Raw genomic sequence first — 288358 nt, 5'->3', positions numbered from 1 at the left:
TCGTGTTTTCTTACGGCCACGCCCCCCAATTTCCATCACGTGCATGCCGGCGCCAATGCATCACAATCTGATCGCGTGCGCCAAAAACCCGGGGCAATTCAGGGAAAATCTGCACAAAACGGTAATATTCGGGTAACCCGACGGAAAAACGTGATTGTTTACTAACGGGCCCTTAGTAAATGACCCCCATAATGTTACTTCATTCAATTCTCACATAGATCCATAAACGAGGCGCGCCATTAAGACAAGATAAGGGGTTAGTGTCAGATCTTTGAAGGGTCCATCTGTGGAGACCACTGGCAATAAGGGACCATAAGTCCTTCTATGCTGCCTGTGAATGCCCATGTGTGACCAGGCTCCACTCATGTCTATGAGGACACAGCCCCTAAGAAGTGAACAGAGCACCAGCCATGCAGAACAGGTCCCACAGCCGGGACCACCGCAAATCAAGAGTGAATGTCAATAAAGGTCCCTCTACAGGAGTTGTTGGGGCACCACCAGTCACCGATCAATGACCTATCCTACAGACAATTCATTAATAGCTTGGTGGTGGAAAACCCTTTTCAAGTTTTTGTATTTACAAGCCAAGGGAAGTAGTATTTTATGTATTCTCCTGGATTTATTCACATCCTCTGGCAGTTTACGTCTTCTCCCGTCTCCGATGGAGATTACGACCTTGTTAGTTGTATCAATCTTATAATAGGGGACCACAAGACTCCTTACTCTTCTAGGACTGCTGACAAGGAGTCTGGTCTGCTCATGAAATAAGACTGGAGGCGAATTCTCCGAGACTTACATACAGTAAATACTTCCAGATGCTATTAATAGTAAGCTTCTCCTCCATGGCTGGTCATGGTTGGTCCTCACCAGAACCTCTACAAGGAAAGCCGCAAATCAAAAATATCAGGGGCTAATAACATTTAATCCCCCCAGGACATAAATCAGTTTTACTTTCATCCCCCATAATGAGGTCTACTCCTGGTTTATTCTAGGTTCAACCCTAGAAAGCCATAAATTCGATTTTTACGAGTAGGTTTCATCTAAGATGGTTCTATAGGGTAAAGCAATATAGCAAAAAATCTTATATTTGATGTCCATACATCTCTCAAAGTATGAAGACTATAATGAGGAGCCTTGGAGCAACCCTAAGAGGATGCCTCTGCCCATTGCGCTTGTAGGACCTACGGAGGTATATGGCATACAATGAATTTCCATCATTCTTTTCATATTAGAAGTCATTTTTCTGATACACAGCTCCAAATCCCTTAATTTAAATCACGTTAAATGCTAAAATTCAGGCTACTTGAAGCTTCCACTAGGAGGAGCTCAGGAGCTCACTGAATACTGAATTGTTATAGAGGTCAGCATAAAATGCAGTAAGCTCAGGAGCTCCACCTACTGGTGCCTGCAGGATATTACTATGTAAATGCAGGGAGCTGTGTGGCAGGATAAAGCTTTGGCCATTGTAAAGCTATGCAAAGATTTTAACAAGCTCAGTTTGATGGTGTTAAAATTACTCTATAATGGTTTTTCGGAATAAGAATTCGAAATTAATTAATTAACACATCAATTTTTTGTATTTGTTGAGGGGCGGTTATGAAAACCTCTGTGGATCAGCTATTTAGAGGGAGAATGTTTAGGGACGCGGTTTTGTAGCTCCATTTCATTTCTGGTCCTGGCATATAGTTTAAATGTCTTTTTAGGTATATAAAAATGTTTATAGCAATCAAAGTTAGTATACAACATTTTAAGTGCCCGCTGCCACCACTAGGGGGAGCTTAGAGCATTACTATGTAAAGTTGCATGTTATATGCATCTAAATAACCCAGTATACAGTAAGCTCTGGAGCTCCCTCTAATGGTGGCTGTAGGTAAGCTGATTTTTAGAATATGGGAGGATCTTGTATAAAAGAAACAAGTAGTTACCAACATAGTAACATAGTAAAAAATAAATCAGCACAAAATGTTGCATCCAAAATTGTCTCACAGGATGAGAGATAAATATACATAGTAGGAATCCCCCTTAAAGAGGAAATAAACTAAAAGTGTCTACAAGTTAGAGCAAACACTTCTGGGTTATATCTCCTGTTGCAGTACCAGAGAGTTGATATAGTGTATAATAGTACACAGTCAGCCCGGAAGCGCCCTCTAGTGGGAGCAGGCTGTCACCACAGGATTTTATCCATCTATATTGTGCATGAGATTTGGAGCTTTGTATCAGTATGGAGTTATAGATCTCAGAATTTACAGATTGGACCGGTGTTCTGTCTGATTTGCTGTCTTGAGTTTACTTGAGTTTCTGCCGTCTCAGCGGGGAGGCAGCCGTCGCAGTGTTTTCTCAGGTCATTCGCTATTCACCTCCACATCATTTTAATAAATGAAAATGTGTCTTGTCCAAAATGATAAAAACCAGGGGAAGGCACAACATGAGCTCATGAAATTTATACTCGGGGTGATCGGTAGGGGGGAAGCGAATATCTGTACAGACCGCAAACATCACGAAGAGACGCCAAGCAAAACCTGAATGTATTTCACCAGAGCAGGAAAGTATTAGAGGAGAATCTAGAATAGAAAATGTATCCATATAATTTATCTAATGGATAGATAGATAAAGGATAGATAGATAGATAAAGGATAGATAGATGAATGATGGATAATAGATTTGAGATAGATAGATAAAAAAAAGGGAGAAAACGGCAGCACTCCATTCAAGTGAAGAAAAACTGTGTTTATTCCATCCTATGCAACGTTTCAGCTGTATCCCAACCTTTGTCAAGCATGCTGGAATGTTGCATAGGATGGAATACACACAGTTTTTCTTCACTTGAATGGAGTGCTGCCGTTTTCTCCTTTTTTGTAAATGAGGACTGGTGAGAGTTGAGGACTTTCATTTTTTTTAGATAGATAGATAGATATGAGATAGATACAGGGCCGGATTAAAGGAGGGGCTCCTGGGGCTCGAGCCCCGGGGCCCCCACCACTTTCACTTTTAAAGGGGCCCCCACCAGTTTCCCACAGTCAGCGACTCAGCTCAGCTGAGTCACTGACTGTCTCTGTGTGCGATACGCAGCATCACACATAGAGGTCTAGGATGTCAGCTGTGTCAGTGAGACACAGCTGCCATTGCTAGGGGAGATCGCAGATGCACTATTTCGGCTGAAGCAGGTTGTGATGGGACACCGGCGGCGAACATGCTGCCACCTAAACAGTGCATCGTGATCTCCACCAGTGATGGCAGCTGTATCTTCAGTGGCCGACGGCAGCTCGAAAAGCGAGGAAGAGCCTGCAGCGTCGTGGGATCACTGGAAGGGAAGGTGAGGCAAGTATAAAGTTTATTATTTTGTGGCTTTTTTCTACAGGGGGCTGGTGGCTGTATATTACAGGGGGCTGGCAGCTATAATCGACAGGGGCTGGCTGGCTATATACTTCCAAAAACATTATTGGCAGGGCCCCCACCAGTTTGTGCCCCCACCACCCTTAATCCGACCCTGGATAGATAGATAGATAGATAGATAAATAGATAGATAGATAGATAGGAGATAGATAGATAGATATGAGATAGATAGATAGATAGATAGATAGGAGATAGATAGATAGATATGAGATAGATAGATAGATAGATAGATATGAGATAGATAGATAGATAGAAAATGCAAAGTCCAAAGCAGCACAAGCCAGTAGTTAGTAGTTGGTGCAGTAGCCGGTGATCCCTTGGCATGGGTCCTTGATATACGTAGTGAAGAGGCAGCACTCAATGAATTGTAGAAAAGTGGTGAACTTTTATTCCATCACACAGCAACGTTTCGGTGCTAAAACCGCACCTTTCTCAAGCATAACAACAGTGAAACAGATCCAACTATTTAAGGACCAACAGCCCTGCTGATTGGTCAATCATTATGTGAACCAATAGTTGATACAAAATACAAAATTGATCCAGTAGTGCAATATCAGAATGCATATATCATTATTAACCCCTTAGCGCTCCGCGCCGTAGCTGTACTGCGCAGCTTCCGACGATTAGCGCTCAGCGCAGTACAGCTACGGCGCAGAGCCGATGCCGGTTCAGCGCTGCATAGCAGCCGAACCGGCATCGTTGGCCGCGGGATTTCAGCGGTGATTTACCGCTGACATCCCCGGCTAACACCCGCGGTCGGAGTGGGCTCCGATCGCGGGTGTTTAACCCGTTAAATGCCGCGGTCAACGCGACCGCGGCATTTAACTTGCCTTCTGGGGGTCTTTACCCCACGATCGGCCCCCCCGCACCGTTTTCGGGGGGGCCGATCGCTGTTTTGGCTCCTCTGGGGTCCGATCGGGACCCCAGAGAAGCCTGGAGGGTTTACCTTTAAGATGGCGTCTGTGACGTCATCTTAAAGGCAAAGTGTCAGCCTATGCATCTGCATAGGCTGGCACTGATAATACCCTGCAATACATTAGTATTGCAGAGTATTATCAAGAACAAGCAATCAGATGATTGCTTGTTCATATCCCATGGTGGATCATGTAAAAAATGTACAAAATAATGTTTTTCAATAAAAAATTACCTTATAAATCACTAAAAATGCCCATAAGCCCCAAAACATATAAAGAGACATATAACGCTCAAAAAAGTCTAAATCATAACACAAACCCCACATATATAGTATCACCGCGTCCGTAACAATCCGTAGAATAAAACTAAATAACTATTGAACCCATATGATGAACGCCGTAAAAAAAAACGTCAAAAACCCGCCAAAAATTATGATTTTTACCTATTATATCCCACTAAAAATGCAATAAAAAGTGATCAACAAAACATATGTACTCCAGAATGATATTGTTGCAAAGAACAACATGTCCCGCAAAAAACAAGCCATCAACCAGCTCTGTAGCCAAAAACGTAACAATGTTATGCCACTTGGAAGACAGCAATGCAAAAATGATAGATTTTTCCCCACATTAGGGTTTTATTTGGCAAATTTAGTAAAACATAAGAAAAAATATTCATGTCTGGTATCCCCGTAATCGTATCAACCCATAGAATAAAGATAACAGAATTATTAGGCTATACGGTGAACACGAAAAAAAAAAAAGTAAAAAATCCAGTACAGAATTGATGCTTTTCTACTCATGACCTCAAAAAAAAAGTTCCAAAATTTTCAACAATAGGTGATACCAACCCCAAAATGGTAACACTGGAAAAAGCATCTCGTCCCGCAAAAAAAATGCTGTCACATGGCCCAAATAACGGAAAAGCGAACATTTTATAGCCTTCAAAAGGGGGCAACCAGAAAACTAAAATCCTGGCAGCTGCATGGTGCTCCTTCCCTTCTGCGCCTCGCTGTGCCCCCATAACACAAGTAATGTCCACATGTGGGAGGTCGCTGCACTCAGGGGAAATTGTAGAACAAATTTTATGGTGAGTTTTCTCTTTTTATCTTTTGGAAATGTGTAAATTTTAGGGCTAAATGAACGTATAACCGACAAAATTTGACCATTCTAAATTTCACCGCCATTTTGATTCAATTACTATGAAGATCTCAAGGGGTTAACAATTTTTGTAAGTGCTGTTTCTGATAGTTTGTGGGGTGCAGATTTGAAAATGGGTTGGTTATATAGGGGGTTTTGTTGCTAAATATGTAAAATTTGATTTCAAACAGTATTTATCCCCAAAATAGTCAATTCCGAAAATACGGAAAATCGCTATTCGATTTGTAGGCCGCGTGACGTCAAAATAAATTATCCAAACATTTCAAAAATTATGAAAATGAAAAGTAGACAAATGGGAAATGTTATTCTGCAAGTTATTTAGGTGGTAAATCTATCTGCCTGAAAACGCGGTGATTTTGAATATCGAAAATGGCAAATTTTTCTAAAAATTCATCATTTTTTTCTTTTTTTTGTAAATAAACGCAAAACTTATCAGCCAAAATTTACCACTAAAATGAAGTACAACATGTGGGGAAAAAACAATCTCAGAATCGCTTTGATAAGTAACAGTGTTCAAAAGTTATTACCACAGGAAGAGACACTGGTCAAATTTCAAAAAAAAGTTGCGAGCCTTAACCTGCAAACAGGCTGCGTCCTTAAGGGGTTAAAGTGCAATAGTACTGATACATCATAATAAACAGTGTAAACGATACAAAAGTGACATAGTGCTTTATTAAAACCTGTGATCCCGCCCATCGGTATTCAGACCTGCCCCACGTCTCCTGAGTTTCATTCACAAATAGAACAAAAAACTAGATTTTAGAACAAGACTTAAGAAGGAACGACTTACCTGTCAGCAGGCACTTCTTTGAGGCAGGACACAAGGAAAGCGACCTGAAATTCAGGATTATTGATCACATTCCCCCCCTCAGAAGAGGAGGTAACAGGGAAGCTATTTTACGTAAAAAAGAGTTACGATGGATACAGACACTAGGGACACTACAACCCAAGGGTCTAAACATTGAATATAATCTCGGAAGCATTTTATAAGAGATAAAAGTGTGTTCAGATTGATGTTAACTTCTGTAATTTTCTACACAATCCTCCTGTAAATCCAACTAATAAGGTGATGCTGGTACGGAGAGAATACTCCTGTGGCAAGTTATTTTGATTATGTAATTTTCTATACATGCTTATTGAATTTCGTTTTTCTTTTTCTCTAGATTTAATAACGATTTGCAACCCCCATCGGCCAGGATCTGGACCCCCACTAGTCTCGTGCACTGCATGAATACACAGTGTTCACACTTTTCTTAGTGCTATATGTAGTTTTTCGTCCATTTATAATGCTTTTACTCCTATTCACAGTACCATGCATGATAGCCCTGACGCAGGACGGGCGGAGGTCCATATCTCCGTATGGACCAGGAGGACACCGAGCAATGAGGGCGACAGCGTCGCGACAGAGCTTGTGAGTCCGAGCACGGGGACTAGAGAGGTAACTTAACCACTTAGGTCCACCGGCACACCTGGATCTTGGAGAGGCGACACGTGACTTACCTCTGTTGCTGTGGTATCCATGGCACCCCAGATGTCCTTATATACGTCAACGGCATCGAACATGGTCTGGTGGAGCATTAGCCCTCAACTAAGATGACCGCCGGCTCACAAATGTCTAAGGGCGTATGCGCCAATTCCGGGACCGACGGCACTTCTACAGCACACACAAGACTTCCGTGTATTCCGGAGGACCAAGTTCAGAACACCACGTGGTTCCTGCAGGGAGCGACAGATTTCGCACCTGAACACAGCAGGAGACACAATTACATCAAGATTTATGAATGAAAGTGCCGAGACGTGGGAGGATCTGTAAGCCGATTGGTGGACGTTTGTTTTTATGTAACAAATACACATGTATTATTTTCACTTTAATTAGACCACACTGGTCTTCTTATGGCATTTGTATATACATTTTGAACCGACACTTGTATTACTATTAACCATTTGTCATTTTGTGCACTATCTATGTGACCAATGAAATGCATTGTTAGCCTATATATGTTTGTGTGCTAGCCACTTTCACCATGCTTGACAAAGGCTCGCAAGGAGCTGAAACGTTGCTCATGGAATAAAGACACCCACTTTATTTGACACCAACCACGGAGTGCTGCCTTTTCCTCAACGTATATTACAGTCCCCTGGCCTGGGGACCCACGGTCTGTGCACCCACCGAAGTTGCTGTGCTGCTCCGAACTTTCCTTTTCTAGATAGATAAATAGATAGATAGATAGATAGATAGATAGATATGAGATAGATAGATAGATAGATAGATAGATAGATAGATAGATAGATATGAGATAGATAGATAGATAGATAGATAGATAGATAGATATGAGATAGATAGATAGATATGAGATAGATAGATAGATAGATAGATAGATAGATAGATAGATAGACGATAGATAGATAGATAGATATGAGATAGATAGATAGATAGATATGAGATAGATAGATAGATAGATAGATAGATAGATAGATAGATAGATAGATAGATATGAGATAGATAGATAGATAGATATGAGATAGATAGATAGATAGATAGATAGATAGATATGAGATAGATGGATATGAGATAGATATATAGATATGAGATAGATAGATATGAGATAGATAGGAGATAGATAGATAGATAGATATGAGATAGATAGATAGATAGATAGATAGATAGGAGATAGATAGATATGAGATAGATAGATAGATAGATAGATAGATAGATAGATAGATAGATATGAGATAGATGGATAGCACTGGTGGAAAAAGGCCCAAAATATTGCGCAAAAAACCCAACATGTCACTAAAAGTCACTAAAATACAACCAAAAAACATGCATCCAACTAAGGCTACATTCACATTGCCGTATGGGGGACGTATATACGGCCTACGTATATATGTTGTGTATATGCCCCCCATAGACGGCAATGGGTGCAAGGCGCCGTACGGGAGCGGTACAGTGCTGCACCGTACCGTTCCGCTGCAGGGAGAATGATGGGACACGTCCTTTCTTTCCCCGGAATACGGCACCTTATGCCATATATCACTATGGAGAGGGGCGGAAGTGAGCAGCGCTCACCCTCTCCTCCTCTCCCTGGCACCCTGGCTGTACCACTGTACAGCGGGCACATGTTAGTGTGAATATAGCCTAAGATAAATCTGCCCCTGTGTCTCAGAAGTCTCAGATTTACAAGGTGTCACTTTTACGAGACGTCCTTTATGATGTGACGGTGCCGCCCCTGACACTTCCCTCGTTATTCGGTGACTCCCGGGAGTCGTCACTCACAAGCCGTAGGTCATTGTGTACGGTAATAACCTCTCTGCAGACGTCTTACACTACAGATCTAGATGGGTGGACGTGGAAGTAGATTTGTAGCTCTATTCCTGATTCCAAGGATTGGACGAAATCAGAAATTGTCACATTGGAAAATAACAGTAAGAAGCGGCCAAGAAATGTGCTGGATCAGCTCTGTGCAAATCCTTCATGTATGAACATCGCCTAAGGGGTATCCGCTCTGAATTGCTGAAGCAGTAGGCCATGGTGCTGGTACTGGAGGACATGAGGAAGGCAAAACTTTCTTTTTTTCACGAGGAAGCCAAAAATTCTGCCAAATCTGGTAATATGTATCTATTTAACTATTTCACATCTATCACATCACTTTTAAAATAATGCTAAAAAACCAAAAGGGCTCTGGGGGCATTAACAGAGCCCTTCTGTGCTGTAGCTTCATAGGCTGTTACACTGTCTCCCCCTGCCCTCTCTCCTGCTATGCAATCCCCCCCCTCCATCTGCCTGTTTTAATCTCACACAGTGGGAGGGAACCTGCACAGTGTAACAGCCTGTAATGCGGCAACATGGAGGGGTTCTGGTAACACCCACCAGAGCCCTTAAGGCTTAATTAGCATAACATTAGCATAATTTTAAAAGTCTATTTTCCATTGATAACAAATGTAAGATTAAAGATACAGTCACGGTGCCTTAATCTATGATTAAGGTTCACAAACGTTTCCAATCACCCCACCTACAAGTGTGCCAACAAAATATATTACTGCCCCCCAACACTATATAATGTCCCCCTTGGTTACCACCTACAGTGCATAATGGCCCTTTTGTATAGACCCCTTTATATGGCTTCCTGATTTATGCCCCTTTTCCTGTAACACCCCCAACTAAACTACCCCCAATTAATAATGCCCCCATCTTTGTAGCCAACCACCTTATTACTAATGTTTCTGTAAAAAACATCTCCCCTTCTTTTGTTTATCTGTGAGTGGATAAAATCAGATACTCACCTTTCATTGAAAATCCCAGTCTGTCCTGCTTAATCTGGTCAAATGGGAAGCATGGACATATTTACCCATAATGCAACTCATGCAATAGCATTGAGCAACCAAAATCAGGGGGTCCCCACACTGTGGTTGGATACAGCCAATTCATCTGGACCTACCACCTCCCTGGAAGCTTAAGACCTCCTTCCACAGGGCAGCGATACAATTTAGATAAAATCCCTGTTCTGTCATTCAAAGTGCAGATAAGCATTAGGGGCCCCCAAACATAACTTTGTTTGGGGCCCCATTTCATAGATCGGTGGAGAAATAGGAATCCTGCCTGGATTCTGGTGGTCAAAGAAACTCAAAGAGCCTCTACTACATAAGAAAAAACAATATATTATATGGCTCCTGGTGGGCGGGGCCTAGGACTGTTGGATACACCCATGCATAGGACATAGGAATAAATAGAATTCTGCTAGGTTCTATTCACTCACACCTGTGAGTGAACAGAACCTAGCAGAAATCTCTATATTCACCATTGATGTATTTGTATATAGTTATTAGGTCACCGCTTAGTTTCAGCTATGTCCTATGCATGGGTATATCCAACAGTCCTAGGCCCCACCCACAAGGAGCCATATTTTATACAGTTTTTTCTTATGTAGTAGAGGCTCTTTGGGTTTCTTTAAGCACCAGAATCCAGGCAGGACTCCTATTTCTCCACCGATCTTTGAGATGATGCCCTACCAGAAAGTTCTTTGGGACGTTTATGATAATGCCTTCACTGCTGGTTAGATGATTAAGATGCTTATATACAGTACATCAGGCTAAACCCCCAAGATTGGCTCCTAAGGTGTATTAGGGTCATCTAAGGAGAGGTCTCCAATATTTGAATCCATTTACTCAAATTCTGTCTGCATGTAGTCCCGCTAGGTGATTAGTAATCACGCAGTATGCAAAGAGCTCCCCCTAGTGGCTACAGATTTCTTCTGAATTGTTCACTAGAAAGCCCTGCTACGTTTTGCAGAGGATGAAGCGGTGATCGGCTGTCATGAGCAGCTTTCTTCCTTCCTTCACAAATCACAGGTTACGGTCATAACATCCACATTTCACTATCTGCAGCGGGTGGATTTTGTAACTTATTTCCAGCTCAAGATAAAACATTATTCCTTAATCCAAGCAGAAGGGAGGACATGTATAAATGGGATTCCTGGAGGCGGCATATCTGCAGTGTAATCCAATAATAATACAGACGCTCGCTGCTCTCCTGCCTTTCAGCATTTACTACACATTTTTTTACAATAGAAATGGGGGGAAAAAAGGGAAAGTGCCAGGATGTATCCGTCACGTTAACAGGACGGGGAGGGGGAGGGGATATATACGGGAGATTTTATTCCCCCCACCAGTGAATAACTAATACGATGAACTTCTAGCTCGGCCAATTCAGCAAATGTTATCGGATTAATGGTCGCGATGTCCTGCAGATGTGGATGTCCCGTGGCAGATAATAATAATAATTCCTTTATTTATATAGCGCACACAGATAACGCACCCCTGCACAAAGCTTGAGAAATCGGTCCCTGTCCCCAATGGGGCTCACAATCCCCTGTATGTTTTGGAGTGTGGGAGGAAACCGGAGTACCCGGAGGAAACCCAACGCAAACACAGAGATAACATACAAACTCTTTGCAGATGTTGCCCTGGGAGAGATTAGAACCCAGGATTCCAGCGCTGCAAGGCAGAAGTGCTATCGACTCAGATACATACAGATTATTACTGAAGTTGATGGTCTGAAGGCTTTTAGGGGTGCACAGCCAACGTTCAGTACTCCGGATTATCATGTGCGGCACCATATGAGGTATTTCATACCGGAAAGACCGGAAAAGTTCTACCGGGTCACCGGGAAATATACTGGTGGTCACATGACTGTTTAGCTGTATAAATAGTGGAACATGTGGTCCTTGGAAAGAGTGGGGAAAGACATGATTGTCTCCACTACCGGAGCAAACATGGGAAGAAAATCAACGCTTTCTGGGGTGGGTGACAAAATTTAGACTAACCATATCAGACCCCACTATGTTACATAGTTTGTACAGTTGAAAAAAGACACTTGTCCATCAAGTTCAACCAAGGAAGGGAAGGGATTGGATGAGGAAGGGATTTAGGGGAAATAATTCTATATAACATAATCATCAATGTTATTTAGGTGTAAAAAGGCATCTAGAGCCTTCTTGAAGCTCTCTGCTGTCCCTGCTGTGACCAGCGCCTGAGCTCTCTGCTGTCCCTGCTGTGACCAGCGCCTGAGCTCTCTGCTGTCCCTGCTGTAACCAGCGCCTGAGCTCTCTGCTGTCTCTGCTGTGACCAGCACCTGAGCTCTCTGCTGTCCCTGCTGTGACCAGCGCCTGAGGCAGGCTATTCCACAGATTGACAATTCTCATAGTTAAAAAGCCCTGTCACCTCTAGTGATTAAACCTTGTTTTCTCCTGACGGAGACAGTGCCCCCTTCCTTCCATCTTTTGATTTGAATTAACATGAAACAACTTTCCACCATATTTTTTGTATGGACTGTTCATATATTTATATAAATTAATCATGTCCCCTCGTAGTCGTCTCTTTTCCACACTATATAAATCAAGTTGTTTTAATCTTTCCTCATAACCAAGACCCTCCATACCCCTTATCATTTTTGTGGCTCTTCGTTGTCCCCTCTCCAGCTCCAGGGCCTCCTTTTTATGGACCGGTGCGCAGAACTGGACAGCATATTCCAGGTGAGGCCGCTACTTTGTACAGTGGTAATATTACATCCTTATCCCAAGAGTCCAGACCACTGCTGATACATGACATGATCCTGCTGGCTTTAGAGGCAGCTGACTGACATTGCATGCAGAAGGTTCATGGTGCATGTGATCACTATATATGTTTTTCTCCATTGTCTCCGGGGTTCAAATTGGTTCCTAAAACACTGATACAATGTTTCTTCCCTTGTTGCAAGAATTTTGCAGGTCACCACGTCTGGCGTTCTTAAGACTTATATTCCTAAATCTACAATTCTCTCGCCAGTAGTTTGTTCTGCCTGAGAGAGTTTTACAGAGAGTGACGACGTCCCGAAGAGATTGGACTATAAGATTAACGCTTTGGAGGCAATGTAAACACCCGGTGGTGGGATTATGGTGGGATAGGATGGTTTATTTATGGATCGTATCATTACCACCCGATGGCCATGACACTGGTCTATTATGGAGAGGCATCACAGTTTGCAGAAGTTGTGGATGTTCAGGTCTTGGTTTCTACAGAAGCCTCCAAAGAAGATGCTAGTCATATTAAACTGGTTTTAGAACTTCCGGAAACAACCATTGGGGGCAACTGATTCTAGTGGTGGCCCTCTGGTCTCTGGCTTGAGGACATCATGTCATGTGTCATTCATTGAGATGCGGCAACAGAATAAAGAGATTGGGTCAGTGGTCACATGCATGATGTATGTGATATCATCACTACCAAGCCAATCGGACAGGAGGTCCTGGAAAATGGAGAATCTGTGCAACGATCTGAAGGTCGCTCCAAAGAGATGGGAATCTGCTACAGATCTTGTTCCAACGTTACCAGACCGGGGCCTGACCGCAGTGTGTGGACTGCTGAATTCTCGGGGACCTGAGTGGTTGGCTGTAGTTGCGGCCAAGTACCAGGGTATGTCATGGTGGCTTGGTCCACAGAAACAGGCCTTGTCCATTCCTTTCATGGCCAGCGGGGTGATGCAAGAAGAGGAGAAGGCCTGACCCTCTCCTTCCAAACAGAAAAGTAATCGGAGCTGAATTTAGTAATGACCCATCCTGCGGGACATAACATTGTAAAAAGACTCAGTAACTCAGTGGTCTAAACTTCAAGGGGGAAACTTTTTCAAAAAGTTTCTTTAAAAGGTTTATTCTATGACTGTTTCATGTCTAGATCCTCAGATGTTCAAAGTGTCCCATGAGGACAAGGGATGGCAAAAGCCTTAAAGATGACAAATAGACAGGACTATAGAAGGCAGCATAGCAAAAATGCGAAAGGTGCCCCACATTGTCCTGACTTCTCCTTGACCGGTCACCAACAGGAACCTTGTCAAAGAATAATTTGACCAACCAAAAAGAGATCCTGTATCCATAAAGCTACAGAAGCAAAACATTAACCATTATTGAGTCCATTGTATACAAAGGATGGAGATAGAATCTGGGAACCCTGGTGGTTGCTACAGGCAGATATATTAAGAGATTAATCATCTCTAAATTTTGAACCCACTTTTACCCCAAATTCATTCATTGCAGGATTTATATACCCCAACTAACCCACATTAAATTTCCTTTAATTAAACCTCATCTCTAAGCTTCTTAGTCCAATCCAAACGAAAGTTCTATGGATGGAAGTGTGGGGTAAATTCATGCTTTTCTGCAGTACCCACTATGTCCTCTAGGATCGCAAGACACAAGATTTATTTATTTAATATTTTTTTAAAGTATTTTTTCCAGTTATTTATCAAACAACAACATTGGGGCACACGCTTAGTCCAAATCCGTCGGATCGTCCACCGGCCCACCCCCTGATTTGTGTAGCATGAAAGCCGGCGCCATTGCACCACAATCTCCTTTAAATCTCCTGGCGGCGCGATCCCTAAAAAGTCGGAAAACCCGACGGAAATGCGGCCGCGGGACCCTTAGTTAATAAGCCCCATTGTCTCATATTGTCGTTAATGGGGGGTGGGATTAAAAAAAATCAATCATTACAAAGTCCTTACATTGGGTGTGACCTGCTCTGTGCTACATCTGAATAATACAATAACATAGACTCCACAGCTCCTACCAGGGAACAATAACTGTATAATAGCGGTTTTATGATCTCCCTGGTATGTGAGAGAAATAACACAGAAATATGTCATCTGCCAAATATTCTACTGTGAAATTATTTTTTTTTTACAAATACTGCAACTGGACTTATTAAAGGGATCATCCATCACACTCACCCCTGATGGTCTGGCAGTTTAGGAATCTCCATTGTTGTAGTGATTACAGTTGCACTGAAGTCTTGTGAGCACCCTGTACCTAACTATACAGCAGTATTCAGCTTCTCTAACATGCAGGGGGGATATACTGTAGATGCACCCGTTTTCTGGAGTTAAAAAAGCTTTTTTTTCGTTCCAAAAATTGTACCGTTTCCTATTTGTCAGCCACTTACTCCAATTTTCAAATTGCCAACACAAGGCAAAGCATAGGTGGACCATGAGTAGCTCAAAGCATGGGTGGGATAGAGCTTTGGTGGAGCAAAGCATGGGTGGTGCAAAGCATGACTTTGGGCAGAGCGTGGGTGGGCAATTCATGGGTGGGATAGCCCATGGGTGGGGCAAAGCCTGATCAGTGAAGAGCATAGGCAAGGCAAAGTTTGGGTGGGACAGAGCATGGGTTGGGCAAAAAATACATTGGAAGAATTATGGTTGGGACTGACCACGGATGAGACTAAGCATGGGTGGAGCAAGGCATCAGATTCCAACAATTACAATTTTCAGTGCCAGGTCAAATTTTGGCTCATGTTCACATTTTCGGTGAGGAGACTATACTAATGATACAGTTTAGAAGATTTTATTCCAGAAAATATTACAGCATTCAGGAACCATACAGATAATTGGAGGAGAGGTTACACTGTACATGTTGGACTGTAAATGCTGCCTCGGAACTGGAGGACAACAAATGTGTGAAAACAAAATGATAAATGTAGCTAAACTCCATATTCTGTCCTGTAATTAGATATAAGTTAAATGTATCAATTCTAGGAAATTGATCATAAATATAAAATAACAGGCAAATAGACCATAAAATTAGACAAAAAAATAATAATTAATATTCCCAGTGTGTGAATCTACCGGCACATGGTAGGAGGAGTTAAGAGCGGATAGCTCGAAACGCGTCAGTCCTTTTTCCTGTGGTGATGTGGATTTTAAAGCTCCAATAAAGAATTATTTTACCTAGACTTGAAGTGCTGGAGGATTTTTTATTTTCTCTTAATTGGTAAAGCGCTGCTCCGGTGAGCCTGCCGTGCAAAGCTTCCAAATGAGCTGGCGGTGGAGACTTGCACTCTCTTTGTATGGTAGGAGGAGTTCTCCCCATTGGGAGACAGTTGTTTTATGTTACTTTTCTGTCCATTTTCCATTCCCTGCTCTCTCATGTATCTATATTCTGCAGCTGCATTCCCTCCTATACCTTTTCTGTTATGTATTTATATGCTGCAGCTTCATTCCCTCCTCCCCCTCCTCTCTTGTGTATCTATATGCTACAGATGCATCCTCTCCTTTCATGTATCTATATCTGCAGCAGCATCCCATCGTCCTCCTCTCATATATCTATTTTCTGCAGCTTCCTTTTCTCCTCCCACTTCACTCTCCTGTATCTATATGTTGCAGCTTCAGTCTATCCTCCCCCTCTTCTCTTATGTATCTATATGCTTACCTCCCACATTTTGGAGCAGTAAAGTGGGAACAAAAGTTGTGGTGTCCATAGTGCACCACAGAATTTTTTTCCCCTAACCTGGGAGAATTGAAAGGGAGGAAACAGCTGTGTCACATGTCTCCTCTGTGTTCTGCCTCCTGGTCGCGATGGGCATTCTCCCAACCGTCTGAGACAGCGAGACAGCCCTGAAAATCCGGGACAGCCCTGTCAAATCCGAGACAATTTGGAACTATGTTTATGCTGCAGCTTCATCTCCTCCTCCTCCCTCCCATGTTTTATACGATGCACCTGCATTCCCCCCTCCCTCTCCAGCTGGATTGAAAGTTACTGACATGGTCAGTGGACAAGCTGAGGTTATGGAGGGAGAAGTTTGTGTGCGACAATAATAGAGGCAGAGGTCAGAACAGGAGTCATAGGTCCGGAATCGGGTAGACAAGCAGAGGTCAAGCAGGAGTACTACAGACAGAAATCTAGAGGACACTTTTGCGGAACAGTAGGTACCTCATTGCTTAGGTTAAGTCATTAAAACACAATACTTGGTATTTCATACCTGACACCCACTAGAAGGGGCCACAGGCACAGCAAAGACAGCAAAGGTTTAGACCTCCCATTGGATGGGACAGGGTCACCCTTCACTGGTCCACAAAGCAATTGAATTTTCTGTTCTACTATATGCTTGTCCTTGCACTCACAATCCCCGTCCCCCCAAAAAAAAGCTAAAAAAACAAACACACATAATGGTCACTAAGGGATTTATTATTTTTTTTTATCTTTTCCATTTTTTTTTTGTGTTCCATAAAAGAAAATAAACTCATAAATAGTGCGTCTTTTGGCAGCGGCCGGTGCCAGTGACCTGCTATGAGCTCTCGTTACTTACCTTCCTTCCAATTGCACTTTCCAAAAAACAGTATTTTTAGAGCGTTATTGCACTTTGGAAACATTTCCTAAACTTGTTTTTTTTTTCTTTTATTAATTGGGAGAAGTAAAGATAAACAGAAATCCCATCGAGCCAAACAAACTCCAGGAATTTCTGGAGATAATAAGTGAGGAGATTTCACCTCCGGTTTCTCCACCGCTCGGTCTCGTACCGCTAATCAGTTTTATGGAATCTGCCTAATTTGTTGCACAACGCTGCGGCGTTCCTGCCAATCGTTACCGTCCATGTTGGACTTATTAGCCTGAATTCCTCCGATCCTATATCCCCCCCCCCCTCCATATAATGACACAGCTATTACATTACTCCAGAACTCAGCACTAATGATGTTAAATTGTCAAGACATCAAACTTCGTGCCGAGCTCCGAAGCGCCAAGTTACTGCACGTGGTCTCCGTGACCTCGGATTTTCGGGGCTGAAACTACCAGAAATAATTGTTTCAGAATATGATAAAGCTCTTGATGGGAGCTGAATTACACTCAAGAAAGAAATGAAATCTACACGTGGCAGAAATTATTTCATGGCTGGAAATACAGATCTCCAGCAATAAAATGTCAGGAACACCATCGCCGTGTTGTCAGGGTGTGAGCCGGGAACACACACAGGCTGGAGGCTATTGGGGTTGACAGTAGGTCTAACTCCGGTGGATTTCTTATATATTGGTCCAGCGCTGGCCAAAAGTAGGAATGTATGTTCTAATTAATGTCTACATATAGAGCTGGAGCTCAGGAGGGGGAGGTGTAACCACAACATCAAGTGATTGCTATGGGGTCTAGGGATGTAAGGAAGCCAGATTGGAGCACTTGCTATGAAAAGTTAAGTCACTTTGTAAATATATTACATTACTGATTTTGTTATAATCCCAAGATAAAACTTGTATTATACTCCAGAGCTCTACTCACTATTCTGCTGCTGGTGCAGTCACTGGGGCTTATTTACTAAGGGTCGCGGATCGCACTTAAGTCGGACTGTTCACCAGTTTCGGGATTTGCGCAGCTTTGACAGGTATTTAACAGGGGTTAGCACTGGGATTGTGTCGCAGGTGCGCCGTCTTCCATGCATCACGAATTAGGGGGCATGCCGTCGGACGACCCGACTGATACGTACTAAGCGCAGGATTTAACTTTCAAATTGTGTCACAAGCCCAAAGCACTTACATGCACCAGGAAGAAGATGGTGAACTCCGGGGACCTGAGCGGGGAAGCGACACATGCAGGATATCGGGCACACGATCTTAGTGACTCCCCGCACAGCACATTATACACGGACAATGCACTTACATGCACCAGGAAGAAGAAGGTGAACTCCGGGGACCTGAGCGGGGAAGCGACACATGCAGGATATCGGGCGCAGGATCTTAGTGACTCCCCGCACAGCACATTATACACGGACAATGCACTTACATGCACCAGGAAGAAGAAGGTGAACTCCGGGGACCTGAGCGGGGAAGCGACACATGCAGGATATCGGGCGCACGATCTTAGTGAATCGCGGCAGAGTGCAGTGTACTGTACCTCAACTTTCTGGTCATCTTATGACTTGTAATCTTTATTTTCTCTATGCTGTGTGTGAATCCGCTTTTCAGTAGGGTTTCCCGTGGCCAATCACAGCCATGGCTAGTAAATAGAGGTGTCAATTTGCCGGATTGGCTGCATGGCGACCAATCTGGCAAAATGTACAGGTAGCGCAGAACGCACCCAAACCATGGACCTGAACCTAAAGTTCAGGTTTGCTTATCTCTTAGGGTGCGGTGAAAGGGTGCGTTCTTGGTCATTTCTTGCCCCATTCTTGGAGCGTTTTTGCATGTTACCATGCCTTTGTCTGTTTGAATCTGTTTTTCTTCATTTCTGGAAGTGTAAGCAGCTGTATTAACATTTTCACAGCTGCTTAAACATCCACAAATGAATGAAAATGTATCCAAATCAGCCAAACGCATGGTAAACATGCAGAAAGAACGCACCATGTGACCGCACACTATCGGCAGCAGCGCAGGTCTCTGCGCACTGGACGCCTCCTTCATGGCATTTGCCGCTGTGCACTGTTACCAACACAAAACCGTATCAGATTTCCCTGCTAATGAATCAGATCTGACCCAGCACATTTCAAAGCAGATCGTACATGACTGCGACGAGGGAGAGAGCACGAGCTGCGGGGGCCTCGCATGCAACGATTCACACAATCCTAATTAACAGCCAATTGGCGCTAATCAGGAATTATGGGAACAACAGGCGAATTCTTGGCCCTTCCATCGTGTTTATGAAATATTCTTTTATTCTTTTCCACTGAAAACATGGAGAGATACATTTCCTTCTCAATATCAAACAGACTTTAATGACTTTTTCACTTTGCCTGGATATTTTAATTTGCTGGACGGGGGATGGAGAGGTTTTTTTTTTTTTATGGATGTGAACAATGTAACGCAGCAACGCTACAAAGTGGAACCACATTTCATGACTGCCCCAAGAAAGGAGGGTGGATTTAATATGAAAACAGAGTATTTAGGAGCTAAGCCCTGAGTATACGCTAAATGAGTCTACTGCCAAATACGACGAGTTAACTCTATCAAGTATAAATCTGCAATGGTCTTCATGGAGATGTAGCAGGACACCTGGGGCGGGACACGTCATCTCACCTGTGGGATCTAGATCTCACCTCACCTCCTATTACAATCTGTCATGGGTGCTCCGTGTGCCTCCCTGTGCCCCACCTCACCAGCAGCAGGTGCACTTACCTCGCTGCACTCCAGCGCGCGTGTCCATGCTTCCTGTGGCACACGCCATCCATCTGATATTTTAAGGGCCAGAGCACTGCTAATTGGCACTGGCCAACCTCTTCCCTTATGCCCTGCCGGATCTTTGTGCCTCGTGCCTTAGTGAAAAGAAGGGATATTAGAAGGACGGAGGCCATGGATAATAAATATAAGCAGATACCACAGTCCCGGTGCCTGGATCTATGAGTAATGTCCCTGGTTTATCAGCATGGACCATTGTTTGTATTTTTCTGTTCCATAAAGTTTACTGACCCATAAAAACCCCAAGCTGTAACATCTTCGCATGTGATTGTTAGATTTGTTATTAATCAGACATGTGCGGTGCATCCGATTATTTAGATCCGTTGTATCTGTTCTGCTGGTTGTAATATATTATGTATCTCTATTACAAGTGGATAATACTCCCATCCAAGTCTCCATGTGGTCCTGTCACTCCCCGACCTCTCATATCTAAACTCCAGAGTTTGCCTAATTTTCCCATAATTAAATTACCAAAACAAAGTCCAGCAGGATTGATAGCGGCGCTCACAATCTAGAGAGCGATATCGCCTGTCATTTGTCTCACTCACAGGACGGGTTCACGGTCACACGATTATCCGCAGGCCAAGAACACATTTTATGTCCATCAGTAAATATATTAACAGGATGTGTCCAGTATTGTAAATAGAGAGGGTCAAGGGGGCGGGGCTAGATAGTCAGCAGTGAGGGGGGTGGGGTCTGTATAATAAAAGACGCCAATTAATGTATCTAATTATATGTTGACCACGGAGACAAACTAAATGAAACTAAAGATGGCTTCAATTCTGCAGCATGAACAAACTGAACAAAAAAAAAAATGGCGCGCACTTGTCAAGCAGTGCAGGGGCGACAGATTCATGAAGAGCAGATGCCAGTTTTGATGAGTCTGCCGCCTACTGCACACTCCACATAGGGCGTCATTTATCATTTTCTTTCGACATTTTTGTTTGCGTAATGGCTGTTTTGCGCCTATTTTGCACTTTTTCGGAATGCTACGCCTCAATTCGCAGTGTGTTTTTGAGCCCTATGTGTCACTACATTGCTCCTCTTTACAGATGTTTGCGCCCGATTTATTATACTGTTGCGCCTAAATGGGCGCAGATAATTGCGCAAAGTACCTGCCAGTCCTGACCGTGCTAAGGAAAGGCAATGGGGGTCATTTATCTTATTTGCCCCTTCTCTGAGCTCTTTTTGCACCTGTTGTAAGTCTATGGGGCACATTTACTAAGCGTCCGAATTTCTTTTTTTCTCCCGGGATATCAGAATTTTACCGTTTTGCGCCAAATTGCCCCCCCCGTTTTTGGCGCATGCGATCAGATTGTGTCGCATTGGCGCTTGCTTGCATGCGATGAAAAACGGGGGGAGTGGCCGTCGGAAAACCCGACGGATTCAGAAAAATCACGCTATTTAAAAAAAAAAAGTGTGGCACCAGGAAGAGGATGGTGAACTCCGGCGGACCTCGGCACAGCAACGACACCTAGCGGATATCAGGCGGGTAAGGAAATGTGCCCCTATGTTTTGCACCTCATTTGTCTTTGTCGTTTTGGCTCTTTGTGAAATGCAACTTTTCTTTTTTAAAAAAAAGACGCAATTAGTTGCGCAAATCATACCATCGCCTTTACTAAGCCTGGTCAGTACTGGCGTGTCGTTGTGCAATTATTTGCCCCCATATAGGCGCGATAGTATAATAAATCGGCACAAACATCTGTAAAGAGGCGCAATGTAATGACAAATAGGGCGCAAAAACAGATGGCGAATTGAAGCGTAACATTCCAAAAAAGCATGAAATTGGCGCAAAACAGCCATTACGCAGCAAAAAGGAGGAAAAAGGGGAAAAAATTATGATAAATGACTCCCAATTGTGTCATTTGCGCACCTTTGTAAAAAAAAAAATGCGCCGAATATGGCGCAAAAGAACCTACATTTGACAAAGAGCCAAAACAACAAAGACAAATGAGGTGCAAAAAATAGACTCACAACAGGCGCAAAAAGAGCAGACAGAAGGGAGAAATACGATAAATGACCCCCATAGTGTAGTGTGCACTAGTTTTGATAAATTTGGGTCCCGGTGATCAGCTCTGATGAATGGTTCGGGGTACTGGACCTGACATTATACTAATGGCGGCTCTGGAGACTCGTGCTCCCCCTTTCCCTGTGATTACTACTTTTGGGCTTCTCTGATCACAAATTGTTTGTTCTGTTTCTTCAGATTCATAAACAAAATTAGTTTTTGGGAGAAAACCCAAAAATAAGGAACATGAGCACGATGGAGGATCTAATTATAGAGGAGGCATGAATCAGCACAATGGAAGAGTTCAGCTCCGGAGTCCTCGTCCTCTTCTGTCAAGATGTTCTCGATTTTTTTTTAAAGGGGTCGTTCAGAATAACAGGACTATATACCAGCGCCACTTCTACTGTGACTGGTCTTGCAACTTAGCTTCATTTAGGTAAATGGGTCAGAACTGCAATACCACTGGCTACCATAGCATAGGTGTGGTGCACTTTTGGGTGGAAAACAGATAATTGTATTTATTTCGTAAGGTTCTACTGGACTGTAAGAGTGATGGTCCATCTCAGGATAAGACATCAGTAGGATCAGGCCATCAGAACCCCCTCAGGAGGAACTGATCATATCAGGAGCAATGTCTTGTCTATGTAGTCTGCACCCGCGTTGATTATAGGAGGTTCTGCGTGAATCTTATGTATCATACTACTCCTAGTACAGCACCAGGACAAGCATCACTATATAATATCAGGCACATAAGATCAAAAGAGTTATTGTGCCCTCACACTGCTGTGCTCTTAGCTCTCTGCATTGATCTGCTTCACAATCGCTCTGACTGCCTTAGTATTTAACCATAAGCCTTGTACAGTTAGTATGAGCAGAAACGAGGACACAACCCTAGGACACTTAAACAATTCATTTTTCACAGTCCTGCTGCTACTAACAAGTTACACAATGGTATGATTATACACCTGTACAGGGACAATACCTAACACTGGCTGTAGAGAGCACAGAACTCAACAGTGTAAAGACGCAGCCCCAATGCACTTGGAGTAGCTACAGTCCTGGAATATAAATCCATGTTTCACAATCCTGCTGCTACTATCTAGATACGCAATGATATGATTACACATCTTTCCAGGGACAATGGAGGGCACAGCAGTGTAAGGAAACACCCCCTGTGCTCTTAATGCAGCTATTGGTCTGGAATATAAATCCCTATTTCACAGTCCTGCTGCTAAAAACAATATACACAAAGTTAGTATTACACATATCTCCAGGAACAATACTTAATACTGAAAGTAGAGAGCACAGCAGTGTAAAGATACACCCACAGTGAACTTGGAAGAAGCTACAATCCTGGAACATGGATCTAATTTTCACAGTCATGCTGCTACTAACAATACATGCAAAAGTATGATTACTCTCCAGGCGCAATATCTAACACTGACTAAAAGCGCACAGAGCACAGCAGTGTGAGGACCTACCCCCAGTGCGTATGGAGGAGCTACAGTCCTGGAATATAAATACACATTTTACAGTCCTGCTGCCACTAACAACATACACAAAGGTAATATTACATAACTCTCCAGAAATAATATCGGACACAGGCTGCATAAAACACAAAGCTCAGTTGTGTGAGGACATGCCCCCAGTGCATTTGGAGTAGCTACAATTTTGGAACATAAATCCATATTTCACAGTCCTGCTTCTACTAACAACATGGACAAAAGTCTGATTACACATCTCTCCAGGGACAATACCTGACACTGGCTGTAGTAGCATGGTCATACCTGCTGACAGATCCCTTTAATAGAAATAATGGAGCAAATTTACTTACCCGGTCCTGACGCGATCCAGCGGGGCGTTCTCAGACGAGGATTCGGGTCTTCCGGCGATTCACTAAGGTTGTGCGCCCGATGTCCACCAGGTGTCGCTGCTGCACTGAAGTCCGTCGGAGTGCACTGGAGTCCACGATCCTATTCCTGGTGCATGTGAGTGATTGATTTTGCGACACAATTCGTTTTTTAAATTCTGCAGTTTTTCCGAATCCGTCGGGTTTTCCGATGGCCACGCCCCCCAATTTCTGTCGCGTGAAAGCCGACGCGATTGCGCCGAAATCCGATCACGTACGCCAAAATCCCGGGGGAATTCAGGGCAAATCAGAAATTGTCGGGAAACCCGACGAAAATGCGCGATTCGGACCCTTAGTAAATGAGCCCCAATGTGTTATAAATAAATCTACTCTACTATAAATTGTAAAGTATATTATAAGTCACCAAGGAGATGAGGAGATGTGTGACCTGTATTAATAAATATTTTTTATGAAGAATCCATTGACACGTTCTATATATATATATATACATATCTTGTGTAGCACATTCCGGGCAGTATGTGTCCCCCCAGGCAAGGGGGGAGAGGCAGAATATTTGCCCTGAGGTTACATTGTATCTGACCTCACAGATGTGTTATTCCATGGAAAGTCTATCCGGAGGGTATTTACACGATGGGAGAGACGGCTTAACACAATAAACCTCTTCAGGTTCTTGTAATTTGCCCTGTGCGTTCTCTTTATTTGTCTTTTCTATGGTTTGTTTTTAGATTTTTCCCAAATTTTATGCTCCGTGCCCTCTGTACCGAAAAATGAGCTCAGGACTAGAGGAGATGGTCTAATGTGAATACTACTGTGCTACAATGTTTAAATCTGGTCAGTGTGACATTTAGGGACCTGGACTGAATTCACCAATGATTGGCCTGTATGGGAGTGAGTAGTGAGCATGCTCAGTATGCAAATTCGTTTTCCAAGGTGTTAAATGGAAAACAATGCCTCCTTTTGCTACCTTACCACCAAGTATGACCTACAAGACGTCTAAAGATATGAAGAGGGATTAAAGGTTTATTCCCACTTTGGCAAATTCATGTTATTGTTCATATGATGAAAAGTTATACAATTTTTCCAATATACTTTCTGTATCAATTCCTCACAGTTTTCAAGATCTCTGCTTGCTGTCATCCTATAGGAAGCCTCATCGTTTACTTCCAGTGGACAGAAATCTGACCATGGTCGCACAGATGCACGGCTCGTAATCAGAGCTGTGTGTAATATCGAGCCGTGCACCTGTGCGACCCTGGTCAGATTTCTGTCCACTGGAAGGAAAACAATGAGGCTTCCTATAGGATGACAGCAAGCAGAGATCTAGAAAGCTGTGAGGAATTGATACAGAAAAAATATTGGAAATGTGTACAACTTTTCATTATTCAAACAATATCAATTACTTGCCGAAATGTGAATACCCCTTTAAGCTAAACCAGTCTATTTATTCTAGAAGGAACCGACTCCCAACTGTAGACAGCGCTGTTTCGACCTGGTTGGGTCTCATCAGTACAGTGTAGGGAACTGGATTGGCTGTGTGAGAGGCTATTGACTAGGGTCAGAGAGTAGGTGTTCTCCTTACGGAGAGATTGCCAATTAAGGCCACCTTAAAGGCGTGTGGATACTTAAAGCCATAGATGCTCCTTAAGGGAATTCTGGGAAGTATGCAAATATGTTTTCCAAGGTGTTAAATGGAAAACAATTCCTCATTTTGCTACCATAAAAGGCAGCCCCCCTACAAAAAAGTCTAAAAACATGATGTGGGATTAAGCCAATCCAGTATATCTATTCCAGAAGGAACCTAGCCTAGTCAATAGCCTCTCTCACCGCCAATCCAGTTCCCTACACTGTACTGATGAGACCCAACCAGGTCGAAACAGCACTTTCTACAGTTGGGAGTCTGTTCCTTCTGGAATAGATATACTGGATTGGCTTAATCCCACATCATGTTTTCAGACTTCTTGTAGGTCATACTCATTTAACACCTTGGAAAACATATTTGCATACTTCCCAGAATCCCCTAGTGGAGCATCTATGGCTTTAAGGTGGCCTTAATTGGCAATCTTTCCATAAGGAGAACACCTACCGTCTGACCGTGGGCATGCTCAGAGACAGTCCAGGGTCAGGGCAGAAGGCATCTGAGATAGAGGTCAGGGGTAAGGCAGGCAGTTTCAAGATAGGAGCTTATCTGCCATCACCTATTTACAGGGAGTGATCCTGTGCTATCTTTTACACTGTTAGTGCAATGGATACCACGAATAGATCTATATGCAGCAATACATTGGTCTGGAAATGGAAGCCGTTATGCTTTTGTCTTGTAACTCAATGCCGGATGCACAAAAGAATATCCGCCAAACAGGAGACATCCTGCTGTCAACAGGTCTGCTTCAGGCTTCTTATACTTCATCAGTTAACAATGTGTTTGTGAGCGGCTGGGTGTGATGCCTTTCAGGAAGCTCTTGCAGGATCGGGACTCCTCCTCTAGAGATGCAGGTGTCTTACAGGCAGTACCGGACTGGGGTACCTTGGACTTTCCAGATAAAATTATTCTGGGGGCTCATGCTTCATCATCCCCCTTGAAAAAGACCACAAACTAGCCACTAACTTAAGTTTTCTTCTCCTCTATATCTAGGCTCCAGTATGAGGTTAGGACCTGGGCCCACCGGAGGACCTTCTGATCCTCCGGTGGGACTGTCCAACAGCCCCAGAGATATATGCTAATTTGTATTCTTATTCCCAGGGTGTAAAACCTTAAAGATCAGTGCAGTTAACCATGAACTGACTAAATCAGGGGCCAACTTAAATTTTGTTATGGGGCCCAGCTATACCCCTAAACATAGTTCTGATTATTCTGGAGTTGGATGCCTACTAACCTTGTGTCCTGATCATTGCTACTGAAAGTTTTCAGCTTTAGAATATGTTCACATCTGTTTCATGACTTTGGTTCATAATAGATGCCCCAGATTCTAATGCCGTCTGCCAGACCCTGTGAACCTGTAATAGAGTTTATTATGTTTCCATACAGTGCTATTAGTGCCATAAAAACCCCAAATTGCTAATAGAAGCTCCAAATCTCAGAACCCAAGAGATATAGAGATACAAGGCTTTATATATAAGTTGTTATTTGGCAGAATGTAATGTAAAGTATTAATGCTTGAGGTCATGCTGGGAGTTCCAGCTGGGAGAGGGGAAGAGAAAGATGGTTAATTCTCTATGACAACTGTGAGACAATTACTCGGCTTCATCACATTATCACATAACATTGATGGGTTTTCCTCTTTCCATGGAAGAACTGTATACAGTTATGGAAGTAGAAATAATTCTGTATACATTTGTAACAAGTATTGAGATCTGGACCTATTGGGGCACATTTACTTACCTGGTCCTGCCGCGATCCCCGATTACCCGCTGAGGTCCGCCGGAGTTCTCCATCTTCTTCCCTGTGTATGTGAGTGCATGTCTTGCCACACAATTTGAATTTTAAATCCCGTGCGTAGTCCGAATCCATCGGGTTTTCTGATCACGTGCGCCGAAAATCCCTGTTAAATGTGGCGCAAATTGGAAATCATCAAGAAACCCACGGACCCTCAGTAAATGAGCCCCATTGTCTGACTTGTTTGGCTTTGGCCTTAACCAAAGGGCTTTATTCAAATAGGTTTAACCCCTTTACCTCTACACAAGGACACAGGCCGACTATCTCTCATAGAAGCCCCAAAAGAGTCAGAGGACAATGGTGTACACAGGTTCTGTGAGGAGTAGTCAGAGACAGTTCGGGGTCAGAGCAGGTGGTATCCAAGATACAGAACAGGCAGAGGTTGTCTCTAGGGATGAGAAGACGCTTTCAGGCTTGGGTTCATCCGGATCCTGAAAGTTTGGCTGTTGGTCCAGGTGTGGTTCCAGGATGCTCAGGATCAGCACCGGATGAGGAACTTTACCTCTCAGGCACCTTCCTGTGAGGGAATTTACCCTTTATAACCCGGTTCAGAAAGAGGGCATTGATTAGGGGAAGTTGTAATGTAGAAACATTGGGGCACATTTACTTACCCGTCCCGTCGCGATCACCGCTGTGCGTTCGGAGCTGCCGCGATGTACTAAGATCGTGTGTCCAATTTCCGGCATGTGTTGCTTCCCCGCTCAGGTCCGACAGAGTTCACCTTCTTCTTCCCGGTCTGGAGGAGTTCACAGAAAGTGCATTATCCGTGTATAATGCACTGTGCCGCAATTCACTAAGATCGTGCGCCCGATATCCTGCATGTGTCGCTTCCCCGCTCAGGTCTAACAGAGTTCACCTTCTTCTTCCCGGTGCATGTAAGTGCTTATCTTGTGACACAACTTGATTTTTAAATTCCGTCGGGTTGTCCGATGGCCATGCCCCCCAATTTGTGTCGCATGAAAGCCGGCGGCGATGCGCCACAATCCGATCACGTGCGCCAAAAACAATTCAGCAATTCAGCGCAAAACGGCAGAATCGCGGTCCTCGGACCCTTAGTTCATGTGCCCCATTGGCCTTTTCACTGCTGATGTGACACTTGTGTACTCTAAGGAGGCAAAATGGCGCAAGCGTTGTCTAAGGAGGCAGATGGACGCATGCGTTCCATTAGGAGACAGACGCTTTTGTTCCCTAAGACAGCAGAAATGTGCATGCAGTCCCTAAGGAGAGAATTCCAAAAGGCACATGTGTTCCATAAGGAAGCAGAAGGACGCATGCGCCCAATCACATGGATGACAGAAGAAGTTTTTGTAGCAGGAGAACCAGGGTGGTGAGTGAATCTGTTCCTAATCTCACCTCAATAACACGTCCCCATTATGTACTTATATCATTGGGACTAATAGAATCGAGTGACGGGACAGTAACGGCCAAGTCACTGCTTTGTGTAATAATTGCATTATTTTCCGTGCCATGTGTTTGCATTCTGCGCAGTTCTTTCCTGTCTTGTGCACGACTCGCTCTTGGATTCAGTTTCTAAAACTTGATTTGTTTATATGAAACAGAAAATTCAAGGATGATCTAAAAACCGCAATGACCTTCAGTATCTACAAACAGCCGGAGAAAGGAGATAAAACTTGTACAATGTATTTGGAACCAGATAACCTACAAATGGAATCCAGAGCACATTATTGCGATCTGCTGTTTTCTGTTATTAACCACTTAACGACCAGGCCCTTTTTTGTTTTTGCATTTTCATTTTTCACTCCCCTACTTCAGAAATCCATAGTGACATTATTTAACCCCTTACTGACACGTGCGTACATAATAGTATGGTGCGTGTCAGGTGCCGGTGCCCTCTCCGGGCTGAGCCCTCTCTGTAGCCTGTAAGACTTTGCTGCATATTGCTAGCACCGTTCGCGGTGGTCTTGCCGAGCAAAGCAGCCGACAGTTCAGCATGGGCGCCGCCATCTTGCTGAAGATTGTCTCTTCCCATGACGCCATCGGGGAGCGGCGATCCGTTGCTATGACAGCCTCGGGTCTTCCGAATATTCCGAGGCTGGCTTGTTTTAACCCATTATTTACAATTTGCTAATTGCACATTGTAATGTAGGACGATGAAAATCCCCATATACTGCCACACTGTAGTGCATGTAAGTGCATTGTCTTGCGACACAATTTTAAATGTTAAATCCCACGCGTTGTCCAAATCCGAAATCCGTTGGGTTGTCCAACGGCCCGCCCCCTGATTTCTGTCACATGCAAGCCGGCACCTATGCACCACAATCCGATCGCGTGCTCCAAAATCCTGGGCAATTCGGCGCAAAACGGAAATCGGCGCAAAACCCGGCAAAAGTGCGGCATTCGGACCCTTAGTAAATGAGCCCCATTAGGTATCACCGCTTCTGAAAATGCCCAATCTATCAAAATATAATAATGGTTTTTCACTGCGTTTAAACCCGTAACGGAAAATAGCGCCCAATTTGAAAATGGCACTTTTTTTGCCATTTTGAAAAACATATAAAATTCAATAAAAATTTATCAAAAGGTCACAAAGGTGGTAACATTGAAAACGTCATCAAAAGTGGCAAAAATGACACCACCCACAGCTCCATACACCAAAGTATGAAAACGTTATTAGCGCCAGAAGATGAAAAAAGCAAAAAAAAAAAATGTAAATGTATGAAAACATTATAAAACCCATATAAATTTGTTATCCCCGTAATCGCACCGACCCAAAGAATAAAGTAGACCTGTCATTTGGGGCGCAAAGTGAAAGCTTTCTGGACGCACCCTCCATTCCCCAACAGCTTACACAAGGTCCTGGGACCTGCTGCCTGGGGACACATGACCCACTAGTCTCAGTGGCTTTACAGAGAATCTAGGGGTCTTGTACTTATCCTGGTGACGATTTGTGGTAGTGGCCAATCCCTTTAAAGTGGTTGTACCACATTTTTTTGTCATCCCTTATAAACAGTCCTATCCTGTTCCCAGCTGTCCTCTTGTTATCTCCTATCTTGTGCAAATGTGGGGAATCCCTTTAATCCATATTTTAAGTAAATCTCCCATCAGAATCCACCATGATAAACCAGGGACATTACTCATAGATCCAGGCACCAGGACTGTGGGATCTTCTTATATTTCTTATCCATGGCCTCCTTCCTTTCAACATCAACTTTTATAATTATGATAATGAGCCAGAAGGGCTCTGGGGGGGGTGTTTCCACAGCCCCTCTGTGCTGTAGATCCACAGGCTGTTACAATGAGCAGACCAGGTCCGCCCCCCACCCCCTGCAGTTCCTGCCAGTGCTGCTGGTAGATTACAGGTGCCGAGAAAAGAGGGAAAGAGCAGGGAGTTAGATGAGATATGTTCTTCTCATTGTAACAACCAGTGAATCTGAGACTTTAAAAGTTGGTTTTAGAAGGCAGGAGGCCATGGATAACAAATATAAGAAGATACCACAGTCCCGGTGCCTGGATCTATGAGTAATGTCCCTGGTTTATCAGGATGGATTGTGATGGGAGATTTCCTTTAATATTTACAGTAGTACACCATATATATATATACACAATTTTCTTAGGGGTAATTACTACCATGCTGTATGTTAATCAGTTCTTGCTCCATTGGTGCAGGGCACTTGTAGCCTGACTTGGAAATCCTGTCCTACATGTTCCCTGCGGGAGGCTGACCCCCCTAATTCCCATCTCAGTCCAGCTCTGCTACATTGTATCACACGTGTGACATCTGAACAGAGTTTGCATAATGGAAAACATCTGGAATGTCGTCCCAGTACAACATGTGGCGTTACATAACGTCTTTTGTCTTGTGTTTCGTGCTCAGTAAAGTTGTCGCCTCTGCTCTGTTGTATTTGTAGGAGACGCTCAAGTCCAGGAGTTCAGTGGCCTCCATGTAGGGCAGAAGTCTGATACACAGTGACCGTCCATGGTGCCGTCTCTTATCACAAACTGGGGCTCATTTACTAAGGGTCGCGGATCGCATTTTTGTCGGACTGTTCGCCGTTTTCGGGGATTGCTTGGACAGGTATTTAACAGGTGTCTGCGCTGGGATTGTGTCGCATGTGATCGGATTGTGGCGCAGCTGTGCTGGCTTTTTCACGTGAACACAAATCGGGGGTCGGGCCGTCGGATGATCCAACTGATTCGGACTGAGCGCAGGATTTAACTTTCAAATTGTGTCGCAAGACAATGCACTTATATGCACCAGGAAGAAGAAAGTGAACTCCGGGGACCTGAGCGGGGAAGCGACACATGCAGGATATCGGGGGCACGATCTTAGTGAATCGCGGCACAGCGCATTATACACAGACAATGCACTTTCGTTGAACTCCATCGGATGGGTAAGTAAGTGTGCCCCGCTGTGTATGATTGCTGCACCATTTTGACCATATACCCTACATGTTTTCATTATAGAGCTCTATGAACCAGTAAGGAGATTACTCTGTATCCCTGATAATCCCTCTCTTACCAAGCACGTGTCTGAACCGGGTTTTATCTCTATGTACTGGATCCCTGTTCTCATGAAACAAAATACCCAAATGATAGAAGTTGCTCATTTATTATACTCCCTCTACTGCTATGTAGACTGTAACCGTCAAGCTCTTTGCCTTGTATCACAACCATTAAAGGAAATCTCCCATCACAACCCATCCTGATAAACCAGGGACATTACTCATAGATCCAGGCACCGGGACTGTGGTATCTTCTTATATCTGTTATCCACCTAAAATCAACTTTTTAAATTATAAAATTCGGGATCTGGTGGGTGTTACCAGTGTTCCTTCGTGCTGCTGAATCACACGCTGTTACAGTGTGCAAGGAGCAATTCTCTCTCCCACTGTATTATGAAACCTCCTCTGCTCCTGTGAGACTACATCAGGCAGGGGGATAAATGCTGAGGGAGGGGGAGGACATCAGGAGGGATAAATGCTGAGGGAGGGGGAGGACATCAGGAGGGATAAATGCTGAGGGAGGGGGAGGACATCAGGAGGGATAAATGCTGAGGGAGGGGGAGGACATCAGGAGGGGGAGAACATCAGGAGGGATAAATGCTGAGGGAGGGGGAGGACATTGTAACAGCCATTGAATCTGCAGAATGGAGTGGCTCTGGGGGCACCCAGAGCACTTCAGGCTTATTAGCATCATTTTTAAAGTTTAGTTTAGGACGGAGGCCATGGATAACACATATAATGAGATACCACAGTCCCGGTGCCTGGATCTATGAGTAATGTCCCTGGTTTATCAGGATGGATTGTGATGGGAGATTTCCTTTAGGCATAGCACACATTTGAAATATATCAGAAGTTGCAAATTCAACTGTGCAGCATCAGCCTCATAACTAGGGATATCATTAAAGATTGAGTCCACTGCCCTCGTCCTGTCTGTACCTACCCGCACCTGGCACCTGTCCTACCACCTGTTCCCATGTAATCTACAGTAACCTGTATGTTCTTCATGCACATCATAGTGTAGACCTAGGGATGGTTTCTCAATCAGTTTCTCTCTTTATAATCTAGAAAATCAAAGTCATCCTTCTTAATGCCCTATTAGCGCCATTGAACCAGATGGCACAGAGAGGAGAATTCAGATTATGTATCCAACCTACCTGATACCAGGGAACAGACGTTCTCTCTACTCGTTATAGTTGGGACTACCAACTACCAGGTTACAATCCAGTGGGTACAAGCTCTATATTTTTCCCTGCGTGTGTGTGTATGGGGTCACTCCAGGTGCTCCATCACCTCCCAAAAGAGACCCCCGAATCCCCATAAACATCTCTCCTGATCCACACCCTCCATCCCACATCCATTATCACTCATTATGTCACCCCGCACAGAACATCTCCATCATGGTCTACGGCTCCTATAGATATATGATTAGCTAATGAGACGCAGCCCGAATACACAGCGCGGGGCAAGTGATTCCTTACACCTGCTGCTTTCCATAGGTTGATCAGTCCCAGCTGTAAAATAACTTATAACATATCCATCCGTAGCATCGATGTATCGAAATGAGATGGAAATGTTATGTGCTGGCGTTTCCCACGTCCTCCTGTAAGTACATACATACTTCTGCGCTCTCCGAAGGGCTGAATACAACAAAGTGAGTAAGAAAGATTAATGGCCCTTGGAGTGAAGTCACAGCGATGTCCAGATGTGGAATAGATAGAGGAGAAAATTGTTCTGTATCACAGCAAACGTCGTCGACGTATCCGCCATAACTCACTCCGTTCCCATTACAGGAGGAGATGAAAGATTGTGGCAAAGGGAGAAATATATTGATGTTTTTGGTTGCTATGAGAATGAGGGTGTAACCAGTGTGGCGGATCCACGGTGTGATACATATCTGCATCATTGTATCCATCTGTTACTCTCTATGTAGCTGCTCTACTAGTATTAACCAAGTGGATATACAAAGGAGAGGACAATTATAGAACAATATATGATCGCTGGATGTTTTCATCTCCATTGATGAACATGTGTAAGGGGTCACCAGCTACTGGAACAGGGTTTTACAAAACCATAAAACCTTTATTCTGCAAACAACTTTTATGATCATAATTAGAGAACAGCAATGAACGGAACACAGAGAAAGATTATAATTATGTTATCTGCAGGTCAGTAGGGAGAGCACAGGACCTCGGCACCGGCCACAGGACATAATTGGTCTCTCACACGGCTCTGCTGGGATCTGCTCCGCTCTTCTTCCAGTCTCTTCCGCAGTTCTGTGACTGTTGAGTTTCTTGGCCCTAACTTTGTCACCAAGGATTTTCCAGAGGTTTTTCTATTGGGTTTAGATCAGGACTTTGGGATGTGGCCTTTTAATGCTTTTCATTTTTTTTGTTTCAAGGAACTGATTTAGCCATTTTGCTGTATAACAGGTGGCAGCGTCCTGCATGGAAATTGCTGACTGATTGAGTCATGAACACAAGGAAGGAACCATTGTTGTAAAGGGTTCTAATACACAATTCATGTAGCTGTATGAGAGGTCGAACTTCTGCTGCAGAAATCTTTTACCAAACCATTACACTTTCTTCACCACCTTTCACTGACTACTTTTCACACTTTGGATTGTGTCTTTTCCCAGTTTGTTGATGAACATAATGGGGCTTATTTACGAAGGGTCTGCGGAACCCATTTCCGTCTGATTTCCCGATGTTTTGGGGATTTGCGCCGCTGGGACTGGTATTTAGAAGGGGATTATGTCACACAAAATCGGATTTTGGCACAGCTGCACTGTTTTCATGCGACAGAAATCGGGAGAGGCGTGCTATCAGGTGATCTCACTGATTGCGACTGAGTCCGGGATTTAAGATTAAAATTGCATGGCAACCAATGCACTTACATACACCGGGAAGAAGATGGTGAACTCCGGCGGATGATGCTAGTGAATCGCGGCACAGTGCACTCCCATGGGACAGTGCACGTTGGGGAATGCGCCACAGACGTGTAAGTAAATGTGCCCCAAAGTTTCCATGTAACTAATGACCAAGGTAATATAAAGACCTGTTCTGGATCTCTGGGTCAGTTCGTGAGGGAGGCACATCTCTACAGCACCTGGATTGGTGAGCTGCTGATGCAGCAGAGCCAAACAGGCTCCAAAGGAGACAAGCCAGTCTAGCTGACCCATATGTCCAGGACAAAGGTACTAAAACATTCCTACAACTAAGGAGTATTGCCTACACCAGAAGCCAGACAACAGACAGACCTGCTAGTCACAGGAGAAACATTTCCAAGTCTATTACACGCTGCTATTTAGACTGTTTGCCATTAAAAGAACTGTAAGTTTTTACCACATTACTTGATGTGGGGACTCCCCATTCAGTTGGCGTCATCTAATAACATCTCTAATTACGTTCCTTCCCGCCCTAAGCGGGCCCCTTCAATGAAACAAGCGGACACCAATTGACAGTGGAATGTGGCGGCCACAGCAGCCTAATTTTAATAACAAATATTTTAGGTACAAGTATATAAATAACATAAATAACATTCCCCCCCCCCACGCCGCACCGGCTCGTGGGGGTGACAAATTGTCACGGACACCCCAAACCGTATATTCTCTGATCCACCCGTGGGGTGTGACCAACATCACTTTATTCCAACCATCCACTGACCACTTATTTATGCTGCACTTCCCACCGGCCCTCCTAGACCCCGTCACAGGCTGCGTGACAGTAAATACATTTACCCAGCTCACCAAAGGGAAGGCGGGCGGGCGTTCGATCCCTGATGTCCCAGCAAGAGGAAGAGGAGGAGGAGCCCACATCCTTTTAAACCCGGCGGGAAAGCAACGCTCACGCGAGACTCACCCACCCACCGCGAGCGCCGCCCCCCCCCCCCAACCGCACTAGCTTAACCCCGGCACTTCCGGGTCTCCCCCATCACGGCGGGCCAGGACTACAGGCTCCGCCGGACCCTCCGCTCCAGCCCTAACTTTAGTTTCTCTAGTTGCATCCAAATCCTGGATTCAACACCAAGGGTCTCCCTTCTGCCACCTGCGAGGGATCGATCACCTATATTCATTGGGAACACCCCAGTGGAACTATAACCCATATTAACACCTACCCATTCTTTTCTTGCTTCTACCCTGCTGGCCCAGACAGGGGTGGATTAGGCCCACTGTAGGACCAAGATACCATGACATTGGCCTCAAGGCCACTACCAAGCCAGACCCTCCATTCCCATCCACCTCATTGGCCACAGACCCAGTGGGGTAGCACATATAGGACAGTATCGAGAAGCATTGGCCTATATAAAGCTCTTGCGGTGAGAGGAAAAACTTACTATGAGCTGCAGCAGTCTGTATTTGTAACTGTGTCTCTTATTCATTTTATGATTCCCTCTCCATAGATTTCTATATAATTTGATACCACTGCAAGCAGCAGTCTCTTCCCCAAAGACAGGATTCAAAAGAGATTTCAGAACCCTTGTCCATGTTTAAGAGAAATAGCAAAGCCTAACAAGAGGAGAAGGAAGAATGCTGCTTAAAAACGAATGACCATTTAAAGGACATCTACCCCCAGGATGAAGGACTGTAAACCAAGCACACTGACATACTGGTGTGTGTCCCCTCTGGCAGGATCTGCTCTTCTTTAAGCTTCCTATACCGTTGTTTTTAAGAAAAAAAGCTTTAAAGATTATGCAAATGAACCTGAGGGGCTCCAGGCTCCATTAACACCTACAGAACCTGGAGCCCCTCAGGCTAATTTGCATAATTTTGAAGCCCTTTTTTTCTTTAAAACAAGGGCATAAGAAGCTAAAAGAAGAGCAGATGCCAGAGAGGACACACACCAGTATGTCAGTGTGCTTGGTTTACAATCCTTCATCCTGGTGGTAGATGTCCTTTAATTCATATTTGACCTCAACTTGATCCTCATAATAAACTTTTGTTTTGCATCGGATCTTTATCTGAGATCATCCATTGTCTTTAACCACAGCTTCATCTAATAAAACTCGGTTATAAACTGTAATAAAAAATAAGACAATGATTCTGAACGTGATTGGCCCTCAGCAAGTGTTGCCATGTGGCTTAAATGAAAGCAGAACAGGAAAAATAAGTAAAACAAGCAAACAAATTAAGACCAAATTTAGAATTTTAATTAATTTGTGTCAATTGTAGATGACTGTCAGTTCTTTTCATACCAAAGTTTTTTTTAGGAATTTTTTGTATGTCACCATCCAGATTTTATAAAAATGTAATGTATCATGCAATCTTCACTGTGTCCATTAGGCTTAATTATAGACTGATATTGGGTGGCACTGATAAACCAGGGACACTTACTCATCCAGGTACCGTGACTGTGATAATCATTCTACTCTTGTTATTCGTGGCCTCCTTCCTTCTCAAATCAACTTGTACAATTATGCTAATGAGCCAGAAGGGTTCTGGGGGGGGGGGGTCTAGAGCCCCTCTGTGCTTCACAGGCTGTTATACTGTCTCACCCTGCCCCTTTGGCACTTCTCTCCTCCCTCTGCCTGATGAAATCGCACACAGTGGGTGGGGGAAGTGCTCCAGCACAATGTAACAGCAAGGAGGGGCTCTGGTAATTCCCCCATAGCCTCATTTGATGGTAGATTTCCTTTAAGTTAATCTTTATTTCTTGGGGGGGGGGGTCTTGCAAGCAGTATCTTCCTGAGGTCATAGTGGGCAGATTTACTTACCTGGTCCATTCGCGATCCAGCGGCGCGTTCTCTGTGGAGCATTCGGGTCTTCCTGCGATTCACTAAGGTAGTGCGCCCGATGTCCACCAGGTGTCGCTGCTGCGCTGAAGTCCGTCGGAGTTCACTGGAGTACACCAAGCTATCGTGCGTGCAGGTAAGCGCGTGTCATGCGATACAATTTTACTTTTTTAAATACACAGTTTTTCCGAATCCGTCAGGTTTTCTTACAGCTACGCCCCCCGGGACAAAACAGGGAAATCGACGCAAAACTGTAAAATTTGGGTAACCCGACGGAGAAACGCGATTCGGGCCCTTAGTAAATGACCCCCAGTATCTCCATGAAGGTTAACGTTCAGCCATTCTTCAGGTGTTTTCCAGCTCTTTTTCATACAATTTTATAACATCTTTCAAGGAGTTCATAAAGTTTACTACCAAAGTAATTTATTTGTGTGACCATATAAAGCTTCAGACACATTACATGAGGATCCTGTGTATTTTGGACCCCTGTGATTAAGGTCATTGGGGCGGTGACTTAAAGGGTTGCAAATAAATGTCATTGTTTCTATAATGAAAAGTTATACAATTTTCCAATACACTTTCTGTATCAATTCCTCACAATTTTCTAGATCTCTGCTTGCTGTCCTTCTATAGAAAGCTTCATTGTTTCTTTACGGTGGACATAAATCTGGCCCTGGTCACAGAGTTGCGCGGCTCGTTATATCACACGGCTCTGATTACTTACAACGATACTAATGATCTTTGCAGCTTTCTATAGAGAGCAAGCAGAGATCTAGAAAACCTTGAGGAATTGATACAGAAAATATATTGAAAAAATTCAGTATACAAACAATAACATTAATTGGGCGATATGGGAATAACCCTTTAAGGTCCATAACTAAGGGGGCGGTGCCTATAGTTACAATCCTCTTTGGGCCAAATGTTTTCACAACCAATCAGGTATTTGCAGTGCTGTTGCAGAAACTGGACCTCATTGGAAATCTCTGGGATTTATTGTAGGAGGAGCTTAAAATTTCCTGGAATGTTTGTAAGGAACCAGCATCACTGGTTCATGTATGTAGTGGTTGTTGAGTGCCTGTATAGCGGCAGTATCTGCTGCACTGGTCAGAAGGTTCTCAAGTATTTTTCGTCGGGTTTCCCGAATATTATAGATTTGCGCCATTTTTCCCTGAATTGCCCCGGGTTTTTGGCGCATGCGATCGGATTGTACCGCATCACCGCCGACATGCATGCGACGGAAATCGGGGGGCGTGGCCGTCGGAAAACCCGACGGATTCGGGAAAAACTCCGGCAGACCTGAGCGCAGCAGCGACACCTGGTGGACATCGGGCGCACTACCTTAGTGAATCGCTGGAAGACCCGAATCCTCAACGGAGAACGCGCCGCTGGATCGCGTCAGGAACGGGTATGTAAATGTGCCCCAATGTTTTCTACAGATGTTACTAATGACCAAGGTAATATAAAGACCTGTTCTGGATCTCTGGGTCAGTTCTTGAGGGAGGCACATCTCTACAGCACCTGGATTGCTGAGCTGCTGATGCAGCAGAGCCAAACAGGCTCCAAAGGAGACAAGCCAGTCTAGCTGACCCATATGTCCAGGACAAAGGTACTAAAACATTCCTACAACTAAGGACTATTGCCTACACCAGAAGCCAGACAACAGACAGACCTGCTAGTCACAGGAGAAACCATTCCAAGCCTATTACACGCTGCTGTTTAGACTGTTTGCCAATAAAAGAACTGTAAGTTTTTACCACATTACTTTAGTTTCTGTAGCGGTAGTTTCTGCTGCACTGGTCAGAAGGTTCTTACGTGGTGTTCTGGATCCTGTGTATAGTGGTTGTTGAGTGCCCGTATAGCGGCAGTATCTGATGTGCTGGTCAGAAGGTTCTTACGTGGCGTTCTGGATCCTGTGTATAGTGGTTGTTGAGTGCCCGTATAGCGGCAGTATCTGATGTGCTGCTCAGAAGGTTCTTACGTGGCGCTCTAGATCCTGTGTATAGTGGTTGTTGAGTGCCCGTATAGCGGTAGTTTCTGCTGCACTGGTCAGAAGGTTCTTACGTGGTGTTCTGGATCCTGTGTATAGTGGTTGTTGAGTGCCCGTATAGCGGCAGTATCTGATGTGCTGCTCAGAAGGTTCTTACGTGGCGTTCTGGATCCTGTGTATAGTGGTTGTTGAGTGCCCGTATAGCGACAGTATCTGTTGTGCTGCTCAGAAGGTTCTTACGTGGCGTTCTGGATCCTGTGTATAGTGGTTGTTGAGTGCCCGTATAGCGTCAGTATCTGATGTGCTGCTCAGAAGGTTCTTACGTGGCGCTCTAGATCCTGTGTATAGTGGTTGTTGAGTGCCCGTATAGCGTCAGTATCTGATGTGCTGCTCAGAAGGTTCTTACGTGGCGTTCTGGATCCTGTGTATAGTGGTTGTTGAGTGCCCGTATAGCGGCAGTATCTGTTGTGCTGCTCAGAAGGTTCTTACGTGGTGTTCTGGATCCTGTGTATAGTGGTTGTTGAGTGCCCGTATAGCGGCAGTATCTGATGTACTGCTCAGAAGGTTCTTACGTGGGGTTCTGGATCCTGTGTATAGTGGTTGTTGAGTGCCCGTATAGCGGCAGTATCTGTTGTGCTGCTCAGAAGGTTCTTACGTGGCGTTCTGGATCCTGTGTATAGTGGTTGTTGAGTGCCCGTATAGCGGCAGTATCTGATGTGCTGCTCAGAAGGTTCTTACGTGGCGTTCTGGATCCTGTGTATAGTGGTTGTTGAGTGCCCGTATAGCGGCAGTATCTGATGTGCTGCTCAGAAGGTTCTTACGTGGCGTTCTGGATCCTGTGTATAGTGGTTGTTGAGTGCCCGTATAGCGGCAGTATCTGATGTGCTGCTCAGAAGGTTCTTACGTGGCGTTCTGGATCCTGTGTATAGTGGTTGTTGAGTGCCCGTATAGCGGCAGTATCTGATCTGCTCAGAAGGTTCTTACGTGGCGTTCTGGATCCTGTGTATTGTGGTTGTTGAGTGCCCATATAGCGGCAGTATCTGATGTGCTGGTCAGAAGGTTCTTACGTGGCGTTCTGGATCCTGTGTATAGTAGTTGTTGAGTGCCCGTATAGCGGCAGTATCTGTTGTGCTGGTCAGAAGGTTCTTATGTGGCGTTCTGGATCCTGTGTATAGTGGTTGTTGAGTGCCCGTATAGCGGCAGTATCTGTTGTGCTGCTCAGAAGGTTCTTACGTGGCGTTCTGGATCCTGTGTATAGTGGTTGTTGAGTGCCCATATAGCGGCAGTATCTGATGTGCTGGTCAGAAGGTTCTTACGTGGCGTTCTGGATCCTGTGTATAGTGGTTGTTGAGGGCCCGTATAGCGGCAGTATCTGATGTGCTGGTCAGAAGGTTCTTATGTGGCGTTCTGGATCCTGTGTATAGTGGTTGTTGAGTGCCCGTATAGCAGCAGTATCTGATGTACTGCTCAGAAGGTTCTTACGTGGGGTTCTGGATCCTGTGTATAGTGGTTGTTGAGTGCCCGTATAGCGGCAGTATCTGTTGTGCTGCTCAGAAGGTTCTTACGTGGCGTTCTGGATCCTGTGTATAGTGGTTGTTGAGTGCCCGTATAGCGGCAGTATCTGATGTGCTGCTCAGAAGGTTCTTACGTGGCGTTCTGGATCCTGTGTATAGTGGTTGTTGAGTGCCCGTATAGCGGCAGTATCTGTTGTGCTGGTCAGAAGGTTCTTACGTGGCGTTCTGGATCCTGTGTATAGTGGTTGTTGAGTGCCCGTATAGCAGCAGTATCTGTTGTGCTGGTCAGAAGGTTCTTACGTGGCGTTCTGGATCCTGTGTATAGTGGTTGTTGAGTGCCCGTATAGCGGCAGTATCTGTTGTGCTGCTCAGAAGGTTCTTACGTGGCGTTCTGGATCCTGTGTATAGTGGTTGTTGAGTGCCCGTATAGCGGCAGTATCTGTTGTGCTGCTCAGAAGGTTCTTACGTGGCGTTCTGGATCCTGTGTATAGTGGTTGTTGAGTGCCCGTATAGCGGCAGTATCTGTTGTGCTGCTCAGAAGGTTCTTACGTGGCGTTCTGGATCCTGTGTATAGTGGTTGTTGAGTGCCCGTATAGCAGCAGTATCTGTTGTGCTGGTCAGAAGGTTCTTACGTGGTGTTCTGGATCCTGTGTATAGTGGTTGTTGAGTGCCCTTATAGCGGCAGTATCTGATGTGCTGGTCAGAAGGTTATTACGTGGCGTTCTGGATCCTGTGTATAGTGGTTGTTGAGTGCCCGTATAGCGGCAGTATCTGTTGTGCTGCTCAGAAGGTTCTTACGTGGCGTTCTGGATCCTGTGTATAGTGGTTGTTGAGTGCCCGTATAGCGGCAGTATCTGATGTGCTGCTCAGAAGGTTCTTACGTGGCGTTCTGGATCCTGTGTATAGTGGTTGTTGAGTGCCTGTATAGCGGCAGTATCTGATGTGCTGGTCAGAAGGTTCCTACGTGGCGTTCTGGATCCTGTGTATAGTGGTTGTTGAGTGCCCGTATAGCGGCAGTATCTTTTGTGCTGCTCAGAAGGTTCTTACGTGGTGTTCTGGATCCTGTGTATAGTGGTTGTTGAGTGCCCGTATAGCGGCAGTATCTGTTGTGCTGCTCAGAAGGTTCTTACGTGGCGTTCTGGATCCTGTGTATAGTGGTTGTTGAGTGCCCGTATAGCGGCAGTATCTGTTGTGCTGCTCAGAAGGTTCTTACGTGGTGTTCTGGATCCTGTGTATAGTGGTTGTTGAGTGCCCGTATAGCGGCAGTATCTGATGTACTGCTCAGAAGGTTCTTACGTGGGGTTCTGGATCCTGTGTATAGTGGTTGTTGAGTGCCCGTATAGCGGCAGTATCTGTTGTGCTGCTCAGAAGGTTCTTACGTGGCGTTCTGGATCCTGTGTATAGTGGTTGTTGAGTGCCCGTATAGCGGCAGTATCTGATGTGCTGCTCAGAAGGTTCTTACGTGGCGTTCTGGATCCTGTGTATAGTGGTTGTTGAGTGCCCGTATAGCGGCAGTATCTGATGTGCTGCTCAGAAGGTTCTTACGTGGCGTTCTGGATCCTGTGTATAGTGGTTGTTGAGTGCCCGTATAGCGGCAGTATCTGATGTGCTGCTCAGAAGGTTCTTACGTGGCGTTCTGGATCCTGTGTATAGTGGTTGTTGAGTGCCCGTATAGCGGCAGTATCTGATCTGCTCAGAAGGTTCTTACGTGGCGTTCTGGATCCTGTGTATTGTGGTTGTTGAGTGCCCATATAGCGGCAGTATCTGATGTGCTGGTCAGAAGGTTCTTACGTGGCGTTCTGGATCCTGTGTATAGTAGTTGTTGAGTGCCCGTATAGCGGCAGTATCTGTTGTGCTGGTCAGAAGGTTCTTATGTGGCGTTCTGGATCCTGTGTATAGTGGTTGTTGAGTGCCCGTATAGCGGCAGTATCTGTTGTGCTGCTCAGAAGGTTCTTACGTGGCGTTCTGGATCCTGTGTATAGTGGTTGTTGAGTGCCCATATAGCGGCAGTATCTGATGTGCTGGTCAGAAGGTTCTTACGTGGCGTTCTGGATCCTGTGTATAGTGGTTGTTGAGGGCCCGTATAGCGGCAGTATCTGATGTGCTGGTCAGAAGGTTCTTATGTGGCGTTCTGGATCCTGTGTATAGTGGTTGTTGAGTGCCCGTATAGCAGCAGTATCTGATGTACTGCTCAGAAGGTTCTTACGTGGGGTTCTGGATCCTGTGTATAGTGGTTGTTGAGTGCCCGTATAGCGGCAGTATCTGTTGTGCTGCTCAGAAGGTTCTTACGTGGCGTTCTGGATCCTGTGTATAGTGGTTGTTGAGTGCCCGTATAGCGGCAGTATCTGATGTGCTGCTCAGAAGGTTCTTACGTGGCGTTCTGGATCCTGTGTATAGTGGTTGTTGAGTGCCCGTATAGCGGCAGTATCTGTTGTGCTGGTCAGAAGGTTCTTACGTGGCGTTCTGGATCCTGTGTATAGTGGTTGTTGAGTGCCCGTATAGCAGCAGTATCTGTTGTGCTGGTCAGAAGGTTCTTACGTGGCGTTCTGGATCCTGTGTATAGTGGTTGTTGAGTGCCCGTATAGCGGCAGTATCTGTTGTGCTGCTCAGAAGGTTCTTACGTGGCGTTCTGGATCCTGTGTATAGTGGTTGTTGAGTGCCCGTATAGCGGCAGTATCTGTTGTGCTGCTCAGAAGGTTCTTACGTGGCGTTCTGGATCCTGTGTATAGTGGTTGTTGAGTGCCCGTATAGCGGCAGTATCTGTTGTGCTGCTCAGAAGGTTCTTACGTGGCGTTCTGGATCCTGTGTATAGTGGTTGTTGAGTGCCCGTATAGCAGCAGTATCTGTTGTGCTGGTCAGAAGGTTCTTACGTGGTGTTCTGGATCCTGTGTATAGTGGTTGTTGAGTGCCCTTATAGCGGCAGTATCTGATGTGCTGGTCAGAAGGTTATTACGTGGCGTTCTGGATCCTGTGTATAGTGGTTGTTGAGTGCCCGTATAGCGGCAGTATCTGTTGTGCTGCTCAGAAGGTTCTTACGTGGCGTTCTGGATCCTGTGTATAGTGGTTGTTGAGTGCCCGTATAGCGGCAGTATCTGATGTGCTGCTCAGAAGGTTCTTACGTGGCGTTCTGGATCCTGTGTATAGTGGTTGTTGAGTGCCTGTATAGCGGCAGTATCTGATGTGCTGGTCAGAAGGTTCCTACGTGGCGTTCTGGATCCTGTGTATAGTGGTTGTTGAGTGCCCGTATAGCGGCAGTATCTTTTGTGCTGCTCAGAAGGTTCTTACGTGGTGTTCTGGATCCTGTGTATAGTGGTTGTTGAGTGCCCGTATAGCGGCAGTATCTGTTGTGCTGCTCAGAAGGTTCTTACGTGGCGTTCTGGATCCTGTGTATAGTGGTTGTTGAGTGCCTGTATAGCGGCAGTATCTGATGTGCTGGTCAGAAGGTTCTTACGTGGTGTTCTGGATCCTGTGTATAGTGGTTGTTGAGTGCCTGTATAGCGGCAGTATCTGATGTGCTGCTCAGAAGGTTCTTACGTGGCGTTCTAGATCCTGTGTATAGTGGTTGTTGAGTGCCCGTATAGCGGCAGTATCTGTTGTGCTGGTCAGAACGTTCTTACGTGGCGTTCTGGATCCTGTCGATAGAAGACACAGAGGCAGCGATTCCTGAGCCGGGTTCTTCAGGCTCTCAGTGTTTCGTTGAAGTAAGCAGAGAAAATTGGAAGTGGATTTGTTTGTTTTGCTTGAATGATAAGAACCACCAAGTGTGTCGATGGAGATCCTGGAGCTGGCGGGCGATGGAATGGCGTATGAGCCAGGGAAGCCATGCTTCAATGCCCGACGCTGGCAACACCCTACAATCAGTTAAGGAACCTTGGAAAACATTATCATCTCATGTTTATTATCTCGCCTGTAAATCGTACTGTGATGTGTAATCTGTTTTACATCAGCATATCATTACTGAGACTATAGTAACATTATTGTATAGGGCGGTTCTTCTCAATGAGACCAGGTCAGAGTGGTTCTGGCACACCACTCATTTTTAATGGGGGGGACTGTCCACTCTTCCAGTACATACATCTCCTTTGTTGCCACAACCTCTGTTATCTACCACGGCCCCGGCGCCAGGATCTCTGGAGATAAAGGCTTACTTTGCTACAGCTTCAACATATTGGGGGTCATTTACTAAGGGCCCGTATCGCGTTTTTTCATCAGGTTGCCCGAAAATTACCGATTTGTGCCAAATTCTGTTGGGTTTTTGGCGCACGCGATCGGATTGCACGCAATGGAAATTGGGGGGCCGATTAGGAAAAACCGCTGTATGACACCACTTACCTGCACCCGGCAACGGATGGTGAACTCCAGTGAACTCTGACGGACTTCAGCGCAGCAGCGACACCTGGTGGACAGGTGTGAATCGCCGGAAGACCCGAATCAGCGTCGGAGAACCCGCCACTGGAATGCGAATGGACCAGGTAAGTAAATCTGCCCCATTTATTATTCTGAAGATACAATTTTGGGCCGAATCGAAACAGCCTGAACCAATGTTGTTCCAATTATCTTAGAAATTGGTAAATAACTTCCCATAGCCCTCTATTCCTATAGCTCCTATCTTGTTAATGTTTTAGGAATTTTTTTATAATTTTTTCATTATCACCCAACCCTCCCTAGGTTGTCGTATGAATGATTTGTTAGAAGCGAACTAGAAGATTTGCATTCGATACTGGAAAAATGTACGTTTCGGGTCTATGGCCAATCAAAACCATGGGGCATTAGTTTGCCGGATTAGCTGATCGTCCGCCAATCCCACAATTCATGCAAACATCGGATCTACTCATCTCTACTCATAATAAAGATTACAGTAATGCTTCAATGGTCCCTCTCTCCTCCAGTCATCCTCACGCATCCCCCTTCCACTTCCTTCCCCCATGCCTATGTGAGCTGACTACAGCAAGTGAATCTTGGGCTCTTGGCTACCGGCTAGCCACTAATTCACACAGAAAACGGAGATGATGAAAACTCACAGTTTCTTTATTAGGAGAAGCCATAGTTACAGTCAATGGTCAGCAGAGAACAGGCTTTCAAGAACTCCTCTCTCTGAGGACAAGCAGGGCTGTTAGTTGGCTAGCTGTAGATAATGGCAGGAACCTCAGCATGGACCAGTGATCAACTAGGCTGTAACAATCTCCAGGAAGCCAATCTCAGTGGGGCACATTTACTTACCCGTTCACTCGGAGTTCCCGAAAGTGCATTGTCCAACGATAATGCCCTGTGCCGCGATCCACTGAGATCATGCGCCCGATATCCTGCATGTGTCGCTTCCCCGCTCAGGTCCCCGGAGTTCATCTTCTTCTTCCTGGTGCATGTAAGTGCATTGTCTTGCGACACAATTTGAATCTTAAATCCCGGGCTCAGTCCGAATCAGTCGGATGGTCCAACGGACACGCCCCTGATTTCTGTCTCATGGAAGCAGCGCAGCCACGCCACAATCCGATCGCATGCGACACAGTCCCAGCGCAGACACCTGTTAATTACCTGTCAAAGCCGTGCAAATCCCGAAAACCGCAAACAGTCCGACGAAAGTGCGAACTGCGACCCTTAGTAAATAAGCCCCATTGTGTAAGATTCCAGGGTGCAAGCCAATCACAGCCTGCTTAACCTCAGGAAAGATACATTTTAACATAAACAAAAGCATTACATCCTAAGTTATCAAGACAGAAATAAATAGGAATTAGTGCACTCAGAAATAGCTATAAGTAGCGTTATTATACCAGTTTTTATACTGTACCTGTTCCGTGGAAAGATGAGTTTAGGCTTCTACCTACCTGGAAACCTGAGCCACAGATCCCAGTAAGGTGATCAGTCCAACAGGGTCATTTAAGCAAGAACTCTAGGCTTAAATTTAGTAAACTCCAGGACAACCTAAGAAGGAATCGGGAGATAAAGACTGAAGCAGTGAACTTAGCGCAACTTTTAAACTCCAGATACCTGTAACATATGTAAAAATCATATTGAATGTATCTTTTATCGGCTACCTATATGTAGTATAAAAGTAGCATTATATACCATGGAAGCTGCCCCAGGATCATTTCCGACATCTGGAAAAGCTGGATTATGACTTATGTTATAGTAGAGTTGAAGGACATGGACTACCAGGATTAAGGATTGTAAACCCAGCACGCTGACATACTGGTGAGCGCCCCCTCTGGCAGGATCTGCTCTTCTCTTAGCTTCATAGAACCTTGTGTTTACCAAACAAAAAATAACACTAAATTAAACAAAAAAATTATGCAAATGAACCCAGGGGGGGCTCCAGCTCCATAGATGTCAATGGAGTCTGAAGCCCCTCGGGCTCATTTGCATAATTTTTTAAAAACAAGGGCATAAGAAGCTACAAGAAGAGCAGATCCTGTCAGATGGGGCACACACCTGCATGTATGTGTGCTTGGTTTATAATCCTTCATCCTGGTGGTAGATGTCATTTAAGAGATGCCATATAAGTTGTCACCTAACTTTCCCAGAAACAGAAAAAACTAGGTGTTTTCTTTTTTTCTCCTGCTTTTTTTTTACCTTTTTGGCAATGACTTTGTTTTTCATTTCTGGATATTTCCTGTATTTTCTTTGTCCTTGAACATTTCTTGGGAAGCAGCTCGAGATTTTTACAGTCTCTTCAGCGGAGAACGTGTCTAAAAAAAACACAGTGCGAGCCGCTGCGATCCGTGATTGTCAACGCTCCCGCAGAATAAAGATAAAATTTATACTCGGCTTTGGCGCTGGCTTTACAATTTTTTGCTTCATTTAATGGACGATTGGTTCCGCGTAGTTAAACATCCATAAAATAAGCACAAAAAAAAAAAAGAAAAAAAAACATTAACAAAAATGTTCCCGTCTTGAGAGCGAGCATTACTGACATCGTATAGAAAAACACGGCGGAAAACAGGATTTACTTTGGCTCGGCTGCAATAAGATAATGTTATAGCAGAAAATGTTAGTTTTAATATTATTTGTGACACAGCCAAAAATATTGAAGTAGAAAGAAAAACAGATGCATGCGCGGCGCACGGGGAACAGTAACACTAATTAAAGGGACACGTCGATCCCCGATCAGCTATTGGGGGCCATTTACTAAGGGCCCGATTTGCGGTTTCCCGACGTGTTACCCGAATATTTTCGATTGGCGCCGATTTTCCCTGTATTGACACGGGATTTTGGTGCACGTGATCGGATTGTGGCGCATCGGCGTCGGCATGCACGCGACAGAAAACAGGGGGCGTGGCCGAATGAAAACCCGACGGATTCGGAAAAACCGCTGCATTTTAAAAAAAAATGTGTCGCGGAGCTTGCACTTACCTTCACTAGGAATAGGCCGGTGAACTTGAGTGCATTTCAGCGGACTTCAGCGCAGCAGTGTCACCTGGTGGACGTCGGAGGAACTGCCTTTATGAATCCCGGCCGGACCCGAATCCACCGCAGAGAACGCGCCACTGGATCGCGAATGGACCGGGTAAGTAAATCTGCCCCATTGTCTTCTTATGTCAGCCAGTCTTGTTAAAGGGAAACTGTCAGCAGCAGAGACTATGCCGTGTGTTGTTCCTAAGTGTATGTAGTTAGTAGCAGCAGGACTGTGAAATATGGATTAATATTCCAGGATTTTAGCTTCTCAAAGTGCACTGATGGCATTTCCTCACACTGCTGTACTCTGTGCAGCCAGTGTTAGGTATGGTCTCTGGAGAGATGTGTAATCAGACCTTTGTGTAAGATGTTAGTAGCAGCAGGACTGTGAAATATGGATTAATATACCAGGATTGTAGCTTCTCAAAGTGCACTGATGGCATTTCCTCACACTGCTGTGCTCTGTGCAGCCAGTGTTAGGTATGGTCTCTGGAGAGATGTGTAATCAGACCTTTGTGTATGTTGTTAGTAGCAGCAGGACTGTGAAAGATGGATTTATATTCTAGGATTGTGGCTTCTCTAAGTGCACTGGGGGCGTGTCCTCACACTGCTGTGATATCTGGCCTCTGCTGACAGTGTTAGGTATGGTCCCTGGACAGATGTGGTGGGGGGGGGGGGGGTCCTCACAGTGCCTTGCTCTGTACCCTCTGTAGGCAGCATTAGGTTTTGTTCAAGGATAGATGCATAATCACACTGCTGTGCTCTGTGCGGCCAGTGTTAGGTGTTGTCTCTGGAAAGATACATAATCAGACCTTTGTGTATGTTGTTAGTAGCAGCAGGACTGTGAGATATGGATTTATGTTCCAGGATTGTAGCTTATCCTAGTGCACTGGGTTATGTCCTTACACTGCTGTGCTCTGTGCTCTCTGTAGGCAGCATTAGGTATTGTTCATGGAGAGATGCATAATCACACCATTGTGTATGATGTTAATAGTGTCAGGACTGTGAAGAATACATTAATATTGTAGGATAGTAAATTCGTCAAGTGCACTGGGGGTGTATTCTCACACTGCTGTGCTCTGTGCCCTCTGCAGACAGTGTTATGTATTGTCCCTGGAGTGTTGTGTAATCTTACCTCTATGATTGTTAGTAGCAGCAGGACTGTGAGATATTTATATTCTAGGAGTGTAGCTTCTCCAAATGCTTTGGAGGAGTGTTCTCACACTGCTGTGCTCTCTGCATTGTGCTCAGAGTAAAATCTATCAGGCCTCTGGTTGAATACTACAGCAGTTACTTAGAGCAGAGGGGAGGGGCTTTAGAACAACTCAATGCAGAGAGTTACTGGCACAGAAGTGCGATGTAACATTTGTTTATACAGAGAAACATTGACTAAAGCACAAATATATTAATCAAACATGAGGAAATCTGTAAGAGGCACGGATAACCGCATGTAGCATATACAAAAAATCTATCATTTCTGTTAATCTATCTACTTAAGGAGATCTCTGTCTTCAGCTCTTACCCCATTAAACAGCCCCTCAGGCCGGGGATGAAATGTTCTTTCTAAAATTCCCTCTTTTATGTGAAATTTCACTGCTTAAGTATAAAAAAAAAAATCCGTAGCAGAGAAGAGTCATATTTTGCAGTGTAAGAGTCTGCAGTGGGAGTGTCACTTTTGATGCCCCTATCTTCAGTTCTATTGCCCCTACAAACATAGGGGGGATTTGTCTTTTCTCTCACAGGTTTGTTTGGTGTGAATTTATTTTTTTTTTCTGGTGCATATCTGGATTTGCATCAGAAATTGCTACATTTTTGCGCTATTTTGCACGTTGCACAGTATAAAGTTCTCTGCGACACATTTATCTCAAAAAATGCAAAGGTTGGTCAGCGCTTTATTTTGTGACTGAGACACAATAGCAGAATAAACCGTAATTTTACTCCCCTACTAAGCAGCGGACAACTTCACTCTACACATTAAAGGTTCATTATTAATAATAAAATAAATATTAACAAGGACCATGATGCGTGAGTTCAAGTAATTACAAGAAATCTAGTTTTAAACCTTTGCCTATGTTCTAATTTTTTTTTTTTATATATAAAAATGTCACATTACCCATACAGTCCACTTTTTGAATTTTTCCCACAAATTGGATCGGCTTGATGGCCACTCTTTCCGTACCGTACTGTCAAGCTGCCACCACAACAGGTCAATGGGGTGAGATCTGGTGACTGGGCGGCCGCTTTGAGTCATTGGAGGTCATTTACTAAGGGCCCGAATTGCGTTTTTACGGCGGTTTACCCGAATATTTCCGATTTGCGCCGATTTTCCCTGAATTGCCCCGGGGTTTTTGGTGCACGCGATCGGATTGTGGCGCATCGGCGTCGGCATGCACGCAACGGAAATCGGGGGGCGTGGCCGTACAAAAAAAACGGAAAAACCGCCGCATTTAAAAAAAAAAAAAAAGTGTCGCTGGACACGCGCTTACCTGCACCCAGAGTAGGACGGTGAAGTTCAGTGCATTCCGAAGAACTTCAGCGCAGCAGCGACACCTGGTGGACGTCGGAGGAACTGCCTTAGTGAATCGCCGGAAGACCCGAATCCTCCACACAGAACGCGCCGCTGGATCACGAATGGACCGGGTAAGTAAATCTGCCCCATTGTCCTGTTGTAGGATGAAATTGGCTCCAATCACGCGCTGTCCACAGGGTATGACATGACCCTGCAAGATGGAGTAATAGCCTTCCTTATTCCAGATCCCTTTGACCTTGTACAAATCTCCCACTTTACCAGCACATATGAACATACGAAGAAAGAGAGGTGCAAAAAATCATGGAAAGTCGTGACACCATCTTGCATTGATCAGTAATTAGAAAGCAATGCTGTGAACTTAGTGAAAAATAACATCAGCTGCCTGAGTGGATGGCCTATAAAAAGGTGCCACACCAGAAACCTCTCATGATGGCTAAAACCAGGGATTTGTCTGATGACCTTTGCCACCGCATTGTTACAAAACATTCCAATGCCATTGGTTACAGAACAGTTTTGGAACTACTAAAAGTTCTATGAAACTCAATAACATCTTCAGAAATATATTTATTTAGAAAATTGGTGATGAGTCCCAGAATTATTTTAGCTGCTGTAGTGTGGGCACAGCAGGGAGTGGCTTCCATATGGTGCGTCTATGTATCACGCACCTCTTGTATCATAATATTTATATACCAAATTATATAAATAACAACATTTATTACGTGTGACATGACCCATTGGGCGGCATTACTACTACACGGCATATCCTTCCCTGGGATTTTACATTTCTCATCTGAGAATAGATCATAACAACGAGGTGGCAGCTGATGAATGTGGTGCCAGGGCTGGGAAACTGGAAGCCAGTGAAGTAGTAGTTATCATGTAGTGATCGGATCACAGGAGCCACCACTTCATCATCCGGGAGAAGTACAGAAACTTCATGGACAACTTCCATTCCGGAATCTTAAAGGGACACCTGATAAAATTTTCTCATGTTCATTCAGTCATATTCCAAATTGCTTAATTTTTTTTAATTTTTTGTATTAAATATAGCAATAAAAATGAGCTATAAACGCCCCAATAATAGAAGGGAATTTACAATAAAATATGGGTCAGTAAAAAATGAAATATCTTATATCTACCTATTTCCCACCGAAGTCCATTTTCCCATTACCTGGGTCCTTTTTGCCTTCCACTTCCTGTTTCCGACCCGAAATAACGGGAAATATCCACTTAGCCAATCAGAGACCTCAAGGATGATCTGCTTCCACCACTGATTGGCTGACTGGGCATCCTCAGCCATGGCGGGAAGGCAACACAAAGTGGAATAACCAGGAAGCCTATCAGAACAGCACCGTCTGGTGATTGGTGGAGGGGACTAGTGATGAGTGGACCCTAACCTGCAATGTGTGGGTCCATGCAGAAGATTTGGGTTCAGCATTCGGCCTTAAATCTTTAAATGGCACCAATCTTGCTGGCATCTACTTGCTCGGTACCTGAACAGAACCTTCGGGTTTGACTGAGTTAGGCCACCACTTATCACCTAGAGGTGGGTATATAACATTGGGGAGATTTATCAGAGCTTGTGCACTTCAGGCATACAAGCTCTGAAAAAGGCGCAGCTCCTGGGGTACGGCCAGAAATTGTACCCATTTTCCCCCTTACCTTTATGCAAGGTGGGTGTGGAGGGGCAATATAGTGGGCGGGGTTGTGTGTCCCTGCCTTGCACCTGCACATTGTCCATAGACTACACCAGTTCCTGCCGCAGGTTACGGCACAGTTGTACATCAGGTCAGACCTGGTATAGAATTTCCCACGATCAGCAGGACATAGGAGGAGGCCGGAGATCCAGCAAGTATATGGGGGGGACGGTGATTGCATCATACATTGGTGCATAAAGCTGATACACCCCCCCCCCCCCCAATTTTGTTTTATTTTAACCTGCCTTGAATTATTTTTTACTATTAGAGAACCCCTTTAACAAATAAGGTCATTCCGAGGGTCACATTCCACAGCTTCCTACATACACAGTATGATGATGTCTTTAAGGGGCCACCTGGTTTAAGTAGATGGGTGCGATTTACACAAAAGAGGACCAGAAAGTTCATGCCCGACCTGATGGGGCTAGTAGTTTTATGGCGTAAGATCTGGTGACAGGTTCCCTTTAAGTCTCACGAGTCATAATGAATGTACACATTGGGGCAGATTTACTTACCCGGTACAGTTGCGATCCCGTGGTGCGTTGTCCGACGAGGATTCGGGTCTGCCGGGATTCACTAAGGTTGTGCGCCCGATATCCAGCAGGTCCGCTGGAGTTCACCTTCTTCTTCCCGGTGCATGTAAGTGCTGATCTTGTGACACAATTCTTTTTTTAAATTACGCGTTTTGTCCGAATCCGTCGGGTTGTCCGGCGGGCCACGTCCCCGATATCTGCCGCGGCGCCGTTGCACCACAAACCGAGGCAATTCAGCGCAAAACGGCGCAAAACGGAAAAATATTCGGGAAAACCCGATGGAATTGTGGCTGCAGGACCCTTAGTAAATGTGCCCCATTGTATCTATCATCTATCATCTATAGTAGAGGGCTCCAGCGACAACCTACTGGGAGTTGTAGTCCTGTAACAGGTTGGCCTAGAGAATGTTCCTTATAATTGTGTTGGGATGATGGAGACATTCATGTGTGATAGATTAGAAGATTGTTGGGAAGGGCCCGTCCTATTGAGGCCCGAGGACCCCCCAACCCCGGGGGAAGCTTCTCATTATTCTATAATGTAACCTTCCATGTGATGATCTGGATGATATATAGTCCCTGAAAGATTAATACATCTGTTTTTATTACTTATGATATGGCTCACGACAGCTGTGGGACGTTGGGGGCTGGAGCGCAGTCCCCCCGATCCTGTCACAGACGTCTATCCCCAATGTTGCACATTGATGATCCATTTCCACTCCTTGAAGCGGCAAATCTCCCGGATTCTGTTCCAGAAGGTTTGATGTACTTGGCTCCGGAGTTCAGGATTCTGGAAGTTTCCTCAACACCCCAAGGCCTCATGAAAACAAAAATACTAAGGAAAACATGAAATAAAAATGATTTTATGTGAAATGTTCGGCTTGAGGCTGATAGAGGGAGATAGGATATTATTATAATTAGCCCCTTCTTCAGGGATGGAGTAGGTGTGGTGGAGGCCCCGGGGCATAAACTGGTGGGGGCCCTTCCCACAATTTAGCAGTAATACATATATACAGTACACTAGTTATACAAATATACAATCCCCAGTTATACATATATACAGCCCCCAATAAAATAAGTAAACAATAGAACTTTTCTCACCTTCTCCCGCTCCCGATTATTCAGACACCTGGCGCAGTGTGATGTCACAGCTCCATGAGGATGTTAATGTCCTGTGTGCTCCACGGTCTGTGGCAGAGCAGAGAGGGTACTCTTCCCTTGCTCTGCCATAGACACCAGTATGTGGGTGGGATCCAGGTCTTCCTCTGGCTACTCCCCGGTTTTCTTAGTTGACTAATATTTTAACAGCCGGGTCTGCCCGAATCGCCCACACTGTAACCCACCATTGGTTGGTGGGAACCCCTTCAGGAGCAAAGTGGTGGAGGCCCTGGGGCATGTACCCCGGGTGCCTTACCCAGCTTTTATATAGCTATTTTTTATTTAAATTCTATATAAAATTGCAATCAAAAATAAAATGAAAAAAATATATAATACCTAGGGCAGTGATGGCAAACCTTTTAGCCGCCGAGTGCCCAAACTACATCTAAAACCCACATATTTTTTGCAAAGTGCCGATGCAACAATTTAAGCAGTAACTTATTACTCCCTGCTCTGTCACATGTTTAAATTGTATAGGCACCTGAGGACACCAATACAGTAGAAATAAGGAGAAAAAGCTTTGGTTATCATTGTAGCTTCCTTCCAGGGTCCTGGGCTGCCTGGGACTGCAAGAGGTCTTGAGTTCTGTCTGGTGAACCCTGCCCTGGGGTGATGGCGAGGGTGCCCATGGAGAGGGCTCTGAGTGCCACCTCTGGCACCCGTGCCATAGGTTCGCCACCACTGACCTAGGGGGTAGAGATGAGCGGAGCGATGTTTGCATTAGGGTTTTCTGAGATGGCTGTTGCTTTAACAGCCGGGTCTGCCTAAATTCCCCACATTGTAATTGACCACTGCTTGGTGGGGACCCCCTCAGGAGCAAAGTGGTGGGGGCCCCGGGGCATGGGCCCCAAGGGGCCTTCTCCTTTAACCAGCTCTGTTGCTCTTATATTGCTATTTTTTTCTATAAATTCTATATAAAAACACAATTTAAAATAAAATGAAAAAATATGTATAATACCTAAATTGTGTGTGACTAAAATTACTATGAAAACAGCTATAGTCCCTATGATAACAATCCAGTTATAGCAGTAGCAGGATAGTTCTGCAAAAAAAACTACAAGAGGATTTACAGGTGGTAGAGATGAGCGGACTCAATGTTTGCATTTGGGTTTTCTAAGCTGGCTGTTACTTTAATCCACCATTGGTGCAATGCGGTAGGGGCCACGGGGCATGTGCCCCGGGGGCCTTCTCCTATAATACCTAAATTGTGTGTGACTAAAGTTACTATGAGAACAGCTACAGTCCCAACAGTTCTAAATTATAGCAGCAGGGGGATAGTACTGCAAACAAGACTACGAGGGGATTTACAGGTGGTAGGGATGAGCAAACGATGTCTGCATTTGGGTTTGGGGTTTGGGTTCGTGTGACATATTGCCGGATTGGTGGCAGAACAGCCAATCCAGAAAATTGACACCCCTTGCAGCTAGCCATGGCTATGATTGGCCAGGGGGACACTCCTATGAGGGCCATGTGTAATGTCACCACCCAGAGCAGAAGTGCACCCAGGAATGATCAGCAGGCACTGAGTACTGTCCCTTATACTGACCTCTCATGTATCAAGGATCTGGGATTAAAATAAAAAGCAGATTGCGTCCCAGAAAGTCGCCAACCTTTGCACAACTCTCATCCAGGTCACACAATGTAATTCACATCAAGGCAAAATATTGAAGAAGCTTTATAAAGGGATACAATGTCCCGTCACATTCTCCTAATTCCTCTGCAGGATCGTAAAAATAATCTGCGACTACAGATAATTACGTCTCCAGCTCTGGAATAAAAAAACATTCGGATCATGGCGACGGTCTGCAAGACACAGGACAAGCTTAATGGCAGATCATAAAGGAGAAATTACAATTTATACGGCACAATTATCCCGGGGAGGAATGTGTTTGTGTTGTATAATCTCAGTGACTTACATCACCGGAACAAGTCTATCCGAGAGAGATCTGATGTTATAGACATAATAAAAATTTTTTTATAGAGGTTTTACATTTGGGATGTGGAATAATATACAGCTTCATAGTAGCAGATAGATAGCGGCGACTCCTATACTAATATATGACATGAAAGAGAGTTTCAATAAAGTTGGAGTCACATAAGAACCTTCACCTACTAACCAGACCAGAAAGTGGCTACAATCAGTATCTTTTTCTCATGGAGGACCCAACATATCCATAGACTTCAATAGTAAATGTGTAATACCTAACTGCTCCTGCGGGGGCATTGCTGGGATACTGAGCACTGCCCGGTGACCAAGCGATCACTGAGTTACCTTTGATAAGTTTAGAATTATAGAATTTTGAATTATGTTCACATGTGTATCAGGGTTTTATCCACATTGCTATTATTATTTAGATTTAAATTTTTAAAAACTGTATTTATTTATGGGTTTTTTTTTTAAACATAGGTTGTTAGATTCCTTCCTCTTGCCAGCTGCTTTAAACTTTGCTTAGTAAATATGGCCTGGTGGCTGCCCAGTCCAAATACTAGGTAAAGAAGTTGTTCAGGCTTTTTCAAAAATGTTGTAAAGGCTTAGATGGTAGCTATACAAACAAAAAATACTCACCTCCTCTGGTGTTCCCATGCAGACTTCTCAATCACCCACGGCATCACCCGTCACTGCAGGCCTTTGCTTGTTTACAGAGGCAGACACTCCTATGCCAACCACTGCTGCTGTAGCAGGCATGCAGCAGTGGTTGGGTTGGGAGTGCCTGCCTCTGTAGACAAACAGAGACCTACAGTGATAAGCAATGCTGCGGGTGAATGGGAGCAACAAATGGGGTCTAATTTTTTTTTTATAGCCCCCCACCCAAGCCCAGGCAACCCCTTTAATTTGCAGGGGCACTACCACATGCCCTGACTGCCTCTAAATAGGAAGGCCCATGAGCAAATATAAGTCTGCTATCCAATTGCTTCACACCCAAGATCATTCAAGGCATCTTTCCCCACTGGAAGGTGCCTGAGCATCAAGGTACCTAAATTCTAGCATATGACAAAGTACATAGATATCCATGTTTGACCTCACCCTGTGTCATCCATCACTGAACCTGTTCCCCTGACTTCTGCCTGCCCTGACCTAATGCCAGTTGCTGTCTTCTTCCGTCTCGGGCCACATGGCTGCCCATCCCAAATGCCAGTTAGGTGGCAGGGGCACTCCCACTTGCCCTGAATTTCTTTGAATAGGACGGCCCATGTGCCAATGTGTGCACCCAAAGTTATTCAAGGTGCATTAGCCCTTGAGAAGGTGCCTGAGCATCATGGTACCTACTTTCTAGTAGCATCATGCTAAAGAACATAGTTAGTCCATCCCTGTTTGACCTCTGCCTGGTTACTGTATTTGCCCTGTGCTGCCTGCCCTGACCTATTCCCTGTTTACAATTACGCAGAAACTCTTCCTGCTCTGACCTTGGATTGTCTACTGACCACTTCATTACCTGACCCATCACTGCCTCTAGACCTGTTTGTTTATCTGACCACAAAGTCCAAGTACAAGAGTTAAAGGGGGAGAACCAGGAGTAGACTTGTAGACAACTACATGAAGAGCCGTAAGTGAAATCGGGTTCCTCGCCCAGTGGGTTCACATCTGATCCTTTCCATTAGCCAAAATACTATATTTTTTCACATTCCAGGGTAGAACATGGATATTTTGTGGAAATGTACAAAATGATTTGATAAATATATAATATTAGATGAATATGTGACTCTAAAGATCCAAACAGGGATATAATTATATATAGGTTCTGGCTGGTTCTTCTCCTCTCTTGAGATTTGTATTTAGGACCCAAATGTGTTATGTTTTCTTTTTTTTTTTTGAAGATCTTTCCCACATGTTTGTTCCAAAAACAGCAGCCATGTCCTTTGGCCAAGAACCCATGTCAAACACAAGCAGATCCTGGGTGGGCAGCTTTGCTTCTATATTGTGCGTATAGTTGGCAGCGGCGCCTCCTTCTCCAGTGACTCCATACTAAGAAAACTTTAAGGACGCTTAGCTGCTGGCACCGCGCTGCGAGGAAGTCTGTTTTTCCAATAATGTCTTAGTGTTATTTCCTGTGCTGTGAATTATACAGAACTCACACGATTCCTTTAGGTTATCTACATAACGATAATGAGGACCAGAGGGCATGTGCACCAGAGCCTCCAGTACCATGACGATCTGGAGGACCTCCAACAAGGTGGTTTCTTCCAGTTTGTCATGCCCAGTTTCTTTCTAGTTACATCCCCTCATATTAACTTTTAGGGTGGTGTATAGACTTTTCACCTCCGAGAACCCAACAACTTGAAAAAGTGGTTACTACGTAATGTTCAATAATTGATCCTTTCCAAATAAGAAGAGGTAGAGGCTCTGTTGTCTCCATAGCTCCCAGTAAAAAGGGTCAACACCACGGACAGCTGATGTGGCTATGACCAAGGACATGTAGGTTCTGGGTCCCGGAGGTGGAATGGATCTCCATCTAACTCACACTTTGGATATAATTATCTAACTGCTATGATCTGACTATAAGGACCTCAGTGATCTTGAGATAAGAGGTCTTCAAGTTCCGGATGTAAATGCAGAGGTGGTGTGTAGGTATCATCACTGGTCCAATCCTTCCTGTAGTCCTATAGAAGTAAATTAAGTGGTGGTTACACCTGTTTACTACTGCTGTGTTCATAGAGCAATCAGGACCATTACTTATGTATTCTTCGACCATCTATCTACTCAATATCTGCCAAGGTTCTTCCAATCATCACACAAGGACATAATAAGGTGTAACCCATTGATGACGACCCAAGAAAATCACTGGACCATCACATTACGAAATGATCCCCTTATATATTCAGACTGTAACACAATAACCAAACCCAACGAACCAGCAGAAGAGAAGACCATTGGAGATCACTAAGACAACACCCAGTACAAGTGTCTCAAAAGTCCAGAACCTTCCGTCCATACGAGGTATGATAGGGGTTACAGAGATTTCAAAACATGTACCCCAACATCTTGCTTCTTATTTGTCTCAGTGTCTACCCTATGGAGCCTATCCCTGAAGACCACACCCCTGCACGTCCATCACTGCCCCACCCCTGCACAAGGTATAACCCCACTTGTTCCTCCCACGAGGATAACTTTCTTCATATTTGTATACAACAGGGCAGATACAGGTTCCCCTTTACCCCATACTCTTGTCTTTCAAACTTCTAAATATGGGAACTGGATATCTGTAAGTATTTGGTTTATTATTGGTCTAGAGGGATGGATGTCGTGGCGTAGTGGCGTCCAGTAATAACCGCAGGCTGAGCTCAGTGGCTTTGCATTACAAACACCCTGGAATTTGTTTTTGAAAGGAGGAAAAGAAAAATGCTCCAAACGTTTCCCACAGATTCTTCTAAGCAGAACCATGTGTGATGGCGAGAAACATCTACGAGTGACTGAGCGCAAGCGGACGCTCCTCCACCGACTAATGGAAATCAAGGGAGGCATCAATTATTGTATCGGCCAAAACAAGCACAAATACATAAGAAGCTTCACTATCCCGCGACTAGTGACGGGCCCCATGTGACGCGTTATTACGCGGGTGATTTGTGGCCCTGATCAACCTGCGGGGAGTCTCCGAGAAATATTAGATGTAGATGCATAGGCGACTGACATATGACTGCCCAGAGAGCAACGAGCAATAGATTATAGATGATGAAAGGACCGGAGAGCGATGCTGCGGAGTCCGAAACCACTGAAAGTTGCGCTGTACGTGTTTATGTGCACATTTTTACAAGGCTTCTTCTTTGAATTTCTTATTATATTTATCTTTGTTACATTTGATTAGAGGAAAGTTGGGGGACAAATAATACACCTGCACCTACCGCTGCTTAGAGAGCTGATACTCTCATTCTGGATCATTCATTATTGACTTTCAGACAGAAAACCCGCTTCATATTATTGGTGTTTTCCAATGCGCAGGAAAAGAATCCAACACTTTCCGCATCTAATTTTCCGACACATTTTTGGCAAAATTTATGACACTTGCTGCAAAAAGCTGGTCTTTGGAGTTCCATTTTATCTTCATAAATGTGGAGGCAGTTCTATCCCTTTTCGGTCCTGCGACACTTCATTAGCCCTTGAACCACAATCTAATTTTCCATTGAAAATTGTAGTACAAATCGTGTTCCAAAAGCAAGGACCCTGCGCCAAAGTTTTGGATCAGTATGTTGGTTCGTGGATCAGTATCTTGGGCATTGGATCAGTATGTTGGTTCGTGGATCAGTATGTTAGGTCTTGGATCAGTATGTTGGTTCTTGGATCAGTATCTTGGGCCTTGGATCAGTATCTTGGGTCTTGAATCAGTGGGGCAGATTTACTTGCCCGGCCGAGGTCCGCCGGAGTTCACCTGGTTCTTCTTGGTGCACGTAAGTGTGTGATCTTGCTACACAAATTCGTTTTCCCGAATCCGTCGGGTTGTCCTTTGGCCACACCCCGGATTTCTGTTGCGTGAAAGCCGGCGCCGCTGCGACACAATCCGATCGCGTGCGCAAAAATTCCAGGGGCAATTCTGTGCAAAACGGAAATATTCAGGGAATTCTGATGAAAGTGCGGTGTTTGGACCCTTAGTAAATGAGCCCCAGTATGTTGGGTTTTGGATCAGTATGTTAAACCTTGGATGAGTATGTTGGTTATTGGATCAGTATGTTGGTTATTGGATCAGTATGTTGGGTCTTAGATCAGCATGTTGAGTCTTGGATTACTATGTTGGTTATTGGATCAGTATGATGGGTCTTGGATTAATATGTTGGGTCTTAGATCAATATGTTGAGTCTTGGATCAGTATATTGGGTCTTGGATCAGTATGTTTGGTCTTGGATTAATATGTTGGGTCTTGGATCAATATGATGGGTATTGGATCAGTATGATGGGTCTTGGATCAGTATGATGGGTCTTGGATTAATATGTTGGGTCTTGGATCAGTATGATGGGTCTTGGATCAGTATGATGGGTCTTGGATCAGTATGATGGGTCTTAGATCAATCTGTTGAGTCTTGGATCAGTATGTTGGGTCTTGGATCAGTATGTTGGGTCTTGGATTAATATGTTGGGTCTTGGATCAATATGATGGGTATTGGATCAGTATGATGGGTCTTGGATCAGTATGATGGGTCTTGGATTAATATGTTGGGTCTTGGATCAGTATGTTGGGTCTTGGATCAATATGATGGGTCTTGGATTAATATGTTGAGTCTTGGATCAGTATGTTGGGTCTTGGATCAGTATGATGGGTCTTGGATTAATATGTTGGGTCTTGGATCAATATGATGGTCCTGGATCAGTATGATGGGTATTGGATCAATATGTTGAGTCTTGGATCAGTATGTTGGGTCTTGGATCAGTATGATGGGTCTTGGATCAATATGTTGAGTCTTGGATCAGTATGTTGGGTCTTGGATCAGTATGTTGGGTCTTGGATCAGTATGTTGGGTCTTGGATCAATATGTTGAGTCTTGGATCAGTATGTTGGGTCTTGGATCAGTATGTTGGGTCTTGGAACAGTATGATGGGACTAACCCATCATTGGGGAATAACCCAATTGCTTCTTGTTAGCCTCTGTAACCACTAAGATAGTTGCTTCTTGGAATCCAGTTAACCACTAGGCCAGCTGGTCCTTGTTCTTCTCTCTTACCATTAAATCATGTGCCTCTTGTTATCCACAGTAACCACTAAGCTGGCTGCCCCTAGTAATTACCTGTAACCACTAAGCCAGTTATCTCTAATATCCATTACAATAGTAATAAAAGTCTTTTTGATCTTTTGAACGGACCTGAACTGCACTCTTTGAGTCCCCGAACCCGGACTTCAGCTGGTAGTTCAAGTTCGGCATTTGGGCTCATTGCCAGCCGTAGCAGCCATGATCAGCGCTAGGGCCGATTGTTGGTGTAAACCATTTAAATGGTAATTTTCCATAGGATTATCGCTCCCCAATGAAAATACTATATTGCCGGTGGCATTTAAAGGGTTAACACCGGCTCTTGGTTCCGGCTAGTGATGAGCGGACCTTAAACTGTGTAATTGTTTCTATTGTGGTGAACCTGTATGGGTCACGTCTAACAGGAGGAACTCGGCTTCCCCTACACTTGTCCCTCCCTTTATACTGGTGCTACTTTTATTTTGGACATAAAAATCAAAGGGTTAATGATGTTTCTAGTGACCAAAATGATTTTACTTGTCACATCACAAGAATCTGCTAAAAAATGAAGCACAAATCTGATTCTTCATCACTTCCAAGTTCAAGGGTTTTTGCTTCCCACATAAGTTTCATGATGTTTAAGGGTGACCCCTGCTGGAGATGGGGATGTACTGCAGAACCAAAAAAGTATACTGCAATGCAAGACAGTGGGGCACATTTACTTACCCGTCCTGCGCGATCCCCAAAAGTGCATTGTCCGTGTATAATGCGCAGTGCGAGGAGTCATTAAGATCGTGCGCCCGATATCCTGCATGTGTCGCTTCCCCGCTCAGGTCCCCGGAGTTCACCTTCTTCTTCCTGGTGCATGTAAGTGCTTGATCTTGCGACACAATTTGAAAGTTAAATCCCGCGCTCAGTCCAAATCAGAAAGCCGGCGCCGCTGCGCCAAAATCCGATCGCCTACGACACAATCACAGCGCAAACCCATAAAATACCTGTCACAGCTGCACAAATCCCGAAAACGGCGAGCAATCCACCGAAAATGGGGGTCATTTACTAAGGGCCCGAATCGCTTTTTTTCGTTGGGTTTCCCGAAAATTACCGATTTGCGCCGATTTTCCCCGGGTTTTTGGCGCACACGATCGGATTGTGGCGCATCGGCGCCTGCATGCGTGCGACAGAAATCAGGGGGTGTTGCCGTCGGAAAACCCGACGGATTCGGAAAAACGGCGACATTTTTTTTAAAAAAAAAGTGTCGCTTGACACGTGCTTACCTGCACCCAGCAACGGATGGTGAACTCCAGTGAACTCCGACGGACTTCGTCGCAGCAGCGACACCTGGTGGACATCGGACGCACTACCTTAGTGAATCGCCGGAAGACCCGAATCCTCCACAGAGAACCCGCTGCTGGATCGCGAATGGACCGGGTAAGTAAATCTGCCCCACTGAGTAGCGTGACCCTTGGTAAATAAGCCCCAATGCCCCATGATGCGAGCAGGACTTACCGTATTCTGACTCTTTGGGGGGTGTTAATCATTAGGCGGATCCTTGGGACAGTTCTATGTCCAATTTTGGAGCTCCGCTGCCCATCAGATGCATTAAAGTGCCTTTGACCCTTTAATAAATGTTCTTATAGTCTATTTTCTGTCTGGGTTTTTTTTTTTTCAAAATGTCCCAAAAAAGTCTCAAAATGCATAAAAAGTCCCAACTTTTTTTTTTGCAAAAGTCCCAAGACTTGTATCTGGCTTTGCACAGTGTTCCACTAGCAACATTTCTATGTTTACACCAGATTAATGAAGAGGTGTATAACGTCCTGTGAGACTTTTTAGCAGTCAAAAGTCCCCAAAAAACCTCATTACCACTTTTTTGAGACTTTTTATACCAAAAAAAACCCCGGAAAATCAATGATAAATAATCCCCATTTATCTCTTTTTCAGATTTGTCCACATTCATGTATCCACTGTTCACTGCATGCCCTGACTCTCCAGGGATGATATCTAACACTGGCTTCAGTTCATTGCACAGAGCACAGCAGTGTGAGGACACCCCTCAAGACACTTAGAGAAGCTACAATTCTGGAATATTAATCCAATTAGTCCTGCTGCTACTAACCGCATACACAAAAGTATGATTACACATCTCTCCAGGGTCAATACCTAACACTGGGTGCATTCTGCGTGGACAAATCTGCTGACAGGTTCCCTCTAAGGTCAAATGTAGTGATTTTAAGGGTAAAACCTGCAAAACAAGTGTCCATTAACCATCAAAACTCGTGCCAAAGTGTTCATTGCTCTTATGTGGCTTTTAACCCTTACATACTGGGTTGGTGACCTGTGTCATACCCCAGACTTATCCCAAATATGGAGAGGGGTTACTGTATAAGGGAGCCATTCTCATAGTTAAGGGTCGTAGATTGTAAGCTCTTGTGACTGCTATCATTTTGTCTGTATATGCCCCTCCCCCCCATGATCTGTGGAATATGATGGCGCTATATACAGATTTATTATTACGCTGCAGGGACTTATAGCGCCCCCTGCAGGTGGAGCGTCACCTCTCCTTTTTCTTCTAGTTATGGAAATAGAGAAGAGTTATTCCAGGAATCTGTGATCCGAAAACATGAATAAAACATCCTGCAGCATCTGCTCGGCGATTATGATCCCCGTATATATGAGACTCGTCTTCCTGGACGCCGCAGCTGCTTACAAGATGTTGTACATTCCTTATCTGTGCTCCGCCGCTGCAGCCGCATGTGTTCCCAGACAAATCCCAATATATTCACGTACCCCAGAGGGACGTCTGACAGGTTCATAACAGGCGGGTTATTAGGTGGGTGACGCTGACATGCTCCATAGGGCTGCACCCCTGCGCTGTAGTGGGGAGTCGTCTCGGTACAACATGCACCCCCCGGACAATGATTTCTTCATGATGTCGCTGGGGGTTTATAATCATATTCAGACCTGCAATAGCTGCTTGTTGAAGGGAAGTGATAGCTACCGAAATCCATGAGCCCCTTGAGAAGTTTGCTATTAGCATCAATGGCATCGCTTGTAATGGTTCTACACAGCTTATGAGTGATATTTTCAAGATCTCTGCTTACAGTCAATGAATAAGATAGTTGTTTTACAACCACATGTAGGGCCGCATTAAAGGAGGGGCTCCTGGGGCTCGAGCCCCGGGGCCCCCACCAATTTCATTTTTTAAGGGGCCCCCACCAGTTTCCGACGACTGTCTCTGTGCGCAATGCGCAGCGGCCCGAGGCCGCCCGCAACGCACATAGGGGTCTAGGATGTTAGCTGTGTCAGTGAGACATAGCTGCCTTCACTGGGGGAGATCGATGAGATCAACATTTTGTACAGGGGACTGGCGGCTATATACTACAGGGGACTGGCAGGCTATTTACTACAGGGGGCTGACAGGCTATATACCTCCAAAAACATTGTTGGAAGAGCCCCCCCTAGTTTGCGCCCCAGGGCCCCCACCACCCTTAATCCGGCTCTGTCCACATGTAGAACACCCCCACTGGGGGCTGACAGTGTATGGGGGCAGTTGAAGATTAGTAACTAAGTAGTTGGCATAATGGCGGCTTAGCCGTGGAAGTTACAGTAGCTCAGTCCTCATCCACATCATCATGGCTAGTAGGAAATAAAGATTTCCCATAGGGCACTCCCAGGGGAGGTCAAAGGTCCCCGACATATGGTAAGAGGAAGGTCCCTGATGGTAGTTGCTCGCCAAAGAGATGATGAAAACTCACAGTTCCTTCATCAGGAGACCTTCGTAGAAAACAGTCCAACAGCAGAAGCACAAGAACAGAACTCCTCTCTCTGAGGTCAAGCAGGGCTATTAGTTGGCTGGCTGTGGTTGGCAAATAGTCCTCTGAATGGCTGGAACCAGTATTAGCAGCAGGATATCAGCAGCCTGTTCTGTAGCAGCAAAAACTAGGAACTAACAGAAAAAAGACTAACCCTGAAACCCAGGATAGCCTTATATTTATAGACTTTAGCTCAGTCTGGAAGGTTCTGGGAGACCAGCCACTCACAGCCTGCTTTACCTCAGGAAATATATATTTTAACATAAATAAAAGCAGATGTATCACTTGTTAACATGACTCGCTAAACCCATCAACCAGGCATGATAACACAATCTGTAGTGTGTGTGAATATAGGGAATTGCTCATTTTCTGTGATAACACTAATTGTGTTAACACAGTTTCAGACATGTTAACCAAAACTGCATGTGTACACTAAGTGGAGATGTTGTACCATAGGACATGTACCATAGGACAGTGCCATGTAGCCTATCTGAGGATTTCATACTGTATCCGTACCTGGAAAAAAGAATTAGGGCCTCTAACTAGCGGGGTATCTGAGTCACAGAGTGCACTAGGGTGATCAGTCCTACTGAATCATTAAGCAAGAACTCTAGGCTTAAATTTAGTAATGGCCCGTACTGCAGGACATTACACACGCTATTCTACCGGCACAGATGACAGCCTTTAATGAGAGGGGGGGGGCTGAACCTAGATTCAAATTTATAATGACGTTCGAGCTTGGGTGCAGGGGACCCCAACCCACAATATTCGGTATGAATTTGGTCAACACCAGTTATAAGTAGCAGCAGAACTGTAAAACATAGGTTTAATTCCCTGATGTGTAGCTTCTTCAAGTGCATTGGGGGCGTGTCCTCACACTGCTGTGCTCTGTGCAGACCTAGCTGAATTGCTGAGCGGCCCCCTCCTCTGTGCTCTGAGTAACTGCTGTAGTATTGAACCAGAAGCCTGCCACAGCTCAGGAGAAGAGGCCAATAATGCATAAGGCTAAGAACACAGCAGTTTGGGTCCTCCCTGAGTTGTTGTTGAGTCCATTATGGATCATTTTGCTTCGGATCTGGCCTTACCTGGTTTCTAGAGGACCACCCAGTATGTAGTATCTGAAGCTACCAAATTCCCCAGTCTCTGGCAGTACTTGTGCGGTCAGTCTAGTGGTCGGTGACTGCAGATGGGACCTGACAGAGAGAAACATTGGACCTCATTTAATGGTATAACATCACATTGTAGAACTCAGCTCCCTCCAAGGTGAGAAGTGATTATACACAAAGCCGCGCAGTGTATATGGGATGTGTAGGGTGGGATTCCCAGGGAACATGTGGTTACATTTAACTACAGGCAGAGTTTGGAATGTATCGTCCTTCTCACTATCCTTCATGGAGCAGTGATGGACGGATCTGGACCGTACGCCGCCATGACACACACTCCCTGCAAATCTGTGTTAAATTCATGGGAAATAAATATTTCAATGTGATATAGTAGAAAGTAAATGCAGAACACTCTCCTTAAAATTAAATTTTACATTTTAGTATAGTTATGTGCATCTAAAATATAAAATAATATAGGGTGGCTCAGTGGTTAGCCCTACAGCCTTGCAGCACCGTGGCTCAGTGGTTAGCCCTACAGCCTTGCAGCACCGTGGCTCAGTGGTTAGCCCTACAGCCTTGCAGCACCGTGGCTCAGTGGTTAGCCCTACAGCCTTGCAGCACCGTGGCTCAGTGGTTAGCCCTACAGTCTTGCAGCACCGTGGCTCAGTGGTTAGCATTACAGCCTTGCAGCGCTGGGGACACGGGTTCAAGTCCCAGGGTCAACATCTGAAAAGAGTTTGTATGTTCTCTCCGTGTTTGCGTGGGTTTCCTCCGGGTCCTCCGGTTTCCTCCCACACTGCAAAACATACTGGCAGGTTGATTAGATTGTGAGCCCCATTGGGGACAGGGGACTGATGTGACAAGGTCTGTGCAGCGCTATGTAATCTGTGTGTGCTATATAAATAACCTGATTATTATTATTTATTATTTTAAGAAAAAAGTAAATCTCTATTATTTTGTGTATGCAAATCATATGCCCACCCATCAGTTTCCATAGCTACAGACTACAAACAAACCTCTTCTCGACTAATATTTGATGTCAATATGTTCCTTGTTCTTGGTCCCATATTTGATATCCATTAGGACTTCTAGAACTTGTTCCTATGTTTGGTGTCCATAAGCTTCTGGCTGCTGGACTAATCTTTGTTGTCAACATGACTCTTGGTCCTATATTTGCTGAGTAGTTCTCCATGCTCAGGGTGTATATATTTGGTGTCCATGTGCTTCTAACTTCTAGTCTCAACTTCATTGCCTCGTTTTTCAGATTTCATCATAAGTTTTCCCGTGTTCATTTATATGCTCGTGTCCATATCTTCTGGTCTCATTGATGTCAACATGTTCCCGGCTCCTGGTCCTATATTCTATATACAATGGGGCTCATTTACTAAGGGTATTTCCAATTTGCGGAGAATTGCTCCGTGATTTTGGCGCAAGCGATTGGATTTTGGCGCTTCGGTGCTCGCTTTCACGTTACGGAAATCGGGGGCCGTGGCTTTCGGACAACCCGACGGATTCGGAAAAAACGCAGAATTTAAAAAAGAATTTGGGGGACATTAATAATAATAATAATTCTTTATTGATATAGCGCACACAGATTACGCAGCGCTGCACAAGCATGTCAAATTGGTCCCTGTCCCCATGGGGCTCACAATCTAAACAACCTAACAGTATGTTTTGAAGTGTGGGAGGAAACCGGAGGACCCAGAGGAAACCCACGCAAACACGGAGAGAACATACAAACTCTTTGCAGATGTTGACCTGGGTGGGATTCGAACCCAGGACCCCAGTGCTGCAAGGCAGAAGTGCTACTCACTCAGCCACCGTCATAGGGGGGTCTCAGGTTTGCCTGTTTTTGCGCCTGGTTTGCTCTTCTTTTTGGCTCCTGATCTATGATGGATTTAGTTCTGCCTTAGTAAATGCACTTTGGAATTGTCGCATGTCCCATTCATTTGCACCTAAATTTGCTCATTTGTGAGCAATAATGAAAGGAGACTTAGAAAATGTGACAGAACGTTCAGGGCTTCATCTCTGCACAAACAAACTATCATTGTGATGTAACTGCAGGGACTAAAAGTTACAGAGATGTAAAAAAAAATAAAAATTCTTGCTGAAATGAGTCTTTTCCTTTGTTATTATAATGTACAGTAAATGGCGTCTGATAATATTCTCAGATCTGTACAATAAGACAATAATCACTCCCAGAGATGATCCCATAGACAATGATGAAGTCCTTACTGGAGAAATTTTACATTATAAAACTGCTCCCAAGTATTTTCCATGTTGCATAGAGGGCATTCTTCATTTGGGAACCTAAAATGTATGTTTTTAGTAATGAAAAGGGAAGTTTTTTGGAAGTGCACCTGCTCAGAGTAGGAGCATTTTCTGCGCCTATTTTGTGCCTTTTTAGGCACAAATTAGTGATAGATCCTGTGCAAACATCTGTTTAGGACGCACTCACTGGGGCAGATTTACTTACCCGGTCCGTTCGCAATCTAGCGGCGCGTTCTCTGCGCTGGATTCGGGTCCGGCCGGGATTCATCAAGGTAGTTCCTCCGCTGTCCACCAGGTGGCGCTGCTGTGCTGAAAAGCATCTGAACGCGCTGGAGTTCACCGGGCCGGACCAAGTGAAGGTAAGCGCGTCCCAAGTGACACATTTCTTTTTTTAAATCCGTCAGGTTTTCGCTTGGCCACGCCCCCCGATTTCCGTCGCGTGCATGCCGGCGCCGATGCGCCACAATCCGATCGCGTGCGCCAAAATCCCGGGGCAATACAGGGGAAATCGGCGCAAATCGGAAATATTCGGGTAACATGTCGGGAAAACGCGAATCGGGCCCTTAGTAAATGACCCCCACTATGTCAGATAAGGCACAGGGACTCAAAACCACTAAGTGCCGAACTTTGCTGTGCGCCAGAAAATGGCGCATAAATGCGCCTAATTAACGAGATGCGCCAGATTTTTGCGCTAAAAGACGCTCAAAACAGTCTAACAGACTATGATTAATCCAAAAACAAACGATACTGCACAAGAACGATGATGGCACTACTTATTAATCACAAGGAAAAAGGGTACAGTCCACGTGCTTAGGAGTATATGGGTTCCATACATACGGAGGTATACATCTTCAGTGGTGCTCTAATCCTCTAGTTGAAAGAGAAAGGTCCAATATACAAGAAGTGCGAAGGTGGAAAATAAGGATGGCACTCACCAAGTTGTTGATGTGGCTAAAATTCTTCTTTTATTGCATCAAGTATTAATACTCACAAACATAAGGTGCAAGGGAGGGAGTGGGAGCTGAATGCCCAGAAGAGGGCGACGGCCGTTTCGCGCTGGACTGCGCTTCTTCCGGCCCCAATTGTGAAGTGACTAAAAGCCGTGGGGTTTTTAAGTGCTAACACATGCAGTAACCTCGCCTCTATAAGTCGTGTCTTACTGCTCAGTAGTCAGATAATTGGCTAATGGCACCCTAAACTCTAGGAGGCGATCCGCCTACATAGTTACAAACAATTGGGCTTTCCTCCATGTGTTAGGTCGCTGCACCTGTCATGTAGTGACGCCTCCTCCACGTTTCTGTGGGTCCCGGTGGGCGCTCAGCCTATTCGTCCAAAGAAAGGACTGAGGCCCCGCCCCTTCCGGGATTCCCCACGTGGGACATGTCACATGACCGGACTATTCGTCTCACTCCCCCTTTTCTCTCTACCCCGATCATGTGACCCGTTACCTAGGAAACAAGGCACGGCGTCGCTACATCGCGGGAGTCGAGGGGTTGTATTGACGCTGTCTGGAACTAGGGAGCAGACCACACGACACATTTAAATGAGGTACGTAGCCCGCAAGCTTAGGCGAGTTAGGGTGTGCCATACGCATAGCCTGAAATTCACACCAGTACAAGCAGTTGCATTACAAAACCCTAAAATAACGGCATCTATTAAAAACAATCAGGTGAAAGACACCTACTATCATCACATTTCACATACAACGCAGTGTAAATCCTCAAATATCTTAGTGTTGCATTTAGACTTTATTCTTCTGACTCTTGTCTTACTATGTGAAACCCTATATCATCCGAGAGCAGCACTATCTCTTAGGGGTTATAAAAATACCCCCATATCTATTTTATCATTCAGTCCAATAGGACCCATAGCATTTGATCGGAGGATCCATCTGCTCTCGACCTGTAATAACAATCGTTGTCTGTCCCCTCCTTTTTTCGGAGGTGGGACCACTTCTAGCCCTGCGAACCTAATGGAGTTCACGTCACCCCCATGTTCTTCCCTAATATGTTGGATCAACCGTGGGGCTCCTGTCCCTGATCTTATGGACCCCAAATGTTCTCTCACCCTTAGGTATAGGTTTCGTATGGTTTTACCGATGTAGAACCTGCGGCAGTTACAGATCAGGACGTACACCACATAACTTGTTTTGCAGTTAATGAAACTTTTCACATGCACTTTCAAACCACCAAAGGACACCACCTTGCTACTAAGATTGAATGGGCAACATTTACAATGGCCACATTTATAGTTCCCTGTGAGTGGGTTGCTCTCAAGCCAGTTTCTTTTTTTCTTTGAACTAAAGGCACTATTAATAAGTTCGGACCTAATTGACCTGCCTCTCCGGAAACTAATGAGGGGTCCACCCTCCGCTATCTCCGCGAGGTCCCTGTCATTTCCTATCAAGTGCCAGTTGTCTCTCATGGCCTTCTTGATGATGTCTGCCAGAGGGGAAAAATCAAATGAGAAGGTAAATCTTTCCCTCTCATTTTTTTTATCACTAGTTCTCAGGAGTTCTTTTCGGTCCTTGTTTTTCACCTTATCGTATGCCTGATTTAGGGTCTTTTCTGGGTATCCCCTTTTTGATAATCTCTCTTTCAATTCCCTGGCTTGTGATTCGAAACCTTCTGTCGTATTATTTATCCGCTTCAGTCTTAGAAACTGACCGTATGGGATGGCTTCTTTTACGTGTCTGGGGTGATAGCTCTCAAAGTGTAGGAGGGCGTTAGTGGCCGTTTTCTTCCTATGGACTGAAGTTAATATCTCATTATTCCTTATTTCGACCAATACATCGAGGAATTCCAATTTCTGTTTACTTATGGCACACGTGAACGACATGTTCATTTTGTTGGTTTGGTTGAGGTATTGTACCATCTCGTGAAAACTCTCTTCTGTCCCATTCCAAATAATGAACACGTCGTCCACGAACCTCCTATACATTTGGATAAAACGCATGTAGGGGTTGTTTTCATTGTATACATAAATGTTTTCGAATACCGCAAGGAAGATATTAGCATATGTGCAGGAGACAGGAGTCCCCATGGCGGTTCCGTCTGTTTGTATATACCAAATATCATCAAAACAGAATGCATTATGTGATAGTATATAATGTAGGGCGTTACAGACGAAATCCCTATAGCCTACATTCTTCTGGGCTTTGCTAATAATTTCCCTTACTGCTGAAATACCTTCTTTTTGTGGAATCCGCGTATATAGGCTTTCTACGTCTATCGATGCAAGATATGAGCCCTCCTGCCACTCTTGCTCACTCAGTGCAGATAAGAAATCTTTGGTGTCCTTTAGATAAGAGGGGATGTCCTTCAGGACTGGTCTAAGCAGCCAATCTATGTATTGCGATAGCGGCTCGGTAATCGAGCCTATTCCTGCGACTATTGGTCGACCTGGCGGGTTGTTAAAATCTTTGTGTATTTTTGGTAGGAAGTACCAGTCTGGTTTCTTTGGAAACTGGGGCAACAGCCTTTCGGCCATTTTCTTAGATAGGACCCCTTCCATCACCTGTGATCTCAAAAATGTTCTAAGTTGTTCATAATACTTTTGTGTGGGATCTCCTGACAATTTTTTATACGTTCTAGAATCACCCAGTAACCTAAGTGCTTCCCTTTTATAGTAATCGCTTTCCATCACCACCACGTTCCCCCCCTTATCCGCGGGTTTTACCACGACCCCTTCATCTTTTTTCAATTTCTTAATCGCTAATATTTCTTTTTTTGTGAGGTTCAAGCCCTCTTGTTTGTATATGAGTGATTCGACGTCTTTCATGACTTGTTTACGGAAGAGGTCTATCGAACCTCCTTGCAGTATGGGTGGATTAAATTTGGATTTTACCCCCCCTTTAAATGGTTCTATGTCCCCCGGTGTTCTGTTCTCTTCTTCACTGGCTAGGAATAATATACATTCTCTCTCTATATCAGTGAGCTCCCCTGTTACAAAAAATCCTAAGGGGCCTATTTCCAGTGGGACCTCTGCATCTTTCTCCTCCTTTTGAACTTCTTTAACTCTCCCTTGCGAAAAAATTTTTTTAAGGACACCAATTTCTTATCTAAAGGACACCAAAGATTTCTTATCTGCACTGAGTGAGCAAGAGTGGCAGGAGGGCTCATATCTTGCATCGATAGACGTAGAAAGCCTATATACGCGGATTCCACAAAAAGAAGGTATTTCAGCAGTAAGGGAAATTATTAGCAAAGCCCAGAAGAATGTAGGCTATAGGGATTTCGTCTGTAACGCCCTACATTATATACTATCACATAATGCATTCTGTTTTGATGATATTTGGTATATACAAACAGACGGAACCGCCATGGGGACTCCTGTCTCCTGCACATATGCTAATATCTTCCTTGCGGTATTCGAAAACATTTATGTATACAATGAAAACAACCCCTACATGCGTTTTATCCAAATGTATAGGAGGTTCGTGGACGACGTGTTCATTATTTGGAATGGGACAGAAGAGAGTTTTCACGAGATGGTACAATACCTCAACCAAACCAACAAAATGAACATGTCGTTCACGTGTGCCATAAGTAAACAGAAATTGGAATTCCTCGATGTATTGGTCGAAATAAGGAATAATGAGATATTAACTTCAGTCCATAGGAAGAAAACGGCCACTAACGCCCTCCTACACTTTGAGAGCTATCACCCCAGACACGTAAAAGAAGCCATCCCATACGGTCAGTTTCTAAGACTGAAGCGGATAAATAATACGACAGAAGGTTTCGAATCACAAGCCAGGGAATTGAAAGAGAGATTATCAAAAAGGGGATACCCAGAAAAGACCCTAAATCAGGCATACGATAAGGTGAAAAACAAGGACCGAAAAGAACTCCTGAGAACTAGTGATAAAAAAAATGAGAGGGAAAGATTTACCTTCTCATTTGATTTTTCCCCTCTGGCAGACATCATCAAGAAGGCCATGAGAGACAACTGGCACTTGATAGGAAATGACAGGGACCTCGCGGAGATAGCGGAGGGTGGACCCCTCATTAGTTTCCGGAGAGGCAGGTCAATTAGGTCCGAACTTATTAATAGTGCCTTTAGTTCAAAGAAAAAAAGAAACTGGCTTGAGAGCAACCCACTCACAGGGAACTATAAATGTGGCCATTGTAAATGTTGCCCATTCAATCTTAGTAGCAAGGTGGTGTCCTTTGGTGGTTTGAAAGTGCATGTGAAAAGTTTCATTAACTGCAAAACAAGTTATGTGGTGTACGTCCTGATCTGTAACTGCCGCAGGTTCTACATCGGTAAAACCATACGAAACCTATACCTAAGGGTGAGAGAACATTTGGGGTCCATAAGATCAGGGACAGGAGCCCCACGGTTGATCCAACATATTAGGGAAGAACATGGGGGTGACGTGAACTCCATTAGGTTCGCAGGGCTAGAAGTGGTCCCACCTCCGAAAAAAGGAGGGGACAGACAACGATTGTTATTACAGGTCGAGAGCAGATGGATCCTCCGATCAAATGCTATGGGTCCTATTGGACTGAATGATAAAATAGATATGGGGGTATTTTTATAACCCCTAAGAGATAGTGCTGCTCTCGGATGATATAGGGTTTCACATAGTAAGACAAGAGTCAGAAGAATAAAGTCTAAATGCAACACTAAGATATTTGAGGATTTACACTGCGTTGTATGTGAAATGTGATGATAGTAGGTGTCTTTCACCTGATTGTTTTTAATAGATGCCGTTATTTTAGGGTTTTGTAATGCAACTGCTTGTACTGGTGTGAATTTCAGGCTATGCGTATGGCACACCCTAACTCGCCTAAGCTTGCGGGCTACGTACCTCATTTAAATGTGTCGTGTGGTCTGCTCCCTAGTTCCAGACAGCGTCAATACAACCCCTCGACTCCCGCGATGTAGCGACGCCGTGCCTTGTTTCCTAGGTAACGGGTCACATGATCGGGGTAGAGAGAAAAGGGGGAGTGAGACGAATAGTCCGGTCATGTGACATGTCCCACGTGGGGAATCCCGGAAGGGGCGGGGCCTCAGTCCTTTCTTTGGACGAATAGGCTGAGCGCCCACCGGGACCCACAGAAACGTGGAGGAGGCGTCACTACATGACAGGTGCAGCGACCTAACACATGGAGGAAAGCCCAATTGTTTGTAACTATGTAGGCGGATCGCCTCCTAGAGTTTAGGGTGCCATTAGCCAATTATCTGACTACTGAGCAGTAAGACACGCCTTATAGAGGCGAGGTTACTGCATGTGTTAGCACTTAAAAACCCCACGGCTTTTAGTCACTTCACAATTGGGGCCGGAAGAAGCGCAGTCCAGCGCGAAACGGCCGTCGCCCTCTTCTGGGCATTCAGCTCCCACTCCCTCCCTTGCACCTTATGTTTGTGAGTATTAATACTTGATGCAATAAAATAAGAATTTTAGCCACATCAACAACTTGGTGAGTGCCATCCTTATTTTCCACCTTCGCACTTCTAGACTATGATTAATGTCCCCCCATGTGCCGCAAGATCAGCCCTTACATGAACCGGGAAGAAGAAGGTGAATTCCGGCGGACCTCGGCACGGCAGCGACACCTGGTGGATATCGGGTGCACGGACCTTAGTGAATCCCGGCAGACCCGAATCCTCGTCGGAGAACGCGACGCTGGATTGCGACTGGACCGGGAAGTAAATTTGCCCCAATGTGTACATCTAGTCCCTTGTTCTATATTCATTGTCCATGTACTCCTTCTTTCTGGTCCTTTCTTTGTTGCTGGCTCTTGGTCCAATCGTTGTGTTCCTGGATTATAGACAAGTTGTGATATCAACATGGTCCTGGCACCTGGTCCTGTGTGTGCTATCCATGTATGTCTGGCCTCTAGTGCCATCTTCATTATCTTTAAGTGTATGTGTTCCTGGCTTCCAGACTAATGTTGATGGCAACCTGGTCTTGGTTCTTGGTCCCAAGTTTGTTGCCCATGTACTTCTGGATTCTGCTGCCATCTTTGTTGTTAATTCTTGGCCCTATCTTTTGGGTTCCTGTCTTGTGGTCTGATAATTTAGCAGCTAACCGATTCTTTACTCTGTCCATTCTTTAGCATGGATGTATTCTTGACCTCTCATCTGATCATTGTTATTTATAGGCTTCTTATACTAGTAGCATGTACTCCTTCTTTCTGGTCCTTTCTTTGTTGCTTTGTCCTGGATTATAGACAAGTTTTGACGTCAGCACGGTCCTGGCTCCTGGTCTTATGCCTGTTATTCATGTATGTTGGCCTCTAGTCCCATATTCATTGGGGCACATTTACTTACCCGGTCCATTCGCGTTCCAGCGGCGGCTTCTCTGACAAGCGTTCGGGTCTTCTGGCGATTCATGAAGGTCCTGTGCCCGAAGTCCGCCGAGGTGCCTTGGAGTTCATCGTCTTCATCGTGGTGCATGTGAGTATGGCCCGTGCGACCACTTTGTTTTTAAACGCAGAGGTTTTTCCGAATCCGTCGGGTTACCGTTCGGCCACGCCCCCCAATTTCCGACGCGTGCATGCCAGCGCCGATGCGCCACAAACCGATCGCGGTTTCAGGGAAAATTGGCGCAAATTGGAAATATTTGGGTAACACGTCGGGAAAACGCGAATCGGGCCCTTAGTAAATGACCCCCTATGTGTTCCTGGCTTCTAGACTAATTTTGATGGCAACCTGGTCTTGTATCTTGGTCCCATGTTTGTTGTCCATGTACTACTGGACTCTGCTGCCATCTTTGTTGTTGGTTCTTGGTTCCATCTTATGGTTCCTGTCTTGTGGTTGGATAATTTAGCAGCTAATCAATTCTTTACTCTTGGTCCAATCTTTAATTCTTGTCTATAGGCTCCTTATATTAGTATACATGTGCTCTATCTTTCAGGTCACATCTTTATCGTTCATGGTTTCATACCTTATGGTTTACTCTTTGGTATCTAGTTGACTGTACAACTCTGTACAAAGAGAGAGAGGAATTTGCCGCTGGTGGATTGTCTCCCACGAGAAGTCATATGGATCCACCATGAAATCATCCGTCAATGAAGAGTAAGAACGTCGGCTGCTCTCAATAAAATATCTTGGTTTTCTCTTATGTGAATGAGCACCTGTAGCCCCATCTTTGTCCCAATGATGAGACCTTTAGTCTCATCTATGACGTCCATGCATTCCTGGCTTTCTTGCGCACGTGTTCTTGGCTTTGGGTCTCGTCAGCCCTTCTCGTTAATATCTCACAAGACATCAATTTTTTTCCAACGTTTGTAAAACTCTGTTCTATTACATGATGTTATTATGGATGAGTTTTACCAGTGATTTTTCTCATTGTAAAGTGGTGAAATCAATCACAAGATAAAATCGTCTTGTCCTATTTTGGTCGCCGTCCATCACTACAAAAAAAAAAAAATAGCACAAATCAATTATGCAAATTGCAGATTCAAGCCATTTCCTCTCATCCATGCCATAGACCCCCCCTTCCTCTTTGGAATTTATTTGGGCTTACGTCTGCGTTTTATAATCCGAGGCATCCTACAGAGATGTTTCACAAGATCCTTGCATTGCAATCTCTGAGGAATGTGTAAAACAACACCAGATAGCTGGAGGGAAGACGGAGGATTGTGATGGAACAATCCAAGGACAACTCTAGGAAGTGTACAACTTTTATTAAACTTCTGGTCTCATTCCTTCTCTTCCCCACAGTCCAGTAAGATCTGCAAACCGAGAAGCTAATAATGTAGAAAATGGGGCAGATTTACTTACCCGGTCCATTCGCGATCCAGCGGCGCATTCTCTGCACTGGATTCGGGTCCGGCCGGGAATTATTAAGGTAGTTCCTCCGCCGTCCACCAGGTGGTGCTGCTGCGCTGAAAAGAATCGGAACGCGCTGGAGTTCACCGGCTCGGGCTGAGTGAAGGTAAGTGCAAGCTCCGCGACACTTTTTTTTTTAAATGCGGCGGTTTTTCCGAATCTGTCGGGTTTTCGTTCGGCCACGCCTCCCGATTTCCGTCACGTGCATGCCAGCGCCGATGCGCCAAGATCCGATCGCGTGCACCAAAATCCCGGGGCAATACAGGGGAAATCGGCGCAAATCGGAAATATTCGGGTAACACGTCGGGAAACCGCGAATCGGGCCCTTAGTAAATGACCCCCAATGTCTTTTCCCATTGATTCTTAAAGGGGGTTTACCATATCAACGGGAAAGCCTACTGTTGTCAGGTACAGCATCATTCATCAAGCACCGGAGCTATTCTTTTTTTCTACTCTACCCTCTGGACCAGAAGTGGGGATGTTCTCAAAATGGTTGTGAGCAAGAACAACAAATTAGCAGAAGTGATGCCACCATCCTAAGAATAACGATTGCCTCAGAAGCCTCACCACAGGGTCATTGGGGCGATAAGGAAAGCATGATCACTTGGACCACTCTCGTCGGGTTAGACCAAGTCAAATATTTTAGGAGGCTACAGTAATAGGTCCATATTTTCTATTCTGTATCTTAGCCATGGTTTTACGGGAGATTGTTCTATCATACATGAATGACCTTGTTGTTTTGTGGTTTCCTTTATGGTGTCATCAATTGAAGACCCAAAACATGTACTAAGGTTCATCTGACGGATATCTTTCCCAACTTAGTTGTAGGTACATCTGTACTGAAGGATCTCCAAATACATGAACCACTAAATCATGTGGTCTACTGATCCGACTAAAATTGACAGACCATGGGGCAGATTTACTTACCTGCCCCATCGCGGAGTTCACCTTCTTCTTCCCGGTGCATGTGAGTGCTTGATCTTGCGACACAATTTTTGTTTTTTAAATTCCACGGTTTGCCTGAATCAGTCGCGTTGTCCGACGCCAGCGCCCTCCAATTTCTGTTGCATGCAAGCTGGAGCCAAAAACCAGGGGGATTTCGGCGCAAAAGGAAATATTCGGGAAACCTGACGGAATCGCGCTCTGTGGACCCTTAGTAAATGACCCCCATTGTCAATTTTCATCTAAGCCTAAGAAGAGTGCCACACAATGGCGACATACAGTACTAAAGTGATACAAACACGCACACCTATAAAACTACTTGAAGAATTTACGAAGTTCACAATCTCTTGCTCCAGGCCATTTTTGGCACTAAAAAAGAATTGTTAATATTGATGAATGGACCTTGACTGCAATGTTCGGGTCCGTGCCAAACATTGAGGGTTTGGGTTCCGAACTTAAGCCAGAAGTTGAGGTTAATTATAATAATAATAATAATTCCTTTATTTATATAGAGCACACAGATTCTGCAGCGCTGCACAGAGCTTGCCAAATGGGTCCCTGTCCCCAATGGGGCTCACAATCTAATCAACCCACCGGTATGTTTTGGAGTGTGGGAGGAAACCGGAGGTCCTGGAGAACATACAAACTCTTTGCAGATGTTGACCTGACCCAGGTTTGACGTTTAGTTACCCCCCTTCCCTGCGATAACACCCACACTTGCCCATATAGATCGCACTTAGTCTAGGATAGTCATTCAATTACAACGTCTCCGAGAAAACGGAGCAGCTGATACACATGAGCAGCCAGTGTGAAAGGTGACTACACGTAATTGGTGACCCCACCGATTGCGAGTTTTTCCGTTGGGAGTGAGAGCTTGGGTTTCATGCCCAGACCAACCCTTATATTTCAACCGGTCCGATGTACCCTTATTGTTAATAATAACCCTTTTCTCAAAAATTTAGCAAAATAAAGTTTCATTCAGCAGCACAGAAAACCAAAGGTCATCGAACCCACCAATGCCAAAAAGTTTTAAAACCCCCTGTAACGAAGTTGCAAAAGGAACAGCACCGTCCTGCACTGGAATAGGCCACGTAATATCTTCTTTGATATATTTGTAGCACTATTGACGTACTGGCATCACATGTGACCGCTTCTTTGCTCATCGTACTCAGAGTAATTACCAGTGTATGCTTTTTATCAAGCGATCCCGCAGATGGGCCGATCACAGGGCAGGTGAGCCAGCTGAAAGTTTACATTTTCCAGAGCAATTTTTGGAGAACTTACTCAGCTTTGACTAATCAATTGATTACACCAAACAGATGAAACCACATGTTTCCCGATGCACGGTCATATTTTACTGACAATTTGAACAAAGAGATGAACGGCAATTTTCCTGACACCCTCTGTACTTTTTGATAGATGGCCCCACGGAGTAAAAGCATAGTATGTGATGAAAGATGAAGTGTATCCTTTCAAGCAGTTGTAAGATGAACTTTGGTGTAGACTACGCCTTAAAGTGGCCACTCGTTACTTTTATCTTGGAGTTTTAGGTTTCGGCTGGGAAATATAAGAAAAATTATGCGCCACAAATCAAAAGGGGCCTCATTGAGACTCCAACCCATTTACTCCGAGACACTCAATTTTCTCACTATGGGCAACAACTTGAAGCTCCTGGCCCATTGTAAATCCATATCGAAGCTCCCTAATTGTGGCACACAGAAGGATTTCAGAGGCCCTTCAGACACCAAATACAACTGTAGGGTTCCATTTACTTTCCAAGTATTAGTAAATGACAACATAAAGAAGTAACATTCAAAAGGAAGAGGTCGCTGATGAAATAATGTAGCCAAAAATGTTTTACTTGTTTGGAGAGTCCATTGTTTATTCAGTTCATTTTCAGCAGTGACTCTTTCTACCACTTCTCATCTGTGACCTCCTACCATAAATTACACATGGAAAACCTTTATCACATCCCATCCATAACCATATGTCACTTCCCATCTGTAACCCTCTACCAAAGTCCATCCATCACTAAAGCTCCTCTCCAACATCTACACTATCTCATCTCTAACCCTCTATCACATCTCATCCACAACTCTCTACACTATCTCTTCCATAACCCTCTACCGCAGTGATGGAGAACCTTTTAGACCGAGTGCCCAAACTGCAGCCCCAAATCCTCTTCATTTATCGCGAAGTAGAGCAGTATCTTATTGCTCCCTGTTCTTCAACAACGTTCAATCTTACTGGCCTCCTGAGGACACCAACACAGTAGAAAGAAAGGAGGGAAAATTTGCATAATTTTAGCTTCTTTCCAGTGTCCCTCTGTAGACGGAGAATCGTAGGGCCAGCAGGAGGTCCTCCAAAGATAATTAGGCCCTGTCTACTCATTCCCCCTCTTCCCACAGTCCCAAGTAGCCAAATAAGTTACTTTAAAATATCACTGAAAGCCGCATCTTTTAAGTTGCTTGGAACTGCAGGAAGATTCTTTGAGTCCTGTCTGGTGAGCTGGGGCGATGGCCTGGGTGCCCACAGAAAAAGCTTGGAGTGCCGCCTCTGGCACCAGTGCCATAGGTTCGCCACCACTGCTCTACCGTATACAGTACAGGCAGTCCCTGGGTTACATACCAGATAGGTTCCACAGGTTTGTTCTTAAGTTGAATTTGTATGTAAGTTGAAACTGTGGGGGTCATTTACTAAGGGCCCGAATTGCGTTTTGCCGACAGGTTATCCGAAAATTTCCGATTTGCGCCGATCTTCCCTGAATTGCCCCGGGATTTTGGCGCACGCGATTCGGGGGGCGTGGTCGTACAAAAACCTGACGGATTCGGAAAAACATTTTTTTAAAAAAAAAAAAGTGTTGCTTGACATGCTCTTACCTGCACCCAGGGTAGGACGGTGAACTCCGGTGCATTCCGATAAACTTCAGCGCAGCAGCGCCACCTGGTGGATGTCAGAGGAACTGCCTTAGTGAATCCCGGCCGGTCCCGAATCCGGGTAAGTAAATCTGCCCCTGTATATTTTATGATTTTAAATCCAGACAATTTTTTTTTTGGCCCAGTGACAATTGGAGTTTCAAAAATTTTTGCTGTTATTGGACCAAGGATTATCAATAAACTTTTATAACAGACACCTTAGAGCTGATCATTGCAGTCTGGGACAAAAGTAAAGCATCCAGAGACCTTCACCAGAGGTCATAATGGGTAGAGGGGTCTGTCTGTAACTAAGGGTCGTCTGTAAGTCGGGTGTCCTTAAGTAGGGGACTGTACATAACGCTCTACAATATCTCATCCATAACCTCTACACTATCTCATCTTTAACCCTCTATCACATCTCATGCACAACTCTCTGCCATATGCAATACATAAGACTCTACTACATCTCTATAACCACTACATTATCCCTTCCCTAATCCTCTACTATATCTCGTCTATAACCCTCTACCATATCCAATGCACGACACTACACTACATCTCATCCATAACCTTGACACTATGGGGCAGATTCTCGCGGTGAGTTGTCCGACGAGGATTCGGGTCCGGTGCGATTCACTAAGATCGTGCGCCCGATATCCTGCATGTGTCGCTTCTGCGCCGATGTCCGTCAGAGTTCACCTTCTTCTTCCTGGTGCAGGCGAGTGCTGATCTTGCGATACATTTCCTTTTATAAATTCCACGGTTTGTCCGAATCCGTCGGTTTGCACACCCCCTGATTTCTGTTGCAGCCGGCGCCGATGCGCCACAATCCGATTGCGTGCGGCAAAAACCTGGGGCAATTCAGGGCCAAAGAGAAATATTCGGGAAACCCAACGAAAGTGCAGTGTTCGGACCCTTAGTAAAAATGCCCCAATCTCTTCTCTAATCCTCTACCACATTCCATTCATAACCCTCTACATTATCTCATCTTTAACCCTCTACCACATCTCATCCACAACCCTCTACCATATCCCAACCATAAGCCACTACCACATCTTATCCATAACCCTTTACTATCTTCCTATAAAATTGTCCATTTAGTATATGGAACCAGCAGTGTTAGACTGTATGAGATATGGAAATATGATTGTGAAGCCCCTTGGTCCTTGATCTCAGCGCGTTAGTACATTGTAAAACATGATGAATATTTGGTCCCAGTACTTTGATGTTCTGACCACGTTGTCTTATATTGTTTTTTGTAAACTTTAAGCTTTGGCAGCTGAGAGTCTTATCATACACTTATCTCTGGAGGCTTCTTCCGAGCCCAGTCTTATGTGTAAATCAGATTATGTTGAAGTCATGTGATATAGTTTCAGATAACGAATGTTCTCTCATCTTATTGGAACGTCCAGAAATTATATATTTGTAAAAAGTTTCAAGATACTTCATTTTATGTTGGACTAAAACATGTATTTCCATTTTAGCAAACATCTAACTCAAGAATATCACACGAGAAGGAATGTGGTCCATAGTGGCCAATATGTATTCCTCAAGCATAGAATATTTATGTGTTGTATTTATTCGGCTGATTGAACACAGATTTTGGAAAAGAGCTCAGATCAAGTCTATTATAGCAGTTTTCATGGAAGGAATCGGTCACAATGAAGGGGCAAGGTTGTCAAGAATCAGAAGATTGGGTGTATTTTTTTTCTAGAAACAGTGGGGCACATTTACTTACCCGGTCCAGTCGCGATCCAGCGGCGCGTTCTCTGCACAGGATTCGGGTCCGGACGGGATTTATGAATGTAGTTCCTCCGCCGTCCACCAGGTGGCGCTGCTGCGCTGAAAGTCATCTCATCGCGCCGGAATGCACCACCTCGGACCAGGTGAAGGTGAGCGCTCCCCAAGCGACACTTTTTCGGTTTTTAAATGCGGCGGTTTTTCCGAATACGTCGGGTTTCCGTTCGGCCACGCCCCCCTATTTCCGTTGCGCGCATGCCGGCGCCGATGCGCCACAATCCGATCGCGTGCGCCACAATCCCGGGGCAATTCAGGTACAATCGGCGCAAATCGGAAATATTCGGGTAACACGTCGGGAAAACGCGAATCGGGCCTTTAGTAAATGACCCCCAGTGCCTCTCTCTTTAGGTGGACGTGTCTGATATTACACCCATATTACTATCTTCCTGTGAGATAGACTGCTGTAGTTACATTGCCAAATCTCAGCTGAATGTAAATCCAGCACAGCCCATATGTCAGAGGATCGAATGTTATGAAGGTTTGGCCTGTGAGCATCAACTAGGACCTTACTCGAGGATAACATTGTGATTTGAAGACAATCTAAAATATAGTATAGGGTCAAACCTATGGTGTTCCCACGTGTGAGCTCTAATCCAGCCATCATCCAGAGATCCTACTACCCCACATCCCATTATAGCGAATTAGACCAAGCCCCAATATAAGTCTCAGACATTGGGGCACATATACTTACCTGGTCCTGTCGCGATCCAGTGGCGGATTCTCCGATGCTGATTCGGGTCCGGCCGGGATTCAGTAAGGTCTGTGCGCCGATCTCCACTAGGTGTCACTGCTCCGCTGAGGTCCGCTGGAGTTCACCGGAGTTTACCTTCTATTTCTTGGTGCAGGTAAGTGCATGTCAAGCGACACTTTTTTATTAAAAAAATACCAAAATTTTTCCAAATTTGTCGGGTTTTCCGATGGCCAGGCCCCCAATTTCCGTTGCATGCATGCTGGCACCGAAGCACCACAATCCAGTCGCGTGTGCCAAAAACCCGGGACAATTCGGCGCAAATCGTAAAAATTCAGGAAACCCGACGGAAAAAAAATATTCGGGCCCTTAGTAAATGACCCCCATTGTGTGGTCCTATATCAAGTGATGAGAAAACAACGCTTGTCCAAGTATCGTAAGTCGATTGGCAGATGGGTGGTGGTGTCAAGAGTCAGACCTACCATGATTTTATACAGATAAGTTGTACTACATTGGTTGGTGAACTGAAGACCAGCTAGTAGTAGGCTAAAGGCTTAAAGGAAATTAACTAGCCAAAAAACATAAAAATACTAAACATACTCAACCCCTCTTTATGATCCTGGCGCTGTCCGTCACTAGTCTTGACACGCTGGGATCACCTACCAAAATAACTTATAATTAGCAGCACAGAGCACAGGGATAATATATCTGGGGCTCCTAGCTGCTAATTATGCACGCGCCACCACCTCCCTCTCCAGTGCTGGGAGCATGGGAAAGCCCCTCGCGTGACGTCATGGAGGGAGGAGCGGGGGCGTACATAATTAGCAGCCCGTAGCGTGGGACATCTCATCCCAGCGCTCCGTACTGCTAATTATAACTTTCTTTTCTCTGTGATCCCATTGTGTCAAGACTAGCAATGGACAGTGCCGGGATCAGGATGAAGAGGAGCAGGGGTGAGTTTTTTAAATGTTTTTTGGCTGGTTGATTTCCTTTAAGACCGTGAAGCAGGGTCAGCAGGAAGCCGTTCAGTGGGTCTCCTGATGTGATTTGTTCACATCTGTACTTGGATAACATTCCCAGAGAGTAAAACTGGGTGCAATCATTGTGGCCTTGGAGTACTACGTAGAGGTCTAACCTGTGGAAGATAATAGGATAATAGGATATATGTAAATCAATGGCCAGAGCTGGGCTAGAGGATAGCATGTAGTTAGAGGCTAGCTGCTATCAGGCCTAAGTGTTGCCAGTACGTTTCAGAGTCGAGTGTGATAGTTGGCGTTGGCCATGGGACGGTGCCTAGAGACACAACTCAATCTAAACAAGAGAAATGTCTGCATGGAATTTTTCAGTTCTCCAAACTTTTATGTTGGTTTACTCCAGATGTGCCAAATCCTTCCACACCCTTAAAGGATATATTGATATTGGATATAGATTTGCGAGTCTTACTAAGGTCAAAGTGTATAAAGCACCGTAGAACATCATGGTATCAGGGTAGATAATGTAGAATATAGATGCAGGTCCACCTATTTTCCCCCTACAGAGGAACGGGGAAAAAATCTCATTGCCATATAGTAGAGAACAAATTCCCAAATTGGATCAAAATTGTATCCCAAGAATTTGGTTTCCATGATGTGAACATGTGATATTTTTGTTTGGAGGAAGGACATTCCGGCCACTTCCGAACTTGTCCAGTGCATGGACCATCCTAAAGTTGAGCGTCTTAGTTATGTAACCCAACAGACTATGGGGGTCATTTACTAAGGGCCCGAATCGCGTTTTTACTGCGGTTTACCCGAATTTTTCCATTTTCCTGAATAGCCCCGGGTTTTTGGCGCACGCGATCGGAATGTGTCGCATCGGCGCCGGGTTGCACGCAACGGAATTCCGACGGATTCACATTTACCAAAAAAATAGTGTCGCTTGACACACGCTTGCCTGCACCCGGCCCGGCTTGGTGTACTTCAGTGCATTCAGCGCAGCAGCGACACCTGGTGGACATCAGAGGAACTACCTTAGTGAATCGCCGGAAGACCCGAATCCTCCACACAGAACGCGCCGCTGGATCGCGAATGGACCGGGTAAGTAAATCTGCCCCTATGTTTTCCTCGAAGCTTGATGTATTCCCCTAAGAGAAGACTTACCCCAGAGGTTTATGGGTACTTTTCTGGGTTATCGATGAGACGATTGTTTGAAGGAATAGAAGTTCATCTGAGTTTCTGGAGAACCCAACCCTCATCATGGTTATTATCCATACAAGGGCGAGCCGTCCATCAGTCACTCCCCATCTCCCCGAAATCTCAGACACTACGCCCACTTCCATTAACACGCCGTTGTTATAACGCTGGTGAAGGTTTTATAGCCTTACTTTAATATTCTCCTCCATGAAGTCGTCATTCACGTAAGTTATAGTGTAAACAGCGATCCCGTCCAGGACATGTGCTGTTTATTTCCACTGATTTACGTTGCCTGAAGTGTGAAAAGACGAGACGCGTGGATTTTAGGCTGTTAAACAAATTTTTGACCAGTCAGCTCTGATTGGGCCAAATTTCCTTCCAAGAACAAGACATCTTTAATGTAATATTTATTGAAGTTTTTTTTTTAAAGTATAGATTCCAAGACAATTCTCAGCTACTTGACTTGTAGTAAATCTGTATATTGATGTAACATGTTGGCGGTAATATCTTCCCGCGTAGATACTATTATCCCCCTCTAAAGCATACCCCACCTTCCAAAAACCTTTGGAGGAATCAGTAGTCCAGTGTGTTTGGTTGGAGACCTAGCTGCTGTGACTCACTCCTCCCCCTTCCCTCTCCATAGACCTCTTTGTAATCTGACACCTCTGTGAGCTTCTGCCTTGTTGCTTACAATGGGGAGCAACGATGTATATGGTCTTTATGTGATGCAGAGGTCTTCATTTTCCATTAGTTCTGCTCTCTGCAATCTCTGTCTGTATATTTGTGATCCCCTTTGAGGCTCTGGTTGGAGACCTAACTGCTGTGACTCACTCCTCCCCCTTCCCTCTCCATAGACCACTTTGTAATCTGACACCTCATGGATGGAACTAACAAAATTTATTGAAAAGTAAAATCGGATGGATAGGGGCAGATTTAGGGTAACATGTATGAAAAGTGTGGGCTCTCAACATCCCAAGAAGTTTACTACAGTTTCTCCTACACTCTTGTTAAAAAGTTGGCGTGGCGAGGGCAGGGACTGGGTTTCCGAACTTTTACGCCAGTTTTCTAACATGAATGTGCGGTACAATTGATTCCAGTCCCCTACAAGCCAATTGCAGCCAGGCCTGGTGCCTAATGTATGACGTGTCCTTCACCTTGTCATATTATAGGCTGCACTGGGGAAGGAGGTATCAAGGCCAACGTGACAAACGCCGATCTTGATATACTCCCCCCCCCCACTGAGTTTATAACCACTGTACATACAACATCAGGCTCGGACTGGCCCACAGGTGAACAGGTGGATCCACCAGTGGGCCCCTAGGCCCTGCATAAGTACCGTAGGGCTGGACAAGAAACCCTCTCTGTAATTTGTACATATAATAAGCATAGAGCATCTCAACTATATGTATTTATATGATTATATTAATAGATTATGTACCAAACATATAGCTGTGGTGGGCCCCAAGATCAGATTTTACTGGTGGGCCCAATGTATCCCAGTCTGACACTGAACACCATAACAGAGCCCAGACAGACTCCATTATAAGTCATTTGGATCTGCTAGGTACTGCTGGTGCTGATAACATGAAGGATCCATACTGCTGGCTGGTGTCAGTACCCACGACAGCAGCGCAAACAGGGGCCACTACATTACCATACAAGCACAGGCACTATATATATATATATGTGTGTGTGTGTGTGATTGTAAACAATATTAACCCCTTAAGGACCAGGCCCTTTTTCGTTTTTGCATTTTTATTTTTCACTTCCCACATTCAAAAATCTATAACTTTTTTATTTTTCCATGTAAAGAGCTGTGTGACGGCTTATTTTCTGCGTAACAAATAGCACTTCGTAGTGGTAGTATTCAATATTCCATGCCGTGTACTGGGAAGCGGGAAAAAAATTCTAAATGCAGAGAAAATGATGAAAAAACACATTTGCAACATTTTCTTGTGGGTTTGGTTTTTACAGCTTTCACTGTGCGCCCCAAATGACAGGTCTATTTCATTCATTGGGTCAATACGATCACATGGATACCAAATTTGTATAGGTTTTAAAATGTTTTCATACATTTACAAAAATTAAAACCTCCTGTACAGAATCTTCATTTTGCCATCTTTTTGCGCTAATAACTTTTTCATACTTTGGTGTACGGAGCTGTGAGTGGTGTCATTTTTTGTGACTTTTGATGACGTTTTCAATGCTTTTATTTTTAGGACTGTGCGACCTTTTGATCACTTTTTATAGAATTTTTTCTATTTTTCAAAATGGCAAAAAAATGCCATTTGCGACTTTGGACGCGATTTTCCGTTACGAGGTTAAACGCAGTGAAAAACGGTTATTATATTTTGATAGATCCGGCATTTTCGGACGTGGCGATACCTAATGTGTTTAGGATTTTTACTGTTTATTTATATTTTTATCAGTTCTAGGGAAAGGGGGTGATTTGAATTTTTAGGTTTTTTTATATAATTTTTTTTTTTTTTACTTTTTTTCATTTATTTTTTTTACTATTTTTCAGACTCCCTAGGGTACTTTAACCCTAGGTTGTCTGATTGATCCTATCATATACTGCCATACTACAGTATGGCAGTATATGGCGATTTTGCACACCATCTATTATAATGTGCAGATCGCACATTGTAATAGATAGCCTCGATCATGACAGCCTCGGATCTTTGTGTGATCCGAGGCTGTCATGACAACGCTCTTTAATGCCGGCGGCAGATTTGCCGGCAGCGATGGCGGGTGCTAGCGATGGGCATTTGCTTCATTATGCAGCAAATGCCCGGTGAGTATGTAGAGGGCTCAGCCCGTGAGCCCTCTTCATACTCCCCCATGCGCAGCAAGACGTAAGGTTACGTCTTACTGCGCTATGGGGTTAATTTATGCCTATGTAAAACACACATACATACAAACAAACACACATCATGCACTTACATACACCTATAATACTGTCAGGATCAGTGAATCCTCTGGACCACTGCGGGAGATGGAACTAGCCGGCACCTGGAACCGGAGTCTAAGTTTTCACCAGAGCCCACCGCAAAGCGCGCCGGACTTGCTGCGGCAGGATACCATCAGGTTGTTCCCAGGTGCGACACCCAACCCTACAGAACCCTGGGCATCCTGCACCTACCGTATACTTATCATTTTGTCATATTTAACCCCTTATAGGCTCTTAAAGGGCCCTGGTATGAGCTTAGCACTGGACCCTTGATACTGTTCATCCTGAACCCTATGCAGAGCAGTGGATCCTGGGAGAAGCCGCATCCCATGGCTTTGCCTTTCCCACATGTCAGATGTTGGGTGTATGTGCCTGAGGTTATCAGTACATCTGTTTTGATTCTTCTTTCTGATCCAGTTGAACGTCTGCGTTACACGAGATATTGTGATCCGTCTCGTTCCTCGTGGTTACTATGGAGTATTGCATCTGTGTACCCCAGCACTGCCAGGTCTCTTATCTCACCACACTGCGCCCCAGGATCCTCTCCAGGCCGTTACCTCCCCATAGGACCAGAAGACTGTCCGGCTTTCTGCCTCCCCGGCATTTCACTTCCTTCAATCATAATAACCTCTAAATACAAATGTTAGAAAACTAGAGTTTATGTTAATTTTACAAATTTTAGTAAGAAATGCCTCTGAATCATAGCTGCCAACTTTTGAGGGATGTAACGATCCGTGCACCTGTGTGACATCACATGACCAGGGATATAACGAGCCGTGGACCTGTGTGACATCACATGACCAGGGATATAACGAGCCGTGCACCTGTGTGACATCACATGACCAGGGATATAATGAGCCGTGGACCTGTGTGACATCACATGACCAGGGATGTAGCGAGCCGTGCACCTGTGTGACATCACATGACCAGGGATATAATGAGCCGTGGACCTGTGTGACATCACATGACCAGGGATGTAGCGAGCCGTGCACCTGTGTGACATCACATGACCAGGGATATAACGAGCTGTGCACCTGTGTGACATCACATGACCAGGGATATAATGAGCCGTGCACCTGTGTGACATCACATGACCAGGGATATAACGAGCCGTGCACCTGTGTGACATCACATGACCAGGGATATAACGAGCCGTACACCTGTGTGACATCACATGACTAGGGATATAACGAGCCGTGCACCTGTGTGACATCACATGACTAGGGATATAACGAGCAGTGCACCTGTGTGACATCACATGACTAGGGATATAACGAGCAGTGCACCTGTGTGACATCACATGACCAGGGATATAACGAGCCGTATACCTGTGTGACATCACATGACTAGGGATATAACGAGCCGTGCACCTGTGTGACATCACATGACTAGGGATATAACGAGCAGTGCACCTGTGTGACATCACATGACTAGGGATATAATGAGACGTGCACCTGTGTGACATCACATGACTAGGGATATAACGAGCAGTGCACCTGTGTGACATCACATGACCAGGGATATAACGAGCCGTATACCTGTGTGACATCACATGACTAGGGATATAACGAGCCGTGCACCTGTGTGACATCACATGACTAGGGATATAACGAGCCGTGCACCTGTGTGACATCACATGACTAGGGATATAACGAGCAGTGCACCTGTGTGACATCACATGACTAGGGATATAACGAGCAGTGCACCTGTGTGACATCACATGACTAGGGATATAACGAGCCGTGCACCTGTGTGACATCACATGACCAGGGATATAATGAGCTGTGCACCTGTGTGACATCACATGACTAGGGATTTAACGAGCCGTGCACCTGTGCGACATCACATGACCAGGGATATAACAAGCCGTGCACCTGTGTGACATCACATGACCAGGGATATAATGAGCCGTGGACCTGTGTGACATCACATGACCAGGGATGTAGCGAGCCGTGCACCTGTGTGACATCACATGACCAGGGATATAATGAGCCGTGCACCTGTGTGACATCACATGACCAGGGATATAACGAGCTGTGCACCTGTGTGACATCACATGACCAGGGATATAACAAGCCATGTACCTGTGTGACATCACATGACCAGGGATATAACGAGCCGTGCACCTGTGTGACATCACATGACCAGGGATATAATGAGCCGTGGACCTGTGTGACATCACATGACCAGGGATGTAGCGAGCCGTGCACCTGTGTGACATCACATGACCAGGGATATAATGAGCCGTGCACCTGTGTGACATCACATGACCAGGGATATAACGAGCTGTGCACCTGTGTGACATCACATGACCAGGGATATAACAAGCCATGTACCTGTGTGACATCACATGACCAGGGATATAACGAGCCGTGCACCTGTGTGACATCACATGACTAGGGATATAACGAGCAGTGCACCAGTGTGACATCACATGACTAGGGATATAACGAGCAGTGGACCTGTGTGACATCACATGACTAGGGATATAATGAGCCGTGCACCTGTGTGACATCACATGACCAGGGATATAACAAGCCGTGCACCTGTGTGACATCACATGACCAGGGATATAATGAGCCGTGCACCTGTGTGACATCACATGACCAGGGATATAATGAGCCGTGCACCTGTGTGACATCATATGACTAGGGATATAACGAGCTGTTCATCTGTGTGACATCACATGACCAGGGATATAATGAGCCGTGCACCTGTGTGACATCACATGACTAGGGATATAACGAGCTGTGCACCTGTGTGACATCACATGACTAGGCACTGGTTCATTATCCACAAGAAGTAAACAATGAAGCTTCAAAAAAAAAGCTAGAAAACACCTAAGCACTGGGAATTGCTACAGAATGTATAGTGGAAAATTGTAGAACTGTTCATTACAGAAACAATATCAATTATTTTCTAAAAGTGGACAAGTCATGTAATGCAGACCCCAAACCTGACAATCAGAGTCTTAGCTCTCCCTATTCCACATGAAGGTTCCCAAAAACAGATTATAATTTAGAAGAATTTGATATTTGTGTTGGGGATAATTACTTACACCCCTGGATTATCTCCTAATGGGAGGAGAGATGTAACAATAGGCAGTATATGGAATATCCCGGCTATAGGTCAACATCCAATATAATGTAAAAGTGACCAAATGTCTCCACCTAGTGGTGAAATATTAATTAGGCGCACGGGAAAAATTTTAATCTATCTACTGTACTCCTCCTATAAGGTAAAAATGCTGACAGACCGTACCTGGGGTGAGGTAACAAAAACTACTTCTACATAATAAATAGTTAAACGCTGTGTAAAAGTACAGCAGAAAAAGACAATGGTCCCATGTATCAGTACTAGCGCAGTCTGTGCTATGTACAGTCACCTGTGGAGTGTGCAGGGGGCGGCAGATTCATCAAAACTGGGATATTGGGGCTTATTTACTAAGGGTCCATGGATCGCATTTCCGTCGGACTTCCAGACATTTTCGGGATTTGTGCGGCTGGGACAGGTATCTAAAAGGGGACTGTGTCGCACGCCATCGGATTTAGGCACAATCACGCCGGTTATTATGCGACAGAAATTGAGGGTTGTGCCGCCGGACGATCTGACTGATTTGGACTGAGGACCTGAGCGGGGAAGCGTCACATGCAGGATATCGGGCGCACGATCTTAGTGAATGGTGGCACAGTGCATGATCATCGGAACAATGCCCTTTGGGCAAACTCCTCGGACAGGTAAGTAAATGTGCCCCATTGTGCCCAGCATTGAGCACCTGTATATAGGAGGGTACTGAACGAGAGGGGGTGCAGGTGGATGAACAAGGAAATTAGGGGAATGGGAGGATTAAAGTACAAGGACAAGTTTTGAAATTTTAGGTTACACACTCGTGTATATGAGGATTCTCATAAAGAACATATGACAGTGATGGCTAACCTATGGCACTGGTGCCAGAGGTGGCACTCGGAGCCCAATCTGTGGGCACTCAGGCCATCACCAGAGATGACTCCAGGTATCTTCCTGCAGTCCCAGACAGCCCAGGACTTGCTGTGCACAGAGCTATATTAAAGCGACAGCACTATCTGGGACTACTGGAGGAGGGGGAAGGTGTGGACAGATCTGGATTATCATTGTAGCTCCTGCTCCGGCCCTGACAATTCTTCCTGTTTATGGGACCCTGGAGGGAAGCCACAATAATCATCCAAATTTCTTCTAGCTTCTGCTTTATTGCTGTCCTCAGGTGCTGATATCAATGAAAGCTGTGACAGAGCAGGGGATGTAAATAACTTATTAAATTTAACCCCTCCAGTAATACATCTATATACCGCCACCTAATCCCCAGTAACACATCTATATACAGCCACCTACCCCCCAGTAATACATCTATATACAGCCGCCAACCCCCCAGTAATACATCTACATACAACCGCCTGGCCCCCAGTAATACATCTATATACAGCCGCCTACCCCCCAGTAATACATCTATATACAGCCGCCAACCCCCCAGTAATACATCTACATACAGCCACCTACCCCCCAGTAATACATCTATATACAGCCGCCAACCCCCCAGTAATACATCTACATACAGCCACCTACCCCCCAGTAATACATCTACATACAACCGCCTACCCCCCAGTAATACATCTATATACAGCCGCCAACCCCCCAGTAATACATCTACATACAGCCACCTACCCCCCAGTAATACATCTATATACAGCCGCCTACCCCCAGTAATACATCTATACACAGCCGCCTCAACCCCCAGGAATACATCTATATACTGTCGCCAACCCCCCAGTAATACATCTATATATAGCCACCATTCCCTCTATTAATACATGTAAATACAGCCACCAACCCCCCAGTCATATATCTATATAAAGCCTCCAACCCCCCAGTCATATATCTATATACAGCCGCCAACCCCCTAGTAAAACATCTATATACAGATGCCAACCCCCCAATAATACATCTATATACAGTCACCTCAACCCCCAGGAATACATCTACATACAGCTATCAACCCCCCCCCCATAATACATCTTTAACCAGCCGCTAACCCCCCAATAATACATATATATACAGCCACCAACCCTCCTTTAATACATCTATATACAGCTGCCAACCCCCCAATAATACATCTACATACAGCCGCCAACCCCCCCAGTGGTACTTCTATATACAGTCGCCTCAACCCCCAGGAATACATCTATATACAGCCGCCAACCCCCCAGTAATACTTCTATATACAGCCGCCAACCCCCTGGAATACATCTATATACAGCCGCCAACCCCCCAGTAATACTTCTATATACAGCCGCCAACCCCCTGGAATACATCTATATACAGCCGCCAACCCCCCCAGTAATACATCTATATACAGCCGCTAACCCCCCAGTAATACATTTATTGCAGTAATACATCTATATACAGCCACCAACCTCCCCAGTAAGGTTACAGCTGCTAGACCCTCCAGTAATACATCTATATACAGCCGCCTCACACCTCAGTAATACATCTATATACAGCCGCCAACCTCACAGTAATACATCTATATACAACCGCCAACCCCCAGGAATACATCTATATACAGCCGCTAACCCCCCCAGTAATACATCCATATACAGCCGCCAACCCTCCAGTAATACATCTACATACTCCCCAGTAATACATCTATATACAGCCTTCAACCCTCCATTAATACATCTATAAACAGCCGCCAATCCTGCAGTAATACCTCTACATACAGCCGCCTCACACCTCAGTAATAAATCTACATACAGCCGCCAACCCCCCCGTAATACATCTACATACAGCCACCTACCCCCCAGTAATACATCTATATACAGCCGCTAACCCCCTGTAATACATCTATATACAGCCGCCAACCCCCCAATAATACATCTATATACTGTCGCCAACCCCCCAGTAATACATCTATATATAGCCACCATTCCCTCTATTAATACATGTAAATACAGCCACCAACCCCCCAGTCATATATCTATATAAAGCCTCCAACCCCCCAGTCATATATCTATATACAGCCGCCAACCCCCTCAGTAATACATCTATATACAGCCGCTAACCCCCCAGTAATACATTTATATACAGCCGCCAACCCTCCATTAACACATTTAATGCAGTAATACATCTATATACAGCCACCAACCTCCCCAGTAAGGTTACAGCTGCTAGACCCTCCAGTAATACATCTATATACAGCCGCCTCACACCTCAGTAATACATCTATATACAACCGCCAACCCCCAGGAATACATCTATATACAGCCGCCAACCTCACAGTAATACCTCTACATACAGCCGCCTCACACCTCAGTAATAAATCTACATACAGCCGCCAACCCCCCCGTAATACATCTACATACAGCCGCTAACCCCCTGTAATACATCTATATACAGCCGCTAACCCCCTGTAATACATCTATATACAGCCGCCAACCCCCCAATAATACATCTATATACAGCCGCCAACCCCCCAGTAATACGTCTATATAAAACCCCCATTCCCTCCATTGATATATATATATATATGTACACCTGCCTCATACCCCAGTAATACATCTATATACAGCCACCTAACCCCTAGTATCACATCTATAAACAGCCGCCTATTGTGCAGCAATACATCTATATACAACCACCTCGCACCAAAGTAATACATCTATATACAACCACCTCGCACCAAAGTAATACATCTATATACAACCGCGAACCACCCAGTAATACATTTATATACAACCGCGAACCCCCCAGTAATACATTTATATACAGCCGCCAACCCCCCAGTAATACATCTATATACAACCGCGAACCCCCCAGTAATACATCTATATACAGCCGCCAACCCCCTGGAATACATCTATATACAGCCGCCAACCCCCTGGAATACATCTATATACAACCACCAACCCGCCAGTAATACATCTATATACAGCCGCCAACCCCCCAGTGATACATCTATATACAACCACCAACCCGCCAGTGATACATCTATATACAGCTGCCAACCACCCAGTGATACATCTATATAGACACATAGCTACATATACATCTATATACAGCAGCCAAACCCCTAGTAACACATCTATATACAGCCGCCTTGCCCCCCAGTAATACATCTATATACAGCAGCCAAACCCCTAGTAACACATCTATATACAACCGCGAACCCCCCAGTAATACATTTATATACAGCCGCCAACCCCCCAGTAATACATCTATATACAGCCGCCAACCCCCCAGTAATACATCTATATACAGCCGCCAACCCCCCAGTAATACATCTATATACAGCCACCAACCCCCCCAGTAATACATCTATATACAGCCACCAACCCCCCCAGTAATACATCTATATACAGCCGCCAACCCCCCCAGTAATACATCTATATAAAGCCGCCAACCCCCCCAGTAATACATCTATATACAGCCAACAACCCCCTCAGTAATACATCTATATACAGCCGCCAGCCCCCCCAGTAATACATTTATATACAGCCGCCTACCCTCCGGTAATACATCTATAAACAACCGCCAACCCCCCAGTAATACGTTTATATACATTTATAATACATCTAAATACAGCGGCCTCACTCCCAAGTAATAAATCTATACACCCCCCCCCCCTTCCATGAAAACCTGCCCCTCCGCAGAACATACAAACTCCTGCCCTCTGCCCAGAGCAATATCTATATATAACCCAAAATAAAATAATAACATTGTACTCACCCCCCTCACCGTTGTCTGCGCACTGTGCTGCATGTGGGCGCCAATGTCCTGTGCGCTCCATGGGCTATGGCAGGGGAGGGCACGTATTGTGCCTTACACAGATCTGGAAACATAGTGGGCAATTTAGGCAGCCATGTGGATCGCACACACTTGGTGGCGGGCCCTTTTAAGGGCAAAGTGGTGAGGGCCCAGGGGCGTACACCACAGGTGCCCACTCTTTTATCCGGCCCTGCTCTAAGCACACAGCTAAAATAACACAGCAGAGGCTTCAGAACAGAACATCTCTGTGACCATTCCTGACCGGCCCAGCCAGGGCCCTGAGCTAAACCCCCACATTTATGATCCCTCCCTATGGCGCCTTCATTCTTATCCCTACTTGGTAAAATTGGGAACTATGGTGAATCACAATCATAAACTTACAGCCAATTATATCAATGAAGTAGTCATCAGACCTTAGAAGGAGCCTTGTGAATTATACCGCAGTACTGAAGGTGGCCACCAGGGGGCGAGGTCAGCCTCACAGAAACTCAACAGGACAGCAATAAAAAAAACTAATTCATAGCAAAATGTTTCAAACGAGTTTTTGGTTTTGTTTTTTTCATTCATTCATTGATATGATCATATTGTATTCTATTAAAAAAAATGTGTATCCTGAATTTAATGAGTATTACTATGTGTTTTTTTAAAAACCTCAATCCCCTTTGACATAATCTGTGTGCGCTGTATAAATAAAGAATTATTATGAATTATTATAATCTGTTTTCATGTTTTTTTTAAATTATTTTGTGCATTCTGATGCGATAATAAAGTTGTCCACCAGAGGGCAGAGTCTGTTTAATATGAGCCAAACATGGGAAACTGTACTGTACTTTAAAGGGTTAAGCCACAGGGACATAGAAAGTGAAAGTCCCACCCATGGTATATCAGTGTATGATGCTCTGCACTCACCAGGTGAAGGCGACGGATTCTGTGAAATCACGTGAATAACTTTGTAGAAGAAGCAGAAGGATTTCTGAGAAAATGAAAACTGACAACAGCTGCGGTGTCGTGTCAGTGTGTGCCCTTACTTTCTTTTACGTTTGACCATTTCTTGGGACATATAAGCCCCACTCCGTTTTTTAGGCCGAATCAAGGGACCTTATGTGTAAAGGGTGTCTAACACAATCAATGCAAAAGTATGTGCACCCCCCCCCCCCCCCCCCCACCTCCTAAATTATTAATGAAAGATACGGTGGGAACAGGTGCACAGAATCCAACACCAAATCGGGGGCGGTGCCGTCGGACAACCCAACTGATTCGAACTGACCGCGGGATTTAAAATTCAAATTGTGTCGCAAGACAATGCACTTACATGCACCAGGAAGAAGAAGGTGAACTCCTGGGGACCTGAGCGGGGAAGTGACACATGCAGGATATCGGGGGCAGGATCTTAGTGACTCCCCGCACAGCGCATTATACACGGACAATGCACTTACATGCACCAGGAAGAAGAAGGTGAACTCCGGGGACCTGAGCGGGGAAGTGACACATGCAGGATATCGGGGCACGATCATAGTGACTCCCTGCACAGCGCATTATACACGGACAATGCACTTACATGCACCAGGAAGAAGAAGGTGAACTCCGGGGACCTAAGCGGGGAAGCGACACATGCAGGATATCGGGCGCTCGATCTTAGTGACTCCCCGCACAGCGCATCATACACGGACAATGCACTTACATGCACCAGGAAGAAGAAGGTGAACTCCTGGGACCTGAGCGGGGAAGCGACACATGCAGGACATCGGGTGCACAATCTTAGTGAATCGCGGCAGCTCCAAATACTCGTTGGACAACGCACCTCAGGGATCGCGACGGGACGGGTAAGTAAATGTGCCCTAGTGGGGGGAATGAGTAAAACCGGTGCATTGTGCACCAGACATAATAATCCCAGGGTCGTGGTAAAACATGGTGGATTTACTTGTAAATCTGATACAGCAGTCATCCATCGGAATTACATCTACACCAGGTCCTGGTTCAGGCTAAAGTAAATTTAAAAAGTGGTTAAAATTCCGGCAAAACCCTTGAAAAATTGCAACTGCAGCTGGAATTGTCAAGTTTTTCATGCTTTGTATATCAGAAAACTGGCACAGAAACCACGATAAAAGCCCCAACGCACATCAGCATAATTGTAAAAGTTGATTTTAGTAGGAAGGAGGCCATGGATGACAAATATAAGCAGATACCACAGTCCCGGTGCCTGGATCTATGAGTAATGTCCCTGGTTTATCAGGATGGATTGTGATGGGAGATTTACTTTAAGTGTTGGGGAAATAGTATACTGAGGTAAGGGGCATTACCAGGTTTTACCCCACAAAACTACAAGGCCCCTCAGGTAGGGGATGACATATCCTTTCTAAAATTCCATTTTTTATGTAAAAACTTGTCCGTTTACCTATAAAAAAAAACTCCAAAGTCAGGCAAAAAAGACTCTTCTCACCTTCTCACATGAGATGAGTCAGGTTTAGAGGTCGCAGGCATAAAGTCACTTCAGACTCCCCTTTCTTCTGTTCTATAGCACCTAGAAACACACTGCTGGTGTCATATTAACACCTTACCGACGCGCGCCGTACTACTACAGGTCCCGGTGCATGGAGAGGGCTCATGGGCTGAGCCCTCTCCATAGCCGGTAAGTCTTTGCTTCATATTGCGGCAAAGACTTACCGGTAACATCTGCGATTGGTGCCAGCACCGATTGCAGGTGCTATGTTGTCGGCTGGCCGGGAGTCCGAAAAATAGTAAAAATAAAAAAAAAGTTTAAAAAAAAATATAATTAAAAAAAAAATTCAAAATCACCCCCCTTTCCCTAGAACTAATATAAATATACAGTAAAAATCATAAACACATTAGGTATCGCCGCGTCCGAAAATGCCCGATCTAAACTATAATAACGTTTTAAAATATAATCACTTTTTTTCACTGCGCTTAACCCCGTAACGGAAAATAGCGCCCAAAGTCGAAAATGTTGCTTTTTTGCCATTTTAAAAAATATTAAAATTCTATCAAAAGTGATTGAAAGGTCGCACAGTACTAAAAATGGCAGCATTGAAAAGACATCAAAAATCGCAAAAAATGACACTACCCACAGCTCCGTACACCAAAGTATAAAAAAGTTATTAGCGCCAGAAGATGACAAAATCCCCCCAAAAAAATTTGTACAGGAGGTTTTAATTTTTGTAAATGTATGAAAACATTATAAAACCTATACAAATTTGTTATCCCCGTAATCATATTGACTCAAAGAATAAAGTAGACATGTCATTTGGGGCGCTCAGTGAAAGACGTAATATCCAAGCCCACAAGAAAATGGCGCAAATGTGTTTTTTCACCATTTTCACTGTATTTGGAATTTCTTCCCGCTTCCCAGTACATGGCATGGAATATTAAATACCATCACTATGAAGTGCAATTTGTTACGCAGAAAATAAGTCGTCACACAGCTCTTTACATGGAAAAATAAAAGAGTTATAGATTTTTGAAGGTGGAGAGTGAAAAATGGAAGTGAAAAAAATTAAAAAGGGCCAGGTGGTTAAGGGGTTAAAGATGAGACGAGCAAAACGGAAATATTCGGGAAACCCGACGAAAGTGCGGCGTTCAGACCATTAGTAAATGAGCGCCTATGTCTTTAGCTGTCTGTATCTCTGGATCTGTCGCTGTAGCTTTATCTTGGATCTGAAAGACGAGATCTGCCACACCCCCCACCGGGGCCTAGCCTTTTCTTGGGGCCTGGAGGCAGCCGGGGCCCAGAATACCTGAGTGGCTGGCGGTTGCGGCCTAGGACGCGCTGTGGTCACGGTGCTTGGTATGGGGGACCGGAGGGCTGTCCTATGGTCTGGCAGCTCTCCAGCAGGTGGTGTTGGCAAGAAATACGGAGGGAGAGGCTGATGTACTGGTTCTCCCTGGGGCAACCCCTGAGTGTCCGTAAGATAAGTCCCTGGGTAATGGATGGGGAAGCCCGTTGTGGTGACAGCCATATCCAGGGATCAGATGGAGGCAACGTTGTGCAAATTAACTTACAGTTCTTTATTGAACAGTAGGTGATGGCCAAACGTAACAGCAGTAGATTCCGCAAGCTGGAAAAGTCATGGAGAGCCGGACGGCAGGAAGGTTACTCTCAGCCTGGTAGAAGATGCAGCTGGGTTTATGTAGGGGGAACTGTGTCCAATAGTGGAAGCTGCAGTTCTGGGCAGGAGTCTTTAGACTTGCCCTCAGGTATCATACAGCGGAAGTAAAATGTCATACCCGAGAGGGGCGGTAGGTTATTGGGGTAAAACCTGGTGATAGATTTTTCTCTGTACAACTGGGCCCTAATCCTCTTCCCCACTCCCTCAGTCCAAATCCTTCGGGTCCCTTAATCTGGTACTCGCACCCACATAAAAATATCTTCCTCTAATGGGGTTAGTCAAAAAAATGATCAGACCCTGGCCATGTGGTGACCCCAGCTAACCCCCAATCCACAGCCAGTCCCACCCCCATACATCTGCATACTCCCCCCCCCCCTGCACATGTACAACTAGCCCCCATTCTTGCACTGATACAATCCTAAAAATCTTTAGTCAGATACAAGTTTTCTTGTCTTGATTCCAGCACCCCCTCATAGTAGCCCCCACACTGTTTTATGCCCCCCTTCCTTAATGAAGATATCAGAGGAGGATTAGGCTGTTAGCTCCGCTATCCGGGGAGATAACCTCTCGCCACAGCTTCTCCCCTCTTTCTATTCAGAAGGAAAGAGAGGGGACACTATAAAGCAGATACAATGAAATGGGGTGCTATAAAGCGATATAATGAGACGGGACACTATAAAAGGGGCATAAAGAGACAGGGCATTATGAATGTGGGCCTAATGGAGTGGACATTAGGTATAGAGTAGAACTGAGTTAAGTATATTAGCCCTATAAAACCTTTCCTATTTCTCACGTGGCCTCCTGGGAAAACTAAATTCCCGCCCCCGGTGTAGTGTGTAAGGACCTGCTATGTGCAATGTCTCCCTCCTCCTACTTCCTTATACACTGGAGAATCTGAAACCTGATCCTTTGTTGTAAAACATATTTTTGAAAGCCGAGACCCCTGACGTCTGCAGCCGTCAGGGAACGTCAGCGCATATCACAGATAACGTACACGAAGGAAAATCCTCCCCAGCATGTGAGGGACAATGACATCCTCTGCGCAGGGGGTGCCTGTCATTCACCACATTAGAGTTTCCAAAAATGCTCCAAAAAATTCATTCCTATGGAGGAAATGAGCTGCTTATTTTACATTGTTACCCGTGATATGCGATAGGACGTTGGGATGTACAATGACAACGGAAATGGGGGGATTCGGTATTGACTTTCCGCCATTTTTTTTCAGGCGCACATTTTAGCCGCAGCTTTGAAATCCCAATACTTTTCTTGCGCTTCTAGATCCCCAACGCTTTTTTTGGCGCAGTTTCTGGCGCACACTTAGAGCTGCTAAAAGCTGCTCCACCAAATTCTCTGTCCCCCAGTATAGCTAGCCAGCCCCCTTATCTCCTAGTATATGGCCAGTCCCCTGCCTCCAGTATATAGCCCCCCCAGCCCCCTGCCCCCCTTATATATATATATCCAGCCCCATGCCCCCCAGTATGTAGCCTGCCTGCTCCCCCAGTATATAGCTAGCCAGCCCTTTGCCCCCCGGTTTATATTTATCCAGCTGCATGCCCCCCAGTATGTAGCCTGACTGCCCCCATACAAAGCTAGCCAGACCCCTGCCCCAGTATATAGACATCCGGCTCCTTGCCCCCCAGTATATAGCCAGCCCCCTGCATCCAGTCTATACCTAGCCTGCCCCCAAGTATATAGCCAGCCTCCTGCCCCCAGTATATAATCAGCAGCTCCTGCCCCCCAGTATATAGCCAGCCGGCCCCAAGTATATAGCCAGCCAGCCAGCCCCCTTTCCCTCATTTTATAGCCAGCCCCCTGCCCCCAAGTATTTAGCCAACCTCCTCCCCCCAATATAAAGCCAGCCCATGTCCCCAGTAAATAGCCAGCCCTCTGCCCCAGTATATAGCCAGCCAGCCAATGCCCCCAGTAAATAACCAGCTAGATCCCTGCCACCCCCAGTATATAGACATCCAGCCCCCTGCCTCCAGTATATAGCCAGCACCTTGCATCCAATCTATAGCAAGCCCTTCCCCTCAGTATATAGACAGCCTCCTGCTCTTGTATATAGCCAGTTAGCCTCCAGCCCCCAGTATATAGCCAGCCTACCCCAGTATAAAGCTATTCAGCCCCCTGCCTTCAGTATATAGCCAGCCCCACAGTATATAGCCAGCCCCACAGTATGTAGCCAGACTTCCCCCAGTATATAGCTATTCTGCCCCCTGCCTCCAGTGTACAGCCAGTCCACTGCCCCAGTATATAGCCAACCTATGGCCTCTAGTATATAGCTAGCCAGCCCTCTACCCCCAGTATATAGCCAGCCCATACCCCCTAGTATATAGTCAGCCATTTTCCTCCCCCGGTATATAGCCAGCCCATATCCCAGTATATAACCACCCAGCCGCCTTCAGTATATAGCCAGGCCCCTGCCCCCAGTATATAGCCAGCCAGCTCCGAGCATATAGCGAGCCCCAGTATATAGCCAATCAGCCCATGACCCCCCAATATATATCCAGCAGCCCCTGCCCCCAGTATATAGCCAGAGACTCCTTCCCCCAGTATATAGCCAGCCTTCCCCTAGAATAATAATAATAACGATCTTTATTTATATAGCGCCATCAAATTCCGTAAATCATAGGAGACATATACAAATATATTACATTACAGAGTAATAACAGTCATATGGAACAATAGGAGTGAGGGCCCTGATCACAAGAGCTTAAAGCTGCTGCATTAAGAATAGATTGAAGAGGAGAGAGTTTAGCAAGTGTTGGACCGATTAGTAGGGAGTTACAGTAGTCTAGTCGAGAGTGAATAAGTGCAACAATTAGCATTTTAGAAGTTTCAATTGTCAGAAATGGTCGGATTCTGGAGATGGTGAAAAGGAGAGGTCAGAGTCCAGCACAACCCCAAGACAGCGGGCCTGCTGCCCCGGTGCTATAGTGATCCCACAGACCGGGATGGAGAGGGTCGGTTAGTAGATGGTGGAAAGATAAGAAGTTCAGTCTTGAAAGATTAAGTTTCAAGAAGAGAGAGGATGTTAGAGACAGCAGAGAGACAATCACCAGTGTTCTGGAGTAAGGCGGGAGTGATATCACATGCAGATAGATAGATAGATAGATAGATAGATAGATAGATAGATAGATAGATAGATATGAGATAGATAGATATGATATAGATAGGAGATAGATAGATAGATAGATAGATAGATAGATAGATAGATAGGAGATAGATAGATATGGGATAGATAGATAGGAGATAGATAGATATGAGATAGATAGATAGATAGATAGATAGATAGATAGATAGATAGATAGATATGAGATAGATAGATAGATAGATAGATAGATATGAGATAGATAGATAGATAGATAGATAGATAGATAGATATGATATAGATAGATAGATAGATATGAGATAGATAGATAGATATGAGATAGATAGATAGATAGATAGATAGATAGATAGATAGGAGATAGATAGATAGATAGATAGATAGATAGATATGAGATAGATAGATAGATAGATAGATAGATAGATAGATATTAGATAGATAGATAGATAGATAGATAGATAGATATGAGATAGATAGATATGAGATAGATAGATAGATAGATAGATAGGAGATAGATAGATAGATAGATAGATAGATAGATAGATAGATAGATAGATAGATAGATAGATATTACTACTGGATGGAACAAGATTATTTTACTTTGTCTTGATAACTTGTTAAAACTTCAGTAAAGAAAAATTGAAACAGAATAGAAACTGTATCCACTAAACAGGAAAAAGGAAACAAAAATGTAACACAAAAGAAAACATAAACATTATCTGGAAACGGGGAAGAAGAGACAGTAGTACACTTCCTGCCCTGGTGTCTGTGGCCACGCTGGAGGTGTAATGTGGTAGTAGGAGGAGGAGGTGATGGGCCTGGACGTGTCACTGGGGACTTCTACTTCCTCATCTTCAGCCCTGGAATTACCCTCTGGGAGGAGGAAGCTGCAGATAATCTCCTCCTCCCTCTATAAGTCGCACACTCCAGCCCTTGATGCAGAGGAGAAGTGTTGTGTGTGCAGCGGCTCTCATCACAAGCCTTGTACTGCTCCCTGTGCTCTGTGTTATCTGCTCCGCCAACATTCCCACGTCACCTAAAGCAAGCATGAAGCCCGGGAGACCCTCCTGGAAGAAGCTGCCCCCCGCAGGTAATGTGCCCCCTATATACAGCGTATTGTGGTGTATATGGAGTCCTAAGTTTAACCGTCATCTTTAAGTTGTGTGTAGCTGATTTACAGATGTAGCAGAGCTGAGTCTGTCTTATAATAACTCCATAGGTTAAAATAATATTTTAGGTTTGTTTGTTGCTGATAACGTATTATTATTATCACTGCGCTTATTCTGTTGGTCTTCACTATACTGTAGACTTTGTACTGAGCCGCTTGTAATACTGACCTAGTTTTGTTCCCGCTAGAGTTTAGAGGTACAAAGATTTATGAATATACAGAATAATCAATGTATAGTACAAACAAACACCCAAACTTATGATAAGAACTCAGCTCGCTGATAGAATGATCGTTTGTTACAATGTACAATGTATCCATTATAACAGATTTTTCTAGTTAAGAGACTATTGTAGGAATACAAGGAGTTTTCCGTTCACTGACAGCTAGCAGAGATCTATCAGACAATCAGAAGAAAATGAGAAGTTTAGAAAGAAAGATTTTGAACTTTTTATTGTGCTGTTATTGCGCTTTGTCTACAGGGAAAGCCACTGTCATTCCCTCCCCGCATCAAGACTAAGGTCCAAGCAAATACCATACAAGGTCCCCGTACAGAATATACACAGAGTATCTTATATGATACAGAGATATTTGTATATACAGGACTGTTTTAGGGTTCAGAGGGCACTGGCTGGATGGGATGCCTTAGGTACAGCTCTTAGGGTGACCAACAAAGTTCTTAAAACTAGATCTGACATGTTACTGCTTAAAATGTAAAACATATTAGTTATAAGCATAGACTGTTTCAGGATTTTTGCCTCTCATCAGTACGGCAAAGGACACTGGCTTTAGTCACATTGGGCAAAGCTCCTTTGGGGAGCCACAACAGAGACCTTTTTGTATATCACACTGTTTCTGGGATATTGCCCCTCATCAGTACAGAGTAGGAACCTATCTGGCTAGATTAGATAGCTCTGTGGGTAAAGGGGCACCTTCATCATTACAGACCAGGGCACTGACTGGCTATATGAGATGCCTTAGGCACGGCTTGGTGGGGGAAGCCAAAACAGAGATTTTTATGTAAAGAGGATTGTATCTGTGTCATTACTCCTCATCAGCACAGAGTAGGACTGACTGGCTAGAAGAGATGCCTTAGGCATAGCTTTAGGGGTAAAGGCAGCGTCGGACTGGGGTCCCATCAAATAAAATTTATTCTGGGGCTCACCCTTCATCATCCCCAACGAAATAGACTCCTGGAACCTCCAAAGTGAGTTGCCTGTTCCTCTTAGGTCCAGTATTTGATTAGAACCTGGGCCCGCCATAGCAGATGGACCCTGGGTAATACCCTCATCAGTACAGAGCGGGGCATTGACTGGCTATATGAGGTGCCCTATGCATAGCTCTATAGGGGAAGCCACACCAAAGACTATTCTGTATACAGGGCTGTTTCTGGGTTCTTGCTCCTCATCAGTGCAGATGAGGACAATGTCTAAATAGTTGAGATTCCTTAGTAGTGCCTGGGGGTTCCCTGAATAAAAAACAAAGTTCGGAAAACTAGATCAGTCCAGAATACAATAAAATTTGGAGGATGCGAAGTAATGGTGATATATGACATATAGGCTGATGGGTAAAGTATCGCAGTATCACCACCCAGAAACACCCCGAAATCAGCAGATTATAGTCATAGTGACGGTATGTGGCGCTACAGATTGGGCATTGGACCTAACGGATATGTAGGTCACCTGACTTGTATTTAGGGCAGTGACTTTAGCCTTTAATTGCTGTGACCCAGATATTTTGGGAGTGATGACTGAGTCATGGATCTGATGATGAGGACTTATCCTCAGGAGACCTGGCTGCTTGGAGCCACGTGCAGGGCGTAGACGCCACTTACCCGCCTACAGTCTTGTGCAGGGCGTAAATACCACTTACCTGCCTGCTTGATATAGGATAGGAGTTCCTCTTAAAGGGGTATTTCAGGATTTCCTTAAATTGATCATCTATCTTTAGGATGAGGTGATCAATATCAGATCTCGATGGCACCTGGCACCCATGACACCTGGCACCCATGTCATTTAGCTAGAGACCACTTCACTCTTCACTAAGCACAGCGCCATGCCTAGTATAGTGGCTGTTCTTGGTATTGCACTTAAAGCTTATTTACTAGTGTGGATCGGAGCTGCATTGTGAGCGGTGGATGGGATCTCAAACATCTATTGTATGGATGTGGAAGGTGTCCCAATTCTGGCAGGTGGTCATGTGTCTCCTTTACTAATGGGATGATAGCCACCTATTAGTTCCTCTTCTTCGTATAGTCTGTATGTCACTGATGAGTATGACCAGGTACAGCACTGGCTATTCTCACCAATAGGGATCACAACACCCTCAGTCACGTGCATGGGGGATGATATCATGAAACAACTGTTAAAGGGAACTTTTCAATTAAAGGTGTTAAAAAACATGGCTGCTTTGTTCAACAAACAGCGCCTGACCATGGATTGTGTCGGTATTGCAGCTCAGATGTAAAGAATTGAATGGGGCTTAGTTGCACTACCACACACTACCCACTACTCAGGTGTGGATCTGGTTTTTTGGGGGGAAAAAAGCGGCCATGTTTTTTAAAAAAATCAAGACAATGCCTTTAAACAGACAACCCCTTTAAGTTAAGGCCACCATTGCAGAAGCTTCACCACTTATGCACAAAATGAGAATGTTTCCGGTATATAAAGCGTCATACTAACAATTGCTTTTTCTTCTCCTCCTGATAGACAGAGAACTTGTTGCGGAGGTGGCGAAGCAGCTGCGCCTGATCGGCGATAGATACAACATGAAGCAGAAAATCCTCAACATCGTCACCAAGATCCTGAGTCCAGGAACCTGACTTGCACGTGACGACTATGGATAAAAAAAAAAGCCAAAATGGAATAAAATGCTTCATAAAAAAAATCTCAAAAATGGGAATCCACGTTCTACTGGGAGTGGCCTGAGGAGGCACCGGGTCACCGAAAAACATCGGATATTGGTGGAACGGATGAGGACTATGAGCCGCCATGATGAAAGCCGTCTTTATCTACAAGCCAGTAAGTGCGGATCCTACTGGAGTGTATATAGAAGGAGCCTCGTCGTGGTGGGGTCTAAAGTCGCCTCCGATACTGAATACTCATTGGGTTGCTGGGCAGCAGTGGAAGCGAAATTCTGGAAGTGGACTTTAGCCTGGAAATTAACCATTAACCATCTACATGATATTCAACTCTATGGAACTTATGGAGGGAAACCCTGACAAATTCCTTTAAGAAAAATGTATCAATGCACTTAAAGGGGAACTCCACTGGACTTGCAGCATGCATATTACATTGGCATGACCTTGTAAATGAAATATCTATCATTGTTTCTCTTCTTGAGGCTTCCTACTCTTTGTTTTTTTCCGGGTGTTTTAGTTCTGGTTGCCTTGGAGTATGTCACTTCCTGTCTGGGTGACTACCAGTGGCGATACAGGTAGATACAGGAAGTGCAGGTTATTATACAGAATAATCTTGTTCTAGATCTTTCCGTTAAAGCAAAGAAACAATAAAGAGGATTTTGTCTAGAACAGTGGGAGAGGGGCGAGTGATCTGTTACCTGGGAGGGCGTCCTGGGGCAGATATTATAGAGATGAGCGAAGTTTAGAGGAAGTTTACATGAAGTGACTACTTCTACATTTCTATGTTAATTTTATTATATATTTAATAGATTCTCGTCTATATATTTAGTCATATTGTTGCAGTGATGGGTTTTGATAATTTGATACATATTTTTGTATATTATTTAATATTGTGTCCTTCAAGTGTAAGGAAATAAAAAAATATTTTGTGAATTTACTTTTTGTGATCTTTTTGCTACACTTTATGTCCCCAGTATATAGAAATAATGATTCCACTATAATATTCAGTTTACATAACAAAATTGTGTGAATCCTTCTCTATGGTTGGGTCATGTGATCTTATGTTGACCCCTCCCCCCCTTCCTCTGTAAATTACATGACCCTCCCTTGTCTCCAGGCTTATTGGCTATTACAACTGCATGGACTGAACCACTCAGACTTTCCATAGGGGGAGGAACACACTCCTATCACAGTGATTACACAGGCTCCTGCCACACAGATACAATGTAGCAGATGACATTGCAGCCTCCCTGATTGTATTCTTATGTTCCTGTACATTTTTAGGAGGATAAAGAGAGAACGATAATGACACTGTCCTCCCAGAAGGCAGAGATTGTGCAATGTGATCATGTGCTGAGGTTTCATGGGATTGATAGTAGACGCCCAGAGAAAGAGAAACCTAACAGCCCCTTTGGAACCCCCATCTTGAGAATAGGGCTACACTGGGTCAATGCAGAGTTGGCTGTACATGTGTGGGGATGGAGGATCTGCGGACCTCTCCCCATGGCTGGGTCAAACAAATAATTTGCTACGTATGTGCAGCCACCCACCATTCTTTTCTATGGGAGTGATGAAATTGCTGAACACATATACTTTAGACTGTTTTCGTCACTCGCATAGACACAAATGCAGGGTGGCCGCACATGCGCAGCAATTTCTTCCTTCAGCCTGGTCACAGGAAGGAGTCAACAGATCCCCATTTACAAGATAAGTGGGGGTCCAACATCTATCAAGAATTTTTTGTGTTTGTGTTTTTGAAACATAGCATGAAATCGGCGCATTATTCTCAAGATTGACGGTTCCAGATGTCAGACAACCATTGGAGAATGACAGCCATAACCCTTTTACTATTGGTATGCCACCTTAAAGGAGTTGTCAACATAATAGATGTGTATCTGATCCCTGGGAGTCCAACTGTTGGGACCCTAAGTGATCACAGTATCAAGATCAAGTTAATCCGACTGGTACCAGATACAGCCACAAGTGGTGCTACAGGATCCAAAGATCAGCTAGATGTCAGCTTATACTATCGTGACCATAAGTGATTCTAAGGCCCCTTCCACACTAGCGTTGCATTTCACGTCAGGGTGCAATGCATGAAAAACTGACGTTTTTGGCTGCGTTTTTGTTCCATTTTTCCTTGGAGTCATTAGCGTTTTTGCGTCTTTCACGCGCGTGTTGTTCGCGTTTTCTTTTGCGTTTTCAGTGCGTTTTTCACGCGCGTTTTTTAAATCACATCGTCTCGAATAACGAGCCCCATTGAAGTCAATGGGAGACTCGAGCATTTTTCAAAGGGACCAAGGCTCTGCAATAAAATGTGTTATTTAATTGAAAAATAATGTCTGCTGATAAGTTAGCACATGTATGGAAACATCTGCAACCTATTCTTCACTGTTTCGCGCGTATATTATCTCCCGACAAGTTATCAGATGTGAAGAACAGTGAAGAATAGAATAAAAACAGTGACCACAGGATCATTTAAGTGAAAAACACAGTGAAGAATAGTCCAATGTAACTAAGAAAGAGAAAGAAGTGAAGACCGGCACTACCCCCTCTTATATCAGAACAACAGGATGGTTTTAGGCAAAAAACATCAGTGGTGTGCGTTGGTACCTCTGGGGTGCTCAGCGCGAGTGTAGATCCAAGTCACTGTGCGAGCAGTTGCAGAAAAGAAGGTGCGGCACTCTCCAGTACGGTACATCGATTTCTTTATTTGGTGCAGGTGCAGGTACAGGACGCCGACATGCGGCAAGGCAACGGGCCGTTTCGCGCTACAAAGCGCTTTCTCAAGCCTCTGACGTCACTTCCTCGGGGCGTACTAAATTTATGCATGGCCCGGGGGAAGTTGCCATAGTAATTGACAACAAGGTTACAATATGTGAATTAGTGTGTCTAGATATACAACAAAGCCATAAAAGTATCCAGACTGGAAGTGACAATTTTAAAAAGATACTAATACAAGCGAGGGGAGGCTTATAGGGTAGTACATAAAGACGAAAAGGAACATAAAAAGCAGTGGCGAAACCAATTAGTTAATTATCACAAGAGACACAAGCTTAAGAAGTTACAGAAACACACTAAGATCGTTGCGATCGTTTAATCCTAATGCGCCCAATGCGTTACATTTAAGGATCCATCTGGCTTCGCGCCGTAAAAGATCTTTCTGGCGATCTCCCCCTCTGGGGTTCACCCGTACCCTTTCAATACCGGAGAAACGCAAGGGGGAGGGATCGTTCGCATGATGCTTCCTAATGTGTTCAATGAGTCTTGGGCAGCCATTCCCTGATGATATAGAGTTTAAATGTTCTCTGACTCTAATGAAAAGGCTTCTGATTGTTTTACCAATGTAAAATCTATTACATGAGCAAAATAGAACATAGACCACGAAAGAGGTTCTGCATGTAATGAAGTCTTTGATGTCTATATGGATACCCCCTAGTTGCAAGGTCTTGGCTTGAATATTAAGTTTACAGAAATTACAGTGTCCACATTTGAAATTCCCTTTTGGGATTCCTTCACTGAGCCAATTATGTCTAGAGACGGAGTATCTACTCCGGACAAGCTCAGTTTTTAGAGTGGGACAGCGTCTGAATGTGACCAAAGGTCTAGAGGACACAAGCTCTGCCAGTTTTGTTTCCTGACGCAATAGGTTCCAGTGTCTATTAATGGCTCCGCGAATAATATTTTCGTTGGAGCTGAAATCAAAGGAGAAGGCAAACCTTCTATCATTCTTTAATTTTTTAGTTTTGACACTCGGAAAGAGATTGCGCTGGGGAACCTTTACGGCCTTCTCTAACGCCTTTTGTACAGTCTCTTTTGGGTATCCCCGTTCAATGAATCGTGTAGCCAACTCATCCGCCTGGCGGTGAAAGTTCGAGATCTCACTATTTAGCCTTCTAAGGCGGAGGAATTGGCTATACGGAACGCTGGACTTAGTGTGTGCTGGGTGAAAGCTTTTAAAATGCAGAAGCGAGTTCGTCGCTGTGGGTTTTCTATACCCTTCTGTGGCTAAATAGCCATTTTTCGCTGTCACCCGAACATCTAAAAAGTCCAGCGACTCACCCCCAAAATTAGCTGTGAACTTCATGTTCATGTCGTTGGAAGTATTTAAGTAGTGGACAAACCCGGAGAACTCCTCCTCCGAGCCGTCCCATATCATGAAGACGTCGTCCACATAACGCAAGAATAGACGGATATGTTTGGCGAAGGGGTTGCAGAGAGAGTAGATAAAGCGGGACTCAAATACGGCCAGAAAAATGTTGGCCAAAGTACAGGCGACGGGAGTGCCCATCGCCGTACCCACTCTGCGCAAACCACCTATCACCGAACATAAAGGCGTTATGGGATAAAATAAACTCTAAGGCTTCGCAGACAAAGGAGATGTAGCCTGCATCTTTACCCGCACCCTCCAGGACCCGGCGGACAGCGTCTACCCCAAGGTCCTGGGGGATGCGGGTGTACAGGCTTTCTACATCAATAGATGTGAGGCTGAAAGTATCTTGCCACAAAAAGTCTCCTATCGCAGTCAAAAAAGAGGTCGTATCTTTCAAGTAAGACGGGATGTCAGGCAAGAGGGGTTGTAATAGCCAGTCCACATACTGAGATATGGGTTCAGTCACTGATCCGATACCGGCCACAATCGGACGGCCCGGTGGGTCGTGGAGGGTTTTGTGTATCTTCGGGAGAAAATACCATACTGGATATGTGGGGTTTCTTGGATAAAGGCGTTCGGCCGTTTTTTTAGATAAGATCCCATTTTCCACACTGCGTCTTAATAGGGTTTGTAAGCGCGATTGATACTTCTTGGTAGGATTATGGTCTAAGGGTGAGTAGGTGTCACTGTCTCCCAACTGTCGTCCGGCCTCCAATACATAATAATCACGTGTCATAACCACCACATTCCCACCCTTGTCGGCCGGTTTTATAATTAAGTCATCGCGTGCCCTGAGAGCGCCCAAAGCCTTCCTTTCTCCAGACGACAAATTGTCGTCCGGGTTAGCATATATCAGGGCTTTCACGTCCTCCGTGACACGCGAGACAAAAACCTCAATGGGGTGGCCGGCCGGCAAGGGTGGGCAAAAGGTGGATCGGGTCCCTCCTCTAAAGTCTTCAATATGGACAATTGAGGGATTGCTGTCAGTTGTCTCTATATCTTGTGAGAGGTGTAGGTCATGTAGCAGTTGGATATCTGTCAATTCAATCCCATTTGTATTGTCAAGGGGGCTGAATCCCAGGGGACTAATGGTACTTGGGACTTCCCCTGGTCTACGTTCCCTATCAGGTTCTATTTTGTCATGGAAAAATCTACGAAGGTTCAATTTACGAGATGCTTTAAATAGATCTATTTCAAAAGTTGTAAAATCAAACTGTCTAGACATAGCATAATTTAAACCTTTCGACAATAAAGACAATGGGGCACATTTACTTACCCGGCCCATTCGCGATCCAGCGGCGCGTTCTCTGCACAGGATTCGGGTCCGGCTGGGATTTAAGATGGTAGTTCCTCCGCCGTCCACCAGGTGGCGCTGCAGCGCCGAAAATAATCTTAACGCCCCGGAATGCACCATCCCATAGAAGGTGAAGGTGAGCGCTCCCTAAGCGACACATTTTCGGTTTTTAAATGCGGCGGTTTTTCCGATTACGTCGGGTTTTCGTTCGGCCACGCCCCCCCGATTTCTGTCGCGCGCATGCCGGCCCCGATGCGCCACAATCCGATCGCGTGCGCCAAAAACCCGGGGCAATTCATGTACAAGCGGTGCAAATCGGAAATATTCGGGTAACACGTCGGGAAAACGCGAATCGGGCCCTTAGTAAATGACCCCCAATGTATCAGTGTCCAAGGTGACGTTAGTGAGGTTGACCACAGGCTGATTTCTATGGATAACGTCCGCATCTCCTATCGCCAGGAGACTTGCTTCCGTTTCGTGCTCTGATTTCGCCCTCGGCCTCCTTGTCCTGCCCCGCCGGATGCGTCTCCTAAAGGGGCCGGAATTTCGGTAGTATTCATATTGGATGTATTGGGAACATCTCTAGCGGATACTCCTGCCTCGTCCGAGGGACTGGAGTCTGACTCTGTCGTCCAAAAGTCCGTATTGGTCTTTCTCTTGGTCGGTCTCCTACGACCTCCCGATCTCTTTTTATTTGGACCATTCTGCGAGTGCCAATCAAAGATATGTCCCTCCTCAAAATCCTGTTTATCTCGCATGAATTTGTCTCTCTTCCTATTTTTGACTTCCATTTGGGTGAGTAGTAGTTTCTTCTCCATTTTTTTTTCAGACATTTTGTAAAAAAATGGAGAAGAAACTACTACTCACCCAAATGGAAGTCAAAAATAGGAAGAGAGACAAATTCATGCGAGATAAACAGGATTTTGAGGAGGGACATATCTTTGATTGGCACTCGCAGAATGGTCCAAATAAAAAGAGATCGGGAGGTCGTAGGAGACCGACCAAGAGAAAGACCAATACGGACTTTTGGACGACAGAGTCAGACTCCAGTCCCTCGGACGAGGCAGGAGTATCCGCTAGAGATGTTCCCAATACATCCAATATGAATACTACCGAAATTCCGGCCCCTTTAGGAGACCCATCCGGCGGGGCAGGACAAGGAGGCCGAGGGCGAAATCAGAGCACGAAACGGAAGCAAGTCTCCTGGCGATAGGAGATGCGGACGTTATCCATAGAAATCAGCCTGTGGTCAACCTCACTAACGTCACCTTGGACACTGATACATTGTCTTTATTGTCGAAAGGTTTAAATTATGCTATGTCTAGACAGTTTGATTTTACAACTTTTGAAATAGATCTATTTAAAGCATCTCGTAAATTGAACCTTCGTAGATTTTTCCATGACAAAATAGAACCTGATAGGGAACGTAGACCAGGGGAAGTCCCAAGTACCATTAGTCCCCTGGGATTCAGCCCCCTTGACAATACAAATGGGATTGAATTGACAGATATCCAACTGCTACATGACCTACACCTCTCACAAGATATAGAGACAACTGACAGCAATCCCTCAATTGTCCATATTGAAGACTTTAGAGGAGGGACCCGATCCACCTTTTGCCCACCCTTGCCGGCCGGCCACCCCATTGAGGTTTTTGTCTCGCGTGTCACGGAGGACGTGAAAGCCCTGAAGTATCAATCGCGCTTACAAACCCTATTAAGACGCAGTGTGGAAAATGGGATCTTATCTAAAAAAACGGCCGAACGCCTTTATCCAAGAAACCCCACATATCCAGTATGGTATTTTCTCCCGAAGATACACAAAACCCTCCACGACCCACCGGGCCGTCCGATTGTGGCCGGTATCGGATCAGTGACTGAACCCATATCTCAGTATGTGGACTGGCTATTACAACCCCTCTTGCCTGACATCCCGTCTTACTTGAAAGATACGACCTCTTTTTTGACTGCGATAGGAGACTTTTTGTGGCAAGATACTTTCAGCCTCACATCTATTGATGTAGAAAGCCTGTACACCCGCATCCCCCAGGACCTTGGGGTAGACGCTGTCCGCCGGGTCCTGGAGGGTGCGGGTAAAGATGCAGGCTACATCTCCTTTGTCTGCGAAGCCTTAGAGTTTATTTTATCCCATAACGCCTTTATGTTCGGTGATAGGTGGTTTGCGCAGAGTGGGTACGGCGATGGGCACTCCCGTCGCCTGTACTTTGGCCAACATTTTTCTGGCCGTATTTGAGTCCCGCTTTATCTACTCTCTCTGCAACCCCTTCGCCAAACATATCCGTCTATTCTTGCGTTATGTGGACGACGTCTTCATGATATGGGACGGCTCGGAGGAGGAGTTCTCCGGGTTTGTCCACTACTTAAATACTTCCAACGACATGAACATGAAGTTCACAGCTAATTTTGGGGGTGAGTCGCTGGACTTTTTAGATGTTCGGGTGACAGCGAAAAATGGCTATTTAGCCACAGAAGGGTATAGAAAACCCACAGCGACGAACTCGCTTCTGCATTTTAAAAGCTTTCACCCAGCACACACTAAGTCCAGCGTTCCGTATAGCCAATTCCTCCGCCTTAGAAGGCTAAATAGTGAGATCTCGAACTTTCACCGCCAGGCGGATGAGTTGGCTACACGATTCATTGAACGGGGATACCCAAAAGAGACTGTACAAAAGGCGTTAGAGAAGGCCGTAAAGGTTCCCCAGCGCAATCTCTTTCCGAGTGTCAAAACTAAAAAATTAAAGAATGATAGAAGGTTTGCCTTCTCCTTTGATTTCAGCTCCAACGAAAATATTGTTCGCGGAGCCATTAATAGACACTGGAACCTATTGCGTCAGGAAACAAAACTGGCAGAGCTTGTGTCCTCTAGACCTTTGGTCACATTCAGACGCTGTCCCACTCTAAAAACTGAGCTTGTCCGGAGTAGATACTCCGTCTCTAGACATAATTGGCTCAGTGAAGGAATCCCAAAAGGGAATTTCAAATGTGGACACTGTAATTTCTGTAAACTTAATATTCAAGCCAAGACCTTGCAACTAGGGGGTATCCATATAGACATCAAAGACTTCATTACATGCAGAACCTCTTTCGTGGTCTATGTTCTATTTTGCTCATGTAATAGATTTTACATTGGTAAAACAATCAGAAGCCTTTTCATTAGAGTCAGAGAACATTTAAACTCTATATCATCAGGGAATGGCTGCCCAAGACTCATTGAACACATTAGGAAGCATCATGCGAACGATCCCTCCCCCTTGCGTTTCTCCGGTATTGAAAGGGTACGGGTGAACCCCAGAGGGGGAGATCGCCAGAAAGATCTTTTACGGCGCGAAGCCAGATGGATCCTTAAATGTAACGCATTGGGCGCATTAGGATTAAACGATCGCAACGATCTTAGTGTGTTTCTGTAACTTCTTAAGCTTGTGTCTCTTGTGATAATTAACTAATTGGTTTCGCCACTGCTTTTCATGTTCCTTTTCGTCTTTATGTACTACCCTATAAGCCTCCCCTCGCTTGTATTAGTATCTTTTTAAAATTGTCACTTCCAGTCTGGATACTTTTATGGCTTTGTTGTATATCTAGACACACTAATTCACATATTGTAACCTTGTTGTCAATTACTATGGCAACTTCCCCCGGGCCATGCATAAATTTAGCACGCCCCGAGGAAGTGACGTCAGAGGCTTGAGAAAGCGCTTTGTAGCGCGAAACGGCCCGTTGCCTTGCCGCATGTCGGCGTCCTGTACCTGCACCTGCACCAAATAAAGAAATCGATGTACCGTACTGGAGAGTGCCGTACCTTCTTTTCTGCAACTGCTCGCACAGTGAAGAACACATTGCAGATGTTTCCATACATATATATTGTTCTTCACATGCTATTTTGTTCGCACCGTTCCGCGCGTATCTCCCGACAAGTAAGCAGATGTGCCGAACATCTGTAATCTATTCTTCACTGTGTTCTTCACTTAAATGATCCTGTGGTCACTGTGTTCACTGTTTTTATTCTATTCTTCACTGTTCTTCACTGTGTTTTTTTAATTAAATGCTGGATCTCGAGCAGGGGAAATACTCGTCCGAGCAAATACTCGCTGATCTCTATTCATGACTTGCAACCCATCCGTTTAAAACGCATTGCACTCGCATTGCACTTGCAATGCTTGTGAGTGCAATGCGTTTTTGATGCGTCTCCATAGACTTGAATGGGGCGGGAAAAAAACCGCAAATGAGGAAAGGCCCATTGGAAACAATGGGACAGAGTGCAATGCAAGTTCTGCGCGTCAAAAGCACGCACAGAACTCGCGCGTGAAAAACGCTAGTGTGGAAGGGGCCCAATGCATAAAATATCAGTTAGAATATGATTAGCGTTAACACAACCTATTCAGTTCCCCATATACACTCTCTGCTTGGTGAAGCTGTATATTCAGCGTCGGACTGGCCCACCGGAGTACCGGAGAATCCTCCGGTGGGCCCTGACGCCTGCTGGGTCTCGGCACTCTGGTGCCGGCGTGGCCCAGGCGCTCATGGGACCGCGCGGCCCAGGCGCTTCAGGAGAAGGCGCGGCCCCGGCGCTCAGGAGAAGGCGCGGCCCCGGCGCTCAGGAGAAGGCGCGGCCCCGGCGGTCAGGAGAAGGCGCGGCCCCGGCGGTCAGGAGAAGGCGCGGCCCCGGCGCTCAGGAGAAGGCGCGGCCCCGGCGGTCAGGAGAAGGCGCGGCCCCGGCGGTCAGGAGAAGGCGCGGCCCCGGCGGTCAGGAGAAGGCGCGGCCCCGGCGCTCAAGTGACAGCGCGGCCCCGGCGCTCAAGTGACGGCGCGGCCCAGGTGCTCATGTGACGGCGCGGCCCAGGCGCTCCGATATCCGAGGCCTGCTTCCTGCTCCTGTGACGTTCCCGCGGCTGCTGCAAAGGTAAGGCCCTCTGTGTGTGTACTGTCTGTACTGGGGTGGGGGAGAGGCCCTATTTCTATGCTGGGGTGGGGGAGAGGCCCTATTTCTATGCTGGGGTGGGAGGTGAGGCCCTATTTCTATGCTGGGGTGGTGGGGTGAGGCCCTATTTCTATGCTGGGGTGGGGGGTGAGGCCCTATTTCTATGCTGGGGTGGGGGGAGAGGCCCTATTTCTATGCTGGGGTGGGGGGTGAGGCCCTATTTCTATGCTGGGGTGGTGGGGTGAGGCCCTATTTCTATGCTGGGGTGGGGGGTGAGGCCCTATTTCTATGCTGGGGTGGGGGAGAGGCCCTATTTCTATGCTGGGGTGGGGGGTGAGGCCCTATTTCTATGCTGGGGTGGGAGGTGAGGCCCTATTTCTATGCTGGGGTGGTGGGGTGAGGCCCTATTTCTATGCTGGGGTGGGGGGTGAGGCCCTATTTCTATGCTGGGGTGGGGGGTGAGGCCCTATTTCTATGCTGGGGTGGGGGGTGAGGCCCTATTTCTATGCTGGGGTGGGGGGTGAGGCCCTATTTCTATGCTGGGGTGGGGGAGAGGCCCTATTTCTATGCTGGGGTGGGAGGTGAGGCCCTATTTCTATGCTGGGGTGGGGGGTGAGGCCCTATTTCTATGCTGGGGTGGGGGAGAGGCCCTATTTCTATGCTGGGGTGGGAGGTGAGGCCCTATTTCTATGCTGGGGTGGGGGTGAGGCCCTATTTCTATGCTAGGGTGGGGGGAGGCCCTATTTCTATCCTGGGGTGGGGGAAAGGCCCTATTTCTATCTTGGGATAGCTCTTTTACTTAAAGAGCTGAAGCCGCAGTACACAGCCATACATGGAGCTACAGCCGCAGTACACAGCCATACATGGAGCTACAGCAGCAGTACACAGCCATACATGGAGCTACAGCCGCAGTACACAGCCATACATGGAGCTACAGCCGCAGTACACAGCCATACATGGAGCTACAGCCGCAGTACACAGCCATACAGGGAGCTACAGCCGCAGTACACAGCCATACATGGAGCTACAGCCGCAGTACACAGCCATACAGGGAGCTACAGCCGCAGTACACAGCCATACATGGAGCTACAGCAGCAGTACACAGCCATACATGGAGCTACAGCCGCAGTACACAGCCATACATGGAGCTACAGCCACAGTACACAGCCATACATAGAGCTACAGCAGCAGTACACAGCCATACATGGAGCTACAGCCGCAGTACACAGCCATACATGGAGCTACAGCCGCAGTACACAGCCATACATGGAGCTACAGCCACAGTACACAGCCATACATGGAGCTACAGCAGCAGTACACAGCCATACATGGAGCTACAGTCGCAGTACACAGCCATACATGGAGCTAAAGCCACAGTACACAGCCATACATGGAGCTACAGCCGCAGTACACAGCCATACATGGAGCTACAGCCACAGTACACAGCCATACATGGAGCTACAGCCACAGTACACAGCCATACATGGAGCTACAGCCGCAGTACACAGCTATACATGGAGCTACAGCCGCAGTACACAGCTATACATGGAGCTACAGCCGCAGTACACAGCTATACATGGAGCTACAGCCGCAGTACACAGCCATACATGGAGCTACAGGAGCAGTACACAGCCATACATGGAGCTACAGCAGCAGTACACAGCCATACATGGAGCTACAGCCGCAGTACACAGCCATACATGGAGCTACAGCCGCAGTACACAGCCATACATGGAGCTACAGCAGCAGTACACAGCCATACATGGAGCTACAGTCGCAGTACACAGCCATACATGGAGCTAAAGCCACAGTACACAGCCATACATGGAGCTACAGCCGCAGTACACAGCCATACATGGAGCTACAGCCGCAGTACACAGCCATACATGGAGCTACAGCCACAGTACACACCACAGTACACAGCCATACATGGAGCTACAGGAGCAGTACACAGCCATACATGGAGCTACAGCAGCAGTACACAGCCATACATGGAGCTACAGCCGCAGTACACAGCCATACATGGAGCTACAGCCACAGTACACAGCCATACATGGAGCTACAGCCACAGTACACAGCCATACATGGAGATACAGCCCCAGTACACAGCCATACATGGAGATACAGCCCCAGTACACAGCCATACATGGAGATACAGCCCCAGTACACAGCCATACATGGAGCTACAGTCGCAATACACAGCCATACATGGAGGTACAGCCGCAGTACACAACCATACATGGAGCTACAGCCGCAGTACACAACCATACATGGAGCTACAGCCGCAGTACACAGCCATACATGGAGGTACAGCCGCAGTACACAGCCATACAGGGAGCTACAGCCGCAGTACACAGCCATACATGGAGCTACAGCCACAGTACACAGCCATACATGGAGCTACAGCCGCAGTACACAGCCATACATGGAGCTACAGCCGCAATACACAGCCATACATGGAGCTACAGCCGCAGTACACAGCCATACATGGAGCTACAGCCGCAGTACACAGCCATACATGGAGCTACAGCCCCAGTACACAGCCATACAGGGAGCTACAGCCGCAGTACACAGCCATACATGGAGCTACAGTCACAGTACACAGCCATACATGGAGCTACAGCCGCAGTACACAGCCATACATGGAGCTACAGCCGCAATACACAGCCATACATGGAGCTACAGCCGCAGTACACAGCCATACATGGAGCTACAGTCACAGTACACAGCCATACACGGAGCTACAGCCGCAGTACACAGCCATACATGGAGCTACAGCCGCAGTACACAGCCATACATGGAGCTACAGCCGCAGTACACAGCCATACATGGAGCTACAGCCCCAGTACACAGCCATACATGGAGGTACAGCCGCAGTACACAACCATACATGGAGCTACAGCCGCAGTACACAGCCATACATGGAGCTACAGCCCCAGTACACAGCCATACATGGAGGTACAGCCGCAGTACACAACCATACATGGAGCTACAGCCGCAGTACACAGCCATACATGGAGGTACAGCCGCAGTACACAACCATACATGGAGCTACAGCCGCAGTACACAGCCATACATGGAGCTACAGCCGCAGTACACAGCCATACATGGAGCTACAGCCGCAGTACACAGCTATACATGGAGGTACAGCCGCAGTACACAGCACAGTACCACATGAAGGGTGAGGGTGCGGGGTAGGGGGGGGTCTGGAGGGGGCCCCCAAAAAATTTTCGCTGGTGGGCCCAAGGTACACCAGTCCGACACTGTGTATATTAGACGGGACGAGGGAGGACAAATGTGTGCCCCTGGCCCGACAAGGTTACCACGTTTGCCTAATACTCTCTACACACAAATAATCCGGTGTATGCAGCTCCTGGCACTGCCTGGTCACTGGAGGAGGAGGCTGCAGCACAATATTTCCAGGAAACTGTAATAATAAATGACACTTCCTTCTTATGTTATGGACATTGGATCTTGCAGTCCTAAAGTGCTGTTTACAGGGGCAGATTTTTAGGGGCACATCTCCACACTGCACACCTGAAAATCAGGCCCTTAAATGAATTCTACCACCACGGATCTACCTATTAAGGTAATAGATAAGCTAATGTATAGATGTTTAGTCCTTTTTCGGGCATGTGCAGAATACAGGCCCCCAGCTACGCAGTCTCAGCTCTGAAGCCGGAGCCTCTGCGTATGCACAGAACCCAGGTTCGCAGACAAGTGTGCGCAGCTACCAGGAGCTGCGCACTGAAGATCTCGGGGTAGGCGGAACACAAGAGGCTACTGGGGCGTGGAGTAGCTGGCCCGTGTAGCCTCAGCTCCGGCTATTCCATGTCTCGTTAGATAATTAGCATATTGGGCGAATTAAAGGGTATTAAACTTATCAGCCACACAAGAATTAGCCCTAAAAAGGGTTATACATCTATACATTAGAGGAACCTGCCACCGGATCTACCTTAATAGTTAGATCCGAGATGGTAGGTTCCCTTTAAAGTAACCACTATATCCCACACTGTGCTCCTAAGTAATATAAACCACAACTGACCACACTGTGCTCCTAAGTAATATACACCACAACTGACCACACTGTGCCCCCACATATATAAAAATACGCTGTGACTATGTGTATGGGCTAAGATGTCAATGTGGGGTGGGGGCTATGGGCCAATAATATTATAAAATGACTTAAAAAGGAACGAGTAGAGGAAATCCAAATGTGACAACCGAATTTTGTGTGTGCAACTGGCCCGACAAGGTTACCACGATTGTCTGATACGCTGTACACACAGATAAGCCGGTGTATGCAGCTGCAGCACAATATTTCCAGGAAACTGTAATAATCTATGATAGTTATGGACATTGGATCCTTCAGTCATAAAGTGCTGCTTACAGGGGCGATTCTGGGGCAACAAGCAGTTATCGCTTCTCCCTAATGCACATTGTACTGTAAATTGTAGAGCAGGTAGTCTACAGCTCCCTGCACCACCATGGGGCCACACCATACTTATACAATCTATAGGATTCTCCCTGATCTCATCGATTCCAAGCAGTTCTAAGGATACAGTTACGGGTAAATCCATCCCTGGCTGCATTTTAGGGTCCCGAGCACCGATTGCACGAACCGTCCGGGAACCTATAAAGCGAATATCTATCCCATCATCTCATGTCACCCCATCTGAGAGTAATTACCAATATTTCGACACAAGGAGCAAACCCTTAAAGGGGATTTTCCACTTCTACTTCTCATGGAATGAAATGGAATGTTCCGTAACTTTCTAATATAATCCACTGGATGCTACAAACATGTCCTGACACATTCACCAGTAACAGATGTCACAATGTATCAAAGCCGAGACACACATATTCCCGACAGGTTTCTATCCACTGACAGCAAGTGGTGATTTTAAACAAGGTTGTAAAATGGTTAATGCCCATTGTGCAGTTTATTAGTATTGGGGTGCAATGGGGGACATTCAGGCCTGTTGATGTGTTATATTCCTGCTATGAGCTTTATGGTAACTGATGTGTACCCCACTGCACCCTCACATATTAAAGCGTTACCCCAGCCATGACTATTCTCCTACCAGTCAGGAACCTGGGAAAGCAGAGTGCCAACCCATGGGCTCATGGGAGATGTAATGGCGGCCATATTGCTATAGTTCTTAGGTAACACCCACACAATATAAAAGTGAAAGTGCAGGAGGGATGTCCGGGGATTTCGGGCAGCCGCGTGACTGCAGAGTTATTGTCGCAGGTTGTATATAGCAGGATTGTTTACTGATTGTGTGACTAAAAATAGTCGGACGCGTCACCTCATGGCGTGATAACAAGCAGGGGGCGTATTATATGTCACACAAGTGATTCCCTGCTGCACTGGCCATCCCAACTATTCTGACTTGTCCTCTCATCATCATTGCATCAGTCTGAGAGGCCTCCCCTATGAGATAACTAAACATCCCCTTCCCCAATTACCCCGGTGGCATCATCCTGTCTTAATGCTTACGGAAAACCCAAATTTTGTAACCTTTGGTGGGATTTCGGAAGGGGTTTCCAAACTAAAGAGATGTCTTCAGCTCCTGGTAGCACATCTCCACACTGTGCACCTGATAGTATGGGGCACATTTACTTATCGGGTCCTCGCGGAGTTCCCCGAAAGTGCATTGTCTGACAATCATACCCTATGCCGCGATTCACTTAGATTGTGCACATGTCGCTTCCCTGCTCAGGTCCCCAGAGTTCACCTTCTTCTTCCTGGTGCATGTAAGTGCATTGTCCGTGTATAATGCGCTTTGCGGGGAGTCACTAAGATCGTGCGCCCGATATCCTGCATGTGTCGCTTCCCTGCTCAGGTCCCCAGAGTTCACCTTCTTCTTCCTGGTGCATGTAAGTGCATTGTCTTGCGACACAATTTTAAAGTTAAATCCTCTGCTCATTCCGAATCAGTCCGGATCGACCGACGGCACCGCCCCACGATTTCTGCTGCATCCGATTGCTGATTCCGTTTGCATCTGATTGGGTGCGAAATCCAATTGCGTGCGACACAATCCCAGCACAAACCCCTGTTAAATACCCGTCAAAGCTGCGCAAATCCCAAAAATGGCGAACAGTCCGACTAAAATCCGATCCGCAATCCTTAGTAAATGTGCCCCCATATTGTCACCTGGATAACAACTATATCCCACACTGTGCTCCTAAGTAATATATACCCCTCACATCACATTGTGCCCCCCTTTCAAAATACACTGGGGCTCATTTACTAAGCGTCCGAACGCCGCACTTTCGTCGGGTTTCCCGAATATTCCCGTTTTGTGCCAAATTGCCCCAGGACTTTGGCGCACGTGATCGGATTTTGGCAAATCGGCGCTGACTTGCACGCGAAGAAATCGGGGGGCGTGGCCATCAGACAACCCGACAGATTCGGACAGACCGCAGAATTTAAAAAAGGAATTGTGTCGCAAAATCAAGCACTCACATGCACCAGGAAGAAGAAGGTAAACTCCGGTGGACCTCGGCACAGCAGCGACACAGGAAGGAACTCGGACGCACGATGTTAGTGAATCGCGCCGGACCCAAATCCTCGTCGGACAACGCACCGCTGGATCGCGTCGGGACCGGGTAAGTAAATCTGCCCCACTGTGACAATGTGTATAGGCAGAAATGTCAATCTGTGGGAGAATGGGCAAACATTGTTATAAAATTACTTCACCCAAACATAGAGCCCCATGGCTCCACTTAGTGTCCATATCTGAAGAATTTTTGATGGAAATCTATTCGGGCAATTTGGGATACCATTCAACCCAGAATTCCTTATAGACTAGTTATTTAGTGACAAAAATTTCTCCATCTGAGCGTTGCCTGACGCTGGTTAAAAAAGATCTGTCACTTCGAAATTATCTGTGTGCCTGATGCTCCAACATGGTACACCTTGGCCTCACCGCGCCTGCGCCATCAGGGCCCGGAGCAGCAGGACTTGTTGATGGTTTAGTGTCCCAAATTGTCCCAAAAGCAGTTTGTCACCCACAAAAAGTGGGAAAATGATACACAATGGCTGACATGTAGTCAATGGTAACAACTCTGGTAACTTTATAACCCACAGTCTCACAGTGAGATGGAGCCACCGTCTATGTTTACATTTTACTATAGGGGTCTGTAGGGGTCCACCATAGGGGTCCATAGTGACTTGTTATGTACCTGCTTCTATTCTTCTGTCCTGCACAATGGTTACGCGTTGTATGGGATGTAGCTACAGGAGGTAACAATAATTCTACCACCTCTCCCCCACTTCAATGTGACAACAACCACCTGGTAAACAGCGAGTAGCGTCTGGAGAGCAGCGGATACATAGTAACAGTTACTATACACAGGCAGCGGTGAGGTCAAAGTCAACTCGAACCAGAAACTCGCAATAAACTGATCGTAAACATTCATTAACCCCTTAAAGGTGTTGTGTCCAGATCAATATGTATCCACAGGATGTGTGTGATCAAGGAAGATCCAACAGTGGAGATCCTCAAGATTCATAGTGAGAGAGGGACCACAAGTCCCCAGACCTACTCCATACCAGCGGACCTCTAGAACCTCTGATCTGAACTCCATCGGCCTTCCATAAGGGCTTACAGGACCAACGAAACCCAGACTTCCCACTGGAATGGAGTAGGTCAGGTGGTCACGTGGGGGTCTCGACTGCTTGTTTTATTAAAAAAAGAGGTTGTTTTTACATTGTCCAGTTCCGGGAGCCATGTTTTATTTTGAGCTGCTCGCTCCAGTCTCCAGGACTACTCCAGAGCTGCACCAATTCTCTGGAATGCCCTTCCCCAGACTATCAGACTAAAACCCAACCTCCAAAGTTTCAAACGTGCTCTTAATACCCATCTCTTTAGGCAGATCTATCACACTCGCTAACTGCATGAAACGTCAACTCTCTCTTTACTAACCCATTGGGGCTTATTTACTTACCTGGTCCTGTCGCGATCCCGCGGTGCGATGTCCGACGAGGATTCGTGTCCGATGGGATTCACTAAGGTCCGCGCACCCGATATCCTGCATGTGTCGCTGCTGCGCCGAGGTCTGCCGGAGTTCACCTTCTTCTTCCTGGTGCATGTGAGTTTGTGTCTTGCGACACAAATAGTTTTTTAAATTCCGCATTTTTTCCGAATCCGTCAGGTTGTCCGACGGCCACGCCCCCCGATTTCTGTCGCGTGAAAGCTGGCGCCGATGCGCCACAATCCGATCACGTGTGCCAAAAACCCGGGGCAATTCGGCATAAAACAGAAATATTCAATAAATCCAACAAAAGTGCGGCATTTGGACCCTTAGTAAATGAGCCCCATTGTGTGTCCTCCTCCTGTCTGTTATCTAGCAAACAACAGATACAAGCTTCAGGCTTCTCCGCAGTCACGTTCACCTTGGACCTTGTGTATGAGATGACGGCTGATGACTGGTTCAAGCAGCAGCACCTCTATTTATTAAATTATTTTATTCTGTTCCCTTATAAAGAATGGATGCACTTACACCTCTTATGGGTTCAAGCAGGGGCCCACCGGGGAATCCTTGTGTAATCCGGTGGGCCAGTCAGACACACAGATCATTTTGGGTTCAAGCTGGGGCCCACCGGAGAATCCTTGTGTTATCCGGTGGGCCAGTCAGACACCCGGATCATTTTGGGTTCAAGCAGGGGCCCACCGGAGAATCCTTGTGTAATCCGGTGGGCCAGTCAGACACACGGATCATTTTGGGTTCAAGCAGGGGCCCACCGGAGAATCCTTGTGCAATCCGGTGGGCCAGTCAGACACACGGATCATTTTGGGTTCAAGCAGGGGCCCACCGGAGAATCCTTGTGTAATCCGGTGGGCCAGTCAGACACACAGATCATTTTGGGTTCAAGTAGGGGCCCACTGGAGAATCCTTGTGTAATCCGGTGGGCCAGTCAGACACACAGATCATTTTGGGTTCAAGTAGGGGCCCACCGGAGAATCCTTGTGTAATCCGGTGGGCCAGTCAGACACACAGATCATTTTGTCTTTACTGAAGAGACAAAAAAATTGGTGAAACAGAATATTTCATAAATGGAAATCTCTGTTTAGCAAAATGTGCTGCAAGGAGGTAGGTACACGCCGAAAAGGGGATTTCCATAAGACAAAACTTTGTTTATGTCTCTGAATGGCACAATGGATAAGGGAAGTGCAGAAAATATGTTATAATAACTAATGCACAGACCCTGTAACATGGGGAGACTGAGTCACCGCCTGACGCCACCAAACAAATAGCTGCAGAACTGGTCAGGCCACAAACCTGATACAAGATAACAGGGAACGGCGCGTTTCTGTTTTAGTTTGTCCTACGGCAGGTGAAGTATCCCTTTAACAAGTGTTTTATGGCCCTGCAGCGCCATCACAGGTGGGATGAGGTATTACATCATTCCCAATGGAACCTATAGGCTGTGTGTAATACATGGACATGATTGGTCACTCAGAGAAGGAGGCGCCGTAACAGAGCAATGGATATAAATCCTAAACGAAGGATCCAAATTATGGAATATATTTTTTAAAAATTTGCGCTAAAGATTCAGTTTATGAGCTGGTGAAGGGTTTGGGCTATTATGGGAGTTTTTACTTTTATTAAGACAGGAGTAGAAAAATATGGCTGCTTTTATTAAGAAACAGCGCCACTCCTGTGCCGTGGTGGCGTCTAGTATTGCAGCTCTGTTCATATACAGTATATAAGAATAATAATAATAATAATAATTGTTATTTCTATAGCGCCATCAAATTCCGTAGCTTTACAAATCATAGGAGACACATACACATGTAATATTACATTACAGAATAATAACAGACATATGGAACAATAGGAGTGAGGGCCCTGATCACAAGAGCTTACAGTCTATGAGGATAAGGGGGTGACACAAGAGCTTACAGTCTATGAGGATGAGGGGGTGACACAAGAGCTTACAGTCTATGAGGATGAGGGGGTGACACAAGAGCTTACAGTCTATGAGGATGAGGGGGTGACACAAGAGCTTACAGTCTATGAGGATGAGGGGGTGACACAAGAGCTTACAGTCTATGAGGATGAGGGGTGACACAAGAGCTTACAGTCTATGAGGATGAGGGGTGACACAAGAGCTTACAGTCTATGAGGATAAGGGGGTGACACAAGAGCTTACAGTCTATGAGGATGAGGTGGTGACACAAGAGCTTACAGTCTATGAGGATGAGGAGATGATACAAGAGCTTACAGTCTATGAGGATGAGGGGGTGACACAAGAGCTTACAGTCTATGAGGATAAGGGGGTGACACAAGAGCTTACAGTCTATGAGGATGAGGGGGTGACACAAGAGCTTACAGTCTATGAGGATGAGGGGGTGACACAAGAGCTTACAGTCTATGAGGATGAGGGGGTGACACAAGAGCTTACAGTCTATGAGGATGAGGGGGTGACACAAGAGCTTACAGTCTATGAGGATAAGGGGGTGACACAAGAGCTTACAGTCTATGAGGATGAGGTGGTGACACAAGAGCTTACAGTCTATGAGGATGAGGAGATGATACAAGAGCTTACAGTCTATGAGGATGAGGGGGTGACACAAGAGCTTACAGTCTATGAGGATAAGGGGGTGACACAAGAGCTTACAGTCTATGAGGATGAGGGGGTGACACAAGAGCTTACAGTCTATGAGGATGAGGGGGTGACACAAGAGCTTACAGTCTATGAGGATGAGGGGGTGACACAAGAGCTTACAGTCTATGAGGATGAGGGGGTGACACAAGAGCTTACAGTCTATGAGGATGAGGGGGTGACACAAGAGCTTACAGTCTATGAGGATGAGGGGGTGACACAAGAGCTTACAGCCTATGAGGATGAGGGGGTGACACAAGAGCTTACAGTCTATGAGGATGAGGGGGTGACACAAGAGCTTACAGTCTATGAGGATGAGGGGGTGACACAAGAGCTTACAGTCTATGAGGATGAGGGGGTGACACAAGAGCTTACAGTCTATGAGGATGAGGGGTGACACAAGAGCTTACAGTCTATGAGGATGAGGGGGTGACACAAGAGCTTACAGTCTATGAGGATGAAGGGGTGACACAAGAGCTTACAGTCTATGAGGATGAGGGGTGACACAAGAGCTTACAGTCTATGAGGATGAGGGGTGACACAAGAGCTTACAGTCTATGAGGATGAGGGGGACACAAGAGCTTACAGTCTATGAGGATGAGGGGGTGACACAAGAGCTTACAGTCTATGAGGATGAGGGGGGACACAAGAGCTTACAGTCTATGAGGATGAGGGGGGACACAAGAGCTTACAGTCTATGAGGATGAGGGGGGGACACAAGAGCTTACAGTCTATGAGGATGAGGGGGTGACACAAGAGCTTACAGTCTATGAGGATGAGGGGTGACACAAGAGCTTACAGTCTATGAGGATGATGGGGTGACACAAGAGCTTACAGTCTATGAGGATGAGGGGGGTGACACAAGAGCTTACAGTCTATGAGGATGAGGGAGATACAAGAGCTTACAGTATATGAGGATGAGGGGGTGACACAAGAGCTTACAGTCTATGAGGAGGAGGGGGTGACACAAGAGCTTACAGTCTATGAGGATGAGGGGGTGACACAAGAGCTTACAGTCTATGAGGATGAGGGGGTGACACAAGAGCTTACAGTCTATGAGGATGAGGGGGTGACACAAGAGCTTACAGTCTATGAGGATGAGGGGGTGACACAAGAGCTTACAGTCTATGAGGATGAGGGGGTGACACAAGAGCTTACAGTCTATGAGGATGAGGGGGTGACACAAGAGCTTACAGTCTATGAGGATGAGGGGGTGACACAAGAGCTTACAGTCTATGAGGATGAGGGGGTGACACAAGAGCTTACAGTCTATGAGGATGAGGGGGTGACACAAGAGCTTACAGTCTATGAGGATGAGGGGGTGACACAAGAGCTTACAGTCTATGAGGATGAGGGGGTGACACAAGAGCTTACAGTCTATGAGGATGAGGGGGTGACACAAGAGCTTACAGTCTATGAGGGGTGACACAAGAGCTTACAGTCTATGAGGATGAGGGGGTGACACAAGAGCTTACAGTCTATGAGGATGAGGGGGTGACACAAGAGCGTACAGTCTATGAGGATGAGGGGGTGACACAAGAGCTTACAGTCTATGAGGATGAGGGGGTGACACAAGAGCTTACAGTCTATGAGGATGAGGGGGTGACACAAGAGCTTACAGTCTATGAGGATGAGGGGGTGACACAAGAGCTTACAGTCTATGAGGATGAGGGGGTGACACAAGAGCTTACAGTCTATGAGGATGAGGGGGTGACACAAGAGCTTACAGTCTATGAGGATGAGGGGGTGACACAAGAGCTTACAGTCTATGAGGATGAGGGGGTGACACAAGAGCTTACAGTCTATGAGGATGAGGGGGTGACACAAGAGCTTACAGTCTATGAGGATGAGGGGGTGACACAAGAGCTTACAGTCTATGAGGATGAGGGGGTGACACAAGAGCTTACAGTCTATGAGGATGAGGGGGTGACACAAGAGCTTACAGTCTATGAGGATGAGGGGGTGACACAAGAGCTTACAGTCTATGAGGATGAGGGGTGACACAAGAGCTTACAGTCTATGAGGATGAGGGGGTGACACAAGAGCTTACAGTCTATGAGGATGAAGGGGTGACACAAGAGCTTACAGTCTATGAGGATGAGGGGTGACACAAGAGCTTACAGTCTATGAGGATGAAGGGGTGACACAAGAGCTTACAGTCTATGAGGATGAGGGGGACACAAGAGCTTACAGTCTATGAGGATGAGGGGGTGACACAAGAGCTTACAGTCTATGAGGATGAGGGGGGACACAAGAGCTTACAGTCTATGAGGATGAGGGGGGACACAAGAGCTTACAGTCTATGAGGATGAGGGGGGGACACAAGAGCTTATAGTCTATGAGGATGAGTGGGTGACACAAGAGCTTACAGTCTATGAGGATGAGGGGTGACACAAGAGCTTACAGTCTATGAGGATGATGGGGTGACACAAGAGCTTACAGTCTATGAGGATGAGGGGGTGACACAAGAGCTTACAGTCTATGAGGATGAGGGAGATACAAGAGCTTACAGTATATGAGGATGAGGGGGTGACACAAGAGCTTACAGTCTATGAGGAGGAGGGGGTGACACAAGAGCTTACAGTCTATGAGGATGAGGGGGTGACACAAGAGCTTACAGTCTATGAGGATGAGGGGGTGACACAAGAGCTTACAGTCTATGAGGATGAGGGGGTGACACAAGAGCTTACAGTCTATGAGGATGAGGGGGTGACACAAGAGCTTACAGTCTATGAGGATGAGGGGGTGACACAAGAGCTTACAGTCTATGAGGATGAGGGGGTGACACAAGAGCTTACAGTCTATGAGGATGAGGGGGTGACACAAGAGCTTACAGTCTATGAGGATGAGGGGGTGACACAAGAGCTTACAGTCTATGAGGATGAGGGGGTGACACAAGAGCTTACAGTCTATGAGGATGAGGGGGTGACACAAGAGCTTACAGTCTATGAGGATGAGGGGGTGACACAAGAGCTTACAGTCTATGAGGATGAGGGGGTGACACAAGAGCTTACAGTCTATGAGGGGTGACACAAGAGCTTACAGTCTATGAGGATGAGGGGGTGACACAAGAGCTTACAGTCTATGAGGATGAGGGGGTGACACAAGAGCGTACAGTCTATGAGGATGAGGGGGTGACACAAGAGCTTACAGTCTATGAGGATGAGGGGGTGACACAAGAGCTTACAGTCTATGAGGATGAGGGGGTGACACAAGAGCTTACAGTCTATGAGGATGAGGGGGTGACACAAGAGCTTACAGTCTATGAGGATGAGGGGGTGACACAAGAGCTTACAGTCTATGAGGATGAGGGGGTGACACAAGAGCTTACAGTCTATGAGGATGAGGGGGTGACACAAGAGCTTACAGTCTATGAGGATGAGGGGGTGACACAAGAGCTTACAGTCTATGAGGATGAGGGGGTGACACAAGAGCTTACAGTCTATGAGGATGAGGGGGTGACACAAGAGCTTACAGTCTATGAGGATGAGGGGGTGACACAAGAGCTTACAGTCTATGAGGATGAGGGGGTGACACAAGAGCTTACAGTCTATGAGGATGAGGGGGTGACACAAGAGCTTACAGTCTATGAGGATGAGGGGGTGACACAAGAGCTTACAGTCTATGAGGATGAGGGGGTGACACAAGAGCTTACAGTCTATGAGGATGAAGGGGTGACACAAGAGCTTACAGTCTATGAGGATGAGGGGTGACACAAGAGCTTACAGTCTATGAGGATGAGGGGTGACACAAGAGCTTACAGTCTATGAGGATGAGGGGGACACAAGAGCTTACAGTCTATGAGGATGAGGGGGTGACACAAGAGCTTACAGTCTATGAGGATGAGGGGGTGACACAAGAGCTTACAGTCTATGAGGATGAGGGGGGACACAAGAGCTTACAGTCTATGAGGATGAGGGGGGGACACAAGAGCTTACAGTCTATGAGGATGAGGGGGTGACACAAGAGCTTACAGTCTATGAGGATGAGGGGTGACACAAGAGCTTACAGTCTATGAGGATGATGGGGTGACACAAGAGCTTACAGTCTATGAGGATGAGGGGGGTGACACAAGAGCTTACAGTCTATGAGGATGAGGGAGACACAAGAGCTTACAGTATATGAGGATGAGGGGGTGACACAAGAGCTTACAGTCTATGCGGAGGAGGGGGTGACACAAGAGCGTACAGTCTATGAGGATGAGGGGGTGACACAAGAGCTTACAGTCTATGAGGATGAGGGGGTGACACAAGAGCTTACAGTCTATGAGGATGAGGGGGTGACACAAGAGCTTACAGTCTATGAGGATGAGGGGGTGACACAAGAGCTTACAGTCTATGAGGATGAGGGGGTGACACAAGAGCTTACAGTCTATGAGGATGAGGGGGTGACACAAGAGCTTACAGTCTATGAGGATGAGGGGGTGACACAAGAGCTTACAGTCTATGAGGATGAGGGGGTGACACAAGAGCTTACAGTCTATGAGGATGAGGGGGTGACACAAGAGCTTACAGTCTATGAGGATGAGGGGGTGACACAAGAGCTTACAGTCTATAAGGATGAGGGGGTGACACAAGAGCTTACAGTCTATGAGGATGAGGGGGTGACACAAGAGCTTACAGTCTATGAGGATGAGGGGGTGACACAAGAGCTTACAGTCTATGAGGATGAGGGGTGACACAAGAGCTTACAGCCTATGAGGAGGAGGGGTGACACAAGAGCTTACAGTCTATGAGGATGAGGGGGTGACACAAGAGCTTACAGTCTATGAGGATGAGGGGAGGACACAAGAGCTTACAGTCTATGAGGATGAGGAGGTGACACAAGAGCTTACAGTCTATGAGGATGAGGGGAGACACAAGAGCTAACAGTCTATGAGGATGAGGGGGTGACACAAGAGCTTTTACAGTCTATGAGGATGAGGGGGTGACACAAGAGCTTACAGTCTATGAGGATGAGGGAGTGACACAAGAGCTTACAGTCTATGAGGATGAGGGGGTGACACAAGAGCTTACAGTCTATGAGGATGAGGGGGTGACACAAGAGCTTACAGTCTATGAGGATGAGGGAGTGACACAAGAGCTTACAGTCTATGAGGATGAGGGAGTGACACAAGAGCTTACAGTCTATGAGGATGAGGAGGTGACACAAGAGCTTACAGTCTATGAGGATGTGGGGGTGACACAAGAGCTTACAGTCTATGAGGATGTGGGGGTGACACAAGAGCTTACATTATATGAGGATGAGGGGGTGACACAAGAGCTTACAGTCTATGAGGATGAGGGGGTGACACAAGAGCTTACAGTCTATAAGGATGAGGGGTGACACAAGAGCTTACAACCTATGAGGATGAGGGGGTGACACAAGAGCTCACAGCCTATGAGGATGAGGGGTGACACAAGAGCTTACAGCCTATGAGGAGGAGGGTGTGACACAAGAGCTTACAGTCTATGAGGAGGAGGGGGTGACACAAGAGCTTACAGTCTATGAGGATGAGGGAGTGACACAAGAGCTTACAGTCTATGAGGATGAGGGGTGACACAAGAGATTACAGTCTATGAGGATGAGGGGGTGACACAAGAGCTTACAGTCTATAAGAATGAGGGGGTGACACAAGAGCTTACAGTCTATGAGGATGAGGGGGTGACACTAGAGCTTATAGTCTATGAGGATGAGGGGTGACACAAGAGCTTACAGTCTATGAGGATGAGGGGTGACACAAGAGCTTACAGTCTATGAGGATGAGGGGGAGACACAAGAGCTTACAGTCTATGAGGATGAAGGGGTGACACAAGAGCTTACAGTCTATGAGGATGAGGGGGTGACACAAGAGCTTACAGTCTATGAGGATGAGGGGAGGACACAAGAGCTTACAGTCTATGAGGATGAGGAGGTGACACAAGAGCTTACAGTCTATGAGGATGAGGGGAGACACAAGAGCTAACAGTCTATGAGGATGAGGGGGTGACACAAGAGCTTTTACAGTCTATGAGGATGAGGGGGTGACACAAGAGCTTACAGTCTATGAGGATGAGGGAGTGACACAAGAGCTTACAGTCTATGAGGATGAGGGGGTGACACAAGAGCTTACAGTCTATGAGGATGAGGGGGTGACACAAGAGCTTACAGTCTATGAGGATGAGGGGGTGACACAAGAGCTTACAGTCTATGAGGATGAGGAGTGACACAAGAGCTTACAGTCTATGAGGATGAGGGGGTGACACAAGAGCTTACAGTCTATGAGGATGAGGGAGTGACACAAGAGCTTACAGTCTATGAGGATGAGGGGGTGACACAAGAGCTTACAGTCTATGAGGATGAGGAGGTGACACAAGAGCTTACAGTCTATGAGGATGAGGGGGTGACACAAGAGCTTACAGTCTATGAGGGTGAAGGGGGACACAAGAGCTTACAGTCTATGAGGATGAGGGGGTGACACAAGAGCTTACAGTCTATGAGGATGAGGGAGTGACACAAGAGCTTACAGTCTATGAGGATGAGGGGGTGACACAAGAGGTATAAGAGCTTGTATAACGGTCCAGCCATTCTTTAGAAGGGAACAAATTAAAATAATTTAGTCCAAAGTGACTGCAGAGAAGCCTGGAGCTTGGTATCTGGTGTTTGCCGGATAATAGACGGCAGAGGACATACGATGGGTTAGTAAAGAGAGAGTTGAAGTCTCATGAAGTCAGTGAGTGTGATAGATCTGCCTAAAGAGATGGGTTTAATAGCACATTTTAAACTTTTGAGGTTTGGTATTAATCTGATAGACCGGGGAAGAGCATTCCAGAGAATTGGTGCAGCCCGGGAGAAGTGGTACAGTCCCGTGTTATCTGCTTCCAGGGACATTTTAAATTTTTTATATAAGGATTTTATTAAAAAGCATTTTTGTGCATTATTTGTCTAGTATAAAGTAATACTAATAACATATAATTATTAGGAGGAGTTCTGACCACCGGGACCTCCACCACTCGCAGGGTTTACAGCATTTGCTGCAGGACGTCACATATGACGGTGGCTGTGCCCGGTACTGCAGCTCTTTCAGCTGAATGGGGGTAAATGCAGTAAAACACTAGTCGGATCCTTATCTGACCGATACTGAAAATCCTCATCATTCCCCGAATGTTACACAAGTACACGACAAAAACGTCAAGTCATAACATAAAAGTGAAACCACCAGAACGTCAAGGAGGAAGCTAAAAGTAGAAAGTTAGAAATAAACATTTAATAGGAAAATCTTCCAAAACGTAAGACTGTATGGATAAAGTGTCAGCCAAGGGGGAGGGGTGTAATGGTGGCCATATTGGATGACATGGGGGGGGGTCTACGCTCCTGTGTGTGGGATGGAAGGGATATTATTAGATAATTGGGTAATAACAATCATCACTTCTTGTTTCTGATCTTCAGACTCACGTGTAATGTGGAAACCAGTATCACACGTGTCTGAACGATGACATAGAAAATCATGTTAGTCACTGGGCTACATAAACAAGAGAGAAGGAAGACAAGACCGAGGTGTGCCCTGCATCACCTGCCAGACCCCTTACTGTACTGCACCGGTCATGTAAGAGATAGGAGAAGGATAGGAGAGAGATGGACACTAGATTATGGGCAGCATGGCGGCTCAATGGTTAGCACTACAGCCTTGCAGCGCTGGGGTCCTGGGTTCGAGTCCCACCCAGGGTCAACATCTGCAAAGAGTTTGTATGTTCTCTCTGTGTTTGTGTGGGTTTCCTCCGGTTTCCTCCCACACTCCAAAACATACTGGTAGGATGATTAGATTGTGAGCCCCATTGGGGACATGGACTGATCTGGCAAGTTCTGTGCAGCGCTGCGGCATCTGTGTGCGCTAAATAAAGAAAGGAATTATGATAGATAAATATGAGATAGTTATGAGGATATATAATCATCTAGTATCCATCTCCTATCTATATGCCCAAAAAAGTTCTATTTACAGTATTTTTCCCACTATAAGGCGCACCGGATTATAAGGCACACCATCAATAAATACCTGCTTAAACATCTAGGTTCATATATAAGGCGCACCTGAGTATAAGGCGCACATGATTATAAGGATGAATGACCAGCAGGTGGCAGACTTCAGCGTTCAAGGCAGCTGTTGTCTGTAAGTACAGTTCATATATAAGGCGCACCTTTGATTTCTGAGAAAATCAAAGGATTTTTAGTGCGCCTTATAGTCCGAAAAATACAGTAGTTATTATGGCTGAGTAATATTATATGTGTATAAATAAATATTCACTATAATATAAGGAATTTTTTATAATGTATATTTATACAATTGGATAATTACTAAGGGAACTTCCTACATATATTTGACAGTAACACTTTGTAAATGCTTGACAAAGGCTTTAGTAGAGGCAGAAACGTTGCGGTAGAAATAAATCCACTTGATTTTTCACTTGGAGCTTGGGAGGGCGGCCTTTTTTTAGGATATGGAGATTACATGGAGTAAAATAAACTTCTCCAACATCCTTATAACTCTCCAAACTTATTTCATGCCGAATTTCTCAGGACTCCATTTCTATTGGAATCTTTGCCCCAATCTCCCGCTGTTAGCAAAAATGTATTCCTGGGCAGGTTCCTATAGAGCCCTTATAGACACCCTGGGGCAGATTTATCAGGACCTCTGCGCCACGTCAGCTTATTGCTAGCACTTGCGATTATTTTGTCCTTTCCACCACCTTCACGCCAGTGGGACATGAGCGGCCGGCCGAGCGGAGGACACGGTCCGGTGTTTGGCGTTACTGTCCCCGTGCAGGCGCACATGCTGCTGCCAGCGACTTTTCCTATGTGAAAAGTCGCTGGCTGCGTTTTTTTTTTTTTTTACACCAGACCCTGCCGCGTGTAGATTAGACGCTCCCCCGATACATCAAGAGGAGGAAGCAGGAATGCAGCTGCGAGGCAATCATATTCCGGCGTATGATAAATATGGCCCCCTATTTTCACCTAAAAAAAAAAAATCTCTGCTCACAAAAGGATAAAATGAACATTGGATTCTCTGCCTGGTGTCCTGGTATTCGTATTCCTGGTATCCATGCAGAGAATCTAGCGAGTCGATGAGGGTGTAGTCCATGTGCTCGAGTCTGGCTCTCACCTCCGTAGGAAATCCACACCTCCTTTCCCTACGTCCTTTTGCCGTATGGCCGAATTATCACACCGACGTCTGCGGCTGTGAGCATCGGATCAGTTGTGTACTCTGCCGGCCAGCTCACTGTGCATGCGCGGTTTCCTACTCAGCATTGCTGCCTGCTTAGTTTTCAGAAGTAGGAAGCCACGCATGCGCATGAGCCGGGCAGAGTAAGCGACCGCTCAGACGCTCACTGTGCATAGGTGTGAGAATTCGGCCGAATGACGTAGGGAGAGGAGGTGTGGATTTCCTACGGAGGGGAGAGCAAGACTCAAGCGTATGGACTACACCCACTTCAACTCGCTAGATCCTCTGCCTTTATACCAGGAATAAGAATACCTGGATACTAAGCAGAGAATGGGTGTTCATTTTAACCTTTTGTGAGCAGAGATTTTTTTTTAGATGGAAAAAAGGGTGTCCTCATGCTATTAGGGCTCTATGAATACATTTTTGCAATCAGTGCTGACAGGTTCCCTTTAAATGAGTCCTTCGTGTCCGGGCAGCTGCTTATATCACATTTGCAGTCAGTGATTCTATGCCATGAATTCTCCCTGCATGATCTTCTAAATCAGTGGTTCTCAACCTTTCTAATGCTGTGACCCCGCAATACAGTTCCTCACGTTGGGGTGACCCCAAACCATGTACAAGAATATTGTATTTGTGCCAAAAAATGCAATAAAATCGTGGCTCCGATGGCTTTAGGCGACCCCTGTGTTTTGGTCGTTCGACCCCCGTCGGGGTCGTGACCCACAGGTTGAGAACCACTGTTTTAAATGATCTTCTAATACTAATGTATGATGTGGGGGAGCTGCAGCAAAGAGACGACTACGAGGGGACATGATTAATTTATATAAATATATGAATGGGCCATACAAAAAATATGGTAGATAGTTGTCCCAGATTAAATCAAATCAAAAGACGAGGGGGCACGGTCTCCGTCTGGAGAAAACAAGGTTTAATCCCCGGAGGTTACACAGGGGTTTTTTACTACGTGAACTGCCAATCTGTGGAACAGCCGAGCTCAGGCGCTGGTCACAGCAGGGACAGCAGAGAGCTCAGGCGCTGGTCACAGCAGGGACAGCAGAGAGCTCAGGCGCAGGTCACAGCAGGGACAGCAGAGAGCTCAGGCTCTGGGCACAGCAGGGACAGCAGAGAGCTCAGGCGCTGGTCACAGCAGGGACAGCAGAGAGCTCCAAGAAGGGTCTAGATGCCTTTTTACACCTAAATAACATTGATGGTTATGTTCTATAGAATTGTTTCCCCTAATTCCCTTCCTCATCCAATCCCTTCCCTTCCTTGGTTGAACTTGATGGACCTGTGTATAAACTATGATACTATGAATGACAACCGCTAGGTCTTATTTTCGGGGGATGTCCTTTTGTAGGGGGAACAGGGTAGATCGGAGATATTGTAGTTCTAGATCCTGTGCACCTTATAACAAAAACAAGCAAATCTGTAGGTCTCATCCTGCCCCTCCCACCCAAAAATTTCCAAAAAACATTTTTTCTTTTCCATTATAGGAAGGACACGCGATTGTCTACACAATTTATTGACCAATTTATTCACTAAAACAAATTAAAGAACATATGAGAACAAACGATAAGCCTCGGCGTGAGCGAGGAGTCTGCATCCCCAGCTCCAAGCACTGGCCAACATTCTAACATAGTCATTCTACATTTGGTTTTGTTCCTTCACAGTGGAATTTTTTTTTTTTTTTTTGAAGGGGGGGCAGTTAATAATATAAAAATAGAAGGGACAGAATTTTGCTCATAACATCTAGAAACATCCCTGAGAACACGATTCTGTGACACGTAACGGGCCCAACGCTCCATGTGCAAAAATCTGCGGGGGTAACAAACTATTAATAAATAAAACAAGAAAAAAAATCTTTATCAAAATTTTCTTAGTTTAAAAGTTCTAAATAAAAAATTACCCCTCAAATTTTTCTAATTTTATACTAAAATTAAAATTTAGACTTTTCAATTAAATAAATTACTAAGCATCTATGCCAAGTAGCAGCAGTGGGCGGAGCAGCTATGTCATGATAGGTGGGTGGGATTATGCGCATTCGTGATGGAGGGGGAAGGGTAAAGAATCCCTGCGCATGTGCACTATTCCTAGTGGAGCTGGGGTCAGGATACCTTGCCTCACTGCACATGAGCTCTATGCCTCGTGAGGCCAATACTTCATGCACTCTGCACCTAGTTGAACCAAGGACAGTAAACCTTGCTTCATTGCGCATGCGCACTAATGTTAGTGGAGCGGAGGTCAGTACATCTTCTTTCAATGCACCTAGTGGATCCATCAGTCAGTATACCTTACTTTACTGCGCAAGCACACTGTGCCTAGTGTAGCCCAGGTCAATACATCTTTTTTCACTGTGCATGCATTCAGCAAATAGTGAGACCAAGGTCAGTATACCTTCCTTCCCTGCGCATGCGCACTATGCCTAGTGGAGCCAAGGTCAGTATACCTACCTTCACTGCGCATGCGCACTATGCCTAGTAGAGCCAAGGTCAGTATACCTTCCTTCCCTGCGCATGCGCACTATGCCTAGTGGAGCCAAGGTCAGTATACCTTCCTTCCCTGCGCATGCGCACTATGCCTAGTGGAGCCAAGGTCAGTATACCTTCCTTCCCTGCGCATGCGCACTATGCCTAGTGGAGCCAAGGTCAGTATACCTTCCTTCACTGCACCTTTTTCTAGCCAAAGGTTAATATACCTTGCTTCACTGCGCATGTTCACTATGCCTAGTGGACTGGGGGTCAGTGTAACTTCCTTCACAGCGCATGCGCCCGATTTATTGCTGTGCTATCCAAAGATTATGCTATTTCCTAGCATTTTTACTGGTTCACTGCCAGGATAAAATTAGCTTCTTTTGGAATAAGTTGTCCCTTTTTAAAATGGAATATATATAAAAAAAATATTTTTTTGGTAAATGTGGTGCAAAAATGATAAAAATTCAAAGATTGAATCACAAAACTCTTTTTTTTTTACCCACTTCTATTGATAGTTCATATATAGCTCAGGTCTACCCCTTGGGGTAAAGAAAGAGGGGCATATAGTCCAAGGAACCCCAAGAATATAAAAAAAACCTCACATAATATTCCCTTCTCTAGTGGTGACACTTTTAGGCTCTTTAAAGATGATAAAGTTTGCATCACATTAACAAAAAAAACTAAAAATATTCTGGATATAGCGCCACCTTTGTCCACAGGCCGTGTCTGGTATTGCAGTTCAGTTGACAGAGCCCATGGATACGGGTAAGTCTCTTACATAAGGTGCAGCTGACAATATTGCACTGCAATAAAAACTTCACAATTAAAAAATAAAATCTACATTAATCACACAATGTATACGGAATATAAAATCTGCCGATCTGCTTTCCTTTCCCTCATGCAGGACGTGGACAGGTGCACTGTAGGATCTGTATCCCCTTCTGCAGCACAGGAGATAACTGCTGGACAAGGCACAGGGGGAGGGACAACTTTTTGAAAGTTTTTGAATAAGTGAAGTAGAATTTGTGTTCTTGTTGCTGTATGAAGCTCCGAGGTGGGAGAGGTCAGAACATCTTGAGAGGCTTTGATGCGACCTCAGGCCAGTCATAGATGTCAGGCAGGAAAGAGTCATAGTCCGTGCTCCAGACTTTAGCGCGCACATAAGCGTTCTTATCCATAGGCTCCGGATACTGGAAGGCCATGCCATTCCTATATACAAACTCCATCACCTGGGGGGGAATGTAAAGAGATAATTAATGTTATATACGTATGTAGTGACACCTCCAGCAGAATAGTGAGTGCAGCTCTGGTGTATAATACAGGATGTAACTCAGGATCAGTACAGGATAAGTAATGTCATGTATGTACACAGTGACTGCACCAGCAGCAGAATAGTGAGTGCAGCTCCGGAGTATAATACAGGATGTAACTCAGGATCAGTACAGGATAAGTAATGTCATGTATGTACACAGTGACTGCACCAGCAGCAGAATAGTGAGTGCAGCTCTGGGGTATAATACAGGATGTAACTCAGGATCAGTACAGGATAAGTAATGTCATGTATGTACACAGTGACTGCACCAGCAGCAGAATAGTGAGTGCAGCTCTGGGGTATAATACAGGATGTAACTCAGGATCAGTACAGGATAAGTAATGTCATGTATGTACACAGTGACTGCACCCGCAGCAGAATAGTGAGTGCAGCTCTGGAGTATAATACTGGATGTAACTCAGGATCAGTACAGGATAAGTAATGTCATGTATGTACACAGTGACTGCACCAGCAGCAGAATAGTGAGTGCAGCTCTGGGGTATAATACATGATGTAACTCAGGATCAGTACAGGATAAGTAATGTCATGTATGTACACAGTGACTGCACCAGCAGCAGAATAGTGAGTGCAGCTCTGGAGTATAATACAGGATGTAACTCAGGATCAGTACAGGATAAGTAATGTCATGTATGTACACAGTGACTGCACCAGCAGCAGAATAGTGAGTGCAGCTCTGGGGTATAACACAGGATGTAACTCAGGATCAGTACAGGATAAGTAATGTCATGTATGTACACAGTGTCTGCACCAGCAGCAGATAGTGAGTGCAGCTCTGGGGTATAATACAGGATGTAACTCAGGATCAGTACAGGATAAGTAATGTCATGTATGTACACAGTGACTGCACCAGCAGCAGAATAGTGAGTGCAGCTCTGGAGTATAATACAGGATGTAACTCAGGATCAGTACAGGATAAGTAATGTCATGTATGTACACAGTGACTGCAGCAGGAGCAGAATAGTGAGTGCAGCTCTGGAGTATAATACAGGATGTAACTCGGGATCAGTACAGGATAAGTAATGTCATGTATGTACATAGTGACTGCACCAGCAGCAGAATAGTGAGTGAGGATTACACTTACTTTGACAGCGATACATATGGAGACCTCCCTGATGTTGGACAGTGGTGGGTACAGACGTCCTTGCTCCAGCTCTTCAGGAGTTAACTGTTCTGCGAGAGCCTGGAATAGACAAGTAGCAAGAAAAAAAAAAAAAGATTATGATGAATATAATCTGTTACAACATGTCTACAGGAGAGATAAGCCTGACCTCCGCTATTAGCTATGTGGGTGAATGCTCTCTACTGTTCTCTGTTATCAGGAGAGAGGACGGCTGTAGGCGACAATCTTTTCAAAAAAAGTTACATAAAACAACAATAGAAGTAAATAAGTATCAGCACGTAGAATGCTCCGTCTCTCCTTATCCTTCTGACTCCCTATGATAAAAGAGGAGTCATGACAGATAGATAGGGGAGTGGGAGACGAATCCCAGTGATGGGAAGTTTCTATCTCACCCCAAGTGCTTTATTCCCATCAGTACTTCTCTATAATGTCCTATATGATGCTGCTGAGGCTTCTGATGGAGAGTTATGGAGAAGATTCTCCTGTACTCTCTGTGTGCAGTGTATGGGAGACATTATAATAATTCCTTTACTTATATATCACCTACAGGTGACGCAGCGCTGCACAGAGCTTCCCAAATCAGTTCCCGTCCCCCAAGGGGCTCACAATCTAATCAACCTACCAGTATGTTTTGGAGTGTGGGAGCAAGCCGGAGGACCCGGAGGAAACACACGCAAACTCGGAGAGAACATACAAACTCTTTGCAGATGCTGACCTGGGTGGGATTAGAACCAGGACTCCAGCGCTGCAAGGCTGTAGTCCTAAGCACTGAGCCACCGCGCCGCCCTAATCATAGCAGCCAGTCTCCAGCCACCAGCTCTGAGACAACTCAGAACTACATATAGAGCCTGCGGAGGGGAAAACTGCTACATAAAAGGGAATAAAATGGCCAGACACACTGGACTTGTGATATATGGAACATATAGTAATTGGACCCCTTAAATCGGTGACTGAATGAGGGGCACTGAGAAGTATAGAGCCCCGAGAACAGATACTGCACTTCAAGCCATGGAGACACTTTCCTGGAATGAGTTTGGAATGAGCCCCGGGATAAATGACGCCATCCTGGACGGAATGTGTTACGTGACAGGCGAGCGCCAGGAGACGCTGACTCATAAATTACCTGCACACAGATAACAGCCGCTGCCTAGAGGGTTTCCCCTGTAATAAAGTCATATTACATTACCGGATGCTCAATGACCCCATCACCTTCCGAAAACCCCACCACCCTGGGAACAAAGGGGCTGCAGCTGCACAGACAGACCCCCTGATCAAAAAGTGAAGGCTACCCTATGTAATCACTATAGGAGGAGGGATTAACCCTTTAATGCACACATGAAAACTTTATTTCCAGATTCAAAATTTTGAATTTTAGAAACTTAGGAAAGTTGGGTGACTAACCCTGTTGGAAGTCATACAAGTTATCACCCATCTTTCCTGGCCACAAACAAACTTACAGGAAATCTAGTATCAGAATCCATGATTGTTATCCTTTTCTTCTAAAGTCATCTTTTACAATTACCTCTCATTGAGCAAGAAGAGCTCTTGGGGGGGGGAGGGGGGGGGTTACCAGATTCCCTCTGTACTATAGCCACACAGATATGACACTGTGCATGAGCACTTACCCCTCTCATTGAGATCACATCAGTCAGAGGGAGGGGGGAGTGCGAGACAGTGTAACAGGCAGTGAAGCTGCAGCACAGGCGTGATTTGGTAACACCCCTCAAAGCCCTTTTGGCTCATGAGCATAATTTTAAAAGTTGATGTTAGAAGGAAGGAGGCCATGGATAAGAAATATAAGAAGATACCACAGTCCCGGTGTCTGGATCTATGAGTAATGTCCCTGGGTCATCATGAAGGAAGATTTCCACCATTAGACAATCTCACCTTTGCAGCTTCAAGGAATACACGATCACTTATGTGCCGCACCCCGCTGAGGATCACTGCAAGAGCGACACCTGGTGAGAAAATCAGGACATTACATCATTACAATCGCCAAAAGCAAACAAGAAGAATTTTATCATCAAGAGCCAAATCATTTAAAGACGGCACAATGGGAAGTGCAGACTAAAGCCAAGGAGGAGCAGGGGACAAACTGGATTGGCATCTTAAAAATGTTATTCTTGAGGGAACAAATTTCCTTACATCTCTGATAGATGCCCCCCCCCCCCCCCAACAGGTCAAGGTCATTAGGCATTGAATATGTATTTAAGCTTAGATTGGATGTACAGTACAGTTTTTGTAATACAACATAAAATAATTAGCATAGTTTGGGGCTCATGTGGTGCCCATCGCGGTACCCACCAGCTTCTAACAAAAAAAATAATAATTCAGTAATAAAAATATTAAGGTCATCATATAAATTGTATAAATGTCTAAAAGGAAAATGCTTAATGGACACAATGGGGCAGATTTACTTACCCGGTCCGTTCGCGATCCAGCGGCGCGTTCTCTGCAGTGGATTCGGGTCCGGCCGGAATTCACTAAGGTAGTTCCTCCGCCGTCCACCAGGTGGCGCTGATGCTCTGACGTTCCCTGAGGTCCGCTGGAATGCCCTGAAATTCACCGGCCTATACCTGGTGAATGTAAGTGCAAGTTTCGCTACACTTTTTTTTTTTTTTTAAAAGCGGCGTTATTTCCGAATCTGTCGGGTTTTCGTTAGGCCACGCCCCCTCGATTTACGTCGCGTGTATGCCGGTGCGCCAAAATTCGATCGCGTGCGCCAAAATCCCGGGGCAATACAAGGAAAATCGGCGCAAATCGGATATATTCGGGTAACACGTCAGGAAAAAGCGAATCGGGCCCTTAGTAAATGACCCCCAATTTTTTGCACATGTTCTTTACAGGTAAAAAGTAAAAAACATCAAGAACATGAAGGATCCCACTGCCCCATCACGGAAGGGACTTGTAGTGTTTTGTTTGAATTTGGGTGAAGAAACCGGTCTATGGCTTAAGTCAGGTTAGATGAGCCTCGTGCAGATTATATAAATCTTATGGGTGGCTTGGCTCGATATGTGAACACCACAGAATTACAAGGGGCAAGGCCAGCAGTGGAGTCGGCTGGCATGGGGTATTCCTGCCCTGTGAACGCCATATAGCCTGCGACCACCCAAGCCTGAATGGTTGCCGGCTGCTACAGTGTATAACTGAACACCAGCCCAAACGGCTTCCGGATGTATCCAGTGGTGCCGCGGGGGGGATGCATCATACTCCAGTGCACAATTTGCAGACAAATGATAAAATTCCTCCATAGATTCTACTAATGTAAGTTATGTGCATTCATTTGAGTACAATCTACCCAAGAAATAGATAATATAATCTCTATATGGTCTTAAAATACAAAAAATCCCTAATAATTATCATCTCATTTTCATTCCCACTCCCATTTTTAACATCAGCAAGTTGGTACCGCCATGGGCACGCGCTTCATCCCAAGCTATGCTAGTCTTGTTAATGTCATATTGGGAAAGGTATAGGATTGTTATGTATAGTTATACCATTCATTCTCTCACCTGGGAATATATAGGCATTGTTTCCCTGTCCGGGCTTAAAGGTGCGTCCATCACTTAAAGCCACGGTTTCGAATGGGCTGCCGCTTGCAAAAAGACAGCGTCCCTAGAAAATAATAGGCAATAATTGTAAAAATCTTGATCTGATGTCACGGTTGATAACTGCTGCTTAGGACGCGATAATGAACACACACCTCCGTCCAGGTATAGGCTTCCTCCGCCGTACACTCAGCCTTTGTAGTAGGATTACTAAGAGCGAAGATGACGGGCCTCTCGTTAATAGCACTCATTGCTTTAATTACATCCTCTGTGAAGAGACGGCCGGCTCCAGCTACACCTACACAGGAAAATATAGCTATGTTTAAAATAGGAGGCCTAGACATTATATCCTAAAGCATATGCATCTCCTGAAATACTCTGCGCTGCTGGAGTCCCTGCTTTACTAACTACTGTATGGTCTTTTCCCCTCTTTGAATCATAATCCGACTCATTCGGTTTAGATTAGACCGAATAAGAAGAGAGAATAGAGAGTGGAGATCACAAACCTATAATTGCAGTCGGCTTCAGAACATTCACAGCATCCAGGAAGCTTTTCACCGACTGATCGGGAGGAAGGTGTGCAAAAGACTCCTGGTTACCGTCTGCTCCCTCATCGCGGCCCTAAAATGGACAAAATAATTATATGGAGAGTTCTTAAGCCAAGAATATAACTACTATAATACTGCCCCCTATGTACAAGAATATAACTACTATAATACTGCCCCCTATGTACAAGAATATAACTACTATAATACTGCCCCCTATGTACAGGAATATAACTACTATAATACTGCCACCTATGTATAATAATATAACTACTATAATACTGCTCCCTATGTACAGGAATATAACTACTATAATACTGCCCCCTATGTACAAGAATATAACTACTATAATACTGCCCCCTATGTACAAGAATATAACTACTATAATACTGCCCCCTATGTACAAGAATATAACTACTATAATACTGCCCCCTATGTACAGGAATATAACTACTATAATACTGCCACCTATGTATAATAATATAACTACTATAATACTGCTCCCTATGTACAGGAATATAACTACTATAATACTGCCCCCTATGTACAAGAATATAACTACTATAATACTGCCCCCTATGTACAAGAATATAACTACTATAATACTGCCCCCTATGTACAAGAATATAACTACTATAATACTGCCCCCTATGTACAGGAATATAACTACTATAATACTGCCACCTATGTATAATAATATAACTACTATAATACTGCTCCCTATGTACAGGAATATAACTACTATAATACTGCCCCCTATGTACAAGAATATAACTACTATAATACTGCCCCCTATGTACAAGAATATAACTACTATAATACTGCTCCCTATGTACAAGAATATAACTACTATAATACTGCCCCCTATGTACAGGAATATAACTACTATAATACTGCCCCCTATGTACAAGAATATAACTACTATAATACTGCCCCCTATGTACAAGAATATAACTACTATAATACTGCCCCCTATGTACAAGAATATAACTACTATAATACTGCTCCCTATGTACAAGAATATAACTACTATAATACTGCCCCCTATGTACAGGAATATAACTACTATAATACTGCCCCCTATGTATAAGAATATAACTACTATAATACTACCCCCTATGTACAGGAATATAACTACTATAATACTGCTCCCTATGTACAAGAATATAACTACTATAATACTGCCCCCTATGTACAAGAATATAACTACTATAATACTGCCCCCTATGTACAGGGATATAACTAATATAATACTGCCCCCTATGTACAGGAATATAACTACTATAATACTACCCCCTATGTACAGGAATATAACTACTATAATACTGCCCCCTATGTATAAGAATATAACTACTATAATACTGCCCCCTAGGTAGTAGAATATAACTACTATAATACTTCCCCTATGTACAGGAATATAACTACTATAATACTGCCCCCTATGTACAAGAATATGACTACTATAATACTGCCCCCTATGTACAAGAATATAACTACTATAATACTGCCCCCTATGTACAGGAATATAACTACTATAATACTGCCCCCTATGTACACGAATATAACTACTATAATACTGCCCCCTATGTACAGGAATATAACTACTATAATACTGCCCCCTATGTACAGGAATATAACTACTATAATACTGCCCCCTATGTACACGAATATAACTACTATAATACTGCCCCCAATGTACACGAATATAACTACTATAATACTGCCCCCTATGTACAGGAATATAACTACTATAATACTGCCCCCCTATGTACAGGAATATAACTACTATAATACTGACCCCTATGTACAAGAATATAACTACTATAATACTGCCCCCTATGTACAAGAATATAACTACTATAATACTGCCCCCTATGTACAAGAATATAACTACTATAATACTGCCTCCTATGTACAAGAATATAACTACTATAATACTGCCCCCTATGTACAGGAATATAACTACTATAATACTGCCCCCTATGTACAGGAATATAACTACTATAATACTGCCCCCTATGTACAAGAATATAACTACTATAATACTGCTCCCTATGTACAAGAATATAACTACTATAATACTGCCCCCTATGTACAAGAATATAACTACTATAATACTGCCCCCTATGTACAAGAATATAAGTGCTATAATACTCTTTGTGTACCTGCACTAGTAATCCAAACTTGTCGAACATCCAGATCTTCTCTCGTGCGGCTTCTGCTGAGATCCCGTTCTCCATCATGGCCATGACTATCAGGTTGGCGATGCCCAGGGCGGCCTGTACAGAGGAAATACAGAAAATGAATAGATGAGCCACAAAAACAAGCGATTCCCTGCGGAATTCTCCACTGCAACTTCTATCCTAGATTACTGGATGTTCATACAACAATCTAGAAAATGTAACAGTCAACATCCATGAGGAAGAAAGTCTAGTACATAGTAACAGATCTGCTGCTGCGTCATAGTCACAGGAGCCAATGATACTTTCTTCACCACTTTCTGTGTAGACTCCGGACTAAAGGGAATGTTACTGACCATATACATATATGTAATACACTAATATACAGACCTCTCCTGCTCCAAGGAAGAGAACTTTCTGCTCTGTGATGGGTTTTCCAAGAACCTCCTGAGTTGCGAGGAGTCCGGCCAGCGCCACCGAGGCCGTACCTGAGTAATGATACAAATTGGTAACATCAGTAGATGTATACAAGCTACACACACACCTGACACATATGTATCTCTTCATCATCTCCAGAGATCTCCCGGGCTCTGTGCTGCCTCTGCTGGTTACTTGCTGTACATACACTTATTGGATATGGCTCCCATTGACTTAAATGAGAGGTGTAGAATATGTGAGCAGAGAGCTCCCCCTGCTGGTGGCTACAAGCAACATAAATGTGATTACTATGGTTGTGTTTGATGTGCCATCCGTCTTATACACGGTTTATAAAATGTTGATATGTGGAGTATCTTATACATGGGCGGGGTTTGCATTTATGCATTTTTTTTTACCCACAATCCTTTGCAATGCCCCCCTTTCGTTCCCAGCTCATACCTTGAATGTCATCATTGAAAGTGCAGTATTTCTCCCGATACTTTCGCAGGAATCTGAAGGCATTGTGGTTCCCAAAGTCTTCAAACTGGATGAGAGTATTCTGGCCATATCTGGGAAACAGAAGCGAGGAATTAGCAGCCATAGGAATTTAAAGGGATTGTCCAGGGAATATATGGTCTGCCCCAACGAGTCAGAGCTTCACTTATGTGACTGGGGACTGGATTCATGCTAATGTACTGAAGACATCCAGACCCCCCAGTCACAGCAAGGTCTCCCAAGTTGCCAAACACCACATGAGCATCTCCGATTATATTTGGAATATTTTAGGGGACAAAATAAAAATCATAAATCCAGCCCCTGGTCATATGAAGCCAAGAATATCTGGAGGGGTTTTCCAGGGGCAAATGCATTATTGAGCAGCTGCAGTGACTGGAGGGGCTGGATTTCTTCAGTAAATGAACGTGAATACAGATCCCCGATCACATAAGGTCATGAACTCTGACCCTTGGGAGTGACCCATGAAGTTGTAGCATCACATTAGAACGTGGCGACCTATTCAGACATTGTCCACCTCCGGGAACCGTACCAGTAGCTACAAATGCTTGGAAGCCCCGATTCTGGTTTATATTCACACATGGGGGGCCGGGGGGGTCGGATTTTACCAAAATATCAATACGAGTCTAAGGAGTCAATTTAGTGCTGGCTAAATATTTTAAAGCCACAACTGTAATGTGAACATAGCCCTATTATTTCACATTTTGCCTCATCAATATAAGGTATTTCTGAAGTACAAGCAAAATACAGTAAATACAGTAATATTTCCTTAAAAAATTATAATAAGAATTATTACCTATCTGTAACAGCATCCATGAACTCATCAATGAGGGCATCATAAAGCTGAGTCCGGTCTCTCTTCTGGTAAAGACCCATGTAAAACGGATCCTTCAACAATGACTATAAAATGTAACAATACAGAAATGTAGGGATCAGTACAGGATAAGTAATGTCATGTATGTACAGTGACTTCACCAGCAGCAGAATAGTGAGTGCAGCTCTGGAGTATAATACAGGATGTAACTCAGGATCAGTACAGGATAAGTAATGTCATGTATGTATACAGTGACTGCACCAGCAGCAGAATAGTGAGTGCAGCTCTGGGGTATAATACAGGATGTAACTCAGGATCAGTACAGGATACGTAATGTCATGTATGTACACAGTGACTGCACCAGCAGCAGAATAGTGACTGCAGCTCTGGGGTATAATACAGGATGTAACTCAGGATCAGTACAGGATAAGTAATGTCATGTATGTGCACAGTGACTGCACCAGCAGCAGAATAGTGAGTGCAGCTCTGGGGTATAATACAGGATGTAACTCAGGATCAGTACAGGATAAGTAATGTCATGTATGTGCACAGTGACTGCACCAGCAGCAGAATAGTGAGTGCAGCTCTGGAGTATAATACAGGATGTAACTCAGGATCAGTACAGGATAAGTAATGTCATGTATGTACACAGTGACTGCACCAGCAGCAGAATAGTGAGTGCAGCTCTGGAGTATAATACAGGATGTAACTCAGGATCAGTACAGGATAAGTAATGTCATGTATGTACACAGTGACTGCACCAGCAGCAGAATAGTGAGTGCAGCTCTGGAGTATAATACAGGATGTAACTCAGGATCAGTACAGGATAAGTAATGTCATGTATGTACACAGTGACTGCACCAGCAGCAGAATAGTGAGTGCAGCTCTGGAGTATAATACAGGATGTAACTCAGGATCAGTACAGGATAAGTAATGTCATGTATGTACACAGTGACTGCACCAGCAGAATAGTGAGTGCAGCTCTGGAGTATAATACAGGATGTAACTCAGGATCAGTACAGGATAAGTAATGTCATGTATATATTTTTCCTCTAAAGACATTATATCATATGAAATCTTACCGGATTGTCTGTGCCAACGTCGATGACCACTGGGAGGCACTTCTGAGGTCGGATACCTGCACATGCGGTATACAGACACAATTTTCCTACAGGAATTCCCATCCCATACACCCCAAGGTCACCAAGTCCCAGTATTCTCTCTCCATCGGTTACAACAACTGCCTGCAAAAGAGAAAAAAGAAAACTTTCAAGCTCTCTGCTTGCTGTCAGTGAAAGAAAACCGTATTCATTGTATCCAGCAGCTGAAAATCTGACCACTCAGCTGACAAACTGCAACACTTTTTAAAGGGATATTCCCACAAAGACAAGACTCTTATATGTTCTCAGGATAACAAAATGACACAATTCTCCAATTCACTGTTATTAACAAAAAAATACAGCATTTCACAGATATAAGTCCAAACTGTCTCTATCAGTCCTGGTGTACACTATATCAGTTTCCCCCAAACACGACCCAGTACCTTCTCACTTAGGGTCGGGTGGCCGCCAACTTGGAGTTCTGTGTGACAGCATGCAGATGAAATTTCTGTCTCTGCTGTGAGCCTGTAGCCCCGCCCCTTGCACGGAGCTCAGAGGCAATCACTGATAACAAGCTACAAGGAGATAAGTGATCCGGGGGGGAAAGGGGAGGCAGGCACATATCTGTGAGATATAGCAGAGCTCACACTGTAACAAGCTACAAGGAGATAAGTGATCTGGGGGAAGGGGGAGGCAGGCACATGTCAGTGAGATGTAGCAGGGCTCACTGTGTAACAAGCTATAAGGAGATAAATGATCCGGGGGAAGGGGGAGGCAGACACAGATCTGTGAGAACACAGATGTAGTGGTGCTGTGTGTGTAATAGGCATCTAATTGATCTCATGCATCTCTGATATGTCTCATCTCTCTCTATGTGTTAGTACAATGTCACAAGGCAGATGAAAGTGTATATACACCTTGTACCCCGATAATATAACCACATTGTCACCCCACTGAACTAGGTGGATAATAATGTGTCTGCTTAGGAGTGATAGGATTTAAAATTGTTATAAAAACAAGTAAAATTGTAAAGCAAGGGGTTAAAAATGATCTCTTTATTGTGTTAACATCCCTAGGGGGTTGAGATGTGAGAATTTTTTTCGTGGGAAAACCCCTTTAACTAGACAGACAAATCTCTTAGCTGAATTGCCTGGACCCGAGGTTGATAAATGTGCACTCTACTGATACATTGTAACAAACTATCAAGTCAGGAGGAAGATACAATGTTCCTATCCACTGACAGCAAGCGGAAAAGGGAAACATGGTGTGTAAACAGTTTCTGTCAATATAAAATGAAGACTCTCATTACCTTCACATCGTTCTCCGGCCAGTTATCCAGGATGGATCGGATGTGCCCTTTATCATGGATGGAAATGTACAGACCCCTGGAGGAATAGATAACAGTATGACGTATGGACTCACCTCCCATCACTCTATAATCATCCCAGAATCTGGTACATTTCATGACATATTTGTACAGGAATCTGAGCCCCTTCTGCACTTCACAAAGACGGCTAAATTATCATTTTCTGGCGGCCTGTAGGGGGAGCTTTAGAGCCTCCACTGCTCCCATTGAATTCAATCATATATCAGTATGTAGTTTACACTTTGGTGGAGAATGCGGGCAAAACTTTGTCAATATGTAAGTTTTTTCATATAGCGTATAATACAAAGTAAGGGCATCTGATGTGAAATCCCTTTAATTGTAGCCCGAGTGTTTAGGAAAACAGAGATCCTTAGGTCCTATAAGTAGTAGAATGTAATAGTGTTCATAGCTAAAGTAAATGGAGCAGTAACCGCTCATATCTATTCACAAAAGGGACTCAGAGACCCCGATTTACATGATCCCTTTGGGTCCTAGAAGTCCTATTTGCATCCCATAAGACACAATGTTGGAATTCTTCCTTACTTGGGTCTCCGAAATATATGGCCGTACTGAGAGCAGGCGAGTCCGACGGTGGGGGTGTAGACGATGGGCATCAGCCGCTCTATGTCATCCAGTAATATCCTGTAGAAGAGCTTCTCGTTTCTCTCCTGGATGCCCATGATGTAGATGTACCTGCAGAGGAGGACACCGACAGGTGAAGAGAGGAGCACACGCAACGCAGACGCAACGCAGACAGCAGCATCAAAGAGCCGGAGATTGTAACAAAGCTCAAAGATTGCGAGGACAAACCTTAGAGGAAATGTAGCAGCAGCGACTGTATGAAGCAGTAGACTGTGTTAGGTGTTGTCCCTGGAGAGACATGTAATCAGACCTTTGTGTTTGTTGTTAGTAGCAGCAGGACTGTGAAATATGAATATGTTTCAGGAGTGTTCTAAAGGGAATGTCCTCACACAGCTGTGCCCTGGGCATTGAACTGCTGCACAGTCTCTGACCTCTGTCTTGAGTAAATGTTGCTGTAGGTATTTAGTTAAAAATACTACAGTCATTCAAACCAGAAAGAGGGCAGCTGTGCATTGAATAATAAACAACTGTTCACAGTCCTGCAGCTACTAACATACATCAAATTGTGACTTCACGTCTCTCCAGGGACACTGCTGTGCACTGTGCAGCCGTAATTAGGTATTGTCCCTGGAGAGATGCATAATCATACCTTTGTGTGTATGGTTAGTAACAGCAGAATTGTGAAATATGGATTTATATTCTAGGATTGTAGAAAAGACCACTGGGTTGTGTGTCCTTACACTGCTGTGCTCTTAGGTCTCTGAGCAGCTACACAGCCCTTCCTTCTGCTGTGTTTTAGTCAGCTCAATGTAAAGAGCCAAGGGCACAGCAGTGTGAGAATACATCCCCACTTATCTACAACCCTAAAATATTAATCCATATTTCACAGTCCTGCTGCTACTCACAACATACACAAAGGTCTGATTACACTTCCCTCCAGGGACAATACCTAACAGTGGTTACAGAGCTCAGCAGTGTGAACACATCATCCAGTGCACTTGGAGAATCTACAATCCTGGAATATAAATGCATATTTCACAGTCCTGCTGCTACTAACAACAGATTCCCTTACAGGGACTGATCACCTGTTATGCCCAATATTAAACCCCTTACACTTATACATTCTCCTATTCTGCATATGGTGGCCACTGCTTGAGTGTAATACCATAAGCATTAAAAAAAATGTTATTAATTTTCGTACTTTTGTAGGGGATCGTCCATTTTACTGAGGTTCCTGTGAAATCTGGCAGCCTGGATATCCTGGGTCTCGATTTTGGAAGGCAAGAGCCCTTGTAGGCCGAGGATCTGTCTTTCTTGTAAAGTGAAGGCCATTCCCTAAAAACAAAATGGCATCAAATAGTTAACTCATAGATACATGTAAGACGGGGTCCGGAGCACCAGAGAAGGTGGGTGCTCCGTGGGTGGCCCCAAGGGGTGGATTATAATGCAGGCGTTTTGGCCGGTAGCCGGGGACCCAAGCCTTCTGGGGGTCCATGGCCACCCAAAGCACCCACCAAATTTTATACTGAGTAGGACTTTACGCATAAAATCCTAATGCATCTGTTCCATATTAGGACCTTCGAAGGTCCTCCGAAAAGTCCTGAAAAAACAGACAGAAAGCAGCAGAAGGGACACATCCTCCAATCCCCAAGACGCTGATTCTAGGACCAGATGTAGGAAGTGATTCCAGACTTGTAGGGGCTATAATATTCATACATCTTAGAGCCCATGGTGGTCTTAATCCCCCCCTGGATGGCACCATGGCATGGCAAAGGGCAGGGCTGTGTGGCTGGTGCCCGGCGAGGGGGTGGTAAGGCTGTTAATGGAGAGTCAGAACTAGATCCACATTCAGGACCGGAGCAGTTTTGGTAGTTTCGGCTTCTCACCTTGTTAGTCCTCGGATTTAGCAGCAGCGCCTTCCCCTTTTCTTTGGTGTGAACGGCGCGATGGGCCAGGGCGCAGGACCTCACCACGACTCGCAATTTGGACAACATGATGGAAACTTAAACCTATAAATAAGACTGAATATTAGTGACCGGGAAGCAAAAGGTTAAAAATCCCCTGTATAGAAGACATATAATGGGAGAGATGTAGCAGAGCTGACCGTGCGCACAGTGTAGGCTCAGTGTCCTCACTATCCAAATCCAAAGATGTTGCCGAATAATAAAACCTCGAGACACGGAGGACAAATCCAGCACTGCTACATCTGACACACACTCGTCTCTGCTACACATCATCAGAACACGGATACACAATTACAGCTGCAGCAGCAGAGATTCCTTAAGACGTCGCAGAACTTTGTCCTCGCTTTACTGCTCCGTTACATTAAATATTAAGTAAACTTTGTATCGACGGTTAATAATCTCCCAGATTAGGAGACAAAGGAGGTTCTGAAGCAGCTGGGGCACCGTACCGTGTAATACAACGCTCATTGAGGGCATTTTTGGGCTAAGCATGCAAAAGAGGTTCTGCAGCAGTTCAGACTTTTAATGATTCAAGTGAATGTTCCCTTGCTCTAAGAGGTTCTGCAGAAGAATGTAATGCAGCAGAAGGGTTAGTATACACTAAAAATGCAGCTGCAGAACCTCTTTTTAGAGAGGAGGTATCACAAGGGGGCGCCACCGGCAGTAACATGGTATATACTGTGATAATGTCCCCATCTGGTCACACAGCGATCTGGGTCGTGACTAGAACATCAGGTTCTGCCGAGTTATTTTTTAACTGGGTGAGGCTGGTACAAGGCAAGATAAAATACAGGGTTGGCACACGTGGACGCCACACCCTGGCACTGCCACGCCCATCTGTGGTGCCCCCTATACACCATTGGCACTGCCTGCTGGGCACAGAAGATCCGGACATATAGTCCTGGTTCTGAGCCCCCATTGATCTCCATAAAAAGGGAAACCTGCCAACAGGTAAACAGCTCCACCTCACCGCACAGCAGAGCTGAGGTAGTGGAACGCACCCACTGCCACCTAATACATAAACCTGAGGTCAGAGGAGGACAATGACACTACACAGACACACAGCCGCCTCACCAGCGACATCCGGGGACAAGTGAAGATCCTCTGTATGGGCTTAGATACATAGAGTCATCAGACTATATCACACACAAGGGGCTTAGATACACAAGTCCGGAGACAGTATCACACTAGACAGAGACAAAGCATCAGCGGACAGTATTGGACTGGCCCATATACAAATACTTGGCCCTCTGTATTATACATGTTTGGCTTAGATACATATAGTTAGATACATATTTTATAGGCTGCACCATGTACAATAAAGAGAGATAAGCCTCAGTATACAGCAGCACGTTTAGATACACTGGCTGAGCAGAGGCTTAGATATGAATCAGCAGCAGACTGTATCACACACGATGGACCTAGATACATCATATCAGCAGGTGGTATCACACATGACAGACCTGGATACATTGGCTTCCGAAACAGTTTCACACGATGGACCTAGATACATCAGCCCAGTACACAGTATAGCTCCGCAGAATGTATCCGACACAAAAGGCTTAGATACACACTCAGCAGACAGGACTGCATTAGTATTATAAGAAAGTATCAGGCTCAATATAACACATAATACTACACCAGCAGACCGTATCACACAGGCTAGCTTAGATACAAAGACTTTGAGAGACAAAGGCGACAGATGGCTAATGGAGAGGAAGAGGCTGACACCTGTCACAGGTCACCGCTCATATAACCTGATCTCCTTTGAGGGCAATGTATAAGTATCTAATGTATCCCCCACCTTAAAGGGGATGTCCAATTAAGAAAACCCACTTACCCTAAGGGTGCGTTCACACGTTCAGTTTTTCAGATGCAGTTTTTGAAGTCAAAAGCAGGTGGGTGAGATATCATTTAGAGAAGCTCCTCCTCATTTTTTAATCCAATCCCGGTTTGGACATCAAAAACTGCATCTGAAAAACTGAACGTGTGAACGCACCCTTAGGGTAAGTGGGTTTTCTTAATTGGACACTAATATTTGCTATCCTGATGTAATGGTAGTCCCGTAGAGAGTCTCCCACTCTGAAGGACCCGTCCCATCCTGGATCCTACACACAACCCATTGATATGAACGGACACAGTGTAATACTTTGTTTCGCCAGTGGTGGCGCTGCAGTAAAACCCTTCCTGCAATGTTCTTCTTCAGATCACAGCTCATCTCTGGGGCTCCCAGTACTGAACTTATTGCTCAAGGACATAGAGGTTGTCCAAGTGGAGAATCCCTTTAAATCAGTAATAGACGGATCAGTATCTGCATTCATCTCTTTATATTCATAGCTCCGGATCCTGGTGGCGCCGGTTCTGTAAGGTGCAGGCAGGATCCGGTTCTACTTGCCTTGTCAGACTTAACCTTCCCAGGGTGACAGGGAACAGAAACCAGCAGTGTCAGGACCGGGGCAGCGCTATATCAGCGGATGTGTCCTGATGAGCCCTTTAATAGACTGCAGCAGGCGAGTCACATGGACGCCGCTTCCTGATCAATGAAACCTCACGCCACGTGTGTGCCAGGACGTGCCCGCAGCCTGAGAGACTGCATCAATATCCATTAGGAGCCATAAACACAATGTAATACATAATGCAGTGTTCATCCAGAGCTGCCTGTTTCACACAGTTTGGTAAGTGAGTTAATAGGATCACAGAACTGTAATATAAACTGCACATGAAGATACAGAGACATCGGCTCAAAATCCAGGATAGATATGGCCGTACACAACAACGTCAGACCATTAAAGGCAATGTCTCGGCAGTGGTGGCCACGTAGACTGCAGCCAGTCCTCACACTGCTGGGCTCTGTGCTCTCTGCACCCATTGTTAGATGTTGTCTCTGGATAGATGTGCAATTACAACTTTGTGTATGATGGTAGTAGCAGCAGGACTGTGAAATTTATGTTCCAAGATTGTACTAGGGGTGTGCCCTCACACAGCTGTGCCTTGGGCATGAACTGCTGCACAATTGCTCACTTCTGTCTTGAGTAAATGCTGTAGTCAGTTTTAGTTAATTACCTCAAACAAACCAGAGAGGAGGGACTGTGGAGTAGCTCAAGGCACAGAGCACAGCAGAGTGAGGATAGTATTCAGCTACATTTGGAGAAGCAACAATCCTAGAATGCTGACCCATTGTTCACAGTCCTGCAGCTACTAACATACACAAAGGTACAATTACACATCTCTCCAGGCAACACCCAACAATGCCTGCAGAGAACTAAGAGTAGTGTGAGTACAACCCCCCCCCCCCATTGTAATTGGAGAAGTTATAATATTAATATTTCACAGTCCTGCTGCTGCTAACACATACAAAGGTCTGATTACACATCTCTCCAGGGACAATACCCAAGGCTGCTCTGCAGAGAGCAAAGAGGACAGCAGTGTGAGGACACTCCCCCAGTGCACTAGGAGAAGCTACAATCCTGGAATATAAATCCATATCTCACAGTCCTGCTGTTATTATACACAAATGTCTGATTACACATCTCTCCAGGGACAATACCTAAAACTGCTCTGCATGGTTTGTTTAATGAAAAAGTGGAGATGGAGTGTAAGCTCTTGGGGATAGGGCCCTAAAACCTTCCAGGTGTCAGGATACACACTGCTAGTCCCTGCAGATTACACCTCAGTAATCCCAGATCTATAGTGACAGGGTGACCTGGATACTAAACATTTCTCCTATAGAATAGTCATTCCAAGGAATGCGGGAAGAAGAAACCCCCGGAGGTTCTGATGGAGACACAGACGTAGCAGTGCTGTCCTGGCACAGATTTCACATTGGGAGCAGCTTTCAATTAATGGAAATCTTCCATCAGATTCCATCGTGACAATCCAGGGACATTACTCATAGATCCAGGCACCGGGACTGTGGTATCTTCTTATATTTCTTACCCATGGTCTCCTCCCTTCTAAAATCAACTTTTATAATAATGCTAATGAGCTACAAGTACTAGGGGACGAGTTACTAGAGATCCTCCGTGCTGCAATATCACAGACTGTTACACTGTGCATGAGCACTTCTACCTGCCACTGTGTAAGATTATGTCAGACAGAGGGAGGGGGAAGTGTTGAGGGAACAGAGGAGGAAGAGTGTAACGCCCCATGAAGCTGCAGCACAGAGGGGCTCTGGTAACACCATCAAGTGCCCGTTAGGCTCATACTCGTAATTATAAAAGTTGATTTTAGAAGGAAGGAGGCCATGGATAACAAATATAAGAAGATCCCACAGTCCCGGTGCCTGGATCTATGAGTAATGTCCCTGGGTCATCAGGATGGATTGTGATTGTACATTTCCTTTAAGCCTCTGATTGAGGTGATATCAATATATGACATAGTCGGCTCTGCTACATCTGTAATGTACTTTCTAGTTGTCATTAGCAATTATTTTCCTCCTATCCTGCAAACAGGCAAGAATAATGGATCCTGCTTCCAATACCCTGAGGTCTGCTTTCACATTGTGCGTTTTGAGACGCAATCCGAAAGCCTCCCCCGTGATCACATGTTGGGGTAACATTGGGTTTCCATTGCGTTTAGCAAGATTCATCATGTGATCATGGTTGAAGCCTTTGGATTGTGTCTCAGAATTAACACGGCTTCAGGCTGGCGGCACACCTGGCGTTTTGAACCCATTTTTGGGCCGTTTTTAAGCAGTTCGTTAAAAAACGCATGCGTTTTTTGAAAACGCATCTGTTTTTGACCGGTTTTACCAATTATCCTAATTAAAACTAGTCAAAAACAGATGCGTTTTGAAAAAACGCATGCGTTTTTTAACGGACTGCTTAAAAACGGCCCAAAAATGGGTTCAAAACGCCACGTGTGCCGCCGGCCTAAGAACTGAATACTGAAGACTTTGGGCCCAAAAACTGATTTTCATGTTCTGGTTCTGAAGCTGTAGTACAAATCCGAGCTCCAGATATACTACAACCTGATAACCCCATCCATGTCATGTGACCCTGTGATGTCAGCACTGATCTATTATCAGATGATCCCTGACTATAAGCCGCAGTGGATTTCCATCCAGCAGAAACAGAACCGACTGACGGCAATTTGGAGACTCTGACGCTTAAAATTTTAAGAGGAAATAGTCTTTAACACACATTCTAAAATCGCTGCAGCAAAGAATTTTGCGTGCGGCCCCATGACAACTCTGCTGGGACAGCACATCCCTGTCTTGCGAAACAGCGGTCGGTGGGTAAGGAAGTGAAGCTTCAAGTAGGAGAGGTACAAGACATAAAAGAACATTAGAGAATCGCATAAATAGCGATTCCCAAATCCTGCCAACTTAGGAACATACAGGGCAGCAGCATCCCTGGTGATGTGGTGGACAGCTCCTGCCCTGGTGGGCTGCATACACATTATATGAACCCCCATATACCCTGTGACCCATGGGGACCCCCCCATGTCCCAAATAGTATCACTTATATAGGCATGATGGGAGTAGTAGTTTTGGAATAGTTGATGCACCTGCTCATTTATACTCATGGAGAGAAGCTTTTTTAGGTCAGTATATAGGGTCACCAGAGGTCAGGGGTCGCTGGTGTCAGCACCAGTCAGTGTTGGGGGCGGCAGCTGGAGGGGCGGCTTTATTTTTTACAATCAGGATTGCACAATTCTCTATAGAACGAGGCAGATGTGACGGGATAAACACAAGCAGATGGTGGAATACAGGAAGCTCCGCAGCACCAGGACTGCAAGTCCCAGGATGTGCACGGTCCTCAGGACTGGGGTCCCATGATGAGGGGCAGATGGCAGCGCCCCCTATATGATGGGGAGTGTAGAACTGCAAGGATTCTTACCAGATCAATCCACAAGATGTAAACTAGAGCGTTAGATGCACTGGCTTAGAAGATAGTATCACACAGGCAAGGCTTAGATACATTAACTTGCAGGTAGTATTGCACACACAATAGGCTTAGATACAGAGACTACAGACAGTATCACTCTCAATATGTTTAGATGCATCAGCTCAGACTCAGGAGACTGTTATACATGTTAAGCTTAGATACATCAGCTCAGCAGATCATATCACATGATGGGCAGAAATACAGAGACTGCAGACTGTATCACTCACACTAGGCTTAGATTTAGATGCATGGGTACAACAAATAAATATTACACATATTAAGCTTAGATACATCAGTTTGGTAAATAATATTCCACATGATGTGCTTAGATACACAGCAAACATCACACATGGCAGATCTGGATATACGGACTCAGCAGAAGGCATCACATAGATAGGCTTAGATACAGGCTCCACAAGCTGTACCACATGCAATAGGGTTAGAGACACAGGCTCAGCACACAGTATCACACACTTAGGCTTAGATACACCGGCTGCACATGAGGTACCACACACCAGTTGGTTAGAGACACAAACTCAGCACACAGTATCACACACTTTGACTTAGATACATTAGAAGCACATGGGGTACCACACACCAGAGGGTTAGACTCACATGCTCAGCACACAGTATCACACACTTAGGCTTAGATACAAAGGCTGCACATGGGGTACCACACATCAGAGGGTTAGACACACAGTATCACATACTTAGGCTTAGATACGTTGGCAGCACATGTGGTACCACACACCAGAGGGTTAGAGACACAGGCTTAGCACACAGTATCACACACTTATGCTTAGATACACTGGCTGCACATGGGGTACCACACACGCGCAGAACACAGTATCACTTACTGTAACCCCCAGCACCACCTCTGACCTCCTGCGTGGCGTGCTGGGACTTCTAGTCCCCCAGGTTATGAGGGATGTAGCTGTGGTCCTGTGTGTGGATACACTAAGGGCCCCCATCAGGATCAGTATCTGGAGCCCCCCAGTTCTGTCTCTTACCTGTAGTCGGGGGTGTCGCACCTGGGAGCACCGGGATGAGCGGGGATCCAGTCTGTACCGGCAGCTGCACTGAGGAGCCAGGATGGAGCAACAAGGAAGGAGTTAAGGGGCGGGGCCTCCACGCTCGCCGCTGATTGGTTCTAATGGAAACCCCGTTATACGTGAGCAGGCTGCAGTTCTTGAGGCGGCCGCTGCGCTGCTGGCGCTGTGGAGCAGTACTGGATACATTGTATCTCCTCGGGACTTCCTGCTGGGTGACGTCACCGGGGCATTGTCCTATAAATGAGTGAGATCGCAGGGGGCAGCAGGACACCGGTAGCGGCCATTGATGGGGTAATTGATGGTAATTGGGCTCTGCCTCAGGCAGTGCAAGTCTATGGGCAGATGTGTACAGGGAGGAGATGCTCCCACGTGGCTGGGGCGGAGGGGACATTATCATCATACACAAGGAGATAACCTGCTAGACCGGTCTCTGCCTCTCTCCAGGGATTTGTTTTTTTATTTTTTTTTAGGAAATCTCCCATCAGAATCCATCCTGATAAACCAGGGACATTACTCATAGATCCAGGCACCGGGACTGTGGTATCTTATTATATTTGTAATCCATGGCCTCCTTCTCAAATCAACTTTTATAATTATGCTAATGAGGGAGGATTCACACGTAGCATTTGTGTTGCATGTTGAAATTTTGTACCAACGCTGTGAGGGAGGGGCTCGCTCGATTGCAGATTAGTTTGGAATGAAACATTTGTATCAGGTGTTTTGATTGTTTATGGCCAAAACATGTGGAGCTCTGTCCTAATCACAAGTATTTCACTAGTAAGGGTGATGCCACACACGGCGTTTTTGGTAAGTTTTTAATTGTTCGTTTTTCAGTCCGTTTAAAAAAATGCATGCATTTTTAATACGCATCCGTTTTGAACCACTTACCATGCGTTTGGCTCCTTACAACCTGTTCTATTAAGATAATTGGGAAAAAACGGTCAATACGCATGTTTTTAAACGGACTGAAAACAATTGCTTAAAAAACGGACCAAAAACGCCATGTGTGGCATCGCTCTGAGGCCGGCGGCACACGTGGCGTTTTGAACCTGTTTTTGGGCTGTTTTTAAGCAGTCCTTTTAAACTCATCCGTGTGTTTTTTTTTGTCCGTTTTCCAATTATCTTCATTAAGAGAATTGAAAAACTGTCAAAGACGGATGTGTTTTCAAAAAATGTCGCTCGGGGGGCCTGAGGGTGAAGACACATGCGTTTTTCGGCCGTTTTTAGTAGAGCGTTTTTAGATCGGAAAAAACCGCATGCGTTAAAAAACGCATGCGTTTTTGAGCAGTTTGAATTAAGATCATTGGTCAAACCTGTCAAAAACGCATGCGTTTTTTACGATCTGAACTAAAAACGGCCTAAAAACGCCACGTGTGTCTTCACCCTGAGGGTTTGTGACTCTGCTCGGATCCTATACAGACTTTATCTGCTTTATGTACAATTCATGCTCATCTTTTCATGAACAGATTGAAGCTTCCTGGTTCCAGCAGTGACTTTCCCTTCCTCGAGTATCCGGCGCGTCCTCCATTCTCTCCTCCCATCCTATGGCTCTGCCTTCAAGACTTGTGACTACTTTGTCTTGTACCGAGGAATCGCCAATAGTTGGGGATCTGTTCTCTTATTTCCCATCATGTAAATAGAAATCCCAGATTTTTCTCTTTTCTTCCTTCCTGCAGCCATTGTTTCCATTGTGATGACTTAATGTATTTTCTTGTTTTAGGATGGTCCCCCAGAAGCCATGAACGGCCTCAGTCCAGAGCTCCAGGTGTCTTGGTGCACCTGGTGTTTGTTACTCCATCACAATTTGAGACTTTGGCCTGTGACGTATCAAAGAAACAATCACTAAAACGAGGCGGGGCGGCCCCCCTGGAGGCGAGGCGGGGCGGCCCCCCTGGAATGAGACCACTCAAGGATCCTCTACTGATATACTCTATCCTGCGGGATTGATCTGTTCTGCTTGCTGACAAGTGAAGCTCCATGAGAGACCGTGGTTTCCGTAGACAAAGCTTATCATAGTTTTGTGGAGTGACAAAATGATTTTGAGAGTTTGGATTCACCATCATCATGGAGTGCAGGACCCCCACTACAGGAGATGTTACATGTTCTGTTATCCATAGACTGTATTACAGGGCTCCTTACTAGAGAGGAGCGAGCATACCCGTTCGAGCATTAGCGTACTCAAAACTGCTCGTTGCTCGGACGAATACTTTGCCCGCTCGAAAAAAATGGCATCTCCCGCTGTTTTGCTTTTTGGCGGCCAGAAACAGAGCCAATCACAAGCCAGGAGACTCTGCACTCCACCCAGCATGACGTGGTACCCTTACACGTCGATAGCAGTGGTTGGCTGGCCAGATCAGGTGACCCTGGGATAGACTAGCCCCTGCCCGCGCTGCTCGGATCATTCTGTGTCTGGATGCCGCTAGGGAGAGAGCTGCTGCTGGTCAGGGAAAGCGTTAGGGTGTTCTATTAGAATAGTGTTAGGCAGGAGTGATTCTACAAGAACCCAACAGCCCTTCTTAGGGCTACAATAGCGTTATATATATATAATTTTTTTTTTATTTTTTTTTTTGGTTTGGCTGGGCTTGCTGCCATTAGTAGTGCAGCTAGTACCATATTGTGAGGAATTTGCAGGGAGACTTGTGAACGTTATTTTTGACTCTTAGTGACACACTTATCCACCTCAAACACCTAAGTGGGACAATTTATTGAGGTTTTGATTGAATTAAGCACAGTCTGACGATTTTTTTAAATTTATTTTTCCAAAAAGTTAGTCACCTCACAAAATGCTTGTGTGTGCTGTCAGTGGTACAAATGCAAATTCATGTAGCTTAGTCTGCCTGCTACTGTTTAGCAAGCTAGTCTCCAGAAATCCCAATCCACATTCTCTCTGCTGGTGAAGCGTACTGTACGTCACGTGTGGCGTAATCTAATAGGTTTTTTTTGTTCACATTAGTACCAGGACATGCAACAATCAGCATTTCAGTTGCTTTCTGATTTCTTCTGCGTGTTCACCTCGGGTGCCATAACCGTCCACGTAGCGGCCTCCACACGTCGTCCGCGTAGCAACAAGCTGTGTCAGGCTACATTTTTCGGGTGTTTTATATGGGTCACTCATTTTGACAATGGAGTGCGCTTCATCGCCCCCCCCCCCCCCCCATGCCTCCACACACTGTTTTGATAGCTGCCTCCACATGTCGTCCCCTTAGCAAACGAGCTGTGTCGGGCTCATTTTTTGGGTGTTTCACCAGATACGTTATGGAACTTGGTCACTATGTCGCCACCATGCTGTGTTATCGACTAAATATACCGTCAACCTTTTGTTCACATAGGAAATCATTTCAGCGCTTCTTGCTCACCTCCTTTGGTGAAACCTGAGTCCATTTAGGGTATGTCGCCATGCCACTCTCTAGCCTGCTGCCGCTGCCTCTGCCTCTGCATGCCGTCCCCTATAGTGTCAGGGTCAATTATTGGATGTTTTAGATGCTATCTAGCCTCTTTCGGTCACTCTGTCATGGCCATGCTGTTGCCCATAATTTCGGCATAATGGTGCGATTAAGCAGCCTCAGAGGCATCCATGCATGCTGCCCCTGCTGTTTCCTGTCCATTTCCGTGGTGTTTCCATCCTTTTCTGAGGTTCCCAGGTGTTTGGCCAAGCTTCCCTGTGCAGAGCCTTGGTCCCCTTGAAAAATGCTCGAGTCTCCCATTGACTTCAATGGGGCTCGTTATTCGAGACGAGCACTCGAGCATCGGGAAAAGTTCGTTTCGAATAACGAGTACCCGAGCATTTTAGTGTTCGCTCATCTCTAATCCTTACTCATGCAAAAAATGTTTCCATCATCTTTGCCACATGGCGATTGTGTTTAGTAAACGCAATATTACTTTAACTTGTGATCGCAGGAGGAGTCTTTGTGTTGCGATTTATGATTTAATCGGTTTTTAGGTTTTGTTAAATGAATGTTTTTGTTTTTTTTAATTAAAAAAATGTATTACTATTTATTGGAATGATCCTAATGGTGTCCCGATGTTTGACATGCATAGTATAGGTGGTATAAATCCATCCCATTTATTTATTAGTAGCAAACACCCACACTTGACACCCTAGTGTTAGTCCTATTAAGTGTGATGGTAGTACTTACAGTAAGTGATGAGCCTGCCATTACTTACTGCCAGGACGCTAACCACAGGTTCCATAGCAGGATCTGTAAAGGAAAAATCTAGAAAGGTGTTAAAAAAAATAAGTTTTTTTAAAAAAACTAAGATTTCAAATCCCCCCCCCCCATGTCACGTGATAACAAATAATAAACAAACACAATCATCAGCATGTTAGATTCATCCAAATCTAAGGTTATTCCCGACATTGATCCCTCCCACTAATGGAAAATAGTGTCCACATGTCAGAATCTTCACTTTTATTCTAATTTTGTGTGTTGTGAAATAGAAAATAAGTTGATCAAAAGGTCGTACAGCCCCCAAAATGGTAGAAACTAAAACATCAGCTCACCTCAGGTCAGGTCCAGACACTGTGTTAAGGAGAAGTTATTGGCGTCAGAATATGGCGAATTATTTATTTATTTTTACTTGTACAAGGGTTTTAAAACTTGTATAAATTTAGTATCGCCGGGTTCATATCAACCCGAAGAATATCCAGTGTCATCTGCAGAGCGCAGTGAAAGCCGTAAAAACAGAACCCACAAGCATTTCGAGCACATGCAATTTTTTTTTTTTTAAATTTCACAGCATATGGAACTTTTTTCCTAATACATGGCATGGAATATAATATACCGCCACGTGGTTGTACAAGCCCTCATACAGCTCCGTGCACAGAAAAACGGAAACGCAAGACAGAAAAAGTCCATTGACGACAGGAAGGGGTTAAAGCATAAAAAGTATAACCTATTAATAGTATATATCACCTATGGAACAGTGCTGGAATAAGGGGGGGAAGAGATGCAATTCCTTGCTGGGCGTCAGGACCTCAAGATCCCCCCCCCCCCTTCCCGATCATGTGATCAATATGGGTCCTAATTGAGTGTCACTGAATGAAAGCCGTTATCACAGCTACTGGGATGAATTTGTGATCCACTAAGGGTGATGCCACACAGAGCGTTTTTGGTCCGTTTTTAAGCATGCGTTTCCAGTCCTTTCATAAACGCATCCTTTTTTTGACTCGTTTTGTCCGTTTTTCCCCGTTATCTTAATAGATAAAGAGGGTGTAAGTAGCCAAACGCATGGTAAATGGACTGAAAGCACATGCTTAAAAACAGACCAAAAACGTCATGTGTGGCTTCACCCTAACAGTCTCTCTATAGAACCTCAGGAATATTGCAGTGAATGTTCAGCAGCTCTTTCCATGGGGTCTCCAGTGTTCGGGGGGCTGGGGCTTTGAGGGTGTACAGTACAGTCACTAGAAAGCAGCCGCAGAACAACCATTACTAATCCTTATGTAAATGACCATGTCCGGAATCCTCGATCCGTAAGACTGTGGATGAGTAATCCCGAATCTCATGGATAATGAGGCTTGTAACTGGTTTGTCTGCTGGCAGTCAGTCATTGGGGGACATGGATCTTTATTTCTACTTGTTTGTTTGTTTCTTTGTTTTTTTTTGCAACTTTTTGGGGGGATTTTTTGCGACTTTTCATTGCGACTTTTGCTGTGATCTCAAGTACACATTTGTCAGCACCTTGTGCCTTATGGGGGTCATTTATCTTATTTTCCCTGGGGTCTTTTTGTGCCTTTTGTGAGTGTTTTTTTTTTTTTTTTGCAAATTTTAAAGGTGCAATTTTGTAGCGCAAATCCCACCATTGCCTTTCCTGAGCATGGTCAGGACTGGCACGTTATTGCGCAATTATTTGTGGCCATATAGACACAAATCAATGATAAGTCGCAAACATCTGGAAGCAGGAGAAATAAAGACAAATTAGGCGCAAACCAGGAAACTGCTACACGGCGAACTCTGACAAACTGCTAGAAAAAGGCGCAAAAAATTGTGCAAAAACCCCAATGCGCTCAAGAAGTCACTAAAATACAATTATAAAAGGCGCATCAGACTAAGATAAATGACCCCCCCCCCCCATGTATCTTTAATTTTTTTTTATTTTCCGGATGTTCCATTCGACTTTTCACGAATATAGAATTTTTTTTTCTCCATTTTTGCGACTTTTCAGGTGCAAACCTGCACCTGGTCCAGGGCTGGTGTAGGGGAAGATTTTTTTTTTAACATGTAAATTGGAATTATTTCACATGGATGTAAAAAAATGGAGGCGGTTTCAAAAAACGCATGCGTTTTTAACGGACTGCTTAAAAACGGACCAAAAACGGATTCAAAACGCCATGTGTGGCATCACCCTCAGAAAACTCGATATGCAACTTTTTAGATAAAACTTATTAAAAAAGTAGCAAATGTCTAGTTTCTATGTTTTTCCTACACCACTGGATTTGCGTCTAAATCTGGCACTTTTTGAAAAGTTACACATCATTAATCTGTCAATTCATTTGATAAATCAGTAGTGTTTAGGAAAAAGTTGCTGTTCTAAAGAGGTTGCTGTAGGCAGGACCTACCTGGGAGTCTGTATATTTTTATTTTTTTCTTTATTTTTTTTTTAAAGATGGTTTTTTGCTTGTTAGATTTATTATAGGACCAGGCCCTTTTCACTCCCCGTCTTCAAAAATCTATAACTTTTTGTATTTTTCCATGTAAAGAGGGTTGGTTTTCTGTGTAACAAATTGCACTTCATAGTGATGGTATCAGAAGGAAACCTACCATCTGATTTGATGCATTATGAAGCAAACATACTTGGAGACTGCTGTAGTTACACTGATGCAGGATCATATCATGGTTAATCCCTGAGCCGAGTGGTTTTGCTTAAAATACAATTATAACATTATGATAATAAGGCTCTGTCACTTCTGTGCTTCTCCTAGCACCTTATGCACTGCACCAGAGGATAATGTAATCACTGTTCTCCCTGCCAGGCAGAATAATCAATTGCTGCACCATCCCTCAGCTGCTGTGTATGAGTGATCCAACGCAGGTTGATTAGTCCTGTCTGGACTAAGCCCTGTGTGTAATACAAGTTGTAACCCAAGCTTGATGTAAATTGTACAATCATGCAATCCAGCTTTCCGAAGGTACTGAATGTTATAATTCTTTTTTTTTTTTTTCCTGGCAAAACCACTCAGCTCAGGGATTAAAGGGGTGTTCCCATTGGATAGGGCGTAACTTATTGATCAGTGGGGTCTGCACTGTGCTGCACTGTACCGCTCCCGTAGGGTGCCGCGAGCACATAGAAGTGTATGGGGGACGTATATAGGGCGTATATACGTCGGCCGTATATACGTCCCCCATACTGTAGTGTGAATGTAGCCTTAGAGTGATAGCGTTACCGGAAACCTCCGGTAATGCTATCAGACACTGCGGCGGGTAGGATGTAATTGTCGGAAGAGGCAGCGCCTCGGACCGCCCCCTCATGAATACATCGGACAGCTTTGCAAGCTGTCCGATGATTACACTGTATCCCGCCGTAGTGTTTGATAGCGTTACCGGAGGTTTCCGGTAACGCTATCACTCTAAGGCTACATTCACACTAACGTATGGGGGACGTATATATGGCCGATATACGTCCCCCATACACTTCTATGGGCGCACGGCACCCTACGGGAGCGGTACGGTGCAGCACACGTGCGGCACCGTACCGTTCCGTACCCGGGAAAAAGATAGGACCTGTCCTATCTTTTCCCGTAATACGGCGCCATGCGCCATAGGTTGCTATGGAGAGGGGCGGGGGTGAGCTGCGCTCATCTCCTCCTCCTCTCCCCGTACACTGCCGTTGCCCGCTACGGTACGGTACGGGCGGGCAACGGCAGTGTGAATATAGCCTAACACTGCAGTGTTTGATCAAGCACTAGGAGCTGCTTACTTTAGTAAGCAGCTCCTAGTGCCGAAAATTTAGGTGACAGGTCCTCTTTAATAATTGTGGGCCATCATATGCAGTCACTAAATGTACTCCTGGCTATTCTGTAGTCGTACATAAGAACAATTTTTGGTGCAACCACATATGATGGTGGCAGATACGGGACCGGACGCTACTGAGAATCCAGTATATAAAAATTTGGGCCAAGCCCCAGATCTTTTATTACCCTAACAACGCCCCTGGTACTAGGATTTCATGGGTGAAGATCCTTTTCAGAATAATATATGGTGAATGGTTTGGGTGGCCATGGGCCCCCTAGAAGGCCTGATCCTCAGTCTACTGCCCGAACCACCGATATTATAATCCACTGCTTCTAAATATTACCATATTTTGCACCTTGCCATATTATTATTACCATATTTTGTATATTTTGCAGTACAAGCTGGGTTTACTGGAAAGCCAAAAAGTAGCATAAAAGTTGCAAAAAGTGACTTGCACAAAAAGAAAACCGCACACACCAAAAAAGCCAAGATAGAGAAAAACAAAGATAAATGAGACAAGAGAGACGAGCGAGACAAGAGAGGTATGAGATAGACGTGGAGAGACATTGGGGGTCATTTATCTTATTTCCTCCTTCTCTGGGCTCTTTTTGCACCTTTTGTGAGTTTTTTTTTTTTTTGTGCCTGATTTGTCTTTGTCAAATAAAGTTTTTTTTTTTGCTCCTTATTTAGGCGCAAATTTTTTTTGTTTTCGTAAATCCCACCATTGCTTCTCCTAAGCCTGGTCAGGACTGGCGAGTTAATGCGCAATTATTTGTGCTCGTTTTGGCGCAAATCAATGTTAACTAAGGCGCAAACATCTGGAAGCAGGAGAAATACAAAGACAAATTAGGCGCAAACCAGGAAACTGCTACATGGTTAGGGGTCTCTATGGTTACAGACTACAAACAAGCCCTTTGTAGTCTTATCTGGCAATTATTTGTTCCTGTCTGATGTCTGTAGGTGATGAAGATGAGCTGGAGAGGAGTAACACGTGACTGCCGGATTCTATAGTATATACCAGGGTGACACATTGGAGCCGTATACCCAAAATTGAAGGATTTGTAAAAAGTTGTATCATTTTTATTTTAACTGCAGTAATAATAGAGAATAGATATAAAGTATAAAGTATCTGGAAGGCGACGTCTGCTGGAAACAATGTACTTCTTCTTCCATTTATCTTCTACTAACAGAACCCCCATATCCCCCAGACCATATACAGGCGGTCCCCTACTTAAGAACACCTGACTTACATACGACCCCTAGTTACAAACGGACCTCTGGATGTTGGTAATTTACTGTACTTTAGCCTTAGGCTACAATAATCAGCTGTAACAGTTACTAAATGTGTCTGTTATGAAGATTTATTGTTAGTTCTGGTTCTTATGACAATCCAACATTTTCAAAATCCAATTGTCACAGAGACCAAAAAAAATTCTGGCTGGGGGTTACAATTATAAAATGTACAGTTCCGACTTACATACAAATTCAACTTAAGAACAAACCTACATAACCTATCCTGTACGTAACCTGGGGACTGGCTGTACCTACAGAATAAGTATCGGCCTCCATCCAGGGATCCGGATGTTCTTTCACTCCTCTGTCAGACCTTTTATTGCGGATCTTCTGTCTTCTAGAAATGTCTGTTCCGCGCTGCAATAACAAGATCATCAATAATGTATCCAGCAGCGAGCAGCGGGACGTGAGACACAGGATTACACATGGATCTGCTCCTCCTGCTCTGTATAGTCCTGTGGGAAGGTACTTACCCCCTTTAAAATAACCTAATATTGTCCCATTTTTGTCTCTTTTCACATCACGGTTGTTAAATGTGTTTTGGGAAGGAACTGCAGATAATCATTTCTCATATAAAGACTTTCCAGGGAAACAAACCTCGTAATGTGGTCATTGAAATCTATCAAATGTGAGTTTAGTGTAAAAGAGGACCTGCTGCTGCACATTAGTTCTATGCAGAGAGCACAGCAGTGTGAGGACACCCCTGAGGCCCTTGGAGAAGCTACAATCCTGGAATATAAATTCTTATTTCACAGTCCTGCTGCTACTAACAACATAGACAAAGGTCTGATTACACATCTCTCCAGGGACAATATATAATACTGGCATAGAGCACAGAGCACAGCAGTGTGAGGATACACCCAAAGTGTACTTAGAGAAGCTACAATCCAGGAATACATATCCATATTTAGCAGTTCTGCATACACCAAGGCATGATTACACATCTCTCCAGGACAAGTACCTTACTCTGGCTGCAGAGAGCTAAGAGTACAGCAGTGTGAGGATCCTTCTCCAGAGCACTTGGTAAAGCTACAATCATTAAATATATATCCCTATATGACAGTCCTGCTGCTACTAATAACATACATAACAGTGTTATTACACATCTCTCCAGGACCAAAACCAAAAAATGGCTGCAGACAGCTAAGAGCACAGCAGTGGGAGGACACTTCCCCACTCTACTTGAGGAATGCATATTACACAGTCCTTCTGCTACTTACATCACACACAAAGCAATGGTTACACATATATCGAAGGACCCTGCACAGAGCACAGCAGTGTGAGAAGATGTCCCTAGTGCAATTGGAGAACTTACAATCTTGGAATATAAATCCATCTTTCACAGTCCTGCAGCTACTAAAAATGTACACAAGGTTATGATTACACACCTCTGTTGGGACAGTAACCAACACTGGCTGCAGATAGTAAAAGAGGACAGTAGTGCGAGGATACACCCCCAGTGCACTTGGAGATGCTTCAATCCTAAATACAAATTTCACAGTTCAGCTGCTACTAAAAACATACACAAAGATATGGTTACACAGGGATTATACCTAACACAGGCTGAAGTACTGCATGGACATGCCTGTTGATACATTGTAACAAAGCTGTAAAACCTGTATACAGGGAGCTCCCTCTAGTGGTGGCTTCAAGCAAATACTATGATAGAAGTAGATCTGTGCAGGGTGACCACAGGCTCTGCTGCGCACACAATCTACACTATGGGGCACATTTACTTACCCGGTCCAGTCGTGATCCAGCGACGTGTTTTCCGACGCTGATTCGGGTATACCGGGATTCACTAAGGTCCGTGCACCCTATGTCCAGCAGGTGTCGCTGCTGCGCCGAGGTCCGCTGGAGTTCACCTTCTTCGTCCCGGTGCATGTGAGTGCTGATCTTGCGACACAAATTATTTTTAAAATTCTGCGGTTTTTCCGAATCCGTCGGGTCGTCCGACGGCCACGCCCCCAGCGTGAAAGCCGGTGCTGATGCGCCAAAATCCGATCACGTGCGCCAAAATCCCGGGGCAATTCAGGACCAATTGGAAATCGTCTGGAAACTGGAAGGAAAGTGCACGATTCGGACCGTTAGCAAATGAGCCCCTATGATTCTACTTCTGTGTACCAGCAAATTAGCTGAAGGTCAAGTTGTGGGTCGGATTGTGTGTGCGCAGGAGGCTTATCTCAGCCGTCAATCACCCCGTGTACAAATAGGAGAAAAGCTGAAAGCAAATAGCTAAATCATATCAGTGGTCGGTAAAGTAAATAAACGGGTGACGCACATTGTGGATATGAAGTGACAAGATGTCAATAATACACTGATAACAACCCCCCCCCCCCCCCCGTGTGTGAACACGGACAAGAAACAGGCGACTGTCTGTCTGTGACGACCTCAGTATATAGTATATAGTTATACAGCGATGTGCGGTTTCCTCAAGAATTTCTCTCAGACTATCTTTATAAATTCTGGACATCCCCTTTAAGACACTGAAGCCCCAGGTCCATTGTATGTGACCTAATCTGACAAATATGATGGAATAATGGGGACAGGGGAGGATTACGTGTAAATATCTTGTGTTGAAAATGGTTCTTTGTGTATAAGAAGCTTTAGCGCATGCGCTAATCCTATAAGTATCCAGCGCATTATCTGGGCACAAGGCGTAGGAGAAATATTTTCACTTCTTAAGAAGAAAGGAATTAGGTCGGGTGTAAAAATGTCTTTCGGGTGTCTCTGATATAAGGAACAGGCAAGACAGTGTCAAGCAGTGTCGGACGGGCCCACCGGAGTACCAGAGGATCCTCCGGTGGGCCCCTGGCTCAATCCAATACTATACCCCAGAGGTCCATCAGAAAACACCACAATTTGGAGGCTGCTAGAGTATATTACCTGGGGGATAATGAAGAGTGGGTCCCCAAATTGATTTTCTCTGGAGGGCCTAAGGAACCCAGTCCGACACTGTAGTCAAGTCTTAAAGGAATTTTCCAAATCTATTCATGTACGGTGTTAAAGGGATTTTCTAGAATGACTTTTAAAACTGATGACATGTCCTAAGGAGAGGTCATAAGGTGTGGGCACCAACCAGCGATGCCAGGCGGCCTCTGGATCCAGGACCGGAAGCAGAAGGCTCAGTACACTGTATAATGTCAGTGACAGGTTTGATAGGAGCTAAGATGCAGTACACCAGAATGGCCACTGTGCAATTGACGGAGCTTTCTCTCTGTGGCTCAGTGCACTGTATTGTTTCTAGAAATAATAATAATTCTTTATTTATATATTGCCTACAGATTACACAGCGCAACACAAAGCTTACCAAACTGGTCCCTGTCCCCAATGGGGCTCACAATCCAATCACCCTAGCAGTATGTTTTGGAGTGTGGGAGGAAACCGGAGGACCCGGAGGAAACCCACACAAACACGGAGAGAACATCCAAAGTTTTTGCAGACCTGGGTGGGATTTGAACCCAGGTCCCCAGCACTGCAGGGCTGTAATGTAAACCACTAAGCCACTCTAGTGGGTGTTACCATATGGATCATAAATATAATGGTCTGGATCTATCAGTAATGTTCCTGGTTTATCATGATGGATTTTGATGGGGGATTTCCTTTTATTAACATATAATTGAAAGTTCTGAAACTTTTTAGTATACAGGCAGTCCCCGGGTTACGTACAAGATAGGGTCCATAGGTTTGTTCTTAAGTTGAATTTATATGTAAGCCGAAGTGACAATTGGAGTTTCCAAATTTTTTACTGTAATGGGACCAAGGATTATCACTAAAGCTTCATTACAGACACCTTACAGCTGATCATTGCAGCCTGGGACTATAGTAACATCCAGAGAGGTCACCAGAGGTCACAGAGGGCAGATGGGTCCGTCTGTAACTAGGGGTCGTCTGTATGTCGGGTGTTTTTAAGCAGGGGACCGCCTGTACGATCAACGACTCAACATTCTTCAAGCAGCCAAGGAATCTTCTTATTTACACCCAGAGGCTTTCCACTCATGTGCACATCTAATACTTCTCACCACTGATGGTTTGTTACAATTGTATCCAGTCCCGATAATGGGGCTCATTTACTTACCCATCCTGACACGTTCCCTGAAGTACATTGTCCACCCGGAATACACACCTGCCGTGATTCACTAAGATTGGTGTCCGATATCCTGCATGTGTCGCTTCCCCGCTCAGGTCCCTGGAGTTCACCTTCTTCTTCCTGGTGCATGTAAGTGCATTGTCCGTGTATAATGTGCTATGCGGGGAGTCACTAAGATCATGCGCCCGATATCCTGCATGTGTCGCTTCCCCGCTCAGGTCCCCGGAGTTCACCTTCTTCTTCCTGGTGCATGTAAGTGCATTGTCCGTGTATAATGCGCTGTGTGGGGAGTCACTAAGATCCTGCGCCCGATATCCTGCATGTGTCGCTTCCCCGCTCAGGTCCCCGGAGTTCACCTTCTTCTTCCTGGTGCATGTAAGTGGATTGTCTTGCAACACAATTTGAATCTTAAATCCTGCACTCAGTCCGAATCAGTCAGATTCTCCGACGGCCACGCCCCCCATTTCTGTCACATGAAAGCGCAGCTGCGCCACAATATGATGGCGTGCGACACAATCCCCTGCTAAATCCCTGACACAAATCCAGAAAATGTTGGGAAGTCTGACGGAAATGCGATCCGCAGACCCTTAGTAAATAAGCCCCAATGTGTCCAAACCCTATGTTGGGTTTTTAGTGTATGGATGTAAATATACTTCTCTTTTTTCTCTCCATTCAATGACTTCAAGCAGAGATTGTGACACTAGTGAGACATTGTAACGCGCAGGATCCTTTCACCCCCTCTAGAATTGTAACATTTCATGTTTTGCCCTGATAAAAACAAAACTTCTGCCCACATCTCAGTTATTGGAGCTGTTTATTTCCTGTTTTTATTACAGTTATCGAAAAGTTTGAAAAAAATCTGCAAAACTCTAGTGAAATCAGTAGAAAGCGGCAGAATATTTAGAAATCCGGAAAATCCATCGATCGGTTTTTCAGACTTTTCATTGATTGTTTGGATGAATCAATAAGTCAACGTCATTGATGTCGCCTGGAAAAATCGTAAATTCCAGATCGTAATCAGGTCATTTTTAAAGGGTATAATATGCGCCATATTTTAGTGTCTAAGACCCTCCCTTTTCCCCACAGTGGTCATTAATAGGAATTCCTGGCCAACCCCTTTAGGTTCTGCAATTTCTCATCAATTCTTCATGAAATAACAATCCTGGAGCATCTTTTATTACAAATTGACAATTGGGTGTGACTCTGACCCCATCCAATCAGTGCTGACAATGTAGAACTGCGAATGGACACACCCCTTTAACAATGTGAATGTTGCATCTAGTCATTACTAGTGATGGGAATTCCGGCTCTTCTTAGTGAGCTGGCTCATTAGGCTCAGCTCACTAAGAAGAGCCGGCTCTTCTGGCTCCTGAACGGCTCCCTATTCAATATATAATAGAGAGTCGTAGGCCGGTCAGGCGCACCGCACCACACCACTTTTAACCCGATCTTATCGGGTTAAAGGGGGCGTGGTAAACCGTTAATGGGCGGGGTTTAAGGGTCATTCACGTGAATGAGTCAGCTCTTTGTGCCGGCTCGTTCGCGAACGCCCCATCACTAGTCATTACTTTATACCTGCAGTTTTAGGAGGAATAACAGAAGAGGCACAACACAGTGTTAAAGGAAATGATGCTTCAGAGTATTTATTACATGGAGGATGCGAAGACACATCCCCTTTAAATGATGGCGCTTGTTATAGACAAGTAAAACCAACCTTGAAGGGAATTATTTTATGAGGGATCTTGAACAAAAACCAGGAAAACCGCATTAAATTAAGGTTGTAAAAAACATGCTTGCTGTCATTGAATAAGAATCTATATTGTTTACTAACAGTGGATGGTTGATACAGCACAGGTGCACCCTATGGGGCTTATTTACAAAGGCTCCGTGGACGCACTTTCGTCGGACGTTCTGACATTTTAGGGTCTTGCACGGCTGTGACAGGTATTTAGAAGGGGATTGTGTCGCACGTGATTGGATTTTGGCGCGACTGCGCCGGCTTCCATGCGACAGAAATGGGGGGGGGGGGGCGTCGGACATTCCGACTGATTCGGACTGAGCGCGGGATTTAACTTTCAAATTGTGTTGCAAGACGATGCACTTACATGCACCGGGAAGAAGAAGGTGAACTCCGGGGACCTGAACGGGGAAGCGACACATGCAGGATATCGGGCGCACGATCTCAGTGAATAGCGGCACAGGGCATTATACACGGACAATACACTTTCTGTGAACTCCTCCGGATCAGGTAAGTAAATGTGCCCCATTATATCCATCATGTGACTGGGCCAAATTCTTATTCCAGGTGAGTAAATACGGTAATATATTTTCCCATTGATTGGCAGAGATCTTAGAAACCATTGATACAAAAAAATAATTGAAAATTGCGTAAATTTTCTTGTATAGAATGAACACCATTAGAATAGAATAAATATTAATATAATCAACTCCAATTAAACAAATTAAAAAAAAAAACTATTCATAATCTGTCCCCTGTTAATGTTTAGTTATACAAAGTTATATAATTTAATTTACTTTGTAATATATTATGTCAAATTATCCGTATTTAGTGTAACCTTTTGTTACTGTAATATATTTTTTTCAGGCTACAAATCTACAATCCACATCTGTTACATTCTATCTTATCGAATGTTTTAGACTTTTGTTTTTTCATTTTAATCAGATTTTTCCTTTAGATTTATCGCAAATTCCAATGTACAAAATATCTGTGAAGCAAATTAAAAAATAAATTAGTTTAAAATGTCATATTTTTAAATTTTTTTATAATTTGTGGAATTTTCTAAACGCTTAATTTACATTTTAATAAAGCAAAATGGTTAATAAATGATATGCGGGCGCCCAATGGCGATTGTACCGTAAATCGATGCAAATCCCAAACCATCGATAACTGCAATCTCCTTCCGTCAAGTATTATTGTAAGGCATCAAATATTGAGCAGTGATTTTGTGTTTTTTTTTGTTTTTTTTTGCGTGCCTTTAAACTAAAGGCAATTAAAACTTTTGCTACGTAATGAGGCTACTACAGCCGTGTACAGAGCCAGAAAAAGATTCTGACTGCCCTCGACCTCCATCGATCCCGTGATCGAGGCGTCTTCTTGGTTTTGATACAAGCTGCAATATCTTGTGCTCCATAGAATTTTTTTTCCACCGTAGTGTCCCCAAATTTTTTTCATAAATACTTCTTGAAAACCCTCCCCTACTAAAGTCCATCCCCTGGCCCTACCACCTGTCCTTCTGAAACACTTCCTTCTGAGCTATATCACTGGGATGTTCGGAGATACAGGCCCCGTTGATATCGTTGAGTTTGTTGTCTGCCATTTCTTCCTGGCTAGTACATAGTTTCAGTGCCCTGGTGATAAAAACATCCAGATCGAAAGAAGCTTCTGGATCCTTGGAGATGCCTCTTGGAGTGTGAGGAGGAGGACATGGTTGACATTGTTCGTGGTCCTCTTGGGGCTCGGAAACTGGGCTCGCTGGGCATTCGAGACCCGTCTGGGTGCTCTTGACCCATTGCGCAATTTCCAAAAAGAGGTTTGATGGCTCTTCTTCCCGTGTAAGGTCTCCCGTGGGTGGGATACTAGTTTTTTTCCAGTTAGAAAGATCTAAGATGAGCTTAGGTTCTGAGTAGTGGTGCGGCTTGTTGTCTCTCCATAATAATTTATCCAGATAGGACGGAGACCCTACTTTATACTCGCATGACCGTCCACAGTCCCCCTCAAAAACCCGGTCCATTGAGGAGTGGGACTGCTCTAGAAACCTCTCCGAGCTGCTTTGAGAATATTTCCGCGGGTCAACCTGAGCTTCTTCTGCTTGGGATCCTGACCCGGCACGAGGATCACGCTGGACATCACTCATACCAAGGCTCTGATCTTGTCTCCAGTCCATGTCCGAGGATAAACTCACTTGATATCTAAGAGAAAATATACAAATAATGATCAGGAACCAATAAGAACAGTTATATCTAGAGCGGAAATTCTGGCAAATAATTATTCACAATGTTAATGTAAGGTGAAGCATGGTTATAGAGCAGGAGGAGCTGAGCAGATTGTACATAGTGTCCTATCTGCAGGCAGCATGTTATAGAGCAGGAGGAGCTGAGCAGATTGTACATAGTGTCCTATCTGCAGGCAGCATGTTATAGAGCATGAGTAGCTGAGCAGATTGTACATAGTGTCCTATCTGCAGGCAGCATGTTATAGAGCAGGAGGAGCTGAGCAGATTGTACATAGTGTCCTATCTGCAGGCAGCATGTTATAGAGCAGGAGGAGCTGAGCAGATTGTACATAGTGTCCTATCTGCAGGCAGCATGTTATAGAGCAGGAGGAGCAGAGCACATTGTACATAGTGTCCTATCTGCAGGAAGCATTTTATAGAGCAGGAGGAGCTAAGCAGATTGTACATAGTGTCCTATCTGCAGGCAACAAGTTATAAAGAAGGAGGAACTGAGCAGAGTATACATAGTGTCCTATCTGCAGGCAGCATGTTATAGAGCTGGAATAGCTGAGCAGATTGTACATAGTGTCCTATCTGCAGGCAGCAAGTTGTAGAGCAGGAGGAGCTGAGCAGATTATGCAGTGTCCTATCTGCAGGCAACGAGTTATAGAGCAGGAGGAGCTGAGCAGATTGTACATAGTGTCCTATCTGCAGGCTGCATGTTATAGAGCAGGAGGAGCTGAGATGATTATGCAGTGTCCTATCTGCAGGCAACAAGTTATAGAGCAGGAGGAGCTGAGCCAATCATATATATATATTTAGATTAGGATGATACACAGTTATGATAGGTTTGAGGAACTACTGTGAATACAATTAATTATATGCGGAGGACTGACTCTCACCTGTCCCAGTTGGATAACTGGCTCTGACTTGCTTCCATCAGTAAAATATCATCAATTTCATCCTCAATGCGGAAGGGGTGCAGGGATATGGGCTCGTCCTCCGGGCAGGAATACGGTGACATGTACTGATGCTGCAGAGCCGCTTCAGCCGTCAAACGGTCCATCGGGTTGAAGGTCAAAATCTTCTCCAAAAAATCGATGGCTAAGAATTAGAGAAGAAATAAAGCTGATGACAGGGGAAGTTTATAACGGGGGGCGTGTCGTATCTCAGCACGTTAACCCTTTTGAAAACTCCTTTTTGAAATCCATAACTTTTTTACTTTTCCATTACAGGACCACATAAGGGCTCGTTTAGTGTGGGACAAATCAATTCCTATTAACTTCCTAATGAATAACTTCAGCCAATCATCGACCTCTTTAGACCACGGAATGTCACTTCCTCTTATGTTACATGTGACTTCCTGTGGTTTAAAGAGGCCACTGATTGGACGGAGCGTGACCTGTGTACCGATACCCGGCACAACACAGGAAGTGTGGGCCGGTGCACAGTAAGAACACTTCCTTTATTCAGGGGGGTTGCTCCCTATTTTGGCCCCATAACCCCTTTAAGCCAAAGATTGAAATATAATGACAAATTATTTGACTAATGGGTTTATCCACCATGAGGCTCCTTTCACATAGACGCATATTTTTGGCTATATGCTACCCGTTTCATACCGTTTCGGTAGCGGTATCATACAGTACAGCCGCATTCATATCAATGGGCAATACGTCCATCCATATCCATATTGTTCCATAGTTGGGATAAAGATAGAGCTTCCTCTATGTATCATGTCTGTGCTGCACTCCTCTATGGGGAGGAGAACATTGAGGAATTCTTCAAGGAATTCTCCAACAGAAGGTTCTGAACTACAGATGAATGGACCCGATCATCAGGTTCCGCCTACTGGCCTGCACATATTGCTTGATTGGCAACCCAACAGCCAATCTAAATTGACGGCCCAAGCATCAAGCCATGGCTACGATAGGCCAGGGGGGATCCCCCCAAAAACCGTCACCTCTATTCTTAACCCCTTCGTGAACGAAAATTATTTTATGAACAACTTTCTTTTTTTCAATTTGAATTTAGAATTTGCAGACACATAACTAAAAAAAATTTGAAAAAATGTCATTTTTCCCTATTTAAAAAGATGTTTAATTGATAAGCGGTAAAATTGAATAAATTTGTTATTATAAAAATATGTACGGTGTGAATCCATCATGATTTTCTATGTTCAGAGACAATGGCAGAGGGTGCATGTACTTTTGTGCAGTGTTTTCTGTTTGAGGCAATTTATATCTCCGGAACTGTGGCACCTAGAACTACAATTCTGGTGTTATTTAAAAGGGGAGATTCTCCTCTTTAATATGACACAAGAATTGTGTTTCTATACAGGTTATTTAAACGGGGCATGTGCCAATCGGGCATATACAGTCGAGAAGGGGTTAAAGGAAACCTACCACTTGTAGTGGCAGGTTTCTGATGGAAATACCGGGCACCAGCTCAGGGTGAGATCAGGCTGAGCTGGTGCCGTAGCTTATTTGCGTTAGTGTTTTAAACCGCGGTATCGCGGTTTAAAACACTTTTTAAACTTTATAGCCGGCGCAGGGAGGTACGCGCTCAGCGCTTACCATGTGCGCGGCTACATAGGAAGTGAATGAGAGCGGCGCGCATGGTAAGCGCCGAGCGCGATACCGCGGTTTAAAACACTAACTAAAATAAGCTCCGGCACCAGCTCACCCTGATCTCACCCTGAGCTGGTGCCCGGTATTTCCATCAGAAACCTGCCACTACAAGTGGTAGGTTTCCTTAAATGCAGAATTTTTACTCCTAGAATTCAGTTCTTCCATGGAACATCTTGCGCATCCTGGATGGATGGGACGCCACTGAATTCAGATAACAGACCATGTCTGCAATTCATTCTTTATAAACTGATAGATAACACTTCCCTATGTCCGTGTATATGGAAGGATCCCCCCTATGGATGTCAGGGAAACCCTAAGTGGGAACATTGGGGTGTTGGTGTCAGATGTGATAACCCCTGGCACCCACCTTCCAGGTTGACTTCAGGCAGGAGTTTCCTCAGGGGCTTCTTGACCTCCCAGTTGGTGCTGACAAGCGATGGCATGACCTTCAGCAGCTCCTCCTTGTCCTCCTTGTGAACTACGGGAATTGTGTCCAGTATCAGCTGCATCTGCTCCAGCTCATGGTTCCCTGGACCAAACCCCAAAAAATAGACAGTTATCCATATATCAATGTATCCTATATCTGTGATGATAATAGGACCATGACCAGTGGTCACATGTCCCCAATACCTCGATACTGGCACTGCCCTGTACTCAGGGGTGGAGTAAGACCACCATGGATCCTGGGCTGTATGAATATTATAGCCTCTACAAGTCTGGAATCACTTCCTACATCTGGTATAGAATCAGCTTCTTGGGGAATGGAGGATGTGTCCCTTCTGCTGCTGTCAATCTGTGGTTTCAGGACCTTTGGAGGACCTTTAAAGGTCCTGAAATGGCTCTTGTGTACATGTGTATTGAGAACTGGAACAGATGTATATACTTTGATGGGTGGTTTGAGTGGTAATGCCCCCCCCCCCCTCCCTAGGAGGCTTGGGTCCCAGGCTACCACACAAACCGCACAATCCAATACTGGCCATGGGCGCTTTAATAAACCGTCCCTTTATAATTACCTAGAGATGAGACCTATTGGACACATCTGTGCTGCCTCCAGTGGCTGCAAATTGGTCACAGCACTAGACAGCACCCATATTATAATCCACTACTAGCTGAGCAGACAGCACCCATATAGGCTCTATAAGGACCTTTGGGTGGCTCCTTCTCACAAATCACCCTGAGGTTGCATTAACATGTGGCGTTTTGAAACGCAATACAACAAGTGAGAAGAGGAGATTTGCCCAACTCCATTGCCGTTAACATTGCGTTAACAAAACATCCACATTAATACAACGTTAACAGTAATGTAATCAGGCAAATCTCCTCTTCTCCGCTTTTCAGAACGCACACGTGAACGCCACATGTCAGTGCACCCTGAGCTCTACAGTGATGTCATCACCATCCCAGCAAATACAATGTAGCATGATACAAATAGATGTAAACATACAATACCAAAAGTGATCTAATAGTAGTGCTATAGGTTGTGTAAGTTATTCCGCTGTACATTAAGTATTCAGGGGAACCTGTCAGCAGGTGTGACCTTACAAAGCTGCAGCCAGTGTCCGGTATTATCCCTGGAGACATGTGTAATCAGACCTTTATGTTGTGTTATTAGCAGCAATAGGGCTTTGAAATATGGATTTATATCCTAGGATTATAGTGAAGGGTGTTTCCTCACACTGCTGTGCTCTGAGCTCTCTGCAGTCAGCGCTATCTAATGTCCCTGGAGAGATGTGTAATCTGACCTTTGTGTATGTTGTTAATAGCATCAGGAATATGCATTTATATTCCAGGATTGCAGCTAGACTTGGAGCACTGTAGTGCACCGATGTGTGACATCTCTATACTGTAGTGCTACATAGCCCCTCCCCTCTTCTGCTGCAGCTTCTGTTTAAATACTACAGCAGTTACTCAGAGGGAGGGGCTCATCCATGAGTGCACCAAAGTACATCATGTTCAGCTACAATCCTGGACTATAAATCTGTGTTTCACAGTCCTGCTACTACACACAAAGGTTTGATTGCACGTCTCTTCAGGGACAATACCTATGTCTGGTCGATTCACACTAATGTTTAACCTAATGTCTTAAAGGGGTTGATATTTTCCTCCACTTTATTAACCAGGATGCTTCACTAACAAGCGCCCTGGAGGACCCTGCATTTGTTATAATTTCCGGTTTAGTGGCACTGGAGTGAATATGATAATTAACTAGATACTGAAGCTAGACAGGAGGTCATCAAAACAACCCCTTTAAATTAACATTTTGTAATTTCTAAACACTAGGTGGCGATGTTAATACTTCTAGTTCCCCCTCTGAAGAGACTGGAGGGTTACGTATAGGAAGGCGCCTGGTCTGAGGTGAGTGGAGAGGGGCCGTGTAATATTCCCATCCATGTTGACGCTTTCCCTTTTTCCCAGTCTGTAATGAGCCACGTGGGACTTCATTATCCTGCCGAGGCTAACGATGTGCGGAGCAGCAATTAGGAAAGCAAGCTACATGAGGCTTATTTAACGATTTACTGTAGTAAAAAAAAAAGCTAGAATAGGTTAAACCTGCAGAGAGGAAGATTCACATGAAAGGAAGAGCTTAAAGGGGAACTCTGGATAAAATGTAACATTCTGGCCCAGATTTACTAAGAACAGAGCAGTGTGTACTATGTGCAGTACCCTGTGTAGTGTGCAGGGGGCGCCAGATTCAGGGTTTCTGGGCCTCTGACTTAGACACGATCTCTTACCTTTACCCTGAGCACACAGAGACTGGGCATATTGGGGCAGATTTACTTACCTGGTCCCGGCGCGATCCCGCGGTGCGTTGTCCGATGTGGATTCCGGTCCGGCGCGATTCACTAACATCGTACACCCTACTTCCTGCATCCATCGCTTCTGCCCCGAGGTCCGCCAGAGTTCACTTGCTTCTTCCTGGTGCATTTGAGTGCTTGATCTTGCGACACAAAACCTTTTTTAAATTCCGTGGTTTGTCCGAATCCGTCGGGTTGTCTGACGCCCACGGAAAACATATTTGCATAATTCCCAGAATCCGCTTGTAGAACATCAATGTCTGTAAGTCTCCCATTCTGGGGTCCTGGGACTGCAAGAGGCCTTGAGTTCTGTCTGGCAAACTCTACCCTGGGGTGATGGCAAGGGTGCCCATATAGCGGGCTCTGAGTGCCACCTCTGGCACCCGTGCCATAGGTTCGCCACCACTGCTATATACTATGTAGTTAGACAAAGATCTATGTGTAACCCCAATGTCACTCCGTGGGCTCAGGGGGTTGGTGGCTATTCTCTGGAACCTGTCAGAGTCTACAAGAATCATTGGGGCACATTTACTTACTCGGTCCATTCGCGTTCCAGCAGCGGCTTCTCCGACGAGCGTTCGGGTCTTCGGGCGATTCATGAAGGTCCTGTGCCCGATGTCCACCAGGTGACGCTGCTGCGCCGAAGTCCGCCGAGGTGCCCCGGAGTTCATCGTCTTCATCGTGGTGCATGTGAGTATGGCCCGTGCGACCAATTTTTTTTTTTTTTAATTAAATGTGGCGGTTTTTCCGAATCCGTTGGATTTTCGTTCGGCCACGCCCCCCCCATTTCCGTCGCGTGCATGCCGGTGCCGATGTGCCACAATCCGATCGCGTGCGGCAAAATCCCGGGGCAATTCAGGGAAAATCGCCGCAAATCAGAAATATTCGGGTAACACGTCGGGAAAACACAAATCGGGCCCTTAGTAAATGACCCCCATTGTCTCCAATATGGCGGCCAGTGACGTTGTCAAAAAATAAATATTATTATATTAAAAAAACTAATAAGACATTTTTTTTTTAAATGGAACAAACAAAAAAAAAGCAGAGCAAGAATTTCCCTTTAAGGGACTCTCAGAATTATTTAGATACATGTATACATATTAACTCACCTGCAAAAAGCATCCGCCCGCTCAGCATTTCCGCCAGGATGCACCCGGCCGCCCACATGTCAATGGCTTTGGTATAATTATTAGGGGAGAGAAGAAGGCGCGGAGATCGATACCACTTAGTCACCAGCCCCTCGGAGAGATAACCCTGAAAGAAAGCAGAAGGTGATCCTTTAAAGGGGAACTCCGGTCTCCACCTATCACTCGCCTGCTGCGAATATTACACGTTACTGTACAAGTCTCTGATAACACAAGCGTCACATTCCAGAAGATTCCTAGATCCTGGAGCAGCGGGAAGGAACGGCTGCAGCCGACATGTCCCTAGCAGCTCAAAACAGATCCAAGCTAAGGCAGCACGGAGGAGCTCTGGTAACGCCTCCAGAGCCCTTATGGCTCGTTACGGTGGCTTAGTGGTTAGCATTACAGCCTTGCAGCGCTGGGGACCTGGGATCAAGTCCCAGTGTCAACATCTGCAAAGAGTTTGTATGTTCTCTCCGTGTTTGCGTGGGTTTCCTCCGGGTCCTCTGGTTTCCTCCCACACTCCAAAACATACTGGTAGGTTGATTAGATTGTGAGCCCACAGGGACTCTGTGTAGTGCTGTGTAATCTGTGTACACTATATGAATAAAGGAATTATTATTATTATTATTATTAGAAGGAGATCGGGAACAGAATAATCTCAGATCATTTTTTTTGTTTTCCAAAAGAAAGTAGAAGGTTAAAGCAAATGAAGGCAGGAGAATTGTTGGAATTTTTTTGTGTGTATTTTTTGTATGGAGTCAATCAGATACAATAATTCAAGGATGTTATGTGACATTTTCATTTAGTTGGTTTAAATCCCTAGAACTGTCCCTTTTAGGGTCTATTCACACTAATGTTAAAGGGGTTGGCCGTATTCCCTCATATTGAAAGTGTGTAAGGTAGAGAATGCATCCTACCCCCTCCATGCACTACTATCAACTATCCTCTGTCATCCTTGACTAATTAGATACAATGGGGCTCATTTACTCACCCGGTCCAGTTGCGATCCCGCGGCGCGTTCTCCGACGAGGATTCGGGTCTGCCGGGATTCATTAAGGTCGTGCGCCCGATATCCAGCAGGTGTCGCTGCTGCACTGAGATCCGCCGTAGTTCACCTTCTTCTTCCCGGTGCATGTAAGTGCTTGATCTTGTGACACATTTCGTTTTTTAAATTCCGCGTTTTTTCCAAATCCGTCGGGTTGTCCGAAGGCCACGCCCCCAGATTTCTGTCACGTGAAAGCCGGCGCAATTGAGCCAAAATCCAATCGCCTGCACCAAAATCAGGCCGGAATTCGGCGCAAAACCGAAAAATTCGGGAAACCCGATGAAAGTGCGGCCGCGAAACCCCTAGTACATGAGTCCCAATGTATCATTGTATTTCTTCTGCTTCTTTCCTAAGTTGCTTGCTGTCGGCACACAAGTCTGTTTTAATGTATCTCAGTCTTAGAGATTTGGGGTGTGAGTTTGCACACTTTTTAATTTTTTGCAACTCTTTATGGAAGCATCAGTTGAACTTCGATTTGCGCCTAAAAAATATTTAATTTGCTCATAAATAGGGAGTGAGGTTAAAAAAAAAAAAATATCTGGCCCACCAGAGTACCAGAGAATCCTCTGGTGGGCCCTATTGTGCCGGTCCCCTAGGATGTTTGGCACTACTGAATAATTACAATGTAGCACATGGCTAATAGGACCAGTAAAAGAAATGACTGTATATACAGACAGTCCCCGGGTTACATACAAGATAGGGTCTGTAGGTTTGTTCTTAAGTTGAGTTTGTATGTAAGTCGGAACTGTATATTTTATCATTGTAATCCCAGCCAGAACTTTTTTGGTCTCTGTGACAATTGGATTTTAAAAATGTTGGATTGTCATAAGAACCAGGACTAACAATAAATCTTCATTACAGACACCGGTGATAACTGTTACAGCTGATTATTGTAGCCTAGGACTAAAGTACAATAAATTACCAATATCCAGAGGTCCGTTTGTAACTAGGGGTTGTATGTAAGTAGGGGACTGCCTGTAATTCATGTTGTTTTAAAAATTTGGTAGAGAGGGAAATACACATGGGAATAAACAATAGTTTATTAGTTGTATAATACAATTCTAGTTGGACTATTAGGTTTCCATCATGGACATTGTAATAAGGCTATGGACCACGCTAGGGCCCAAGTGTCAAACACAAGACCCGCAGGCCAAATACATCCATCTCTTGTGTCCCAGCCTCTATGCTACACTAGTCGGGAGTACAGCATAGAGACAAGGTCCTGTACTCACATTTCCTCGCTCTTACGAGGCAGCAGCACTTCCCGCTGTACACAACGGCTCTGAAGCCGGCACACGTGGTGATGTCATCACATTACGTTTGCCGGCTTCAGAGCCGGCGTGAACAGTGGGGAGCACTGAAGCAAGACGATGAACGCTGTCGCTGCTTCGTGGGAGTGTGGAAAGGTGAGTACATTTTTTCTCCCACATTGGAACAGGGGAGGGTCAAGGACTACTGGGGGGCTCTGTGGTGGGTCTGACTACTGGGGGGCTCTGTGGCTGCTGGAGGGGCACTCTGGCTATTGGATGGGGCACTTGGGGTACTGTGACGAAGTGACAGTGTGATGAAAATAAGTTTGACACCCCTGCCCCAGGATTCTGCACTACAATTCTCTGGAGGATTAAGGACTCGATAAAACATTCTCAGTGCACGGAATCGGTGCAGCAGTTCCTATTAAAGGACTAAAGATTTGGAGTTGGTGGAGGTGGTAAAAGTCTATGTCCCACTTTCCATTGGAACATGGAAATCCCTGATATCTAAATAGACAGAATGGGGCTCATTTACTAAGGGTCCGCGGGCCGCACTATCGTCGGTTATTCCAACGATTTCCCATTTGCGTCGCATTTAGCAGGATTTTGGTGCATCTGGCGATCCGACTGATTTGGACTGAGCACTTACATACACCAGGAAGAAGAAGGTGAACTCTGTCGGACCTGAGCGGGGAAGCGACACATGCAGGATATCGGACGCACGATCTTAGTGAATCGCAGCACAGTGCATTATCGTCGGACAACCCAGATCGGGGATCGCGACACGGACGGCAAGGTAAATGTGCCCAAATAACTTTAAAGTATCACAAGGAAAATTCAGCAAATCTAGCAGAAACAATCTCCTTCATATTAAACCTCTTTACCCCCTGGACTCTCTTTGTCGTCTGGCAGTGACGTCGCTGAGTCAGACCCGTGTCAATGTCATATTCTTAATGAAATGACTGATGACCTTCACAGTATCATTCCTGCCTCAGTCCATAAATAATATTGATTCCTCGTGTCTCAGCATAAGCAGAACGAGCGAATAAGTGTAAATCAGAGACGGAGACGCTACGAAAGAAAGCAGCGGATGTGGTGGTGACTCACGCCTCGCGCCATCCGAGACCTTTGTCTTCTTTGTAATTTCATCATTTATGGGATAAATGTTGCAAGGACAACCAGAAGAATGCAACGACTTTCAAGACATCAGTAAAACCTACGAGACATCAAGAACCTATGATACTGGAGTAATGAAATGACCACCACCAATCATGAGAATGGGGGATCCCATATATCCTGTGTGAACTGAGCCGTAGGTTGTACATGGCACAAGATTCATCTCTATGACTGACGCAAAGCCAAATGGTCATTTGTCGAAGAAGATATCACAGTCAATGGAGAACAAATATAGAGAGACAGGAATCTACAGTCAAGGATGAGGCAATGAGCGAGGCATCAAATGCCACAGACTCTGCACAAGGAATAGGGGAGGACTGGTTGATCAGAGGGAGTATGAATGCTGGGATCAAAGCAATGGGGTCCCACATACCCTCATTCGTTTCTATGGGACTGTCCCATTCAATCATTTGTCAAATGAAAGATAAACCAATGAAATCCAATGAATTCGACCAGCTTTAGAAGATGTAGTGGATAACTGTATGATCAGAGGGGTCTGAATGCTGGCACTATCACCAATCACGAAATTGGGGTAATCCAAAATCTGGTTTCTGACCCAATCACTACACTGAGACTGCCTTGACCAAAGTCTCCATCGACCTACTGTCAGCCAAGGCCAAACACCACGACTCTACTATCCTCCTTGTAGATGTGTCCTCTGCCTTTGACACTGTTGACCATTCTCTCCGCTATGTTCTCTTGGCATCGCTGACCTGGCCCTCTCCTGGATCTCCTCATACCTTTACAACCAGACGTTCAGTGTCTATCACACTACTACTGCTTCACCTCGCCCCCTCTCTGCTGGCATCCCACAAAGGTCTTCTCCATCTACCACATGCCGCCTTCACCTCAAGAACATCTCTTGCATCCGTCCCTTCCTCAATCCGTAGTCTACATAATGGGTAGTCCATGTCCTCATCATCTCCCACTTGGACTATTCTTCTCTGCAGTCAATACTATCCCACACGTAATCTCCCTTCCTCACTGGACCTTCTGCTTCACTACCATCCGCTCTTCTCACAACCATATCCATACTCTGAAACTCTCTACTAAAATGTATCAGACTGTCTTCCACCTTCCATCTGTTTAGCATTGGCTATGACACGCAATAACCCCACTGCTATGTTCCTCACTTCGTGTCTCCTTCTACCGTCCCATGCAGAATGTGAGCGCTCTTAGTCCTCCTTCCACTTGTGGGGGCGGTCCATTGGACGATCCGACTGATTCGCAATGAGCGCGGGAATTAAGATTCAAATTGTGTCGCAAGACAATGCACTTACATGCACCAGGAAGAAGATGATGAACTATGTCGGATCTGAGCGGGAAAGCGACACGTGCGCGGCACAGTGCATTATCGTCTGACAACGCACTTTCAGGAACTCCGAGGGACTGGGTAAGTTATTGTGCCCACTGTCTTTAAACTAGAATAATATTACAATTCTTCACCCTAAACCCCAAAACCATGGTTCCCAATTTTTTCACCTTTTAGACCCACAAGTTAAAACTTGTGTGTGAGTTGATAATAGAGAGCGTTCACATCCCGGCAGCAGTGACGGCGTCCATAGTAGATGAGATCTTTCCATTGTTGTAATCTCCAACTCTCCGACGCGCCGCACGTTATCTGGGAGCGGATCCAATGACTGGCTCACTGTTATCATTAGCAACGCTGAATCAGATGCTGCACACGAGCAGCCGAGTGTTATCACGTTACTCCAATATTGTCAGTGTCCTCTAGTACAGACTTCACTTACTGGCGGAAAATGAATGAAAACAAACACGTTGTATCATATTCTGAGATTTTATTGTAATTCTACTTTTGCTTTGCATCTTCTGAAGATAATATCAGGGAAAGTAGCCACATAATAGACCCTATGGCCACATGGTGCGGCTTAGATACAGCCGGGTTCACACTTCTCAGTCTTCATCAGTGCAGGACGTACTCCCCTGGGTGACAGAGCCTCAGTGGGCGCCTGGGTGACAGAGCCTCAGTGGGCGCCTGGGTGACAGAGCCTCAGGAGACCTCTGGGTGACAGAGCCTCAGTGGGCCCCTGGGTGACAGAGCCTCAGTGGGCCCCTGGGTGACAGAGCCTCAGTGGGCCCCTGGGTGACAGAGCCTCAGTGGGCCCCTGGGTGACAGAGCCTCAAGAGACCTCTGGGTGACAGAGCCTCAGGGGGCCCCTTTGCAGTGACCTCACGTGGTTTCATTTTCCCTAAAATATTCCGTAGTTTATCATACAAAACGACCCCTCATGGTTATTTTATATAAGTCCCCCTCAACCCCTATGGATTCATTAGGTACAGCCCCCTTTCCCCCCATGGATTCCTTATGTACAGCCTTATGTGGGCCCCCCCCAGCATCTCTGGGCCCTGGCACTTGCCCGTGTATGCCCAGTGCTAGTGCCAGCCCTGTGTACAGTGGTCTTCTGGTTCTATATTAAAGGGGTTTTCCAAGAATCTGGAGACCCTTATACAGCAGGGACTGAGGACAGAGCATTGTCTAAACCGCATACAATAGTGAAACATTGTATCCAGGTGAAAGTTTAATTTCCTTCCTCATCTTGATGGTTGTTATAACCGGCTGTAACTCCAATCAGCCGCCGTTTCCATAATTTGCACTTCCACAGCGACTGATGTCATCACCTCAACTGAGATCGTACTGTAATGAAATCTTCAGTCAAGGGAAAGCCGTGAAGGCTTCATTATGCTGTCATATAGTATATTGGTACTGTATTTATATATTGCTATTGGCAATATGGATGTTGCCCCTTACTGAAGGGACCCAACACCTTCTCGTCTATATAAATCATATTATTGACCAATAAAGGGTTAACACAAAGCAAATTATTGCTAAAACCAGCAAAATCTTGAGGTCGTTGACATTTCGCCTCGCCCAGTGTATCCTGCATCTGATTGGCTCTTAGGTTTTCCCAGTCTGGATGTGTCTATAAGGACCACAGGGGCCAACGCTGATCTCATCCATCAAGTGCAACCAGTAATAATGGGCGATTGTAGGATACAGAGTGTCCATAGTGACCGCCAGGCACCCACCGTCCTCCATGAATACAGATTCCCTGATGTTTGTTCTCCAGTGATTGTCTGGATGAGCCGGCACTAGACATCGTGTACCCGCAGCCAAGGGAGAGGGACTGCGGCTTCTGTGTTATGCGAGGACTCACAGGCATCTACTCCTGAGGATCTACACTTGTACATTTTTCTTTTTGCTGCACTTTCATTATACAACGTATGACACAACTATGTCGAGTCGCCGTCCTAAATGTGAGCAGTAACAGGTGCAGAGATTTATGTGCAGAGATTTCTAAAGTGTCAGACAAAGTCCGACCGCAACACAAAACACCTAAAGGGGTTTTCCCACAAAGACAAGTTAGAACCTATACACAGGATAGGGCATAACCTGCTCTTCTTCGGGGTCTCAGTGCTGAAACCCTTGCAGATCGCGGAAACGAGGGGTCCGACCGACTAGTGGAGAAGACGGCCGTGCATGACCGTTCTGCTTCTGGATATTTATGGCAGATTTTATTCTGCTGCAAACACAGAAGCAGATAGAAATAATATCGGAGCCGCGCGGCTGATTATGAGCTTTTCCTGACAAATGCTCTTTTCATATTATCCAGAAAATTGTCTCATCTTAGAGAAGACGGAGAAACATTCACAGCGCAAGCGTCCATGTCCTGCACAATAGTAATAAGCAGTTACACATATTGGGGCACATTTACTTACCTGGTCCCTGCGCGATCCCTGAGGTGCGTTGTCCGCCGGAATCCACATCTGCCGCGATTCATGAAGATTGTGCGGCCGAGTTCCTGCATCTGTCGCTTCTCCGCTCAGGTCCGCCAGAGTTCACCTTCCCAGTTGTTCCCGGTGCTTGTAAGTGCGTGTCTTGCGACACAATTTTAAATGTTAAATTCCGCGTGTAGTCCAAATCCTTCGGATCGTCCGATGGCCCGCCCCCCCCCCAATTTGTGTAAGTCAATTTGTGTAGAGTGCAAGCTAGTGCCGATGCCCCAAAATTCAATTTCGTGCTACACAATCCCCGGCGCAATGCGACGCGGATCAGAAATCGACGGATTATCCGACCAAAGTGCAGCCGCAGGACGCTTAGTAAATGAGCCGCATTGGGGGAAATTTATCATTGGGTTTTTGTTTAATGTTGTTTTGGTGCAGTTGTGGTACAAATCCTGTTTTGTGACTTTCCATTGCGCCAAATGAACTTAGGACGGTGCAAAGTCACTTAGAATAGACCCTGCATAGACTGGTTCTCACAATACTGAACTGAATTCATGATTTTCAATTTGTTACAAATTTTCGTTCATGTTTTGACAAAAAATGACTCCAGTTACACCCTGGCGTAGAGATGGGACAAAAACCACTACCCAATTTATCAAGACATCAAGGGACATGTGCGCCAAAAAAAGGAACATTTTGCGATAAATGCAAAAACCCCCCAAATATTATGAGACAAATGAAAACAAAAAAACAAATACAACAACAGGTACAGACTGACCCGAGGAATTCAGATAAAACAAACATGGAATTAAACACAGACAACCAAGTCACAGAGAAATTGTGATGAGAAATTCCCCCCCATTGTACTGAGAACTAGGTACAAAAATAGATTTGTCTCCTCTTGATATTTTCCCTTCCCCTTTGACTGATCCTCCTTGTCTTCTTTCTAACTTCTTCTCTCCTCTTCATCACCAGCTTCTCCTCTCATCCTGTTCTGCTTCTTCACTCAAACTGCTAAGCTGCTCATCCAGCCCTCCATCCTCTCCTGCTTTCTATCTTCTTATTTGTCTTCTCCCCCTTGGCTTCTTGTCTCCTCCTCCTTGTATGTTCCCCCTATTCTCCTTCTGTTCTCCTTTTCTCTCCTCCTCCTTGACTGGTCTTCTCCTCCTTCCAAGATTCTTCTTTCCTCTTCCTTATATGTTCCTCCTCCTTGAATTCTTCTCTCCTCCTCCCTGTCTGTTCCTTTCCCCCCCCTTCTTAGTCTTCTCTTTCCTCCTCCATGGTTGCTCTTCCTGTCCTCCTCCATGGTTTCTCTTCTTGTCCTCCACCGTGGTTGCTCTTCCTGTCTATCTCCATGGTTGCTCTTCCTGTCCTCCTCCATGGTTGCTCTTCCTGTCCTCCTCCATGGTTGCTCTTCCTGTCCTCCACCGTGGTTGCTCTTCCTGTCCTCCATGGTTGCTCTTCCTGTCCTCCACCATGGTTGCTCTTCCTGTCCTCCTCCATGGTTGCTCTTCCTGTCCTCCACCGTGGTTGCTCTTCCTGTCCTCCATGGTTGCTCTTCCTGTCCTCCTCCATGGTTGCTCTTCCTGTCCTCCTCCATGGTTGCTCTTCCTGTTCTCCTCCATGGTTGCTCTTCCTGTCCTCCACCGTGGTTGCTCTTCCTGTCCTCCATGGTTGCTCTTCCTGTCCTCCTCCATGGTTGCTCTTCCTGTCCTCCTCCATGGTTGCTCTTCCTGTCCTCCTCCATGGTTGCTCTTCCTGTCCTCCTCCGTAGTTGCTCTTCCTGTCCTCCTCCGTGGTTGCTCTACTGTCCTCCACCATGGCTGCTCTTCCTGTCCTCCCCCGTGGTTGCTCTTCCTGTCCTCCTCCGTGGTTGCTCTTCCTGTCCTCCACCATGGTTGCTCTTCCTGTCCTCCACCATGGTTGCTCTTCCTGTCCTCCTCCATGGTTGCTCTTCCTGTCCTCCTCCATGGTTGCTCTTCCTGTCCTCCACCATGGTTGCTCTCCTGTCCTCCTCCATGGTTGCTCTTCCTGTCCTCCTACATGGTTGCTCTCCTGTCCTCCACCATGGTGGCTCTTCCTGTCCTCCTCCATGGTTGCTCTTCCTGTCCTCCTCCATGGTTGCTCTTCCTGTCCTCCTCCATGGTTGCTCTTCTTGTCCTCCTCCATGGTTGCTCTTCTTGTCCTCCACCGTGGTTGCTCTTCCTGTCCTCCACCGTGGTTGCTCTTCCTGTCCTCCTCCATGGTTGCTCTTCCTGTCCTCCTCCATGGTTGCTCTTCCTGTCCTCCTCCATGGTTGCACTCCTGTCCTCCACCATTGTTGCTCTTCCTGTCCTCCACCATTGTTGCTCTTCCTGTCCTCCACCATTGTTGCTCTTCCTGTCCTCCACCATGGTTGCTCTTCTTGTCCTCCACCATGGTTGCTCTTCCTGTCCTCCACCATGGTTGCTCTTCTTGTCCTCCACCATGGTTGCTCTTCCTGTCCTCCACCATGGTTGCTCTTCCTGTCCTCCATGGTTGCTCTCCTGTCCTCCTACCTGGATTCTTTTTCCGTACTACTTGGCCACTCCTCCTCCATGGCATCTTCTTGACTGTTCATCCTCTCCACCTTCATGATTTCCTCCTTTGTCCTCCTTGGCTGATCCTTCATCCATGGTTTCTTCTCTTCATCTCCTCCTTCAGGGTTTCCCCTTCCTCCTTCTTGGTTGCTCTTCCTATCCTGCTCTCTTCATGCCTCCTCCTTGCAGCATCTCCTCTCCTTTTAAGCTTCTCCTCTCATACTACAGAGCCACTCCTCCTCAGTTAATTCTCTCCTCCATCTTGGCTGCACCTCTTCTCCTTCTTCCCGGCTTCCTCTCTCCTCCTCATTGACCCTGATTTTTCTTCATATTTCTGGACAACTTATCCAAAAATAGAGGACAGACAAAATATTTTTTACTGAAATGTTTGGGGCACAGTATTAGTAGTGGGTGTACAAAGGGGGAGGACGCAAAAGGGGAAAATTATAAGTTGCTATAATTATAATATATTATAAGCTAAAGGAAGGACAATTAGGACAATTATATAGTTTATGGGCAGCACGGTGGCTCAGTGGTTTGCATTACAGCCTTGCAGCGCTGGGGACCTGGGTTCAAGTCCCAGGGTTCAACATCTGCAAAGAGTTTGTATGTTCTCTCCGTGTTTGTATGGGTTTCCTCTGGGTCCTCTGGTTTCCTCCTACACTCCAAAACATACTGGTAGGTGATTTGATTGTGAGCCCCATGAGGACATGGACTGATTTGGCAAGTTGTGTGCAGCGCTGCGTAATCTGTGTGCGCTATATAAATAAAGAATTATTATTATAGTAAGGGGCCAGGATAAAGGGGACATTAGACAACGTGGTGGCTCACCGGAATGTGCCAATTATATGGTGTATGTGGAGATTACCTTGTCTGAGTATTAGGATTGGTACATACGCCCCATGTTATGTTATTTGTGTATATTCTTAACAGCTCCGTCAATTCCATCAATTCCATCAATTGTATCAAATCAATGGAGCTCAATTAGGCCGGTGAAACGCTTCAGTGGATCCAGTCCGTGGCGTAATCCTTACATAAATCCACACTTCTGCTTTCATTTTTTTTTTAAATACACAATTTATTGATGGGCAAAGAAGCATAAAAGTGAGGGATTAAGCCGTGTAAATCCTCAAAATGGCAAAAAAACATTGAAAAAAGTCAATAAAGTAAAAATGTAAAAATCTACATTTGGCTGGAGAGGATAATCCACCTTAAGCTTTTCTTAGTGAGGAACCTTTTGTCTTAAAGGGGTTTTCCATATTATGTAGATCGACTGTTTTGGTTTCCCCAACTGCCCCAACCTACCCCAGAGGTTAATAATAATAATTCCTGTATTTATATAGGGCACACAGATTACACAGCGCTGCACAGAACTTGCCAGATCAGTCCCTGTCCCTAATGGGGCTCACAATCTAATCAACCTACCAGTATGTTTTGGAGTGTGGGGGGTAACCGGAGGACCCGGAGGAAACCCACATAAACACGGACAGAACATTCAAACTCTTTGCAGATGTTGACCCTAGTACTTGAACTTAGGTCCCCAGCGCTGCAAGACTGTAGTGCTAAACACTGAGCCACCGTGCTCCTGCTGAGCTAGAAAAACTCCTTCATGTAGGGTAAACATAAGAGAACTATGCGCCAGATTTGGAAGTTATTCAAATGAAGATTCTTCTACGCATATTCAGACCCCTAATCACTTAGACCCTAATCCAGATCCCTAAAAAATTAAAATCTGGCTGCTGGAGCAGACCACAAAAACTAATTTCAATATTAATAAAGCCCCATCAAATAATTTGAGATCCGAGATAAGACTAATCTTAGTTGCATAATTATACCTTTGTGTATGCTGTGAGTAGCATTCCAGGATTGTAGCTGGACCTTTGTGTATATTGTTCTTAGCAGTAGGACTGTGAAATATGGATTTATATTCTAGAATTGTAGCTTCTCCATAGGGGTGCTTCTTCTAAGTATAAAATTTGGACAGTGGTTGGCATGAAGGATTGGGCCCCGGGCTACAGCCCAAACTGCCTATATTCCTAATCCGATGTATCCATGTAAATACAGGATTCACCCTCGTATGGATGACTGATCATGTGATGAATATAACGGAGCAGATTTGGATCCGGTGTTCACTGATAATGATCCAATACAACAATTACCAGGATCAATAGTCACTGATGTTCTCCATGCAATGGGGGTGCAATGTCCTGTGTTGTTACTTCCCGGGATAATGAGCGGGTGACCCCGGAGATGGCCGGGAGATGATAAGGCGAGTTAATGATAACATACGTTTTATTACATAACCTCCTCCTATCACAAGGAGTAGATTACTGAGGCGAGGCCGCCTGCATTGTAACCTCATGAAATATTCAGCACAGCGGACGCAGCCCTGAAGAGCGAGAACAGAGGCTGCGGCTCCCAGGCTAACCCCCCAGGAAATGACAGTGTATTCCCCGCACTTCTATACAACTTCATCATATAGATATATACAATGACATCACATGGAAGGCAACTGCAGCAGAACACTGAGCTAAGAGATTAGCCGAGTCCCTTAAAGGGAGACGTCCCCCTAAATTTATATAATTATTTCATGTTGTTTGTATGGCGCCAACATATTCCGCTCTTGTGTCACCCCCTCATCCTCATAGACTGTAAGCTCTTGTGTCACCCCTGCATCCTCATAGATTGTAAGCTCTTGTGTCACTCCCTCATCCTCATAGACTGTAAGCTCTTGTGTCACCCCCTCATCCTCATAGACTGTAAGCTCTTGTGTCACCCCTGCATCCTCATAGATTGTAAGCTCTTGTGTCACTCCCTCATCCTCATAGACTGTAAGCTCTTGTGTCACCCCCTCATCCTCATAGACTGTAAGCTCTTGTGTCACCCCCTCGTCCTCATAGACTGTAAGCTCTTGTGTCACCCCCTCATCTTTATAGACTGACTGTAAGCTCTTGTGTGTCCCCCCATAGGCTGTAAGATCTTGTGTCACCCCCTCATCCTCAAAGACTGTAAGCTCTTGTGTCTACCCCCTCATCCTCATAGACTGTAAGCTCTTGTGTCACCCCCTCATTCTCATAGACTGTAAGCTCTTGTGTCACCCCCTCATCCTCATAGACTGTAAGCTCTTGTGTCACCCCCTCATTCTCATAGACTGTAAGCTCTTGTGTCACCCCCTCATCCTCATAGACTGTAAGCTCTTGTGTCACCCCCTCATCCTCATAGACGGTAAGCTCTTATGTCACCTCCTCATAGACTGTAAGCTCTTGTGTCACCCCCTCATCCTCATAGACTGTAAGCTCTTGTGTCACCCCCTCATTCTCATAGACTGTAAGCTCTTGTGTCACCCCCTCATCCTCATAGACTGTAAGCTCTTGTGTCACCCCCTCATCCTCATAGACTGCAATCTCTTGTGTCACCCCCTCATCCTCATAGACTGTAAGCTCTTGTGTCACCCCCTCATCCTCATAGACTGCAATCTCTTGTGTCACCCCCTCATCCTCATAGACTGTAAGCTCTTGTGTCACCCCCTCATCCTCATAGACTGTAAGCTCTTATGTCACCTCCTCATAGACTGTAAGCTCTTGTGTCACCCCCTCATCCTCATAGACTGTAAGCTCTTGTATCACTCCTTCATCCTCATAGACTGTAAGCTCTTGTGTCACCCCCTCATCCTCATAGACTGTAAGCTCTTGTGTCACCCCCTCATCCTCATAGACTGTAAGCTCTTGTGTCACCCCCTCATCCTCATAAACTGTAAGCTCTTGTGTCACCCCCTCATCCTCATAGACTGTAAGCTCTTGTGTCACCCACTCATCCTCATAGACTGTAAGCTCTTGTGTCACCCCTCATCCTCATAGACTGTAAGCTCTTGTGTCACCCCTCATCCTCATAGACTGTAAGCTCTTGTGTCACCCCCTCATCCTCATAGACTGTAAGCTCTTGTGTCACCCTCATCCTCATAGACTGTAAGCTCTTGTGTTACCCCCTCATCCTCATAGACTGTAAGCTCTTGTGTCACCCTCATCCTCATAGACTGTAAGCTCTTGTGTCACCCCTCATCCTCATAGACTGTAAGCTCTTGTGTCCCTCCTCCTCCCCATAGACTGTAAGCTTTTGTGTCACCCCCTCATCCTCATAGACTGTAAGCTCTTGTGTACCCCCTCATCCTCATAGACTGTAAGCTCTTGTGTCACCCCCTCATCCTCATAGACTGTAAGCTCTTGTGTCACCTCCTCATCCTCATAGACTGTAAGCTCTTGTGTCTCCCCCTCATCCTCATAGACTGTAAGCTCTTGTGTCACCCCCTCATCCTCATAGACTGTAAGCTCTTGTGTCACCCCTTCATCCTCATAGACTGTAAGCTCTTGTGTCACCCCTTCATCCTCATAGACTGTAAGCTCTTGTGTCACCCCCTCATCCTCATAGACTGTAAGCTCTTGTGTCCCTCCTCATCCTCATAGACTGTAAGCTCTTGTGTCACCCCCTCATCCTCATAGACTGTAAGCTCTTGTGTCAACCTCCTCATCCTCATAGACTGTAAGCTCTTGTGTCACCCCCTCATCCTCATAGACTGTAAGCTCTTGTGTCCCTCCTCATCCTCATAGACTGTAAGCTCTTGTGTCCCTCCTCATCCTCATAGACTGTAAGCTCTTGTGTCACCCCCTCATCCTCATAGACTGTAAGCTCTTGTGTCACCCGCTCATCCTCGTAGACTGTAAGCTCTTGTGTCACCCCCTCATCCTCATAGACTGTAAGCTCTTGTGTCACCTCTCATCCTCATAGACTGCAAGCTCTTGTGTCACCCCCCTCATCCTCATAGACTGTAATCTCTTGTGTCACCCCCTCATCCTCATAGACTGTAAGCTCTTGTGTCACCCCCTCATCCTCATAGACTGTAAGCTCTTGTGTCAACCTCCTCATCCTCATAGACTGTAAGCTCTTGTGTCACCCCCTCATCCTCATAGACTGTAAGCTCTTGTGTCCCTCCTCATCCTCATAGACTGTAAGCTCTTGTGTCCCTCCTCATCCTCATAGACTGTAAGCTCTTGTGTCACCCCCTCATCCTCATAGACTGTAAGCTCTTGTGTCACCCGCTCATCCTCGTAGACTGTAAGCTCTTGTGTCACCCCCTCATCCTCATAGACTGTAAGCTCTTGTGTCACCTCTCATCCTCATAGACTGCAAGCTCTTGTGTCACCCCCCTCATCCTCATAGACTGTAATCTCTTGTGTCACCCCCTCATCCTCATAGACTGTAAGCTCTTGTGTCACCCCCTCATCCTCATAGACTGTAAGCTCTTGTGTCAACCTCCTCATCCTCATAGACTGTAAGCTCTTGTGATCAGGGCTCACTCCTATTTTTCCATATGACTGTTGTGATGTAATATTATATGTGTATGTGTCCCCTATGATTTGTAAAGCTGTGGAATATGATGGCGATATATAGAAATAAAGATTATTATTATTATTCTTGGCCCTGATGGCTCTCACAATCTAATTTCAATATAAAGTGAATCTGTTATGTGCTAGGTATTGTCCCTGGAGATCTGTGCAATCAGACCTTTGTGTGTGTAGTAAGTAGCAGCAGGACTGTGAAAAGTGAATATTAATCCTGCTCGGGCCGGGTCTTTCAGCCTGAAGAGCTTTTGGCTCTTTGCAATAAACTGTTCCACTGCCCCTCCTCCCTGCTCTGAGTGACATCTGGGAGCATCCAACCAGAATCCTGATATGCCTCCTACTCATAGGAAGGGGAGGGGCTGTGAAGCAGCACAATGCAGAGTGCAGAAAGCTCTTCAGGCTGAATGACCTAGTTCTAATGATCAATTTGGGTTCCTTGAGGTCGGGTCCCCACCGATCAGCATCCATCCCCCACGGATCGCATTTAGTATTAGGGTTACCCCTTTAGTGGGTGACTTCCCCAGGGCTTGCTCTCGTTTTTTATGTTGTTTTATGTCATTTTCGTGTTCCCTTTAATTGAACTGAATGAAATGAACTGTTTTAAATCCAATAACATGTAACAAGCGCCCACAGCTCCGCGGTCACATCCCTATAAACCTGTTTATGATGTGTCAGACACAGAGAATGCGAGGAATTCATTATTACAATCATTTCTCCCATCATAAAATTCTCCGCTCCGTTTTTGGAAACATTATAATGATATAAAACATTTACTGGCCCTTTAAATGGTTACAATGTAACACATAAGTAACACCAGGTGTGTGCTGCACGTTCTACGGGTCTGGTTAGATGAAAAGGTGAAATTCACCACAATGAAAGGTTCATCAGATTTGTCCTAATAGAATAAATGCTAAAAAATTATTAAAAATAACTTACGGTACAAATAATTTTAAATTAAAATAGATCACTATGGGGGTCATTTACTAAGGGCCCGAATCGCGTTTTTCCGACGGGTAATCCAAAAATTTCAGATTTGCGACGATTTTCCCTGAATTGTCCCGGGATTTTGGCGCACGCGATCGAATTGTGGCGCATCGGCGCCGGGGTGCACGCGACAGAAATCGGGGAGTGTGGCCACACGAAAACCCAACGGATTCGGAAAAAGCATTTTTTTAAAAAAAAGTTTGTCGTTTGCCACGCGCTTACCTGCACCCAGGGTAGGACGGTGAACTTCAGTGCATTCCAATGAACTTCAGCGCAGCAGCGCCACCTGGTGGACGTCGGAGGAACTGCCTTAGTGAATTCCGGCAGAACCCGAATCCTCCGCAGAGAACGCGCCGCTGGATTGCGAATGGACCGGGTAAGTTAATCTGCCCCTATGTGTCAATTTTGTCTCCGTTGGTCCTCCCAGTCTCTGTATGGATATATTGACATGTGACCACGACAGCCAATCGGTGTCCACAGAGGTCATGTGCCTGTTTCTGGCATCCAATGGTATTGAATTGAGTCTACCAGCTCCCAAATCACCCAACGTGTAAAGTAAGAATTTGATAGGACACTTTTTAGAGCTTTCTAAAAAAAAACATCTTTTCAACTATTACTTATCTGTAATTTTGGAGAAAATTCTGTTTTTTTTAATGGAAATGAGCTCCTCAGTGCACTAGGGGCGGGGTTTTGATTGGTAGTGCACCTGTTTTCTTCTTTCAAGGCTCAATACTACATTTACACAGTGATAAATATCCCGATAGAAATGACAAAACAGGTGCACCAGCCGATTTAGCCACACCCCCGATGCACCAAAAGCTAGATGTGTATATAGAAAGGATATAAAGTGCAGTACACAAGGCTGCATTTACTTCTTTATAAAAGGGGGTTTTCACATGAATGTATAGTCCAGGTACATTAGGGGCACCAAAATCATCAGTTTGGGGTATCCGCTTACAGTATAACAAACATCTTGCTTCAATTCCCAAGACTGGGGATCCCAGCTGTTTAACCCTCAAGATGCTGCAGTCAATAGCAACTAGAGCAAGAGGGGTCTTAATTTGTCACATTACTGGCAACCCCCTCAATTTGCCCGTGGGGTGCTAATTCCACCAGAGATCAAAAAACTAAAGAAAATTTACAGGACCTACATGCTTCCAGACCCCAATTACTCATCTCATGTCTATTTAAAAGATCCCACCACCATGAGGTTCTTCAAAATCCAAGAATATAAAATCTACAACTAGAGAAGTTTTGAATATTTAATGGGACCTGTTAACCAGCCGTGAAATGTAAAAATAGTCAAAAAGTAAGGTACCTTATGGGAGTAATGCTGGTCCACAATACGAGCCAACCCAAAGTCTCCGATCTTGAGCACGAGGTCCTCCGTATTAATGAAGATGTTGGCTGGTTTCAGATCTCGGTGGAGCACGTTGGCTGAATGGATGTATTTTAAGCCCCGTAGAAGTTGGTATATGAAAAGCTTAGCGTGATCCTCACTTAGTGGTCCTTGTTCCAACAGTCGAGACAGATCCGTCTCCATGTGCTCCTGAACAATGTAAACCACATTGTATCGGAAAATATCACCTTGAAGATCGGCCCCCCTGGGACCCAACACAGCCAGAACTTTCACAATGTTGTCATGGCTGAGCCGCCGGATGATCTTGATCTCCCGTAAGGCGTGCTTCATACTCCGACAGTCACTAATACTAATCTTCTTCACGGCCACCTTTTGAGCATTTTTGCTATCGGTAGCAGAAAGGACAAGACCATTAGCCCCGAAACCCAACGGTTTAAAATCCACAAAGTGCCCACCCAAATCGTAGCCGTACATGTTAGCAATGAAATCACACTTTTCGGCCATGGCAGTGCCAATGTTTTTTTGATAGATGGCAAGAGTTTTTTTTGCAAAATAGAAGCCAAGAAGGTTTCAAAAAGTTGCTTCAAACTGGATGCCCTGAAAGTGACTTGCAAAAATTATAAAAAGAAATGGGAATTGAATGGAGCGAAAAATTTGGTTAGAATATTTTTGTAACTCCAAGACATCCAAGCATATGGTGTTACCCCAGAGGTTGCCCAGAGTGGACAGGCTTCTTGTAGGAGCAGGTTGCTGGTTTTATAGCCATCTCGTTGACAGACAAGACTGTGACGTACTAGTGAGTGGTGCAGCCTCCCAATCCACTGGCTCCGACCTCTCTTAGTTTCCAAGCTTCTGTTGTCTACAGACCAGCAACATCAACCCCTCGGAAATAAAGCATCCCATCATTCCCATGCTCGTCACAGCCTGGTGATAATTCATGAATGAGCTTGTTCTCCTTCTTGGTGATGCAATCCGTCCTGTGGCCAATACAAGTTACCAGTGTACAACCCAAGCCCCCGTCACGGCAGCAGAGTCATAGACTTCTCCAAACCCAACCTCATTGCTCTGCACTCGTCTTGCACTCTCCTACCAGTTGATCCTTGATCTCGGTGGCACCTCAGAGTTGCGGGAGAGACCTGCATAGTGATCTGCGGCCAGCCTTGAGTCCTGTCTCTTTATCATTCTCTCTGAAAGCAAGAACAAGATTGATTGAGTTGATAGGACAATAAATGGTGGCTGCTTATGTCACGTCTTACTGTGTGAAGGTTGACATGAAATCTGTGCTAGAGCCTGACCTTTGGTAATTCATTAGCCTTGCTTACCTACTGCATTTTTCTAGCAGAACAATCCTATAGGTTGTAAAAAACAGGAAAAAGAAGCTTACGAGAAAAGTTGTCATATACAAATGTTGTCAGATCATGGATGCACTAGTAGGGGTAATGGGCATATACCATCCATGGGTTACCTTATGTAACGGTTTGTGTCCTGTCAGGGGTAGGAGCACTGCTGGTCTATGTTGGTCAAAAAGAATACAATAGAGAAAGTCAGGTCTGATTTGGGTCTTCTAAACAGGGAGGAAGCCATTCCAAGGTCCTGGTGCCAAAGTGGATCTATAGACATTTATGCAGCATAAGAAGACACCAGTAATGCAAAAAGTTGGTACTTGATGGGTGCATTGCTTTAGGCTACAAATAGATGATCCGGCAACTGGACCAACCAATGGTCATGTGATTTTGTAGATTCAGTCTCATAACTGGGCACCGCAGTTGGGCAGGGCTAAGAGCACATTTGGTCCCATTCTCAAATACATTGTACAGGTGCCCAGGACCTGGATATTAGAGGTCCAACAGCTGAATTCTCATTACTCTCAAGAATTGGGGAGACCAGTTCCCGTAGACATTAGTACATTGGTGTAGACTGAATGGAGTTCTTCTTCTGCTATTCTAAACACAGGCTGAAGGCCAGGACAATCAACATCCCGGCAGTGCTCACCCGGAGCCCCTCATAAAATTAATGGAGTGGGCAGAAGAGCCCTTCTACATCCTTTCACCAGTTCAACCATAGGCTACGGCTACTCACTAACGCTTACAGGTTTAAATCCCCATCTGGGTTTATAGATCATAGGACAATATGGCATGATCCATATTTCAGCTTTACCAATATCCCTAATAATTGCAGGTAGACTTCTACAGTAGCTATGTCAATGACGAAGAGGTGGCTTCACTACAACAGGGAGCAATTACATAACCCCTAAACTATTACCAATAAACTCATCGTGCAGAGTATGTGTGTGGGGGCCATTATCAGGGAAAAGCTGGAATTACAACCAAGTGTATACGATGCCCCCAGGGCAAGATATCAGCCAGGAAAGATTCTGAGGCTACAAGGTTAGTTTCCACCTGACGAAGGAGGATCCCCCCTGACGAAGAAGTTTCTTCCGAAACGTGCGTCTGCCGGAACGCTAGTTTCTTTATCCCTTTTTATTTTACCAAACTTTTATTTTTTGCATTGTATGTTTAAGTCTGTTTCTTGTGTCCCCCTTTTCATATAATAACCCTTTGTAATTGTATTCACTGTCCTTTTACTAAGAGCTTCTTGTGTTCTAAAGATTCCATACCTCCGAGGAGACGTTACCTACATTGATGCTTAATTTGTGACTGTAATGTTATATTGGAGTATAATGGGGCAGATTTACTTACCCGGTCCATTCGCGTTCCAGCGGCTCATTCTCTGCGGAGGATTCGGGTTCTGCCGGGATTCACTTAGGTAGTTCCTCCGACGTCCACCAGGTGTCGCTGCTGCGCTGAAGTTCATTAGAATGCACCACCGTTCTATCGTGGGTGCAGTTAAGCGTGTGTCAAGCGAAACTTTTTTTTTTTAAATGCGGTGGTTTTTCCGATTCCGTCGGGCTTTCGTTCGCCCACGCCCCCCCCCATTTCCGGCGCCTGCATGCCGGCGCCAATGCGGCACAATCCGATCACGTGCGCCAAAATCCCGGGGCAATTAAAGAAAAATAGGCGCAAATCGGAAATATTCGGATAACCCGTCGGAAAAACGTGATTCGGGCCCTTAGTAAATGACCCCCATTAGTGGTCTTGTGAGCCTATGTATGACGAGTGGTGGCAGTTAAATCACTCAGGTCGAAGAGCTGTCAGAGCACGGTCCAGTGAGACCCGGTAAGCTCCCTTCCTGAACCTAAGTCAGATCCAGTCAGCGAGCAGCAAGGTTCCTGACAACTATCTAAATAGTGGAGGTCCTACCATTGGGATCCCCTCCAATTACTAGAACTGGCGACAATCGTACCCCAAAATATATTGAGAAATTAGTGACATATTTGTTCTGCTGTTCCATTTACTTTCATTGGATTGCCAAAACCGTCCAACCACCCAAAGATCCTCAATAGAGAATGAATGGAGTGGCTCTGCATGCTCAAGCCTCCACTCCATTCATAAGACACTTCTGTTCACGTCCTGCCAATCAGCAGGATGTCCCCTATCCACTAGACCCCAACTCCATGTAATGTCCTCCTGGTCCCAACTATGACCGATTTTGCATTTGAGGCCAATGAATAGGTAATTCATCCCTTTAAAGGACATCTACCACCAGGATGAAGGATTGTAAACCAAGCACACTGACATACTGGTGTGTGCCCCCTCTTGCAGGATATGTTCTTCTTTTATCTTCTTATGCCCGGGGTTTTAAGAAAAAAAGTCTTTAAAAAATATGCAAATGAGCCATAGGGGCTCCAGGCTCCATTAACACCTATGGAGCCGGGAGCCCCTGAGGCTCTTTTGCATAATTTTAAAAGACTTTTTTTTTTGTAAAAACCAAGGCATAATAAGCTAATAGAAGAACATATCCTGCAAGAGTGGGGAACACACTAGTATGTCAGTGTACTTGGTTTACAATCCTTCATCCTGGTGGTAGATTTCCTTTAAGGATGACACACACACGTCCCAGGTCAGTCTCATCTGCAGCCAGTGAAGGTTTCCCCCCTCCAGATTCTTGTATTGACATCTAATTCCAGGAATTTCATGACCGATCAGCCTCTAAATCTCTTTTCTAGACAGTCATATATCAGCGTTGGTAACGTCAGCTATTTGCTTCATAGAGCGGAGAAGGAAATATATTCCAGAGATTATCCCTTTTTTATTGGGGATTACGTTACTTCATACCTGCGCGGCTCTGGGGATGAATTGTTTTATGGACGGCGCTCAGGTATCAGATGGCTGCAAACTATTTTATATGGGATGTGTTAAAGTTTTAAAGAAAAGTATACAACAGAGCGGCTCAGGTCATCACAGACTTGTGATAAAACTTTACTGTGTTGTATATCAGTAGCACGAGGTAATGTGTCAGAATCTGCTATAAAATCCTGGCTATAAAGAAGTTTATAATATGGGGGGGCAGGAGGGCAGGAGGGCGATGCAGTATTCTCTCTGAGTGTCTATGACACTGCATGCTGTGAGAGGGGAAGAGGAGCAGCACCATCATGTAGTCAGAAAGAGAATACTCCTCCACTTGTATGAACTGTACTATTAAAGGACACCTGTCATCAGGTCTCTGTCACTTGTCCTGTCACTACTACCTGTTGGAGCAGCTCACAAGGATCCCATCACAGCCTTTATCTAGTCATTTCATACATTATTCATTGTAAAATCATCTATTCTTTATCATGTAAATGAGGCTGGTCACATGGTCAGGGGCAGCGATGTCACCCCTGTTACCCCTCCCCTCTCCTCCCCCTGCTCATGTCTGTGTGTAATGTATAGTAAAGCATTGCTAGTGTGTGTGCTGCATCTGCTGACATGCTGCATCCTCCTAATACACAGAGACACACACATCAGCTATACAAGTATCTGACATGTTCTGCTATAACATGTGAGACAAAGACATCAGCTATACAAGTATCTGACATGTTCTGCTATAACATGTGAGACACAGACATCAGCTACACAAGTACCTGACATGTTATGCTATACATATGTGAGAGACACAGACCTCAGCTACACAAGTACCTGACATGTTCTGCTATACACATGTGTGAGACACAGACATCAGCTACAAAAGTACCTGACCTGTGCTGCTATAACATGTGTGAGACACAGACATCAGCTATACAAGTACCTGACCTGTGCTGCTATACACATGTGAGAGACACAGACATCAGCTACACAAGTACCTGACCTGTGCTGCTATAACATGTGTGAGACACAGACATCAGCTACACAAGTACCGGACATGTTCTGCTATACTCACGTGTGAGAGACAGAGACATCAGCTACACAAGTACCTGACATGTTCTGCTGTAACATGGCTGCCTGGAGCTGTTGTATCTCTCCTATACACACACACACACAGGCTGCCGGGGGTGTGGGCCACCAGTAGGCACACGGAGCAGCCTTTACAGAATTACACAGGCTGTCAGTCATGCACTGGGGGCGTGGCTGTACCTCCCACTCATGAATAAGCTGGACAGCTTGAATATGCTAATGACTCCTTGGACATTTCACAGGTCATTTGCATACAGCTTTAGGACCTCATTGCTTAGGTTTACAGGCATGTAGAGGGGCAATGAAGGGATAGAGGCAATGCTCTCTAATGGCAGTTTATGAAAATCCATTTAGATTAGGGGGTTATTTTGCATGACGGGTTCTCTATAAGGATCAGTTACATGATAAGTAATGTCATGTATGTACACAGAATAGTGAGTGCAGCTCTGGAGTATAATACAGGATGTAACTCAGGATCAGTACAGGATAAGTAATGTCATGTGTGTACACAGTGATTGCACCAGCAGCAGAATAGTGAGTGCAGCTCTGGGGTATAATACAGGATGTAACTCAGGATCAGTACAGGATAAGTAATGTCATGTATGTACACAGTGACTGCACCAGCAGCAGAATAGTGCGTGCATCTCTGGAGATCGTTATCTCATTAGCAGAGGGTGTGGCTGTGTGTGGAGCTGCTGTGTGTTTGTGCTCCTGAGCTCCTGGAGGAAGATCTGCCCGCCCAGGGCCTGCTCTCTCCTCTCCCAGGGAGGGAGTTAGGTTCCTGGGGATGAGTGAGGGAGCCAAGTCCCAGGCTCCTGCTTCCCGGTCTAGGCCGGCGGGAGGCAGGAAAGGACAGCAACCGGCCAGCGCTATGGAGGACTCAGGGGTGAGACGTTCCACCCGGAGTCGTAGCAATACGGCTCCTGCTCCCCCTGAGAAGCGGAGAACCCAGAAGCTGAATGCCCAAGTCGGTGCGGGTGAGAGCGGTCCTTCCGGGGCTGGAGCCATGAAGCGGAGTGCTCACAGAGGTAAGGCTGACCATGCGGGGGGAGGCTGGGCGGTGCAGGGGCCCCGGGAGTCTTTGTCCACCTATGCCTCCCGGGTCCAGAGCCACCTCTGTGAGTACGAAGAGGCAACTAAGACCATCAGGAGGCTCCGGGAGGAGCTGCGTTGTGCCCGTGCCAGGGTGAATACAGCAATGGGGAAGCAGAGGACGGAGATTACCAGTGAAATTAAAAGACTAAAATCAGACATTGAGAAGCTTCTTATAAGAAAGACTTTTATTAGCGAGAACGGCGGTCCATTCAAGGAAAAATTGTTGAATGATGACAGATTTGCAGACATGGCTGATAACAGAGAGCAGAGGCTGAAGGGGTTGCAGCCTGTGAGCCAGGTGGAGGAGGAGGATGATGATGATGATAACGAGCAGCAGTTCCCACCTGGCGGCCTGCAGGAAGATCAGCAGGCCTCGTGCAGTGGGCCCCCTGCAGGGCAGCCAGCAGTAACACCTCGCTCGGGGGAGGACAGTGACACCGGCAGCCAGGGAGGGGCGCTCATGGCAGAGATCCGGCTGCTCGAGTCCCCAGTGCGCATGGAGAACTTTTCCTTTGGTGATGAACTCCCAGAGGAAGCCGCTGGGGGGAGCAGCCGGAGGAAGGCGAAGAAGACCAGGCCCAAGCAGCAAGAAGAGGTACGTTTCATCTTTACCCCCCTCCCTGTACACCCCCCCGGGCAAAGCGCAGGGTCAGCTCACTGTGCAAGCCCTGCTACCCAAACCCCCCCGAGTTCTGCTGTGGACCCGGTGCAAAGGTGCAGGGAGATTACAAAGCCAGGTGGCGAGGTGCAAGGCTCCATCTCTGCTTGTAGTAGTGGAAATGGAGCAGGGAAAGCATCGGCTGAAAGGCCGGACACTGAGTGTCGCCCCGCGGGGGGCGCTCCATCTAGCACCGGCACTGTGGCCTGCTCCCCAGGGGGAGGGGGGGGCAGCCTGGTGTCGGCGTCGGTTACGGGTCCCAGTCCCAGTCCTCCCAGCGGTGGCGATTTCTCCATGGGAAAAAAAGTCCTGTTTTGTATTGGAACTGGTAATACTGAAAATAGACATCCTGTAGAGACTGGCGAAAGACGGACGGCGAGCAAACGCAAACTGACATCTGACGCCGAAGAAGCAGAGGGCAAAAGCCAATCTGGGGTTGGGGTCACCTCTGGACAGATCATGCAGGCCGGGGGAATTGGTTCTGTGGAGGTGGCCTCTGCCCCTATGGCCAGAGATGCTGAGGCTGTCCTGCCGTCCGTCGTTACTGCTGGTCCAGCGAGTGTGAATGGTGCTGTGGCTGAAGGGTCGTTATCAGGGGTAGAAAATGCAGGTGATGGTGGTGCTGTGAGTAGAGATGGTGGTATGGAGAGAGGTATTGCTGGGACTAGTGGTGCTGCTATGGTGGGAGGTGATGTTGTTACTATGAGTGGAAGTGTTGCTGTGGATGAGGGGGCTGTTGTGAGTGGCGGGGCTGCTGTGAGTGGAGATGGTGGTATGGAGAGAGTTATTGCTGGGACTAGTGGTGCTGCTATGGCGGGAGGTGTTGCTGTAACTGGGGAGGTTCCTGTGAGTAGAGATACTGGTGTGGCTGGAGGTGTTGCTGGGACTTGTGGTGATGCTATGGTGGGAGGTGATGGTGTTGTGGGATGTTTTGCACGTAATAAGAGGGCTGTTATGGGTGGGGGTATGGTGGGATCTGGTCCTGTTGTGCCCCCAGCGGTGGCAACCCCCAGCGGTGGCAGAAGTTATGCCAGTGTCACTGCTGGGGGAGATTTCGCATCCTCCTCGTCTTCGGGCCCTAGGGGCAATATTTTGCAGCAGCGTCTTCTGGAAGCTCTGAGAAAAGGGGAAAGATCAATCACTGTAGAGGGTGGAGAGGTTGATCTGTCCTTCTGGATAGAGAGGCACGGCCTTGGAGCCTTCCGAGAAAATAGAGGGGGGGAAACTGCATGGTCCCTCCCGACAGCCGGGCCAGGTGGCGCCCGTAGGAATGTGGTCCGTCTTAGGTGGCGGGGCAGTGATGCGTGTCCACCTAGAACTAAGGTGGTTGAGCTCCTCCTAGAGATGGGCTTCAAGGCGATAGACATCTTTGCCTTGATTCATCCTTATGGCACATCTGAGTTCGATGTCAGTTTTGTTCGCCCAGAGGGACTTGAGCTCTTCTGGGGGAATTATGAGCTGAAAAAGAACATGCCCGGTTGGCGAGACTTTGCTGTTCAGGCGGTGTCTCGCCAAAATCAGGTCAAGAAAGTGACCGTTTTAACCCGTAATGAATCACTTTCTTGCTATGACATCATGACTTGGCTTGGGCGATATGGTGAAGTATTGGAGACGCCAAGGAAAAATCGGGACGAGTTTGGTATCTGGTCAGGGGCCTGGACCTTTATGATGAAGTTAAAGGTTTCAGGTAACTCGGTTGCCCACATCCCTTCATCAGCCTTCCTGGGGAGGGATCGCATCCAGATCTTCTACCAGGGTCAGCCTAAGCTGTGCCACAGGTGCGGTGACCCCACACATTTCAGCGCAAACTGCACCGTGCAGAAGTGCGCGTTGTGTGGGGGTGTCGGCCATCTCGCTGCATCCTGTAAGCAGATTCGGTGTCACCTGTGTGGTGACTTAGGTCACCCATTCAGCCGTTGTCCTCGTTCTTTTGCTAATGCGGTTCTGGCTCCGGTGGGTGAAGGCCATGAGGCCGAATCTGCTGGGGAGGGGACTAGCAGAGGCGAAGGAACTGAGGGGCCAGGGAAGAAAGATAAGAAAGTGACGCCATCACGACAGAGGCGTCAGGAGAGGCGCCAAAGGGACAGGGAGGTGGGGGAGTCGCGGGTCACTGCCCCCGGCCCTGTCCTTCAGCCCAATCTTGTTGCTGAGGCCCCGAGGAATGATGAGTTGGATGAGGAGGTCAGGAGGATCCAGAGGGAGGAAGCGGCCACGCTCTCAGAATCCTCCCATTATGAGAGTATGGATGAGGATAGTAGGGCGTGGCTACAGGAAAAGCGCAAGCAGGGCAAAAGGAAAAAGAAAAAGAAGGGAGATTTACAATCTTCTCTCACCCTGACTCAGAAGCCAAAGGAAGGTAAAACTGATTCCCCTCTGGTTGGTCTTTCCAACCGGTTCCAAGCCCTTGACAATGTCTCTGCCTCAGAGGTTGAGGGTGAGGTTCCGGAGAGGGCGGGAGGGCTTTCAGGAGATGCTGAGTCTTCCGCTGGGGATGCTTCGTCCTCAGAATGGGAGACTGACCTGGAGTCCGGAGACGAGGATGAAAGAGCTGATATGGACACTACAGTTTCAAAAAAGAGAGGGAAAGGGTCCTCTTCTGAAACTGAAGAGAAGGGCGGTGGGAAAAAGAAAGCCGTCTAACTCAATCACTCATGATGGCGGCACCCACTCCATTGACGCTGGCGTCCATTAATGTCGCCAGCATTAAGTCTGATGCGGCTAGATTTGCGGCCTTTGATTTTCTCGGCCGCGTTGAAGCCGACATTTTATTTTTGCAGGAGACCAGGCTGCCAGATTTGGCGGCCGTGTTTAAAGCTAAGAGGGAATGGAGACACGGACCTTCCTATTGGTCTCTTGCGGCCGAGCCGTATAGCGGAGTGGCGGTCCTTTTTACCGCACCGGTAGAATGCCGACGAGTTATTGAGTTAGAAATGGGGAGGTGCCTGATCCTGGATGTCCTCATGAAGGGACAAGAACTTCGCCTAATTAACATCTATGGTCCCCAGTCCAAGTGGGACAGGAAGTGTCTCTTTATGAGGATCAAGCCCTACCTTTTTACAAGTCGGCAGGTGGTCTTTGGAGGGGACTTCAATGCTGTCACGAGGTCCCAGGATAGGGGAGGTTCCAGAGACAAGCTGACTTATGATAGCGTCGCTCTTAATAGCATAGCTAGTGAGGCTCGCCTGGTGGATGTCCACATCCGGCACACCCCAGGCCACGCGGGGTTCACCTATTATAGGGGTAGCTGCAGGTCTAGAATAGACAGGTTTTATTTAAAGGAGGAAGCCATTTCTTCACCAGTTTCTGTTGTTGAGGTGGAATTCTCCGATCACTGTTTAATTTTGTTTTCTCTGAATGTTACAGAGACCCCCCGGATGGGAAGAGGCTACTGGAAGCTCAATTCGTCTCTCCTGGAAGAAGCGGAGATCAGACAATCCTTTGAGGACTTTCTTCAGAGCCAGGTACCATTGCTGGGCCTTTGTAGCAGTAAGTCAGAGTGGTGGGAGATGCTCAAGAAAAGGGTGGCGAGATTCTTCCGCCAGCTCTCGAGCCTCAGGAGCCTGGACAGGTACCGCCTGTATCAGGGCCTGAGGAGGAAACTCGAGCATCTCGTCTCGACTGGAGGTAGTCGTGAGGACATCTCCAGAGTGAAATCCTTGCTGAAGAGGTGTCAGTACGATAGACACGCATCTTTGGTTTTTGAGAGGGATTACGGGAAATACCGCTCGCCCGACCCTTACAGAAACTGCAAGATGTCAGTGAATGGTAAAGTTGTCACGGGACTGGTTGACAGTACGGGATCCCTGAAAAGGTCCAGATCAGGGATTCTGGAGGTCGTCAGATCCTTCTACTCGCACCTCTTGGGCAGGAAGGATCTAGATCGGGATGTGATGTCGGCTTTCCTGGCTGACACTGTCCCTGAGCCAGGAGTAGACCCCTCTCTTGATGTTTTGACCGAAGTGATCAGGGAAGAGGAAGTCAGCCTGGCGATTGAAGGGCTCGCCCTCAAGAAATCGCCGGGTCCGGATGGCTTAACATCCGAGTTTTATAAGACCTTTAAGGACACCTTGGTTCCCCTCTTGACTGAGGTATTCAATGAGTGTCTTTCCTCGGGCGCTCTGCCGAAGTCAATGAGGAGGTCAGCCCTGATCATTCTGTCAAAGGGTAAGGACCGATCTCGTGTTGAGAACTGGCGTCCCATAGCGCTTCTCAATACGGACAGAAAGGTTTTGGCAAAGGTGCTGTTTAATCGACTGGTGCAGTTTGCGCCCCGGCTCCTTTCGGGGACCCAGCACTGCTCTGTTCCAGGCCGCAGTACATTTAGTGCTGTGCTGTGTGTCCGGGAGGCAGTGGAGCAGGGCAGGGCTGGTAACTGGAAGGGGTACTTGCTGTCCTTGGATCAGGCAAAAGCGTTTGATCGGGTTAACCACGAGTACCTCTGGTCTGTCCTTCTGAGGTATGGCCTCCCGGGTGGGTTTGTCAATTGGCTTAAGGTTTTGTACGCAGGGGCAGAGAGTTTCCCGCTTGTGAACGGCTGGATTGGCCGCTCTTTTGAGGTCGGGTCTGGTGTTCGCCAGGGTTGTCCTCTGAGCCCACTACTGTACGTGTTCGCGATTGACCCATTCCTTAGGAGGGTTGATCGTGGGCCGTTGGTGGGAGTCGGGATGGATCGGGCAGCACCGGAAGCCACTCTAAGGGTGGTAGCGTATGCTGATGATGTCACCGTTTTCGTGTCCTCGGGAGGGGAGGCGCAATGGGTGATGTCAGAGGTTGACCGCTACTCAGAGGCTTCTGGGTCCAAGATCAACCGGGATAAGTGTGAGAGTCTCTGGCTGGGAGAGGGAGGTCCAGGCTTTGATCTCCCGGACACTCTTCCAGGGCCCCAGGACTCTGCCAAAGTTCTCGGCATCGAATTTGGCCAGGGGGATTACCCCATGCAAAACTGGGACGGCAGGCTTAAGATCGCCGCTCAGAAGGTGGACCAGTGGAAGGGTTGGTCTTTGACCCTCAGAGAAAGGGTTAATCTGATCAAAACCTACCTGCTCCCGTTGATGATTTATCTGGGCAGTGTGTGCATGTTGCCAGAACCCCTCTGGACTCGGGTCTACAGTCTGTTCTTCCAGCTGTTATGGGGGAATAGGCTGAACCTAATCAAGAGGGAGGTTACTTACCGCACGAGGAGACAAGGAGGGTTGTGTATGGTCAACCCTGTGGTGTTCCTAGTGAATACCTTTCTTAAGATCAATGTAGCAAACCTCTGGAAAGAGAGGGCTCCTCCGTGGGTATACTCCTGCAGGGGATGGTTTCGGCCTTTCTTCCAGGAATGGGAGACAGGAGGGCAAGTGAAGGATCTCCGTACACCGCATGGGCATCTTCCGGCTTACGCTACCCCGGTTCTGAAGGTGATTCGCCGGTGGGGTCTGGGAATGTGGGAGATCAGGACCATGTCGAGGAAAGTCCTTGACAAGAGGGTTCTGTTGACCCATTTCCAGAAGCCTCTGGCCCTCAGGGATTGCCCAAGTCGGGATCTTGGGGTGGGTTTAGGTCTTTTGAATTCCATCAGGATCCCCTTGAAGTTTTGGGACGTGACTTGGCGCTGCTTCCATGGAAAGCTGTGTGTGAGGGACAATCTGAAGTGTAGGAGCTCTGAGGAAAGGGGTTGTCCCCGGGAGGAGTGCGGTGGCCTGCTGGAGAGCATGGACCACTTCCTGCTTCAGTGCCCCTTTAACACAGAGGTGTACAACCGGGTGGGCGCTTCCATCCATTGGCCCGGGTTGGCCGGTCTCTCCTATGCGGAGTGGGCCTATGGAGCATTCAGAGGCCTGGGTGGCCGGGACCGCTGCACGTTATTCCTAGTTAGTCTAGTGGTCAGGTACCACACGTGGAACGCACGGTGTTTAGTATCGACGCAGCGTAAAATCCTCCCAGTGGATGAGGTGATTAGGAACATTCTGGGTGACCTGGTGAAGGTGCGCTCTCTGGAGTATGAGAGGCTGGGCACGGGGAGGGCCTCTCTCCTTTGGAGGGGGTTCTCCTTTAGTGTCCCTTAGTCTGTCATCTCCGCTCCTGGTGTTGGGCTGAAGCTGACACTGTAGATTTTTGTTTTGTGTTCTGGGCATGTAGTGATGTTGGGCTTGCAGGTGCCGAACCTGGGCTTTATGTGGTTTGGATTTATGTTGTTTATACTTTAATTGTATTCTGTTTTCTTTGTTATGTTGTAAATACTGTATATATTGTATATATTGTATATAGTGGGGTTTGGGATTAGTGTTAGGTTGGGAGGGGGGTGATGGTGGTGGGATTTACGAACAAGTGACCTTGGACTCTATGACCCTGGGCACTGGTCTGGACTACTTAACGCAAACTTTGGACGTTAGACCAGTGTCTGGGGGGAAGGGGAGGGTGCGGGCGAGGGATTTAGTTTAGTGTAGTGTTGTGTGTATTTGTTATTATATATTGGAAAGGAAAAAAAAAAAAAAAAATGGGTGTGGGATGTGATCTGTGTGGGGTGGTTTGTTATTAGAGGGTGTGGGGTGGGTTTATGTATATTTTATAGTCATTTTATGTTTTATTTGTGGGTGTGGCTTTTCTTATTGTTTATTGGTTTGGTTTAGGTTGTGGTAATCGGTTGGGTGGGGGTTGTGGTAATTGGTGTTCATTACGGTGTATTTTAAGTTATTGTTTTTACTAGGTGTGAATGTGGCTGGACCAGCAGGTAAGAGATTGTATATATTGTATGTTATGTTTTGTTTGTATTGTTATGTTTTTTACTTTTATATAAAATAAAAGATCTACAGGATGTAACTCAGGATCAGTACAGGATAAGTAATGTCATGTATGTACACAGTGACTGCACCAGCAGAATAGTGAGTGCAGCTGTGGAGTATAATACAGGATGTAACTCAGGATCAGTACAGGATAAGTAATGTCATGTATGTACACAGTGAATGCACCAGCAGCAGAATAGTGAGTGCAGCTCTGGAGTATAATACAGGATGTAACTCAGGATCAGTACAGGATAAGTAATGTCATGTATGTACACAGTGACTGCACCAGCAGCAGAATAGTTCGTGCTGGATCATTCTGCTGTGAACTGCTGACGGGTGTGGTTGTCTGTGACTGAGCTCCTGCACCACCTGGTGGAAGACCAATCCACCCAGGCCTGCTCTCTCCTCCCCAGGGAGGGAGTAGGTTTCTGGGATGAGTGAGCCAGGAAAATCCCAGGCTTCTGCCTCCCGGACCAGGCCGGCGGGGGGCAGGAGAAGCCAGTTGCCGGCCAAAGCGGAGGGGGTAAGAAGATCTGCCCGGAGCCAAGGACGCAGCGATGTGACCTCGGCTGCCACCCCCAAGACCCAGGGAAGCTGCAAGGTCTCCAGATCACAGAAGATCAAGGCAAGTAACATCAGCCTGAGTGCTCCTCCTGGAAAGCTGAGTGACTGTGCGGGAAAGCTGGGTGGTTCAGCTGAAAAGCTGGGTGCTCACGGAGGTGTGCAAAAGGCATGGGGTGATCTTAAGGCCCGGGAGTCTGCTACCATCTATGGCTCCCGGATTGCTGAGCACCTCCGTGAGTACGAGGAAGCCGGAAAAGCGCTGAGGAGGCTCCAGGAGGAGATAAGGGAGACCGTGGCCCTAGCGGGGGTGGCCACTAAGAAGAAAAAGTCTGATCTTCTTACCACCATAGACAGACTAAAAGCCGAGGTCACCGCTCTGCAGGAGAAGCGACATCTAATCCGCGAGCACAGCGGTCCGTTCCGCGAAAAGTTGGAAAACGACGCCCGGTTTGAGGAAATGCGCCAGGAGCAGTTAAGAAAGCAAAAGGGGCTTGAGATCCAGGCGGATGATGGCGATGATGAGGAGGATGAGGAAGATCAGCCGTGTCCGTCTGGTGGCCTGCACCAACACCAGCAGGCCTCGCACGACAGGCTGCCTGCAGAGCAAGCGCCATTACCATCAGGCTGCGGCTCTGCCAACCTGGAGGAGGAAAGTGATGACAGCGGCCAGGGGGGGGCGCTAATGGCTCAGATCCGTCAGCTCGAGTCCCCAGTTCACCTCCAGAACTTTTCCTTTGGTGATGATATGCCAGATGACGACCTAAAGAGAAAGAAGAGAGCCAGGAAGACCAAGGCGTCTCAGGAGGTGAATCTGGTGTTTCGTCCCCTCCCTGTTTCCTCCGGGCGGGCAGCAGTGTCAGCCTGTCGTGTAGGCCCCGTTACCCAGCCCAGCACGAATCCTGCAGTGGACTCGGTGCCAGGGTGCGGGGAGATTGCAAAGCCACGTTCTATCATGGCGCAGAGCACCAGCCTTGTTTGTAGTAGCAAGGATGGTGCAGGGAAGGCATCGGCCGAAAGGCCGGACAGTGAGGGCGATCCGGCAGGTCCTGGTACTGTGCGCTGCCCCCCAGTGGGAGGGGGGGTGGCCCGGTGCCAGGGGCAGTGGCGGTGGCTCCTGTGGCCCCTAGCACTGTGGCTGCTGCTAGGTCCGGTGAGCAGCGGCAGTGTGATGGGGCTGCTGGGGCTTGTGGTGCGGCGCCTCCCAAGCGTCCTGTGCAGCCTGCGGGAAAGGGCGCAGGAAAGGTTTTATTTTGTATTGGCTCATCTGACCCTGGAGATGGCACAAAGAGACTGTCCGGAGTAAATAAAGACAGGAGGCCTCTTTCATCCAGCGAGCAGCGATGCTCCAACCTTATAAAAACTGCGGGACAACAAGGGGTTAATGCCAATGAGGCAGAGGGCACAAGTAAGATCGGGGTTGGAGCTGCCTCTTCTCAGGCTGAATCAGCTATGGAGGTGGCTCTACCCCCAGTGCCCAGTGACGCTGAGGCAACCCCAGGTCCTCCTGGCCCAGCTGGTGTGAGTGATGCAAGGAAGCGAGGGAAGCGAGACAGTAATGTACATAGTGTGGTGAGTGTGGGAGTGGTGGATGGTGCTGAGGGGGTTAATCATGTGGTTTGTGCTGATCCATCTGCACCCCCAGTGGTGGCCGCTCCCATAAGGAGCTATGCGAGTGTCACCGCTGGGGCAAGTGGGGTTAACTCCTTGTCTCCTGGCTCTGGGAACAGCGTTTTGCAAAGGCGTCTTCTGGAGGCTCTCAGGAGAGGGGAAAAGTCAATCAATGTAGAGGGGAGAGAGGTTGATCTGTCCTTCTGGACAGACAGGCATGGCCTGGCAGCCTTCCAAGAGAAAAGGGGGGGAGAGACTGTATGGTCTTTACCCACAACCAGGCCCGGAGCTTCCCGTAGGAATGTGGTTCGTCTTCGCTGGAGGGGCAGTGACGCATGCCCACCCAGGTCAAGGGTGGTGGAGCTCCTCCTGAAGATGAACTTCAGGGCTAGTGACATCTTTGCCCTGATACATCCTTATGGTACTCCGGAGTTCGATGTCAGCTTTGTTCGGCCGGAGGGCTTAGAGCTCTTCTGGTCGAATTATGAGCTGGCAAAGAACGAGCCCGCATGGCGAGACTTTGCTGTGCAAGCAGTGTCTCGCCAAAACGCAGTCAAGAAAGTGACCGTTTTGACCCGTAACGAGTCACTTTCTTGCATGGACATCATGACTTGGCTAAGTCGTTATGGTGAGGTTGTACAGGTACCGCAGAAAAACCGCGACGAATTTGGCATTTGGTCTGGGGCCTGGACCTTCATGATGAAGTTGAAGTGTTCAGGCGGCACAGTCGCCCACATTCCCTCTTCAGCCTTTCTTGGGCGGGACAGAATCCTGATTTTCTACCAGGGGCAGCCGAAGGTCTGTCACAGGTGCGGTGACCCCACACACTTTAGCGCCAGCTGCCAAGTGCAGAAGTGCGCTTTGTGTGGTGGGCTAGGTCATCTCGCTGCATCCTGTAAGGACATTAGGTGTAACCTGTGTGGTGAGCTCGGTCACCCTTTCAGCCGTTGTCCTCGCTCCTTTGCCAATGCGGTTGTGACCCCAGTGGAGGAGAGCCATGAGGTTGCTTCTGCTGGGGAAGGTACCAGCAGAGGTGGAGGAGCTGAGGGGCCTGTGAAGAAAAGTAAGAATAAGTCACCTTCTCAGTTGAGGCGGCTTGAAGCCAGACAAAAAGGGAGAGAACTGGGGAAGCCTCAGGTTGCTGGGGTGACCCTTGGTCCTTCCTCAGAGGCTGGTCATGCTACTGAGGCCCTGAGGGATGATGAGTTGGATGAGGAGGTCAGGAGGATGGAGCGCGAGAAAGGTGCCATGTCCTCCACGTCCTCCCATTATGAGAGTATGGATGAGGATAACAGGATTTGGCTAGAAAATAAGCGCAAGCAGAAAAAGAAAAAACGCGGCGTATCTAAGGTACCTAAGGAAGGGAAAACTTCCTCCCCTCTGGTTGAGCTTTCCAACCAGTTCCTCACCCTCGATGAGATCGCCTCCTCGGAAGGAGAGGCTGAGGGTGGGGTTCTGGAGGTGGCGGCGGAGCAGCCTGCAGGGGGCGCCGAGTCTCTATCCTCTGGGGAAGCCGGGTCCTCAGAGTGGGAGACTGACTCAGAGTCAGGAGACAAGGACGAAGGAGAGGGTGGTCCGGGTGGGTCCTTGGGGGCCAGTAATAACATGGACACCTCAATTTCGTTAAAAAGAAGTTGCCCCAATTCTGAAGGGAAAAGGGATCATCCTCAGAGGACAGTAGAGGGAAGGGAGGTAGTAAGAAAAAAGCCGTCTAACTCAATCACTCATGATGGCGGCACCCACTCCGTTGACGCTGGCGTCCATTAATGTCGCCAGCATTAAGTCTGATGCGGCTAGATTTGCGGCCTTTGATTTTCTCGGCCGTGTTGAAGCCGACATTTTATTTTTGCAGGAGACCAGGCTGCCAGATTTGGCGGCCGTGTTTAAAGCTAAGAGGGAATGGAGACACGGGCCTTCCTATTGGTCTCTTGCGGCCGAGCCGTATAGCGGAGTGGCGGTCCTTTTTACCGCGCCGGTAGAATGCCGACGAGTTATTGAGTTAGAAATGGGGAGGTGCCTGATCCTGGATGTCCTCATGAAGGGACAAGAACTTCGCCTAATTAACATCTATGGTCCCCAGTCCAAGTGGGACAGGAAGTGTCTCTTTATGAGGATCAAGCCCTACCTTTTTACAAGTCGGCAGGTGGTCTTTGGAGGGGACTTCAATGCTGTCACGAGGTCCCAGGATAGGGGAGGTTCCAGAGACAAGCTGACTTATGATTGCGTCGCTCTTAATAGCATAGCTAGTGAGGCTCGCCTGGTGGATGTCCACATCCGGCACACCCCAGGCCACGCAGGGTTCACCTATTATAGGGGTAGCTGCAGGTCTAGAATAGACAGGTTTTATTTAAAGGAGGAAGCCATCTCTTCAGCAGTGTCCGTTGTTGAGGTGGAGTTCTCCGACCACTGTCTAATTTTGTTTTCTCTGAATGTTACAGAGACCCCCCGGATGGGAAGAGGCTACTGGAAGCTCAATTCGTCTCTCCTGGAAGAAGCGGAGATCAGACAATCCTTTGAGGACTTTCTTCAGAGCCAGGTACCATTGCTGGGCCTTTGTAGCAGTAAGTCAGAGTGGTGGGAGATGCTCAAGAAAAGGGTGGCGAGATTCTTCCGCCAGCTCTCGAGCCTCAGGAGCCTGGACAGGTACCGCCTGTATCAGGGCCTGAGGAGGAAACTCGAGCATCTCGTCTCGTCTGGAGGTAGTCGTGAGGACATCTCCAGAGTGAAATCCTTGCTGAAGAGGTGTCAGTACGATAGACACGCATCTTTGGTTTTTGAGAGGGATTACGGGAAATACCGCTCGCCCGACCCTTACAGAAACTGCAAGATGTCAGTGAATGGTAAAGTTGTCACGGGACTGGTTGACAGTACGGGATCCCTGAAAAGGTCCAGATCAGGGATTCTGGAGGTCGTCAGATCCTTCTACTCGCACCTCTTGGGCAGGAAGGATCTAGATCGGGATGTGATGTCGGCTTTCCTGGCTGAAACTGTCCCTGAGCCAGGAGTAGACCCCTCTCTTGATGTTTTGACAGAGATGATCAGGGAAGAGGAAGTCAGCCTGGCGATTGAAGGGCTCGCCCTCAAGAAATCGCCAGGTCCGGATGGCTTAACATCTGAGTTCTATAAGACCTTTAAGGACGCCTTGGTTCCCCTCTTGACTGAGGTATTCAATGAGTGTCTTTCCTCGGGCGCTCTGCCGAAGTCAATGAGGAGGTCTGCCCTGATCATTCTGTCAAAGGGTAAGGACCGATCTCGTATTGAGAACTGGCGTCCCATAGCGCTTCTCAATACGGACAGAAAGGTTTTGGCAAAGGTGCTGTTTAATCGGCTGGTGCAGTTTGCGCCCCGGCTCCTTTCGGGGACCCAGCACTGCTCTGTTCCAGGCCGCAGTACATTTAGTGCTGTGCTTTGTGTTCGGGAGGCAGTGGAGCAGGGCAGGGCTGGTAACTGGAAGGGGTACTTGCTGTCCTTGGATCAGGCAAAAGCGTTTGATCGGGTTGACCACGAGTACCTCTGGTCTGTCCTTCTGAGGTATGGCCTGCCGGGGGAGTTTGTCAATTGGCTGAAAGTTTTGTATGCAGGGGCAGAGAGTTTCCCGCTTGTGAACGGTTGGATTGGCCGCTCTTTTGAGGTCGGGTCTGGTGTTCGCCAGGGTTGTCCTCTGAGCCCACTTTTATACGTGTTCGCGATTGACCCATTCCTTAGGAGGGTTGATCGTGGGCCGTTGGTGGGAGTCGGGATGGACCAGGCGGCACCGGAAGCCACTCTAAGGGTGGTAGCGTACGCTGATGATGTCACCATTTTTGTGTCCTCGAGAGGGGAGGCGCAATGGGTGATGTCAGAGGTTGACCGCTACTCAGAGGCTTCTGGGTCCAAGATCAACCGGGATAAGTGTGAGAGTCTCTGGCTGGGAGAGGGGGATCCAGGCTTTGATCTCCCGGACACTCTTCCAGGGCCCCAAGACTCTGCCAAAGTTCTCGGCATCGAATTTGGCCAGGGGGATTACCCCATGCAAAACTGGGATGGCAGGCTTAAGATCGCCGCTCAGAGGGTGGACCAGTGGAAGGGTTGGTCTTTGACCCTCAGGGAAAGGGTGAACTTGATTAAAACTTACCTGCTCCCGTTACTGATTTATCTGGGCAGTGTGTGCATGTTGCCAGAACCCCTCTGGACTCGGGTCTACAGTCTGTTCTTCCAGCTGTTATGGGGGAATAGGCTGAACCTAATCAAGAGGGAGGTTACTTACCGCACGAGGAGACAAGGAGGGTTGTGTATGGTCAACCCTGTGGTGTTCCTAGTGAATACCTTTCTTAAGATCAATGTAGCAAACCTCTGGAAAGAGAGGGCTCCTCCGTGGGTATACTCCTGCAGGGGATGGTTTCGGCCTTTCTTCCAGGAATGGGAGACAGGAGGGCGAGTGAAGGATCTCCGTACACCACATGGGCATCTTCCGGCTTACGCTACCCCGGTTCTGAAGGTGATTCGCCGGTGGGGTCTGGGAATGTGGGAGATCAGGACCATGTCGAGGAAACTCCTTGACAAAAGGGTTCTGTTGACCCATTTCCAGAAGCCTCTGGCCCTCAGGGATTGCCCAAGTCGGGATCTGGGGGTGGGTTTAGGTCTTTTGAATTCCATCAGGATCCCCCTGAAGTTTTGGGACTTGACTTGGCGCTGCTTCCATGGAAAGCTGTGTGTGAGGGACAATCTGAAGTGTAGGAGCTCTGAGGAAAGGGGTTGTCCCCGGGAGGAGTGCGGTGGCCTGCTGGAGAGCATGGACCACCTCCTGCTTCAGTGCCCCTTTAACACAGAGGTGTACAACCGGGTGGGTGCTTCCATCCATTGGCCCGGGTTGGCCGGTCTCTCCTATGCGGAGTGGGCCTATGGAGCATTCAGAGGCCTGGGTGGCCGGGACCGCTGCACGTTATTCCTAGTCAGTCTAGTGGTCAGGTACCACACGTGGAACGCACTGTGTTTAGTATCGACGCAGCGTAAAATCCTCCCGGTGGATGAGGTGGTTAGGAACATTCTGGGTGACCTGGTGAAGGTGCGCTCTCTGGAGTATGAGAGGCTGGGCACGGGGAGGGCCTCTCTCCTTTGGAGGGGGTTCTCCTTTAGTGTCCCTTAGTCTGTCATCTCCTCTCCTGGTGTTGGGCTGAAGCTGACACTGTAGATTTTTGTTTTGTATCTGAGGTTATAGTGATGTAGCGGCTTGCAGGCGCCGAACCTGGGCTTTATGTGGTTGGTTTGTTATGTTGATATGTTTAATGTGTTTGTATTTTGTGTACAGTGTGTATTTATGTAGTTATAGTTAATGTGTATATAGCTTGGTTGGTTTTGGGGTGTTGGTGTTAGGGTGTTAGGTTGGGAGGGGGGTGGACGGGACTTGGACTGTACGATCCTGGGCACTGGTCTGGACTATATAGCGCGGACTTTGGACGTTAGACCAGTGTCTGGGTGGGAGGGTGATGGGCGTGGGATTTAGTTAGTTTATATTTAATGTTTTTATTTCCTGTTTGTCTTTTTTTTGCTGTGTATTCTTTAGTTATTTATGGAAAAAAAAAAAAAAATTTTTATAAAAAATTATATAAAAAAAAAAAAAAATAGGTGGTGGGATTGGGTGAAGGTTTTGTTTTATAATGCTGATTGTGTGGTGTGTGTGTGTGGCTGGGCCAGGAGATTTTCGTAAGTCTCTTTTAGTTTGTATTATTGTTTTGTTATTATTATTATTGTTTTGTTTTGCCAGAAGTTATGGCTTGATTTATGTTTATTGTTGTTATGTTTTTCATTTTTATATATAAAATAAAAGATTTACAGGATGTAACTCAGGATCAGTACAGGATAAGTAATGTCATGTATGTACACAGTGACTGCACCAGCAGCAGAATAGTGAGTGCAGCTCTGGAGTATAATACAGGATGTAACTCAGGATCAGTACAGGATAAGTAATGTCATGTATGTACACAGTGACTGCACCAGCAGCAGAATAGTGAGTGCAGCTCTGGAGTATAATACAGGATGTAACTCAGGATCAGTACAGGATAAGTAATGTCATGTATGTACACAGTGACTGCACCAGCAGCAGAATAGTGAGTGCAGCTCTGGAATATAATACAGGATGTAACTCAGGATCAGTACAGGATAAGTAATGTCATGTATGTACACAGTGACTGCACCAGCAGCAGAATAGTGAGTGCAGCTCTGGAATATAATACAGGATGTAACTCAGGATCAGTACAGGATAAGTAATGTCATGTATGTACACAGTGACTGCACCAGCAGCAGAATAGTGAGTGCAGCTCTGGAGTATAATACAGGATGTAACTCAGGATCAGTACAGGATACGTAATGTCATGTATGTACACAGTGACTGCACCAGCAGCAGAATAGTGAGTGCAGCTCTGGAATATAATACAGGATGTAACTCAGGATCAGTACAGGATAAGTAATGTCATGTATGTACACAGTGACTGCACCAGCAGCAGAATAGTGAGTGCAGCTCTGGGGTATAATACTGGATGTAACTCAGGATCAGTACAGGATAAGTAATGTCATGTATGTACACAGTGACTGCACCAGCAGAATAGTGAGTGCAGCTGTGGAGTATAATACAGGATGTAACTCAGGATCAGTACAGGATAAGTAATGTCATGTATGTACACAGTGAATGCACCAGCAGCAGAATAGTGAGTGCAGCTCTGGAGTATAATACAGGATGTAACTCAGGATCAGTACAGGATACGTAATGTCATGTATGTACACAGTGACTGCACCAGCAGCAGAATAGTGAGTGCAGCTCTGGAATATAATACAGGATGCTTATGTTTGGTTACTGTTTTCTCAATTTTATTTTATTTTCTTGAGAGGAAGTGTCAAATACAGGCAGTCCCCGGGTTACATACAAGATAGGGTCTGGAGGTTTGTTCTTAAGTTGAATTTGTATGTAAGTCGAAACTGTATATTTTATAATGGAAGATCTAGACAATTTTTTTTCTTTTGCCCCAGTGACAATTGGAGTTTCAAAATTTTTGGTGTAATTGGACCAAGAATTATCAATAAAGCTTCATTACAGACACCTCACAGCTGATCACTGCAATCTGGGACTATAGTAAAGCATCCAGAGAGCTTCATCAGAGGTCACATGGGGCAGAGGGGTCCGTCTGTAACTATGGGTTGTCTGTAAGTTGGGTGTCCTTAAGTAGGGGACCGCCTGTACAATGATCACTGTATTTTTAACATTTGCGCAGCAGACAGCTAGAACACATGAACTGTATTTGTCTCTTGGGTAACATCTCTCTGAGATCCAGTATAGAAATGTTCTTTAGGCTCCAGACAGAAGATGTGAAAAGACAAAGCGAGTTGCTGGCAGCTCTGCAATGAAGATCCCCGCTGGATTGGAACCAGCCTGAGAAATGAGGCTGAGATGTGCCTGGCACACGCATAGGACGCCATGACTGAGCCATGGAAGAAAAGGGGGCACAGTAAGCAGGACCACACATCAGGGGGGCTACCAAATTGACCCTTATAAGACTCCTTAGTACTGGAGGTTCATTCACTCATCAAAGGGGATCTACAGTCTTATGTAAGTAAAACAAAAAACGTTGTTACTTTTTTATACATTTTGTGCTTCAATGAGTCACTAAATCTCTGCTTGCTGTCAGTGAATAATAAACCTTATAGTGTAAATGCCCCAAGACCTGTCAGACCTCTTATTCTTCACAGATTCTTGTGCGTCTCCTCTAACCCTATATTTTGTTACTATGTATCAGTATCAGTTATAACTTATATTCACACCTGAACTGACACTATTGTTGCAGATCGCTCTGTAGCCATTGATTTTTTTTTTCTCATACCCCAACCCTCCCCCAGCTCCAGCCCCCTTTAATGAAAATCTTTAAAACCCACAGTTTTTTATTCATTTAGGCGCCATGATGGTCAAACCCAATCACTGCAGTAATACACAGCGGCACACGGATGGGGCCATCTTTGTTCCAATTACTGACCCCCTGTGCTGTGATCTCCAGCCTCTCTGTGGCTCCAAGACCTGTCATGCTACGAATCCCACTACACCCTGCCAGAAGCAAAGTGTACTAAGCATGATACTGCATTAAACCTATATTATATATTATATAAGTATATTATTATTTTATTTCAATAATTTGTCATTTATTTTCAATACAGAATTGCATACAATACATAACCCAAAATTAACAATATTATTTATCATTTTTAAAAAAATTAAAAAATTAGTTAGAAATAAACATAAAAATTCAAATCACCCGCTCCCTTACATAGAGTGAAAATATCAATAAAAAGGATTTAAAGGGCCAGCGCACCACTGATTGGCGCTGGCCACTTCCGCATTTTCCTTAAAAGGCGGCTTCTCCCAGCATCCACCGCCAGATCTTAGTGCTCCTAGCCTATGAGAAAGCTTCCTGTGTGTTATCCTCGTACTCTAATCTTTTGTTGTAAACCCAGACCTGCCCTGATTCTGCTCCTTCGCTGCCAGCCCTGACCTTCTGCTCTGTCCCCGACCTCGCATCTTTGCAGCCTGCCCTGACTGTCTGTCTGTCCCTCGACCTTGACTGCCACCCCAGACAAGTCATGCCCGTGGAACGACCTGGTGGCACCCCGCCGTAGCAAGACCATCCAGCTTTGCGGCGGGCTCCGGTGAAGACCGGGTGCCACTTAGATTCCGGTCTCAGGTGTTGGCTTATGTCATCGTCCGTGGGGGTCCAGAGGGTTCACTAGCCCCGAGCCTTGACAAAAGCGCTATGGAATATAATAGCACTATATAAAAAAAAGATTATTATTATTGTATGGGAAACTACATGGTGTCACTAGGAACTACAATATGTCCTGCAGAAAACAAGCCCTCATACAGTTCTTTACACAGAAAAGAAAAAGAAAGTTATGGCTTTTGGAAGGAGGGAGGGGCTGGGGGGGTGGGAAGAAAACAGAGATGCAAAAACAGGAAAAAAAATAACTTCCCAAATTCTATATATTAGAGATTTGTCAACAAACTGCTGACTGGCTCCAATGACAATTGGCAGGGATTCTATCTATCTATCTATCTATCTATCTATCTATCTATCTATCTATCTATCTAACGATCTCATATCTATCTCAAATCTATATCTATCTATCTCATATCTATCTCCTATCTATCTATCTCCTATCTATCTATCTCCTATCTATCTATCTCCTATCTATCTCCTATCTATCTATCTATCTATCTATCTATCTATCTATCTATCTATCTAACGATCTCATATCTATCTCAAATCTATATCTATCTATCTATCTATCTCCTATCTATCTATCTATCTATCTATCTCCTATCTATCTCCTATCTATCTATCTATCTATCTATCAATCATCTATCTCCTATCTATCTATCTCCTATCTATCTATCTATCTATCTATCTATCTATCTATCTATCTCCTATCTATCTATCTATCTATCTATCTATCTATCTCCTATCTATCTATCTATCTATCTATCTATCTATCTATCTATCAATCATCTATCTCCTATCTATCTATCTATCTCCTATCTATCTATCTATCTATCTATCTATCTATCTCCTATCTATCTATCTATCTATCTATCTCCTATCTATCTCCTATCTATCTATCTATCAATCATCTATCTCCTATCTATCTATCTATCTCCTATCTATCTATCTATCTATCTATCTATCTATCTATCTATCTATCTCCTATCTATCTATCTATCTATCTATCTATCTATCTATCTATCTATCTCCTATCTATCTATCTCCTATCTATCTATCTATCTATCTATCTATCTATCAATCATCTATCTCCTATCTATCTATCTATCTCCTATCTATCTATCTATCTATCTATCTCCTATCTATCTATCTCCTATCTATCTATCTATCTATCTATCTATCTCCTATCTATCTATCTCCTATCTATCTATCTATCTATCTATCTATCTATCAATCATCTATCTCCTATCTATCTATCTATCTATCTCCTATCTATCTATCTATCTATCTTCATATCTATCTATCTATCTCATATCTATCTATCTATCTATCTATCTATCTCATATCTATCTATCTATCTCCATCTATCTCATATCTCATTATATAAAATATATATAAATGTTTTTTCCAGGTGACATTGCAGTGGTTATTGCACAGTGTAATCTTATTTCATCTTGACTCATCTCCAGAAGTGAGACATTTCTCCCCCATATGAGAAGACATTGCTCGGGTCTATATATATGGGATGACGCATCTCTAGTTGCTTGCGGCTTTCTCCGAGACACATTATATCCCTGCCGCTCGGGCCATTTACATATATATATATATATACGCATCACGAAAACTTCAGGGAATTCAATGTTATTTCTGGGACAGGAGTGATAGAATTATCTAACACGACTGAACTCACAGTTACCTCACCGGCAAGAAGGCTTCTAAAAGGGGAATTTAAAGGGATTGTCAGGATAAGAAAAATAATTTACAAATGTTACTATGATCAGAGCAGAGAAGGAGCATCTCTGGAGGAGCCAACATGCCTGCATTACACTGATGGGCTAATGAGTTTAAAGGGAAGGGAGTAATGCATCAGATCTCCTGTAGGGGGAGCTGCAGTGAAAGATGCTTTCAGGATTCTTTCCAGATTGCAAGTGATCGCTGGGGTCAGAGGACCCTTTTAATGGGACTTTTATATATAGATTAATTTTATAGAGCTGGGTTCATTAAACCATTCAATTTTCTTCGATTTTTGTTACTCATAATATGATTGCATTTGTATTTCTGTATGTGATAAAAACATCGGACAAACCAGAGGGCAACAGATCATGTGACAATATAATATTTGTGTCATTCTCAAAACTCATGGCCATGACTGTAGAAACATGATTACAGACTCACAAGCTGGTGGGATCTAAAAGATTAATTATCTTTAATATGACACCAGCAACATTTTTCTAGGTGCTATAGAAATAAAGATAATGACGCTTGTAGTGACTCTCCCTCTGCAGCCTCTATGTAATTTAAAATATGACCCTTCTCTGCTCTATTGACTATGAAGGAAATGTTTTGTGAGTAGTTGAATGATATTTCACATAGAAATAACATTTCATACCCTACCTGAGCGGGAGAGAAGTCTAATGGGGTAAAATCTGGTGACAAATGAGCATGATCTGTGATTCATGCAGAGGTCATTGTGAGATAAGCTGTGACATCATTTATTGTCAGTAGTGATGTAATGATGGGTCAGTGTTATCTATATAGAGGTCATTGTACAGGGAGGAGGAGGAGATAAGCTGTGACATCATCTATTGTCAGTAGTGATGTAATGATGGGTCAGTGTTATCTATATAGAGGTCATTGTACAGGGAGAGGGAGGAGATAAGCTGTGACATCATTTATTGTCAGTAGTGATGTAATGATGGGTCAGTGTTATCTATATAGAGGTCATTGTACAGGGAGGGGGAGGAGATAAGCTGTGACATCATCTATTGTCAGTAGGGATGTAATGATGGGTCAGTGTTATCTATATAGAGGTCATTGTACAGGGAGGGGGAGGAGATAAGCTGTGACATCATCTATTGTCAGTAGTGATGTAATGATGGGTCAGTGTTATCTATATAGAGGTCATTGTACAGGGAGGGGGAGGAGATAAGCTGTGACATCATCTATTGTCAGTAGTGATGTAATGATGGGTCAGTGTTATCTATATAGAGGTCATTGTACAGGGAGGGGGAGGAGATAAGCTGTGACATCATCTATTGTCAGTAGTGATGTAATGATGGGTCAGTGTTATCTATATAGACGTCATTGTACAGGGAGGGGGAGGAGATAAGCTGTGACATCATCTATTGTCAGTAGTGATGTAATGATGGGTCAGTGTTATCTATGTAGAGGTCATTGTACAGGGAGGAGGAGGAGATAAGCTGTGACATCATCTATTGTCAGTAGTGATGTAATGATGGGTCAGTGTTATCTATATAGAGGTCATTGTACAGGGAGGGGAGGAGATAAGCTGTGACATCATCTATTGTCAGTAGTGATGTAATGATGGGTCAGTGTTATCTATATAGAGGTCATTGTACAGGGAGGGGGAGGAGATAAGCTGTGACATCATCTATTGTCAGTAGTGATGTAATGATGGGTCAGTGTTATCTATATAGAGGTCATTGTACAGGGAGGGGGGAGATAAGCTGTGACATCATCTATTGTCAGTAGTGATGTAATGATGGGTCAGTGTTATCTATGTAGAGGTCATTGTACAGGGAGGAGGAGGAGATAAGCTGTGACATCATCTATTGTCAGTAGTGATGTAATGATGGGTCAGTGTTATCTATATAGAGGTCATTGTACAGGGAGGGGAGGAGATAAGCTGTGACATCATCTATTGTCAGTAGTGATGTAATGATGGGTCAGTGTTATCTATATAGAGGTCATTGTACAGGGAGGGGGAGGAGATAAGCTGTGACATCATCTATTGTCAGTAGTGATGTAATGATGGGTCAGTGTTATCTATATAGAGGTCATTGTACAGGGAGGGGGGAGATAAGCTGTGACATCATCTATTGTCAGTAGTGATGTAATGATGGGTCAGTGTTATCTATATAGAGGTCATTGTACAGGGAGGGGGAGGAGATAAGCTGTGACATCATCTATTGTCAGTAGTGATGTAATGATGGGTCAGTGTTATCTATATAGAGGTCATTATACAGGGATGGGGGAGAAGATAAGCTGTGACATCATCTATTGTCAGTAGTGATGTAATGATGGGTCAGTGTTATCTATATAGAGGTCATTGTACAGGGAGGGGGGAGGAGAGAAGATGTGACATCATCTATTGTCAGTAGTGATGTAATGATGGGTCAGTGTTATCTATATAGAGGTCATTGTACAGGGAGGGGGGAGGAGATAAGCTGTGACATCATCTATTGTCAGTATCTTATATATCTTATATTTATATTCTCTATATATACGTTTGCATAGTCTATGTACAGAAATAAACGTTACATCCAGTCCTATGTATACCGGTGCCTAGTAGCCCGGGTACTGGTATATAGTGGTGACCTCAGTGCGTGTAGCTTACTATGTGCATTGTATAAACTAGACAATTCCCATGTAAATCCCATAGATACATTCCATGGTTTATCCCATGAATATACAATATCCAGCATAATCCAATAATCCCCAGCGAGTAGATCAATAAACGGCAGCATTCAGGAGGGGAGTGCAGACTATTATACAGGACAATGCGTCCTCCTCTATATGTCATTGTATATGTCCTTGTGTACATCAGACAGTAATGTCCTCTAGACAGCGAGTGTCCGATAATGGAAATGTTGCGCATGTATCCCCCTGACTCCAGGAAGAGCGTTACATGTGCAGATACCTATTTCCCTAATAGAGGTGATGACCTCCAGAGATGAGATTAGGCGCCACCCGTGGCTATATAACGGTCCTGTAATCATGAACTGGAGGTTATTTTTAATCTTCAGCCGAGAAAGTGAGAGGATTAAGAGGTCGTCGCGATCAGACGGGTTAAAAGGCTGATTTACCATCAGGTTATAGAGAAAGTGAACTGATAAGGAGGACTGTGTGCGATACATGTATCCGGGGTGTATCTAATGCGTAGTTTGTGAACCTGCGGTAAAATGGCCTCTAATAGGTCAAATTTGGATACTTTATATTCCTTCTCCTTTTTGTTCCGTGCCAACAAGCCATTCCACATGGGCAGCACAGGGCTTCCAGGTAAAAAAAAAATGGACGACATGTAATTAGTAATAGTCATCAAGCTGCAAGTTGCAAATTGAAGCACAATCCAATGAGGTCCAAGAATCCAGGGGGCCACACACAATGGTGGGATATATCTACCATCTATATATCAAAATCCATCCTGATAAACCAGGGACATTACCCATAGATCCAGGCACCGGGACTGTGGTATCTTCTTATATTTATTATCCATGGCCTCCTTCCTTCGAAAATCAATTTTTACAATTATGCTAATGAATCAGAAGAGATCTGGGGGTGTTACCAGAGCCCCTCCGTGCTATAGCTGCACAGGCTGTTACACTGTGCAGAATAACTTCCTCCTGTCTCTACCTGATGTAATCTCACACAGTCGGAGGGAGAAGTGCTCCTGCACAGTGTAACAGCCTGTGAAACTGCAGCAATAAGAGGCTCCAGTGAAAGCCCCCAGATCCTGTTGGACACATTAGCATAATTGTATTTGATATTAGTAGTTGATATTAGATAGGATACCAAATATAAGAAGGTACCAAGGTTCCGGTGCCTGGATCGATGAGTAATGTCCCTGGTTTATCAGGATGGATTTTCATGGTTGATTTCCTTTAAGAGAAATGCAGGTTGCAAACTTGCGCTTTAAATCGTATCAGCAGCTACAGGATGCCAATACAATATGAAGATACAGTAGAGAAAGCAGTGATAAACTCCTTGCACTGCCATTTGTATTGTACATTATACCCACTAAAAGTATCTTTGCTTGAGGTCCCAGAAAGTTCCAAAACCAGTGCTATTATGTTTAGTGACCACCTAGGGTTCTGCAGCGTAGCTCCAGATTAGACAACCACAATAGGCTAAAACAAAACTTCCACATGTTCTGATAGTTTGCAACAATAATGGGGCACATTTACTTACCCGGCCCAGTCGCGATCCCGCGGCGCGTTGTCCGATGCTGATTCGGGTCTGCCGGGATTCACTAAGGTCCGTGCGCCCGATATCCAGCAGGTGTCGCTTCTTCCCGGTACATGTAAGTGCTGATCTTGTGACACAAATTCTTGTGTAAATTCTGTGTATTTTCTGAATCCGTCGGGTTGTCTGACGTCCACGCACCCCTATTTCTGTCGCGCGAAAGCCGGCACCGATGCGCCACAATCCAATTGCGTGCTCCAGAATCCTGGCGCAAATCGAAAAATATTCGGGAAACCCGGCGAAAGTACGGCGTTCGGACCCTTAGTAAATGAGCCCCAATGTATCAGCTCAGATACAATTCAGCAACCTGGCGCTCAGGCAGTTCAGTTCCATGAGGATTGTCTAGACTGGATACAAATGTAGCAAACTTATTACTGTTCCTATTCCATGACAGCAAGCACTGACCTTGAAGACCACTTCAGTACATGATACAGTAAGAATAAAAACATTATCAATGGATGGTTTTCCATTTATTATTTTTTATGTAACCCCCTTTAACTTGAACCCACTGTGATCCACGCACAACGGATCACTCAGGTCTGTGGAAAGCTGGGTGAATCCCTCGAAGGGGTCAACTACTTTCATATAAAAACTCCAAGATTCCTATTGCTAATCTCCTTTGGTCCAGGGGAATGTTCTCTGATCTTTGGGTTCAATAAAATGAAAGTTTTATGTAGAATAACAATAAAACAGCAAATGTTCTGAATGTCTCCCCTCCGGGCTGAGCGGCGCTGCTGCAGACTTAGGTTCTGGGAGCACATGACGCTCCGTGTAACAATGCAGCACAGTCCTGGAGGCTTGTGTACCGTATAATCCCATCAGCACCACGTGTGAGAGCAGAAAGCAATCTAGAAAGTAACTAATGACAAGTACTGCCAAGGTTATGTACAGGAACAGGCTGCAAAATATCCATGGAAAGTTCCATCAAAAGTATGAAATATTATTAGTTATAAGAGAAACTTAGTTTCCATAAAAACATTCAGATTTACATCTACTGCACCAAGCTTTTTCCCCAAGAATATATATATATATAACTACTATAATACTGCCCCCTATGTACAAGAATATAACTACTATAATACTGCCCCTATGTACAAGAATATAACTACTATAATACTGCCCCCTATGTACAAGAATATAACTACTATAATACTGCCCCCTATGTACAAGAATATAACTACTATAATACTGCCCCCTATGTACAAGAATATAACTACTATAATACTGCCCCTATGTACAAGAATATAACTACTATAATACTGCCCCCTATGTACAGGAATATAACTACAATAATACTGCCCCCTATCTACAAGAATATAACTACTATAATACTGCCCCCTATGTACAAGAATATAACTACTATAATACTGCCCCCTATGTACAAGAATATAACTACTATAATACTGCCCCCTATGTACAAGGATATAACTACTATAATACTGCCCCCTATGTACAGGAATATAACTACTATAATACTGCCCCCTATGTACAAGAATATAACTGCTATAATACTGCCCCTATGTACAAGAATATAACTACTATAATACTGCCCCCTATGTACAAGAATATAACTACTATAATACTGCCCCCTATGTACAAGAATATAACTACTATAATACTGCCCCCTATGTACAAGAATATAACTACTATAATACTGCCCCTATGTACAAGAATATAACTACTATAATACTGCCCCCTATGTACAAGAATATAACTACTATAATACTGCCCCCTATGTACAAGAATATAACTACTATAATACTGCCCCTATGTACAAGAATATAACTACTATAATACTGCCCCCTATGTACAGGAATATAACTACAATAATACTGCCCCCTATCTACAAGAATATAACTACTATAATACTGCCCCCTATGTACAAGAATATAACTACTATAATACTGCCCCCTATGTACAAGAATATAACTACTATAATACTGCCCCTATGTACAAGAATATAACTACTATAATACTGCCCCCTATGTACAAGAATATAACTACTATAATACTGCCCCCTATGTACAAGAATATAACTACTATAATACTGCCCCTATGTACAAGAATATAACTACTATAATACTGCCCCTATGTACAAGAATATAACTACTATAATACTGCCCCTATGTACAAGAATATAACTACTATAATACTGCCCCTATGTACAAGAATATAACTACTATAATACTGCCCCCTATGTACAAGAATATAACTACTATAATACTGCCCCCTATGTACAAGAATATAACTACTATAATACTGCCCCTATGTACAAGAATATAACTACTATAATACTGCCCCCTATGTACAGGAATATAACTACAATAATACTGCCCCCTATCTACAAGAATATAACTACTATAATACTGCCCCCTATGTGCAAGAATATAACTACTATAATACTGCCACCTATGTACAAGAATATAACTACTATAATACTGCCCCTATGTACAAGAATATAACTACTATAATACTGCCCCCTATGTACAGGAATATAACTACAATAATACTGCCCCCTATGTACAGGAATATAACTACAATAATACTGCCCCCTATCTACAAGAATATAACTACTATAATACTGCCCCCTATGTACAAGAATATAACTACTATAATACTGCCCCCTATGTACAAGAATATAACTACTATAATACTGCCCCTATGTACAAGAATATAACTACTATAATACTGCCCCCTATGTACAAGAATATAACTACTATAATACTGCCCTCTATGTACAAGAATATAACTACTATAATACTGCCCCCTATGTACAGGAACATAACTGCTATAATACTGCCCCCTATGTACAGGAATATAACTGCTATAATACTGCCCCCTATGTACAAGAATATAACTACCATAATACTGCCCCCTATGTACAAGAATATAACTACTATAATACTGCCCCCTATGTACAAGAATATATCTACTATAATACTGCCCCCTATGTACAGGAATATAACTACTATAATACTGCCCCCTATGTACAAGAATATAACTACTATAATACTGCCCCCTATGTACAGGAATATAACTACTATAATACTGCCCCCTATGTACAAGAATATAACTACTATAATACTGCCCCCTATGTACAGGAATATAACTACTATAATACTGCCCCCTATGTACAAGAATATAACTACTATAAAACTGCTCCCTATGTACAAGAATATAACTACTATAATACTGCCCCCTATGTACAAGAATATAACTACTATAATACTGCCCCCTATGTACAGGAATATAACTACTATAATACTGCCCCCTATGTACAGGGATATAACTACTATAATACTGCTCCCTATGTACAGGAATATAACTACTATAATACTGCCCCCTATGTACAGGAATATAACTACTATAATACTGCCCCCTATGTACAAGAATATAACTACTATAATAATGCCCCCTATGTACAGGAATATAACTACTATAATACTGCCCCCTATGTACAAGAATATAACTACTATAAAACTGCTCCCTATGTACAAGAATATAACTACTATAATACTGCCCCCTATGTACAAGAATATAACTACTATAATACTGCTCCCTATGTACAGGAATATAACTACTATAATACTGCCCCCTTGCTGAGAGGTTGTGTGCAGTGTGAGCTCCTGAGGTCTCCTCATGTCTGGAGCTAGCCCAGGGCGGGGCCACCCTGGGTGGGGAACTTCCCCATGCAAGGCCCAGGCTCCAAGGCCTTCTCTGGGAAATAACTCCCAGACACCAAAACTAATGGATGAGAATCCTAAAATCTCCGGTACAGTAAGTCATGTCAGCGGCTCCAGTTCAGCCAGAAGCAGTGAAGTAAAGAATGAAGATGTTGTGAAGAAAGAAGCAGCAGTAAGTTCCAGTTTGGTGAAGTCACCTACCAGTGTGAATGTGCAGCAGAAGCCAGTGAGTGGGAACACAATGTCGGGTCATCCAGGACAGAGGAGCGAGCAGGTTGTGCAGGAGCAGAGGAAGCCTCCAGCCCCGGCCTCACCTGTGCCGTGTGCACCTCCATCATCCAGGCAGAGGAGGACATCTCTGGAGAAGCAGACCTTGCTGGAGAACCTGCAGCAGCCTGTACTGATCCGCTCTGAGCGCACAAGGTATGGGAGTGGAGGCAGCAAGGCCGAGACCAAGCTAGCAGGGAGGCCTCAGGCTGCCACAAGTGCTGCTACTGGACAATGTCATCCCCCCGCAGTAAGAGCCGCAGCGCGTCAGAACCCAACAGTGGCGCAGAGGCCCGGACCCAACAGAGTGCCATCACCTACCACCTGTAAGAAACCTGCAGCAACTCCATGTGCAGCGGCTGAGCGTGCACCTGCAGCAACTCCCTATGCAGCGGCTGAGCGTGCACCTGAGCTCCTCCTGGCTGATCAGATCCCAGCACTGGTAAAGAGACTGGGAAACCTGAAGGAACAAAAACTGCTGCTACAAAAAAACATTGACTGTGCCTACAAGCTCAAGGCAGCAAACCCGGAGAGACATGAGCTGTTAGACAAGAAGCTGACCACCCTGGCCAAGCAGCTCGCAGACAATGTCGCCCAGACTGAGGCTGTCCTGGAGCAGATGGGTCCCCTGGCAGAGACCTACAGGAACCAGGAGCGCTTCCAGGCCCAGAGACATCATGGAGGGGCATCTAATCCGGCAACTGAGACCAAGGGGAAACCTATACTCCAGCCTGCGACTTTCCCATACCAGCAAGGGGATCTCTACAAGAAAGATAAAGCCATGAAACAGCAACCACCCACAGCAGAAGCACCACAAGTCCCAGCAGCCTGCAATCAGCAGAAGGATCACAGCCGTCCCTCTGATGTTACCAGAGCAGAGCAAACACCACATGTCCCAGCATTCAGCGTGCAACGTGGATATCTGCCTGATGGTAGCGGAGAACAAGCACCACAAGTCCCAGTTGACGGCTCACTGCAGCAGGACTGTGCACCTGATCCTGAAGGTAACACTGTGGCATCTGAGCAGGATCATCAGGACTCTGCTGGGACTGATTGTACTGACATTGATGGGACTTCAGTGCCTGATACTGCTCATACATCAGTGCCTAATGCTGTTTCTAATATCTGTGATGCTGCTGCCCCCAATGTTGGTGATAATGCTGATGCATCTGTATCTCCTCCTGATAATACCATTGTGTGTGATAATGTTCCAGCAGGGGAAGGGCAGTCTGTGTGGGATGTTGCCATAGAGCAGGTAGAGCAGTGTATGGAGGCTGATGGTGGGGAGGGGGTAGTACAGTCTGATGCTCAGGACTTCCCTCCTCTAGTTGCTGAGGTATCAGACCCTCAGAGTGCAGGAGCCCAGCAGCCCCCACAGCGCCCCCAGACACAGCAGGGTACGGGCCCTCACCAGTCTTCTTCTGGCAACGCCTGGAGCCGGGGTGCACCATCTTTTTCATCCGGCTCTCATTACACCGGTCAGGCGTTTAAAAGGAGGAATGTGGTGAGATTTAGGCACAAAGGGGCCAAGGAGGACCTACCTGACAGGCGGTTTGTGGTCAGATCACTATTGTGTGAACAAATGGGTTTCTCGCCAAGTGACATTTTGGCAGTAATTAACCTCCCCGATCGCCAGGGATATGATGTGAGCTTTAAGCTGATGGGCAACCTGGACCGCTTTTGGGCCATCTTCCCCAGGTTTAGAGATGCAGAGGGGTGGAATAATTTCAGCTTCATCCCCATCTCTAAACTTGGTACAGTCACTGTCACAGTCATCTTCTGGAATGAGTCTGTTCCCCAGCAGGATATTGTCATCTGGCTCAAGAGGCACTGTGACCTCATGTCAGAGCTCACCAAGACCCGGGATGAGGACGGGATCTGGACAGGAGGGTGGAAGGTCCTGGTGAAATTAAGACAATATAACAACATAACCCAGCATCTGCCCAACTCCTTCTTCATTGGCCGGGAGAAGGGGGTATGTTTCTATCCAGGTCAGCCCCGTAGATGCTTCAAATGCGGTAGAGTCGGTCACATCGCCAGTAATTGCTCTGTGGTCAAGTGCAGCCTGTGTGGGGATATCGGCCATGTGAGTGCGGACTGCCAAAACATCAGGTGTAACCTGTGCGGTGAGATCGGGCATGCCCACAGGGATTGTCCCAATGCCTGGCACAACATATGTAAGAGCTTCCCTGATGAAGACCTATTGGCAGGGGCAGATGACCTGGGGGAGGAGGAGGCTTTGTTATTAGGGTCAGATCAGGCTACGCCAGAACCTCAGCAGGTCCTAGAATCAAGTGATGCTGTACCAACACCAGACCAGCCTCAGACCCAAACCACAGAGGGAGATATGGAAGTTGTCCAGCAGGTTGCACCACCCTCAGTGCTCATTCCCTCTTCAGCCACAACATCTGCTAATAAGAGGAGGAAAAAAGATAGGTCCACCCGGAAGCCTGAGGGTGAGTGGACCACAGTTCACAAGTCATCAAAGATCAGAGTGGACAGTGGAACAGACATGACCATGACAGTCAATAGATTCAGTGTCCTCTCAGAGTCAGACACAGAGGAGGAGCTAGAGAAGGAACTGCAGAGGATGGTGGCAGAGTATGATGAGGATCCCGATGGTGACCCCCCCTCAAAACGGAGACCCCATAGGGTAGGGCCAGAGTCTGAATCAGACATGGAGACGGGTGGTGAAGAGGAGGGATCTGATCCAGATTTATGATGATGGGGACACTCTCTCTGCTTCTTGTTATGGCTCTAATGGCGAACTTTAATCTGAAAATAATATCTAGCAATGTCAACAGCATTAGGGCAAGAAGGACAAGACATGCGGTGTATGAACATCTACATTATCTCGATGCCGATGTCTTTTTCCTACAGGAGACTCATCTTAATAGTCTTAGTTTGTTAAAAGAAGCAGAGAGAGAATGGCGCTCCGGGCCGTCCATCTGGTCACTGTCTGTGGAGCCGTGTGCCGGTGTCTCCATACTGTTTAATACCCACGATGTCACCATTCACAGACTAACCGAGGTGTCGATGGGAAGATGTTTGGTGCTGGAGGTTACTATCCGAGGTAGAAGGCTCCGGCTTATCAATATCTATGGTCCACAGACAGTGACTGACAGAGTCAATCTATTTAATGACGTGAAGCCCTATTTATTTACATCTCTCCCAGTCATCATGGCGGGTGATTTCAACGCCACTAGGACAGTGAGTGACAGACCCACTGGTAGGCCTCTTGCTAGGGACTCTAAGGTCTTAAATGATATTATAGCACAGTCAGGTTTGTCTGATGTCTTTGTGCAGGGTGGTAGGAAACCCAAATTTACCTACTCCTGTGCTGGGAGGCATAGCAGAATAGACCTAGCGCTGGTGACTCCCTCGGAGGTCATTGGGGATAGAAGTGAGAAGTCTGTCCCATACTCGGATCACCTGGCCCTATACTTCTACTTAGGTAATACAGAACGGCCAGATATAGGAAGAGGCTTGTGGAGACTAAATTCTACCCTATTAGAAGATGTGTTTGTCCAGGAGCAAGTCCACTCTCTTATACAGGGTGAATCGGAGAGAGTGTATTTCTATAACCACATATCCGACTGGTGGGAGGACGTCAAGGAGGAGATCCGGTCCCTCTTGAAGAGACTGTCAGTGAAGAAGGGTAAGAATAAGTATAGCCAGTATCTCAAGCTGCGGAAAGAATTGGAGTCACTCTATTCGGCGGGTGGGGATGACAAACAAAAGATTGACCGACTGAAATCTGAAATAAAGCAGTATCAGTACAGCCGCTACACGTCCCTGGTTGTGGAGCGTGACTATGGAAACTTAGTCACGCCAGATCCATATGAGAGTTGCCGGGAACGTGTGGCTAAGAAATCGATCACAGGTCTCACTGACTCCCAGGGAGTTTTGCAGGAATCTCGGGAGGGTATCCTGGGGGTGGTGAGATCCTACTATGCTGAATTATTTCAGAAGAAGGTTTTGGATAAAGACAAAATGGCTCAATTCTTGGAGGCAACTCCAGGCCCTGACACTAGAGATTTGGACTTTTCTCCTTTGACAGCAGAAATAACAGAGGAGGAGGTTAAAGAGGCCATTGATAAGTTACATCTGAAGAAGGCACCAGGTCCTGATGGTATTACAGCAGAATTCTATAAGAAGTTCAGAGACCTCTTAGCCCCGATCCTTGTGGATGTGTTTACCAATTGTCTAAAAAATCACCTGATGCCTCCATCCATGAGAGTGTCCTCCCTTATTCTGCTGTCTAAAGGTAAGGAGCCTAGTGACATCAAGAACTGGAGGCCGATCGCCCTCTTGAATGTTGATAGGAAAATTCTGGCAAAAATCCTCTTCTCTAGATTAGTCTGTTTGTCCCCGGCACTGTTGGCAGGCTCTCAGTACGGCACAGTAAAAGGGCGGAACATCTCTGGAGCAGTCATCTCGATTAGAGAGATGTTTGAGAGATGTAAAGCTCTGAGGTGTGGGAGATATGTTGTAGGTCTGGACCAGGCTAAAGCCTTTGACAGGGTTGATCATGATTATCTATGGGCCACTTTGTCAAAGTACGGTATCCCGGGAGAATTTATAGATTGGCTGAGAACTTTGTATAGAGAGGCTGAGAGCTTTCCTCTGATCAATGGTTGGCAGGGGGACACTTTCGGGGTAGAGGCTGGGGTGCGACAAGGTTGTCCTCTGAGTCCACTGCTGTATGTGTTTGCTATCGACCCGTTCCTGAGATCACTGCAGCGGTGTGATTTTCAGGGGGTGCCTGTCCCCCATTGCTTGCCTTTGAAGGTAGTCGCCTACGCGGATGATGTGACTGTGGTGATATCTGAACCTCGTGAGGTGGAGATGCTGTCCACAGCCATCAGAAGTTACTCAGAGGCCTCCGGGTCTCTGGTCAACCTTGAGAAGAGTCAAGCTTTCTGGACATTGGATGCTGCTCCTGGCTTTGATCTGCCACAATTCGCCATGGCCTCCACCCATATTAAGATCCTTGGGGTTAAATTCGGGAGGGAAGATAATGCCAAACTAAATTGGGAAGAGAAGTTGGATACCGGAAATGTAAAGGTTCAGCGATGGAAGAACTGGAGGCTGACCTATAGAGAAAGGGTTACTCTGCTGAAGACTTACCTGGTCCCTGTCTTCCTCTACGTCTCTGTCGTCTTTCCTTTGCCAGAATCTTTCTCCGCTAGGCTCTTTAGCCTGTTCTTCCAGCTTTTATGGGGGAACAGGTTGAACCCAGTAAAAAGAGGGATCACCTACCTGCAGAGGAGAGAGGGTGGGCTGGATATGTTAAATCCAAGGGTTTTCTTTGACTCCATGTTTCTGAAAGTCAATTTTGGTTGCCTGGACTCAAACAATGGTCTCCTGTGGGTAAGTAGTGTCAGGGACTGGATATTGCCTTTTGCAGAGTCTTGGGTGCGAGGCGGCAGTCTCAAGAGGGGCCGATGGACTCCTGGCTTCCTCCCCCAGTATCTGGTATATGGTCTGAAGTGTGTCAGGATGTGGAAGCTGGAGAAGTCCTACATTGTCAGTAACACCAGGAGAGACCTCTATACTAGGATATGTCGGGCTTTCTACCACTCCCCACTCGCTCTCAGAGACTGTGTGACCACCACCTTACAGAAGAGTCTCAGGTTCCTCAATGGGAAGCGACTTCCCCCCAAGTTGTTTGATATCTCTTGGTTGTCACTACATGGGAAGTTATTTGTGAGAGGGAACCTAAAGTTTGTGAGTGTGGCAGATAGGAAGTGTCCCCTGGGGTGTCAGCAGGAGGAGACCATGGAGCATTTCATCTCTGAGTGCTGGGGAGGGAGGAAGATCTGGAAGGAAGTATCTGACCTGCTGAACATCCCGAGGCTGCAATTCCTCCAGTACCCGGACATCATCTATGGCGTCCCATCTCCAGATGGTATTATAGATCCGGGAACCATGTATCTCATAATAACAGTGATAAAGTATTACCAATGGCATGCCAGAACCCGGGTGTCCCTGCATAGTGAGGACTATAACTACATGGCTGTGGTATCCCAAATATTGTCTGAGCTCCGGTGGATAAAATCACTGGAAATCAGGAAAGACCAGAGAAATAGGAAATTATGGAGGAATGTATCTGGTGTTTAATTTCTGTATTTATTGATTTAGTTTTCTTCTTTTTCCTTTCCAGCAGCAGCTATGGACTCTAAGTTACATTTACTCTGAGTTTATATTTGTTTGATTCCTAATTGTGTATACAGAAGAATGTATTTATGATTTTGTTTAATTGTATTTTGTTGGTTTTTACAATAAAAATTGCCCCCTATGTACAAGAATATAACTACTATAATACTGCTCCCTATGTACAAGAATATAACTACTATAATACTGCTCCCTATGTACAAGAATATAACTACTATAATACTGCCCCCTATGTACAAGAATATAACTACTATAATACTGCCCCCTATGTACAGGAATGTAACTACTATAATACTGCCCCCTATGTACAGGAATATAACTACTATAATACTGCCTCCTATGTACAGGAATATAACTACTATAATACTGCCCCCTATGTACAAGAATATAACTACTATAATACTGCCCCCTATGTACAAGAATATAACTACTATAATACTGCCCCCTATGTACAAGAATATAACTACTATAATACTGCCCCCCTATGTACAAGAATATAACTACTATAATACTGCCCCCTATGTACAAGAATATAACTACTATAATACTGCTCCCTATGTACAAGAATATAACTACTATAATACTGCTCCCTATGTATAAGAATGTAACTACTATAATACTGCCTCCTATGTACTAGAATATAACTACTATAATACTGCCCCCTATGTACAAGAATATAGCTACTATAATACTGCCTCCTATGTACAAGAATATAACTACTATAATACTGCCCCCTATGTACAAGAATATAACTACTATAATACTGCCCCCTATGTACAGGAATATAACTACTATAATACTGCCCCCTATGTACAAGAATATAACTACTATAGTTCTGCCCCCTATGTACAGGAATATAACTACTATAATACTGCCCCCTATGTACAAGAATATAACTACTATAATACTGCCCCCTATGTACAAGAATATAACTACTATAATACTGTCCCCTATGTACAAGAATATAACTACTATAATACTGCTCCCTATGTACAAGAATATAACTACTATAATACTGCTCCCTATGTATAAGAATGTAACTACTATAATACTGCCCCCTATGTACAAGAATATAACTACTATAATACTGCCTCCTATGTACTAGAATATAACTACTATAATACTGCCCCCTATGTACAAGAATATAGCTACTATAATACTGCCTCCTATGTACTAGAATATAACTACTATAATACTGCTCCCTATGTACAAGAATATAACTACTATAATACTGCTCCCTATGTACAAGAATATAACTACTATAATACTGCTCCCTATGTATAAGAATGTAACTACTATAATACTGCCTCCTATGTACTAGAATATAAATACTATAATACTGCCCCCTATGTACAAGAATATAACTACTATAATACTGCTCCCTATGTACAAGAATATAACTACTATAATACTGCCCCCTATGTACAGGAATATAACTACTATAATACTGCCCCCTATGTACAAGAATATAACTACTATAATACTGCCCCCTATGTACAGGAATAAAACTACTATAATACTGCCCCCTATGTACAAGAATATAACTACTATAATACTGCCCCCTTTGTACAAGAATATAACTACTATAATACTGCCCCCTATGTACAGGAATATAACTACTATAATACTGCCCCCTATGTACAAGAATATAACTACTATAATACTGCCTCCTATGTACATGAATAAAACTACTATAATACTGCCCCCTATGTACAAGAATATAACTACTATAATACTGCCCCCTATGTACAAGAATATAACTACTATAATACTGCCCCCTATGTACAGGAATATAACTACTATAATACTGCCCTCTATGTACAGGAATATAACTACTATAATACTGCCCCCTATGTACAGGAATATAACTACTATAATACTGCCCCCTATGTACAGGAATATAGCTACTATAATACTGCCCCCTATGTACAAGAATATAACTACTATAATACTGCCCCCTATGTACAAGAATATAACTACTATAATACTGCCCCTATGTACAGGAATATAACTACTATAATACTGCCCCCTATGTACAGGAATATAACTACTATAATACTGCCTCCTATGTACAAGAATATAACTACTATAATACTGCCCCCTATGTACAAGAATATAACTACTATAATACTGCCCCCTATGTACAAGAATATAACTACTATAATACTGCCCCCTATGTACAGGAATATAACTACTATAATACTGCCTCCTATGTACAAGAATATAACTACTATAATACTGCCTCCTATGTACAAGAATATAACTACTATAATACTGCCCCCTATGTACAGGAATATAACTACTATAATACTGTCCCCTATGTACAGGAATATAACTACTATAATGAAAATTCAAATTCAAGGAATAGCTCAGCATCAATAGTAAAAATCCATTCTTCTTTATTTCATTTAAATTAAAAAGTCCATAGCAAAGACCAACGCGTTTCAGGAGAATAATCTCCCTTAATCATGGTAACATTTTGCTCAATGCACAACCATATTTAAAAGAAAAGAGGACTGACATGGGCGGGTACATGGGCGGGTACACCCAAGTCTGGACATCACTTCCTCTTTACACAGCAGATACAATTACAAATACACAGTGGATACAATTGTCATTACAAAACATTTTATACATTTCTTTAAAAAATCATCATAAGGTCTTCCCTGAAATTCATACCTGAGGGGATTCTAGTGTTTAAATTCATAATCCAATAAGCCTCTCTTTTTCTTAATGCTTTTAGCCAGTCACCACCTCTTTCTGGTCGGTTAACCCTCTCTACACCAAAGAATTTCAAAAAATTTGTTGTTCTATTGTGTTTTTCTACAAAGTGCTTTGTCGCCCCTGATATTCCCTTACTTTTCTTTGACACATCCCCTATATGTTCACTTATTCTGTCCTTTATTTTTCTTTTTGTGCTGCCCACATATTTTATGCAGCAAGCTGTGCATTCAATGACATAAACCGCATAGTCTGAATTGCAATTAATGAATGTTTCAATATCAAAGGATCTGTCATTGCTTTTCACAGTGTTACATTTTTTGGCATATGCGCACATATTGCACCTACTCCCATGACAAGGAAAAAAGCCCTTCTGTGAGAGCCAAATTTTTTTGTTTTTTTGTTCTTTGTAAAGACTAGGGGACACTATGCTTCCAATGGTTCTACCTCGTCTGGCTACAAATTGCACTCCCTCCTTTAAGATAGTTCGTAATTTTATGTCACTATTCAGCATTGGCAGATATTTTTTTACTATATTACACACTTGCCCATAGTTGCTGTTAAAATTTGTTGAAAAGGTGATTTTTTCCTTTTTTTGTTTTTTTCTTATTGCACCCTGTTCAGACTCTAATAAAGTGCTTCTGTGAACAGTGTCTATGCGTTTTTTTGCTTCCTCAATATGCCATCGCTTGTACCCTCTAGACTTTAAATTTTGGGCTAATTTCTCACATTCTACTTGAAAAACCTTATCTTCAGTGCAGTTTCTTTTTAGTCTGTGCATCTGACCTAGTGGGATTGCTTTTATCGTGTGGCTTGGATGACAGCTATCAGCCTGTAAAATTGAATTGACTGCTTGTGGTTTACTGTATGTCTCTGTGAGGATTGATCTGCATTTAGGATCTCCTGTGAGGAGCAGATCCAAAAATGATATCTTATCCTTTGCCATATCTCCTGTGAACACCAGATTGCAGGAATTATTATTAATATATTGCCTGAATAAACTTATTCTGTCCTCTGGTCCCTTCCAAATAATGAGGATGTCATCCATGAATCTGCCATACCATAGTATATCACCTATAAAAGGGTTGGCAGATCCATAGATGACACCCTCCTCCCACCAGGACATATATAGATTAGCTATTGATGGACTGAATTTTGACCCCATCGGGGCTCCCTCTGTTTGTAGGAAAAAATCACCATTAAAGCAAAAGTAGTTAGTCTGAAACAAGTGGAATACAGCTGACAAAAGAAACTCCTTCAAATTATTCTCATACCCACTGTATTTGTATAGGTGGTGTTTGAGTGCTTCCATAGCCAGGTGATGGGGGATGCAGGAGTATAAAGCTGTGACATCACAAGTCACCCACCTGCATCCCTCATCCCACGCAATATTGCGCATTGCCTGAAGTACAGATGTTGTATCTCTTAAATATCCTGGGGCTCTCTGAACAAGGGGCTGAAGGTGCAAATCCACCCAGTTACTCAGCCCCTCATTCAGGGAGCCAATACCCGCAATAATGGGTCTTAGCGGAGGTGGGAAAACAGGTTTGTGGATTTTTGGCAATCCATGAAAGATAGGTGTGATGGGGTTTTTATTAAACAGAAAATTAGCTTCTTTTTGGGAAAAAACTCCTAGAGCTTTACCCTCCTCTAACAATCTCAGAAGATGCTCTGAAAAAGACTCTACTGGGTCTTCTTTAAGTTTTCTGTAGGTAGACTCTCTATCAAGCATTGTGTATACAATCTTCTCATATAATTTAGCATCTAAAATGACCACTGCACCCCCCTTATCCGCACTGCGGACTACAATATTAGGATTCCTCTTTATGTCATACAAGGCAACACTTTGTTTCTTAGTTAAATTCCTAGATGGAATTGTATCAGTCTTTAGGTTCTGCTCATGTAGGTCTCTCAGCTCTCCCTCAATCAGAGCATGAAAGTCCTCCAGAACAGAAGCTCTAGACTTGATGGGATAGAAGTGGGGGTTGGGAGTCATTAGAATACCTGGAGTTAGAGGGGCAGTATCAGTATTCAACCTAGATAGATCTTGTAAGTCACATAAAGTATTCTGTTCTGCAAACAGCATATCCGCATATTCATTTGGCATGTTTGACACCTCAACCGGCATATTATTGCTTGCACATTCATCATCAAAAAAATGTCTTTTAATGGTTAATAACCTAATAAATTTATTTAAATCCATCAGGGTGTCAAACATGTTAAACGTATTAGTGGGAACAAACCCCAAGCCCTTGTTTAGAACCTCTATCTGATATTCATTCAAAACCGTGGCAGACAAGTTTATGACATTGTTCACACAGTCCATATTTAAGTTGTTTGGGCTTGGTTTGATTGGATAGTGGTTTTCCTTGTAGTATACCTTCGACCTCCTCCATCTTCTGCCACCTCTCCTCCGTTTTTTGATGCCTGTTTATTTTTTTGTTGTTTTTTATTCTTTTTACTAGCATTGTCATTATCGGATAAATCAACATTTGAGTCCGATGTCTCCAACTCTGATGATGTAAAGGACACATGTTTTTCCCTAGATTTCCTCAAAATAGATCTTAAACGTCCCCTCTGTTCTTTTCTTTTCCACTCATATACTGTATTTGTGGCATAATCATTAATATCTCTCTGATACTTGCGGCTTTTGGTATCCATGATCGTCTGCTCCAGATGTTGAAGATTTTTCATGATGTTGGAGTTTAGATCTTTATACTCTGCAGTGTCTGAGTATTTTCCCACATTTTGTCTTAAATCTTGTATATTAAGTTTTAGTTCTTCCATTTTTATTTCCTCATGTTCCACAATAAGATGCATTAGTTTCATAGAGCATTCGCTCAAGATAGTAAACCATGAGTTTTTAAATTCGTCAGAATATATGAAAGTTGGCATTTTTCTTAGACGAAGTCCACGTGGGATCATGCTCTTTTCAATATATTTTTTAAGGGTATGATGGTCCCACCAGATCCGCTGTTCCGATACCAGCAGTTTTTCTAGTTTCATTAATTCAGTTCTACAAACATTTGTTTCTTCATTTGTCCGATCATTAAACATCTTTGTAAGTTTAGAAAAACGTGCTTCTAAGTCCGTATTAAATACATTATTCATATCAGAGTCATTTGACACCACATCTGCCATGTTGAGAAAAGCGTCCAATGTGAACACCGTTCAATATGAAGAAGGATAATTAAATGAGAATCACACTTCCAGAAAAGTTCCGTGGAGAAATGGACAATGTCAGATCATCTTATTGCACTTTGCCCTCCAAGATTTCACACAAGCAAGTGTTATAAGGCAAATATATTGCAAAAGTCCTGTGGGAGCACAATGCTCAAAGTAATGAGAGGGAAACAGGTATAAGCGCTCACACACCTGGACATGTAGTCTGTAATCCAGTCTCCAATCCTCTGGGATGCAAGAGAGCCTAGTCCTAATTTAAATGAAATAAAGAAGAATGGATTTTTACTATTGATGCTGAGCTATTCCTTGAATTTGAATTTTCACTATTTGTGTCCGTGGCCGGCGGACTAGGCTCTCTTGCATCCCAGAGGAGTGGAGACTGGATTACAGACTACATGTCCAGGTGTGTGAGCGCTTATACCTGTTTCCCTCTCATAACTACTATAATACTGCCCCCTATGTACAGGAATATAACTACTATAATACTGCCTCCTATGTACAAGAATATAACTACTATAATACTGCCCCCTATGTACAAGAATATAACTACTATAGTTCTGCCTAGTACAGAATATACATGTGGAAGGTCATGTTGGTTGTCAGTCATTTATCCCAGAATTATTGATAACTGATAGACAATGGGGGTCATTTACTAAGGGCCCGATTCGCGGTTTCCCGGCGTGTTACCCGAATATTTCCGATTTGCGCCGATTTCACCTGTATTGCCCCGGGATTTTGGCGCACGCGGTCGGATTGTGGCGCATCGGCACCGGCATGCACGCGACAGAAATTGGGGGGCGTGGCCAAGCGCAGCAGCGCCACCTGGTGGACGGCGGAGGAACTACCTTGATGAATCCCGGCCGGACCCGAATTCAGCGCAGAGAACGCGCCGCTGGACCGCGAACGGACCGGGTAAGTAAATCTGCCCCAATAACTCAAGGACAGTGAACTTCTTGCACATCATCCCTTGGATTTAAATACTATTAACATAACACAATTAATTTCTGTCCCTTTGTTTTCTTTGAGTCACTTTATTAAATGACGGGAAGTTGCGATGCTCTGGAGAACAGATACAGTAATCTCGGCTCCGCTGACCTCATGGGGCAACACAATTATATAAATGAGAAGTTAATATAATAATCTTTGTCTAAGTAAATTTTATGCACTGATTTCCATCAATCTTGATTCTGATTAGTTTGAACTATAAGGATTGTCCTAAATGGACCCTCATGGGGCTTGTGATCTTCTATAAGGTCTAAGCAGGGAGCGACTTTAAGTAGAGGCTCTTTCTGGATGAGACATCATGGGGCTCATTTACTTACCCGGTCCATTCGCGATCCCGCGGCGCGTTGTCCGACATTGATTTCAGAGCTTGCTGGGATTCACTAAGGTCGTGCGCCCGATATCCACTAGGTGTCGCTGTTGAGCAGAGGTCTGCCGGAATTCACCATCCTCTTCCTGGTGCAGGTAAGTGCGTCAATCGACACTTTTTTTTTTTTAATACCGCAGTTTTTCCGAATCCGTCAGGTTTTCCGATGTCCACGCCCCCGATTTCCGTTGCATGAAACCCAGCGCCGATGCGACACAATCAGATCTTGTGTGCCAAAAAGCTGGAGCAAAACAGTGCAAACCGGTAATTTTCGGGAAACCCGACGACAATGAGTGATTTGGGCCCTTAATAACCAATTGCACCAATTGCAGCCCATAGCAGGGGGGCTCACAGCAGGACGTAAGAGGATGAGCTTGTCAGAGTCTCTGCTTGCACTGGATAGAAAGTTGTCCCAAAATCAGTAATTGATCAATACAGAACATTGCAATAAAGAGCAAAAGCATAAAATAAATATCTCTTCTGCTTGTACATGTGCTGAGATTTCCTGCTGAGAGAGAGGCAGAAAGAGCTGCTTCCTTCACAGATCCTTATACAAAAACATCAACTGTTACTCAGAGCTTTGCTGTCTTTGGAGGTCACATCACATTCATGTGGTTACATGGACAGCCCGATTTTGAAACATGTAATACCCCTTTCCCCTGCGGGGGTGCTGTAGGAGAATTGACTTAACCTCCTAAAGATTACAGTAGATTCTTGAGGGTTCCATTATGATCAGTTCATTGTCAGAGGGGCCAAATTTAGAAGTTATTTCCCCTTTAAGGGAAGAAGTCGGTGATCCAGCATGGAAATGTATTTGTTGTTGGCTGAGAATCTGACAATCATCTGAGTAACTACATCATCCAGACAGCGGCAGGATGACCAATCTCCCTGTGTCTGAGCTCAGTGGGGCACAGGATCTATAGATAACACTGACCCATCATTACATCACTACTGACAATAGATGATGTCACAGCTTATCTCCTCCCCCTCCCTGTACAATGACCTCTATATAGATAACACTGACCCATCATTACATCACTACTGACAATAGATGATGTCACAGCTTATCTCCTCCCCCTCCCTGTACAATGACCTGTATATAGATAACACTGACCCATCATTACATCACTACTGACAGTAGATGATGTCACAGCTTATCCCCTCCCCCTCCCTGTACAATGACCTCTATATAGATAACACTGACCCATCATTACATCTCTACTGACAATAGATGATGTCACAGCTTATCTCCTCCCCCTCCCTGTACAATGACCTCTATATAGATAACACTGACCCATCATTACATCACTACTGATAATAGATGATGTCACAGCTTATCTCCTCCCCTCCCTGTACAATGACCTCTATATAGATAACACTGACCCATCATTACATCACTACTGACAATAGATGATGTTACAGCTTATCCCCTCCCCCCTCCCTGTACTATAACCTCTATATAGATAACACTGACCCATCATTACATCACTACTGACAATAGATGATGTCACAGCTTATCTCCTCCTCCTCCCTGTACAATGACCTCTATATAGATAACACTGACCCATCATTACATCACTACTGACAATAGATGACGTCACAGCTTATCCCCTCCCCCTCCCTGTACAATGACCTCTATATAGATAACACTGACCCATCATTACATCACTACTGACAATAGATGATGTCACAGCTTATCTCCTCCCCCTCCCTGTACAATGACCTCTATATAGATAACACTGACCCATCATTACATCACTACTGACAATAGATGATGTCACAGCTTATCTCCTCCTCCTCCCTGTACAATGACCTCTATATAGATAACACTGACCCTTCATTACATCACTACTGACAATAGATTATGTCACAGCTTATCTCCCCCCTTTCTATAGATAGAGATGAGCTGGGGCTCCTAATTATTCTCTGTGATGAGATAATACACCAGGAGACATGGGATTTCCAGTAATGGAAGAGACGACTACATAATACTGTAATCACATCACGCGGTATTATATAAGAGCCTATAAGCAGAGATTAACCCTCTGATTATGGAAACACTTTTCAAGAATCGTTATGTAACGCTTATAAACTGCTACATCCTACATATAAAGGGAGTCACTGCCGCCCATACAGGTCCTCTTAGGTTTTCGGATAAGCTGTGATGTACAGTGAGGAATTGCACCACATCCGTAAGAGAATCCGATCGGCTATATATGGAATGTTCCATTTCTCTGGAAACAATATTGCTGAATTATTGATTGTGGCTAAGTAAACCATTAATGGGAGTCTTCCATCAACCCACTCCCCCACACGTGAAACCAGCGTTTGGTCGGCTATTTATAACATTTCCAGACATAACTTTTCTGTGTTTCTTTGATTTGTCTTTTTAAAGAAAATTCTGTTATATGTGTATAAAAGTATCTTCTTGGTGCACTAGGGGCGGGGCTATGTCTGCTGGTGCACCCGTTTATACGCTGCCCGGCACTGAACCCTTACACAATGACCGACATCCCTCGCAGAAAGGAGTCATAGAAAGAAGAAAACAAGTGCACCAGTAGACACTGCCCCGCCCCTTGTGCACTGTGAAGCTAATTTGCATAAATAATGTGAGTCCCCTCCTCTCACACATCGGGGGCTGGTGTAATGCGAGTCCCCGCCTCTCACACATCAGGGGCTGGTGTAATGTGAGTCCCCACCTCTCACACATCGGGGGCTGGTGTAATGTGAGTCTCCACCTCTCACACATCGGGGGCTGGTGTAATGTGAGTCTCCACCTCTCACACATTAGGGGCTGGTGTAATGCGAGTCCCCGCCTCTCACACATCGGGGGCTGGTGTAATGTGAGTCCCCGCCTCTCACACATCAGGGGCTGGTGTAATGTGAGTCCCCGCCTCTCACACATCAGGGGCGGGTGTAATGTGAGTCCCCTCCTCTCACACATCGGGGGCGGGTGTAATTTGAGTCCCCACCTCTCACACATCAGGGGCTGGTGTAATGTGAGTCCCCTCCTCTCACACATCGGGGGCTGGTGTAATGTGAGTCCCCGCCTCTCACACATCGGGGGCTGGTGTAATGTGAGTCCCCGCCTCTCACACATCGGGGGATGGTGTAATGTGAGTCCCCGCCTCTCACACATCGGGGGGTGGTGTAATGTGAGTCCCCACCTCTCACACATCGGGGGCTGGTGTAATGTGAGCCTCACCCTCTCACACATCGGGGGCTGGTGTTATGTGAGTCCCCGCCTCTCACACATCGGAGGCTGGTGTAATGTGAGCCTCACCCTCTCACACATCAGGGGCAGGTGTAATGTGAGTCTCTGCCTCTCACACATCGGGGGCTGGTGTAATGTGAGTCCCCGCCTCTCACACATTAGGCGCTGATGTAATGTGAGTCTCCGCCTCTCGCACATCAGGGGCTGGTGTAATGTGAGTCCCCGCCTCTCACACATCGGGGGCTGGTGTAATGTGAGTCCCCGCCTCTCACAGATCAGGGGTTGGTGTAATGTGAGTCCCCGCCTCTCACACATCAGGGGTTGGTGTAATGTGAGTCCCCGCCTCTCACACATCAGGGGCTTGTGTAATGTGAGTCCCCGCCTCTCACACATCAGGGGCTGGTGTAATGTGAGTCCCCGCCTCTCACACATCAGGGGTTGGTGTAATGTGAGTCCCCGCCTCTCACACATCAGGGGTTGGTGTAATGTGAGTCCCCGCCTCTCACACATCAGGGGCTTGTGTAATGTGAGTCCCCGCCTCTCACACATCAGGGGCTGGTGTAATGTGAGTCCCCGCCTCTCACACATCAGGGGCTGGTGTAATGTGAGTCCCCACCTCTCACACATCGGGGGCTGGTGTTATGTGAGTCCCCGCCTCTCACACATCGGGGGCTGGTGTAATGTGAGTCCCTGCCTCTCACACATCGGGGGCTGGTGTTATGTGAGTCCCCGCCTCTCACACATCGGGGGCTGGTGTAATGTGAGCCTCACCCTCTCACACATCAGGGGCAGGTGTAATGTGAGTCTCTGCCTCTCACACATCGGGGGCTGGTGTAATGTGAGTCCCCGCCTCTCACACATCAGGCGCTGATGTAATGTGAGTCCCCTCCTCTCGCACATCAGGGGCTGGTGTAATGTGAGTCCCCGCCTCTCACACATCGGGGGCTGGTGTAATGTGAGTCCCCTCCTCTCACACATCGGGGGGTTGGTGTAATGTGAGTCCCCGCCTCTCACACATCAGGGGCTGGTGTAATGTGAGTCCCCGCCTCTCACACATCAGGGGCTGGTGTAATGTGAGTCCCCGCCTCTCACACATCAGGGGCTGGTGTAATGTGAGTCCCCGCCTCTCACACATCGGGGGCTGGTGTAATGTGAGTCCCCGCCTCTCACACATCAGGCGCTGATGTAATGTGAGTCTCCGCCTCTCGCACATCAGGGGCTGGTGTAATGTGAGTCCCCTCCTCTCACGCATCGGGGGCTGGAATAATGCGAGTCCCCACCTCTCACACATCGGGGGCTGGTGTTATGTGAGTCCCCGCCTCTCACACATCGGAGGCTGGTGTAATGTGAGCCTCACCCTCTCACACATCAGGGGCAGGTGTAATGTGAGTCTCTGCCTCTCACACATCGGGGGCTGGTGTAATGTGAGTCCCCGCCTCTCACACATCGGGGGGTTGGTGTAATGTGAGTCCCCGCCTCTCACACATCAGGGGCTGGTGTAATGTGAGTCCCCGCCTCTCACACATCAGGGGCTGGTGTAATGTGAGTCCCCGCCTCTCACACATCAGGGGCTGGTGTAATGTGAGTCCCCGCCTCTCACACATCGGGGGCTGGTGTAATGTGAGTCCCCGCCTCTCACACATCAGGCGCTGATGTAATGTGAGTCTCCGCCTCTCGCACATCAGGGGCTGGTGTAATGTGAGTCCCCTCCTCTCACGCATCGGGGGCTGGTATAATGCGAGTCCCCACCTCTCACACATCGGGGGCTGGTGTTATGTGAGTCCCCGCCTCTCACACATCGGAGGCTGGTGTAATGTGAGCCTCACCCTCTCACACATCAGGGGCAGGTGTAATGTGAGTCTCTGCCTCTCACACATCGGGGGCTGGTGTAATGTGAGTCCCCGCCTCTCACACATCAGGCGCTGATGTAATGTGAGTCTCCGCCTCTCGCACATCAGGGGCTGGTGTAATGTGAGTCCCCGCCTCTCACACATCGGGGGCTGGTGTAATGTGAGTCCCCGCCTCTCACAGATCAGGGGTTGGTGTAATGTGAGTCCCCGCCTCTCACACATCAGGGGTTGGTGTAATGTGAGTCCCCGCCTCTCACACATCGGGTGCTGGTGTAATGTGAGCCTCACCCTCTCACACATCAGGGGCAGGTGTAATGTGAGTCTCTGCCTCTCACACATCAGGGGCTTGTGTAATGTGAGTCCCCGCCTCTCACACATCAGGGGCTGGTGTAATGTGAGTCCCCGCCTCTCACACATCAGGGGCTGGTGTAATGTGAGTCCCCACCTCTCACACATCGGGGGCTGGTGTTATGTGAGTCCCCGCCTCTCACACATCGGGGGCTGGTGTAATGTGAGCCTCACCCTCTCACACATCAGGGGCAGGTGTAATGTGAGTCTCTGCCACTCACACATCGGGGGCTGGTGTAATGTGAGTCCCCGCCTCTCACACATCAGGCGCTGATGTAATGTAAGTCTCCGCCTCTCGCACATCAGGGGCTGGTGTAATGTGAGTCCCCACCTCTCACACATCGGGGGCTGGTGTTATGTGAGTCCCCGCCTCTCACACATCGGGGGCTGGTGTAATGTGAGTCCCTGCCTCTCACACATCGGGGGCTGGTGTTATGTGAGTCCCCGCCTCTCACACATCGGGGGCTGGTGTAATGTGAGCCTCACCCTCTCACACATCAGGGGCAGGTGTAATGTGAGTCTCTGCCTCTCACACATCGGGGGCTGGTGTAATGTGAGTCCCCGCCTCTCACACATCAGGCGCTGATGTAATGTGAGTCCCCTCCTCTCGCACATCAGGGGCTGGTGTAATGTGAGTCCCCGCCTCTCACACATCGGGGGCTGGTGTAATGTGAGTCCCCTCCTCTCACACATCGGGGGGTTGGTGTAATGTGAGTCCCCGCCTCTCACACATCAGGGGCTGGTGTAATGTGAGTCCCCGCCTCTCACACATCAGGGGCTGGTGTAATGTGAGTCCCCGCCTCTCACACATCAGGGGCTGGTGTAATGTGAGTCCCCGCCTCTCACACATCGGGGGCTGGTGTAATGTGAGTCCCCGCCTCTCACACATCAGGCGCTGATGTAATGTGAGTCTCCGCCTCTAGCACATCAGGGGCTGGTGTAATGTGAGTCCCCTCCTCTCACGCATCGGGGGCTGGTATAATGCGAGTCCCCACCTCTCACACATCGGGGGCTGGTGTTATGTGAGTCCCCGCCTCTCACACATCGGAGGCTGGTGTAATGTGAGCCTCACCCTCTCACACATCAGGGGCAGGTGTAATGTGAGTCTCTGCCTCTCACACATCGGGGGCTGGTGTAATGTGAGTCCCCGCCTCTCACACATCGGGGGGTTGGTGTAATGTGAGTCCCCGCCTCTCACACATCAGGGGCTGGTGTAATGTGAGTCCCCGCCTCTCACACATCAGGGGCTGGTGTAATGTGAGTCCCCGCCTCTCACACATCAGGGGCTGGTGTAATGTGAGTCCCCGCCTCTCACACATCGGGGGCTGGTGTAATGTGAGTCCCCGCCTCTCACACATCAGGCGCTGATGTAATGTGAGTCTCCGCCTCTCGCACATCAGGGGCTGGTGTAATGTGAGTCCCCTCCTCTCACGCATCGGGGGCTGGTATAATGCGAGTCCCCACCTCTCACACATCGGGGGCTGGTGTTATGTGAGTCCCCGCCTCTCACACATCGGAGGCTGGTGTAATGTGAGCCTCACCCTCTCACACATCAGGGGCAGGTGTAATGTGAGTCTCTGCCTCTCACACATCGGGGGCTGGTGTAATGTGAGTCCCCGCCTCTCACACATCAGGCGCTGATGTAATGTGAGTCTCCGCCTCTCGCACATCAGGGGCTGGTGTAATGTGAGTCCCCGCCTCTCACACATCGGGGGCTGGTGTAATGTGAGTCCCCGCCTCTCACAGATCAGGGGTTGGTGTAATGTGAGTCCCCGCCTCTCACACATCAGGGGTTGGTGTAATGTGAGTCCCCGCCTCTCACACATCGGGTGCTGGTGTAATGTGAGCCTCACCCTCTCACACATCAGGGGCAGGTGTAATGTGAGTCTCTGCCTCTCACACATCAGGGGCTTGTGTAATGTGAGTCCCCGCCTCTCACACATCAGGGGCTGGTGTAATGTGAGTCCCCGCCTCTCACACATCAGGGGCTGGTGTAATGTGAGTCCCCACCTCTCACACATCGGGGGCTGGTGTTATGTGAGTCTCTGCCACTCACACATCGGGGGCTGGTGTAATGTGAGTCCCCGCCTCTCACACATCAGGCGCTGATGTAATGTAAGTCTCCGCCTCTCGCACATCAGGGGCTGGTGTAATGTGAGTCCCCGCCTCTCACACATCGGGGGCTGGTGTAATGTGAGTCCCCTCCTCTCACACATCGGGGGATTGGTGTAATGTGAGTCCCCGCCTCTCACACATCAGGGGCTGGTGTAATGTGAGTCCCCGCCTCTCACACATCGGGGGCTGGTGTAATGTGAGTCTCCACCTCTCACACATCGGGGGCTGGTGTAATGTGAGTCTCCACCTCTCACACATTAGGGGCTGGTGTAATGCGAGTCTCCGCCTCTCACACATCAGGCGCTGATGTAATGTGAGTCCCCGCCTCTCACACATCGGGGGCTGGTGTAATGTGAGTCCCCGCCTCTCACACATCAGGCGCTGATGTAATGTGAGTCTCCGCCTCTCGCACATCAGGGGCTGGTGTAATGTGAGTCCCCGCCTCTCACACATCGGGGGCTGGTGTAATGTGAGTCCCCTCCTCTCACACATCGGGGGCTGGTGTAATGTGAGTCCCCGCCTCTCACACATCAGGGGTTGGTGTACTGTGAGTCCCCGCCTCTCACACATCAGGGGCTGGTGTAATGTGAGTCCCCGCCTCTCACACATCAGGGGCTGGTGTAATGTGAGTCCCCGCCTCTCACACATAAGGGGCTGGTGTAATGTGAGTCCCCGCCTCTCACACATCAGGGGCTGGTGTAATGTGAGTCCCCGCCTCTCACACATCAGGGGCTGGTGTAATGTGAGTCCCCGCCTCTCACACATCGGGGGCTGGTGTAATGTGAGTCCCCGCCTCTCACACATCAGGCGCTGATGTAATGTGAGTCTCCGCCTCTCGCACATCAGGGGCTGGTGTAATGTGAGTCCCTGCCTCTCACACATCGGGGGCTGGTGTAATGTGAGTCCCCTCCTCTCACACATCGGGGGCTGGTGTAATGTGAGTCCCCGCCTCTCACACATCAGGGGTTGGTGTACTGTGAGTCCCCGCCTCTCACACATCAGGGGCTGGTGTAATGTGAGTCCCCGCCTCTCACACATCAGGGGCTGGTGTAATGTGAGTCCCCGCCTCTCACACATCAGGGGCTGGTGTAATGTGAGTCCCCGCCTCTCACACATCAGGGGCTGGTGTAATGTGAGTTCCCGCCTCTCACACATCAGGGGCTGGTGTAATGTGATTCCCCGCCTCTCACACATCGGGGGCTGGTGTAATGTGAGTCCCCGCCTCTCACACATCAGGGGCTGGTGTAATGTGAGTTCCCGCCTCTCACACATCGGGGGCTGGTGTAATGTGAGTCCCCGCCTCTCACACATCAGGCGCTGATGTAATGTGAGTCTCCGCCTCTCGCACATCAGGGGCTGGTGTAATGTGAGTCCCCGCCTCTCACACATCGGGGGCTGGTGTAATGTGAGTCCCCTCCTCTCACACATCGGGGGCTGGTGTAATGTGAGTCCCCGCCTCTCACACATCAGGGGTTGGTGTACTGTGAGTCCCCGCCTCTCACACATCAGGGGCTGGTGTAATGTGAGTCCCCGCCTCTCACACATCAGGGGCTGGTGTAATGTGAGTCCCCGCCTCTCACACATCAGGGGCTGGTGTAATGTGAGTCCCCGCCTCTCACACATCGGGGGCTGGTGTAATGTGAGTCCCCACCTCTCACACATCGGGGGCTGGTGTAATGTGAGTCCCCACCTCTCACACATCGGGGGCTGGTGTAATGTGAGTCCCCAACTCTCACACATCGGGGGCTGGTGTAATGTGAGTCCCCGCCTCTCACACATCGGGGGCTGGTGTAATGTGAGTCCCCGCCTCTCACACATCAGGGGCAGGTGTAATGTGAGTCCCTGCCTCTCACACATCGGGGGCTGGTGTAATGTGATTCTCCGCCTCTCACACATCGGGGGCTGTTTGATGTTTGTTATCATTAGAAGTTTGGGATCATTGGATCGATTTTTGAAAAAAATTTGACATATATATAGTAAGTCTTTTGATTCAATGTGAATTTTGTGAAATATTCCATCCCCCCGACCTTTTTGTTACATCCTGTATATTTTTTTAAAAAATGAATCACGGTCCGAAAATCCAAATTTAGCTACGGAGGGGAAAACTTCCCTACATGTATATAATCTATAAATACATCAGTACATGGGGGAGGGGTCGCGGTTACGACCATATTAATCAGCACTAATGTCATTACCGCATCTCGGAAGCATTAAGCAGCAGGATACAATGACATTACAGTCAAGCAAGATGAATGCCTGGCGCTGCGTGACACCGGCGGCACAAGCCGCGCACTGATGTAGCAGAGTTACGTTTATTAGATTGTCAGTGCAGCAGAGCTGAGTATTCAGTATGGGATAAACATGGTGATGTTACACTGGATGGCAGGTAATCCTTCTAAATTATCACAGCGACATACACACATTCAGCTCTGCTACATCTACTATATGTGTCAATACACACAGCACAACAATTAGATTATAGTCATTGGATTTATAGTGCAGAAGCCTCGTGTGTATGTATCAGAGTATGTATCAGTGCTGTGACTGGTGTAGCAGACCTGTGTATGTATCAGAGTATGTATCAGTGCTGTGACTGGTGTAGCAGACCTGTGTATGTATCAGAGTATATATCAGTGCTGAGTGTGACTGATGTAGCAAACCTGTGTATGTATCAGAGTATGTATCAGTGCTGTGACTGGTGTAGCAGACCTGTGTATGTATCAGAGTATGTATTAGTGCTGAATGTGACTGGTGTAGCAGACCTGTGTATGTATCAGAGTATGTATCAGTGCTGTGACTGGTGTAGCAGACCTGTGTATGTATCAGAGTATGTATCAGTGCTGTGACTGGTATAGCAGACCTGTGTATGTATCAGAGTATATATCAGTGCTGTGACTGGTAAAGCAGACCTGTGTATGTATCAGAGTATATATCAGTGCTGAGTGTGACTGATGTAGCAGACCTGTGTATGTATCAGAGTATGTATCAGTGCTGTGACTGGTAAAGCAGACCTGTGTATGTATCAGAGTATATATCAGTGCTGAGTGTGACTGATGTAGCAGACCTGTGTATGTATCAGAGTATGTATCAGTGCTGTGACTGGTGTAGCAAACCTGTGTATGTATCAGAGTATGTATCAGTGCTGTGACTGGTATAGCAGACCTGTGTATGTATCAGAGTATGTATCAGTGCTGTGACTGGTATAGCAGACCTGTGTATGTATCAGAGTATGTATCAGTGCTGTGACTGGTGTAGCAGACCTGTGTATGTATCAGAGTATGTATCAGTGCTGTGACTGGTGTAGCAAACCTGTGTATGTATCAGAGTATGTATCAGTGCTGTGACTGGTGTAGCAAACCTGTGTATGTATCAGAGTATGTATCAGTGCTGTGACTGGTGTAGCAGACCTGTGTATGTATCAGAGTATGTATCAGTGCTGTGACTGGTGTAGCAGACCTGTGTATGTATCAGAGTATGTATCAGTGCTGTGACTAGTGTAGCAGACCTGTGTATGTATCAGAGTATGTATCAGTGCTGTGACTGGTGTAGCAGACCTGTGTATGTATCAGAGTATGTATCAGTGCTGTGACTGGTGTAGCAGACCTGTGTATGTATCAGAGTATATATCAGTGCTGAGTGTGACTGATGTAGCAAACCTGTGTATGTATCAGAGTATGTATCAGTGCTGTGACTGGTGTAGCAAACCTGTTTATGTATCAGAGTATGTATCAGTGCTGTGACTGGTATAGCAGACCTGTGTATGTATCAGAGTATGTATCAGTGCTGAATGTGACTGGTGTAGCAGACCTGTGTATGTATCAGAGTATGTATCAGTGCTGTGACTGGTGTAGCAGACCTGTGTATGTATCAGAGTATGTATCAGTGCTGAATGTGACTGGTGTAGCAGACCTGTGTATGTATCAGAGTATGTATCAGTGCTGTGACTGGTGTAGCAGACCTGTGTATGTATCAGTGCTGTGACTGGTGTAGCAGACCTGTGTATGTATCAGAGTATGTATCAGTGCTGTGACTGGTAAAGCAGACCTGTGTATGTATCAGAGTATATATCAGTGCTGAGGGTGACTGATGTAGCAAACCTGTGTATGTATCAGAGTATGTATCAGTGCTGTGACTGGTATAGCAGACCTGTGTATGTATCAGAGTATATATCAGTGCTGAGTGTGACTGATGTAGCAGACCTGTGTATGTATCAGAGTATGTATCAGTGCTGTGACTGGTGTAGCAAACCTGTGTATGTATCAGAGTATGTATCAGTGATGTGACTGATGTAGCAGACCTGTGTATGTATCAGAGTATATATCAGTGCTGAGTGTGACTGATGTAGCAAACCTGTGTATGTATCAGAGTATGTATCAGTGCTGTGACTGGTGTAGCAGACCTGTGTATGTATCAGAGTATGTATTAGTGCTGAATGTGACTGGTGTAGCAGACCTGTGTATGTATCAGAGTATGTATCAGTGCTGTGACTGGTGTAGCAGACCTGTGTATGTATCAGAGTATGTATTAGTGCTGAATGTGACTGGTGTAGCAGACCTGTGTATGTATCAGAGTATATATCAGTGCTGAGTGTGACTGATGTAGCAGACCTGTGTATGTATCAGAGTATGTATCAGTGCTGTGACTAGTGTAGCAGACCTGTGTATGTATCAGAGTATGTATCAGCGCTGAGTGTGACTGGTGTAGCAGACCTGTGTATGTATCAGAGTATGTATCAGTGCTGTGACTGGTATAGCAGACCTGTGTATGTATCAGAGTATATATCAGTGCTGAGTGTGACTGATGTAGCAAACCTGTGTATGTATCAGAGTATGTATCAGTGCTGTGACTGGTGTAGCAGACCTGTGTATGTATCAGAGTATGTATCAGTGCTGTGACTGGTGTAGCAGACCTGTGTATGTATCAGAGTATGTATCAGTGCTGAATGTGACTGGTGTAGCAGACCTGTGTATGTATCAGAGTATGTATCAGTGCTGTGACTGGTGTAGCAGACCTGTGTATGTATCAGAGTATGCATCAGTGCTGTGACTGGTGTAGCAGACCTGTGTATGTATCAGAGTATGTATCAGTGCTGAGTGTGACTGGTGTAGCAGACCTGTGTATGTATCAGAGTATGTATCAGTGCTATGACTGGTGTAGCAGACCTGTGTATGTATCAGAGTATGTATCAGTGCTGTGACTGGTGTAGCAGACCTGTGTATGTATCAGAGTATGTATCAGTGCTGTGACTGGTGTAGCAGACCTGTGTATGTATCAGAGTATGTATCAGTGCTGAGTGTGACTGGTGTAGCAGACCTGTGTATGTATCAGAGTATGTATCAGTGCTGTGACTGGTGTAGCAGACCTGTGTATGTATCAGAGTATGTATCAGTGCTGTGACTAGTGTAGCAGACCTGTGTATGTATCAGAGTATGTATCAGCGCTGAGTGTGACTGGTGTAGCAGACCTGTGTATGTATCAGAGTATGTATCAGCGCTGAGTGTGACTGGTGTAGCAGACCTGTGTATGTATCAGAGTATGTATCAGTGCTGTGACTGGTGTAGCAGACCTGTGTATGTATCAGAGTATGTATCAGTGCTGTGACTGGTGTAGCAGACCTGTGTATGTATCAGAGTATGTATCAGTGCTGTGACTGGTGTAGCAGACCTGTGTATGTATCAGAGTATGTATCAGTGCTGTGACTGGTGTAGCAGACCTGTGTATGTATCAGAGTATGTATCAGTGCTGTGACTAGTGTAGCAGACCTGTGTATGTATCAGAGTATGTATCAGTGCTGTGACTGGTGTAGCAGACCTGTGTATGTATCAGAGTATGTATCAGTGCTGTGACTGGTGTAGCAGACCTGTGTATGTATCAGAGTATGTATCAGTGCTGTGACTGGTGTAGCAGACCTGTGTATGTATCAGAGTATGTATCAGTGCTGTGACTGGTGTAGCAGACCTGTGTATGTATCAGAGTATGTATCAGTGCTGTGACTGGTGTAGCAGACCTGTGTATGTATCAGAGTATGTATCAGTGCTGAGTGTGACTGGTGTAGCAGACCTGTGTATGTATCAGAGTATGTATCAGTGCTGTGACTGGTGTAGCAGACCTGTGTATGTATCAGAGTATGTAACAGTGCTGTGACTAGTGTAGCAGACCTGTGTATGTATCAGAGTATATATCAGTGCTGTGACTGGTGTAGCAGACCTGTGTATGTATCAGAGTATGTATCAGTGCTGTGACTGGTGTAGCAGACCTGTGTATGTATCAGAGTATGTATCAGTGCTGTGACTGGTGTAGCAGACCTGTGTATGTATCAGAGTATGTATCAGTGCTGTGACTGGTGTAGCAGACCTGTGTATGTATCAGAGTATGTATCAGTGCTGTGACTGGTGTAGCAGACCTGTGTATGTATCAGAGTATGTATCAGTGCTGTGACTGGTGTAGCAGACCTGTGTATGTATCAGAGTATGTATCAGTGCTGTGACTGGTGTAGCAGACCTGTGTATGTATCAGAGTATGTATCAGTGCTGTGACTGGTGTAGCAGACCTGTGTATGTATCAGAGTATGTATCAGTGCTGTGACTGGTGTAGCAGACCTGTGTATGTATCAGAGTATGTATCAGTGCTGTGACTGGTGTAGCAGACCTGTGTATGTATCAGAGTATGTATCAGTGCTGTGACTGGTGTAGCAGACCTGTGTATGTATCAGAGTATGTATCAGTGCTGTGACTGGTGTAGCAGACCTGTGTATGTATCAGAGTATATATCAGTGCTGAGTGTGACTGATGTAGCAGACCTGTGTATGTATCAGAGTATGTATCAGTGCTGTGACTGGTGTAGCAGACCTGTGTATGTATCAGTGCTGTGACTGGTGTAGCAGACCTGTGTATGTATCAGAGTATGTATCAGTGCTGTGACTGGTAAAGCAGACCTGTGTATGTATCAGAGTATATATCAGTGCTGAGGGTGACTGATGTAGCAAACCTGTGTATGTATCAGAGTATGTATCAGTGCTGTGACTGGTATAGCAGACCTGTGTATGTATCAGAGTATATATCAGTGCTGAGTGTGACTGATGTAGCAGACCTGTGTATGTATCAGAGTATGTATCAGTGCTGTGACTGGTGTAGCAAACCTGTGTATGTATCAGAGTATGTATCAGTGATGTGACTGATGTAGCAGACCTGTGTATGTATCAGAGTATATATCAGTGCTGAGTGTGACTGATGTAGCAAACCTGTGTATGTATCAGAGTATGTATCAGTGCTGTGACTGGTGTAGCAGACCTGTGTATGTATCAGAGTATGTATTAGTGCTGAATGTGACTGGTGTAGCAGACCTGTGTATGTATCAGAGTATGTATCAGTGCTGTGACTGGTGTAGCAGACCTGTGTATGTATCAGAGTATGTATTAGTGCTGAATGTGACTGGTGTAGCAGACCTGTGTATGTATCAGAGTATATATCAGTGCTGAGTGTGACTGATGTAGCAGACCTGTGTATGTATCAGAGTATGTATCAGTGCTGTGACTAGTGTAGCAGACCTGTGTATGTATCAGAGTATGTATCAGCGCTGAGTGTGACTGGTGTAGCAGACCTGTGTATGTATCAGAGTATGTATCAGTGCTGTGACTGGTATAGCAGACCTGTGTATGTATCAGAGTATATATCAGTGCTGAGTGTGACTGATGTAGCAAACCTGTGTATGTATCAGAGTATGTATCAGTGCTGTGACTGGTATAGCAGACCTGTGTATGTATCAGAGTATATATCAGTGCTGAGTGTGACTGGTGTAGCAGACCTGTGTATGTATCAGAGTATGTATCAGTGCTGTGACTGGTATAGCAGACCTGTGTATGTATCAGAGTATATATCAGTGCTGAGTGTGACTGATGTAGCAAACCTGTGTATGTATCAGAGTATGTATCAGTGCTGTGACTGGTGTAGCAGACCTGTGTATGTATCAGAGTATGTATCAGTGCTGTGACTGGTGTAGCAGACCTGTGTATGTATCAGAGTATGTATCAGTGCTGAATGTGACTGGTGTAGCAGACCTGTGTATGTATCAGAGTATGTATCAGTGCTGTGACTGGTGTAGCAGACCTGTGTATGTATCAGAGTATGCATCAGTGCTGTGACTGGTGTAGCAGACCTGTGTATGTATCAGAGTATGTATCAGTGCTGAGTGTGACTGGTGTAGCAGACCTGTGTATGTATCAGAGTATGTATCAGTGCTATGACTGGTGTAGCAGACCTGTGTATGTATCAGAGTATGTATCAGTGCTGTGACTGGTGTAGCAGACCTGTGTATGTATCAGAGTATGTATCAGTGCTGTGACTGGTGTAGCAGACCTGTGTATGTATCAGAGTATGTATCAGTGCTGAGTGTGACTGGTGTAGCAGACCTGTGTATGTATCAGAGTATGTATCAGTGCTGTGACTGGTGTAGCAGACCTGTGTATGTATCAGAGTATGTATCAGTGCTGTGACTAGTGTAGCAGACCTGTGTATGTATCAGAGTATGTATCAGCGCTGAGTGTGACTGGTGTAGCAGACCTGTGTATGTATCAGAGTATGTATCAGCGCTGAGTGTGACTGGTGTAGCAGACCTGTGTATGTATCAGAGTATGTATCAGTGCTGTGACTGGTGTAGCAGACCTGTGTATGTATCAGAGTATGTATCAGTGCTGTGACTGGTGTAGCAGACCTGTGTATGTATCAGAGTATGTATCAGTGCTGTGACTGGTGTAGCAGACCTGTGTATGTATCAGAGTATGTATCAGTGCTGTGACTGGTGTAGCAGACCTGTGTATGTATCAGAGTATGTATCAGTGCTGTGACTAGTGTAGCAGACCTGTGTATGTATCAGAGTATGTATCAGTGCTGTGACTGGTGTAGCAGACCTGTGTATGTATCAGAGTATGTATCAGTGCTGTGACTGGTGTAGCAGACCTGTGTATGTATCAGAGTATGTATCAGTGCTGTGACTGGTGTAGCAGACCTGTGTATGTATCAGAGTATGTATCAGTGCTGTGACTGGTGTAGCAGACCTGTGTATGTATCAGAGTATGTATCAGTGCTGTGACTGGTGTAGCAGACCTGTGTATGTATCAGAGTATGTATCAGTGCTGAGTGTGACTGGTGTAGCAGACCTGTGTATGTATCAGAGTATGTATCAGTGCTGTGACTGGTGTAGCAGACCTGTGTATGTATCAGAGTATGTAACAGTGCTGTGACTAGTGTAGCAGACCTGTGTATGTATCAGAGTATGTATCAGTGCTGTGACTGGTGTAGCAGACCTGTGTATGTATCAGAGTATGTATCAGTGCTGTGACTGGTGTAGCAGACCTGTGTATGTATCAGAGTATGTATCAGTGCTGTGACTGGTGTAGCAGACCTGTGTATGTATCAGAGTATGTATCAGTGCTGAATGTGACTGGTGTAGCAGACCTGTGTATGTATCAGAGTATGTATCAGTGCTGTGACTGGTGTAGCAGACCTGTGTATGTATCAGAGTATGTATCAGTGCTGTGACTGGTGTAGCAGACCTGTGTATGTATCAGAGTATGTATCAGTGCTGTGACTGGTGTAGCAGACCTGTGTATGTATCAGAGTATGTATCAGTGCTGTGACTGGTGTAGCAGACCTGTGTATGTATCAGAGTATGTATCAGTGCTGTGACTGGTGTAGCAGACCTGTGTATGTATCAGAGTATGTATCAGTGCTGTGACTGGTGTAGCAGACCTGTGTATGTATCAGAGTATATATCAGTGCTGAGTGTGACTGATGTAGCAGACCTGTGTATGTATCAGAGTATGTATCAGTGCTGTGACTGGTGTAGCAGACCTGTGTATGTATCAGTGCTGTGACTGGTGTAGCAGACCTGTGTTTGCTAGATGTTTATCTGCAATAGCAAACTTAAAGGGAATATCTGACTTATAAAAAAAAAATTACCTTTCCTTAAGATAGTTTGGGGGTCTGACAACTGAAACTGTTAATAATCTGAGCTCTAATTTTGTCGATGTAGCAGACCTGAGTTAGTTCTTACTACTAATTGAAACACTATGGCTGTTTTAAAGGGAATCTACCATCAAAATCCATCCTGATAAAACAGGAACATTCCTCATAGATCCAGGCACCGGGACTGTGGTATCTTCTTATATTTGTTACCCATGGCCTCCTCCCTTCTCCTTTCTTCTAACATCAACTTTTATAATTATGTTAATGAGACAGAAGGGCTTTGGGGGTGTTACCAGAGCCCCTCCTATGCTGTAACTTAATAGGCTGTTATACTGTGCAGGAGCACTCCTACTGTGTGAGATTACATAGCAGGGGGGCAGAGTAACAGTCTGTGAAGCATGGGGGGGCTCTGGTAAAGTAGTATTTTTAGTTGATTGTAGAAGGAAGGAAGCCATGGATAACACATATAAGGAGATACCATGGTCCCGGTGCCTGGATCTATGAGTAATGTCCCTGGTTTATCAGGATGGATTGTGATGGGAGATTTCCCTTAAAGGACACCTGTCATCAGGTCTGTGTCACTAGTCCTGTCACCTCTACCTGTTGGAGCTGCTCACAAGGATCCATCCCAGCCTTTATCTAGTTATTTCATACATTATTCATTGTAAAATCATCTATTCTTTATTATGTAAATGAGGCTGGTCACATGGTCAGAGGCAGTGATGTCACCCCTGTTACCCCTCCGCTCTCCTCCCCCTGCTCATGTCTGTGTGTAATGTATAGTAAAGCATTGCTAGTGTGTGTGCTGCATCTGCTGACATGCTGCATCCTCCTAATATACAGGTGAGAGACACAGACATCAGCTACACAAGTACCTGACAGGTTCTGCTATAACATGGCTGCCTGGAGCTGCTGTATCTCTCCTATGCACACACAGGCTGCAGGGGGTGTGGCCACCAGCACCAGGAAGCACATCATTATACAGCCTCACATCATTATACAGGCTGTCAGTCATGCACTGGGGGTGTGGCTGTGCCTCCCACTCATGAATAGAGTGGACAGCTTGAATATGCTAATGCTTCATTGGACATTTCACAGGTCATTTGCATACAGCTTTAGGACCTCATTGCTTAGGGTTACAGGCATGTAGAGGGACAATGAAGGGATAGAGGCAATGCTCTCTAATGGCAGTTTGTGAAAATAGATTTAGTTTAGGGGGGTTATTTTGCATGACGGGTTCTCTTTAAGTTTGACATACGGTGACTCAATTTCAGTAATACAAAACCTCAAAAAAGTTGACCAATAATTTCAGCTCTGCTACATCTACACTTGGTTCCTCTATGTATCAAATGCAAATCTGACACCTCATAATGCTACTACTAATAATCGTACATCCTCCTGCGTACCAGGAACGCGCACAGAAGCCGCTGCATCTGCTCGGGAGCAACGTTTCCCAACGTGACAGCTGCAGGCTGTGACATAAGACGTGCACGGACACAGATGGAGGAAAAGTGACGAGGGAATTGAGGGAAAAGCAATAAATATTGGAAAGCAGGAGGAGAAAAAAAAAAAAAAGACGGAAAGAGCGGCTCAGCCGGAGACAATAAATCAATAGCCATTAGCCAATCAGAGCGCAGCTTTAGTGTAGCGTGTGCGGAGAAGACGGCTGTCACTGGGCAGAACTGCAGGATCGCTGTACGTGAGAGAAGCTACACATCATATACATTATATACATCATATACCCAGATATACAGCAGGGCAGTAACAAGGAAAGTGGGGGCTATCCTCTCCAAAATCGTATAGAATAAGCTTTGATAAAAGGGAATGTATCAATGTTAATAGTTTTATACAGTATCCCTAAAGAGAGTAACGTCTCCAAGTGCAGGTCCTCACACTGCTGCGCTCTTAGCTCTCTGAATGTAAAGGAAATCCGTGAACAGTTTTCACCAATGTCCCTGGAGAGATGTGTAATCAGACCTTTGTGTATGTTGTTGGTAGCAGCAGGACTGTGAAATTTATTTTCCAGGATTGTAGCCAGATTTGGGGAGTGTCCTCACACTGCAGTGTTCTTAGAGCTCTGCCTTCATATTGCTTTAAGAGCTCTCACACAGGAGTGGAAAAAATAGAGCTACAAACCTGGAATATGAATGCATTTTTCATGGTCCTGCTGCTAATGACACACAACATACACTTGGAGATGGACTCTGGTGCACTGCAGTGTGAGGTCTATTCATTAAAGGGAACCTACCACCACAATTCTACCTATAAAGGTAGATTGGGTGGTAGGTGGATCAATAGGACGTGAGGATAGTCCTTTTAAGGGCTAATCCTCACGTCCCCACACTTTTTTGATAAGTTTTATTAGGCAGATATGTAAATTTCTCCACGCCCCAGTAGCCTCTCTTCGGCGCTCAGCCCTTGTCCGACGAACCTGCCGTCTGCGCATGCACAGAGCAGCAGGCCCGCGCCTGCGCGGTCACTCCTCCGAAGCCGGAGCTGCACAGGCGTGGGCCTGCTGTTCTGTGCAGGCGGCAGGTTTTTCGGACAAGGGGGCGCAGCTACGAGAAATTTACATATCTGCCTAATAAAACTTATCAAAATAGTGCAGGGACGTGAGGATTAGCCCTTAAAAGGACTATCCTCACGTCCTATTGATCCACCCACCACCCGATCTACCTTTATAGGTAGAATTGTGGTGCCCTTTAAATACAGCACAGACCCCCGAGTAGCTGCTGTAGTATTCAAACTGAAGCCTCATGACTTCATAGCCGAGGGCAAAGGGGAAACTGTGTGATCTTACATACAGTGTAACAGAGTGCTTCAGGTCCAGCTACTATCTTGGAACCCTGGCTGGCAGGGTTACGGGGGCACTCTGGCTGACAGGGTGTGGGGCACTCTGGCTGACAGGGTTACAGGGCACTCTGGCTGACAGGGTTACAGGGGCACTCTGGCTGGCAATGTTAAAAGGGCACTCCGGCTGGCAGGGCTACGGGTGCACTTCGTCTGGCAGGGCTACGGGGCAGTCTTCCGGCAGGTTATGGGGGCATCCTGTCTGAATGGAATATGGGGGCATCCTGGCTGGCATGGTATAGTGGCCACTCTTCTGGCATGGTACAGGGGCACTTGGGTCGCATGGTACAGGGGCACCCTGGCTGGCATGGTATAGTGGCCACTCTTCTGGCACGGTACAGGGGCACTTGGGTGGCATGGCAAAGGGGCACCCTGGCTGGCATGGTATAGTGGCCACTCTTCTGGTACAGTACGGGGGCACTTGGGTGGCATGGTATGGGGGCACCCTGGGCTTATAGTGGCCTGTACCAATGACTGATGGCTGGCACAAGCTGCACCTCAAACCTCATCAGGCAAGTATGAAGCTAGCGAGGCATCACACATTTGGCATCAGAATCTGCGCAGATTGCAAGAATAGAAAAATAGTTCTAAAAACAGAAACCGGGGAACGCTGCAAGTGTTAATGATTGTGCTGAGGAGGTGCCGCTCACAGCAGAGGCTCTCGCTCAGGGGCCCGGGGATTGTTTCCTGCATTGCTAATTCTTCCCATCTACTGCAGAGGTGATGGTACGGAGGATCATGTCTTATAATTGATCCATTCGATCAGGGATCTCTAGGCTGGGGATGAACTACAGCTCCCAGCATGCCCTGACATCCATAGAATGAATGCACAACCTCTTCTTGCTCCGCAGACCTGTTTAAAGGGGTTTTCCTGGTATGTACACTCATTCCCTATCCATTGGATGGGGGATACGTTTCTAATTTCTGGGGGCTCCGAAGTATAAGAAACCCAATGATCATGACAAAAGGGGCCCACAGGTGCACCCATATGGATATAGCGCTCTATTCACTTCTATAGGATCCGCATAGAAGAATGAATGGTGCACAGATGTAGCGTAGACAAAAGTGAGGGTTGGCGGTATTATACAGCAAGCAGTGGTAGTTTTTTTTTTCTTCATGATGATCAGGAAATGTCTCTTCTCACCTCATTAGCGCAGACCTCGAACTGGAAACGCGTCCGGTAAACACGACTAATAAACGAACCTGCAAGAGAGTCCGCAACCTTGTATATCCTTGCAAGTAGTAATTAAATCTCTTAGCAACAAATCTCATCTTGGATTTTCAGAGCTGTTCATTAGATGCCGCTGTGTCCTTTGATAACCACTACAAGGATGGGAGGAAGATCCTTTGATTCCGGCTCCGTAAAAAAAAAAAAGGTCAAATTCGCTGTCAATTAGTCGTGCGTCAAGTGTAAAAATAACAGATGTGGCGTCCCTGGAGCAGACACAACAGCGAGATGGAGATAAATATGTTGGAGACGCGGCGGGGGATTATAGGGTGATACCTACTAGGTCTGGACTATAGGGCAGGATTTATAGAAAATACTGGAAAACTGACACAATGGGACTCATTTACTAAGGGTCCAAACAGTGCATTTTCTTCGGGTTTCCCGACGATTTCCGTTTTGCGCCGAATTGCCCCAGGATTTTGGTGCACGCGATCAGATTGTGGCGCATCGGCGCCGGCTTTCACGCGACAGAATTCAGGAACCGTGGCCGTCAGACAACCCGACGGATTTGGGAAAAACGTGGAATTTAAAAAACTAAAAGTGTCGCAAGATCAGCACTTACATGCACCAGGAAGAAGAAGGTGAACTCCGGCGGACCTCGGCGCAGCAGCGACACCTGCTGGATATCGGGCGCACGACCTTAGTGAATCGCGCCGGACCCGAATCCTCCTCGGACAAAGCACCGTGAGATCGCAACAGGACCCGGGTAAGTAAATGTGCCCCAATATTCCAAATAATGAAAATACAATGCAGGAATAACACCGCCATACGCCGTGTCAGGGGGGGTTTGAACTACAGACACTTGTGGTTGCCGGAAATCCTCTCTGCTGGACATGAGACCTCCTCTCGTTGCTGCACTTTAGTAGATTGTGGACAATATGAGAATATAATTTTATGTTATTTTATGTAATTATTGCCCAATTTGGAATGCTTGCGAGGCGGGACATCCGGTAGGTGGTCAGACTTCAAGCTAGGGTAAACTCACAGCTTTAGCCTTACACTGGTTAGGTCTCCAAAATCTGGGAAAAGGGACGAGCACCCACCTGGGTCTCAATCTGTCTCAGGACCCTGGGGTGGGGAGACACACAGATCTCCGAGTGGAAGCTGGGGAGTGGAGCAGAGCGGAATTTGGTCTTTAGGGATAGGACATCCGGCTCAGTAGGTGGTCAGGCTTCAACTGGGGTTGCACCATTCATGAGGCGAATTGAGCCTCTTGCCTCAGGCGGCAGCATCTGCAGCAAGATGGGGGGAGCATCAGGTGCGCAGTCACAAAGCAGAACCTGACACTTAAAAATAGTCTTCCTTCAAACCAGATGTGTGCATGGGAGTGAGACACAGCTAAAATAATTACCTGATATATTACTACTGGATGGGGCGGTGGGGGCGCCGTGCCATAGTTCACCTCAGGCAGCAGAGAGTTCATGTTAACCCCTGACTGGGGAAAAACTCACCCCATAAGCAGCCAAGGTGGAATCAATGGTTTCTTTTTAGGAAAAACATCCCTACTCCAAATGAGGTCCCCTAGATGAAAGGAAGGCGGTATTTTGTGTGAGTACTTCCTAGCCCTATATGAGTTTGGTTTTTAAGATTTGGGGAAAGGGACAAATGCCCACCTGGGTCTCAATCTCTACTAAGACCCAGGGTTGGGGAGATATACAGAATACCTAGTGGAATCATAGAAACAAAAACTCCAAACTTAATAGGGGGCTGGTAGGATCCGATGGCACCAATACCACCTCATATTGAGGAGTTCTGTTCTGTCTTAAAGGACATCTACCACCAGCGACTTGAATGAAGGGGAAGAGAAACTAAGACCCTCAAAGGGGAGGACCGGAAGAGTCCAAACAGGAGGTTCAGTTCTCTTCTGGGGAAGGTCTCACCAAAAAACATCATATTGGAGGAGACCTTTATCTGCTCAACCAACCGTTCACTTTCCAATGGCCTCACCGGTATCTGACATGTTTTACCTGCTGGAATTTGTTGTACCACCCCCTGTACACGGCACATCTGAGCAGTATATGTACAGTGGGGCACATTTACTAAGGGTCCAAATGCCGCATTTTCATTGGGTTTCGCACTTTTTTTCTGTTTTTCCCGGAATTGCCCCGGGTATTCGGCGCACGCGATCGAATTGTGTCACATCAGTGCCGGCTTGCACGTGACACAAATCGGGGGGCGCGGACGTCGGAAAACCGGACTGATTCGGACAAACCACAGAATTTAAAAAGCAAATTGTGTCACAAGATCAGCACTCCGGGAAGCACATACACCGGGAAGAAGAAGGTGAACTCCGGCGGACCTCAGCAGGGGAAGCGACACATGCAGGAAATTGGACGCACGATCTTAGTGAATCGCAGCAGCTCCAAATCCTCGTCGGACAAAGCAGGGATCGCAATGGGATGGGTAAATTGTGCCCCATTATGTTTTTAGTGTTGTGTCTAGTGACCCCATAAAGCAATAAACTATCCAACAACTTAACCTGGGTCGTTCAGTCTGAAGGATCACTTTAAGAGATGGTGTTATTCCCAAATCTAGCGATTTTCTTGCTGAGACTGAAACCTGCTTCTGTGCAGGAACAACTGACACAGATATATTCATGTATTCTGCTGGGGGGAGGTGGAAGATCTATTACTCAGGGTTACTGTACTCACACTAACCCCCCGCTGCCTCCCACCCAATACTCACATAATACACAGGATAAAAGACTCACAGCCTCAGCATCCACACAGCGCAGCCGCCAACTGCACAGCATAGGGAATAGAGGAGTTACTAGAAGTCTCCTTGCACTGCAGGTGTTGTGGGGAATCTGAACACAACATATAGATATAGATGCACTAATCAATAGTACAAGGGACTACTAGAAGCTGTGTCATCAAACTTATCAGACGAAAATGTTTCATGGCCATGGTACACAAGGCCCAGGAGGAACATGTCAGTGACTGGAGGACCACCATAGAGACATCCTAAAAGGTGACCATCTACCAGGGTCTACAGAGAGACTACAGACCGGCCCCCGTACCTGGAGACACTACCAGAGACCGCCAGATCCTGAGCCGCTACAGACTGAGCTCTGACAACCTCCTGGTCATTGAGTCCGGGAGGCACAGACACAGGTACGTGCCCAGGGAGAGCGGCCTGTGCCAACAGCGCCAGGACCAGGAGCCACCGAGGAGGAGGTCCACTTCCTGCTACACTGCTCCAAATCCTCAGCAGTGAGTGACATTCACTTCAGGAGACTCTCAGATCTCCTCCTGGGATTCTGCTCCATGGAGTTGGGAGAGAAAAACAATCCTGCTGGGGGAAGAGGAGACCACAATGGCCATAGCACAATATGTCACTGCCTGCCATAGACAGAGAGACCTGTGATACCAGGGACTGATTTACCCCCCACAATCACTCTGCACCCCATGTCCTCCATCCCTCACCTCATTTTCCACAATCCCCTATTTTCTAAATGCTATTTTTTATTTGGTCCTGCCAATAAAGCTCCTTTGTAACAAAGAAACTGTGTAAATATCCCTGGACTCTCCCCCTCATTAACACTTTGTCCAATCATAAGAAACTATTTTAACTAATCAATGGAAGGTTCTGAAAGCTGAACCGAATAGAAACTGTATAATGATGCCTCCTTGTAAAGTGGGTGTAAAGTATTGTGAAGAGGGATGTGGGTGGTCGTGGAGTGGGCAGGCAGGGCCGGTGGACAAATAACCCACCGGGACGGTGCACAGCAACTGCCGGCCAGGACTTGTCAGGGAGCCGTCTAGGTCATATCACTTAGCACTAGCGTATGATATATGTGCCCCCAAGTATTGGGGAGACTTCTTATGCATTACTACAGTATTACCACGTCCCCCACAATCCCTGTACCTGTCCCAGGTGTGTGCACTCGCTGCAATCACAGAACATGTCGTCCCTGGACCTGGAATATAATATCAGACATATAATACTCTCCTAGGCTGCAGTCCTGGTACCTGGGGTATATCTGGGGTGGGGGAGGAGGAGCAGTATATCTGGGGTGGGGGAGGAGGGGGGGCAGTATATCTGGGGTGGGGGAGGAGGGGGGCAGTATATCTGGGGTGGGGGAGGGGGGCAGTATATCTGGGGTGGGGGAGGAGGGGGGCAGTATATCTGGGGTGGGGGAGGGGGGCAGTATATCTGGGGTGGGGGAGGAGGGGGGCAGTATATATGGGGTGGGGGAGGAGGGGGGCAGTATATATGGGGAGGGGGGCAGTATATCTGGGATGGGGGAGGAGGAGCAGTATATCTGGGGTGGGGGAGGAGGAGGAGGGGGGCAGTATATCTGGGGAGGGGGAGGAGGGGGGGCAGTATATCTGGGGAGGGGGAGGAGGGGGGCAGTGTATCTGGGGTGGGGGAGGAGGGGGCAGTATATCTGGGGTGGGGGAGGAGGGGGGCAGTATATATGGGGAGGGGGTGGAGGGGGGCAGTGTATCTGGGGTGGGGGAGGAGGGGGCAGTATATCTGGGGTGGGGGAGGAGGAGCAGTATATCTGGGGTGGGGGAGGAGGGGGGCAGTATATCTGGGGAGGGGTAGGAGGGGGGGCAGTATATCTGGGGAGGGGGAGGAGGGGGGGGCAGTATATCTGGGGAGGGGGTGGAGGGGGGCAGTGTATCTGGGGTGGGGGAGGAGGGGGCAGTATATCTGGGGTGGGGGAGGAGGAGCAGTATATCTGGGGTGGGGGAGGAGGGGGGCAGTATATCTGGGGAGGGGTAGGAGGGGGGGCAGTATATCTGGGGAGGGGTAGGAGGGGGGGCAGTATATCTGGGGTGGGGGAGGAGGGGGGCAGTATATCTGGGGTGGGGGAGGAGGGGGGGCAGTATATCTGGGGAGGGGTAGGAGGGGGGGCAGTGTATCTGGGGTGGGGGAGGAGGGGGCAGTATATCTGGGGTGGGGGAGGAGGAGCAGTATATCTGGGGTGGGGGAGGAGGGGGGCAGTATATCTGGGGTGGGGGAGGAGGGGGGCAGTATATCTGGGGAGGGGGTGGAGGGGGGCAGTGTATCTGGGGTGGGGGAGGAGGGGGCAGTATATCTGGGGTGGGGGAGGAGGAGCAGTATATCTGGGGTGGGGGAGGAGGGGGGCAGTATATCTGGGGAGGGGTAGGAGGGGGGGCAGTATATCTGGGGAGGGGGAGGAGGGGGGGGCAGTATATCTGGGGAGGGGGTGGAGGGGGGCAGTGTATCTGGGGTGGGGGAGGAGGGGGCAGTATATCTGGGGAGGGGTAGGAGGGGGGGCAGTATATCTGGGGAGGGGTAGGAGGGGGGGCAGTATATCTGGGGTGGGGGAGGAGGGGGGCAGTATATCTGGGGTGGGGGAGGAGGGGGGGCAGTATATCTGGGGAGGGGGAGGAGGAGGGCAGTATATCTGGGGTGGGGGAGGAGGGGGGGCAGTATATCTGGGGAGGGGGAGGAGGGGGGCAGTATATCTGGGGAGGGGTAGGAGGGGGGCAGTATATCTGGGGTGGGGGAGGGGGGCAGTATATCTGGGGTGGGGGGGCAGTATATCTGGGGAGGGGTAGGAGGGGGGGCAGTATATCTGGGGTGGGGGAGGAGGGGGGCAGTATATCTGGGGTGGGGGAGGAGGGGGGGCAGTATATCTGGGGAGGGGGAGGAGGGGGGCAGTATATCTGGGGTGGGGGAGGAGGGGGGGCAGTATATCTGGGGAGGGGGAGGAGGGGGGCAGTATATCTGGGGAGGGGTAGGAGGGGGGCAGTATATCTGGGGTGGGGGAGGGGGGCAGTATATCTGGGGTGGGGGGGCAGTATATCTGGGGAGGGGGAGGAGGGAGGGCAGTATATCTGGGGCGGGGGAGGAGGGAGGGCAGTATATCTGGGGAGGGGTAGGAGGGGGGCAGTATATCTGGGGTGGGGGAGGGGGGCAGTATATCTGGGGTGGGGGGGCAGTATATCTGGGGAGGGGGAGGAGGGAGGGCAGTATATCTGGGGTGGGGGAGGAGGGGGGCAGTATATCTGGGGTGGGGGAGGAGGGGGGGCAGTATATCTGGGGAGGGGGAGGAGGGGGGCAGTATATCTGGGGTGGGGGAGGAGGGGGGGCAGTATATCTGGGGAGGGGGAGGAGGGGGGCAGTATATCTGGGGAGGGGTAGGAGGGGGGCAGTATATCTGGGGTGGGGGAGGGGGGCAGTATATCTGGGGTGGGGGGGCAGTATATCTGGGGAGGGGGAGGAGGGAGGGCAGTATATCTGGGGCGGGGGAGGAGGGAGGGCAGTATATCTGGGGTGGGGGAGGAGGGGGGGCAGTATATCTGGGGAGGGGGAGGAGGGGGGCAGTATATCTGGGGTGGGGGGGCAGTATATCTGGGGAGGGGGAGGAGGGGGGCAGTATATCTGGGGTGGGGGGGCAGTATATCTGGGGAGGGGGAGGAGGGGGGCAGTATATCTGGGGTGGGGGGGCAGTATATCTGGGGTGGGGGAGGAGGGGGGGCAGTATATCTGGGGAGGGGGAGGAGGGGGGCAGTATATCTGGGGTGGGGGGGCAGTATATCTGGGGAGGGGGAGGAGGGAGGGCAGTATATCTGGGGCGGGGGAGGAGGGAGGGCAGTATATCTGGGGTGGGGGAGGAGGGGGGGCAGTATATCTGGGGAGGGGGAGGAGGGGGGCAGTATATCTGGGGTGGGGGAGGAGGGGGGGCAGTATATCTGGGGAGGGGGAGGAGGGGGGCAGTATATCTGGGGAGGGGTAGGAGGGGGGCAGTATATCTGGGGTGGGGGAGGGGGGCAGTATATCTGGGGTGGGGGAGGAGGGGGGCAGTATATCTGGGGCGGGGGGGGCAGTATATCTGGGGAGGGGGAGTAGGGGGGGCAGTATATCTGGGGTGGGGGAGGAGGGGGGGCAGTATATCTGGAGTGGGGGGGAGGGGGGCAGTATATCTGGGGAGGGGGAGGAGGGGGGCAGTATTTCTGGGGTGGGGGAGGGGGGCAGTATTTCTGGGGTGGGGGAGGGGGGCAGTATATCTGGGGATTGCTAGGGGACTGTATTTGCACATTCTTTCCTTTCTCACCTCCTAGAATGGGAGAGATAATTGTCTTGCGGCCGCCCGTCCCCCGGGGTCACAATCAATGCTCGTGCTCACAGCTCTATCACAATATGACATTTCTATTAACAGCGGCCGGGAAAGGATGACAGTCACAAATACAATTTCACAGGTGAGGAAAAAAATAATAATAATAACTAGATGGCGAAAGCACGAAAATCTAATAAACCAAACGGGAATGAGGCCGGAGCAATGGATTTGTTTTATTCTTAAGGGGATATTCATCTTTACATGTAACTCTTTATATTTATGTCTTTTTATCAGTTCATGCTCCATTTTATGAGAAGCAAAGGTCCAAATCCCCTCTATAGACAGTGACCACTAGAGGGAGCACACGAGCTGCCTGTATACTGTTATACATAAACCAGTATACAGTATACAGGTCTATGCAGCATACAGAAGGAGAAACCGGCACAATTTTATCAATTTCTTTATACATAGATGAGTTACGGTGGGGCGAGGGTGGTCAAATTTGAAAACCTCTACGTGGCCCGTGACAGATTACAAACCCTCTGCTTGGGAATCTGGAATCAGATTTTACCCCATTGAACTTCTAGTCCCTCTGGTCCGGAATGAAATGTCCTTTGTAGAATTCCTTCTATTATGTGAAATCTCTATTTAAAACATCTGCTCCATAATCCATATGAAAATGAGCAGAGAGTCATATATTACAGGAGATGAGTCAAGTTTAGAGGCTACAGGAGGAGTGTCACTTCAGATCTCCTGCCGTGCACCCTCCGGACCCCAGCGCTGGGCACAAGGTGCTTGTCCAGCGCCGAAACGCGTAGTTCCTCTATATAATAATGAAAAGGATAAGATTTTAACAGAGACGCGCTATCATTGTGGATTCTTCTGACTTGCAAAAGTGATCTACTTCAGATCTTTTGATCTGTAGCACCTATAAATATGCATTGTGTCATATTAAAGATAAGAATATCATCTTTCAGATCATATCTTGCTTAATAATAATATTAATTCCTTTATTTATATAGTGCACACAGATTACGCAGTGCTGCACAGAGCTTGCCAGATCAGTCCCTGTCACCAATGGGGCTCACAATCTAATCATTCTACCAGTATGTTTTGGAGTGTGGGAGGAAACTGGAGGAAGCCCACACAAACACGCTTGTGGTTTTGTGAGCTACAGAAATGGACATACAGTTTAAGAAATAGGCAGGATTTAGATCTTCATCTGCAACTAGTATTTCCAACTGTAGCTCTCAGAAACACAATCCTTGTGTGTTGTGAAAGATGAGATTTTTATCTTTAATATGACACCCAAACCATGTTTCTAGGTCGGATAGAACACAGGATAGGGGCATCTGAAGTCACCCGCAAACTGCAGCTCTTGATACTTGGCTAATCTTAGGTAAAATATGACTTTTCTCTGTTCGGTGTCACATGACTTTGGAGCAGATATTTTATAGGTAAACAGGTGAGATTTCACATAAAAGAGGGAGTTCTAGAAAGGACATTTCATACCCAACCCGTGGGAGCTGGTAGTGTGATGGGGTAAAACCTTGTGACAGGTTCCCTTTAAGTGTTCCATTTCCCTACAGCGCCACCAGTGGTGAAATGAAGAATTACACAGTGTACATTCACATTAGTAATGGGAATTACGGCTCTTCTTAGTGAGTTGGCTCATTAGGCTCACTTCTGGCCCCTCAACGGCTCCCTATTAAATATATAATAGGGAGCCGCAGGCCAGTAAGTCACCCCACATCGCACCACTTTTAACCCGATTTTATGGGCTCACTGACGGGAGCGACCCATCACTAATTCACACCATTGTATTGTCTGTGTAATGCTGGACAGGACGGGTCGTGTAGAGCGGGAGACTCTCTTGGTGACTGTTCTCCTCTTTACCAGGAGATGAGGATCATTATGATCTTTGAAACCAGAACTTACATAAAACACAGAATGTTCTAAGAAACAAAGATGATACAATGGGGGTCATTTACTAAGGGCCCGATTCGCGTTTTCCCGACGTGTTACCCGAATATTTCCGATTTGCGCCGCTTGTACATGAATTGCCCCGGGTTTTTGGCGCACGCGATCGGATTGTGGCGCATCGGGGCCGGCATGCGCGCGACAGAAATCGGGGGGGCGTGGCCGAACGAAAACCCGACGTATTCGGAAAAACCGCCGCATTTAAATGCCGAAAATGTGTCGCTTGGGGAGCGCTCACCTTCACCTTCTATGGGATGGTGCATTCCGGGGCGTTAAGATTATTTTCGGCGCTGCAGCGCCACCTGGTGGACGGCGGAGGAACTACCATCTTAAATCCCAGCCGGACCCGAATCCTGTGCAGAGAACGCGCCGCTGGATCGCGAATGGGCCGGGTAAGTAAATGTGCCCCAATGTATGATATAATAATATTGATACAATGTATGATATAATAATATTGATACAATGTATGATATAATAATATTGATACAATGTATGATATAATAATATTGATACTATGTATGATACAATGATACAATGGGGCAAATTTACTTACCCGGTCCATTCGCGTTCCAGCGGCGGCTTCTCCGCTCTGGATTCGGGTCCGGCCGGGATTTAATAAGGTAGTTCTTCCGCCGTCCACCAGGTGGCGCTGCTGCGCTGAAAGTAAACTCATCGCGCCGGAATGCACCGAGCTGGACCAGGTGAAGGTAAGCGGTCCTTATGCGACACATTTTCGGTTTTTAAATGCGGCGGTTTTTCCGAATACGTCGGGTTTTCGTTCGGCCACGCCCCCCGATTTCCGTCGCGCGCATGCCAGCGCCGATGCGCCACAATCCGATCGCGTGCGCCAAAATCCCAATTCGCGTGCGCCAATTTAAGTACAAGCGGCGCAAAACGGAAATATTCGGGTAACACGTCGGGAAAACGCGAATCGGGCCCTTAATAAATGACCCCCAATGTATCTCCTGTGCATGTAGTAGGTGCCGGAATCACTATACACTGCACCCAGCGACACATTTAGCTCCGCTGCTTCTGCGCAGTGATTTTCTACCTAGCGACCATGATCATGGTTTCTAGCGGCAGCCCCTGCCCCCCCCTGGCGCTATCTACGAGCCTCACTGGCCACTTTCCAGCACAGCGCGCCGCATGTTTCCCTCATTAACAAGTGTTTTCTTCCTCTCTATATTCAGTTACTTGAATGAAATCCCACTCAGCGTGAAAAACAAATGCGCCCGTCACAGTCATCCTTCACGCTATTTATGTGCTGCCGCTTACACATGTAGCGGAGCTTAAAGGGGAACTCCAGCTATAGACAATACATGGGGTGTAAGCGTCCGATAATGGGGGGCAATCACCGATCACAAGAATAAGGATGCATAATAAATAAACACTAAAAAGTAATGCTGCTTCCCAACTTTGTCAGAAGGGAAAGTAGAATTTTTTAGACCACGCCTACTAATATACCCCTCCCCCGAGGAACTACAGCGCAAGTCAAAACTCCCAGGATCCCCCTTTTGCTTCAGAAACTACTGGGAAAACATATCTGACACCCCAAAAATGAATCAGAGAGGGGGTTTTCTTTTAGGTTTTCATCCGAACAGGGACGCCATATTTTAAGCCGACATATTGGATCAAGGACAAGTTTTTCCAATGAATATAACTTGGGAAGGAGGCGCAGTCACCAATTGTTAGCTATATGTCTACAGATAGGAAGGGGTTAGGCACAAGAAAAATGGAATGGGGAGTTCTCCTGGTGTAATACAGTAAGGTCTCTCACCTGTAGTAACATCCATCTCGCTCCAGGTCGGCGCTGGGATGGACATAGATAGGTAGGAACTGATCCATGGTAGAAGTGGTGAGCGACGCTCCAAGGAACTCAACTCCTTCATACGAAATTTTTTTAAAAATTGGATTCTTTATTAATAAAAGAAATGTGTTTTAGTCCAAAACATGGACCTTCATCAGGCTTTAGCGCCGATCACCACTTCTACCACAGATCAGTTCCTACATGTTTTCCAATGGGAAGGTGGTCGTGTGACATCAAGAAAGACCGGGGGGGGCGGGGGGGGGGGTCATTTATCTTATTCCCCCTTCTCTTAGCACTTTTTGCGCCTTTGTAAGTCTATTTTTTGTACCTCATTTGTTTTCTCGTTATATATCTTTGTCAAATGCAGTTTTTTTAGCCTTATTAGGTACACATTTTAAAAAAAGCTTTTGTAGCGCAAATCACATGTGTCATATAATCGCAAATCATTCTTAAATCAGGCGCGAGGAGCAGGAGAAATACAAAGTCAAATTAGGCACAAACCAGGAAACTGCTACATGGCGACCTCCGGGGAACTGCTGGGAAAAGGTGCAAAAATTTTTGCAAATACCCCAATGCACTCAAAAAGTCACTACTATGCAACCAATAATGGCGCAAATTTACAATTTTACTTGTGGTTTAACTGCAATCAACACAGAACTTTGAATCAATGATAAATTGATATTAGATGGATAGATAGATAGATAGATAGATATGAGATAGATAGATAGATAGATATGAGATAGATAGATAGATAGATAGATAGATAGATAGATAGATAGATAGATATGAGATAGATAGATAGATATCAGATAGATAGATAGGAGATAGATATGAGATAGATAGATAGATAGATATGAGATAGATAGATAGATAGATAGATATGAGATAGATAGATAGATAGATAGATATGAGATAGATAGATAGATATGAGATAGATAGATAGATAGATAGATAGATAGATAGATAGATATAAGATAGATAGATAGATAGATAGATAGATAGATAGATAGATAGATATGAGATAGATATATAGATAGATATAGATAGATAGGAGATAGATAGATAGGAGATAGATAGATAGATAGATAGATATGAGATAGATAGATATGAGATAGATATGAGATAGATATGAGATAGATATGAGATATATAGATAGATAGATAGATAGATAGATAGATATGAGAGATAGATAGATAGATAGATAGATAGATAGACACATAGATAGATAGATAGATAGATAGATAGATAGATAGATATGAGATAGATAAATATGAAATAGATAGTGAGAGAGATAGATATGAGTTACAAAGAAGAAAGTTAGGTAGATAGATATTAGTTATTAGTTAGATAAATAGAAGTTCTATAACTGTAGACCCTGGACTCTATGTTACTGCTCTGTGATGGAAACAAGCGTCATATTATAAATCTATAATCCGGATTCTTGGATCGCAGAGGACAGGACTCTCAGCCGCAGTATCTTGATGGTGTGAACCCCAGGAGCTAGCACTCTTAAACAAGTAAATCTTCTCTCTATGCAGCACGTTGTCCATCAGTCATCATCCCTGTACGGATCTCCAAGCTTTTGTAGGACTATAACACCCTGTAGTTTGCAGGGATTGCTGGGCATTGTAGTTCCACACGACTTCCCCATTTACACTACACATCATAGAGACCCAGAAATCGCCTGCGTCCTGATTGTGATTGAGAACTAGTGTCTGAATGGAGAGGGGGATGTGATCATACCTGGCAGAAGGGGGTACAGCCTGAATAACTACTACTCTCAGCATGCTCTGGCTACTACAAGACCTGACATTACACACAGCAACACAGAATACACTATGGATAATACTGCACTGTCTGAACTCGCGCTGAATCCAAGTCCATTGAGCACTTTGCACATAAAGGGATGTAATATATGATATACAATGTATACAGAGAAGCAGGGGAGTCCTCTGCCTGAAGGGTTACAATGCAGGTGAATAATCCCATCCCCACTATCCCCATGCACAGTGACTGCAGAGCATGGCTAATCTTCTTTGTGTATCTGCAGATGATTGCACTGGAGGGCAGTGCATGGCTGCAGAGCACTTACCATTGTGCCAGCTCCAGGCTGCTCCCTCCTCTTCCTCCATGCTTTGTTCTCTAGGCAGTGGGCACACAAGGCATCCTTCCCCCAGCCCTGCTCCTCTGTGTGTGCATCTCATCAGCTGCTCACTGCTCCCCCAGGACACACTGGAGTCAGCCTCCCCCTGCCTGTGTCATACCTGTGACGTCCACCAGGGGGAGTGCAGTGACATCAATCACTGGGCGGGCACCTGCTCTGTGCCACCTGCTGGGAAGGTGCCAGTCACCTGGGGACCCAGAGCACATGCCCCTAATACTGACTACATGTGATTGTATCCAGACTGTAATATGAGCTGAAATAATAACATTTTATAATTTTACTGTCAATGTTTATATGTATTTATTATACTATCAAATCAAATCCAATTCCATAAGAATTATATCCAACCCATAAAACTGTCAGTCCTGAGTCTGAATACAATGCAGGGAAGACTGACACATGTCACAGTACAGGGATAATACCCACAGTGATGTCACAGTACAGGGATAATACACACAGTGATGTCACAGTACAGAGATAATACACACAGTGATGTCACAGTACAGGGATAATACACACAGTGATGTCACAGTACAGAGATAATACACACAGTGATGTCACAGTACAGGGATAATACACACAGTGATGTCACAGTACAGGGATAATACACACAGTGATGTCACAGTACAGGGATAATACACACAGTGATGTCACAGTACAGGGATAATACACACAGTGATGTCTCAGTACATGAATAATACACACAGTGATGTCACAGTACAGGAATAATACACACAGTGATGTCACAGTACAGGGATAATAGACACAGTGATGTCACAGTACAGAGTTAATACACACAGTGATGTCACAGTGCAGGGATAATACACACAGTGATGTCACAGAGCAGGGATAATACACACAGTGATGTCACAGTACAGAGATAATACACACAGTGATGTCACAGTACAGAGATAATACACACAGTGATGTCACAGTACA

General features: G+C 45.8%; 2 protein-coding genes and 2 long non-coding RNA genes across 4 annotated transcripts; 2 read left to right on the top strand and 2 right to left on the bottom strand.

The window, feature by feature from the left end:
* Nucleotides 1-105129: 105129 nt before the first annotated feature.
* On the top strand, nt 105130-108419 carry LOC140116893 (uncharacterized). Its single transcript, XR_011852991.1, has 2 exons — nt 105130-105430; nt 108214-108419. It is a non-coding gene; the product is annotated as an uncharacterized lncRNA (long non-coding RNA).
* A 31638-nt stretch (nt 108420-140057) lies between these two features.
* ME2 (malic enzyme 2) lies at nt 140058-163528 on the bottom strand. Its single transcript, XM_072133315.1, has 16 exons — nt 163392-163528; nt 156416-156538; nt 155731-155864; nt 154491-154640; nt 153891-153966; nt 152564-152725; nt 151464-151567; nt 150614-150723; nt 150128-150225; nt 149723-149836; nt 147519-147633; nt 147168-147310; nt 146977-147079; nt 145352-145422; nt 143426-143524; nt 140058-142240 (listed from the first exon to the last, which is right to left on the bottom strand). Exons 2-16 carry the CDS (start codon nt 156521-156523, stop codon nt 142076-142078), a joined length of 1752 nt encoding a protein of 583 aa, XP_071989416.1. The 5' UTR covers nt 156524-156538; nt 163392-163528; the 3' UTR covers nt 140058-142075.
* A 57-nt stretch (nt 163529-163585) lies between these two features.
* LOC140116887 (uncharacterized) lies at nt 163586-167425 on the top strand. The gene is made up of 3 exons (XR_011852990.1): nt 163586-163724; nt 164900-165065; nt 165154-167425. It is a non-coding gene; the product is annotated as an uncharacterized lncRNA (long non-coding RNA).
* An 11198-nt stretch (nt 167426-178623) lies between these two features.
* MAPK4 (mitogen-activated protein kinase 4) lies at nt 178624-287522 on the bottom strand. Its single transcript, XM_072133306.1, has 6 exons — nt 287348-287522; nt 204742-205970; nt 187253-187397; nt 183716-183877; nt 181624-181825; nt 178624-180698 (listed from the first exon to the last, which is right to left on the bottom strand). Exons 2-6 carry the CDS (start codon nt 205285-205287, stop codon nt 180008-180010), a joined length of 1746 nt encoding a protein of 581 aa, XP_071989407.1. The 5' UTR covers nt 205288-205970; nt 287348-287522; the 3' UTR covers nt 178624-180007.
* Between the last annotated feature and the right edge of the window lie 836 nt (nt 287523-288358).

Source organism: Engystomops pustulosus, chromosome 1 (assembly GCF_040894005.1).
Source record: "Engystomops pustulosus chromosome 1, aEngPut4.maternal, whole genome shotgun sequence".
In the NCBI taxonomy this organism is placed as follows: Eukaryota; Metazoa; Chordata; class Amphibia; order Anura; family Leptodactylidae; genus Engystomops; species Engystomops pustulosus.
Note: the sequence above shows the minus strand (reverse complement) of the source record. Positions and strands in the feature narration are given on the sequence as shown.

Coding starts and splice junctions, on each gene's coding strand:
- ME2 (XM_072133315.1), bottom strand. CDS start 156,523: ATGTTGTCCAAATTGCGAGTCGTGGTGAGGTCCTGCGCCCTGGCCCAT. Junction 151,568..152,563: donor ACGTTGGCACAGACAATCCG/GTAAGATTTCAT, acceptor TACATTTTATAG/TCATTGTTGAAGGATCCGTT. Junction 147,634..149,722: donor AGTTTGGATTACTAGTGCAG/GTACACAAAGAG, acceptor TGTCCATTTTAG/GGCCGCGATGAGGGAGCAGA.
- MAPK4 (XM_072133306.1), bottom strand. CDS start 205,287: ATGGCCGAAAAGTGTGATTTCATTGCTAACATGTACGGCTACGATTTG. Junction 187,398..204,741: donor ACCAGCATTACTCCCATAAG/GTACCTTACTTT, acceptor GCTTTCTTTCAG/GGTTATCTCTCCGAGGGGCT. Junction 180,699..181,623: donor CAGTTATCCAACTGGGACAG/GTGAGAGTCAGT, acceptor ATTTTCTCTTAG/ATATCAAGTGAGTTTATCCT.